The sequence below is a fragment of the Lipophrys pholis genome (assembly GCF_963383615.2).
Source record: "Lipophrys pholis genome assembly, chromosome: 17".
Lineage (NCBI taxonomy): Eukaryota > Metazoa > Chordata > Actinopteri > Blenniiformes > Blenniidae > Lipophrys > Lipophrys pholis.
Window position 1 is genome coordinate 10,557,904 of NC_137643.1, and position 268,722 is coordinate 10,826,625.

General features: G+C 43.1%; 11 protein-coding genes across 22 annotated transcripts; 5 read left to right on the forward strand and 6 right to left on the reverse strand.

The window, feature by feature from the left end:
- Positions 1 to 18,773: 18,773 nt before the first annotated feature.
- On the reverse strand, positions 18,774 to 34,835 carry pdcd6ip (programmed cell death 6 interacting protein). Of its 2 annotated transcripts, none has more exons than XM_080484993.1 (18): positions 34,512 to 34,835; positions 31,352 to 31,406; positions 31,194 to 31,263; positions 30,116 to 30,243; positions 28,411 to 28,564; positions 27,521 to 27,621; positions 25,969 to 26,085; positions 25,585 to 25,807; positions 24,378 to 24,501; positions 23,822 to 23,999; positions 22,699 to 22,810; positions 22,421 to 22,590; positions 21,736 to 21,984; positions 21,312 to 21,446; positions 21,029 to 21,123; positions 20,751 to 20,871; positions 20,472 to 20,665; positions 18,774 to 19,845 (listed from the first exon to the last, which is right to left on the reverse strand). In XM_080484993.1, exons 1-18 carry the CDS (start codon positions 34,715 to 34,717, stop codon positions 19,677 to 19,679), a joined length of 2,601 nt encoding a protein of 866 aa, XP_080341119.1. In that variant the 5' UTR covers positions 34,718 to 34,835; the 3' UTR covers positions 18,774 to 19,676. The 2 variants fall into 2 exon arrangements, with proteins under 2 accessions (XP_080341119.1, XP_080341118.1); XM_080484992.1 differs by having other exon boundaries at positions 25,969 to 26,100; positions 34,512 to 34,821.
- Positions 34,836 to 36,151: 1,316 nt separating this feature from the next.
- ubp1 (upstream binding protein 1) lies at positions 36,152 to 48,822 on the reverse strand. Of its 3 annotated transcripts, none has more exons than XM_080484996.1 (16): positions 47,957 to 48,822; positions 45,130 to 45,281; positions 43,721 to 43,797; positions 43,535 to 43,640; positions 43,340 to 43,446; positions 43,058 to 43,210; positions 42,856 to 42,966; positions 42,087 to 42,194; positions 41,814 to 41,920; positions 41,653 to 41,707; positions 40,386 to 40,479; positions 40,215 to 40,305; positions 39,961 to 40,079; positions 39,743 to 39,885; positions 39,023 to 39,074; positions 36,152 to 38,926 (listed from the first exon to the last, which is right to left on the reverse strand). In XM_080484996.1, the coding sequence occupies exons 1-16, from the start codon at positions 48,070 to 48,072 to the stop codon at positions 38,889 to 38,891; spliced, it is 1,629 nt and encodes a 542-aa protein (XP_080341122.1). In that variant the 5' UTR covers positions 48,073 to 48,822; the 3' UTR covers positions 36,152 to 38,888. The 3 variants fall into 3 exon arrangements, with proteins under 3 accessions (XP_080341122.1, XP_080341121.1, XP_080341123.1); XM_080484995.1 differs by having other exon boundaries at positions 42,087 to 42,197; XM_080484997.1 differs by lacking the exon at positions 42,087 to 42,194.
- A 3,830-nt stretch (positions 48,823 to 52,652) lies between these two features.
- clasp2 (cytoplasmic linker associated protein 2) lies at positions 52,653 to 104,373 on the reverse strand. Of its 6 annotated transcripts, XM_080484991.1 has the most exons (41): positions 103,437 to 104,373; positions 99,357 to 99,435; positions 96,373 to 96,476; positions 95,336 to 95,427; positions 93,811 to 93,886; positions 92,249 to 92,346; positions 88,447 to 88,517; positions 78,990 to 79,127; positions 76,324 to 76,397; positions 76,092 to 76,184; positions 75,864 to 76,009; positions 75,038 to 75,173; positions 74,883 to 74,953; positions 74,651 to 74,710; positions 74,447 to 74,524; positions 74,080 to 74,247; positions 73,651 to 73,691; positions 73,107 to 73,259; positions 70,440 to 70,541; positions 70,196 to 70,222; positions 67,034 to 67,207; positions 66,751 to 66,795; positions 64,456 to 64,563; positions 64,066 to 64,128; positions 63,371 to 63,477; positions 62,917 to 63,072; positions 62,410 to 62,501; positions 62,253 to 62,316; positions 61,473 to 61,532; positions 60,607 to 60,770; positions 60,357 to 60,435; positions 58,725 to 58,868; positions 58,394 to 58,537; positions 58,155 to 58,261; positions 57,826 to 57,967; positions 55,961 to 56,156; positions 55,670 to 55,863; positions 55,447 to 55,575; positions 55,081 to 55,287; positions 54,815 to 54,931; positions 52,654 to 54,216 (listed from the first exon to the last, which is right to left on the reverse strand). In XM_080484991.1, exons 1-41 carry the CDS (start codon positions 103,632 to 103,634, stop codon positions 54,139 to 54,141), a joined length of 4,575 nt encoding a protein of 1,524 aa, XP_080341117.1. In that variant the 5' UTR covers positions 103,635 to 104,373; the 3' UTR covers positions 52,654 to 54,138. The 6 variants fall into 6 exon arrangements, with proteins under 6 accessions (XP_080341112.1, XP_080341113.1, XP_080341114.1 ...); XM_080484986.1 differs by lacking the exon at positions 61,473 to 61,532 and having other exon boundaries at positions 52,653 to 54,216; XM_080484987.1 differs by lacking the exons at positions 61,473 to 61,532; positions 70,196 to 70,222 and having other exon boundaries at positions 52,653 to 54,216.
- A 2,338-nt stretch (positions 104,374 to 106,711) lies between these two features.
- Positions 106,712 to 120,712, reverse strand: fbxl2 (F-box and leucine-rich repeat protein 2). Its single transcript, XM_080484999.1, has 14 exons — positions 120,108 to 120,712; positions 116,283 to 116,344; positions 113,351 to 113,405; positions 112,610 to 112,684; positions 112,253 to 112,347; positions 111,578 to 111,742; positions 111,354 to 111,480; positions 110,187 to 110,261; positions 109,939 to 110,069; positions 109,554 to 109,614; positions 109,373 to 109,417; positions 108,982 to 109,038; positions 108,645 to 108,857; positions 106,712 to 107,856 (listed from the first exon to the last, which is right to left on the reverse strand). Exons 1-14 carry the CDS (start codon positions 120,135 to 120,137, stop codon positions 107,749 to 107,751), a joined length of 1,299 nt encoding a protein of 432 aa, XP_080341125.1. The 5' UTR covers positions 120,138 to 120,712; the 3' UTR covers positions 106,712 to 107,748.
- A 7,690-nt stretch (positions 120,713 to 128,402) lies between these two features.
- Positions 128,403 to 137,826, forward strand: susd5 (sushi domain containing 5; the record flags this gene model as incomplete). Its single annotated transcript, XM_080485001.1, has 5 exons — positions 128,403 to 128,666; positions 129,808 to 129,985; positions 134,261 to 134,370; positions 135,165 to 135,353; positions 135,845 to 137,826. The coding sequence occupies exons 1-5, from the start codon at positions 128,579 to 128,581 to the stop codon at positions 137,824 to 137,826; spliced, it is 2,547 nt and encodes an 848-aa protein (XP_080341127.1). The 5' UTR covers positions 128,403 to 128,578.
- A 4,234-nt stretch (positions 137,827 to 142,060) lies between these two features.
- crtap (cartilage associated protein) lies at positions 142,061 to 147,287 on the reverse strand. Its single transcript, XM_080485000.1, has 7 exons — positions 145,944 to 147,287; positions 144,897 to 145,046; positions 144,274 to 144,445; positions 144,035 to 144,163; positions 143,782 to 143,927; positions 142,978 to 143,061; positions 142,061 to 142,447 (listed from the first exon to the last, which is right to left on the reverse strand). Exons 1-7 carry the CDS (start codon positions 146,403 to 146,405, stop codon positions 142,400 to 142,402), a joined length of 1,191 nt encoding a protein of 396 aa, XP_080341126.1. The 5' UTR covers positions 146,406 to 147,287; the 3' UTR covers positions 142,061 to 142,399.
- On the forward strand, positions 146,791 to 160,699 carry fkbp9 (FKBP prolyl isomerase 9). The gene is made up of 10 exons (XM_080484994.1): positions 146,791 to 147,702; positions 148,514 to 148,659; positions 149,773 to 149,962; positions 150,079 to 150,224; positions 151,798 to 151,987; positions 153,982 to 154,127; positions 154,237 to 154,426; positions 155,534 to 155,679; positions 159,658 to 159,821; positions 159,914 to 160,699. The coding sequence occupies exons 1-10, from the start codon at positions 147,500 to 147,502 to the stop codon at positions 160,088 to 160,090; spliced, it is 1,698 nt and encodes a 565-aa protein (XP_080341120.1). The 5' UTR covers positions 146,791 to 147,499; the 3' UTR covers positions 160,091 to 160,699.
- Positions 160,700 to 162,525: 1,826 nt separating this feature from the next.
- Positions 162,526 to 193,901, forward strand: LOC308122949 (uncharacterized protein). The gene is made up of 48 exons (XM_080485132.1): positions 162,526 to 162,658; positions 171,049 to 171,111; positions 171,321 to 171,345; positions 171,430 to 171,447; positions 171,632 to 171,688; positions 171,988 to 172,124; positions 172,216 to 172,320; positions 172,946 to 173,003; positions 173,325 to 173,393; positions 173,552 to 173,691; positions 174,050 to 174,172; positions 174,261 to 174,318; positions 174,435 to 174,503; positions 174,968 to 175,053; positions 176,169 to 176,237; positions 176,325 to 176,349; positions 176,433 to 176,462; positions 176,617 to 176,682; positions 176,776 to 176,915; positions 177,004 to 177,126; positions 177,406 to 177,463; positions 177,722 to 177,766; positions 177,858 to 177,914; positions 178,000 to 178,145; positions 179,106 to 179,210; positions 179,318 to 179,366; positions 179,444 to 179,515; positions 180,202 to 180,705; positions 180,786 to 180,922; positions 181,457 to 181,514; positions 181,639 to 181,793; positions 182,625 to 183,414; positions 183,503 to 183,630; positions 183,716 to 183,817; positions 183,964 to 184,021; positions 184,329 to 184,463; positions 184,671 to 185,018; positions 185,545 to 185,886; positions 186,505 to 186,846; positions 187,326 to 187,670; positions 189,007 to 189,348; positions 189,422 to 189,496; positions 189,586 to 189,716; positions 189,803 to 189,931; positions 190,133 to 190,190; positions 190,286 to 190,354; positions 190,464 to 190,550; positions 191,570 to 193,901. The coding sequence occupies exons 1-48, from the start codon at positions 162,632 to 162,634 to the stop codon at positions 193,477 to 193,479; spliced, it is 8,265 nt and encodes a 2,754-aa protein (XP_080341258.1). The 5' UTR covers positions 162,526 to 162,631; the 3' UTR covers positions 193,480 to 193,901.
- A 7,812-nt stretch (positions 193,902 to 201,713) lies between these two features.
- Positions 201,714 to 207,406, forward strand: LOC308122465 (uncharacterized protein). 4 transcript variants are annotated; one of them, XM_080484278.1, is made up of 13 exons: positions 201,714 to 201,825; positions 202,442 to 202,480; positions 202,582 to 202,650; positions 202,758 to 202,900; positions 202,986 to 203,108; positions 203,197 to 203,254; positions 203,386 to 203,540; positions 203,628 to 203,694; positions 203,793 to 203,929; positions 204,019 to 204,123; positions 204,268 to 204,325; positions 205,299 to 205,364; positions 205,490 to 207,406. In XM_080484278.1, exons 2-13 carry the CDS (start codon positions 202,471 to 202,473, stop codon positions 206,386 to 206,388), a joined length of 1,890 nt encoding a protein of 629 aa, XP_080340404.1. In that variant the 5' UTR covers positions 201,714 to 201,825; positions 202,442 to 202,470; the 3' UTR covers positions 206,389 to 207,406. The 4 variants fall into 4 exon arrangements, with proteins under 4 accessions (XP_080340404.1, XP_080340403.1, XP_080340401.1 ...); XM_080484277.1 differs by having other exon boundaries at positions 201,720 to 201,825; positions 205,484 to 207,406; XM_080484275.1 differs by having other exon boundaries at positions 201,729 to 201,825; positions 205,260 to 205,364; positions 205,484 to 207,406.
- Positions 207,407 to 210,066: 2,660 nt separating this feature from the next.
- stmn2b (stathmin 2b) lies at positions 210,067 to 219,623 on the forward strand. The gene is made up of 5 exons (XM_080484216.1): positions 210,067 to 210,229; positions 215,788 to 215,883; positions 215,986 to 216,158; positions 216,549 to 216,740; positions 217,736 to 219,623. The coding sequence occupies exons 1-5, from the start codon at positions 210,211 to 210,213 to the stop codon at positions 217,793 to 217,795; spliced, it is 540 nt and encodes a 179-aa protein (XP_080340342.1). The 5' UTR covers positions 210,067 to 210,210; the 3' UTR covers positions 217,796 to 219,623.
- A 1,731-nt stretch (positions 219,624 to 221,354) lies between these two features.
- On the reverse strand, positions 221,355 to 223,965 carry hey1 (hes-related family bHLH transcription factor with YRPW motif 1). Its single transcript, XM_080484792.1, has 5 exons — positions 223,782 to 223,965; positions 223,596 to 223,671; positions 223,405 to 223,488; positions 223,235 to 223,316; positions 221,355 to 223,105 (listed from the first exon to the last, which is right to left on the reverse strand). The coding sequence occupies exons 1-5, from the start codon at positions 223,865 to 223,867 to the stop codon at positions 222,432 to 222,434; spliced, it is 1,002 nt and encodes a 333-aa protein (XP_080340918.1). The 5' UTR covers positions 223,868 to 223,965; the 3' UTR covers positions 221,355 to 222,431.
- Positions 223,966 to 268,722: the final 44,757 nt, after the last annotated feature.

Consider the following 268,722-nt stretch of genomic DNA (forward strand, 5'->3'; position numbering starts at 1 on the left):
ATTCCACATGCGCAAGGATAAGTGACTGTGGAAAGGAAAAACAGAACCAGGCTCAGAGGTGGCGGCTTTCTGCTATTCCCGTTGGGGTTAGAGGATAGAAGGAGGGAAAAGGATCAGACAGACGTCCATCCATTTTTTCTTTATCCAGACGAATAGATGCTTGATGGAGCCACAAGTCCAGTGGCGTAGTGATTAGTGCTCTCACCTCACAGTCATCTGATTTTATTACAGGATTGAGGGACGTCCTTGTTTTGCATGTTCTACCCGAGCGTTGGGGTTTTCTAGGTCCTCACGTTTCCTCCCAGAGTGATGGTGCTTCAGTCTACATCAATCGTGCGTGCAGGTGTGTGTGCGCACTGTGATGGACTGGTGACCTGTCAAGGTTGCACCAACCTTTAGCCTGCTGTAAGTTGGGATCGGCTCCAGCTCCCCGCGACCCTGAATTGGATGAAGCAGCATCGAAGTTGGGAGGGAATGGAGCCACACAATAAACTGCAAAAATCACGAAGCATCCCAGAAAAATAGCTGCAGAGAAGCAGGTGCAAAAGACAAGGAAAGCAAAGAGACACAGATGCAACAAATAGATGCAAAGTAAACAGAAATGAAATTGTGTTTTCAGTTGAACTTGATGTTTTGGCTCTATTCAAGAGAAAGAAAAACAACTTAGTCATTTATTCAAACTTTTCAGTGAAACTTAACTTTCAGCCAACACCAATTCAAAGCACTAAGTTAGATGGAATTATAATTATACAATTAATAACAAAAATATACTGTATGAAACTATTATTATGCAATTGTAATTGAGAGTATCTCTTTGTTTTTGTAATGATGAAGCATATACTGTACGTCCAACACTTTATATTCTAGATGTAAATACAATATATGTATGGCCTGTGGATTGTGCAATTAATTAAAAATCTGCAACAGCATTATCTCAGACAATTTAAAACAGCATTTAATTACAGGGACAAGAGCTGTATATGCACAGGCTATTGTTTGAGAATAATTAGATACTCTATTATATCAGAGTTGGGTCATTTTACCCTTTTGAATAGCAAAATAATGCTGCTTACTAGTTATTGTCTGTTCAGGGGCTGGAAGCCGGAGTGTCCTTTGTCCCCAGTGTTTGTTTGCACTGGTCATTAGAAGTGTTCACAACTCAAATCAAAGTCATATATCGCAAGGAATTTAAAATGTAATAAAATGTTATTATCACGAGCATGTGCTTGACAGGTCATTACATCAGTGCACTATCAGTGTGAGTCAAGTAGTTTTAGTCAATTAAAAAAAAAAAAGGCCTTTGAATGCATTCGACGATCTTATCTAAGTCTGGTTTGTAAACCTGTCACGTGTGTTATTTGTGCATTTGTAGAAAAACATGGTCCACCTTCCATGAAATATTAAGAGGATGAAATCTTCAACAGCAGGAGGCAAAGTGTCCTTTATCACCCCGCCTGTGTGCGCTCGTCTCAGAGTCTGATTCATCCCGGATTCTCTTTCTGTGGTTTCACCACAACACACGTGAGAATCATGGTGTCTCGTTACCGGAATGACGTCCTGCAGAGCTTCAGCGAGCCACGCATCCGTGTGACGGCCAGGTCTGTTTTAGAAATGCTGAGGTCATGCGTCCCAGTCCAGCGGTGGCTACAGTCCCATTTACCGCCATCATTTTACAAACGGAACCGCCTGGAAGCGTCCCTGCACCTGCTCAGGTCACTTTGCGCTGCGCTTTTCATCTTCGGTACAACTGATTTCACTGAACTCCTCCACTTACACAACATCAAATCTACACAACTCTGACAAACATTGCAACTGTAAGTCTTTTATTGTGGCGTGGACCACAGTGTTTGCATGTTCTACCTGTCACTTTAGTGTAAAATTGCCTTGTGTCTGAATGGTGCTCGAAATTAATTTGCCTGATCTTAGCAGCTTTTCAAGTTGTTGTTTTTTTTTTCCCAGGTACGGTATTTAACCCTCTTTAGAACTGTGAACGAGTGTTTTGGTGCTGCAGTCATGTCAATGTGATCAATTTCTGCTGCTGGTAGCAGCAACCGCACTGTGTGGTGTAGTGAGCTGTCTATCATTTGTGACGTCGGCATCATCTCAGGCTGTCTGTGGTTGTCCATCTGTGACAACATCTCAATCTCACTGTACGAGATGAAACCACAGATTTTCACCCAAACTCAAGATTATGGCACAATTGCACAGGATGTAGCCTTTAGTTTCACAATTTAAAGACATGAATATGTGTGCATTAGCAATTGTCTGTACTTGTTTGCCCTATGACGGACTGCCAAACTGCCCGAATCGTATCCCGCTGTTTGCCTAATGTTAGCTGGGATGAGCTCCAAATCCGTAGTCGGATATACGATGCATGGATGGTCTCGTCATTGTAACCCTCTTCAAGAATTAAAGCTTAAACGTGGATTTCCATGTACTAACGACCAGCGTCTTCAGCTCACTGCGAATGTGAAACTATGTGCACATCTGTGCAGCTAATTCTAAAAGGGATTTATCTTGTGTTTTTGACACATCTTGCCTCGCGGGTCCTGTTGAGAAAGCAATCAAGACCAAATGGGATGAGTCAACTGGAAGCACAGATCTGAGACGAGATAGCGGAATCAAGTCCTGAGCAGATTTCTGGTCTCATACAGCTCAAAGTCATTCACAGACGGCATTATTCAGAGAGAATTATGCAACAAGATCTTTCTGATATCTGCTAAATGCACCGCAGAGGAGAGAAAAACTACGTTCCAGCTTAACCTTTCGCTCATACATGAAAGACAAAGTACCCACCCAAGCTTTTCAAACCTTTTAAAAACAGTTTAGAGCGAACCTGAACCATTTTGGAAGATCCTCTCATGTGGGAATCAACAATTTAAACACCCAAACCACAAAACTATTTCACAAACTCTTATAACCACCACTGACAATTTGAAAAGTTTTCATGCTTAAACGATGTCACTATGGAGTTCACTTTTTATAGTTCTTATCCTACATCTCAATAACATTGGCCAAAAACATCCTAAAATTCAGACAACTAAAGTTACACGCATTCTAATTTGGGTAACTGTAAGATGAGGCAAGATAAATCTTGCATGTACAGTATGTAGAAAAGACAGCATATTACACTCACTGTCGATATGACTTGTTCTGGCAAAACACCAGAAAGGAGTCGGTGTTATAACCTCAGACTTCAGAGATGACTGAGCCTAGGGCCTCAGGATGTGCGTCATCCAAAAGCCAGTCGACATATCTGTGTGCGAACATTACTCGCAAAACACCTCAGTGACTTTGAAAGGACAATTTCACGTCACGTTTACAGAAAATGAAGCCAAATTGAATCAAAGACTTTTTTTTTTTGTCCTTTTAGCTCATCCGCAGACAGCTGGTGTGCATGCAATATAAAATTTGTTCTGCAAAGTGGCGTGGCAAAAATACATACACACACACACACACACACACACACACCTGCTGTTTGCTGGTACTGGCAGCATGGTTGGCATGTGCGCGTACAGGACAGAGACTCGGTGGCGCTCATTTCCCGTTGCGCGTGCACAGAAATACCACTATTGAGGCTTATTACATAAACGCACTCATTAGAGAGGGTACAGCTGAGTGTGTGTGTGTGTGTGCGCGTGTCATAGTGTTACATCAGTTCCAGCGCCTCACTTAGATGCATAAATGTCTGTTTAAAGACCTTACTGGAACTGAGATTAGACTCAACCTGGTCTCAGGAAGTGGTGGAGAAGAAACTTCTGGTAAAGACAGTCCCTGTAATCACAACAAACACACACACAACACCTTATAGAGCATATGTAAATTCATTATTACCCAAAAAGCTAAAACCTTTTTTTTTTTTTTTTTTTTTTTCAATTTCTAATTGTGTTCTGTTTAGATTAAATGCTATCTTGCTGAGGGTTGGATGAGGCTCATGTCTGTACACTGAATATAAAACAGGCGCTTGATTCATCACACCGGGATCATAAGGGAATGACAGGCACGTTTCTGTCGAAAAGTGACAAAATCCAGTATAACCTGTGCTTTTTTTATAGCTTTGTAATTAACATGGGACATGCTACTTGTTTAATCTAACAAACAAAAATCCAAGGTGTAAAAACAATCATCCATTTTACAGAGTCTGACTTTTATTCAGCTTTCCTGTGTTTACACAGCCTGCCTGGCGTGTTGCGTAAGTGTGGAAAAAGTGAGTTTACACTTCAGTTTTCACGCTGATTAAACAATTAATAACAGTAGAGGTGGTGAAAGCACACGCACACACGCACACGCACGCACGCACGCACGCACACACACACACACACACACACACACACACACACACACACACACACACACACACACACACACACACACACACACACACACACACACACACACACACACACACACACACACACACACACACACACACGCTCCAGTCGAGGTAATGATAGCTGTGTGAGTGAAAGTACTGATTCAACTTATTATTTAAGTAAAAGTAACAAAATACAGGCTCCGAGTTGTTCTGGGATTGTGGAGGTAAAAAGTTAGACTTTAGAACCGACTGCTCATCGAGCTGACAAAGTCAAACCTATTTTTCTTCCCACAACAAAAGGCCACGGATTGGGAACGTGTTGCTGCTTTGATGTCAAGGTTCATCTTCAGCGTGGTGGCTGCTCCTTCTCCCTGTCACACACATCACTTTTAATAGACGTCTCCTCTCTGTGGCCAAGTCTCTCTCTCCAGTCTGCTTTGCCATCGTTTTTTGTCTTTCTCCATCTATCAAGTATTAAAAGCACTAATGAATACATGAAGGAATTGTCAGTTTAGGTGTGAGTGTCACATCTGTTTGGTTTGAAACACCGAACACCTCAAAGGTGGAGATTTTGCGTCATGATATTGGGATGAAAGAGGAAAAAATGCGCAAACCAGATACATCTAAAGACGGGATTAAAATACAGTAACAAGATATTTGTGCTTTGTCTCATCCCACCAGTGATAAACAATGATAAATGAGATTGATATGCTACCAGATCAATCTCAATGACATGGTAGCATATCAGTTCCAACTGATCTTGTTTCCTGTAGTTTCCCGCTGCATGCAGCTCTTCAGCCTCTCTGTAGTGGCTCCCTGCAGCTCTCACAAAATTAAAATGAAATATTATTCATTCTGTTTGTTTCTGTTTCACAGAAGACTATCATTTAAAGAGGGAGTTTTACTTTGCAAATGCAAAGTCTCTCTTAAAATTTAATTAAGTGAAAGATGAGTCACATCCGATAACATCAGCTGCGCAGCACCTCTAACTGCAGGTGATGATTGTTGATTTTACAACCACCTTTCTCAGTATTGGAAGTGTAAATAAATCTGAAAAAGTAAATGAAGAAAACGGGGGAGAATGCAGATGGAGTCATTGGATGTGTTATTTCATTTGTTTCAGGTTAAATAACTTTAGGGAAATCTCATTTGTTAAGAAAGTGGCAATAAAGGTTCTTTTTCACTTCAACGGTTGCAGACCTCCGATCGAGCCAATTCCCCACATCTCAAACCGATCCATCTACTTATTTGTATTTTCAAGGAGGGTGTTTGGTTACAAACAGGAGCCCACAGCTTGTATTCACCATCCCCGCAGTAAACGCTACACCACTGCTTATGAATCCAGCTATGTAGACATAACTATCTGCTCTGATCATCAGTGGGTATAAATGTCTGTGTGTGCATGTGTGTACAAGAGATCGAGTGACACCTCAACAAGTGAATCTCATAAATATTAATGGCGGGGGGGCTCATGAATATTCAGAAGCCAGCCATGAATATTTAAACTATGATGGAGCATGTGGCCGGGTGACTAGACAGCCACAGACAAGAAACAGACAAATAGAGCTCCTCCTTTTGCTGCTTAACCTCGGCTGAGACGCCGCAGCGTCGTCCTTCTTCAAAGCTGCATTTATTCTAATTAGAGGCACGTGATTTTAATGATTTTGTTTTCGTGTGAACTGAGGCTCAGGATGAGAATAATGGTCCTCGTGCAGCTTACGAGGAGCTTACAAGGAGCTCCTCTATTTAAATAAGCTCAAGCTGCTGAGTGGAGGGTTCTTCAGTCAAACCCCGAGACCGGCCCACATTATGAAGATGCTGTAAATAGAAAAAGGCCCTGAAATCTATATTGCACATCGGGTGGAAGAACAGGTTGTCTTCCCGTACAATTATGAGCGGTTCAAATCCTGGCTCTGACTCTCACTGAGTAAAGTGTAATCAGGGGAGGACACAGAGAAACTACTAAGAGAAAAGATGGAAATTATGTTTGTTCAGTTTAATTCTTCACCTTGTCTATTTGTGGCGAAGATAATTTCTCTTTGTAAAGAAAGTGCCGATGAGTCCATAAATCCATCCATCACTTCATCAAAGTTGGGGTCATTGGGCAATCCTAGCCGACAAGCACACCAATAAAGTAAAAAAATAAAAAATAAAGTGCACCAAGAAATGCCAGACTAGTGTTTACAAGAAAGTACTAGGAATGTTCCCAGTAAATATATGAAGATTTTTCAGAACAATGAACCACAGCACTGCACCTTGCACCACAGAGGAAAGAGAGCGAGCTTTTAAAATAATAGGTCATAACCTGAATCCAGCTGATGTCTGGAGTCAGATAAAATCTCTAACTGCAAAAAGGAAATACTAGCCAGCAGCTGAAGCTGCTTTAAGAGACGACTGGAGGCTGCTGCCAAAACATCTGCTACCAAATATTAATGAAGGCTGGATATAAAAGTGTCTTACTGCTGTTTTTCAGTAACTTCAGAAATTTTAATAAAAATTTTTCTTGAGATTTAGTTTTTTTTTAAAGAAGTCGGCACCTAAAATCAGGGGTGCCGATACATGTGATGAATACCGTGTTATTCTAAGTGTTATCATCTCTGCAGAGACTCACTGTAAATAGTAAAAAGTTGATGCACAATCCTCTGAAAAGGTTAGATCTCAAAATAGCATATAATCTTCCCAGAGTCACAATTCTGCTTCACAACAGGGTTCACATTAGTAACACGGAGATCATTACTCTCATTGGCAGGACGCAGGCGGATGTCACTGACGTTTTACATCATAAATGCGGAGTTCAAATGCAGGAACGTCGAAAGACGGTCCAGCCGTCTTACGGCGGCCAGAGAGAACATGGGCTGCGGCTGCAGGATTTCGGAGGAACCTCCTGAGAAGAGGTGCTGTTCGCAGACATTTCACAACTGATTCATCTGAGCAGATACACGGTTTCCCTCCACAACTTCACTAAAAAACAAGGAGCCCTGACCTCATTTGAAGCCTTAGTCCTTTATGCAATGTACCTAAATCTGTAGGTGCCCAAAGTAGAAGGAAAAAAAAAAAAAGCAACAAAAAGAATATAACAGATAGCATACAAAACACCGCTGAAACACCCCAGGGTGAGTGGATGATGAATATAGATGCAGTGCGTCAGCAGTCAGAATTACAAAACTATGAGCACAGTGAGGAATAATGGGAGTTCAACCGTGGGTTGGGCTCAGCGCGCAGATTGTGCCGGTGCAGAGCTAAAACGGTTAGGGGGCTCAGGAGCGGCGTGCGAGAAGCATCGGCATGAGGAGCCCACCTGACTGCCGTTATTTCCTGAACTATGAGGGCGACGCACGGTGGATCACCTTCTGCTACCAGGAAACCGTCCCAGACGGGTTCGTCCACTGTGGACGCCGCTACAAGTTGGTGTGCGTAAATACAGCCACCCACACGTGTACACACACACACACACACACACACACACACACACACACACACACACACACACACACACACACACACACACACACACACACACACACACACACACACACACACACACACTCTGTCAGAGTGCATAAGAAAATGTGTGTGAGGGTAAAGGAAGTGCACCTGCTCAGTCACAGACCTCAGCAGTACGATGGCTGTGTGGGTTTGTGGTCGATAACGGATGTTTGACAGGCTGATGAGCTCTGGCACTCAACACACACTTCTTCCTCCACACACTCTCCCCTCCTCTGCCTGTCTTCTCATCTCTTCAGGCGGTGGGCGTAAACTCCCTCCTCTTCTTCCTAAACGCCGTCTTTCCGTCTTCCACTCTTTTTCCCTCCCCGTTCCCTCCGATCCATCTCTGCGCGTTGTTTTTCCGCTGATTGCAAGTTTGACAGGTCTTCAGAGGGAGAAACACAGGGGGAGATGAATCAAACAATCTCCTCAATTAGACAGCCCACACGAACGCACGTCTGAACTCTATACCATCTTCATCAGTTGTCGCAGTTTTTCATCTCTCACTCGCAGACACCTTTGTTCCCCAGTTGCAAACACACTGTTCACAACAAAGGCAGAGAAAACCATTTAGCTTTTGAAGAGCAGGAAGCTGCGACAAGCTTTTAAGCTTTATTTGCATTGAGAGGAGGGAGTCTCTCTCTCTGCTTTTTCTGCCTTAATTGACCCATCAGTTTGCCTGAAATTTGCAAAGTCTACAGAGCAGTCAGTGATGTGAGGGCACTCACCATGCAAATGGTTCTCTGACTGATTCCCTAGTGCGGTTTAACATAATCTCACATTTAAATGGGTAAATTTCAGCAGTTTAAATGCAATTAGCGATGAAACCTTGAGATGGCGAGAGAGGGGGTGGGGGGGGGGGGGGGTGCTGTTATGGTCCAGCGCCTGGCAATAATTAAGACGGTAAACCAGGAGCTGAGAAAGATCCAGTCAGATTCCTGTTGTGTGTGTGGGGATAATAAGTGCAGGTTTTGAGGGAGGAGCAGGGACAAACGGAGCGTGCACACTCACTCCGGTCTTATGTCACCGTTCAGACATTCAGCTGTTACAGAGCCTTGATGACTAAATGCCATCAAAACCCGGCGTGACGTGAGACCACAAGGCTGCAAAGGAGAAACAGTGAAGAGCAGAGAAGGAGGTGGACAGATGAAGTCCACGCAGAACCTCCGGCTGGCCGACAATGGGCTGAGTCGATGCCGTAGCCATACTGCGGTGCGCTGCAGCACACCTGGAGGGGCTCAGACCTGTTGATGCAATCAGTGGTGGATGTCTCCAGTCTTCACTTTGCTTCCATCGGTCTCCTCTTCACTGTCAACCTCCCTCGCAGCGCCCACTCCCATCATTCCTCCCACAACTCGCTCATTACATATGTAGCCGAGGGGAGAAAACGCCCGATGTGCAAAAGTCAGTTCTCTGGGATAAAAATACACGTGAAGATTCTGCATTGTTTTCAGGAGTCATTCACACCAACTCATTATGCGGTTTTAATAAATGTTTAATTTTTTTTATTTTAACTCTTCTCTCTGTGCTCGTGTTATTCTCCGGTTTATCTCACAATTTCATTCAACACTGTGCTAAATGCGCCTCTTATACAATTCCATTTTGAGTGAGCAGGTTGGAATACAGACTGCTCGCACTGCAAACTAACACTTCGCCTGTATCTGCAATGCATTTTGCTTGAGCTAAAATCTCAAAAGGATCTAAAAACAGAGATGTTTATGCCAAATCGTTAATTCCTAAGCCTGTGATTGAACATTCTAAAAACAAAAATGAATATTTAAATCTTTTTGAACTGTTTTGGAAGGAACATTTTCCCACGCACCTCAGATATTAGCTTTTAACTATCCAAACATTGACCTTTGATACCTGATGTATGTCTCTCTATAATAACTGCCTGTTGTGGTTTATGTATAAAGACAAACAGGTTGACATTTGAGAGATTTTCTCAGCTCGTAGTGATAAACTTCCTTTCTGTCTCCATCTTCTTCCTCATCCATCTTCTGTCCTTCTCTCGTTCCCACACACACTTTACATCCTCTCGTTCCTCCTCCTCCTCCTCCTCCTCCTCCCGCCTGTGTCTCCCATCATCAGGGACACAATCTTTTTCCCTCCCCGCTCGCAACAGTCCAGCTTCATTTCTCCCCTCCTCACTTCCTTCTAATTCTCTTAATCATTTCCTCCATTTGTGGCTCTTTCTTTCACTCTCTCCCCGCACTGTTGACCTGGAAGCCTCGGAGCCGCTTCTCTCAGCCATGGGCATCATGACCATAAGCTGAGTCGCGAGGCTATTTATATTTGTTCCTAATGAGGTGAGATTTCTCTCCGCCATAGCAACGGTCTCTATGGATACCCTGCACTTGGATACCAGATCCCATCCTGTTTTAAATGTCTTATTATGGGCTGCGCCTTCCCCTGTGTGTCGTAGCCTAATTAATTCAGAATTATCACCCCTCATCATGTGAACAGAGCAGAAAACACCTCAAATTACCACCCAGCTGACGGCACCAGCACCAGTTTACATCAAAGATACAGATTAGAGTTTAATTACTCAATTGGCTGCATCAAGTGGATCAATATTACTTAAACATGCAACCTGAAGCGTGGCTCAGTTTGGAAAAAAAAAAACAAACTCATGAGCTCCTGCAACAACAAGGGAGTAGAGACCTCTACAGGTGCTCTCATTATTTGATCTGAAACCAAACACACAGGCGGGAGGAGGATCTGTCTTCCCTGCAGCTCCAGACGCTGATGGGTGTATCTATTGATCAGGTCTGCAGCATAAGACCCAGGCAGCCGAGCTCAGATCATTAGAGGAGCGCTCTGTGGCCGAGGTCACACAGGTGTTGAGTGGAGTCGTCTCATTTCCTGCCACAAAGCGAGACAGCCAATCTATAAAGCGACAGAGCAACTTCTGGAGAGAATCTCTCACACACACACACACACACACACACACACACACACACACACACACACACACACACACACACACACACACACACACACACACACACACACACACACACACACACACACACACACACACACACACACACACACACACAAATAGTGGATGGTTGGTTGGTTGGTTGGTGTCTTTGTATTTACAGTAACACTTGGAAATGTTCCCTGCTTTCTCCTCGTGACAGACGCTCCGAGACAGCTGCATGCACATGTACTCACACAGGTACACACACGGGCACACACACTCTGACAGGTGCTGCATTGTTATGGCATGTCCAACTCTGGCAGCTTGTTTTCCTCAGACCTCTCACCCTGTGTGATGACTCAGAGACGGGGAGATGAAAGGAGAGGCAGGGACAAGAGGAGGGGGTGGACTCTGCCAGGAGGGGCCACACATAGCTTGAGCGTAAGAAGGTTAAGTAAATCATATCATTAATGCTATGTTAGGAGATTGCTTTGACCTCTGCTTGGCTGTCTGCATATGCAAATGTGTGTGTGTGTGTGTGTGTGTGTGTGTGTGTGTGTGTGTGTGTGTGTGTGTGTGTGTGTGTGTGTGTGTGTGTGTGTGTGTGTGTGTCTGGCCTTTGTCCCACTAAAGCAGGTGGCAGCAATGACGTCCATCTTCTTCCCAGCAGTGCACACACACACACACACACTCTGTGCCAGTCTTGTGTTCTCCAGTGTCAGTCCCGCTAGATTCTATCGTGCTTGAAATTCACTCATCATATCGTGTGGCCTCACTGTGCCGCTCGCTGACACAAACGCGTGCACGCACGCAAAGACACCCACACGCGCATGCATGCGGGAACACAGGCGCAGTGGACTGACTTGATTACACAAGCGGAGCGGCTCAACCTGACAGAAGAACAGGCACCAAAAAGGAAACACGAAAAGAATATAAAGGGCTTATTTGCCCGTGTTGTATAAGCGTGTTTCATCTTCCCACTCTCGCCTACCCTCACCCACACAGGTTATATCCAATAGCTTGGTGCCAGGCCTCTCTATCGTGCAACACAAACATCTCCATGTGAAGGAATATTGCAGTCAAGTTCTTTTTCGTAATCTCTTCCCTGTACACCCACACATGCACAGAGTGAGGGGGTGAGAGGGAGACAGGGGTAAAAAAGGAGAGCTGGTAAAAGAAAATGAAAAGAGAAGAGGTGAGGGGGGAGGGTGGAGAGGAAGAGAAGTGCTCATGAGAGCCAGGAGGTAGTTGTTATAGTAACTGTGTCTCTATACCTGTCAATCAGAGCTATTTCAGGCATCATGCTTCTTTGGGAGGAAAAAAAAAAAAAAAAAACGCACATACCAGGCCCGGAGAGCTGCTTCGCCGAGGAGAAATTATCAGGCGACGCACACGCACACCGATTCTGGCAACCTGTAAGGCGATAGATGATCAAATTAACACCACAAAAGAGATCTGAACAAGTACGTTGTTCTTTGTGAAGATTCTCATATTTCTGCTCCACAGTGCACTTTATGAAGGACGAGCGGAGCGGTGAATGACAGCTGGTGGATCTGCACACTGTGGTGCACAAAGAAATGTTTCCACTTACTTCAAAAGTGGATTGGAGGTGTGTGTGTGTGTGTGTGTGTGTGCGTGTGTGTGTGTGTGTGTGTCCACTCAGCACTGTACACATGAGTGCTTTTCAAATGATCTATATTATCTAACAATTTAATCAGTTTTACATTTTAAATATTCATTTATTTAACTAAATATGTGCCATTAGATCACTTTGATATTTTATATAGTATTGTTTCTTTCAGGGATGAAATGTTGCCCCTCATTTTCCTCATTCTGACTTTTAACACCACCTCCTGCATTTCCTCATAACATAAAGACAGCGCTGTCTCCATCTCATATCATAGGTGATAATGTGAACAAATTCAGTGAACATTATGTCTTTCTTGCTATAAACTATTTAGAACGACTATTTCTGGTGTATAATGGTGCTATATAAATGAAAACTAATTGACTGAAATCTGGTGCTGCTGTGTTTGAGTCTCTTCTCAAACAACTTACACCAACGTCAAATTACGGAAACGCGAGGCTTTTGTCGGCAGGTTCAGTGATGTTGAAAGAAAGGCTTTTTTGAAATACTTCAATCAGAAGGTGGGCTTTAATAGAGGGTGGCTCGGCTATAGACGCCTCTTCGCCTTCATGTGCTCTTCTAGTCTGCTCATTTTACCGAGTACATCGTTCTAAATGCAGGTCAATTGTATTTCTATAGCGCCAAATACAACGAGTCTGTCACAAGACAATTTAACAGAGAAAGACACAACAAGTCCACATGAGCAAGCGTAAACGCAGGTAGAAAGGAAACACTCCCTTAACAGAAAAAAAACCCGCAGAACCAGGCTGAGAGGTGGAAACTTTCTGCTGTTCTTCACGTTGGGGTTATACAGAATAGAAGGAGAGAAAATGATAGAACAAACAGACAGAATGTGGAGATTCAAACCCTGGTTTGTGTAACACAAGCAAAAAGCAACAGACGATCATAACCAAGTGATAAATCCACTTGCTGCAGGTGTGATGGGGCATAATATGTTAAAGGATTTGATCAAATCCTGTATGTTTAGTGGGCATTTAACAGTGACACATTCAAACAATAAATTCTGAGCTACTGACTTATGATGGGGAACATTTACACTACATTACTAAAGAGTCGGTGTGTTGCCAAATTAACTGACTTCTGTGCTTGTGTGGCTGAAGTCGTGTAGAGAGCAGCCAAGAATAGGCGCAGACTAAAGCGTAATGCAATGAGATGTAAAGTGGCAGGAAATAAAACTGAACCCCAAATTGCTCCTAATAGAGCTCAGGCAGGTGGCATGGTGCGGCCTCCATTGGTGTGTGAATGTGTGTGTGAATGTGACGAACAATGTAAAGCGATTTGGGACTGCAGGAGCAGCTGAAAAGCGCTATATAAGTGAAATCCATTTACTATTTACTTACTTTACTTGCTAAATAAATTCCTGTGTTGAGATTCCAAGCGGATTAATGGGAAAGCTAAATGTGTTAGCCTCGAAGCTAACAAGCTTAAAGGACACAAGAACATAAATTCAGGAGGTTCAATTCACTCACAAACACATTTCCCCTACCTATGGATCCAAAGGTCCACAAGCTACTAAAGAGGTAAAGAAATAAAGTCAATTTAATCTTTTCCAGGTCCAAACTTGAGGCTAGCTTCAGGGCTAACAGCCGTAAGAATACACTTCCGGTTAAAGCGGCTGGCTAAATCGAGATATATTTTAATAAATACTTTTTTTTTTTTTAAAAACATATGTTATGTTGTTTTAATAATGTGTTTGAAAACGTGGGGATAATTATAGCACATATAGAAAAACAAGTTAATAAAAACAAGCTGCTTTTGAGAAAACAGAAGCTGTATCACCATGTTTACGAAAGTAAATTACAGAAGATAAGAAAAACAGATATCAATTATTTTAAGAATAAATCACATCTGTTATTGGTTTTGTTTTACTTGTGGTGGAATGCACCTGGTTGAAGATGCTTACCTCTGTGCAGAAGGTTGTAGAATGTCTGTCAGTAACAGACACCATCACAGCCTTGTTAGTGGAGTTACGTTCACATTTATATCGGAATAAATACAGGAATCTAAATCAAAATCCATCCTGTACTTATACTCAGTTATCAACCTGCTCATGTTATTTACGTTCAGTATTTTTATTTTTTTTAATTATATTTGAACAAAAAAAAACATTTTCCAAGGGTTGCAAAATACAGAAATAAACAATCAGGATGTAGAAAATTCCAATAAGCATAACTGTGAGTTAAATTTTGTTGTAATTATTCATTAGAATATCTTTAGTGGTAAACGAATGAACACAGAAAGAAATCTGAGGTTACATTTCTTTACAGTCAGACCCTTAATGTCAACATTTGAGTTTTTTCTACATCAGCGTCTCACAAGTACCTTTATGTATCTTTTATAACCAAAGGTTTTCTGCTTTCATTTGAATTATTTAAAAGGAATTAATCCAATTAGCCTCTCTCCCATTTTTGAATGATTTATTCAGATTTTTTTTTCATCCAATGGTTTCCTTATTTCATTAGCAGACACAACCTGTCAGAACCCACCAGATCACATATCTCAATCTTAAATCATTATTTGAGGTAATCAACAAATCATTGAATTAAAGGGTCAGCTATTCACCCTTTAATTTAATTCATCTATTTCTCAACTGATGGAAGAATACTGAAAATCTGTCTCTGAAACAGCTTAAATTTATTTTTTTACTTTAGTTTATTTATTTTCAGAACAAAATGAAACATGAACAGAACAAACAGCAGGTGCCAGTGAAAATCGTGTACACTGTAATGGGTCATACAGTCATTGTTTACAGTAGTAGAATTGTGTCATTTATAAAGGTGAATTGCGGGATAGGTGCCTAAATAGTGATTGAGTTTAAATCATTGAAAAAAACAAAACATAATATACTTAAATACTCATAAAAACACAGGTACTCAAAAGATATAACTTAAAGACGCTGATGTGAGTATCACTTACTTTCATTCTACTTTTACTTGCATAAGACTACTACTACTGGTACTTAGATTACACAGAAACATTTTGGCCACTTTTCATTTTTTGATCAATAGATAGATAGATAGATAGATAGATAGATAGATAGATAGATAGATAGATAGATAGATAGATAGATAGATAGATAGATAGATAGATAGATAGATAGATAGATAGATAGATAGATAGATAGATAGATAGATAGTTTCCCAACGAGAATGTCCCTGTTTTGAGTCTGGGATTGGAGGCCTCTCTGGATACTTTCCTCCCACAGTCCAGAAAGTAAAGAGTTTTGAGGAGGCGGCGTCGTGAACGTGAGTGTTTGCCCTGCGGTGAGAATATTTCGATGTTGGAGATCGGCTTGAGTCTCCTGTAACTCAATGATGGAAAGATTGAAATCTAGTTTGTCACACATCAAAAGGGGCGAAAAAAATCTCTGGGAAAAGGCATCCCCTGAACCCTCACATTCGAAATGCTTTCTGCGACCCCTTGAGGCTCTCTGGCGTCCTCTAAAGGAAAAACAACGCGTTTTGAAAACCACTTCATCTGAAGCGATCACTCAGGAGCATTTTACAATATTACAACCCTATCTTTAAATATGTTTTCATCCCTATTTATTTAAAAAAAAACGTGAACAACACATACTATCTTTAATCAGTGTGACGATCGGAGGACTCTCGTGGTGAGGAGGAGGAGAGGAAAGAATGAGTGTAAGAATAGTGCAGAGCACCCAATATGGCTGAGTGCTGAGTTTGGGAGCCATTAGGCAGAAGGTAATTAATACCTGTCACCGCAGCGCTCTGTTCGCTGCTTTTATTCTCTTTCAGACCAATTAAAAGATGACACTCCTCCGGTGGAGAGCGTCTTGTTAAAATTAAGCGGCTGAGACGCGCAGACACCTTTGATAAACACATCCAGAGCTCCAATTGGCTCTGGCAGCAGCGCAGGAACATGGCTGTGTGTGTGTGTGTGTGTGTGTGTGTGTGTGTGTGTGTGTGTGTGTGTGTGTGTGTGTGTGTGTGTGTGTGTGTGTGTGTGTGGGTGTGGGTGTCTTGTGTCACTTCCAGTAGGAGATGGGAGCTGTTAGATCTGATTAAAAAGTGTGTATTCCTGTGAGTTTTTAAACAACACGTTCAGCAACACGCGCTCGCGCGCTGACGTAATGTTGAGAGAGACGTTCACGCGCCGAGAGAGAGAGAGAGAGACTGACCGGATAACCGAGTGCCAATGATGCTGCTTGGACAGACGAGTGGTAAGCAAAAAAATAAATAAAATAAATAAATAAAAACGCACACACAGACACACACAAACACAGATGAGCCAGGGGAGAGAGGGGGGAAACAGAGGAGAGCAGCTGAAGATATAAAAAGACAGGTGGTACAGATATATATAAATTAAAAAGAAAAAAGGAAAAGAAAGCTGAGGCGCAATGGGGAATATGATGAAGAACGTGTGAAAGGAAAGAAAACAAAGCATGGTAGGAGCGCTGAGGAAAAATGGAGTGAAATATGGAGGGTTTTGTGAAGAAGAGTGGAGATAGGAACTCGAGAAGACAGATTAGAGAGAGAGAGAGAGAGAGAGAGAGAGAGAGAGAGAGAGAGAGAGAGAGAGAGAGAGAGAGAGGTGGAGTGATGGATGCAGGCAGGGGACCAGCAGCTCTCTGCCAACGTCTCCATGCATCCTTCCAGACATCACACTGCGCTGCCATCTGCCTCTCCTGACACACACACACACACACACACACACACACACACACACACACACACACACACACACACACACACACACACACACACACACACACACACACACACACACACAAAGAGAGCGAGGAGATATGTGAAATCATTAGCGTCTCCTGACACTGAATAAATATCTGGGGATGAAATCTGTCTGAGGAGAAATCACCTGCGGGGAAATATGATTGGATGAGATCACGACCTCGCTGGAGCGTAATTTGCATGTCATCTAAATGGGATCTGCCCCCAAGTGCTCGAGGGGTCAAGAGGCGTCCGATTCGTTGGATGGGACAAGTCACTTCCCTGATTGGCTGCAAAGAGGCAACAATGGCAGGTGAAGAGCTGACGCCCCTGCGAGCTGCAGGACTGCCCCCTCCTGGCGGCTTCACGCATCTCAACAAAACTACACTTCTCTTCCCCTCATCAGACACAAACCACACGTCTCGCATTGTGTTGCATTGTGCTGGAGCTGGGCTTCAAGTAGTTTCACCTGGAGATACTGTGAGTTCAAAGATGCCAATTTACCTCACATGCTCGTGTGGTACATGCAAACCCCACCTTAATGGGCAATTTAGACATAGTGCACCTACTACCCATATCTTTGTGAGGTCGGTGTCACACACTAAACCAGAGCTGGTGGCCCACCGGTGTCTCTATGTCGTGCAGTGAGGGAAACTTTGATCATTTGCGGGATCAGTCAAAATTATGGGCACAAATTTAAAATTATGAAATTACATTTCTAATGAGTTTCAGTGAAATGAGGTGAAAACAACCTCAATCTTTTCAAGAAACTACTAACGTAATAATATGTGTGCACTGGCCATTAGGTCGCCTGGGGCTTATGTCTCTCTATAAGTTTTAATTAAGTGTTAAAATAATGCTTCAATAATTGTTGAAATATTTGTATCAGACTAATGTTGAGTCTCTTACCCCAACGTTCTTACAGTAAACCAGGCATGGATATATTCCAGAAAAGGAAGAGCTGGAAGGAAAATGAGAGTGAAAGTTACAATTATGGTTTGTATGTTTAATATGTGGAGAGAAATTACTGGGAAAAAAACCCCAAAACTAAACACCAAACATTTCTGGAGTTTGTAACCTTAGATCTGTAATAAATGTAACATACTAATATTTATTTATTGCAAACTATATGTAAAAGCTCATAATTTAATGTTTTCAGCTGCTGGAGGCAATATTTAATATTTTGGAAGGAGTTTCAACTTCCTGCAGCTGGAAATGAACCCATTGGCACCAAACACTTGAATATTAAATGCTTTTTGTGATCATTAATTCCTATATCTAATTTGATGGCTAATTTATTGAGCTGTGGACGCTGGCGGGATATTGGCAGTTCGTTTATATACTCCGCCTCCATTCTCGAACGCAGGTGACTGCAGCACCTGTGCTGTTTAAAGTGGTGATGGAGTTTAGTGTGCGGCTCCAGTCACACAGTTGTAGACCGCTCTGAAACTGCATGGACAGAATCATCTGGTCGTTCCATCTGTCTGCCAATTCGGTAGGAAACTTGATTTGTGTTGGAGAATATTTGGAAAGAATAAAGGAAACGAAATCGCCAAATTGTCTGCATTTCTTTGGACTGCGGGAAATCTTAGGAGCGCGACAAAACTCCCCATGGAGGACTGGGGACCACATGAGCAAGTCTAGCCTTTCAAACAAGATGACGATTGCGCTTTTAGAACCTTTAAACATTTAAAGATGGACAAAACACTGTCTGGCAGTTATTTTTAATCCCATTAGAGCTGATGAATAAAAATAAACACAAAGAGCATGACAGTGCAGCACACAGAGTGTCTGGGTTAACCACGTAAGAGTCTTATTTATACATATATTCATATGATAGAGCCATTTCTCCCTCTTGTACAGCCGTTGATTGTAACACAGAAATAAACCCACTTTCCCTGTGCGAGAGAGAAAAAGAGAGGAAACGAGAGCAGGTCTCTCAACAGTCGTCTACATTAGAAAACCTACAGGCCATTTGTCTTTATAGGTTTATACATCAGCGAGGCATCAGTATTCATTACAAAAATAGGAATATAGTAGATACAGAAGCACTGGGGGCTGACGGGGTGGGTGGGTGGGGATGTGGCTGCGTTCGTACATCCGCCTGCCCGGCCACATACATGCCCCCGGACCAGCAAATCAAGAGCCGAGGAGGGCTTCTGTGTGCCTCTGTGTTGTACAGCAGTCCAGCTCAGTGAGAGAGTCAGTTATCAACAGGGAAAAAAATAAAAAGGTTAAGGGTTTAAATTAAACAATCAACAAAAAGTAATAGAAAATGAGAAGCCTCACAGGCGAGAGGAGGGAGTTAGTGCACTGCTGAGAGTTCAGGGGAAAGTGCAGTCAGAATCCAAAAATCAGGAAACGAAAAAGAGCGAGATGAAAACGAAACAAAACTAAAAGACTTGTTGAGAAAATAAGGAGCAACCGAGTATCAAAGGGTTTTCAAGGAGGAAGTGCAACTCAGCTCTGAGGTCGTCCTTCAAACGGCCGCTGTTAGTGAGAGGAGAGGAAGCTGGAGGAGGAGCTGATGGAGGTTAAGTGTTATTGCTGGGGATGTATTTCATTTGGTGTTAACATGTGAGGAGAGCCATTAGGGGGCGAGGGGGAGAGCTATTGCTGAGGGTAGTAGGGCTGCTGAGGCTGTGGGGGGTAGCCGGGGTAGGGCTGTCCTGCTGGGGGCGCTGCGGGGTATCCTCCCTGTCCCGGAGTGCCCTGGAACTGCATGAAGGGCATGCTGTAACCGCCGTACGGGCTGTAGCCCATGGGCATCTGGAAGAACCTGCAGGGGTACAAACGTGGGAAAAGGTGAGAGAAGTGACCAGAGATCTGTGTGACTGAGAACAGCAATACAACATGACTCCTGAAATCAGGGAAAAGTCTTATGGAAACACAGTTCAATAAAACGGTGATACATTCGTACGGTGATCAGTCCAGTGAGGTCTATTTCTATTGACTCCCGGTTAATTTGTAGCTTTTCAACCAAACTTCCCATCTTCCTCTTCAGAACGAGCCCGGATCGGATGCAGCCGCTTCATTTTGTTGGTCGACAGAAAAGGTTTTTGGTGGACAAAAATGAGAAGCTGGTTTCTAGATTTTTCCTGTGTTGCACTTTACCGGTTAAAGAAGAAAGACGACAGATTTGATCTACGGCCTCAACGTTCAATAAATGAGCCTGAATCTGCCGTGACCATGTGCATCTTGAAAAACAGAATATCACCAAACAGTTATTTATGTCCCGAGGCTGCATTTTTGACTTTCACGACTTATGAACTAAAATTAAGGGAGAATAAAAAGAAAAGGAAAAATCGCTTGTCACTTTTGAGTTTATGTGAAATCAATCTTTTTGAATTAAATTTCTCATCGTATGCATGCTCAAACTGTTGCATGCTGGGATTGAAAACTGACCCTGGGTATCCCTGGTAGGAGGGGTAGGGCGGTCCCTGGGCCTGTGAGGGCGGGACCACTGGCGGTGGGTTGTTGGTGGGGATCCCGGCAGGCGGAGCGTTGGTGGGAATGCCGGAGGCTGCCTGAGGCGTGAAGGCGGGTGGGGGGGGTCTCGCCGGGGGCATGGGCTTTGGGTCGGGCTGCTGCGGTTGATTCTAGAAGACGGAAAGAGGAAAAATCAACCTTCAGTCCTCTTATAAAGTCCTGAGGGAGTCACAGTTTGGCGTTGCGGCTGCTTACAAAGACGGTCCTGGGAGCAGGGGTGGGGCCGCCGGGAGCGGGGGCCGCCGGGGTGCTCTGATAGGCGGGAACGTTAAAGTTCGGAGCGCTGGGCTCTCGGGCGATGCTCTGCTGCAGCTCCCTGAAAGCAGAACCCATCACTACAGGGTGCAGCGTTTTGTTCACTCACAACAGAGACATGCACACAAACTGCTCAGCGACTGACTCTCTCCTTCTACAAAGCTTTAATAACATCCCACACACCAATAAAGGACAGAAAAATAGTTTCTTTTTCATACTTGAGGAGTTCATCCCGCTCTGTTTTGCGAGCAAAAACGATGTCGCTGCATTTGTTTTGGAACTTCAGCAGGATTTCTGTCAAGTCGTTGTAGAACTGAGGAAGGAGGGGGGGGGGGGGAAAGAAGAAAAGAAGCAAAGACAAAAATAAATCAGTTGCTTTGCCAACAATCCCGACGCACAGAGAGAGAAAAACACAAACAAAAGTAGAAAGTTTGTGAGGAATAATGCATCACTGCAGCACAGTTGCTCCTGGTGTGTGCCGGCATTGTGCTGAGCGAGTACCTTGGTGCCTTCGCGCAGGTTGCTGCTGATCTCGACGTAGCTGTCATGAGCGGCGGCCAGCTTCTTCAACACCTCCTCCCTCTGGTTGGCCTCAGAGTTGGACTGTTTCAGACTGCTGAACTCCTGGTGGGACGTCTGCACCAAGAGTAAATGTTCAGGCTGAAGCCATTCACCTCCGAGTACCTCAATACAGTCAATCACCTGGAGATCGCGCTTTCGTCTCTCGTGTCAGCAATTATCAGTCAAATGGAAGTTATTGTGTCTGAGCTGGTCGTTTAAAAATGGATCATGGTGCCGAGTTGGCCTGAGCTTGAACACCCGACGTGAATCGATGGTAGAATGAACACACCAACAACACGGTCCACTAGTGCGGCCGTCAGCAACATTTTACAAGGAGACGATGTAACGAGTGGCGGCCACGTACCTGAAGTTGTCCCAGCACCTCCTCCTGCATGCGGAGCGAGGCCTGTACCCGCTGGTTGTAGGTGCTGTACAGCTGGTCGAGCTGAGAGAGGGAGAGCTGCTCCTCACTGATGGCTCCGTCCTGTGCCAGCGCCGTCAGGAAGACGGTGGACATGTCAAAGGTCACGCCCTTGATTTCTCCCTCCATGGTCTCCCTCTCCTTCTTCATCTCGTCCAGCTGAGCGAGCTGAGCACGCAGCACGTTCACTACCTGAACGGGGGAGGGGGGGGCGCACAGACACGACGGGTTAACTTTCTTAATGTCATTTTCTACATCACAGGACGCCGTCCTTAATTAAAAACCATCATCATGTCGGCTGCAGCCTCCAGCACATCAACATATTTTCTTCCGTCACTGAACAATGTAACTGGAGAGACAAGCACTTCTTTCCCACCGACCCGCGCCCAGTTCTGCTTGCTTGGTTGTTTAAGTTCCCCGGTGAAACACAATGCACAGTCAGCAAACCGAATGAAAAATGGAGCTAAAAGTGAGGAGGAGGGAAACGGCCATAAAGCACACATTGTCCACCAGAGGGTTCACGTACAGCGGGTACTCGTGTTTACACGAGACACTTAAAACGCTTTGCGAGAAGGTGGCACGCTCTGGAGTCGGTCAGAGTGATGATGAAAGCAGAAAGGAGACGGACCTCGCTGCCCTGCAGACTCTTGGTGGGGTTGGCGGAGGGGATGGCGGCGTTGAGCTCGTTCTCGGGTTTGCACAGCAGGGCGATCATGTCACAGTGGGTGTTGTAGCGGTCCCTCACCACCTGGTCGGCCTGCACCGCCTTATCCAGGACGCTGCGGAAGTTGGCACCCTCTGGGGAGGGATGGAGAGATGGGGGGGAGCCAGAAAGTAAACACACTTGGCAGAAAAAAAGAACAAAAAATAGAATAAAAAGGAGGGTGGAAAGTTTTGGCGGCGTACCTGTGCGCAGCGGCTTGTACAGATCTCCGGAGGGAGTCCGGTTCCAGCGCTGGTTGAACTTGCTTCTCAGCTCGTTGTCTGTTGTCTCCTCGTCATTCAACATCTTCAGAGACTGAAGGAAAAAAAAAAAAAAAAGAAAAAACATGCTGAGTGGACGAAGCAATTACAAACACCTCGACAACAACACACACATTAGACGCTCACATTATCAGCAGTTTGCAGGCTGAGCTCTGGGAGGCTGAGCATTATGAGACTTCTGCCTAATTCACTGTGAAATGATTCAAACACCTTGATGCAACCACACACACTGTATCCTAACGGGGCCGCAGCCCCACTTATCATCACTATTGCTGCTCTAATGGCAGAAGAACAACCACTGGACATCATGAAGTTGAAGATTTGAGCAGCAGTAAACCTGCCGCAAGCAATTACCCCTTTTTTCTGTTATTTTTTCACTGAAGTTTTTCATCCACAGACAATTGATCATTTTAGCGGCACACGGATGTTCTAGAAAACTAGAAGGCCAAAAATAGAGTTTGAAAAAGAAAATATTCCAAAAAACTCAACAATTTTTGGAGCGCCCATTTGTACTTTCATTTCGGTTTTGGCTCTTTTTCTTTGTACAACACAAGTGACAACTTTATTGGGAGGAAATTGGGGCAGTTTGGTTTTTGGGGAATAAGTTGGAAGCAGATTGTGTTTTATGTTTTCTGTTTTCCCTCCCGTCTGTTTATCCATTTGTCAGTGAGAGGTTTAAAGAAGCTGGTTGGCTGGAGCTGGCGGACACACAGTCCTTGGCCCAGAGATCAGTGGATTACATGTCTGTGATGATAGTGATCTGGGATTTACGCCATTAGGAGCGAATAGGAGTTTTTAGTTATAGTGCGCTGGTCATAGGAAACTTCATCATCGGTCGTGTCCAAATCTGAGACTAAATGGCACGAGACTCGTACGCTTCTTTGTCACAGAGGCAGAGCCATATGACAAACAAGCTGCTTGGAGCCCGTGGTTGTTAAAGCGCCGTCTCCACGCACGGAAACAGGATGGTGATAAGCTGTGGGGCGAGAGGCTGCATCACTGCCGTGTGTAATTCAGTATGTTTTTGTCTGGCTCCACCACCAACCTCGTCCAGGATCTCTCTGTTGCGGGTCAATAACTCTGGCAGGTCTTTGATGAGCTGCTCGATGCTCTGCAGCCCGCCCTGCTGCACGATGGATCGGGCCTTTTCAGCAATGGATTGTGGGATAGAGTCTCCAGAGAGGTCCTCCAGAGCAGCTGGCAGGTTCAGCGATGCCAAAACCCTGATGGAGGTCGACATGATTGGTCAGTGGAATTTGAACATCGATCAACATGCAAGAAATGGCTTCAGACCGGTTGGAGCACTTGGATTCAAGACTTTTCTTATTTAGTGGCTTTATTCAAATCTTACTGTTACTGTAGTACTGTGAGTGTGTGTGTGTGTTGTACAGAACCATTCAAATTGCTTGTCAATAAGAGCTTCGCTGCTCCTCAGAGCGCCATACTTTTATCAACGTTTTAATGGTACCGGATCCACGTGGATGTTGCAAATCATTTACACCCTCTAAAAGCGCTCACAAGTTCTGAAAGAAGACACTAAAGTTCCACAGTGACATGCACGAGCAGAGAGCTGCTCTCAGACTCAGCGCAGCACATCGTACCCGTTGCAGAGATTGGTGGCCTCCTTCATCGTTCCCACCAGCCTGTTAACGGTCTCGGCCTTCCTCTGGCTGTAAATGCTCATGGACTGCTGCACCGCCATGGGAACCATCTTCTCGAACACGTCTGAGGAGGAAACATGAGCACAAACAACTGATTGCAGCGGAATAAAAAAAAAAAATTGTCAAGCATGTGGGAGATGAGATCCCAGCCGTCGTAAAAATAGCTAAATCACCTGAAGCCCGAAGTGTCTGGGAATGGGGCGTTTTTAAATTGAAAGGTGGCAGTGAAAATGAGTGTCCTTCCATATTTGTGGGAGTGTGATATTTCCAGTGCAACACGACAGAGAAATCTGCTTTAAAGTCGATTCCGGATGGTAAATACAGTGTCAACCATTGTAATCTGTGCCTTTTTATGTCATTTTTTTCCCAACAATATCAGGAAAAATGTTTTAATAAAACGCTGAAAGATGTGGTTTGGCGTCTGGTTGGGCTGATATAACAGTCCAAATGATTTTCAATATAGTATTAAATGTAGTACCAAAAATTGTCACACTGATAAAAGAAAAAAGATTTTGCAGATAAATCAGTTACAAGAACAAAACACTGTCTTGATCTAGTTTACTGTTGAGTACATAAAGCCCCGTTGACGCACCACCCGCAAAGACAGTGTGTTTAGTTTTTAGTTTGCATTTGAGCAAAACAAGCAGTTCTCAGTTTCCTCTCATGCTCCACTTTGAAGGAAGGGAAATATTTGACACTTCCCCTCCAACACAACTGGGTCAAGTTTCAAGGCCATTTCCGTATTTTATGTTGAGCAAATTAAAAAAAATAAATTAAAAAATACACAGCGACAGTGTTAAATTCATCTTTGCTAAATACATAAAGTCCACATCTGAGGAGAAGAAAAAAAATGATGTTGGTGAGGAAAAGAAGTAAGCCATTGATGGTAGATAGATGTATGTATATGTAGTTTGTTTCTTTTTGTCCCAGGTTATACTGGTTTTCAGTTACATAATAAGGCTAGTCCTGGCAAGTCTCAGTACAGTAAACTATTCACGATCACAAAAGAAGAAGGACTAAAGCTCAAGTCAAAGTCTCATGGATCTGTATTGACGGGCTTGATGGTAACAGTGTGCAGCACAGATTTCTTTCAGGGTCGCCAACGTGTGAACTGGGCCCGTTATCGGCCTTTCACTCCATGTCACACCTGAGAATTTCTGGCTGAGTGGGGGCGTGATGGCGGTGGCTTTGACCAGCACCGCCTTGCCGATGTGCTCCAGGTCCTTGACTTCAGGCACACGGTCATGGTAGATGAAGTCATTGTCTTTCTTGGCTGCCGTGAGGGATCGGTTGATCTTGTCCGTCAGATCCTTCACACTCACGTACTCGTCGTAACGAGACGCCACCGTCTTCACCAGCTCTGCCGCGTGCTGAGGTGGCGAACCGAAGAGAAGGCAGAGAGAAAGAAGAGCTTCAGGAATACGTTTTCACGGTCTGATGTCGACACTTAAAGGCAAATCTGGACGTTTCAGAAGACTATATTGAAGAGATTATCTTAAAAACAAGCATCAGGTAACAAAGGTCCATTTACCTGCAGACGAGCAATCTCCTCTCCGAAGCGCTTCTTCTGCTTGGCCAGGATACTCTGGTGCAGCTCGGCGTTGGCCTGCATGATACAGTGCTTGGCTGCCAGCACCGGCAGTACTTCCTGAAAATAAAAATACTGACCAGGGAGAGGCAACCACAGAGCGACACGCAGGCACGCAAACATATATATACATTCGCACACGCACGCATGACAGCCAGGCAAAAATCACAAAAACGGCAAAAGCACAACAGCGCGGTCAAATCACAGACGACGTCACAAAAGCCAATCACAAACAGGCACGAGCAGTCGGGAGTTTGCAAACAGAGGACAAGCGCACGCGTGCGCGCACACACAGGCGGCCAGTGCCAACACCAACACCACCACGAGGGATGCAGGAAGAGAGGAAGACAGCGAGAGAGAAAAACAGAACAAGCCATGAGTGTTTAACCTTCCAGCAAAAGCTGCTTCACCCCCCATCAAACATCCCACAACCATGTGTGTGTGTGTGTGTGTGTGTGTGTGTGTGTGTGTGTGTGTGTGTGTGTGAGATGATGGAGCTGCATGTGCATTTCTGATTTCAGCTTCACCACCCAGACGCTGCTATCAGATAAGGAGTGTCACTGATCTGGATATAAACAAAAAGTGGTGTCTTCTCACCAAATAATTTAAAAAACTTTGAGCTAAAACATGATTAGCATCATCGCTTATTGATAACTGAATTTGTTGTAAGTGCAATAGAAATTAGTCCAAATTCATGCAACCATTTTTGCTTTACTGCAAAGCCATAAGTAGAACGGTCACAATGAGTGCCATATATAGATATTTCGATTCATGAAATATGCATCGAATACAATTCATCCATGCGCAATGGTGGATCTTCCTGAGACAATGAGCACATGAAAATGATATATAATCAGTACAGGTCATCTTAAAGTCATAATGTACTCTGACAGGTTTTGGCATATATTGAATGACCAAAACCTTGCATAGATTAAAAACAGAACGTTTTACCGTAACTCAATGAGAAACATCAAATCCTCTCAAAATACTTCAGATTTGTAATGAACCCAAAATATGTAAGTTAGCAGTATTTTATTCACCTTGAACGACTTCAAACTGTGTGAACAGCTACTTTTCACTTACCTGAACGTGTGTGTGTGTGTGTGTGTGTGTGTGTGTGTGTGTGTGTGTGTGTGTGTGTGTGTGTCAGACTGAGCTTTACAAATGCCCCTGATCAGCTGGTAAGAAACCAGGACAAAAAAGGTTTAACCCGTGGATTTAGTGGTAACCGACCAATCAGAGTAAGAACAGGAGGGAAGTGGACCAATGAGAACACAGAGGTTGAGAATCGGACAGTCCCAAAACCCGAGTCTATTTTCCCACATAAACACACATAGAAAACAACGCACACATACCGGACACACACATCCCAGATCATACAGAGCTCACACTCTGTATGTCTTTGCTCCAGTGAACAACACAGCGAACAGCTACAGTGAGTGTGTTTGTGTCAAACTCGTGGTGTGTGCGCCACTGCGTGTGTGTTGTCCCATACCTTGGGGAGGTTGTCTTTGTACTGGCATTGCTTGAAGGCGTCGCTGTAGAAATCTGCAGCCTGGTTGGCCAGTTTGGCGATGACACCATCCTTCATCTTATCTGTTGAGAGAAAATACTTTAAGCTCGGTGATAACCACACGGAGACGTTCAATCACCTTAGAGGCCGCAGAGATTCTGGAAGCGGTTTGTCTTTAAAAACGTCCCGCGAACCAAAAACCCTATAAACTATGAAACCTAATTTACGAATAGAAAGCTAAAAAAGAAGAAAAAAAACCTCCACTCTTAAGCAAATTATTGCTCCAATTTTTCTAAAATCATGTAATCCTCAAAACTGCTCGGCTGAAAAATGCTAACAAGCAAACTCTGCAGACAGAACTGGGCCAGAAGCTGCGTGCTGCAACCCGGATCAAAACTGCTCCTGTCACAGCTACAAATTAATCATCAGACCTAAAAAAAAAAAATATATATATATATATATATATATATATATATATCTCCATGGGCGTGTAATTAAAGAAGCTATTTATTCTAAGCACAATCCCTGTTTGGATCTGTAACAACTCCACAACAATTTAAACTTCCAAGTTGCACCACTCAGCAAAAGATTAAGCATTAATCCATGTGCAATGTATTTTTAAAACTATGCTGCTGGGCCGACAATGAGTCTGATTGTGAGATACAATCGATCTTAAACAAAGCTCACAAGGCGCTTCAGTCATCTGCAGTATGAAGGTATCAAGACTGGAATCACAAATACATTACTGCAAGTAGTATTTTAATGTAAATGTACTTCTTTTAGTATTTTGGATTCTTCTACTTCTATCTGAGCACACTTTCAGGAGTTTTTCCACCTTTGGAGGATCAGGTTGGGTGTTTGGCCTCTGGTACCTGAGGTGGCCTTGAGGAAGAAGACCTCCTGGGCCTGGGCCAGCATAATGAGGCTCAGAGTGCCCACTGTCTCGGGGGAGATGTCCATGGTGGGCTCCCTGTTCAGCGCAGACAGCACCGTGTCCTTGATGTGGCTGAACGCTCCACTGGCCAGCTGGGGAGAGGACGCACACAAAGAGAGAAAGAGAGAGAGAGACACAGATCAGATTTAACAGCCAAGATGGAAACTCACATCGCCACATTGGTTTCTACTAAAGAAGCAGTGCGAGCTGCCTCAGGTGAGCACCTTCAAATGCACCGAGATCCCTGAGCAAACACACCCGAGCCTTCAGGCCAATGCTCACCACACACATCACAGCTCCCGTCTCCGCTCTGCCGTCCCCGTGCATCACGGACACGGCTCACATTTATGTAGCTGGAGGTCAAAATGTGTAATCAAATTTGATATGAAACAAGCATGATGCCACTTCAGATATGTCTGCATATCGCACAGTCGGCGTGGCAGCCCTTGGTGATTAATATCTACAAATCAACTCAAAAGATTCAAAGGAGCTGGACTGAAGATAAACTGTGACTGACTACTGCCACCTACTGTACAACAGTGGTGTAACTTAAAATTGATACAGACCACCTTTAAAGTCCGATTCCAGTTTCTACTTTATTTTTCTCCTCTTACAGGTTAAGAATTCTTGTAATAAGTTTTAGTTACCTGGTATAGACAAAGGCATACATGAAGGCTCTGAACCCTTCTGCATGTCACAGACACCTCCTGTTCACTCTGTCTGGAAGAGTAATCTGTAACTTATAAAAACATGCCAGACCTGCATGTTGATAGTTTGGTTAAAGGAGCTCTCGACCTGCTTTTATAATTGGAGCTTACATCACTGAAGCCTGAAATTAACTTGTGAATGAACGTAAGTTGAAGATGATTTTCTTCTTTCCTTCTCCCCCGTCGAACTCATTCGTCATCTCAACAACAGACATTTCTTTAGGAATTAGACAGTGATTAAATTTTAAATCCAACAGTGACGAGATGGCTGCAGGCGGGAGGAGTGTCAATTAGGAACAGAATGAATCATAGATAAATGGAAGCAATTTGAGAGATAATGAAACTGCAGAGTGAAACATATTGATATGAAACATGTAAGTGAAGATTTGACGACACATTTGTTGGCGCTTAAGAGCAGTTACTGACCCCACTGCTTTGAAAATGAAGAAAAGTCTATTTCTTCTCTGTAAATATGAGCACAGTTAATAATATTGGGTACAATCTAATTTATTTTACATCTTGCCAAGTACAGATGGTTTTAATAGGATTAACAATCCATTGAGATGCATTTTAAATGAATCAAAATAAATAAAACAAGGCTGGTCCACATTCATGACTTTAAATCCATTGAAGTTGGGACATGGTGCAAGATATGAGCAAAGAACAAAGGCAAAAAATGTATATAGAGAGAGAAATAGGGTGGAAACTAGGGAAATGTCAAAGTCTAGAGACCGTAAAATAAAGTTAATATTGTATATGTGATTATGTGTAAAGTTTTACAAACAAAAAGCTGCCAACTTTTTCCTGTCTGAAAGAGACACTGTGGATATTGTTCAGTTCTGTTTCAGCGTGGGTGGCTGTTTGGTTCTTGTAAGAGTCTGTAAGTACGGAAAGAAAAATAAAGAGCCGGCAATAACCGCGTGAACCATGACCGACCTGGTAGTATTTGGCGGCAGCCTTCAGGCCCTCATCGTTGTCCAGGTTCTGCTCGGAGGCGATCTGACTGGCCAGAGCGGCAGCGTTGAACAACACACACGTCTTCTCATAGCCCAAACTGGCCAAAGCTGAAACAAGAAAAACAAACGCTTTCATGCACAGCACCCGGAATTACCCACCAACCCTTTCTTCTATCAAGAACAATGTTACATTCTGCCACACAGAAAGAAAACCGTGAGTGTACAAAGGACAGGCTGACATGTTTCCTTTAATGACATGTTTCTTTTCACTCGAGTTGTTTGTGTGGGTTTTGTCACCAAAATTTCAAATCGGGGCTTAAAACACGACGGTTTCCTGCAGCTCACCAGACATGTGACTTCCTGTCAGGATCATCTGAAGCAATTTGTATTTGTGGCGTAACGATTAGCACTGTCACCCACAGTCAGGTGGGATTGATGAAGTCTGTGTTTTCAATCCATTATGCTTCCTATCTTGCTTGTCCACCTTATAGCTTTGTTTATAAGTATCTCGAATCTTAAAGTTCCTTCAACGTTTTATTTGAACACATTTCACATTTAGTAGAAAACACTTTTGAATTGCATTGTGCCTAAACCGTGCTATATACTTAAACTTTCCTTGGCCTTCTTTAGTCTCCCAGATTTCACTCAACAGAATCCCAAACTTACAAACTCCCACAAGGGAACACAGCGGACAAAAGATTAGACCGTAAACAAGCGAAATATCAAGAGTGTAGGCTTCAGTGGAGAGCAATATGAAGTGTTCATACTTCTGTGTCAAATCTATCTTCGAGCCTTCCTCCAGACCTCGTCAGACCTGTTTCTGAATGCAATTAATGTGATTTCCAGAAAGCCGTGGTTCTCTGAGGGTGTGTGTTCATGCCTGAGACGAAGAAGAATTTAAAGATAGAATGACGAGCATGCACAAGAGGGTCAAAGTACTAAAGATTTCCCATAAAGCCCGCCTTTTCATCCTGCGACTAACTCCACATGAATGTTCTTTCAGACGCACAAATGCGGCCGATGGGAAAAAAAGAAAGAAAGAAAAAAGCTTCACTCACCTAGCTTGACTGATCCGCCGAACAGCGATCCTTTATCAAAGGCGTCCTTCCATGTGAAGGTTAAGCAGAGCTGCAGAAAGAGAGAGATGCTTTGTGTTCAAGCTCTTCAGTTAAGTAGGAGTCTCGCTGACAGTCATATGTGCTCTCCAATCAATTACCTGGTTTTCAGAGAAGGGAAACTTGGGCTCGACGGCGCATAGCTGGTCGTAGTATCTGTGGGAACAAAGTAAAGAAATGCCAGGAATGAAACTGTTCTTTTTGCCTGAATCACAAAAATCTAAAATGTTTTTATTCAACTGAAAGCTACAATACAAACTTCATCACGTCAACACAATGACTCTCAATTACATAACTGCTGATGTAGGGTGTGAGAAAGCCCCGACACCGCAGACACTTGACAATGAGTCAGGAAAAATGCACACACACATAACTCCTGGGGCTTTCACCGTGTCAGTATCGTCAGTATCGTCAGTATCGTCAGTATCGTCAGTATGTGTCCCTGCTGCGAACCATCTATTATTAGAATTGACATCTGGCAACAGGGCCAATTAGAAAAAAAAACCCATGACTGTCTACTATCCTGTTTTTCTGGACTGGAATATAAACCAAAATACAAACAAAACCAGTTTCTGAACAACAAGCATGTACACTGTCTTCTCGGCAGACAGACACACACGTGCACAAAGGGAAGCTGATATAAGGCGTGTCTCCTGGTTGGGCGAGAGAAAGAAGGCGTCCTGCACAAACAATGGTCTCTATGGTGACACGGTGGCTGGGTGAAAGATATGAGCCCGTCGCTCCGGCTGCCGGTCTAATAAACAACCTGCAAAGAGCCAAGCTATCCCCACAAAACTGCTCATTCATGGCTAATCAACCCAGACCAGGTATCTGTAAAAACCTCAGGCTCGATGGCTTAGACAGGAAACAAATTCAATACATTAATAGGTTTAGAAATAAAAATGCACAACGGGATCAGATAGTGAGCTTCCCAATAATATTCATGTAGATTTTCTGTAATTATTTGTCTCAAATGTGGTTAAATCAACAAAGATTATGACATGTACATTTGCGTACATGTTAGCAAGCAGTCAAGGCACAACCTAAAAAATGTTCAATGTAAATTAGTTATCACAGCCTGAAAACATAAAATCAAGAGTTAAGATTACAAAAATTGTGTCTTCTGATTCAAACTCTCAGACCGCACGTTAGTAGTGCAGGATTCTTCAACCCTTTGAATCCAGTGTACTAAAGCTGATAGATGTTTCAAATTAAAAGAGTCCTTATTGAGCGTTTTCCAGAGATAATGTGCAGCGGCCCCCCTGGACCAGGATTTAAATATACGGCACTCATGCCTCTTGAATATAAATTAAGAAAAGTAGCCAACTTTTCAGAGAGGCTTCGCGTCAACAGCCTGTTTAGAGGTAGGTAAATGTCTTGCTATAAATGTTCAACATCAAGACATAAAACTCAACTTGTGAGACAAATTCACACTTGAGTGCAGATGGAAAAATTATCACGGTGGAGGTTAAACTGAAGGCCAGCAGGCAGCAGCAGGGTCATTCCTGGCCAGTGACATAATCTGGGCAAACTTTGTGCATTAAATAACTCATGAGTCAATGAGAACGCAGACTTAAGTTACAGTGGGCAAAGTGTATATTTCACTCAGGAAAGGAGCAAGTTGGTTAATGTGAAGTGAGGTTTTCAGATATGATATCGGCCAGTGAGAAAAGGAAGGACTTCTTCAGCGTTTTCAGACAAGAGATAATATGTCTTTATGATTACATAAGAGCAGGTAACAACAGCCAGGTGGCATTCATCTTGTGAAGGAAATAGAGGAACCTTTTCGAACATACATACATATTGCGCGTCACAGTTCAGCTATGCAAAGTGGGTCACAGTGCAACATTGGTTTTCCAAAACTGTAAGTACGACCCGACCGTGACAGAAACTGATCCTATTGGATTTTATCTATAGATTAATCTCTCACATCCCAACGGAAATGAATATTTCTACAAACAAATGTCTTTCTCATAAATGAAGGTCTCAGTGTGAAGTGGGTCAGGCTAAAATAAAGGATCTTATCAGTCAGGTGATAGTGAGTGTCACATGTTAAAAACTGGAAGGGGACCAGTGAGGTTGATCAGTGGTGACTCAGCTGGATGACGGCGAACACACTAATGTCACATCGTATTTGAGCTTGTGCGGTGTCTTTTGGCAGAGTTTATTAAGCACGGTCAAATAAAGAATACAAATAATCAACAAAGTAATGTCCTGTGACTAGCGACCTGTCCAGGGTGCACCCTGCCTCCATCTATTGTTAGCCAGGATCAGCAACAGTGTCCTGTAATCCTTAGTACATAAAGCTGAATGGATGTGGGTGGACAACATAGCAGACATATTTATTTTAGACGGATCTTTGCTTTGATATCATGTTGTGATTTGGTTATTTTCTTTAGCAAGATAAACTTTCATCTATTATCAAGATGAAATCTAGAACATATTTGTGCCAATCTCAGAGTTTGGCTAGAACAATTCAGCGTAAATGATTTGTACAATGTATTTCCCAAATAAAATGTATTTGAGATAAAAGAAAAAATAGAGTTGGGTTCCTTTAATCGTTTGTCAGAAAAAAACTGATTATCTGGTGGCATCTGCTGTTGATAAAGACGAAACAAGATATTATTGTGCGCAACTCGAGTTCTGGGAACAATAACCAACCATTTTTAAGGTTTAATGACATTTTGAAGTGGACAACTAATACAAATTCAGACCTAGGAATTAGTTTTCGTTAAACTATGTGTGGTGAACCTCAAATGGACACTGAGGATCTATGAGGATTAACTTTTAATTTTTTTAAGAAAACTGATTGTGTCAGTCTGCGAAGTGTAAAGATAGTTGATATATACATATATAAACTTGTTTTCTGGTTAATATAACCAAATTATTGATGCTATAGTAAAGCATGCGGACTCACCTTACAGACATTTACAACGCAAAGGCCATGGCGACACATGACAACTCGCTCAGATTACATGACAAATCTTAGTTACTAACTATGTGTCAGTTCATTTACCGGGATTAGAACATTTGCCCTCGCTTCTTGGTTAAACCTGCCAACATCGACATGTCATTCAGATATCTTCTTCTTCTTCTTCTCAAGCATTGCAGCTAAACTTTAGCTGCCTCGTTAGCAGCTAGAGGCTAAGTGCCTGGGTGCGGCAGTGACAGCACCAACTCGCCGCCTCAGGTGAAGCGTCACCGCCCGGGCAATCCCGGCTGTGTGACCGGGACCGGGTTTATGGAGGAGTTTTGTCCCACCTGAGTACTATCTCCAGGGAGCTCTCGTGTTTGTCCAGCGGCCTTCCCAGCGCGTTCTTGCGGAGCTTGTTGAGCTCCTCCACGGCGCGGATATACTCCGTCTGGTCCTCGCCCGCCGGATACGTAGCCGTCACAAACTTCGCCAGCGGCTTCACCAGGTCCACCTCGGAGGATTTCTTCAACGGGACTGAAATAAACGTCGCCATTTCGGCCCCGGACTGCGCTGTATTGAGTCAGAAAAACAAGAGACGGAGAGCGACTAGCGAACACAAACAACAGCGGGGGATCCACTTCCTGGTTTCTAACGAGGGACGTTTATGACGTCATGGCGGACGGAGAGCCGCAATACGCATGCTCAGAAATGGCTCATACCTTTGACATTTACCTTCACTCAATTCAAATGTCAATGATTTCCTGGGTGAAAATTACCTGACGCTAATGGCCTTGAGTTAGAAAATAAACCGCTTATGTGTCAGCAGGTGCTCGGTCCTTGTAGTTTTCACAATATCCGCAGAATTAAGACATTTGTGTATAAAATTGTCCCAAACAGAAAACAATACCTGATCCAATGTGTACAGTTCACGTGACGCTGCTGTTGATGTGAAAAGAGGCATATGGGATTGTATCTGGATGATGTGTGCGTCTTCTCCTCACTCCCTCTCCCTCCTGACATTATTGTAAAGAAAGTATCAGTTTTGACCCACGAGAATTAGTCACACTTTCATGACTAAATATTTGGTGAATTTATCTTCCTGTAGCTCGACCACTGTGGACTGTGAGAGAGGTTGGTAGGACCTTTGGATGTTGTTGATATCTGGCTTTCACTGCCTGCTCATGTACAATTGTTGGGCTTTTCTCTGTAGAACTGCCTCAGGCTGACTGCTATATAAATGAAGTTGAATTTTCTTTTAAAAACTACTTTCCAAAGGGTTCACAAGCCTTTCTAGCATCCTTATACAATGAGGCAGTTCTTGATGCACTGCTGCCTGAAGGGTCAGAGGTCACAGCCGATCAGTGTTGGCCTTCAGCCTTGCCCCGTACATTCTGAGATTTCTCTGTATCCTCTGAATCCTTTACCGATACCTGGGTTGTAGATGCTCAAATAGATGTAAATCTAGCTGAGGATGTCCAAGTGTTTGAAGTCTTTTTCTTTCATTAGTTGTTTACAGGCTCTTCAAGCTCGACATTGAATTTACATTGTTTAATAACGTGTTGATTGTAAAAACATTTAAAATGCTTAAAATGAATTGGTGACTATCAAAAGACAATGATTTAACTTTGTAAATATTTTTTTGTCTTCCAATGTTAACTGCTAAGTTTTACATAGTGTAAAGTTGTTAAATATATCAATTTACAGACTATAACTATTCAAAATTGTTTTCAAATCTTCCTGCTTCATGCTGAATAAACAGAAACGTACGAAGAACACAACTTCCTGTATAAAGATCCCAATTTTTATTTTTTTTTAAAGGAAACAAGTGTCTTTTGACAGAGAAAAAAATATAACAGTATTCTTACACAATTCCTGTACTCTGACTAATTGGGAGTAAATCTTCAGGAATATTAAGTATTAATTGGACTTTTGGTCTGTTTGATGATTATTTATTAATCATCCCATAATAATTGACCATAACAGCAGAGAAAGTTATGAAATCATTTATTCCCAGCACATGTGGTTGTGTACATCTCCAGCATATGATACTGTGCACATGAGAAGCATCAACATCAGGCTGTACATCGACAGTGGTCACCTTTCCTGCACTTGCACTCACTCACTCTCACACACAATCACACACTCACACACAGATGGACAGTCAGGCCTTCAGGACCAAAGCCTCTCACCACAGTCAGCCTGACTCGGGATCATATCTGCTCTACTCTCACTAATTTCTGGGTCGACAAACATGTTACTGTGTGGTGGTACTGGTTTCCTTTGGAAACCACCAGAGCTCTAGTGCTGCTCTGAGGGTCAGTGGAACAAAAACACCTTTCCCCCGCCGTCTTGACATGTTTTCATCTTCTTTTTTTTCCTCATTAAGCGGATAGGAGGGTGAGGCTGCAGGACTACTGACTACACATCAAGCTTGGATTTTTGTGAGTTTCTGTGCAGGCTTGGTCTCTAATGTCTGGAAAAGGGTGGGGGTGGGGTGGGGGTTACACTCGCTAACAAAAACCATCCGTTCCACCTTTTGTTGTCGTCCACATGCTCTTTACTAAATATCAAGCTAAACAACAATTTCACCATACCAACAGGAAAATGTTTGACAAATGACGATGACGTTTTCTTTCCAGGGATTAAAAATAAGGATTCACATGCATACGCACACACATTCTGACACTGACACGCTGAAGCGTAAACCGCGGACGCTCCAAAGATGTCGGACACTGTACCAAAAATTAATAAGTCAGCTGACTCGGAGGTGTTGTGAGGTTTGCCGTCACTTTTCCGAGATGCACTTCAAACACCCGACCTGCACCTCCTGTGTAAAGCTACGTTAGAAAAAAAAAAAAAAAACAACACAGGAGGATGGACATGGATGAACTCAGGGGAAGTTTCTGATGCGTTGCTACCAGCCTGCAGCACAGTGCGCTGTGAAGCAGATCCTGGAATGGAGCACTGAAGTAAAGCTACTGGATTTGATCGTTTCAGACGAACCAATGTTTTAAAGGTTCCTAATGAACAATACATGCAGAGAAGAGATGCCTCTCAGTTTGGTCCACTTCACAGTGTGCAGTGCTGTGCAAAGGTTTTAGGCTGACGAGAGGGAGACGGTGCAAGAGTGCTTTTGGGGCAAAAATATAACATTTTTTTTTATCATTGATTGCAAAATAAATCAAAGGAAATCAGGTTGGTGTTCCCACAGATTGAAGTCAAAGCAGGATTATTTGTAGGCACACCGTCAAGAAAATGGTGTTTTTAAGAACATCTTTTGAGAACCAAGCACCTATTGACTGTGGTTGTCGGCCGGTTCAAATCCTTCCGACTCTTTATGTAAACACACAGACTTGATTATTTTGAGATCAGAGCTCTGTGGACTCTGAAGACGGTTCTCTATAAACACAGCAGTGCAGTGGTTAGCACTCGCAGGGCCGCACCATTTCTGTGGAGTTTGCGTGTTCTCTCGACGCATGCATGGGTTTCTCAACACGTGAGGTTCAGAGGCTTCCTCAGCTGAAGAATGAATTTGGAGCCAAACAAACAGCATTGCTTTAAATCAGTCTAAAACCTTTGCATAGCTCTGAACATGTATGTATATTCTGGGGATGGGGGAAAGGTTTTCCCGCACTTTGAGAGATTTAATTCTTTCTTGCTCATTGACGGCCATTGAAGCCTTTCTTTAAACCAGTGTTTCATAATCAACACGCAAAGTGGAGGCGACGACGTTCGTGCTCTACGTGAATTATGTGAGGTTGAATTAATAATAATAATAACAATAATAAAAAAAGGAGCCAATATGGCACGAGGAACATGTGAATTCAGTGAGTAGCAAGTGACAGAAAGGGCTGATCCATAAATAAAGCAAATAATATAAAGTATGAAAGCGCGGGCCGGACGAGACATATGTGAGGAGAGCTGAGCGTAATAATGCGTCCATCCACGCGGAGATACGGCCACACGTCTAAATCACGCAGGATGCCTCTAAATGACCATGATATTTAAAAAAAAGAAAGAAAAAGAAATCAGTCCATCTAAAAAATAACATGCTGTCAACATCCACATATGACTGCACCGCCACAAGTTTCATCCTGGGCATTTCAGGGGCTTACCAAGCTCAGCTGACTGATACATCGTTTAAGACAACCCCCATTGAGAATGTTAAAACAAGCAAGAGTAAGGTGGGATTCTCCTTTAAGCGGGTTAGTATGAGATCGCATGCTGTTCAGCAGTACAGGTTATCAAATACTGGCCTAGTGCTGGTTGTGCACTTTGTGTAGGAAGGGCAACGAGCAATCAAGAAACGGTTTCTTTCCTTCTCCTGCTGGCCAGAACATCACCCACCCCTCTCCCCGGGAGCCTGCGCCCTCCCTCCTCCACACAGAAACAATATAAAAGAAAAATAATAAAAATCAAAATACATAGAACATTGTTAACTTTCAAACAAGTCGCATATCCCCCCTCCCTCCCCCCCGAGCCTCTCTTCTTTTAAATCGTCTCTGGTAAAAATGTTTTCAATATGAAACAGTGGACACACCCATGTCAGATTCTAACATTTACATGGCTTTAGCGAAGTCTCTTGGCTTTCCATACGACGATCGTTTGAAGAGAGACGAAGAGGAAAGTAGAAGAAGACAACAGAGGCAGGCGGAGAGGGACGGAGGGAGGCTTCTGCTCCAAAACAGAGGGTGGAGTATCAGTGATGCCGTCTGTCCTCCTCACTACTTCAGGATTAGATGGAGTCCTTCGCCCAACTCATCTGGAAGGGAGACAAGCATGTAAGACCATCGTCAAATAAGTTCCAACTCCAGAAGGTGAGAGACCCATCGTGTCTTTGTGTACACACTGGACTGACCTTTGACGGTGCTGATCAAAAAACAGCTCTCGTCAGGCAAGTTGTAAACCATCTGAAAAGCGAGAAGCAGAACAGAGAGCGTATGAAGAGTTGGTACTCCTCAAATATCACCTACGACCTGCTGGCACAGTTTTGTTTGTCCTGCTCCACATTTCAAATGTCTCCATGCTCCGACACACTGGACTCCACTGAGTGGCTCCTCGCCGAGCCCTGCGCAGGTCTGATAAAGAAGTGTTCATTCACATCGGGTGTACAGGGGTGGCAGGGGTCACCCATGATGACCGCAGTCAACTCAGCCAGGCAGAGATGGTGAAGAGCCTCACTCACTCGCTGGGTGTGCAGAACATGGTAATTGCATGCAAATACTAGACAGCAGTGTTGTTCATGGTCAGATCAAACACAAACTAGTTCTCCTTCTCCGTCTGCAGTGAGTCAGTCTCCAAACACACGCGGTTAATTTAATGACTCACACACTCCAGCACCAATTAGGGGTGAATGAGTGTCTTCATAAAGCAGAGCTTGTTCAATTAAAATGACAACCATGATATTTAACCTCTTCGTAAAATGTGTTTTAATTGATCCTATTCATAGTTAACATTAACAACACACTAGGAGTCTAACCCCAACTAAAATCATTTGCACGTCACCTGTGTGGCGCCCGTTATCCTAACAATACGAAGTCTTACAGCGTGCGCGTTTAAGTGTGTGAGAGCGCCGTACCTGGTCGCTTAGCAGGATGTGTATCCCTGTGGGACCCTGTCTGTACACCTGGTTGATTTTTCCCAGTGGAAGGCTGCACACGCACGCCATCTTGCGGATGAGCTCTGCAGCTGTGAGCTCCTCTAGATACAGAGCGTGGTACACTGCACAGAGACACACCGGCGTCAGACTCCACCCACTGTGTTAATACAGCGACAGACAAAAAGCAGCTTCGTCACCATGTAAACTAGAAGAGAGACTGTGTTCTCCGTTTTCATTGGTGCCTTGTCCCTCCAGCAGGGGGCTCTCCTGAGGAGACTCCTGACAGACGTACACAGTCAGCCTGGGACGCACAGACCTGCACACACAGCCTCAGTTTAGCCAGAAATCCCCCACTGCTGCTGGTCACACAGTGATGAGGAGGTTTGGTCAGTCGTTGTGACAATAAGGGAAACGTGTGGATTGTTTAGTTGAAAAATGACTTCTGACATACCTGGATTTGAGTGCATTAAAGAGTCTGATCCCATCTGCTGGACCACAAATCTGGACCAGGTCGTCCCGGGTTAGCTTCAACAAATCAGAACCTTGGCAAAGAAAAAAACCCTCGTCAGTCACGAGGCTGGTGCGTGGTTTACAGAGTGCGGGGCAGCGTGCACGAGTGTACCTGAGAAGTGAGAGAAGAGCCTCGCGTAGGAGCTGAATCGATTCTTCAGCAGCCACTTCTGTGCGTCCTGGATGGACGCGGTGGGGCTCAACTGCTGCGGGACGCCACGGCAACACAAAGAGACGTCAACTCATCACATATTTAATTATGCAACGCTGCAAAAGCGACTTCAAGCATCTTAATATACCATCGATCCACTGATATCTTATATTTGGGGCTGTCAGCAAAAATGTGTTAAAGTGCTAGCATCATGCATAAATATTGAAAGTTTGTCCGCAGAGATATCAATAAGTCGTTTTGGGAAGAGAACATTTTTTTTTCTTTTCTCTGAGGCACCTGTACCGACAGACACACACTCCTCACTGCTACAGGTGTGGACACAGATGATCAACAACCTGGCAACCCTCTTGTAACTGTGCAGGGTTGAATATAAATATTATTCAGCATGGAAAACGGGGTCAGCCCGCTCGTGTATCTGCCAGGGATTTTATTAGATCAGAGTGATCGACGATCAAGTGAACAACGGTCCCTATAAATGCTGACTCGTCTCAATCAAACTGTGAAGCTCATTTTCAGCAGTGTGAGCCGAGGTAGGTCGTTTAAGTAGAATATGTCGAACAGTGAGATGTCAGAAACCTTTAAGAACTGCCGAACATGTCAGTTTCAGTGTGAAAATGGTATTAATGACAGTCTATTTCTGAACATTTCATGACGGTTCTGCCGACTCGTCTAAAAATGTTTGGGACGTGTTATTGGAATTTGAATATAAGCAAAGTAGTTTGATTTCTATAGATTCTCTCATAATCAAGTTGGTACTTGAGGAGCAGGACTGAGAAATGCCGATTTAAACTTTTTAAAAATGTTGTCACTTTGCATTACATTTATTTTAAACATGGAAGAAAAAGTGATTAATCTCAATTCATTTCACTCTATAACATTTTAATTGATAAAACTGTCTAGATGTCTGTGCCTTTTTGTTGAGCATTCCCAAAAGACAATTGTACGTACTTGTATTGTATGTACTAACTTTGAGTTAACCCAATGAATACATATTACATGAACATGTTTTCCAAAGGCAGAAATGATACAGACCTGTTGCAATGAATCATTTCAGACTGAACCTAACGGAGCGGCTGTGAGCTGATTTCATGTCCAATACTCAGAATTTTGTTCTCGAACAGCCGGTTCAGAATAGTCTGACATGCCTTCCCGTGTCTGTACATATGGTACGTGACACTTAACAGAAGTGCAGAAACTCCAGACTAACCTCAGAGTTGCCATGGCTGCCAGGGTCTGCCTGGTGATTGGGAGAGGACGAGTCACTGGGGAAACAAAAAAAAAAAAAAGTGGGGAAGGATTAGGAACGCCACGGCCGACACACGTCTTATTTAAAGTGCAAATTGAACAAGTGCACACACACACGGGTACCTGTCCAGCACTGAGGAAGTTGTGTAGGTGGACAGCGGTGTGGAGGTGAAGGAGGGAGTAGCTGCCTGGTTGGTGCTGGCATAGGCGTTGTCTGGCCATGGGGAGCACTGGGGAAAGTCACAAGAATACCCAACAATAAGAGCCAAAAGATTACGGACAAACTCTTGGTGTGTGCTGAGCTCATCTGTCAACAGGTCCGCACCAGCTAATATAACTTCTCTAATTATGAATGCCATTAAAACTACAAGGTCAGGAGGAGAACTGAGTGCTTACACTGCCTCTCTTGGCCAAGGAGTCGCCACAGTCAGCGGGGAGTGTCCGCTTGCTGGACTTTTTCAGCTCGATGTCACCGGCATCTTCGATGATGGGTTCGAGCCTCGTCTGCTTATGTACAAACAACAACAGGTCAGCTCGAGGCGCACCAGCTGAACAACTGACAAGTCATGAAAAGGAAGCTTTTCAAGCTTGTATCTTTTTATTTTCTGACTAAATACAGCCCGCACACTGTGATGTAGTGATTGGTCGTCAAGTACACGGCTGAGGTTCGACTTCAACGTGGTTTTGTCCTAAATGCCTGTAGGTATGAAGATCTGTCTGTGTTCGTCCTGTGGTGGATTGTTGTCTAAAGCTGAAGAAGGTAGGAAAGAATTTGGGTGGATGAATATTATATTCTACAAAAATGGATCACAAAAAAAATCTGTTATTGAAACCTTCAACCTTTCTCTTTAACTTCTGGCCGTTTCTACTATTTTAATAAATTTTGCAAAACTTTGGCAATGGGTGCAAATTAACAGATTCAGTATCGTCTATCCATGATCGAGATCTGGATTTATCATGGACATAGACGCACGAGCTTCGCCCAGCGGACACTCTCAAAAAAAACACCAACAACAACGTCATAGGCATTTAAATGCAAAGTCCAGAGCACAACCCTCACAAAACTGGTCATTTGCAGTTAGTTGAGATGAGTGTTTGCATTCATCTTAACATGAAAAAAACAACAACAACTGGATGCTTGTTGCTGCAGCTGCAGCAGACTGACCTCTGACAAAATAGTGGTATCATACGAAGGTTGGTACTTTTCCTTCTCTTGGGCTGTGCGTTTCTCCATCTTCTCCCTGTCAGTCTTCTGCTTGCGGTCGGCCCCTTTTGGCTAAAACAAAAACAAACATTTTCAATAAAAAAGAGAAAACAGATTTGACTAGAAGAGTTGCAGTCAGTGGGAATATCTTCTGAGTGTGCACCTTAAAGACTTTGATTTGGCAGGAGGCGGAGTGCAGGTGCTCTGTGTACTCTCCGCCGTCTCCCAGGGCGAAGGTGTCGATCTGGATCCTAAAGGGGACGCCCTTCTCTCCGCCGTGCTTTCTGGGAGTGAACTCTGTGCTGATGCAATGCACCTGCAGGCAGAGCGAAAGAGAAAAAAACAAAAAACAAAACAGGAGCTCAAAGAATGTGTCTGATGTGGTAATTCACTGACACACCCAACAGATGGTACAAAGAGGGGTGCGCGTGCGTGCGTGCGTTACCTGCACAAATACAGATGTTCTTTTATTCAAGTCCCACAGAAACTCTGCTGCGTTGAGCTGGGAGGGATGAGTCTTGGGCTCCACGATGCCCACAGACATTGGGATATCTGCCACACATAAACAACTTGGCTCAAGTGACACACACACACACACATACACGTACACTTTCACTGAACATCGTCGCCTCGCCTTTACCGATGTCAAGGAGACGGTCACCCGGACGATTCCACTTCCAGCCCTCCAGCTGCTGGTGCTCCGTGTACTGCAGCCGGCGGTCATGAAACACGACTCGCACGATGCTCTACACACACAATGCACATGTTAAGACACGGGGAGTGGGCAGAGTGAGAGGAGGGGATCTGTTTGTGACGATCCTCTCACCTTCACCATTTTGTTGGTGATCTCCGGTAACTCCTCTGGCTTCCTGTTGTCCAACATACGCACCTCATAAGACTGGCCTGAACGACACAAGAGAGAAAGGACAGCAAACTTTAAAAGGTGGCTCGGAAATTCTTCTTTCTTTTCACATAGTTGAAGGCATCAGGAAGTTATTTGTGCCGTGCACAACAGGGTGAGCTCTTTCCAACACATCGTGTAAAAACAAGTCAGTTATCCGTTCTTGAATTGAGTCATGATCTTTGTATTTAGTCAGTTCACAAATGTTTTTCAGTCGACATATGACTGAGGGTAAATGCAGATTCACTTTGTTCACCTCCATGAAATATCACTTAATCCTCACCGCGACAGTGTCTGCAAACATGCCTTGTATTTAGTCTGATGCTTGACGATCAAGTCCACCCCGACTTCGCCTCAGAACGTGTCAGAAGGTGTAAATCCCTCATTTAAAGGCCGCAAGTCTCCACGAGTCAGGGCAGACACAAACTCCACCAAGCGTGAGGGCAAAAGGACACACCTGCCAAGGAGCTTTTCTCTTTCTGCTGTGTAACCCGCCAGATCAGCGCTGATGAAAGTCCCAACAAATCTTCACCCTTCGTGTTCTAATCTATGAAGCGTTGCAACTTCAAATTGAGGCTGCTGCTGGAGTGAAAATGAAACTTTCCGCTGCTTTCTAGGACACTTTTTGGGGACAGGAACTAAATATCGACCAAGTCTCAGCTTCATGATGTGTAGAAACAAAAGTTGAAGTGATCTTTTAAAGGGAACGCATGGTGGTTTAGTGCCGTGTTCTCTACCCAGTTTGAGTGTGTTTTGTAGGGAGTTTGCATGTTCTTCCCACCACTTATACACATTTGAAGAAAAATCTGTCTACAGGAAACATGATTTAGATCTTAAGTGACAATGAGTTGGAAAAAGACTGTCTGGGGGGAAAAAAAAGAAAGAAAAGTAAACTGCACATTTTGAGTCGTGTCAAAACAGCTTTAAATTGTTTGCAAAATGTCAAAAAATTTCTAAATGATCAAGCTACTGTAGCCAATGTATTTATCTGGGTTCAATATTCTATGATCTTGTATGAAAAGTCTCCAGAGCATCTATTTCAGAGTAATCCTTTCACGAGCCATCAAGCGGTAACTGTGCACCATAAAGAGTGGATTGCAAACTGCTCCTGTTTTTCTCGATGTGGAGACCAGGAAGATCAGCAGTGGTTTCATTTTACAGTAATCATACTAATGTACATTGAATTAATGTGGTAATTATTTATTGATGTTAGAAAGTAGAACACAAAGTCTTTTAGAGCAATTTCCTTCATACGAGTGGAAAATTAAACTCCAGACCAAAACAAGAGTAAACAATGTCGGTGGGCCGAGCCTCTCTCTGAATGTGCTCCTCACCTTGATTTAGGTATGTGAGTGTCTCGTCGTGCAGCTTGACAGCAGGCGAGGTGGCGGCGCACAGCACATACTGGAATGGGGGATTTTTGGTCTCGTTTTCCGGGGGAAGGCTGGAGTCCTCCTGCTTGAAGATGGGCAGAGCCAGCACATCGCTGAAAGGGGGAGAGAGAGTAAAGAGACGACAGACGCAGTCAGTCAAAGTGAGGTCCAAGAAACCAGACAGATCTGACACCTGTTCAAAGTACTGAAAGAAAAGGACTTCCTTTGTCTTTGGCGGTGTATTTCACAAGGATTCTTTCTGTAGCATGTCGGATATACAGTCAACTTCTTGGGGTGAAAGAAACCTGCTTTTATGCTTCTCTTAAATCTCTATCAACACATCAAAGTGGGTTGCAGTTTCAACCGTTGATCTGCCCCTTTCCCCCAGGACAATACTTCACTGCTCCATGGTGTGGAATTATTAAATGGATCAGCCTATTTTAGAATAAGTGACGAAGGCCTTTCCATCGATCAAATGGCCCTCTTATGTATGCATGAGCCCGCAGCAGGATAAATGAACAGAAACACCCAGAGATAGTCTGAGCTGCTGACATATACCATCTGTCATACTTGACAGCCACTCCAGACAACGGACCTGTCCTCAGCTCACACTGCAGTGTGAGCGGGTGTTATCTCAGATCAAGTGATAAAAAACAATTCTCATCTCATTGAAGGAAAAATCTTTGTCGGGAACCCAGGAATCCAAAGTTGCCACAAAAGCAAATGAATGGATAAAGATTCTGACATCACTGCCAGACTTGGTCACCCTCACATCACCATCTGGGCTTTCTCTGCAGAGTGGGGTCACTTGCAGCACCAACCTGGGTGCCCCATGCTGCCCGCAAAAACGGCGGACTGCTTCCTGAAATCCGAGGAGCGCGTTCCACCGAAACGCCCTGAGACATTCTGTTCCTACCAGCTGCTGGCTCCAAACATGCCTCACAATCCACCCTGACACCGCGGATAGAACGACGTCTGAGGCCACTGACACCGCACGCGCCCGGTTGTCACTAATTCACCCGCACGCATACCACCACTCCAGTTTTTGGTAAACTTGCTTACACTGACGCGCGATGAGAAGGCGCTGCCGTCACATTCAGATAAATGCTCTGTCAGAGCAGATGGACCAGGAGGCTGCTGATAACAGACAAGCAGGTCAGGAGAGCTTCTTGGCGACAAACACCCAGTGACCTATTACAAAACCCCATGCACACATACTGAGTTACGACTCCAACAGGTGGATTATGTGCTGATGAGCCTTTTTTTTTCCACTCATTGAAGAAACACAAACATCGATAACCTTTGCCCATCCTCCACAAACGGCGTAGTGCTGACTAACCAGTGTTCCGTAAGACGTCACAGATTAGAATAAATGCTAAAAACCACCTGAGCGCCAAGAAACGTTTGCAGAGCCCACACGTGCAACATTTAAAACCTGCAGTGAGAATGAACAACATGTGTTTACAGAAGAGTTTAAGCGTTTTTATGATTCGTGCAGTTATAGAGACTGTTTGTGTAGCAGGTGGAGCCAGGAATCACTCAAAGTGTCTGACATTAGAAATGTCATGATGGTGCTGGTGTGTAAATATTGTGTTTGTCTAATGATGATGTTCAGAACATAAAAGGAAAAAAACAAAGCTGCTACAAACAGGCAACAAACATCTTATTAGATTGCCGCAAAAATTTTAAACTTTTACAAAAAAACAAAAACTGAGAACTGCAAAGTGACAATCATTTCTAGTTTAATCTAAATTTATTTGAAGGCTTAATAAATGTGATTCTCTGATTATCAACTAAATATATTTTGGTTATGGGCTATTGGTTAGAACAAAAACAAGAGCTTGTTTGGGGTTCGATTAAGGCTGTGTGAAGAACATGCTGTTGTTGAAAAAACAATTTTGACCGTCAGATGCCAGAAAATAGATAAAAGGCTAACAATAAATAACATATTAGTAAATCATTTTTAGATCCAACCTCAGACACTAAACTCTGCCACCTGCCACTAATGTGCAATAACATCCTCTTCATCCAAACAGCCATTAGTAATATTCTGCTCAATACTTTATGATGTACTGCTGTTGTCTTCTTATATTTTCATGATCATTTGATACATTTTCCTTCTTTTGTACATCAATGTGAACAAAAAACTAACATTGAACTTTGCTTTACATGTGTTGCATGCTGAGAGGGGATGCAGTATTAGTAGTATTACTGCATGCCACAACCTCTTGTTTATCTTCTGTGCGCATGACAATAACTTTTTGAATCAGACATGAGCTCTGCCCAACCGATAAACAACAATTCGAGGTTATTTTAAAGAGAAATGAAGGGGAGCAGTACACTGATGGGGGAATTAAGGCTCAAGCGATTGATACGGGTTCTTTATGTCAGATCATTTCTATGTTAAAGCTTTTGTTTTCTCCTGCTTCTCAAAAACAAGGCCACGGACCTGCTCTCACAACCAAAACACAGCCTTTCCCGCTGACTTCCTCGATGCTTTGGGTGAAGTTTGACGAGTCCACTGACACCAGGATGGAGTCGATGTAACGCGTGTCTGTCTCTAAGCTTTTGTGTGGATGTGGAGACATTAATCTTTGTCTCTGTTCGTGGCACCCTGCAGTGCTTGCCCTTCTCCAAATCCCAAAACAAAGAGAAACCATCACTCCAAGCACAAAGGGGATAACTCTCCAAACAAGAGGGAGGGAGGGAAGACGATGATATCAACACCTGGAGACACTGTATGTGCTATTTTCTACAAGGATCCCCGTCCTATTGTGTTTCCTCTAACCTCATGCTGTAGGCTCCTGCCCCCAGCTCCTGTCCGATACCGGACAGGCTGGCATCGAAGTCGTGCACCAGCCCCGACTCGATGGTGGCGTCGTCCATCTTTAGCACCCAGACCATGGACCCCAGCTCCTTGTCCTCGGGCTCTACTCGGAGGGCCGCCAGCTTGCTGCAGGTAACGAGCGGCCGGGCCGGTGAGGAAGTGCAGCTTCTGAGTGACACCGTGAGAGCAAAGTTACGCTGCTAGCCCGCTAGCCGCTCCTCGGCGAGCAGGGCAGGCGAACTGGTAGCTTCCTACAGACACGGGGCGCACCGCCATATCCCCACGCGAGTGTTTTGTCTTTTTCCACGGAAAGTGGTGAGAAGTTCGGAGCCACTCCGCTAGCGCCCAGTTAGTCGTGACCGAGGATGCGAGGTGATCGTCAGCATGCTAATGGCTAACGGCTAGCGTTACAAAGCCAGCTCGCGAGGATACAGCGGCCCCCGTTGATCCTCCGGGCGCGGGGGTCCTCCCGACAGTCGGGCGGAGGTTTGCTCGGCAAAATGCAACAAGCGGAGGGGAGGTGAGATTGATTTAGTCCACACGTCGCATCCCACGCAGCGTCCACACAGCTGTTGCCTCCTGGCGGAGAAGCTAACTAGCATCAACTTCAGCTCGAGTGCTAACTGCAGCTCTGCCGCGGCGCTCCCTGAACCAGCCCGACCGGAGCTCCTCTTCTCATCGCGGGGCTGGAATCACCGCCGAGGCTCCCGCTCTGCCGCACGCAGTCCTCTGACCATCCAAAGCGAAGCGTTTGACACAGAACCAGGCATCAACATGGCTCCCTCAGCCTTCAAGACTGTCGCCCTGTGAAGCCTGCAGAGAGCTGCCACCGCCAGCCTCGGGAACCGTGCCAGGGCGGCGATCGGCCAATCAGAGGCCGCCTCCTGTGCCCAGCGCGGAGGAATCAGCCTATCAGAACCCTCCGAGCTTCCGTCATTGTGTCCAACTGTAGTTGCTCTCAAAGGGTGCCACGCGCGTCCCTAGTGGTATTTTGGGAGTACTGCAACTTAAATAAACAAATAAATAAACACGAGTACTTTCTTGTTTTCAAACGGTATAATTCTATAATCTCAAAAATCTACATATAACGTGACTGTTGTAGGTACAATTCAGCATCACAGAGAGACAGATTACACATTTACACACCTACAGTCAGTTTATAGTCACAGTCCAATTATCCATCCATCTTCTGAACTCTTTTATTCTGGTCAGGGTTGCAAGGCACTGGGTCCAATCCCAGTCAAATATAGAGAGAGTCAGAGTACATCCTGGACAGGTCCCAGTCCATTCCATCACAACCACACACACTTATATTCACGCTTATGAGCAATTTTACATGCATGGATCTGATCCATAAAAAGAAACCAGAGTACCTACACAGGGAGTATATAGTATAGTACAAACTACACACAGAGCCCAGACTTGAACCAGGGATAATTCATAAAATGTTGGAGAAAACAAACAAAATGCACTACTTTTTGATTATAAGAAATCTAAATTTATTCACAATGGAACATAGACAACACATCAGATGTTGAAAGTATGACATTAATTAATTTTATGAATAAAATAGCTCTGTGTGAACTGTAGTAGTGACACATCTAGAAATAGTCTGAACTTTATTGCATCCCTTTGAGTTGTAAAAACAGTCTGTAAATATCAGAGCCAGGAGATCAATTCTGTTTAGTATTGATGCACCAAACATCTACTGGTCAACAGCGTGGACTCATGGCCTTGCATGTTTGATGCATACAAAATGTAAATTATTGTTGTCTTGCTTAAATGTGTGACACATTCACTGCTGCCTGAATTTGAGTAGCTGTTCTTACATAACTCCAAATACATTTGAGCAATGACGGCGCCTTCACAGGTATATAAGCTGCCCACACCAAAGACAACAACACAACCCCAGCAGGCTCCAAAAAAACAAGTTGAATGATCCTTCTCCTCTTTATTGACACTCCGGCCAAAGCATCTAAGAAGAATTTAAAATTAGCAGTGTTCCGTTTTGCCCTCAGATCATTTTAAATGAGCCTCGGTCCAGAACTGACAGCGTTTGTGGATCACGGTCATCTGGTGTTCGCAGACGATGGTTTCTGGATGTGTTGCAGTGGTTTCCAGCAGGGGGGAATCATGCTTGTTTTTTTTAATGCAGTGCTGCCTGAGCACCAGAGGATCACAAGCATCTAATACCGACGTTGAGCTTCCACACAGAAGATTTCCGAGACTCTATGGGTCGTTTGATAATACGTATTGGAGATGATGCCACTTTTCTAAAAGGCTCATTTTATGTCTATTTTGCTTTCTAACACTTTGCCATTCAATGTAATTGGTTAAAAAAAGCGTATCCAGCTGTTTTTCCAGTTGCTTTTCTTTTGAGTTGTTTTAACCTTTAAAGTTTTTCTTTGATGTACCACAGAGTATATGTGATGCAAAAGTCTATACTTTCAAATACCTTCTGATGCAAAATACAGTGAAATGTCCCAAAAATACAGCTGTTGCATTATGGATGTTTTTACCAACCCACCTGACAGCATTGGCTGTAAAGGGACAAGGCAGCTCTCTTTCATGGTGGCATCAACAATATCTCAGCAGAAATGTATTTAAAAATCTTTATTTTCTTATTTAATTTTTACAATTTGCTTGGTGGTTTGGCGGGTCCAGATTGGAGCTTTTTGCGGCCAGTTTTGACCCATAGGCCTTATGTTTGAAACCCCTAGCTGGACTACAACTGAATTAGGGGTAAAAGTAGTGGAGTTAAAAATACCCAAAGGGAAGTACAAAAGAATACTTGAAATATTGGTTTGTTTGACCTTATTTAGGTGCATCATCAATTGCAGACTTTTAATTTCACTTACATATATGAACTATCTACATCTAACTATATAAATGTTACACTGTGGTGACAGAGATAAAGAAAACATGATTTTGTTTTCCTATAAAGAGTAAACCTGCAGATCAAAAAGTTTTTTCTCGCAGGACAAGATGTAAAATGTAAACAGTGCTCATGGTACAAGCACTGCATTGATTAAAGTAATGGGAGTGTTTGTTATTCATTAATTAGTGCTACACACTCTGAGGAGCGCGGCACCTCGCAGATTATTGATTCACCCGTCCTGTGCATGAGTACAAACAGTGTGCGGTGCGGTGCGGTGCAATGGACGGACACTGGACTGAACAAACACCGGCGCTCCGGGGGTCGTACCGTGAGTAGCCACTGTCGTGTCTCTGCGCAGGAGGTCGGAAGTTTTCGGTGTATTGCTGCCAGAACAACATCTCGTCTGAGAGCAGCTGCCGCCCCTCGGTCCCCGGTTCTCTCCTCGGTTCTGGCCCTCACTCACTGCTGCCTCCGCGGCTCCGCTCGGTACCGAACCGGTCCACTCTCAGGCTCATGCTGCGTTCACGTCCGCTCGGAGAAAAGAGTCCAGCGTTATCTGAGGCGCAGCTGCTGCTCCTGATATCTTCTCCTCCTTTCCCTGCAGCCCGCGGTCAATAATTACCCCAGAGTCGGACCCTGGACGTGGCAGGCAGTCAAGTCTCTTGGTGGCAAAGGTTTTTGTTTTTTGTTTTTGCCTTCTCCCTATAGCAGCAGGGTGAGCACGCTATTTTGGCCTGAGGGGAAGACCCGCCTCATGACTTCACCAAAGCCCCCCCTGTGTGAGCACATATTCAAAAAGCACCAAATGATTAAACATCAATACACATCCTTGAAAAAAATATAACCCCTCCATTAGCTTTCACGAAAAAAAAAAAAAAAAACATTTAAACTATGAGTACAAAAGTGAAAACACCTGTGTCAATATGGACAAAATAATCTATTTGTAATCTGTGGAAAAAGTTATCTTCCTGCTCTCGCCTTGAATGATAGCTTCTTGAATTTCTTGTATCCCTACCATGCCTATCCATCTTCTACATCCCACCCGACTAAATGAGGGCACGGTACACCTGGACAGGTCACCATCCCACCCCAGAGTTACAGAAAACCACACACTCACACCTACAGACACTTTAGATCCACCAATCAACCTTTAGAAGAACAAAGAAATCTGAATCAGCTCGAACTGGACATGCAAAATGAAAAAAAAAAAAAAAACACAACTTATATAGGACTTTTGAAGGATCCCACCACTGTGTGTGATTGACGGCGATGTAGAAGAAGTGTTGTTTTGAGGTGTTTCACTGCAGGCTCTTGGCAGTGAGGTGGGGTAGGGGTGGGGTGGGGTGGGGTGTTATGGGTCAAACTGGTGCAGTGTCTGCAGCCCTCTTTAGCTGCTCCTAAATTTACAGCCCAGAGAACAGATGCATACATGAAATTCAGCACCCGTTTCTCAAATAGCTGCGTTGCATAAGACATAAATGTTGTCTTTTCCGCCCCGTCTGGATAAGTCCACTTTATTAAGAAGTGCACTTTACACCGACTGCCCCTCTCACGGCTCTTTACAGGTGACTGAAACACTTGTGAGGATTTGTCTTTGTTTCAACCGAGCCGGAAAAAGTCTGGATTTTGTGTCGATTGTCAAACAAAACAATTTTAACACATACAAATAAAACCAACATGTTTTTTTTTTTTTTTGTTAAACAAAAAACCAACCTGCGTTGTTCATTCAACACTTCTTTCACTCTTTTTTTAATCCTGTAAAAATGGAAAGAGGCCTATGATCTGTACAAGTTCTTTACTTTATTGTAAGCACAGCTTTGTAAATGCACGGAGAAAAACACAACAGTGTAAACTAGAATGTTACGAGGAGAGGAAGGAAAGAAAGACACGATGGACAGGAGAGAGGTGATGAGATGTGACTTTTTCTGAGCTGTAAAATAAAAACTCTACAAGCTTCTCGGCGGAGAGATGAAAAAAATCATAAGTGTGAGAGAGAGAGAGAGAGAAAGAGAGAGAGAGAGAGACACTACGGCAGGCGCAACAGAGAGAGGGAAAAAAAACCCAATGATGGGCACAGGTGCAGGTGTGCACCCCCCCGGGGGACTCTCCTAAATGACATTGTTATTGGATATTCCATTTTAATATCATATATAGATACATATCCACTATGTGATAATAAGCCATGTCCCGTCACACTTCTTATATTCAGCTTTACGCTCCCCGTCTCCCTCCATGTGGCCCAGAAGTGACCCAATGAGAGGCCAGAACATCCCGGATTTACCTGCAAAGCGCGGACGTCGTTCACACCAATTTAAAACCCAATAAAATGTTTTGTTATAAATTGAATTCCATGCATAGCTGAAGCACATTACGCCTCTCCGATAATCTTGAATCTGTGTGTTTGCTGAGAGCAGGTGTGACCCACCGTGACTTCCTGGTAGTTACAGTGCGTAAATCGTACCTTTCGTGTTAGTCAGCACCTTTTTTTAATTTTATTTTTTTTAATTGACAGGATCGTGTGCTGATGTGTGAGTGAGAGAGAAACCTCCAGGTATTAAAAAAAAAACAAAAAAAACAAATCTACCGCAGTAAAACCTGATTTTGTAAAAGAGCTATGACACAATGTAAATTTACATTCCTGTCTACCTGGCCCCGACAGGGAAACAAACCGCGTGATGATTTTTGACCCTCGCAGAAAGATGGGAACCATGCAGACGCACCATTTGTTCTTGACATCAAGACGTTTTGGAAGGAGGACGGGCTCTGTTGTGTTGTGGATGTAAAGCTGAGTGGACAGGAAGTGACAAACCGGGCTGGGTGGAGTATGTGGCTGCATGTCTGTTAATGTCTGTTCCAAGCACTGGGGTCAGTTCAGTCTGAGATCGGGGGAGGGAAGGGGGGGGGGGGGGGGTCCTTGGTAACAGTGAGGAGAGCAACGACATGCCTTTCCACTGCATCCTCTGCACCACGACTCCCGTCTGTGACAAATTCATGTACCTGTGTGTGTGTGTGTGTGTGTGTGTGTGTGTGTGTGTGTGTGTGTGTGTGTGTGTGTGTGTGTGTGTGTGTGTGTGTGTGTGTGTGTGTGTGTGTGTGTGTGTGTGCGTGAGTGCGTGTGCGTGTGTGTATTTTCTGTAAGTCGTTTGCTCTGGTCAGACAGTGTTTGGGTCTGTGCGGAGGTGAACACAGGGCCACATGTTTGATGTTTTGGTGGGCAGAGGTGCAGTTCGGAGGCTGCCCCCTCCGCGGGATGGTTTTCTGTCTCCTATAGGACGTCAGACGGAGGTTCACTGCCGCTGGAGCCGGACTGAGCGCGCTTGATGTACAGATTCAAGAGCTTCAGCTGCAGACAGGAAAAACGCAGACGGAGATGTAAATACATGAACATTTCTATACCTTTACAACAATTATTATATTGATGAACAAAGCTTTTTACATTTATTAATTCTAATCAAAGCAGAATTTTAAATCTACTGCCAATAATGCAGCTGAAAAAACCCCAGCAAACTATCCCATCTCAGGGATAATCTCATTTACATTTGACAGATTTCAGTAACGTGGCCCTAAGAAATCTTTGCTATGTGTCTTGGAGACTACAATAATTTACAGGTGTTACAGCGTCGAGACCGGCAGGAACACAGAATCTGTTGCTGGAACTCTATGAGTGTAATAAGTGACTAGGAATCTAACTTCACTTATGTAATCCTGTTTCCTCAATCTTCAGAGATTAAAATACTCCAACAAAACGTGTTCTCTCTATAATATTGCTCAGTTAAAATGAGGAAAAAAGTTGAGTTTTTGAAACAAATATCAGTTTTTAAGTCTCGATAAACCAAGACCCGAGGTTTAAAACGTTGATAAACTCTGATGTACAGTATGAAGGTGCAAACATTCAGCCTTGTGAACATGATTGGACACAGAACACAGTTTTGAACGGTCACCTTGCTGCTGGAGAGCTGGCTGAGGTGTGGCTTGAGGTCCTCTCCTATCACTGCGTAGATGGCCACCAGGCAGAACACACAGGCTTTCCTCACACTGCTCTCAGAGTTGTCGTAACCCTGATCAACCAGATAACAGAGTTACAAAGCTGGAAAACCCTTTTGTTCTTAAAGAGTCATGGACAAATCCCTCGCTACAGACGTGTGGATGGAGAGTGAGACCGTATATACTAGACTGATCCAGATGATGATTTCCCGCCGCGTCTTACCTGTATGAGTCCTGGCACTATTTCTGGTAGCATGCTGATCAGGCCGTCGCCTGGAATCCTCTCCACCACTTTGGTCTGCATCTTGATAGCAGCCAGGTTGATGGGGTAGTCAGCCGACTGGATGATGGGACACAACACCTTGATACACTGTTCTGGACTGATGGACAACGCCAACATGGCCGCCGTCTCCTCTGCTGCTCGGACCACCTACAGAAACACACACAAGCCTGGACTGAGCTCAAATCACACTTCATTCCTCCATTGTGTTGATCTGCCAGAAATGCTGGAGTGGACAAACAAGTTTTATTCACCCGAGCTATAAATAGACCAATCTGTAACACCACGTCTGCGGATGTGTTTACAAACCTCCTTGTGAGGGTCTTTGTGAGCCTCCAGGGCCTTCATGATGGTGAGCTCTGCGTAATTCTTGAACCTCCAGGGCTGCTTGCAGAGAATCTCCCTGAGCACTCTCAGAGCCAGCGTTCGGATCACATGCTGAGTTGGAGAGATTTAAGATTTAGGATCAAAAGAAGAGAACTGGCCATTTCTTTTTCTGTTGTTTCAGACTGGAGGCGAGCTCGCGGCGTACCTCTCTGTCGCCCATCGTCTCCAGCAGGAGCAGCAGGATGGTCTTGAAGTGCTCGTCCCACACCTGCAGGGTGTTTTCACGAATCAGCTTCAGCAGCTCGCACAGCGCCGCCTTCCTCTCCTCGATGCGCTCGTTGTGATTGGACAACTCTTTGAGCAGCTCGGCAACCAGCTCCGATTGGTCCAGGCTGCTGTCTGCTGGTAGACAGTTGACCATAATCAGACCATAATATAAAGATTTCTCGTGTGTGAGTGTGTCGTGTGGGGTGTTTGTATACGACACCGTCCGTACCGTCAGTGACCTGCTCCGAGTCGTCCAGGCTGGTGTCTTTGCGGCCGTGTTTGAAGGGAGAGTCGGAGAAATGCTCGCGGGCCCCTCGGGGGCTGGAAGTAAGCAGGGTTGTGTTGAGGAGCGACGTCTTGTTGTCCAGAGCCATGCGGCCGCCGTCCACCGAGTCTGAGACTCGCCCGTCTGTCCCGCTGCCTCCCTGCAAACAGACATGGACGTGAAACTGTTAATGGGAGCAGTTTGGTCTTTATGGATCCGAACAAGCTGCTTTTCCTGAATTTAAATCAAATATGACATAAAACACGAAATTCCTTGCCTGTTTCATGTGAGGAGGTCTAAAACCTTACTTACTCAACCTCAAACAATTAGATTAAGAGTCGTTTTCACCATTTAAAAAAAAAAAAAAATCAAACCTTTAAGTTTATACGAGAAAATCAATCTGACGAAGCAACTGTTGTGTCATTGGTGAACATGTGCCAAAGAATTAAAAGCAATTAAATATCAATTACTTTTTATGTGATTGTTTATCTAACAGCAAACGTTGGATGAAGTTTTATTTGCCGACAGCATACTGTGCAGTAGATGTTGTTATAAAATCAACCCCGGTGACTTATGAAGGATTAAACATCAGGAGCAGGGTGATACGGTGTGTGTGTGTGTGTGTGCGTTTATATTTACTCCCAAACCAAACTCTAACTATTAAATGCTACTATCCGAGCGCCACTTGATGAGTCAGGCGTGCTGTGATTGGCAGACTGATGACATGTGGCCAGGTTGGATTTCAGAAGCGTCTCCTGGGGGAAATGTCAGGGGGGGTCACACCTCTGTACTAGAGTACACCACGTCCTTTAAACGGTCCGGAGCTATTAGCGAGGACTGCAACAAGACCTGGCATGACGTCCGCGGTCGTAAATTTGTTCTGAACCAGCGGACTATTGATGCATGCACTTGAAAATAATGTTATTTCCTGATTTCCGCTGCAGTGTGTGTGTGTGTGTGTGTGTGTGTGTGTGTGGTAAACTATGGACACGATTTTATCAGTTGATGTGGGAGATGAATTTCATTGCCATCGGCCCCCATTAACACCTGATGAGTGCTGCCCAGTTCCCACGCTGCAGGGGGAGTGGCAGGGTGGATCGGATGTCACGGTCCCATATAGCACATGTGTATGTTCAGCCTTGGTAAACAAGGCTCAACGGGAGGAGAACCAACTCTGGGTTACTGAGAAGTGTTGCACTGAACACTCAAGTCTCATATTGTTCAAATAGGTTACAATTAAATACCGTCTGTTATTTTGTCCTAAAAACTCATTTAGATAGAAAGTCAGATGTGATAAAATATCAACAGCTACATGTCTGCTTGTGCCAAAGCAGGTTTAAACACGAGGCTTTGAGAGGTTTGTTTCAGCTGCTTAAAATAAAATAACTAAGCACGTGGCCTGATGTCTACTATGAATGATATAGTCGATGTTAGACAACAACGCTGCCACCTAGCAGCCGCCGCCTCAAGCATATTAAGGCAGCTGGTAGTCTTCGGATTTCATGAAACTTTAAAATAAATATTTTGCCTTGTTGTGGGTATTTTCAATTGTGCCTCCTGAAATGTGACACATGTGGCATCATCAGATTCTTCCTAATACTCTATAATATTGATGATATCGCATGTATTTATATTGAATGCAGATTTTGTTTGACAACAGAAAAGCAATCTCAAATCTCAATAAAATTGGAGGTAAAACCATAGATCTTGTAGTATGTTGCAAAAATAAATCATTAAATGTTTTCACAGCAGAAGCTGTAGAGCTCCATCAGCTCCTAACCCCGCCACGGCACACATGCGAGCTCCCTCCCTCGGCCGCCTCCACTCACTTCCTCTCCTTCTCGCCGCTGGACAGGATCGTTCATGTCTTCTTGGCTGCGAACGCTGAAGTTCTGGATGGCCTCGGTGACGCCCTTCAGAGAGCTGTAGATGTCCTCAGAGTTCATGTTTTCAGTGTCATAGTCAAAAGCACTGCACAGAAAAAGGATGATATTTGTTAGACCTCTTTCATGCAACAAATTGCACATTAGAAATGCTGTAATTTCTTACTCCTGTTTATAAGCGCACAATTTCAAAATGCAGAACCTCACAGTTTTTCCTTTTCTATTGAGCAAATATCTCACTGACACCGTGTGCGGAGGGGGAGGAGTGGCATTACCTTGGTGAAGTGGTGTTCTGGGAGGTGTTAGTAGGGGAAGTGACTGGACTGGACCAGCTGGCTGGAGATCGGGGGGTGTGGCGAGTCAAAGGGCTGCCCATTGGTGCCTGATAAGGTGACAAAAAAAACCAAAAGGACATCAAAACAAGTGCAACATTATTTCCACTGGATAATGTTTGACAAGCTGCAGCGGACCGAGAGCAACCAGGACAGACACTCTGGGCTGGAGTGAGCGTTACCTGCGCAGCGTTGCCGGTGTTCTTGAGATGGTTTTGGAGGAGCTTGGTGGCTCCGTCCTGAAAGGTTTTGGGCAGAGCTGCCAGCAGCATGGTGAACTCAGGAGTGTTGAGCTGGAAGAGGGAGATCAACACCGACTGGGCCGCCTGTCACATACAAAATAATAAACATGATGAAATATAATATGATGGCAAAATACAGAGGAAGCTTTGCTTTGCGAGTCTATTCTTTCTTTTTAAAGCTCTTTTGTGCTGCTTGGTGCAATACGTTACATTTTTTTTGGAAACTCTGCCAGTAAATCTAAAACCAGACATGCACAGTGGGTCTCGGTACCTTTCTGACATCCGAGCTCTTGGGTTCAGTCGTCCAGGTGATGATGCGAGAGACGGCCAGCCGAGTTTCACTGGAGTTCACAAAGTCCGGTGCGTCCATCTGTAGCGTCAGCGTCTCGATGTACTTTAGAATGGCCACCTTCACCTGTGACGCAAACATGCACATTCACACACACAACATTAAGTGTGCAGATCGACAGCAATGAAAGTGCATGGCCAATATTTACCTGCAGAAACAACAAATACATTAACAACAAAGCCACAAACACACAAGTATGAAAAAATGAACAGCAATGTTTACAGTCAGCTGTACAACCACAACAGATTGTGCATCTCCTGCTGGTCTGGGAAAAAAAAAAAATCAAATGAACTGATTCGTCAGTGACAGAAGATTAAAATCCATCCATGGACATGCTTTACAAAGGAAAAAAAACAGATCATTCAACATAAAGGTGATGAGAAAAGATGATCCAATAGAACCAATATCGGTAAACATTCACCGCACGCTTTGAAATGCCACAACTGACTCCTCCCTGACTTTCCTCCGAATCTCAACATAAACACCTCGAGGACCAGAACTTCCTCCAAATCACTTAGCAGCATCGAGTGCGCCACATAATTGCTCCCCCCGGAGCGCACTGACCTGGGAGGACTGGCTCCAGGCTGCGGCCTGCTCGTCTAGAGAGCAGGCGTGGCGCCGCGCTCTGGGGGGGAACAATTTTACCCCGGACCCTGCCCTGCCTCGCCCTCGCCCGCAACACGAGCTCCGCACAGGCTTCAGAGAGAGAGAGGAGAAGCACCGCATCAATCAACGGCGAGAGACAGGGACGGGAGGGAGGGGAGCGGCCAAGGGGGGAGGGGGGGGGGGGGGGGTGAAGGAGGGGAAGATGGGTGTAAGTGGTGGGAGAGTGAAAAGTGGAGGAGATTAAGCTGCGGCTGGACTAAAACTGGAAGGCATTAGTGGGAAAATTCCACAGACAACGCAGCACGACTGCTTGTGCCACATTATTTCAGCCCGGAGCTGCAATGCACAGCGTGCCAACAGAAAGTGTAGGCTTATGAAGCTTCGTGTAACAGTTTACAGGTTGGATAATAGTGTGCTAACAGTCTTGCGTCTCAAAATAGACATTTCAAGCCACAGAGTCACCAGAGATTTGAATGTGAATTTCAAGCAGCGACCACTTGTAGCTCGACTCTTGACAAAATGTAGTGGAAGATGTGAAGCTAGAGAGTTAGGCTGGTGAGCATCACTGTAGGAATGAAAGGAAATAGGGTCTAATACCAGGCAGGAAAGGGGTGAGGGAGGAGATAATGTCAAGGGAGGAAGAGTGAGAGGAATGCAGGAGCTGAAATTGTGAGGAAGACAAAGAAGGGACAGGGCTTTTTTTGTTTTTTTTGAATGGATAAGGAGTTTGCGAAGAAAGCTTGAAGGAAGCCAGCTGACTGGTGCGATTAATCTGTAACCAATCACAGCCCAGGATTCAAGGTTTCGGGACGCAGAGCCGGCATGGAGTCATATCAGTGGAGCGGTTACCATGGTGATAGCATCTCGGAAGTTCCAGCTTTATGTGCATGCTTCTCACCCACTTGACTCTATCACATACAAACACACACGAGAGTTTACATGTTTTACCTTGAGGTTGGGTGTCTGAGTCTGATCCACAGTGAACCTCATGAGAATAGTAAACTGGAGGTCATTTGGAAAAGATTCTCTGCAATCAGGAAAAAAAAACACAACAGTGCTTTACTTCATCAGTGCATATAACAAAAAAATATATATATTACCGTAGGTGATGCTCATTCTACATGTTCCTTATAAATGTGGCCATTCCCAAGTGTTTGTTCCCCTCAATGCTTGGTGTGTAGACGAGTGTGGTGCCCACCTCGTGATGTCCAGGGCTCTCTGAACTTTGGCCTGTACGGAGCCCAGCAGGTCGGCTCCCATCTTCTTCAGCAGCTGTGTGAGCAGCACAAACAACCAGTCCTGCAGGTCGTCCTTGTGGACCAGGATGAAGTCTACCAACGTCTCCAGGAACATGCTGAACACCTGAACACACACGGGACCCGGTTTAGGTTACACCCAACATGTTTGTCTTTATGTTTAGAGGCTTCAAGCAACCACTCGCACATGCAGACCAGTTCCCCTGAATCAGCAGCATTAGTTCACATTGCATCGGGATTCTCTCATTATTGCAGCAGCTTTGCAATCATTCCCAATCAAGTAATAAATCACCCGTAATTACAGGATTACTATTAAGAGGCAACCACACTGCTGTTTGATGAGAACTGCTCTGTGTAGTGACCATATCTACGTGCCAGGTATCGATTAAAGCAGGCCAGTGGAGTCACATTGTTAGTATTAAGTTGTCAGCTTGGTAACTCATCACTCAATCGGATTAATAAAGCAACTTTTAATCCAAAGATAGTAATTGTAATAGGCCAAACTTACTCTCTACAGAGAGTTCCAGAGTTGGGGTGGCACACAGAGGAGAGAGAAACACATCTGTTAGCATCCTGACACAGTGTGTACTCGCACTCAAGCAACCTTTAATCAGATATTTCCACATTTATTTCAGCATTCTCAGCCAGGTCGGAATCACAACACAGAAGATATTTCAGATGTCTTGAGAAAAAAAAAAAAACCAAAAAAAAAAGGACTAAATAAAAGATGGTAAAAACAAAGTAAGGAAGAGGTCGGTTCGGGAAGACAGATGAAGGCAGGAGAGAAATCCACGGTGAGATGCGGTACCTTGAATGAGGCTGAGCTTATACCGGATTCTGCCGTGCCGTACACCCTGCCGGAGTCTCGCTGAAATTCATCAAATCGTCACACGTCAAACGAGGGGGAAGGGGGAGGGGCTCACACACCTTACGACATGTGTGAGGCAACGGAGCACTTAAAAAAAAAACGCCGGAGGAGGAAGTGGAGGTGTTAGGCAGGGCGGACCGCAGCGTGTTAGTCAGAGAGAAGAGCTGGCAGCCCAGACGTCTTTATCTGTGTGCGTGTTTAAAGTGCATTTGAGCTGCGTGCGGTCAGTGTCGCTTCAGACTGCAGGTGGGGGAGGAAGAGGGGAGTGGCAGTGAGTGCAAACGGCACAGAACAACGAAACGGGATGCGGAACAAGTGAGCGGACAATCCAACAGGACGGCGGAGGGCATCAAGTCACGCGCAAAAACTAGGTGCGGCATGCCGTTAGAGAACAGTCCACTGCACGCTCTGCATGCCTGTGATCATGTTTTCGTGTTTATGTCAATCTGAAAATAGTTTATCCCGTCTTTTTCTCCAAAGTCAATATAAAGAGAAGTACATTTACCACCTGGAATAGTTGAAGTGGGTTTGTACTAAACAGACTTAACGTCTTTGCTGTTTTGGCAGAATCCGGTACAGTGAGGTAGGGTGGGATAAACAGAATTTTTAAAATAAAAGTAAAATAAAAGTGGGTGAACAACGAAACTTGGTGAAATGATTGTGTCTGGAAGGGCTATGGGTGCGTGTTTGTGTGAATACCTGCTCTGCATGCATTCATACCTTACTGTGAGGGTCCGCGAACATCCGAGTGAAGATTTCACACAGCCTCTTTAACTCGACACGACTGCAGACAAAATAACCCCAAATTAGATCAAAAACAGCTGCTTATCAGTCTTTTTTTATTCATCTGACACTCCCGTCCTGTAATGTGACTGACCTGAGGGTGCGCTGGTTTTTGAGCAGCGCCTGCAGGCCCAACAGCCCCTCCTTTCTCTCAGACCAGTTGGCACTGGCACAGCGGTTGAGCACCTGGAGAATTACACAAACGCATACAAGGCTTTGTTTTAAATGGCAATACATGTTGGCTGAAGGACATTTACGCATTGTGAGAGGAAGCTGGAGGACTCAGAGGAAATCCAACGTAGGGACCGGGAAAATAAAAAATATTTCACCAGAAATGGCTTCGTATTGGAGTTTTTAAATAAACAATCAGCTCTGCTGCTCCTCCCAGAAACTCATGATGTTACAAATGTGGTTGCATTCAAAAGGGAATGAGACAGGAAAAATAGTGGGGCTCACACATATTATTTTCCTTTTTTGCTGTGTAGATTTGGAGTTCTTCAGCATTTAAGTGCAACAAATAACTTTCCACAAATAAAAATTTCAGACCAAGTTCATGTATTAATAAAACAACAAAACGAAAATCTGTAACGATTGCAGCTACCTCAGCGACATCTTCCGTCTGTCTCATGTAGGTGGGAATGGCGCCCCCATTCCTGGAGCTGTAGGACCTCTCTGAACACGCGCTGGACGCGTCGCTGTTGGCGTCGTCGTCAGAATACATGCCGTAGTTCTCATACCGCCGGCGAGCTGGCTTTTTCTGCAGGGAGAAGATTGAGGACAACAAATTCGGCTGAAACAAAAGTGTGACGAATGAAAAAAGGCGCAGGCAGGCACTGACACATCCTAAAGGGAAGCCAAACAAGCTAAACACACACTCAACACACAGGTTAGATTCAGGAGAAGAAGCTGACCTTAGATCTCATGTCTCCCAACAGCTGACAGCGTTAAACAAAGGTAGAATCAGGGTTTAGTTAACACACAAGACACACACTCAAGGAAATGTGAGCTGAACACTGGATTGCAGTCTTTGAGTCGATGTGTGTAATTCTTCATACCAGCGCGTCTGCGAGAGCCTCTTCTACATCTGAGCCGGTGTTGAGGACCCTCATGGCACTGACGGAAGAGGAGAGTCGACTAGACTGGCTGATGCCAAAACCTGATCCTGCGAGAGGAAGAGATGGTCGCAAAGAGAAGAGGACAGAGAGGGAGGATGTTAACAAGAAGTGAGGATGAGAGATTCAAGCTCTCTAACCCATTCAGCAAGTCCAACCATCTCACGCTCCTCATCATCATCCACTCTGACAACTCACACATCCTTCATTTCTCCCAAGAGATAATCCTGTAAGTCAATGGGATGACATGTTAGGCGCCACGAGGAGAGAAAAAAAACAAAACACGATTGACATAAAACACAGGAGGGCGTGTGGGGTTTCCTGCAAAAGAAAAGAGGTGGGAATAAATAAAGAAGGAGAACCAGCAGAATGGTTATCGGCTTGCAACTGGACGGGCGGAAACATGCAATTCCACTCGACATCCTGGAGCACAACACGAAAGAAAAATTATGACAAGAACTGAGGCTGATGGACGAGAAGAGAAAAATAGTTGGCATAACATAAGTAGATTGCTGCCACTAAGGAGACAACGGAAAAAAAAAAAAAAATCAAAGAGTGAGCAAAAAAAAAAAGAAGAAAAAAGCAAAGTGGGTGGGCGGGTGGTTGAGGTACAGGAAATAGATGTACTCAGCCTTCACCTGCAGCCCCAAAAGCATCAGGTGTGGGGAGAGCTCCGGTGGAGCGAGAGTAGCTCCGCGTTGCTGCAACCAAGATTAAAACACACGCACAGAGTTTACCACTCGCACATACAAGCAAGACAACACACGCAAAGAAAGGAAGGCCGAAACATTTGTAAACCCATGCAAGTCACTGGTGTCTATCTACTGTCCTGCAGAATGAAGGCGGCTCAAAAATACCAGAAATAAATTCAATCCTAAAATGAAGGAGCGCAGAGGAACGTCATGCATGAAAAACAATAGGCATAAACAGAGAGAGGCTCTTCATTTCTACGGCCTTGCTGGTTCTACAACACGTCCCTGCAGGGCGTCTCTCTGCTCACTGCTGCTGCTGCTGCTGCTGCTACTCACCGAGAGGTGTGAAGGAGCGTATGGGGCTGGTGTCCCGGCTGCTCTCCCTGCTGGCCTCTCTGCTGCAGCCCTGACTCATACTGGGCCGAGGGATACGACTGCCCCGAGCTAACGCCACCCAGGTTACAACCGGGGGGGGGGGGGGGGGACGACAAGAGAAAGAAAGACAAGTGGAGGGAGGAGAAGTGGCGATGAGAAGACAAGGAGACAAAAGGACACAGTAGAGAAAGACAAAGATGAGCAGTGACGAAGGAGTGAAAGAGACGTGAATAAAGACATGAATAAGACAAGAGCAGGCAAAACGTGACAGGAACCAAAATAAATATGAGCCCAGGTGGACTGGCTCTGATGGGGCGTATCAGCAGACGCAAATAAACCACTTTTATTTAAGAGGCGCCGAGTTATTGTTCTTTGACGATCATCATGTTGATTAATTCAACGTATGAAAGATTAGAATAATTTTTAAATATCTCAAATTAACCAACAGAAGCCCACACATGCTTGCAGGCTGACATAATTCTCTTAAGACCTTGAGGTAGGTGTGCTCCGTTATAGTTCAGCTCTCTGGTCAGGATGAAATGTTTCTGGCTCTCAGTGATCAAAATTGCTGTAAAAATCGGAATCATTCCTCGGAAAATGTTTTTCATAAATGTTCTGCATTGATGGCGAACTGATCTTTTACTTTCTTATCCAAATGAAAGATATCTTGATAAAGCAATGACATAAAGCACACTTTCCAAAAAAGGACTGTTTATTTGGTTGCTTCTTTTTGCAGGGCTCTCCAAAGCAAATTATTGCAATCACTGCAACGTTCTCAAACGTCATCGGCCGAGCGAAACTACTTCGTTCTGACACCTAAACATGTCTATTATCCAAATTTGACAGGTAACGTTGCATAAACTAGAATGTACAATGACATTTTCAACAATACCATCAACTGTGGCGAAAGAATCAAGGCGATTCTCATAAATGAGTTATGCTGTTGATAAATTTCAACATAAAATGCATGTGAATAAAGGAAAACTGTAATCAGCATAATGTTATTTTGAACATTCTTTTATCCCTCAAATCATCTCTCTATAGAGCGAATCTTGCTTCATCCCTTATCACAGCATAAATGTCACCAATACTTATCGGTATGTACATGCACAGCGGTGTATCCGTTTGAGTTATGTAACCTACATTTGTCTTGTGGAATTTGCAAACATTATATGCATATTCTACATGTATCGCAGCGATGACTAAAATTCCTCATCAATAAAGCTGTAATCACAATACATGTGGTTCCTGTTAGTTATGAGTATTGAGATTCCATATTGGTCAAGTTCTATTTGAAATATAATATGGAGTTTTCAGAATATTTGAGCACCTCAGCGACGGTGCAACATGAAGACCGTCATTGGGAAAGAGTGCGTTCATACAACTGCCAAGATGCTATTGTAAGTCTATCACTACTTTACAGTCAGCTTTTCATTAAGTATTTTTTAAGAAACTATGAAAAAGGAAAAAATTTGACATTACAACTGAAAGACTGTTAACAAAGTATATTTTAGTGTTGACTAGTACATAATTTAAGAACATTGAATAAGCCAATAAACTAACCGAAACTAATCAATTAAACAAATTCACTAATGGCTTTAAGTTTAACTGAGATGCACCCAACAGGAGCAGAAGCCTAAAGGCTCAACAGTCCGAGATTCACATGAGTGCAAGATGATCCGTCTGCACCTCTTTAGCTTTTCACACAAACACACAGAATAGAAAGGAAATGAAGTGATCAGAGGACAGATGGAGCGATCGAAGGGGTGGGTGAAGGGAGGAGCTGCGTTTCATCCAGTAGCATTATAACCAGCTTCACTCTACATTGCTGTATTCGTCAACTCCAGCGTTTATTCAGCCAATCACAGTTAATCACAGCCGTCCAGAGGGCTATAGAGTGGTGCCAAAGCTCTGCTGATCTTGCAATAAAGCCCTGCTTTCCGGCCACTGCCAACAGGTTAGAAAGAGGAGGGAGGCGGAATGTTCATAATGATCATGGGCGTCCATCACAGCATCAACATGGTCATGAGATCAGAGGGGTTAGAGTGAGAGAGAGAGAGATGAACTCTGCGAAGCGAGAGCGACGAGCAGCAGCTTGGGAAAGGGACCGGGATGGCGGGATGATTAAGAAATTTGCAGTGATGGAGAGATTTCTTTCTTTTTTTTTTTTTTTTAAAGATGAGGACAGATAGTGTGGATGAGACTGATTAACGTGGGATTAACAGCATGGGGGTCGGGTGGAGGTTTAAGTCTTACCTCCTCTGCTCGCTCCGTTGTAGATGGAACTAATGCTAGAAGGAGCTGTTAGACAGAAGCAGCAGTGGAAGAGAGAAAGAACAGGAAGAGGAGTGGAGAAGCGAAACAAGAGCAAGAGGGGAAAGAAGAAAAAAACTGAGTTGAGATGCAAGCTGCGTCCATGGCAAGAAACTTTGGTCACCTGAATCTCTAAACGCAAAGTATCGTATAACCTTTGAGCTGCTACTACACAGCTGACATAGGTGGATCGATCAAATCAGCATTCTGGCATCAGTGCACTCACCAACAGACAAGCGGGTGGGGGAAGAGTCTCTAGAGCAGCCCTGGCTGCGGGGGATGCGGCTGCGTCTATGTCCGTCCCCTCCGGCTGTGGCCAGCACCCTGTGGGCCCCGGAGCTCATGGTGCTCAGGGCCGTACTCGTCAGCACACGACCCGGAGAGCCGCTCCGACTGCCGGCTTCAAAGGGATGCAGGAAGACAAGAGGACAAAAAAATTAATAAAAATGACTACAAGAAGCCAAATCAGTGCCTCATTGATGGTGTGGATTGACATTTAACTGTGAGAGCTGCAGAAAGAGCAACATTCTTTGAAGTGATGGTCTTAACACAACGTCAGGTGCCGCTGCCCTTCACCACTCGGTACAGTCGGCTCACTTTAACACACCCAACTTACTGGCAAACATAGTGGGTGTTTGAGTTCAATGGAAAGAGGATTCCCGGGGGAGAGGAGTACCAATATGGACTATGAGTTTAACATCAAAGTCACATATTTATTAACCCAAAATTTAGACACATGTGCAGGCAGTTGGAGTAAATACACAACGGCGCAGAAGGAGTCAGATATTGATGGACAGAATTCCGACACAGAACCGAGAGATGGTCCGTTTCTCCCCCGTGGTATCCCGTCTCCAAGTGCAAAGCCCACAGTGCGTTTTACTGGACAGTAGGTCACACCACTGTGGACGTGAAGGACAGTGGAGGAGAAACTGCTGATGTGGGGGTATAAAGAGGTGTTCGGGGCAATAACTCCAGACCTCACATGAGCACATGAAGCTGGATTTAACATGAATGAACATGAGCGTCGGATTCTTTTTCCAGACAAAATATCTATACACACACACACACACACATACAAACATACACAGACACACACACACGGCTATCAACTAGAACCATAGAGCTATAAACTACATCTCAACGACTAACAATCTTAAACTGTTATAGTTGTAGAACCTATGAGAAAGCTTGGATCACTATTTCACGCTGACAGCTGCTGCTGATCACCATTTTTTAATAGAGACAGCGTCACCCTGTATAACCTCACTTTCTTTCTTCTCGTATCTTCTTATATAAACAGGTTCACAAAGCAAATGTGAATTCTACAAATACCTTTATTCAGGCACACTTGTGAGTTGCAGAAACTCAAGCCTCCCAAAGCGGTGAGTTGAGCATGATTGTGGAACAGCCACATTAAATCAGTGACTACAAATCCCAGCATGCTTCAGCCACAGTGGGAGAAGCTTTGGAGGGATAGTTCACATTACTTGGAGTGAGGTTGCATGAGGACACCGTCACTGTGAATATATGAGGTGCAGCAATTGAGAGTTAACATGTCCTCAGCTTGGAGAAGCAGGGAGGTAGCAGCTGTATGAACTGTGCTGTTATTTTTAGTTGGTTTTTTTTATATTTTCAAGGTACGTGTTCCTCTTTACTCATCTCAAAACACAGTGAGCCTGTCAAACTCCCATTTATTTTAATACACAGCACAAAATAAGTTGACCTATTGCAGATTGTTTACTTCTTTTGTGTTTTTAGTTCACACAGCAATGCAAACATAAAATAAAAGAGGCATGTATCTCATATGTTCTGAAGGTTTTTGTCAATGGAGTCTTATGATTTTAAAGAGACAAAAGGCTGTAATTTCCTCTCAGATAGGATTAAACACTTCAAGCAGAGCCCCCCTTTGAGCAGTGGCGTTTAACATATGGACCAGAGGGTCCAATCTGAGGACACATTGATAGTAATTTTTTGTGAAAGTAAATGCTCTTACAAATTTATCCAATGGACGGTGTAGTGGTATATTAAGATTACAGGTTATTACAAGTTAATATGCCATAATTTTATTGGTCCTGCTTGGTTCAGATCACACTGGGCTGCATGTGGCCCATGAAATAAAATGACTATGATACCCTGCCTCATAGTGATAACTTTATTTCACTGGTGATATCCAAATCATGTCTTGTTGCGAATTACAGCTGCAGTAACACTGCTTAGCCTTTCAATTTGCACAAAAGTCTGCTTCTCCTGAAAGAGGATAAGTGTTATCAAGAATCTCAAACAACCTCACTTAAAACAAACTGAGCAATCCCTCAAAGTGACTTTTCTGCGTGCACGTGAAGAGACATTCTGGCAACAGAGGAGAAGCAGTAAAGCTAAAGAAAGGGGGTAAAAAGAAGTAGGGTTGTAATCTTACCACCAACAGGGGTAGCAGACTGAGATCCTGAGCCATTAAGCCCATTGGTTGGGAGGAGGGGGTAAGCAGAGGTGAGGGGGGGGAAGGAACAGCAGATTAAACCAGATGAATTATGGGTAGTAACGCCGCGAATAAAAAATAATGAAGCGTCATGGGAGTGCGAGAACAGAGCATGATGGAAGCGCATCCTGGCGACTGACACCAAGAACGAATGCGTAGCTTAAACTTTGTTTTAAATCAAACCATTCCTTTAAAAGAGAGCAAGGACTGAAATGCAGCTGAAACACACACACACACACTGAGCCCGCCGTGGATGAAAGGCTGGGAGAAGCAGTGCATGTTGGGACAACTGGGACGGCACTAGCGTCGGTACAAAAACCATAGTCTGTCCACAATGAGTAGGAAAAATGATTCAAAATATGTATCGTCACACACACTCGCTCACTTTCACACTCACACCTGTGGAAATCTCTGGAGCCCCATTTCCTTGTTTTTGTCAATCTGCTGATGGAATTTTAGCGTTGACGGTTTGAAAACTTCTCTTATATTCTCCAAGTTTTACTGTGTAGATTTCAGCTTCCCAATCACTGTCCACCTTCAAAATGATGCCAAAGGCGTGCACAAGCAGCTGCTTGAAAGTTAGTATCCTTGGAAGTCCGGTGCACAAAAATCTACTTGATGTAATGTATTTACACAGTGGCTCCATATTGCCTTTTATATGTTGAAGAATCTTTAATAACTAAATGATGTTCAGGCAGGAAATGAACTTTCCACCACAATATCCTCAGTGATAACACACAGCATGCAGCAGGAAAAACAAAACAAAAACAAAAACACAAACCCACACACACTCACTACTCTTTACAGAAAACACCTTGATCAGAATGAAAGCGGTAGCAGGTGGGTCACCATTCCCACTGTGGGACACAGAGAGACAAGCACACTCTGACTCTCGACACACAGACATGATACCTGGTGTGCAATCGGATTCGTCGGAACCTGAAGGCACAAAAACATTCACATGGAGCTTATCGTCACCGTGAAGGCAACACGTTAAGAAACTCCACAATGAGAGCCTGAGAAGCCGCGCTATCCGGCTCACACACGCCATTGCTGTTGCTGGTGTACGTTTCGTTGCGAGTCCACCCGAAATGTCTCACTCACAGATGCCATTAGTTCACGGGGTTTTTATTCTTGGATGGGTGGAGGTACGTACGTTGCGACTGAGAGACCATCTTGGTTCGGCTGCGTCCTCGCGAGTCCACCTGGCTTGACATGCTGCTGGCAGTAGACAAGGGCTGCTTGGTGCGCACACGGCCTGCATGCGAGTGGAAAACAGACATGAAAAAACAGGAAGAAAATGACACAGCTGTGCCTCTTGTGCATCTAGTCTTGTGTTCCCCAGCCTTGAACTTGCTGAGTCACTGCCCTGCTCCTTTCAATTGCCACCCTGCTTCACCAAACCTCATTTAAATGAACTGATTGTCATCAAATTTAGTAGAAGCAGGAAATCTTTAACATGCGCGGCAGTGACCCCCAAAGATCCGGACTGCAAACATCACTAACACTGACTACCTGCTTGCAGCTAAATGGAAGCCCAGAGACTAAGCAGCACTAAAAGCCTAAAACTCTTTCAAAGCTGCTACACCGCCAAGCCTGAAACTAAACAGTCACATTCAGCCAGGTGTAAAGGCAGATAAATACACCGGGGAGACTTTAGCGGATTAGAAACCAGTCATGAAGTGTTTCTCAGTCACAAGGATGCGTCCCAGATGAAGTGTATGTTGGGGAAGACAACATCCAACCAAAAGACTCCTCCAATATCAGAAATCCTTTCAGGTATGTGATGATATTTCATTTGATCACATTCCATCAAAACTAAGCATGTTAACGCATGACAGTCCTCGATTACACTTCGCATATTATTACAAATCTTGACTTTTGTTCTGTGCATTTGACCCAGTCAACTCAAGAATATGAAAAAATACATACTGTACATAGAATTGAACTGGAACAGTATATTTTATAAAACATACATCTAATGTAGTTCATAAGTTGAGTTTTTTTAATGAATTTGTAGAACACATTACAATACAGGACAGTAGTGTTAAAGACGACTGAGGATTTGCCAAGGTGTAACCTTGACACAAAAAGAGAGATTTGTTCTGTTCAGAGACATTACCAAGGCTCTTTTGGGATCAGTTTTATATTTTAAACAGATTCCAATCCATAATAAGAAGATGTAACAGTAGTTAACTTGTAATCTAAAAGCCTGTTTTTCTGTTCTGTATTACTATTTTTTCAATGTTTCTCAACTGTATATAGACAACTAATTCTTTCCTCAAAGTTTCAGGTGAAATAGAGAAAAATTAAAACTTGATGGCTACTCAATGGCGGTCCCGACGGGGACTCATGCTTGCAATTGAGAAACACACTAATAACAAGAAAATACCATAAAAATCTGACCGTAAGGATTAAACACCCAATCATCTCTAAGCAGGACGTGACTAAAGGCATTTGCAGCATTTGTTGCAGTGAGTGAGAGAAAAGTTATTTTACAATTCAATGAATTGCAGGTTATTCATTTTAACTGTAAATATCAATTACTTTCATCTTAGAAAGGCAAAATACTGGACATAAATCACTGCAGCATATGCAATGCAATGTGAAATCATTAATCATACACTCGACCATAGGCGGTAATATGAGATATTTTCCAACTACAAGATCCCTCAAATATGCACAAAAACATCCACCTAACTACAATCTTACCATTATCTGACCTGGTGCCTACACAGACAGACAAAGAAGGAGCAATTTGTAAATACAATTCATATTGTTATTTGGTTATTGCTCAAGGCTAAACACCCTGCGTATAAAAATAAATCCTTCATAATGCAGTTTTATGGAGTACATGGTGAGACTACTTGCATCTTAAATGTAATAAAGCAAAATATGAATTAAAATGTGTGAATATTTGATTTAGAATGCAATGAGAGGCAATGCGATACTAATGAAGGTTAAACATGATGGTGACAGCAGGGGGCGCTGTGGCCACACGCTGCAATAACGGAGTTCACGTGAGCTGGAATGAAGTGAGGAAGGGAAAAGAAAAGAGAAGAAGCAGAGTGAGATGATCTTACCATCCGTTTTATCAGAGGCATCATCTTTAGTAGCAGAGAGAGAGAGAGAGGGAGAGAGAGAGAGAGAGAGATAGAGAGAGGAAAAGAGAGAGGGAGACGGTGGAGGAAAGAAAGGAGGGAAATGACAAGACATAAAAACAAAAGTGTGCAGAAATGATGTATAGAAGAAACAGGGGAAAAAGGGAAAGAAAAACGATTCAGAATATTGAAAGAGGAAAAGAAAAGAAATGGGAAACACAAATTTATAAAAAGGGAAAAACAAATGTAAATAAAGGTGGGCAGAGGGCAGAAAGAAGGGAAACAAGAGAAGAAAGGAGCACAGTGTGCATTAGTAACATTACATCTGTTGAACAGAGAACCGTGCAGGTGTAGGGATGGACATGGGGACACAGGAAACGAGCTGACGGAGAGGACGATATTCATCTCAACGTGCACAGAGAATATCAGACCAAAGCACAACAAGAGGCGAATGAGCAGAGGAGAGGAGAGGAGAGGAGAGGAGAGGAGAGGAGAGGAGAGGAGCCAGTACAAGCGTCAAAGTGTGTGAGTGTGTCGGTCCATCCTTGCAGGCTGAGTTACAGAAGGAGGCTCAGTTCTTCAGACTGTAAAAGCTCGACCTCTGTGCCGATCTGATCAGACTCCTCGGGAGGACGTCTCATCTCGTCTTCCTGTTTATTGCATGCTGACTGCAGTCTGCACTGTTGGGATTAGTCATCTGACTGGACTGGCAGGGCCCTTACCCAATGACGAGTAGGAGCCAGGGGGCAGACGCCCCGCTCCCCTGGTTTGTCCGACGTGCCGGTGCTTAGCAACTGCTGCTGCGTTTACGTCCACGTCACTACGGGAACGCTGTAGGGCTGCCGATGACAACCCACCCTTTGAACCCGCGGGGACTGGCGGGGCAGGACGAGTGTGTCGGAGAAGGGATGGGGCGTGATGGGATATATAAATACAACACAATCACATGCAGGCACCATACGACACAAACACAATATTGATACCGTACAGGAAACAGACAGCTAGACACGTGTGCACACGTGTATGTGCACAGATGTGCTGTGACACAAAAACCAAACAAACAAAACAAAACAAATGGGATGTGGCTGTTCAGGGCTGGACAACAGGCAGATGAAATGATGGGAAATGGCTTTTGTAGGACCTCAGTGTGCGTGTGTGTGCGTGTGTGTGCGTGTGTGTGTCTTCAGAGAGTGAACACGAGGTTATGTGTTGGAAACACTTGCATGTGTTGGCTGCTAGCAGTGTGAATGTGTGGGTTTGACTCACCTCGCCCTGGAGTTGCTGACCATTTCGAAGACAGCGGTCGACTGGAAACAAAGCAAAACAAAGAAAAGTAGGTCAGCACCAACAACACAAACAAACACGTAATAAAAAAACACACGTGGTCCCATCTGTTTTAGCAAATTTCTATAAATAATATATAAAAAAAAACAAACACAGGGACTGATTAACCTGAATTGCACAACGTCTAACATATATTTTAAAGGAGTGCATAAATGACGAATACAAAATAGTTCAAATACTACTTTGTGTTGCTTTTTTAACACTGAGGTTCACCTTAATTCTACTGAGCTATGGAGTTGACAAGATGACACCTAATAATGTCCAACTGAACCGGTAAAAGTCCAATGCATTTCATAGCCAACTGAAGAGGAGAGGCCTATATGGAACGCAGTACTAGAGAGGGGTCATTACTTGAGGCTTTCTTGAGAAGAAGATGAAGAGCGGTCACTCTGGGGAAGAGAGGCCACACTGCCAGAGCTCTTCAGGCAGGACTGAAGTGTCCTCTGGTATGACGACTCTAAGGAGTTGTAAAGAGCGTCGGTTTCTGCTGGGAAGTGGTTCCTCAGACCCCAGTAGGCCCTGAATGAGACGGTGGAGGAGAAAAGTAGAGAGGAAAAGGGAGCAATAAGAGGAATGTCAAAAATGATGGATGGAGAAAACAACCAGGATAAAGGGATTGACAAAGAATACAAAAGGATGGTGAGGAATTCAACTCCACTTGCGATCCACATAATATAATCTCCAGAAAAGTGAGCGACTGAGGGTGTGTTTGTCTTACTTGCGGGCCTCGACTCTGGCCTCTGAGTCAGCATCTCGAATTCCCTTTTTGATACTCTCAACCAGAACCGCTGTGTGCCTGAGACAACATGAAAATAGTTGCACAGTGACAACAGTTACAAGCGGATTTGAAACACATTATAAATGACAATCCAGCAGTTATGCCTTTATGAGACAGCTCTTCTACGCAGAAGTCGGCGCTCACCTTTCTAGAGAGTGGGTTTGCCATTCTTGCAGCAGAAGTTCTAAGAAATCATAACAGCGCCTGGGGATAACACATCACTTTTATCCACTTCATCATCACAGAAAACATACTTAATAGCGTCAACACCAGCATTTTATGATCTTAGAGCCGTTATCAGCTTGAGAGCTGCGTTTTATTGCACTCTGCTTTAGTCGCACTGTAGTAACAATCGTATCGACTTGATGAGTCTCACCTCCTCACAGCCACAGACTTGGATGTGCAGTTGCTGGTTATCAGGGGGATGAGCCTGGGGACGTGCGTGTGCTGCGGAGAGAACGAGCGGGATTGAGTCAGAGAAACAAAAAGGGCGGGGCCTCAAGGAGTCAAAACAAGAGGATCCACTCTCACCCGTATTATAATGCGGATAGCCGAGACGCCGGACATGGCCATGACTTTGGCACAATTGGGGATGAGGTTGAAGAGGACGGGAACGATGGCCTCCGCTCCGTGGTCAAACTTGTTCCCCAACACCGATGAGAGGTAGCTGCAAGAAGAGGCCAGTGAGTAGAAAACCACAGATGAAACTGGACTTCTTTAGACTCACATAAACTTCAAAAACAACCACACTTCTCAGTCTTGAGCTGCAAACAGGGCTTCATCTATGAGTATGGATATTTCTTTTATTCCCCTTTCATTTTCAACAATGGCTGTAACACAGCAACTGCAGTCAAAAGGCGGCCAATGGTAACCATGGAAACCAGTAGATCAGAAATGCCGGCTTCTGCAGGACTCTGACACATTTCTTTATTGTTTACATGTAAAACTCTGGAATGGATGGAAGAGTATTTTTCTCACTTCTACTTACAAAACTCAAAGTTTTTCAAAACCAACAGTTGAATGACACATTTTGACTTGTCCTTTAATAAAATTCAAAATAGCAAATGTCAACACTGAAGTGTCCTCAATTGTCTCTCAGACCTAAACCAGCAAAATGATGATAAAACTCGGCAAAAGATGTTTGTGTTCATTCTGTGCTCTTGGACTTGCTCCATGTTGTTTTGCATCAGAAACATCACACTATTAAGCCATGTAATCGTATTACATCATAACATAAATGCATCTGGCAAAACGCCATGACAGCACAGCCCTGCTTGGAATTTATCATCTGGTGTTTACTGGCTAACACAGAACATATTCCTCCCAAAAAAGGAGTGTATCAGTACTCGACACTTACGCCACAGTGATGCAGGCCTCTCGGACCACTTGCGAGCGCAGGTCTTTCGCCGACAGTTTAAAAGCTCCATCTAGTAGCCGTAGGTGCTGGTAAAAACAGTCGTAGGTGGTTGCGCCTGCCACCAGCAGTGAACGGACTTTCTTCATCTGTTCAAAAATAGGAAAAGTGTCACTTGAGCGCCTGTTTTGGTCGCTTATGTAACACTGAAACTAGGGGAAATGTACTGACAGCGTTGGCTCTCTGGTCCCAGTCATGTTTGTCATCGGAGCAAATCTCACGGATTTTATTCAGGTTGTCTTCGAGATCTCTTGATGAGTAGATCTGTAGAAACAGTGAAAGACGAGAGCGACATGGATAATGATGATAAGACCGTCTGATGGCTTTCACAGTTCAATTAAATGATTAATGATGGGATGAGGGTGTATGATTATCTGCCATTAAGCTCCTCTGTGTATTGTACCTGGACAGTCGGGACATCCGTGAAGGCTTTAATGAAATCCTCTTCATCAACTGCCCCGGCGCTGTCCTTGGACACTGAGGGGGAGAGAAAAAAAAACAGCTGATGCTATATTTCAGTGATATATAAAATCAATTGGTGGCAACCAGGCACATGAGAGCAGGTGGACCTGGTCAAGATGACCATTTGATGTTTGTGGCTGTTGAGCTCAGAGACAGTCGATCTACACAAATAACAAACAAGCAACAAATAATAGAGCAATTTTAAAACCATCAATGTTCTAGTGGACGGCCACAAACAACTGCAATCTATAAGCACTTGACTATGTATTGATAAGTGGTTACAGCTCGTCAATACTACACTTTTGCACATGAAACAGAAACAATCTTCCACTCTAAGGGTGAGAGACATGGGGCAATTTTAAAATACAAGAAATGTCCCTATTCTGAAATTCTCCAAATGAAAATCCTTTTTACTTCAGTAAATGCTATTAATGTGACTGCTGGGTGGAAGAGCTGGATTCGTTTTCTGACTGGTCTTGTGATTTTGATTGAACTAAATACACACATAAAGACATAGATACACAGAGAAGTGTGCAACAGGAGCAGACCATGCTTCTAATGGACTTCCTGGCAGTAATGGGCATGTCAATCCCAACTCTCCAGGGGCTGGATGCTCTGTAGACCACACCTCCCATAACTCCTCACAGGGGGAGCGAACAATATTGAGAAGGATCAAAGAAAGAAAGAAGAAAGACAGAGGCAGGAAGAGGAAAAAAAAAAAAGAGTCAAGCAAATCAGCAAGCTGAGAGGAGACTGGAGGATAAGAACATTAAAACAGCTAAATGAGGGAGTTGGTGGATATTCACAGGAGAAAAAGGAAGCTGGACTGCAGCAATAAAACATGGAGGATGAGGAGGAGGAGGAGGAAGAGGAAAACAGGGCATAAAGAGGGAGAGATGCAGTAGAAATGTATCCCTTTCGCTATTATTCCCTCAGGTTGGTTTCCATATCAGGCTGCACCACAAAGACATGACATGTCCAAACTCTACAGGGCCCTCGGACAGCAGAGGAACATCGACGCAAGCCCGCTGGCTAGCCGGAGGCGCTATTCCCTTAGCAAGGAGAAACCCCGGCAATGAATGCAACCTAACTGCACCCCATCACCATTTTTAATTATACTTATTGCTGGTTCAGGGGATTGATGCAGGCTGCCTGACTGACATTTAGGTACTTCAGTAACTAGATAAGAGGCATTTTGATAGATAACTAGGAGAGTGAGGAAAACTGACCTGCACAAGCATGTCAGCTTCTGAGAGAAATTTCACTTCAGCACCAGAATTCTTTCAGATACACCTTTGAATGTGTCGTGCCTGGCAGCTTTCTGATGCTGTGAATTGGCGAACTGAGATATCGGTCATCTGACTGAGTAAAGCCTTATTGGTGTGCCGGAGTGTGTGGGCGTGCAGTCATCTAAATGCAAATGCAGACAATAAAGCAATCACAAAAACTGCGCTCAGATAACATGAAGAAAACTGAGAAACATGCAAACCAAAATGCAATTCAATACTGCTCATCCCGCATCAGAGCATCAGCTGCTGTGTTAGCATGGTGCTAAAGCTACAGCAGGGACAGAGCTGCAAGCAAGCACTTGACATGACAAGTCATCAATAGCAGACTGATGTTAATAAACGCCCAATATAGCTGTGGTTCCATGTCTAAATAATACCCAGCATGCCCTTCCTGTGGCCTCACACCAGCCACTCTATAATCAATAGGAATGTAATGATCTAAATGACAAGACATCACGGTTTTGTGTTTCCCACCAACGCGGTGAAGCATGAGGACTGAGTGCTCATTTGTAAAACAAACCTATAACTGTATGTGAAACACTGCTGGCAGAAGACGGATCAGCATGCAGGGACACTCCACTGCATGTTCGTGTCTTTCACCAAGAGGAAGATGAGGCAGATACAAGAGGAGGCTCAGTGGATGAAAGGCAAAATGATAGAAGGTATTTCAGAAGGAAGTATTGCTGAAGCCCTGAGTTGACTGATAAGAAACTGATGAACATATCGGACACAAATACATCAGGCTGCTGAAGCTATGCAGAGCGACTGCAAATTAAAATTGTAGGACGCTTATTCACGTCTTTCATTTCTTGCAATAACGTCATCAGTCAATACGCTAGGAACATCGCATCCTGTTTCAAAGCCTTTTTGGGGGCCACCCTGAGATTCTACAAAAGCCTGATCTGTTTCTCAGGGAAGCAAAGTTTAGTAAGTGTAATGTTTTTCCTTTCAAAGCCATGTTGAAACAATGTGGGTAAAATGTGTTACTTTCATTGTTTATTTATTCAGACCAAATTGAAAAACCAAAATACACATAAGCATAAGGGTGGGGCCTATTTCAACTATAGATCCCAATAAAACCATGTTTTAGTAAAATGCAATTGTGTAATTTGTGTAAAATATATGTGGTTTGAAATTGGAAAATATTATTAGTATTTCCTGAAAGGTTATTGCCTGAACTGTAAAGACACAAGCTGAGTTCATAAATTGAACCATAAAAACCTGCAATTCCACAGAAATGTGTATTTGGATGCAACACATGAGCAAAGTGCACCTTCACTCAGTGTGTGTGTGTTCATTCTAAAATCGAGTTGCATACCGAGCTTGCCTCCGGTGGCGCTGGGCCTGCGCGCAGCAGAGGAGTCTGCGGGCTTCTTGGGAACTTTGGGAACCTTGAAGGCAGCCTGGGACGACGAGCGGCTGCCATCCACGCTGTCATCGTCCTCGAAACTGCGATCTGTAAGAAGTCAACAGAGAACAAAGTGTTAACAGAAAGAAACACTGAAGACAGACTACAAAAAAAGAAAAATTTAAAAGATTTGCATTGCTCTTTAATGTTAACCAGCACATCTTTTATAAAACAACACACTTCAGAAATGAAAGCATTAAAGCGAAGCACAAAGTGTCTTGTAGTCTGCAGATGAGCCAAGCCAGAAATCTGTAAATCAATACTAATTACACAACCGTCAATGAAAAAGAGGTAAAAACGCAAACCCACACACATAAAGGATTACTTTCAAATGCCAGAAACACAGCTCAACAAGATGTCCAACTGGAGACTGACCGAGCTCTCCAGAGACTGACCACGAGCAGAAAGCCAGCAATGAAACTTCAGATACAAATGCAACAATAGTGAAACAATTAGAACGTGTATTGACCTGCAACACACTTGTGGTGGATGATATGTGAGAATGGAGACACACATACACACACAAATACACACACACACGCAGACTTTTGCACAAGTCGATTGTGGAAATCAAACTGTTGGCATTGCAATGCAGTTGCGCTCTGGTCGCTCCGACAACCAGCCGTGAAGAAATGCGCCAAAGCCACCACCCTACACCTCGACTCGTACATCAACTCACCTACGTGCAATCAGACCCAACGTGCAAAATCAATAACATGCATGTTGTGTACACATGAGCTTTTCTAATGGCATTGGGTGGCCTGTCACGGTCCTGGGGAGGTCAAGTGGACACGTAAAGGCACCAACGTCGCCGGTTGGGAACTGACATTTACAAAACACACAAGACACAGCAACACGCCCAGGTCCATCCTGCACTCACAGTCACAGATCCGCTCGCAGATAAGCCGCCTCATGCTTCTGGGAGGGCGTGGTACTGGAGGTGACCCCTCTTCTCCGAGATGCACCCCTAAAACAGGTGCGCGTACCTCACATACGCTTCATTGTGTGGCCCGGGCTGCGCTCACGGACGCACCCCACACCGCTGTCCGAATACCCCTCCACCCATACGAGTGCCGGCATTTTCTTGCACTCCTCTCTATCTTCTATCCCTCCCTCTCTCCTCTTTCTCTCAGCAGCCTCGCAGCCAATCAGATGGAAGGTGACATCATGGTGTTGCAGCCAGTGCGGAGGCAGGACTATGAATGTGTGTGCGTGATGGGAGAGAAAAGGGAGACACACACAGGCAGGCAGGCAGGCAGACACCCCAGGAATATTAACAGCGCTCCCCCCGTGTCCCTGCCAGACCAGCTTACCGAAACCAATTCCAAGTGACAACACAAACCCCAGCCCCTCACTCTCAAACACTATTTTCAACAAGCCCTCGACATGGAGTTACATTTCACCTGTGAGGCAAAAATACATCTGTGTACTCAGCCTCTCCACAAACACAAAGGAACAAAGGATAATGAAGCGATGATCAGAGGTGTGGGGGAGGGTGGGGGGTGGGGTGGGTGATTAGGACGGTAGGGGGGGTAAACCACACCCCACCATCTGAGGCCTTGACCCTCCTATTCTGTCACACACAGTGCAGGCAGCGAGTGTGTGGACAGTGACATGGTTGTAGCTGTTTGAAGTTAACGCATGATATAATTTAGCTCTACAGAAGCAGTAAATTGTCAGTGAGTGCAAGTGCATACAAATAATATTTAATCCCTTTCTGGGTTTCACAAATTTAGTAATTCAAGTCAAAGCTTTATTCCTATTGTTGGTCAGGGTGAAAAGCCCCTGAGATACGGTCGGCTGAGGCCACAAATGGAGAGCTGTTGTGTGACTGGTGTTGTGTTTATATAAAGTCCCTGTATGAACAACCAGCCGCAGAAAAGACAGACTTTTATGTGATGCTTTGACAAGGGTCGCCATGCCAGCAAATATCTGGCCTCATTCTTGTTAATGTTGGTTCGTCAAACTTTTTATGTTTCGGTGTGTATAACATACGGCAGTGCATGCTGATTGATTATTGTACACGACTACAGTCTACAACCTTAGATCAGTAGAGCTGTGTCAGTCCTGTCCTGAAGCCAGGTATTTTTCTGTCCAGCGGGTAGAATACCAACTAAAAGATCAAATAGACTGAAGGGAAGTGATTCAGAAAACTGAAACCAAACACTTGACAGATTTTATCTCTTTTTTTTAATTCCTTCATTTTTCAGTATATATTATTCACTTCTCTGAGCCCACCACTTAAACTGAGTCAGCATTAAAAAAAAACACACGATATAATCTAATAATTTGCCTTTATAGTCTCCATTTGAAAAATAAAGAAGCATCACACTGCAAATGTCGATCCTATACAATGTCATTGCCATTATCTAACAAGGTCTTGTGCAAAAAAAAGCAGCAATGTTTACAGATTAATGTGATTAGAAGGACAATTGAATGAATTCACACCATCAGATACTGGTTTGGTGAATGTAATTGCTTTGTGACCAAACCCAGGGCTCCATTAGCAACACTCAGTCAGGCATCAAGGGTTTTAGCATTGATTAGCATTGCTGTTAGCATGATTCGCATCTCTTGCTTCTGTCTAGTCAGACCTCAAGGGAGTAAATGTCTCTGGGTGAAGGGCAGAGCACAGAGAGAGGGAGAGGGAGAGGGAGAGAGAGAGAGAGAGAGAGAGAGAGAGAGAGAGAGAGAGAGAGAGATGAAAAGGAAGACTGCGAGAGCAAATCCTTGTGGAGAACTGGTTGCACACATCCTGTTACTATAGCAACCTGTGCAGACCAGCTTCTCTACTGAATGGAGCAGCAATACCGATGTTTAGTGGGATCAACAGCTGGATTCACCGTGTATCATCATACTTCATGTAAAGTTCATTCTATCAGGACTGATGTAAAGATAAGCCGATTGTTTAGGTGCAATAAATCACTGTGGACACAACCACACTGTCCAAAATATGACCACACAGACTAAACCAGCGTGAGATATCAGCGCCACCATGTACCAGGCAGCGTTACCATGGAAACTGCAGGCCGAGATTCCCTCCTTTCTCGATTTCGCAGGTTTGGCACAAGAGAGAAGAGCAGATGAATGGTCAAAATAAAACTGATGAATCCTCATTAGGTCAAGTTGAAGACAAATCAATGCACTTCTACTCAAGCAGGGAGCAAAACAACAGTTTGCCGAGCCCTGAGCAGTTCAAACACCAATACTCAGGCACAAACAGGTAGACATGGAGAGTGTGGAAGAAAACACATGAACTGGCATTGCCTTCTGAAAAGAAAAGAAAAGAATACAAAAGTAGGACTGAAGATGCCTTACTCAAACATACTTGCTCACAAGTTTAATTAATTAAAGCAGCCTGTGTAGATATGGGAATATTTCTCTGTAATGTCTGTGAATCTTGCACAAAATTGACAAATACAATAATAAAACATTTTATTCCAATTAAACTGCTACTTTTTTTATTTACTCGGTTTCAACCACATGGTGGCAGCACCGATTCTAGACTAACCAAGCAGTTGCTCTCCATCACTCAGAAACCCTGAAAACACAGGAGTGCCCTGCTGGTTTTCTAATCAAAAAGAGTTCCAGGGTGTAATTTATCTACCCAAAAAAATAGCACGTTAAAGTTTCACGCTGAATTACCTCCCCAAATGTAACTGTTTAAATCAAACACTGTCTCAGGTTTCTATGCAGAGTGAGGCGTTCAGAGTAGAGGATCATTTGGCTGATTTTCCCAACATTGCCCATTCTTTAATAGACGGCTTTGACCCATACCAAGTCTTCACGTACTGGTTATTAGGCTGCCGCACGTTTGAGTCAAACATGTATACAGGTTATGTTACAGATTCCTGCTCTGGACCATCTGACAGTGAAGCGCCGCAAAAGTTGAGACAAAGAAACTATGTGGACACTGTGTGGCGCTCAGATGAGAAGGACTACAAGTGGAAAGAAGAACATGAGCAGCGGTGCAGAGACCCAAACTGCTCCATCTTCCAAAATAAACTGGTGACAGCATAACACGAGCAAATCATGCACAAGTCAGCTTTTTCCAACTCAGATTGAAAAGCTTATAAAGCAAAGTGAAAGGAGAAGAAAACTGGCAACAAATTGAAACCAGGAAAGGAGTAAAATGACTTCTTGCTATGGTTATTAAAAAAAATTAAATCAATTTCGTCTGCAGCTATGGACGAGTAGATGTTTCAATGAAGGACAAAAGACCAAGAAAAAGACGAGGGTAAAAGGACCGAGACACACATTCGAGGTTTAGGCCTGAGTCTTCTGACAGGAGAGACGACTGCTCCATTTCCAGCTCAGCTCTGGGAAAATGATCTCATTAAACCAAGACAGACACACATGCACACACACACAGGTATAATTTGAGTCCCAACTCCAAGTCGCGGAAAGGGATAACCCATAATATTCAGAGGGAAGCTTTGCTATAGCAACGAGTCTAGCCTGGAAACAGGGTCACGCTTCCCTTCGCAGAGCCGGCGATGCACTGAAGCAGAATGAGCATGTCTGCAAGACTGGGTGAATGAGTGTGTGTGTGTGTTTGTGTGTGTCCTGTCAACACTGAGGTACTGTGCAAGCAATGGAAGCTGCTGCTGACAGTCGGTTAGCAAGGCACCAAATATCCCTGTGCTCTCATGGTATGTGTGTGTGTTTTTGTCTTCAGACAAGCACATCTTCAGCCCGGGCCAGACAACATGAAGTGTAAATGCAGCACGGACGTGCTTTACTTTCTCACGTACAAACACCGCTCTACACACAATAAACGGGGGTTATATGAAGGACCTCAGCCTGTGTCACAGGTCATTTATTATTATTTTAACAGGCGCTGATGTGATTCTAAATAATGTGAAAAAGAAAGTTTCATATCATTATTCTAACGTATATCTTAAGGTTTGAAAATTACCTAAATGAGAAGGAATTCAGGCATTTCCCTCTATTGTAAGTGATTTTTCATGGCACCAAATAAACTGAAAATACTCTTTTGGAAGTCTAAAAAAATAAAAATAAATAACGCCATGTGTTGGAGTCATTTGGCGAGAGCAACTCGTTCGGAAGCATTTTTTGAGAGGCGTTCACGGTCAGTTCAGAGTGTCAGTCATCTGTGATTCCAAAAATGTGTTTGAGGATTTCTGAGATTCTCCGAGCTCACAGACAAGGTTACAATGGAGAAAAAAAAACAATCTATCCTAAGATAAACCTCAGACTGTGGCGTGAGCCAAACCTTTTAGTGTAACTATTCAGATGTCATTATTAGATATTATTTTGGCCTCCCACCCTGAACACACACCCACATAGGGCTCTCAATGCAGTGTTGGCTTGGCTGCTAAAGGCCGGCGAGAAAAAGAGAAGAAGCTATTTTAAAGGAAAAAAGAAAAAGTGCTGTTCTTTACCAGACTGGTTCAACTGAAGGAATCTGATCGTTTAAAAAAAAAAAAAACAGAGTGAAGTTTTATTAAATGTTTACTTTGAGCCCCTTGTTGGCTTGTGTGCACACCCCACCATGTAACCGTGACTGATACCCTGGGTTCAAGAGAGGCCTCGGGCAACAAGTCATAACTGCACAAACATCCCTCCCACATACCCCTCGTCTTCCTTATATGAAGTCCGCTGAAGATAAGAGAATGACTACATTCATGTTTATACGTGTGTGTTTTTATTTCAGTTCAGCGACATACTTGGTAATGGAGACATTTCAGGACACCCAGTTTGTTCTCTCACTCAGGCAGATGCAGCCTCTGCCTGAGCCAAAGCAGTCGGGGTGAAAGTGCTTGAAGTTTAAGCTGATTTCAATCTAAAACCATATGCTGAGGCGTTTGTCTGAGTGCCAGCATCCGTAGCCAGATGAGATTAAACACACATCCAGACACACAAACCAATGCCATCGTCCCCAACTGCCATAGTTAAAGCCATGGGTAAAGTCCCTGTTGTCTTTGTATCTCTGCCTCTGTCCCTCTGTTCTCCAGTACGTGCCTTTGTTTTGCACTCTATTGCCCCCCCCCCCCCTCATTTGTTCAATCTCTCTCTGTCTGTGTCGGGATGAATCAGGGATAGGCAGTGATAGGCACAGCGCTCTGACTCGGCTACTGCCAGAGATCTCTGTCAGCTTCCTCCCTTGATCCGTTGCCCTCCCTCCTCCTGCGATTCTCCTCTCGCAGCAACAGCTGCCTCAAACACTTTAAAGTAAACGCCAAGAGCGCCCTGAAAGCAATGTGGTGTGGGAGCGACTTGAGAACTCGTGTGTACTTAGCAGATGAATTTGGGTGGACAGAAAAAGACCAGACAATGATCATTAAATTTAATTGCGGCCATTTTCTGGTAAATTTGCTTGAACACATTCACAGGACAGTTAGACAAATGCTCTGTATAAATCATACAATGCATCTAAGGTGTGTTAACCCTGCTTTCGCTCATATTCTGCTGAAATCGGCTGAACCTCCCACAACCTTACGTTGCACAAAGCAGTGCAGAAGATGAATGGATGGATGAAAGGAGCAAAGCTTCAGTAAACTACCTTGAAGTGCTCTACTCTTTCCATTATGGATGGTTGTTTTGACAAACCATGCTTTAATAATTTGAGTATTTTAGTAAGATTATAGTAAATGTACCCACATTTGACAGGAGTTAGACGGGAGAATCTGAATGACCCTCCGCGGCATGATAAATCGTCGGTGCCCGTGCACAAGAAAGCAGCTTAAGTACACTCGAAACTGCAGCAAGGCCAAACAGCAGCGCGTGCAGCCAGGGTTCACAATGGTGAGCAGCTGCAGTCACTTCCTCTTCATGTTTACTCTGGTGATTGGTACCTGCGCATCTTCCAGGTCGTCAAAAATATTCATAAAAGCCACATGTTCGGTTTTTTATGATGACGAGAAACTGAAGAAGAGACACTAATATTGCAAGTTGCAGCAGTTTTGAAGGAACCAAGCGAGCTACAAATCACTTGTTGTGGAGAACAGGTGTTGCCGATGATCGTGGCGTGCCTTATTAGGAGCAGTGGAACGGATTGCAGACAATCTGTACGGATCAACCCCCATGGTTCAGCACGCATACCAACAGAGGATTAATTGCAAAGTCTAACCGTATTCCTTCTACAATCATGCTGCCTTTCTTGAGATAATTACAAAAAAACATTGAATTTGTGGTCAATTTTGACCAATCACACCAGATATCCAGTGACTCATAAATATGGGTTTATTATGGAAGAAGTGTGGGAATTCTTAAAAATATGACACGTTAATCTGAAAATCTGTCATGGATGGTGGAATAGTGATTATCACTCTTCAAATCCAGGTTGGAGCTTCAGTAAAGAGTTTGAATGTTCTCCCTGTGCATAGGTTCCCTCTGGGTACTGGGATTTCCTCTTATAGTACAAGAACACACGTTTGAGGGTAACAGTGACTCTAACGTTGTCTGCAGGTATGACTGTGTGTGGTTGTCTGTATTTGTCCTGTGGTGAACTGGTGACCTGTCCATGATGTAGTCTGCCGTCATTCATAATAAGATAGGATTGGATTTAGTGCCTCGCTGTCCTAAGTTAGATAAAGCAGCAAAGAAGATGGATGGATTGATGGATAAATTATTGAATTTGCAGTCATCGTCTAAAGGGCATGAGTGGCATAAAGATTCAGCTCGTCGTCTTTCCTAAATCCCAGCGTTGCGGTGAGAGGAAACAAAGAGCTGGCTGTGTTTAGGCGAGGGTGTTTAAAAGCAGCTGACGACGACAGTCACGGCTGCTGAGGTGGGACTGAAAAGCATGACGCAATCTGTTTTGTGTCCCATTTCACCTCTACTATTAAACAACAACCATGTTTTATTCAGCATCACTGGGATAGTTCTGTTTCTACACATGTTTTTCCAGCTTTTGGAAACAAAACGCTTCAAACAAATGACCCAGAGGGAGAGGGAGATGGTTTGAATATAACCCTTCCTTCCTTCACAGCCATCAGACAGCTGTACGTACTGTACGCCATGAGCGCTTTCTCATGTCAAGTAAACATGGCGCAACTGCCTATCAAGTACCAACCACTGCAGCTGCTATTGGAAGATTAGATTGAGTGACATACCTGCCTAAATGTACGATCATCCAATGACAAACCTCAGCAAGACACCAAGAGAGAGACCCTACTGACCTGAAGGAGAGCACAATCTCATACTTACATTTCATTCAAACCTAAAGTTTGGCTTTAATTAGATTTATTCGTGATTTTTTTTGTTTTAAATTCACACTAGTAAAACCCATCATTTAAAATGCACTACTTCAAGAAATAATGAACCCCAAGTTGTCAGTGTCCTCAGAGAGTTGTTCCTTTCCGCCATGGCTTATGCTTGCTCATGTGGAATTGTTGGGTTTTTCTCTATAAAAGTGCCTCGAGTTGACTGTGTTGTATTTGGCACTAAAGAAATAAAACTAAATTAATTAGATTACTTCACGACTGAGTCAAGATTTGCTATGAATTAGATGGAAATCAAGTATGGAGTGCAGGTCTGGCATCAAATAGGTGGCATCCGCTATTAAAAACCTATTTTCTCAAAACATATCTTTATACTTTACTGTAATTGTTTTTAAATTCAAAGTCACTAAAGTAGACAGAAATCTTACTGACCAATGACTCAATTTGTCACTGATTGCCTGTCAACTGGCAAAGGAGATTCCTTTGTGCTCATTATGAATGAATCTCCAATAAATGTTACTCGGACCGAAGCTTTCAATGCATCGACTCCCCAAAAAGCCCTTCTTAATTTATACATCTGCATGAGTGTCAATATTAGGACAATTTTAAAATCCTGAAAATGAAAAAAATACTAGGTCATCTGATATCATGAGTGAAATATCTCTCTATTGCTTGAAATGATGTGTGTATGAGCATTTCATAGGTGTATAAACCTTGAATTTCTGCTGACAAATACAATTCTACAGGTACAGCACTTCTATAGGAAGAGACAGAGTAAATTTTTGATATAGTAGTACAATCTAAAGCATTCCTGTAAGATTTGAAGTTCTAATTCTGGTTCTCTATAGTCTGAGGCAGTCGGAGATCTATAGCCCATGCGACTTCTGGACAGCTAAGAAAACTGAGCAGCAGTAGTAGTAGTAGTAGCCTTTACCTCAGGTCTGATTGTCAGAAACCTGCACACACACAAAGACACACTAAACCATTAATCTTGTTAGGTGCTCTTACATGAGCTCATGGCAACAAACTAAAACAACCAAAAGAGCAGATGCAGATTTAAACACGCACGCGCGCGCACACAGTTGGTGTGCTATAAAAACACACCAACAACCCATCAAGACACAACTTGGGAGTCAAACACAAATGCGGATGAAGGAAAATTAATGAGAAATAGCACTGACCGTGACCCGGACTGAGAGCCATGTTGCCTGAATTCAAAGCTTCATCAAAACGGGAAAATACAGTCTGTAACCTGCGGAAAGAGAAAAGCAAGGTTAGGGCAAAACAGACGTCATCAATTTTAATAATTGTGACTGCAGGCCTGAATGAAACCAAATTACTGATCCAATCGATCTAGGCATACACAGATGGACACACGCCCAAATATCCTTCAGCTTTGACCCGGAGAGAAAAAAAGGTGCCGCGAATGTTGAATCTCAAGTGGCATTATCATCAACAGGAACATGTGGACAGCCTGCCCGCCCGTCTGTCTGTCGATGTGTGGGTGTGTCTATTAGAGCGGTCACACTGCTGAAGCTGCAGTAGCAACATGGCAACATGCTGCTCGGCATCGTATACACAAACACACAGGTCCAATCTGCACAGTCATGTGACTCCATGTGGCTGCTCACGGACAACGCAAAGACTGAACGCAATATACCGACAGAGCATACCAATATAAAAAGTGTTACACAAATCCTATCCGCTGAGCAGTGTGTAATAAATCTGATCTTGTGTGACAAGAAAACACAACAATGGCACAATGTCACATGTTCAATAACATGCCCGCATGTCTCCTTGTAAAAAAAGGTGATCTATGAATATCAGCACGCAAGAAGCAGAAGCATACACACCGACCTCTGTGTGTCAGACTCTGTCTTGTGGTGTCTGGTTGCTGGTCCACAACCAGCAGACAGCTTAGCAGATCTTGGTAAGTGACGATTAGCGTTGCAACTGGCCCCTCAGCCGTGCAGCTTTGTCACTTGGTTCCCTCGCTTTCATTAGCATTTTGCGTCTCGAGATGGTTTAAAAAAAATGATCTAGCAGTTTGTCTTCAATGCTTATTCTCCTCAGCACTTCCCAGCGGACTGATTAATAGGCTGCTGCGTTGCTGCGCAACGTTGCATTAGCTCCCATGCTAGTGACACACACTGGTCCTCAGCTCCCCTCAGCTCTTTGTATCCAACATGGTGCAATGGCTCTGAGAGGAGGGGAGGAAGAGAGGGAAGAAGAAGGGAAGAGAGGGAGGGAGGGTGTGCAAGAGAGAAAGAGAGAGAGCGAGCGAGAGACCAAAGCCTGCTACGTGCAACGAAGCACCACCTATTGTCGTGTGTACGTACTGTATGCTGAGCGCACACACACACACACCCACCCACTGAGAAATCTCCACAGAAATACACAGCGTTAAATCTCAGCATATTAAGTGTGTTTGTATGGAAAAGGAGCGGGTGAAGTGGGCCAGATTGTGTGACAGGCAACGAAGAGATTCAGTTACCCTTTACATAACCTCCCTCCCATATTCAGACACACACACACACACACACACACACACACACACACACACACACACACACATCCTCATCGGAGGGGGAGGGGCCATGAAGCTCACAGCAGACAGAGAGCAAGGATACTTCTCCCCCTCCACGTCTCTCTTTCTCACCCCGATCGCCTACAATTCATATTTTGAGAACAACATTTTCCATTTTCACGCTGTGGCTAATTGGCTGCCATTGAGGAACAGCCACCCAGCAGTCATCACCCAAGAGGGATGATTCTCACCACTGCATTGATTCAATTCTCATGCAAACCAGAAATATGCATGTGAAAGTGTACCACAGGATGCTAATTCAACCCACATTTGACCTACATACAGGAGACTGTTGTCAAATGGTAATTGTCTGTTGACATGTCTGACAAGACTCACGATCAAACTGTACTCTGCTTTGTTACTATTAAAAATGTACAAATAGAAATAAGCATCGTGTCTCTGTGGACATGAAGGAATGGATTTTATCATTAGTTCTGTCAATAAAAGTCCTGCTTTGAATAAAAACACTTTGTAACGTCCAACACTGGTAACCATCATTTTGAACTGCGCTGTGAAGTACAATGAGAAAACACATGAACCCATTTGACTGACAGTCAGAGGTCACCATGTTCAGTTGTATAATTAGTCTTACTAGAATAAACAATATGTGTACAGGTACGTTTTGAGCAGGATAACTTGACACGGGCCCTAAATTGTTTTTAAATTATCTCAATTATTTGGTAATAAAATTCATTAGCATTACAAAAAAGAGGCATATCTGGGTGCATTTGCTATCTGTTGATATCTTAAACTCCTCCACATTTGAATCACTATATTCACAGCATGTTTCTTTTATATTTTGAAGAGATTATTCTGTCCATTGGTGGTATTGCTCTGTGCAACATAATACATTGAAGGAAAAAATCTGACTTTTGTCTTGACCTGCATTAAAGTGTAATTACCTACAAATACCAGACGCAAGAATAATCACATTTTCATTGAAAGCACAAACAATATACGGTTTGTGGTTCATGAAATGAAGTAGCAAGCAGAAAGCTCTTTACATGTATGTCATTTGTAAATATAATAGCACTGGTATCTGTCAAGCAAATCAAGATGTCTTATCTGTGTTGAGTTGAAATGGTAGTTCTGTCTCTCTGGTTAGTGTCTGCATTTTAATGTCTTTCACGCTATTCTATTTCTGTGTACAAAAAGCAGTACTGCTAGGGTGAGTCACCTTTCAAAGTTTCTGTCTTTCACTCTTTTATTTCTCGGTTCTATACTTTTCTTATTACCGGGTAAAGCCTATCTTTCTATCCATTGAACGCTGCTTTACAGAGTTGATATATGATCCAGTTAGCGAGGCCTGGCTGTGGCGGTGCATTCCAAGCTGCAACCATATACTAACACAAACATACTCAGATGCTCACACAACCGAGCAAAATGATCCCAGTGATGCTTTTAGTCTATTTTTGAGGCTTAGTAGTTATGATTCCAGTTAGGAGCGGTCCAACTCTTGGAACTGCAAATGTATAGAATTTATCATTTTTCACTGAGGCTGCACGCTACTGCAACTCATCTGTAGTAATTGTATTACATTATGAAATATTGGCACAGGTTAATAATAATAAATCCCACACCTTCAGACAGCGTGTTTACACTGGAGACAGACCGGCTTAATATGCGCAACACATGACACATGGATGCAGCCAGCATTCACAGACGTAAGACTCATGCTGAGCAGTCAGCACACAACAATCTCCTCGACTGGAGAAAAAAAGGAAACTGGGGGGTGGTAGTGGAGGTGGGGGGGTTACTGTGTGCTTAGAATAACCCTCGACCCCAAAAATGTAACCACGACGACCAAAGAAGGATGAAACCACTCAATGGACTTCTTCAGTTGGCTCGAACACACACGCATAGACACACACACACTTTCTCTAGTTTTCTTCCAATTCTGTTACTCCCCCACCCTCCACCCCGCTTTTGTACCCCGATCACCCCCTCCCGACCTCCTCCCAGTCAGTCAGCATTGTGCTCTGGATGAAAGTGCCTCTGTGTGTGTGAAGGGCAGAGTGGTGCATGGTGTGGCCTGGAACAGACCGAGTGCCAAGGCCATGAGACCCACAGACCCTCCACACAAATGCACACACACACACACACACACACACACACACACACACACACACACACACACACACACACACACACACACACACACACACACACACACACACACACACACACACACACACACACACACACACACACACACACACACACACACACACACACACACACACACACACACACACACACACACACACACACACACACGCGCGCACACACACACACACACACACACACACACACACACACACACACACAAAATTACTACCAGCTATAAAAATAAAAGCGAGCGCTCCTCAATAACAAACAAAGGCCCACAAACTCACCGTGCAGCTGGAAGTCCTCTCTTTCCCAGGTCTGCTCTGACCTTCTCTCCAACGTGGCGATAAACATCTACAAGTGTTGTTAGGGAGGCTTCACGTACCTACACAGAGAACACAACAATGAAGTGAAAAGAAAATCGAAACACACAAAACAAGCTTCTACACTACTGGCCCTGTGATTTACCAGGTATGCAAAAATGCTATGTGTATTTTTAATAGTAATTTCAATAAGATTAAGTTTATTTATCCAGCCAATCGTTATAAACACAAAGGGACTTTAAGAAATGTAAAACTTTCAAGACCTACATTGTCCCCTTCCCATGAGAGACATCTGATTTGCTACCTATGTTGTGAACACTGCTGGGATTGGATGGTGGGATGCACATAAAGTGACTCTTAGCATCCGAGGGTGGGCGGGCATGTTGAGACCGTTTGATTGGTCAGGACAGCATGTGGGTAGATAATCATTGGGTAGAACACAGAAGCAGATTTCAGCTTTGGGGTGCAACTCAGCGGGAGGTTAAAGCAGCCTTCTTTCCTTTCCCCCGTCTTTCTCACAACACACATCGTGACATGCACACATTTAGAGCTGCGCGCTGCCATGTGGATTAACAACTGGGTGTTGGTGGCCATGATTCAGCGGTAAAGCTTGGAGGGGGCTGGGGGCTACAGACCATCTTTTCACTAATAACAGTAATAATCTAAGGGTTGGCCTGCCAACATACCGAGGACGCCGGGAGATTAAACCCCATATGAAGCTTTAGGGTAACAGGGGGAAAAAAAACAACTATGCCCAGTCAGAGGCTGCATTTCATGAATATTTCTGTCACCAATTTATAGCAATGAAAACATGGATTGATATCTACTACTCTGTTCAAAATATGATGGCAAACCTTAGTTTGTGCACGGTTTAAAAAACAACAACAACTAATCAATCATAAAAAGGAAGCTCTTTCGGGGAGCTCGGGTGCTGACTAGGTGTTGAGAAGCTCAAGGTATTTGAGGGCAACTGTGACTGTTACATGTCACCAAAGGATGCAACTGTACCACTGGTGCAGGAGGCACAGCATGCTGTGGGATTTCCACCCGACAAAGTGACTGTAAGAGCAGGCCTGCTGGACTGCAAAGCCTCGACTTAAGAGGATGTGGTGATTCTTGTCATGTCAGCAGCGGCCGCACACCAACAAGCAATCAAGTAACATCCCAGGGAACCATTTTCTCCCCAGGTTTGCGTGGCCTTTCTATTACACCCAATGTGAATAATACACTATATCATAGCCCAAACCCAGCGCAGGTGATCTATGCACGATAAAGCAAGTCCAGAAGACGCTTCATTTGAGGACAACCTGACACATAACTGCACAGCTGGTGGCCCTGCCAAGTCCCATTATCCATTATAGAAATATGCATGTTCTCCATGTTCATTTGGGAAATAATAAAATAATGTTGGAAAATTCAATTTGCACAATAATTTCTGAACTGGATACAAGAGGAAATTTCAGTAAAAACAGAAATACCGTCATGTTGATTTTGTATTAAAACTGCTGGAGAAATCTATCTTTTACCTGTGGGTTTTGGTCTCCAGTCAAAGAGCAAAGATGAGGAACAATTTTACTAAGGCTCAGTGGATGAGCTCCAAACCTGAAAGAGACACAGAAAAAAGTCAAAGAGGTTAAAAAAAGTCAAAGTGGTATTTACTGCATCAATCTGGACGGCACTGAGCCATGTGGACTACAAACAATAAACACTGTGCAAATATGTGAAAACCCAGGAGCAGCTCATTACGGAGCTGTGTTGTTTTTCCCCCCACTCAGTTTACTCTTAATGGTTGACCGAGTTTGTACAGCAGCCATCTTTGGCTTTACTATCAGGTAGCAGCTCAGCATTTACCACAACAGCGTCACTTTCCATTAGCAAAAAGACGCTAAAATTAGCACGGAGAACCTAACAGCCTAGATTTGCTGTGTGTGTGTGTGTGTGTGTGTGTGTGTGTGTGTGTGTGTGTGTGTGTGTGTGTGTGTGTGTGTGTGTGTAAACTCGAGATGGAAAATATAGTCCAGGCCGAGCCACAGAGCTTCTAACTGCTGTCAAACAAGCTGCATCAAACAAGCATCTGTTTAGTCACATGTGCATCCGCACAATGTTTCTTTAATGCCCCTGTGAGCATTAAATGGAATAGAACAAGGATAGACGTGTGAGTGCAATCATACGTCTGCCTTATAAATATCTAAAGAAATGTGTCTGTCTGGAGAGTGTGGTATCAGGTGACAAAAGTGCTGGTTTCACGTGCCCCAACTCTACAGAGTCACTCAAACTGTTAAAGGGGATTAATCCTGGACACAGAGGACATGTGTTCCTTCAACAAACAACCAGGTCATGGGGAAAGTGGTGGTTACATTATTGTGTGTGAACTTCCACCAACATGGAGTGAATATGTTTAACAACAGTGTGGGCCGATTTCTAACACTGTACACTCACTACCCACAACATTACCAATAACAGGTTGGACGCACATGATTTTACCTGAAGACGGCTTGGAACCATTACTTGGGAATTATGGTCATACAGACATGATAGCATCATTCAATATGTGAAACTTGAGTTCCATCACATGCCGGAAGGGCCCAGTTGCATTGATGTCTGTTGGAAGCCGATTTAGATGATTGGTGCTTTGTGCCTAGGCTGTGTTATCCAACAGGAAGTAGTCTTGAGGAAATCCACACAACGTGGCCTTTAACCAATGCTTAGTTGATACTGATGGGTCAAAAATGTCCCAAGATGTTATTACCCAGCACCACTCTTGCACTGTAATACAAGGCCAGATAGACACAGCCTTTTCTGTTTTTATACCAAACCCCAACTTCTGTGTTTCTATATGATCTAAGCGTGCATGTCTTTGTTGTAACAGGTTTTTGCGTTATGTTGCCTTTCTGTCATCTCCAATCAATGTGAGCCGCCTTGTGACTGGAAACTTTTCCTTTTTTCTCCAACCACCCTCCAGTTGTGAATGAAAAGCAAAGAGCATGTGTGGGCTAAACCTTTGCGTTTCTCTCTGGAAGTGATGCAAGTTGAGAAGGAGAAGTAACTCACCTGCTGAGCGTGGCACTGAGACAAAGGCAGATTCCTTCTCGACTGCGGAAGTTCTTGTGTTTGAAACCAGGAATCAGCCTTTCCCAAACATACTGGATGAAGGACAGTGAATCACCGAAAAAAGAGAGAGAGAGAGAGAGAGAGAGAGAGAGAGAGAGAGAGAGAGAGAGAGAGAGAGAGAGAGAGAGAGAGAGAGAGAGAGAGAGAGAGAGAGAGAGAGAGAGAGAGAGAGAGAGAGAGAGAGAGAGAGAGAGAGAGAGAGAGAGAGAGAGAGAGAGAGAGAGAGAGAGAGAGAGAGAGAGAGAGAGAGAGAGAGAGAGAGAGAGAGAGAGAGAGAGAGAGAGAGAGAGAGAGAGAGAGAGAGAGAGAGAGAGAGAGAGAGAGAGAGAGAGAGAGAGACCGTCAGTAGGAACAAGCAGATGTAGACTCTGATTCCAGGCTATTACATGGGTGATAGAAAGTTACACAGGTGATGACAACGATATGCATGAGGGATGCGTACAAAGAAAACAAAACGGAACTGTGGCTCGGTGGTTCCTTTAATACCCAGTAGAGGGAGCTAAAACAAACAATAACATTCACAGTGGGGAGTTTAAATTGCTGTCATTGCTCTCAGTTCCTGAACTTGAAACAGAATTATAAACTATTTAAAGGTTAAGCTGATGGTCAATTTGACACATATAAATTTCTAAGATTTATACTGAAATTGTCCATGCATATCAAAACATGTTACATCTTCAAAATGGCACAAACTTAGAATAGGCACTCTATTATAATGCTGCTGCTTCGTACAATGTAAACTGTGGCTGGCAAAAATGATCGATAAATAATCCAGAATCATGTTTGCTTTGTGATCTGTCCAAAGCTAATCGGGTAACCGTCCCCTACTACATGTTCAGGCTGCTGGTACTTTTAGAGCTCAAAATTTCCTCAGGTGGTGCAATACTGCTGAAGGTTTGAGGAGGTGTAGTATCTGTCATGTTAAAAGAACCATGTGAGGAGGATCAGTCTGGTCATGGCGTTTGTGTGTATCTCACCATGGGCGAGGCCGTCTGCTCCATGCAGCGTAGGATGACAGCCTGGCTGTTCTCCCTGACCTGGTCCTTCCCATCACCCAGCCTGTCCACCAGAGCTGGGAGCACTACAGTCCAGGAACGAGGGAGAGAGAAACAAGAGGGTACAGGTTTACATGTGAAGATAGAAAGCGTAATGTGTGAGAAATAAAGAAGAAATTAGTCCACGTGTGACACAGTCTGCTATAAAAGCCAAAGGTAATCAAGGCTGCCCCCTTGTGGAGTTCTTTTAAAACACAGCAATAAACAAAGGTATGAAGTCAAATTCAGTAGAGCTTGAAATTGTACAACAGAGAAAGAAACTCAATGTGATGATATAAAAGCTAGAGAAACAACGGTCAATAACAGGGCTCTGGCAAAGGGAAATAAGAGGACAGGAAATGAGAAATGGACCGTGACTAAGATAATGTCAAGATCATCAAATGCTCTCACATCAGGATGGCATATCTAACGCTGTGACACAGGAAAGAATGAAGAACACGAGCCTTGCATCTCTCTGACATCAGCAACAGAGTTAAAAAAGAGGCCGCTAATGTTATTTATCATCAGCTAAACTCTCGGGTCAGGAGATAATAAACCTTCCACCGGGGCCAGCAATTCAATAATCCTTCAGAAAAGCATCATGAATACGAGACCTGAAGTGCAAAACAATTGTACCGAGTGTAATGAAGAATAAATGCATCAAGGCATCAATAGCTTTCTGTGTGACAAGCCTCTACAGTGCTTTTACATGTTTCATTACTCTCTTTAATGACAGACATGTTTATATCCCGACAACCCCCACGAACATTTATACTTCAGAAGTGCCGCTCAAAACAGAAAGTATTCATGTTAAATGAATGACTAGTTATGACAGTAATTTAAAGCCGGTAGTCCCTCAGTAGTTAACTGGGATGAAACTACTGCATTTTAACTGCACTGTTTACAGTAGATTACAAAAGGAAGGCTTTCGGATTTTTATTTCTATTTTTTTAAGTGCGACTCTTTTCAGTGTTTTTCAATATTCCTTAAATAAAAAAAAAAGTGAAGTGATACACTTGAGTACCACTTTAAAATACTTGTCTCGAGAGGTGACCCATAATGACAGCTACTTCTATATTTAAGCGGGTCGCAAAACTAATCAAAAATTGCTACCGTTTCTTTTTTCTTTTTTTTTAGACAGGATTTGTTCCAATACTCAGTGGAGCAGCTTTGGCAGCCTCATCCTCCAATGCAGATTCCAAAATGTAGCGCTGACAGAGGTTAAAATGGTTATTTTCTGAGTTACATGAATCTTTCAAACTCCCTTTGACAGTCACACAGTGAGATGGAACACAAATACACACAATGGCACAAGCAAGCATACCATACACGTACACACACACACACACACACACCCCCCTACCGACATTCCTCATCTGAAACATCAGCGCGAGAGTGAGAGAGTGATGTCATCTGTCCTTTCTGCGTGTGTGTGCCTAAATTATGAGACCACAACAGCTGGTTGTCTTGGCAACAAGGACAATACTACCAAACAGAAAAAAAGTGACAAGGGGGTCATTGTTGCACCAAACCACGTCATCTGGTGTAGTAAAAATGAACCCATAGATGCAGACACACTACAACAGAGACGCCAGCAAATCACTGACACTGTTACACTGCAGATATAATATGTATAAATAAATCTAACTGTGGCAGTATTTAATCTGTAAGCTTCACTTCTATTTCTGCAATACACAGACTGTACTGGGCAGGATGGCCATCAGAGGAGTCTCACCGTCGCACAAGCACACATTCAGAGCAATCACAGGCAGCAGCCCTGTGCAATAAGTCAGGCCTGGCGATCAATATAATCACTCATTCTCAATGATCTCATCTTCCTCCCCTCAGTGTGTGTGTGTGTGTGTGTGTGTGTGTGTGTGTGTGTGTGTGTGTGTGTGTGTGTGTGTGGTGGGTGGGAGCAGGGAGAAGAACGGTGTGAGTACAGGAAAGAAGGAATGGAAGTCAGATGGATGGAGGGAGATTCCCGGGTTGGTGGTGGCTAACGGAGATGTTTCCATCATCACACGCAGCTTCGCTACCCGTTGTGTGCACCCGTGTGTGTGTGTGTGTGTGTGTGCAGTGGCAGACTCTGCACGGCCGCGACAGGTCCAGTCATCCCTGAGCCGCAGTGGAGTGTTGAGCTTGTTTGTGACAGGAGCCAGTCTGGCTGACAAAGACAGCTGGTGACACCTTGAGTGGGCACACACACACTCACACAAGGGCTGGCTCTGACATAACACACACGGACACAGCCCTGAAACCTGACGCAGGGCTCAGTCTATGAGATCATGCATGTACGCTGTGATTTTGGGGTGTACTGGGGTGAGCTACAGTCGGGTCTAAATATAGGAACTGGAGGATGTACAGTATATTGGAAGGGGGGCGGCGCCAGCTTCCACAGTAAAGCTGCCAGTCTGTCTCAGAGGAACCACAAAGTGGAAGTGAGAGACAATATGGAAGAACATGTGACAAAGAGTCAGTACAACAAAACAAGGACTATGACACTTCATGAAACATAGGCTATTCAAACCGGGGACAATATGGTGGATTGTACTTTTCTTGGTGAATAACCTTGCCTACCGAGAGCCACTCACAGCCAAAGACGAGGTCTGAAACAAGTTTGGAACCTGAACAACTGAACAAGAACGTTATCATAATACCCCTTACATTGGATGAGAAACTACAAGATAAGTGTGGTTGGCTGTCATGGTGGTGAAAACTAGCTTGTGCATGTTTATTACATGAAGACGAAAACTGCCGCAAAATGTGTTTGTGTGCGTCACCAAAGTAGTTTTTGTGAGCAACAGATAATTCCAGTTCAGTGGCTTTGCTTGCGGACTCGGTTTGTGAACAAATACAAAGCTTTCATAAACGACTCTGCTGTAAACAGAGAAAAACACAAAGTGTCGGGAGATAAAATGTTTCACCTGTGCCCAGGAATCCTTTGAACCGCTCTCCCATGCGATCCACAAAAGCACCGCAGATGTCTATTCCCAACAGCGCCACCTGCAAAACACAGAGAGGTGAGAGGAAGTTTATATCAGGCCATGAAACTTTCTGAATGTGTGCAATAGAGTTCATACATTTCACATCGACAGCACAGTGTTCATATAGTAACCACACATACAGCAGAAGGCCAATGGACTGAGGATTAAAATCAGCTCTTCCTGCACAAGTGTGAGCATAATTTTAGATCTGATCTTGACAAACTGTGTGGTGAGCAAAAAAAAAACAAACAAACAAAAAAAAAGGCTAATTCAAGTTGTGTCCTGACGGCTGAGACAGTGAATGATGATTCTGGCATGTAGAAACAAGCTTTTCACGATTATAAGGATACAAGCCAGTAAGTCTGTGAGCAACGCTTTAATATGGATGAGTCTGGTAAAGAAATAAGATGCCATCACCCAATGATGAATGCTTCGCTTGTAAACCGTGTGGAATAACGTGAAAGAAAATAATGATGAAATGGGCTTAAGAGGCCATCTAGTTTCTGTGACTTTGTTTGTTTTTTTTGCACTACAAAAGAGAATTATTCAGGACTATGGACTGCTCTGTATATTATAAAGGACTGTTGTGGTTGTGGCACTCCAGTGGGCTCTGAAGAGACTTCTTCCCCCGACAATGAGCTCCCTCTGCCTTCTCCTTTCTGACCACGAAGCAAGTCAAACCCACCCAGGCACACAGACTCGTCTTTACACTGTACATGTGTCTGCTGGAAGAACTGCAGTGTTGGTTTCTGAAGGCAGCACTGATTTCTTCACTTTTCTTCTGCATGATTGTTTGCTCTCTTTTAAACTCCATATATATATATTTTTTAAATACTAAAGAATATTCCCCTTCCCAGGGAGCGACAAGTGAATCATGCAGATCCATAAGCGATAATGTGTTCCAAAGGTCTGCACGGACACACCTGACCTTGACATTTAAACGGGTCTTTGCAGAGCGCTTTCATCCTCCATCACATGAACTTCATGTCATATTTAATGGCGAATAACATGCTGTTTCAAAGGTTAGTGTATGTCAACAGCTGTGGCTCTCCTGATTATGTAACACCGTTGTGTCTGTGTTATGCTACCTACAAAACCGTTGTTAATGAAAGCAAACAGAGTGTCACGGGAGAGATTTGGTTTAAAAATCAAAGGACGTTGAGAGAGAGAACTACGTCTAGACAACACTTGCATATCCATATGCTTATTTCTAATGCGTCTGATGCCATGTAGCAACCCCATCTATGGACAGTTAAACTTGATATGCGTCACATAGTACCAGTTTCCAGCCGAGGTTCTGGTTTAGAAGTATTTACATCGAGTCAATTTCTGGTCAAAGTTTTCTTTCAAGCAGCAAGGAATATTTTGAGTGAGTGTGCTGCTGCCCCTAATTTTCCAAGATACATTACAGCCTATAAGTCATATCTTGAAAGAAAACTTTTGAAGTGACACAACTTCTAGAGGGGGAGGTAGACAGATTCTTGTGTCTAGCAGAGGAGTTTTTCCACTGTGTTTCTGATTAGGATCACATCCCACACTGCGCTGTGCTCCTGGAATGCTTGTTTTGGCAATGCTGTGGTAAAAGACAGACGAAAGACTCAAAAGAAAATCCATTTAAACTGTTCTCTCTCGACTCTGTCCAGGACTGACGAAAGAGTCAGACGACTGGGATTTTTTCCCCTATTTTGGTCAAAGGAAGCCCAGGTAAGAATAGTAACAAAAAGTGAGACATGGGGGGGGGGGGGGGGGGGGTGATGAAGAAAACTGGAAACAGTAATGAAGGCCAAGTAATACCAGAGAAAACTATAATCACCTGTGCATGAAACATGAGCTTACGGTCACTATGATACTGACCTAATTTAGGATGAAGAGAGGGAGAAGGGGGAAAAACAGCAAGACAAAGAAGAAACTATACAGGATGGAAACAGCCCCCAGGCCTGCCTAACCCCCCCCAACAAGCCTGGTACCCACAACCATATGGCATTTTCACTTGGGGAGACAGCAATAAGGGGGTGAGCGATAGAAGTCACACGTGTGCTGCTGGAAAAACCTCCTGCAGAGAAAATACCCGAATATGGCTGTGGAGTAAATGGAAAACAAGGGTGGCAAGCAGAGAGAAAAACAAGGGACTAAATGGTCACTCTGGGATCGCTCAAATACAGTAAGAAGGTTCTGATTGAGTAATCACACACATTTTACTCCCCATATCCAGACTGTGAGTTTCAAATTGCCATGGTGGATTAGCCGTGTTAAAAAAAAAAAGAAAAAAAAAACTGTAAATATTTAGCCCAGTATGAATGGTTCTTTGTGGAGGCTCAGGCTGGAGTGTAGGGTGGCTTAGCCCTTTAATTCGCACACCGTGTACAGGGTTTGCTGTGGAATCTAAAGAGGCTTAAAAAGAGTTTTGGATGGAAAACAGCAGCTCACTAAGAAAGATTGAACAGTAGATGAAGTGTGCAAAGATTAGATTACAACAATTAACCGATGAATAAATGTCAAAGATTGAGGTGAACGCTTCAAAATTTTATTGAAGTATTAGCTGCTCTTACCAGTGGCACTTCCTGAACTACGCTTCACTTACATAATGCTGAGGGGATGTTACCATTACTAATAATAAGATTACAAAACAACAGCACTTCTATCATTAAACCCCTAGGATGGGGGGAAACTGCATAAAGGACTGAGCTCCTCTTTGAATAACACCAAAAAATGTCCAAAGACACACACATAACCACAACTAAACAAATTAGCATGCATGAACACAACAGTCTGAAACCAGAATCAACCCTGAATCTCTCTGATAAGTGTCTGTCATCTCAATCTATACCGACAGCATGTAGTATTAATGCTCTCTACAGCCTCTGAAATGCTTTCAAAGATTAAAGATTTGATCAAAATGACTGGCAAATAATACCATCAAGGGGCTCATGTACTTTCTTCCCCGTTCGATTGATTCATATGAAGTGCCGAAGTGCGACACCTGATTCTCCCCCCCCCATGAAGGTCTTAAATCTCTGAATTGGATTAGAGGCACGACTTGTGTTTTTCACTCACTCCTAACCCATTCAACCTGTGCTCCTCTCCTCCTGTCGGCTCTGCATCGGCTCTGCATCATCTCTCCATCCTTCAGGCTCGCCATGCTGACTCAGCATCTTGCTCGCAGCCAGCTCTTAATGCGCGACCGGGGGCCGATCATCACTGCTGAAAGCCTGCTGTATAAAGGCCTCTGAAGGTTCACAACTCACTTGTGCATCAGTGCCAAACATTGATCTCAGCTCAAATTACAGTCTGTGTCATCTACATAGAGGAACCGACCTGAACAAAGGGAGATATGAGAAGCTTATAGCAGCATCATATAGCATAAGAATTTAAATTCACGGGCCATGTAATGTCATGGGACTTTTCTTTTCTTTTTTTTTACATTCTTCTGCTTTCTGTATGGATCAGTGAAGCTGGGACAACAAAAAAAGCACAAGGTAGAGAATCTGACATATGACATAAAGAGCAGAGATCTTTGCTGCAAAAGCCTAAAACAAGAAGGAAAAATAGGAAAAACAACCATAAGTTTCAGCAGGAGAGGCGGAGTGATGCAGAAACAGCATGGGTCATAACAATGAGTCTCCCAACCCCTCCCCCCATCACATCCCCAATTCTCCAGCAGTCTACAGTGCTGACAATGAGTCTCCTTGACACAGACACAGTCTCGGGCAACACAACAGTATAAACCCCAACAAACCACAGAAACGCCTCGCAGAACTCATTCCCCTTCTCTGGGGTGGAATTTAAAAATGTTTGCCTGTTGTGAGCTATGATTAAACTCCCTGGTAGTCACAAAGAACCATCCATCCTCCATCCTTTTTTTGGGTTTGTGAGAGAAATCCAAAGAATTATGACACGTTTTAAAGCTTTATGGGAACTAACATTCAGTAAAGACGACGCGTATTGTGTGTTGACCAATGGACATTGATTCCCTAAGAGGCTGAGGAGATGACACGAGGATGGCCAGCCAGTGTCCCTCACCTTGAAATTGCTGGAGTTGACCCATCCTGCCAGCTCGTCGATGGTCTTGTCCAGCCGGGATTTGTCCTGCTCCACGTCCGCAGATCTCTGCGGGTCGTTCAGGTAGTCCACCAGCTCCTGGCCCACCTGCAGCCTGCGGGTAACGTCTTTCTGCACGAGCTGCTGGTAGAAGTACTCCATGTTGTCATGTTCCTCCATCGGGCACTCGGTGCCGGGTGGCCGGGCGCTGGAGCCGGCCGGAGTCAGGGGGACTGTGGTGGGTGGGATGCGGTGCGGAGAGGCCGAGACGCGGAGGGAAATCCCGCCGAGGGGCTGAGAGACTGAGCGGTCTGGACTGCGGCTAACTGATGTTGGATCATCAACATGCAATCCCACGATGAATGAAGATCAATTTAGCACAGAAAACATACTTCTTGCCCCCAGCCAAAAGCTCGACTTTGCGGATGAAGCTCGCCGGTTTGATCAGTGCTTTGTTCGCTCAGACAAAACTTAAAACTTGGGGAAACTTCTGGAAATGTGTGACTGTTACGGTCCACGAGAGGTTCCTTGAATATATCCGCATGCAGGCAAGCTGGCAGTCTGATCCGGCTCTTCTGTTATGCTAACGAAAATAGCACGTAGCCGGTTAGCACAGCGACCCAAACAATGCTAGACAGCCTCACGTAGAGCTAGCCGAGCCCGCTAACGTTACTCGTCCGCAGGCCTGGCGTCTGGTTCTGCCCCGCTCCTCCGCTCCATAACCCCCCCGGGGTGAAAAGTCTGGCAGCTGTACGCTCCGTCTGGGGGGAACTCGCCCCAAACTTTCACAACAAGAGCTGGACCACCGGTCCCGCGCTAATTACACCCTCTTTAATCCGAGAACCTTCGCTGTTACCGCCGAAGCCGCTCACCGGGGAGAGAGAGTGCGCGCTGCCGGGACCACAGTTCACCAGGAGGCGCTACACAGTGACCAGGCCGCCGGGGCTTCAGGCACCGCACAGCTAGCCACACACATGCCTGATCAAAAATAGGAAAGTATTCACCGCACCATGAAATACAATCATCGCTGTATATCCAGATAGCGTTGTCCCTAAATTAATGCAGAGTGTTATCTTTCCTGATGATGTGATATTTTCTGTAAAATGTAAGAGTGAATTAAATTGTTATTGTGGGCGTGTCAGCCAGCCACGTGGTTCTTTGGTGACATCTAGCGGTGTAACAGTGTAACAGCCTGTGCTCAGTTTGCCGCAGTTTACTATAAAGTGAAATCAGCTCAGATCAATGACTCAAATTAATGTTGAGGTCTGCAGGATGTATTTGAAAGTTTTGGTATTTAATTTTTTGAACTCTAAATCACAGTAGGGTGGTGTAGGTCTCGTGGTGAGAATGCATTGTATTTGTGCTGTGTGCTGTGCTGAGCTTTTCTGTGTGGAGTCTGCGTGTCACCCCCGACTTCCCTGCACCCCGTGACCGTGAACAGGATAACGCAGAACAGGAAATGGATGAAATCATGCAAAGGACTGGCATGTATGATTGAATTCACACAATAATCTGTTAGATTTAGGGAAAGCACGGTGTATATTCTAGTTATCATTTGACTAATTGATCTGAAAGTGGGCGATCTTTGTTGTTTAAAGCATTATATTTATCCCACACAAAGAAAACATGAAATATCCTTGTATCTGGATTTTACCCACAACATTCTATTCTATTCTATTCTATTCTGAGTCATGCATGGTTTCCACCATAACTGCTATTTGATATTCAGTAAAAACATAAATATGAGGAAGACGAATCACACTTCATCTGGAACTCAGCAGAGGTTATGTTTACTGATTCACAGCCAGAATCGATTTACAGCCAGAATACTCCCGGTTCCAGTCCAGGTTTTTCTCTGGGTGCACCCTACATTCCAAAAACTGCTTTGAGGTAATTAATGACTCTAAATTGCCCCATGGATGTGAATTTAGGTTTGTGTGTCTCCATGTGACAGACTGGATAGCACAGGCGTAAACAAGACAGATGTATGAACCAAATAGAAAAAAGCTGAAAAAACTAAATGATGAGTACTTTAAACATGTTACTGCATTGTGAAAAATAATTCATACGCAGTCTATCATATGTCTTGGCAAAAAATTCAAAGTACACTTTACTGGGAAAAAAAAGAAGGGATTTTCTCATGAAAACAAATCTCACACTGCAGAGACAAACCACATTTACTATTAGTCACCTTTATTTATTGATTTGTTTATTTTTTTCATTTATCATTTTATTTTTTTTAAACATAAAACTATTAAAACAGCTGTCAAAGAGAGGGCATTAGTATCACAGCCAGTCAAGTCAGCTATGTATCAGAGTCTCTCTTCATATTACTATGCTTTTGTTTTGTTTCAGTCCTATCCATTGTCCTGCCAGTCTCCCCTGTTTTCAAGCACTTGCCAGTCTCTTCTATAGCACAACATCAAAAGCTGCTTCTTCTTTGTTGTATTTTCAGTGCATTAGGTGGTGTGTTTTTTTAACGTCTCCTGCATGCAGAGACCTACATGGCGGATACTGTTGAGTTCGTGCTGATCAGGAGTGTCTGTATAGTGCGTGATAAATAGTTAGTTCTGGACCTTCTCAGTCACTGCTTACCACTTCCCTGATGTCAGGTGTGTTTTTGTCAGATTCAATGAGCATTTGAGGGCTATTTAACAACATTAGATGTCACCGTACATGTTTCCAAAGCTAATTTGAAATCCCCGTGTGCTGCTTGAGACCTAAATGTTATTAGGAGTACACTGAGGATCATCAGTAAGTTGACAATTACACAAAACTATAGAAAAATTTACTTTCAAATACACACATTTATGTGATTGTCAAAGAGTTGAAGTGCCTTCGCTCAGTCATTTATGCTTTTTTTTTTTTAGCTTTTCACAAATTTCAATTTCACTTTTAAAGCAAAGTAACACCAACATTAGCCCTGATTGATATCCAAATACACACAGCAAATAATCCCAACAGTGGCCACTTGAAATGCCTTGTATCAGTCATACTAATCTCACAGAGTATGTGTAACAACTAACCCTGAACAGTGCGGGACTGGAAATCTACTGATGTAAACAAGTTAGTCTGTGGTGCTAACCTAATCCATGCTGTAAACAAATGCTTTGAGTGGCCATATTGGAGCAAGTGCGCAGGGCTACTGACAGGATTGGATCAGGGCCTACGAGCCAACGTCACCACGCAGTACACAGGAGAGGCCTCTCATCCCAGCAGCATACAGTGTCAACATAGTGCATTTAGACACCAAGGGTCTGAATCATAGGTCCTTTTTTTTTTTTGTCAAACAGCAACAGTATTTCTTTTACAGTTCGAAATGAAAGACAAGCATATCTCCCTCTGTGAACAGACAGGCATAGACAATTACAGTAAGCACTGAAAAAAAAAAAAAAATCTTTTGTTGGCCGTCCCAATTTTTTTTATAGTGAGTTATTGTAAGTGTAATTCTTTTTTTCTTTTTCTTTTGCAAAACATTCTTTGTACAAACAGAATCAAAATCTCAACAGAAGTTTTTTCTTCGATGCACAAATATGTCACATGTCCGAGTCTGTAAGCCCTGTTTCATTCTCAACTCGTCCACGCCACAGAGCTGAGCTGACCTCGCCAAAGCTTCAATGTTTATATCTTGAGGATCCCCCACAGCCCACGGCTCTCCTCTGCCTCGGTGCTTGGTGGTCAACGCAGAATGAATCACAGGATGGTCACATAGAGCTGTCACGTGATCGGTTGAGATGACGCTCCAGTCAGAGTGAGCGGCTGTCCTAGATGACAACGTCATCTTTTTTTCTTTTTTTTTTCTTTAGTTTGAACTTAATGTAATTCAGTTCCAATGTTCAGACTCCCCCGGCTGCAGGTGTCCAGGCGCAGTCCTTTACACCCACACACGGGGAAGTCGGGGGTTGTGGGGAGACGCATGGAGTGGAGAACCTGTTTTTGGTCTTTACAGCGTGAGAGAGAGAGAGAGAGAGAGAATGAGACAAGAGAAAGAGAAAAAAAGAGAGAAAGTCCATCCATCCATTCATTTTCTTCCCTCCACGTTGTCGCCCCGGGGCTGCTGAAGTGCTGATTGGTGAGCGTGAGCAAGAGGAGAGAGAAGGGGCGGGTTCGACTGATCAGGGATCAGTAGTGGCGATCAGTCTTTGTATTGATCAGTGATCAGGAGCAGTGAGTGGGTCCAGCCCCTCCTCTCCCCGACGCCTACCCCAGCCCCCCCGCCCCCCAACCCCTATGTCAGCCCATTTCAGAGCAGCAGGACCTGTAGACAGAGGTGGCCCCCCCTGGCCCTCCACTGTCAGAGGATGATGCAGCAGCGGCACAGACGCTGGCCACCTCCATGTACAGACGGAGGGGGTGTCACTGGGGCAAAGTAGGCATGGACCTTGATCTCTGGAAGGTGGGCCTGTGTGGGGAAAAACATGCATTAATAAAGTACTAGAAAGAAGGTTAAAACAAAACCCAACAAAAACAAAAACCATTCGAAGTCAGATGGATCCTTCAATGTAAAATTAGCAGAAGCTTTTAGACTGACCAGAAATTATTAAAAGTATATACATATAGACATACACAAAAAAGAAAACTTTTTCATGCTCATGTCTTTCCTTATTTCATGAGATGTGGAGGCTTTAAAAAGTAGCTATAATCTGCAAAAATGACCTATGTACGACATAGTCCAGAGTAAAGCTATTACAGACCACTACCATCAACACTTCATAATGTCAAACATGTTAAATTATGATAAATGTCACAACAAGACATTTTGTGAAGAAGCAGCCTAGCAAATATACAACTGTTAGTCAACCGTCTCAAAGTTGAAGATACAGTATGTAATATTCTCTCATTTCACATCAAAAGCGATCACTTATTGATGTTTGGCACTTTAAAAAGCTCCATAATTCAGAAACTAATGAAGACATATGTTCATAATTTGCACACTAGTTGGTGGATGCATTCACATATGTATAAAGAAATATCAAGCGATATGAATTGCGATCGTTAATACCGCTTTTTCCAACTTAAGGGGAAAAAAAGCCGGCGCTGATGAAGGTAGGACTGGACACATGGTTCATCAGAGGGCAAACACAGAGACAAACAGACGGGAGACTTAAGAGTAAGTAGTTCACCTTCAACACAAACCTCTCATTCAACATGAGAAAAACCAACACGTGTGCTTTCATCACGCCCACTGACCCTGATGCGTTTGATGCCGGCCCTGGTGACTTGCTGACAGTCGTAGAGCTCGATGCGCTCCAGCCGATGGCAGCTTTTCAGGTGCTCAAGGGTAACGTCAGTGATGAGGGGGCAGTTGTCCAGCTCCACCACGGTGAGGCGCTCTTGGCCACAGGTGCTGCTGCTCAGGGCTCTGATGCCGTCGTCCGTGATCAGCTCACAGTGGGACAGGGACTGTCCAAGGCACGGGAGACGGAGATGGAGACGCAGAGGCGGATGGATTAAAGCTCAAACGGGCATAAAGACAGGCTGAGACAAAAGCTGGCACACACTCAGACCTGCGGGTGTAAATGTTTACCAGTGCTTGCAGGCGAGGGCAGTGGATTGACAGCTGAACCAGGGTGTTATCTGTCACCTGAGGAGAGGACAGACTTGATTAACGGACTGTTCTCACATGTCCAAGGACGGCTGCGAGGCTCAAAGCACAAGTCTTCATCGGCATGTGTGTGCGTTCATGTTTTTGTTTTGTTCTGTTTTGAGACTCTCTGACACGTTTCCCTGTGTCACTTCTTTGAGTGTTTTCTGGCAAAAAAAAATTTAATAGTGTGAGAATTAGACAAGTCACACTATTTCACAAAATTGAAGTGTATAATTAGATCTCTACTCAGAGAAACAAATGAAAGCCAATAATTCCTCAAGATCACACACCACACCTACCATCTTGGGCTTGGATACGGAAATTCTCTTACCAAAATACATTCTTCTAAGTCCATTTTTTCAAGCTCATGACAATTCTGTGAAGACAAACACATTGTTTTATGAAGAAAGCTTTGTATCTGACCGAGAGCGAGCAAAATGAAATGGATGGTTTCTGTAATAAACAGCCTGCAGACGAGAAAACAGTCGTCAGCAAACAAAATGAAGACTCACTCTGGCCAGCACAGTGAACCCAGCGTCCGTAACATGGGAGCATCGTGCAGCTTCAAGAATCCTTCAAACATAAAACCAAAAAGTGTGAAGACCACTTTGGCTGTGTGCTACTGGAAGTACCGTTTTGACACTTTTAATGTGTTTACTTAAGTTTACAACAATAGTTTATCATCCGGCCTGCAAGACAGAGTTGGCTGCACTCAGATCTGCAGCCTGAGACTCACGATAGCTGAGGACACGAGGTACTGTATAGAATACTGTATCCTATAACCAATACAGTCAATGATCGGACCATTTTTAGATATTATAGTCACAATGCCTCAGTGTCTGTTTGTCTTTGAGGAGGATGGTGGGACAGATGTATGTGTGTGTGTGTGTATCTTACTTGAGTCGGGGACAGTTAAGTCCCAGTGCAGTGAGAGAGGCATCAGTGATGTTGCTGCAGCCAGACACACACAGGATCTGCAGCTTGTGGCATCCTCGGCACAGACTGACCAGACCTTCATCTGTTATTTGCTGGAGGCAAGGGACAGACAAAACAAATTACAAAAACACCGAAGCATACAGACGCGTCCCTCTCTGCATTATTATCTCTGCCTCCCCCATTGTGTCTCGATCAAATGTTTGTCTTACTGTGCAGGACTGCATATTGATGGTGGTGAGTTCTGGGCAGTTTTTCTGAAGGTGTTTCAAAGCTCCGTCATCCAACTGGTTAAAAATGGAAACAAAAAAACAAAAAAAAAACAGTTAGGATTCAAGACACACATCGAATTTTTCTTTTTTTATAATCTACAATTTCGGCTCCAAAATGGGCGAGACGATGTTTAAAGTGTAAATACAATTATTTTCAAAGCTGTTTGAGGAGCAGCACCAACATTTACAGCCTTCAGGTGTTTTGTCTAAACTATTAAGAAACATGTTGCAAAACATTTCAAGGAGCAATTTCACTTCCTATTTTGTCAAAAGGTGAAATTCTTACTGCGCAAAAAGCTGCTCTGGATAAAGATGATATATGAATAAGATGTTTAATCATGAATTGGATGCTGGTTAATGCTGGTTATTGTCTGATGAAACATAAAAAGCTCCCTGATCTGTTTTGTTTTTCAATGTGTATAATTAATTTATGATGTTGATGTACAGCTACTGCCATTTGTAAAAACCCCAACAGCTGATTCATATGCATCTCATCATATTTTTTCCTTGCATGCTTGAATAAGGGAACAACTATGCAAATTCTACAGAAAGTGTATTTTCTGTCGAGAAAAAGTAAACAGAAAACAACCAAGACAAAAAAAAAATATCAAGTGATTTGAAAATTACCAAAGGAGGGAAACGTCAAGTGGGTAAAAAAAAAAAGGAAAAAAAAAAGCACATTTCTCTTCTCTAAGGTCTGCTGTGATTGTTCAGCAGTAAAAGAAGAGCAGTCCGGGATTTGCTTCATATCTGTTGTTTAGTGGGCTGTTTTATCATTAGCATTTAATTTCTTTCTCAGCAGAACCAAAATAAAAACTAATTCCACATCATAAGACCCTTGTTTGCATAAAAAGAGAAGAACACATTCTTAAGAGTGCAAATTGCACATTTTAATGCATTAAGAGTTTGATGCAGTACTTAAAACAATTCTAACATTTGAGGGTGTATATGTGTAAAAACAAGAATCCTAACAATGCATCTTTGAGTTGAACATAACCATTGAGGAACAGGTCAAAAGGCTTCCTTATATAACTCACAAAAAAACAAAAAAACAAAGAATTCCCACTATGGGGACCAAAGAAGCAGGACTTTGTGATATCACTGTACCTGTGTGCAACCTCGGAGGAACAGCGCTCGTAAACCAGTGCAACCTCTGGCCAGGGCCTCGATACCGTCACGTGTGATCTGGTCACACCACGACAGGTTCAACATCTCCAGCATCCTGCAGCCGTCACTGAACATGGATAAACACAAAACACGGGAGGGCACGCCGGGTAAACGAGAAGGGTGTGTGCAGGTTAAGTCATAAAAGGGGTGTGCGCCTGAACTACCTGAGGGCCTTGAGGGAGTGGTTGCTGACGGACACGCAGGAAGTGAGATCCAGATGTTTGAGTTTGGAGCAAAACTTGCTGAGACTGAGGCAGGTGCTGTCTGTGATTTTAGTGCAGCCGTTCAAGTTCAACACCTCGATGTTTCTGCAGTTCTGAGCAAACGTCCTGGAAAAGACAACAGTAAAGAGGAGAATGAAAATCTCTCAAGAGCCTCTTTGTTCAAAAAATAAGTTGTCAGATGCCGGGAGTTGCTCAGGATCCAATTAACAAAGCCATCTACCGACCCAAGGGAGTCTTCTGTACAGCAGAAGCACATTTCTTTCTTATGTGTATTTCTCCTAGACTAAAGATGAACAATTTTTGCTTCTTTAAATTCTTTGCTTTTAGTAGATAGTGATCTGCAAGTAAAAGCATGTAGACAATGCAAAAAAAAAAAATAATAAATAAAAATCTTCTTTTGTTTGTTTTCTTTTTGTGTCCACAGTCAAGTGAGATTAAATGGAATAAAAACAAAGTTCTTTGCACAGAGTCTCTTGGGACGGAGGACAGAAGAAGCTGCTGGGAGTTTAAACACAGAGACTAAACAATTCAACGAGAGAATGACACTTGGTGAAAGTCAAAGCAGAGGCTCGCTCATCACATCGCAGCATGTCGGGGAGAAAATGTGACTCTCACTTCATGGAGGCATCTCCTACACTCAGGCAGCCCCTGAGGCTGAGCTGCCTCAGGAAGCCTCCGCAACGCTTCGAAATGTTCTCCACCACCCGGCCCTGAGAGACACGGGGGACAGAGAGAAAGAGAGAGAGAGAGAGTGACATGACTTGGGCCACAGGACACAGGATCAGCTACGACGTCACAGTCGGCACCAAAGCCTACTGACCCAGCACTAAGCCCTGGGCTGGATAATGCTACTCAACAAGCGCTCACAATCACACACGCGCCCATGCAGCAAACACGGGCACGCACACAAGTACTGTCCATTGGAGGCCGAGCGCCTCTCCTCCTCTCCTGTCACACCAACACGCAGCTCACCTCGATGTCTGTCTGGAAGTTGAACAGGTCGATCTTCTGCCAATTACTGCCATCGAGGGCCAGGACATTCCACGCCTGAGAGGTTGACCGGTTGTGGAAAGCGTGAAAAGGCGTGAATATTTTCATCAAGATAATACAAAACAAATCGCACAGCACTCCAGGTTTCTATACAGAGAAATACAAGGTGACCAGCTTTCCCGAGCTTTTCTCAAATTATTTGATCGACGTGTCAGAAAGTTAATTAAAACACCCCGAGTCGGGCAAATGATCTTTTGTCAACATTTTCTGATGTTCAAAACATAGTGTAATAAATCAAAGCAAATAAGGATCCAACAATCACTGTTTGAAATTAGGAACCGATTATCCAGAAATGACAAAACAAAGAAAGTCTTATGCCACATTGTCAAAGATTATCATAAGACTCTGATATCCTTTTAAGAACACACTAGAGCTGTTGTAATAAAACGTGCCGCTGCAGCTCTGCATTCACAGTCTGCATGCCAAAGATTTGTCATTTCTCAGATACCTCATTCATAAAAGGCTTTTCAGCTGCAATGCACAATGCTGAGGCAATGCTTCACTTACACTAAACCAGCAGAGGGCACCATATTGGAGATATTTCTAGAATTCCAGAAATAACACACTGGCTTGACCTTTGTTTATAGTATAATTTAGAGTTTCTTCAATATATACACAAAAGTGTCTGTTTGTTCACAGCGTGTGGTTTCGGAAGGTGCTTACCTTGGAGACCTGGGCACATCTACAGAGTGTAACCACATCGAGATAGGAAAATATTCTAGAAACAGAGAGAAAAAGGAGGGTGAGTTTAGTGATTATTCACAGTTCTGTTTCTGACTCTTCTTTCTCATGTTGTTTTGGCAAATGTTTTTTTTTTTTTTCTTTAATGTAAGAGCAGAACAATCCCTTGTGTTTGGGAGCAGGAGAGCCCCACAGCCAGTGTTTGAGCTGTGGGCCGTCCGGCCACAAAGGGCCGCATGCAGCCGGCTACTGGGTCAGCTCAATCCATTAATCTGCCAATGAGTAATCTCTGGCATTCAGACAGGCAAGGCCACAGACATGCCGGGACAGACGGACAGACATATATGCAAATATTGGCGGATACGCACGCTCGCATACAGAGATGAAGCCAAATATGCACAACCCCTCTCTAAACTCAGCCATTAAACAGCCTGTGGCTGTTCACAGAAGGGACTTTAGGGGAATCTATAGAAATGTGTGGTATTCAGAGAGCTGTCCTGATGCCAAAGCTTTGAGTGCAGCTGGGGTCTGAATGTCCTTTTAACCCTCTGAAACAGGGGCAGGCCATTGTTTCTTTCATATAGACAGACAAAGCCTGTGTGTTTTGATGTGTAGGGCCAGGGCATGTTGGGACATGCCTGTATAATCTATACCAGAGTCTTGTGTTGGGGTGGACGCAGCAACAATTGACAGAGCAACTCGCTGAGACAGCTACACAAATATAGTTTTGCTCACTGAAGTCATTGCAGGCCACCGGAGAAGCTGACCAATGGAGCTCATCGACCTCCCTTCTAATAACTGGTTAATGGCTTCGACGCTAATCATTGATCGACTGTCTGTTTCAATCAAATACAATCTGACTTCCCATTATGTTAGCGAGAGAGGTCTTTTACGAACCACGTAAGAATTCCGTTGATCATAATAACAGGGACACAATCAGTCAATCTGGCCCGGCAAGTACAGTTAAGGACTGTTAACCCGAAGAGAGATTGCTGAGCACAGATAATTCACACGATGGACATTTTCAGAGACAGAGAAACAACAGAAAGGAAGAGCTGACCAACAAAGCCAGACAGAGATGTACAACATCAGGAGCGACCTGTGTTTCTTGTTTTCCTACACTCTGGGAAGCAGTCATGCCGCCACTGAACACAGACAGGAAGAAAAATAAGCTAATAGCTCGGATTGCTGTGGTTGACCAGGCCCGGCGAGGACCACTTCGTTGGACAAGGTACACAGCAAGAACCTAATGAAGCACAGTTCCTTTTGTTGGCAAAATGTACAACCCTCCCTTCATGCATGGCTAGATAAGAGGTTGTCGAGCCTCCGCCACAAGTCTGGGACTGGTAGCCATAGTAACAACATAGACATGAATTTTGGGTGGTGGGTAAGATGCTGAGTCAGCGGTTCTCGGGTGAGAGGACTCGGCTTCACTCTGAGGCCTGTCTGTCAAATGAAGTTCTTCTAATGTGGCAGCACAGTTTTCACAGTTTATATCCATGCAGCGCTGGCCCAGATAACAGCTGTTTACAAGCAGCACGAAAACAAGTCAGGCACTGTCAGTGATGAATTACACATAAACAGGAACGCTAATGACGACGATTACTTATCAGAGTGCCAATTAATAACTGAACAAAGAGTAAGGAAGCTTGTGTTTGGTAGATTATTGATTCGTTGTGAGAAGGCTTCTTGTAGGCAATAGATCCTACAGCATCGTTCAACCTGATTGTTTCCACATTAAAGTGCCACATTTGCGGGATGGTTCATAAATTAATCATTCAATTAAATTCACTTATCAAGGCAGAAAGATCGAGACTAGAATCTGCAACCAGTTGGAGTGGCATATCTCCACAGATTGGGGAACCCTATCCTGCAGGATGCTCCCACAGAGCGGGGCTCAGCGACGACTACCTCTAGAAATTGGGAGCTAAAACCTGCCAGCAGTCAAAACCTTGGATCGGCGTACTGTTTGCACCAAAGTGACCAACACGACCAGCGCAGCTTTCTGGGGGGTAGTTTAGTATTTCAGAGTGAAACGACATTACATGTTTATATATAAAAAAGCTTAAGTCATTCTCCTTTAAATGGTTTAAAAATCTGAATTACTGCCATCACAATAAGTTTTCCTCACAGCCGATGTGTAGTTATCTCCACATGACACATGTGACTCACTAGTGTGCTGTTGCCAGTGAGTGTGTGTGCAAGCGAGCTCAGGTTTTCCCAGCCGACCAGTGAGAGTTTTTCTTTTTTCTAATGGGTATACTGGTAGTCTCTATGGAGTGCAGATGGAGCAGCAGAAGAGCACAGCACTGCGGAATTCCCCACCAGCTAAGACAAGCTATTTATAGCACGGGCGCACACACACACACACACACACACACACACACACACACACACACACACACACACACACACACACACACACACACACACACACACACACACACACACACACACACACACACACACACACACACACACACACACACACACTGTTTGCCCAGAAGTGTTTCACACATGCACACACAAAACATGAACCTCTCAAGTGCAGAAATAAACACATCAGCTGATCTGCATGCAGGTGCATCCTTTTCGACTTGTGATCAAACACACCCAAAGACAAAAATCCACACAGACGCGGGGTGAAGGGTTTGTTAGATTTATGGATCGAGTGCAGATGCTGTGGGACAAAATATTGGTCTGTAGGTCACACAGTTAACAGGAGCTAACACACGTCACAGATACACAACGAGTGACAAATCAAACACACACAGTTTGAGGCTGCTTCAGATAATGAGTAAGTCTGACTAAAGCCCTTGTCCCGGGGTGTGTTGTGTTGTGTTGTGTTGTGTTGTGTTGTGTTGTCTTCAATGAGTGTGAATGGGTGAAGGAAATTGTGTATTCTCAGTCTTACCTAAGAAGAAGCTCTTTGGGGAGCTTCTTGTTAATGGGGGCTTCATCGCTGTTTGAGAACACCTGCCGAGACACAAGACAAACAACAACAATCAAGGTGTTTGCCGTTTTGAATGTACGAGTGGCCATGACAAGGCAAGGCATCTCATGCATCATCTCATGGATACAACTCATAAACGCAGACGACCGCATCGTGTTTACAGTGGCTTCCCAGATATAAGTGGTCGCTTCCTTAAGCCATTGTAATAAAAACACCAGGGCTACATTTGGCTTTCCACTTCCCCTCCTTACAAGATTATAATTCTGTTAGCCTGGTCAGCTTGTTGGCATGCTTATCTCAATTAGTCTACTCGCTGGATGTCTGGCCATCTGCTGAGTGGGACACACACACACACACACACACACACACACACACCCAGGTGATTCAAGTCAGACCTCTCGGCGCGCGGAGCAGAACAGAAGCAGAACATTCTAGAATCAGGTGGGCCTGTAGTCAGCCATGAATTTAAATTATGGCAAACACCCACATTCACTGTGCGTCTGCAGACACGCATCCTGCCAGCGATACACTTGTATCCTCAAAGACTCAGAAAACCCTGCCTAATGAGGGGAGACTCCCTGCTGCTTCACGCGCAAACACTGAAATGTAAAAGCACAAAAGGCACAGGAATAAGCAAAAGTCTGTTTCTAGCTGTGGCGAGCTGCACGACAGACGCCTCCTCCTTGAAACAGAAAGCAGCAAAGTGCAGGGAAGACGGGGAGGAAGAATTGAGTGAGAAAGAGAGGACAAACAAATAAACTGAAATATGGCCAACAGAACTGGGAGAACCTGTATAAAAGTCATAGCGTCAATGTGATACTGCAGAAAGGAAGGGCAGGAGGAGTGAGGAAATGAAATCCATTTCAGAGGAAGTGAGCTCAAAAAGAAAAAGCCAGTCCAGCTGAAGTTCGGTAAAATATTAACATTGTCGGTTTGAATTTTAACATCTCTGCTTGACGAATTCTGGAAATATTGAATAACCATCACCAAGACAGAATTAAACTCTTTACTGCTCCCTATACACACCTGCTGTGGATAATGCTTTCACACATGCACAGACAGTCGAGTTAAGTGTTATTGTGTCGTAAACGATAGACGAGGACTCAGCGTATTGACTCTCTTGTAAAGCCAGAGGTGGCTTAGGAATTAAAACTAAATTAAGACTTAACTCCAAACCACCTCTGTAACACATCGGCCACCTCTGACCTCTCTTTCCACAGAAACATGGCTTCACGTCACACAGAAGCCAAGAAGCTCACAGAGCTTCATACAAGTGGATAAATTAAAAATGAGAAATAAAAAACGAACAACAATATTCCATTTAATCAAATGCAGCTTGTCCCAACTTAATGAGATGACTGAAATGCCAATTCAGGAGATTGAGATTATGTCTTGAAATACACCAAAAAAAAGGAGTGCATTTATTTTAGTTTGAATCATTCTGGCATCACGAAGTTTTCATCTCAAGCATATTGGCGCCCTCATTCCTAGAGCAAGAAAAGCAGCATTCCCAAGCAGGGAGCTCTGCTCTGCAGTCATATTCCTGTTCCTCGACAGTGTACAACAGGGTCAATGCACAAACTTGTTGATGGAACCTGCATAGCTCAGATCTAGAGTTTCACTGCGACATTAAAGCAAACGTGAAGCCATTAGACCCGGGTCATGTACTGCATCCAATTTCAGGCGTGCAATACATCAGCGAGAAGGGCCTGGTGCCAGCCAGGGGTTGTGTGTCATCGGGGGGCTACAAGTCAGTCCTTCAGATACGCCACAACCCACACAGGCTGGTTTCCCACCGTACACATCTAAGAAGCTTACAGCTCTGTTGAGAAATCTACTGATATGGCAACACACACGCACACACACACGCACACACACACACACACACACCGCTAACACCTTCCACTCTCATTCACTCACACATAGACACATACTACCAACAACGCATGCCAACACCGGACTGAGGAAGTCAAGTACTATCAAGTCAAATCAAAAAGAATCTCAACAATGTGCTCCGTTCCAGATGAACCACAGCTGGCGGACCAGTTGAACCAGGTGATTTAACTCCAAAACGTGAAGGGAAAGCTGACAAAACGTAATGGTTATTACTTGGTAGACATTAGGACGCACATTAAAGGCTTGTTAACATTTAAAGGAAAGATTTCATCGATCTTCTGCAGCGCTTAGTCCCAACTTTTGGTTTCACAAAGCTGGAGCCTTAAACACCTTACAGTGGGAAAAAAGCAGGGTAACCCGGGGACAGTTCACCAGAGCTCACCCGAAGAGACAGAAAACCACACACACACACACACACACACACACACACACACACACACACACACACACACACACACACACACACACACACACACACACACACACACACTCACACACACACTTTCACACCTATGGTCAATTTCGAGAAATCCTCCATCCATACATCCACTTTACCACTCCATCCAACCTGCTGTTGTGGGGGACTGAGCAGTCCATCACAGAAGAAACACAGACAAACAGACAGTCCCACAGACTCACATTCACACCTCACAGCAACATTCGAATCACCCCATTCACCTAAAACGCAACGTCTTTGGACTGTGGGAGGAAAACTGAATGTCTGGGGGAGAGGAAAGCTCATTTAAAGATAACAAGGTACATTTTCCTTGTGATGTTGTAATTTAGGAAAAAATTTTAATAACTTCCTCGGAGATAATATTGTCTAAAATTAAAAAGTGTCTGTAACATTACGGGCGCCATTGACTTAGAGGGAAACAATATTAGGAACACCTCGACATATGACAAAGTGTTACACCACCACTCGCTAAAACCTCAATAATTTGCATAATGAAATATTATTGCGATCGTGTAGTTCTGTGGTAGTATATTTTTTTCGAAATTCCTTACATTATTGTTAAGCGCCGATAACAATAAATACAGACAAGTAGGACTATGATCAGGGCAGATGTTATCCATCCGTCCATCTTCTATGGCTGTTTATTTAATTCGGTGTCACAGGGCACTGGATCTGATCGGGGTTGACTATCTCCTGAATACTGTGTGTACATCCTGGACAGATTGCGAGTGCATCTCAGGGCAAACGGAGACAGACAGTCACACACACTCATTGCCTTCACATGCATGTTTTTGGGGGGTTTGGTTAGGAAAACCCACACACGGGGATGACAAGCAAAACCTGGACCAAAAAAGAAACAGACTAACAAACAGAAGAGAATGTTTAACACTTTTGTCTGGAGATGTTGTGGGAGGACACAAAGCTTTGAGACTACCAAGGGAGTAACCATACATACAGTAGAAATGCCAGCCGGTGGCACCTGTCATTCACAGGTATTAAAAACGTGTCACAGTGTTCAACTGTAATCTGATGACTAATTATTATGCCATGTATCTACATTTTGCTGGTATTCTCTATTTGTCACTCCGTCTCCTGAAAGCCCGTAACCTCAGCTGACAGCCTGGGCCCTGATATATTGACTGTCCACGGCCACAGCCCTCCTGGTCCCGCAGTCCTCAGCTCCATGTTGTCGCTGGCTGTCTTCTGGTGCGGCAGGACAACAACAGGATTTCGGATTACCCTTGACCAACAACACGCCTCGGCTCCTGTGACTGCGTGTAATACCCGGAGCAGCAGACCACACACACACACACACACACTCACATACATATATATATAAAAACACACACACTTTGCTTATACAAGACCCACGACTCCCACGTCTAGTAGAAACAAGCAGTTTAACCGTTGGTGGTCCACTCCCTCTGTCATACCTCGAACCGGCCCTTGGTGATACCGTTCATGTCTGCGGCGGCTCGTCCGCTGCTACTCGCCGTCGAAGCGCCGTTAATGTTTTTGTCGCCGTTTTATTTTGGGTCGAGTGTTTATTTTTCTTTTCAATTTTTTTTTTTTTTTTTTTTTTTTTTTTTAAGGGGAGCCACGGGGCTGGAGCTGGGTCTTCAGACCCTCCTCCCCTCTCCTCTCCTCTCCTCTCCTCCACCCCCGGCCGCCAGCGAGGCTCCTGTCCCCGGGTCAGCGGCGGTGCGGGCGTCGGTCCGGGCCGGCCTGCGGTAACGTCAACGCTGTGTCGGAGAGCGGCGGCTCCCCAGCCCGTCTCATCACACTGGGCTACCAAAATAACAATAATAACATGGACGGTCTGTCAAGTGACTTCACTTCCGCCTCTCCCTTCATCGCTCCAGCTCCAGTCAGCTGGCTCGACCCCCCGAAATCCACGCAGAAGTTTAGGAAAAACACGCGGGGGACGCGGGACGAGCGTCTCCGGTCATTTCTTCACGGCGTGGACCCCCACGCAGATCTCACGCGATCCGCGCGCCGCCGACACCGCTCCGTGTTCTGTTTACTTGCGGGGAAAGGGGCGGGCCGACGTGACGTCATTGCTGCGGGAAAAGCACGCGTGGTCGATTTGTTTTGATTGTGGGCTCTTGCAGGGATTTGGGGGGGAAATGACCACAACGAGGTCACGTTTTGGACGTTATCGAGCCGAGCGGCCGTGACCGGGTGCGGCATCGGGACGTGACCTGGCGCGAACCGGCGGTGGGGTGGGGGCGGGGGGGGGGACACCCGCAACTGTGGACCCCAAATCCAGAGTACAAGATTCTCCTCTGCGGAAGAAATCTGTAACACCGCCTCGGCTCCCACCTACACACACACACACACACACACACACACACACACACACACACACACACACACACACACACACACACACACACACACACACACACGCGGATTACAGCAATGTGTTGTCCTGGGATAACCTCACATCAAGCGACCCGGTATTACTCTTACTTTTAAATGTGCCGTGCATAGAGAGACTGCAGACTTCCATCAGTTCACAGCCAGAGCTCAGCAGGATAACATAACCTGATGATGAGCAGGGCTGTGCTCAGATCATTTGAAATGCAGGCGCCCAGGCAGATAAAAAGGAAAGCCTTTACATACTAATGTCAGCACATGTGAGTTGGGCTTGTGCCGGGCTGCACACTGCATCCATAGAATAGTTGATGTAAAATGTGTAATATGTGTGGTCTTTACAAAATGGAGCCTTTGACAGTGAAAAGAGTGATCAGTGTGAGATACGTTGGTAAAACATTTAAGACACATTCATACTGAAAGAATAGAAACCACTGACAGTGATTATTCAGTTATGAAGCCAAACCATCCACTCGAGAGGAGAAACATTCACACATGGATCATGTGAACAACATTTAAACTTCACACAGAAAGACCAGGCATGGGCCTTTGACCCCTGCAACCGCAGGTTTACACAATGAATGCTCAGTAAATAGAAACCAATAAAAGCCACATTCACACAGTAGATTATTGATATCGATAAATAAACAAAAGCGGTTAAGCTACAACTAGTTGGCAGGCTTGTTAACTCCAGATTTCTCTGCAACATTCAGATGTCACGTATAGACATCTTTCTATGTTTTACAGTAACAGTATTACAGATTATACCTTTTCCAATTATATATTTGAAAAATATTACACACATCCGGCATCTTGTATTGATTTTTTCATTCTACCTAATATTCACTAATGGTTTTTTTTGCAGCTTTTGAAATGAATCTCGTTTAATATGTTTTTCTTATTGACTGTTATTACAGTGATGCAGTTCATATATTCACAAGTTTAAAATAACAGAAATAAGTATCAGCGGTGATAATTACAGACCAATTGTTGAAAACAATTTTTGTAATTCTCCTCCATGATGCTGATCAACACACAAATCCACCTGCCGGCTCCTCTTCCTTTTTCCTGTGGAATCTTTCAGTTTATCTTCTGCTTTACGGTGTAAAATGCACTGTGTACAATGAGGTGCAGTTTTGAAAGAGGGAAGTCTTTCTCTAGCACAGGAGTGCATAAGTATGATCTGCGGTGTACTTAAAGTACTCATGATGCCCAGGGAGCTCTTTGATAGTGTTATTTATTCTGCACAGCAATTCATTGTCACAAGATATTTGCTGTACAACAATTTCTGGGGGCTACATGCTGTTAAAATCAGTGTTAACACACGAAAGGAAACTCCCTTTCAACTTTAGTCATTCATGAAGTATCAGTAATATAGCTATCATAGTGTTAAATACAACAACAACAACAACAATAATAATAATATTATAATATACTTATAATAATAATAATGTATTTCTAATAATTATAAAAATAATAAAAACAATGATACAATTTTCTTCTGATAGTCCAGTGTAACTGTCAAATCCCACAAGGTCTCAGTTATATGTAACACTACTTGGATGATTCTGCATAATGAGATACACAGTACAACCCTCTGGCTGCACGCTGCGCCTCATGGTCATAATATCATGGGTTTGGGTCTCGTTCCTTTTGCCCACAGGCCAATAATATGCTTGTGAGATGCATTAGTGTATGTGAATTTGAGTGTCTGTGTCTCTGTGTGAGCCCCGTTGATGGACTGACGATTTGTTCCGGGTGTACCTGGCTTCACATATTGAAATCGGGGTTTGCTCCAGAGCTCTGTGGCCCTAAATTGGATAAAGCGCCATAGAAGATGGATGGAAATTAACTCTATTATTCACTCATATAATTTTCAGAGTGTTAATGACGTTTACATATTTTATTTAAATTTCTGCTTTGGAAAAATTTCCCGACTCTTCTCCTGTCATGGTTTATATGACAAGTGCTTCAGATAGAGCTGCAGCCAGATGAGAGTTTCAGATCAAGAACAGAAATGTCGTTGCAGCAGTTCTCCACTACTACCGCCAGAGGGCGGTCTTGTGCAACCGGATCTCCGCTCATAGTCATAAAATCTGAATATTTACTCTATTAATACAGCTTGACGTTGACAAAATAAATAACACAAGATCTTACAACATAAATATTTAAATAATAAATAATAATAATTTGTACTTATATAATAACTGGCGTGCTAATTTTTTTCTTTTAGAGAACAATACACATTTTATTAGGAATGGCATAGCTGCAATCTGAGGTTTCATCTGAAATTGTTAAGACGCATGTACATAAATACTGGGTAAGACAAACATGTGAAAGCTCTATTATTACTGAAAACGTTTGATTTTATGCGTCCAACACAATAAAAGACAACAACTTCAAATCTGATTAAAGTAAATGAAACTTGCCACGAGAAAAAGTTATGAGTTCATGCTAAACTACAAATAGTCCAATTTAATTCATCAAATCTGATTTTTACTGAAAATCTATAGCTGAACACTTACTTTCAATTGCATTGACGTACATTGAAGTTAGTTTTAGAAACTCAGATAAAGGATTTGACAACCTTTATGTCACACCTGAGGGCACGATGGGATATTTACCTTACATTGATTACCGGTATTACGTCTCCCCATACATCCACAGAATCACCGTGGCTGCAGCTTCAGATTTCCTTTGTTTCAATACATCCTGCACATTTCACCGGCAAAATGTCACAGCAGTGAAAGCCCAGGCATGGAAAACTGAATTAATCATGTTTTTAATGACTTCATGCCTCCGTCGGGAAAACTTTCATCTTTACCATGCACCCAAACTGTTTTGTCTGGCATGTTTCACAGGTATATAATTTATCTTTTTATTATAATTTCATTTAGTTATTTTTTTCTTGGGTGTTTTTGTTTGAGGAAGTCAGAGGGTCCAGCTGAAACTTCATCAGGGGATCAGGAATATTTCTATCCATTTCTTCATACATCTTACATGGAGATGACAAAATCAACCAACAAACCCGATAAACAAACAACAAACCATAAATTAAACGATCCTTTAACAATCAAGTATGGAAAACATGGACAATAGGGTCCTTCTTCGTGGCTTAACAATTGTGACGCAAGGAATAGAATAGAATAGAATAGAATAGAATAGAATAGAATAGAATAGAATAGAATAGAATAGAATAGAATAGAATAGAAGTAATATACAGACTAGTTTCTAATAGACATTCAGATGTTGGAAGACTACTGCTCTCTTCTAAAATGGAGCTAGCTCTGGCCTCCTGTAGAGGGCACCAGTATTCATTGCCCAATCTAGTTTATTGTCAATATGTAATCCCACATTGTTGTTCTTTCTTCATAATTTCCCGGCTGAACTCCTGGATGGAAACAGGTCTCGGACAGTCGCTTTGTACTCTGATCATTCTTCCTCTCACAGTAAAATATCTTAAATAATGCATTTTAAGGTGTAAGTTCTTATTTGCATGCTTTTTTAATGAATAAGCCTTTTTGTTTTCCATTCAGCATTTCAGGTTAAATTAGTTCCTCCAATTCTGATACGTCATTAAATAATCTCTTACAATTCAGCTCTCTGGTAGAGAGAAGGACTTTTTTGCGGCCATAACTATGATCAAAATTGATCCTTTAACTCAAATGAGGCAGTTTGTTATGAGCAATCACAAACTGCCTTTGAAACCCATGTTAAACTATATAATACAGTTTTCCGAAAAACTCCCATATCGAACAGTTTGAGCTTTATTCACGACTGTGAGATTGAGTTTTCAAAGTGGAATATAATGCCGTGCACGTGCACCTGCGTGAAAACATAGAATTTATATAGTTTGTGCTTGATGCAGTTTTTCATCTACATGCAAAACCTTTTTTTTTTATTCATCTCTGTGCGACCCCGTCCCGCTGCATTGCATAGTAATTAACAAGCTCTCATCGACAGTCAAATTGATTAACTCTGTTCTTTGAATAGCTCCACGCCCTTCTCGTCCTGACGCCGCTGTGGCTGGCAGCCCGGTGTTGAATGTATCCTGGTGATACGTCAGGATGTATCATCAGTGATGTTAAACTGGACCACGTCTGGAACACGCGCCGTGTTTTGAATACGACGTGCAAGTTTACCTTTGAAGGTGAAAACTGAAATATTGCTTTTATCGCTGCATCAGCGAACGAGATTCTGTTCTCATTACCTTTGTATTAATTTTCCTTGATCATGTTGTGATCTACACGCTAGATGCTCGAGACTTATGACCTGACAAAGAGTAGAACAAAGAGTCAAATTAAAAAAAACAAAAAAAAACAGCTTTTTAATTTTTTGCATTTTTTAGAGCTCCTCCAGTTTGTACGGCTCCTCACTGAGGTTTCCAAAGATTTCCTCTGAGCCCGTCGCACACTCACGCCCACACACAGGAAGTCACTGGTCTCACACATACTCAGAGCAATCGTGTGAACGTGTGTGTGTGTGTATGTGTGTGTGTGCTTCCACGACTCACATTGCCTAATGGGTGTGTACTGGAAGTCCTGTGAGATTACACTCTTGTGCGATGTCTCGTCCCCTAACTGAGGGCCCCCTGGACACCTGAAGCAAACATAATTCTCACCAGCCTCTCTGAGATGGTAAAGGTGTGAATCACTGTCTCTCTCTCTCTCTCTCTCTCTCTCTCTCTCCCTCCTCCTGTACGACCCTCACCTCTCCAGAAATAGCCTGAGCGCATGAGTCAGGATCCCAACCCACCTCATCCCTTCCGCCAGCCCTTCTGAAGGGGCCGAATGTGAAAATATAGGAAGCACAGGAGCACCGTCTGTGGGGGGGAAAAAAGATCAGTGGGGATTGAAACGCTGCATAGGCGACTCCAGTGGGATCAGAGAAACACAGTCAAGTAAGAAAATGTGACAAATGTGTTATATGAAAGAGATTAAGTGTGAATCCACTATAAAGACGTTCCTCCTCGAGGAAATGTCATATCAGTTGTTGTCTTGAAAACGAAAATTCACCTGCACATGTATGTGAATGTATGTGAACTGCACAGTGTTGCTGGTGCTAATCCCAGCTAACCATATGAAAAGGCCATCACAGGGCAGTTATACACACTTCAGAGTCACCAATGAACATCAATGGCATATTTGTGGACTGTGGAAGGAAAACAAAGAAAGCCCTCAAATTCATGAAGAGAACATTATTGTAATTTTCTTGTTTTATTTTTTATTTTTGTCTGTGTTTCTTCTTGTTACATGTCTGTGCTCACTATCAGACTTGTGGATCTCATCGGGTAAAAGGTTAAGAACATCTCAGAGACGTCGTTCCACGCCCGGACGAGCGTCAGCAGACGGAACCTGTGCACAAGTTCCAGGGCGGCTGCCTACGTATGAACATTGTAATCCGCTCATTCACCGCTATTCATAGGGTCACGAATGAGTCGTCAACCTCGATATAACTATATATTATCTCATGTAGATGTGAAAATGTCTCAAACACAGACTCATAGGAAAACTACTGTCACACTCGAGATGTAACACGAGCCTGCGTGCCATCGTTATGCAATCTCTGTGCACATGAGAAACGGGTGCATTCAGTGGTTGAACTTTTATTAGAAACAAAACAAAACAAGAAATAAACATGTGCACACTTGTGATAACTTTTATTCTTCCTGTGCACCATCTTTACAGGCCGAAATGTCGATTTGAGCCGAGCGTGGATCTCGGATGTATGTGGGTTCTTATCTTCACCTGCAGATTCACTGTAACAACACCTGAAAAGCCTCTATATAGGATGTGGCCATCAGTCGTTATCGCTCTCACCAAACAGGATGCACACATGCACGCACATGCGTGCATACGCACACAACACACACACATCAAGCAAATGACATGAAAACATTAAATATTCACCGGCAAGTTCTTTTGGGGGTGGGGGAGCAAGAACCCCACAAATGTGGTGCGCTCTTAGATTTGGGACATCACCTGCATCAAGACTATAGTATTACACAGACCAGTACCTCTTTTTGTCTACTCTACATTGACAAAATAAATCTCTGTACACATAATACTGTCTTCCTATGTTTACTATGCAAATGTTGAGTCAGATTAGAGAGAAGATGAGCAAGCAATTAATGACATCGACATTCGAACCCGACTGTTGTTTTGTCATCACTGTGGTCATCTGAGGATGACTGTCTCATGCCAAATGTGTCAGCGCTGACAGCCTACTCTATGAATATCTTCTTGTGGTTAAATTCTAATTCTTGGAACTTCTTGATGACATGACATAAAATAATTCATCACATTGACTCTACTATAGTAGCCAAAGGCTTCGGTTATGTTATGATAACTGTTCAATTAGCTGCATCTTTGAGTAACTCAATGCACCATCTTGTGGTCGAAAGTTGTATTGCCTGGCAAAAAGCAGCAAGTTGGATAGCTTGCTGAAGTTATACATACAATAGAATATATACATTAAAAAAAACTGTATTTGAGATTATATCTAGGCTCTAGCTTCATCTCAATGAGTTATTGAACGTTGTAGTGATTTTCACAACAAACAAAGATAACAAATTGTATAAGAATGTACCCACTGTTCACAGATTCATCTTACATGTAAAAAATGCCATATCATATAGATCCAGATGAAGCATGTCACACCACAGATATCACGATATTAAATGAAATACACTCAAAATAACGAACAAAAAATATCTGCCCCTCTGCTATAAATATACAAAATAAGTCTCCTCTCATCAAGACCCATCATAATATTTTGACTGTAACCATAGCTATCGTATAAAATACATGATTTCAAAAGTAGCATTGGCCACTGATGCAGTCATCATATACACTTCCTTATCTTGATTGCTTTGTGGAAGTTGCTGGCAGTGATTACTTTTTTTTTCCGATTGATTACCTTAAACATGTGAGGAAGGACAAGATGAGCCTAACGTTTTTTCTGCTTCATTTTGAACCCAAGCTGTCATCGATGAGATACAGTTTTTAATTTCCAACACATTTATGTGTATTTGATCATTTTTACTTTCTGTAGATTGTGTTTTTCTTATTTTTTTAAACTTCATATAATAAACATTATGCAAATCTCTCTCTCTCTCTCTCTCTCTCTCTCTCTCTCTCTCTCTCTCTCTCTCTCTGTCCATCCATCCAGTCCACTCAAGGTTTTTGGGCCGTGACGTATTTACTGACGGGGACGCGCGAGTTTTCACACAGGTGCTCCATCTGCTTGCCGGTGCGACTATTTGTGGAGATAAACTTCGCCTCTCTCTCTTTCTCTCTCTCTGTTTCTCTCGCTCTCTCGCTCTCTCTCTTCCCGTTAACGTCCTCACTCGTTAACGTCGCTCACTCGCCTTGCTGCCACTCACTCAACCTCTGCCTGCGCGCCAGAGAGGGAAGGAGCCCAGAGTTGCCCTTTTGACACTGTGAATAAAATAGATACTGGAGGGGGGTTGAGGCACGTTCTCCAAGAAAAGACGCGACATTTAGTGAACAACAGAGGACGACAAAAGATGCTGGATCGCTGTTACCGAAAAGTCCAGTCGTTGCTCTTTGGATGCCTGGCTTGTCTTGTGGTGACCTCTGTTGTAAACGCAGACGGTAAGTAAACATTTAAGACTTCGTAACAACAGATACGCAAACAGGCCTGATAGGAATATTTTTCACAAGACATCGCGCTGTATTCGAATTCACAACTGTCATCTTTTATAGTTGCACCGTGAGTTGCTGCTTCTTGTCTCCAGAGCGCACCAAAAACCGGCTTCTGTCTCGTTACCTGCTGCGTTTAGTGACCATCACCCCCCCCAAAAAAACATTTTCTGTCTTAATCCTTGCGCTTGCACCAATAACATTAACATCTAATCGCAGAAGCACATGTTTTTCATAATTATAATTGTGCATGTGCAAAAACTCTGAACTTTAATGGTTGAGTGACCCGTGCGTAAAACTTGCTTTGCGCACAGTCATTTTGGCCCGAAACTCTGCAATTATGCATTTTAAAGGGTTTTGTTTCCTGTTTTTGTTTCTGAAAAGCTAAAAATGAGAGGGCAGCGTGCAATAAACCCCCATATCTGTGGCTCTGTGATTCTATGTGGGGCGTTTTGTTACGTTGTCTGTGTAAAACTGTGTTTCTGAAAAGATAGTCCAATCTCTTCAACATTTTCTTTGAATCTGAAGATATGCCAGCAGAACAGTTCCTTAACCACTGTTAAATAAGATAAAGTTTTGGATTTACAATAAATTTTATCATAGATTTGAAACTTTTTCAGTCACCAAGTTGTTGAATATATTACTACTGATGTCCCATCTCTATTTTGAGTATTTTTATAATTTACATTTTTCTTTAATTGAATGCTTTGCAGTGATCAAAGGACGTTTTTATCACAGAATCCTAGCAAGATGGGAAATATTTTCTCTGTGAGCTCTTCAATCATATATTTATAAATTTAATTTATGATACTAGCAATCTTTATACATCCATGTGCCGGACTGGAGGGTCACTGCTCGGTTTGAGTAACTATCTTATCGCCTTTTATAGGAGAAAAGACAAGAAAACACTTGGATTGATTTGCACTCTAGTACAACATTAACATGATTTTATTCATGAGGATTTTTCTTAAATATCCTACTCTTTATGCAGTAAGTATATCTAAAAATCCTCTGTTGGAATGTTTGCCATGTAAACGGTTTTTCACAGGTAATGAGAGGCTCCTCTGACTCCTCGCTCCCTGTCTCTCATCAGGTCGAGTGTTTGTCTTGGACCTGAGGAACTCCTCCGGCCTGCAAGGCTTCAGAGATGCTGAGCAAGCTTGCGCCTCACAACACGCCCGTTTGGCATCAGCAGAGGAGCTCCGTCACGCTGTGGTCGAGTGTTTCTTCTCCCCCTGCACCCGTGGTTGGCTTCATGGAGGAAAAGTAGGGTAAGAGGAGAACAGATATATAGAGATATTTTTGTTTTTTATTGTTTTAAGAGACCGAGGGCTTCCAGAGAGAGAGGCAGGTCAAAGGTCGTTAAGCTGCGTGCCCCTCTCTTTGCGTGTGGCGGAGGCGGCAGCGGCAATGGATGAAAGAGAAAGGAAGTCAACAGAGTGGCGGCAGTTATAGAGCGAGCGGGAAGATAGAGGAGTGACACATTTCAGGGGGGAAAGAGAAAAAGAAGAGAGGAAGAGACGGAGAAAGACTCCTCTGTTCCTTCCTGCAGGAGGAGGGAATTCTGAGCTGGGGTGTCATGTCGACAACTGCCTCCATTTACACCTCTGGTCTCCGTAGCAACGTGACACACAGCCCTCAGCTCCCAGAGACAGGAACAGGCAGACAGGCACGGAGAGGAAGACCGGTAGAGATGACCCCTGCTGTTAAAGAAACAGAGCTGAAAATCAGTGTATGATGATGGCCTGCACCAACGATGGTTTGTCATTACTTGACAAGTAATAAGCAAAAAAATATATATATTTTTTTAATTTGTCCTAAACAAAACTTCAAAAACAGTCTTCATTTGAACTTATAAATTCTTTTCAAAATAAAATTCTAACTTTATTTGTATTGCACCTTTCATTTGGGTGGAAACAACAAAGTACTTCACAAAAAAAATTGCAAAAGGTGTACAAAGAAAAGAAAATTACATTTAGAATAATTTAACAAATAAAAATGGATTAAAAATAAAGAAAGAAACTATATATGAGATGTGATTGCGTTTGTCCCACCTAATTAAAAAGCAGGCTTGATCAGGCTTAGCAAAATTTCCAGGATCCCCGTGAGGCATTATTTGCCCTGAATGTGGACTAGAATGATTGCGTGAGTCGGATAGCTCTAAAAAGATCCTGTAAATTGACAGGTTACAGATTAAAAGTGTCTTTCGTCGTGACTTGAAGAGTTGGAGCATGACGCACGGAAAGACTTGCCTCAAAATGGCGACGGCCCTAAAAATGACCAACCTCTGGTCGGAGGAAAAGCTGACACATTTTTTTTTTTCTTGCTCCGTACGTGATGGTCAGTGGACATCAGCTTTCACACTTGCTTACCATGTTTCACACTTCATCATCCCTCTGTCTGCCGAGGTCAGGAGCTCCATCTTCCTGCTCGGGATGCGGCAGGAGAATCAGAAATAGACCAGATGTGAATTTTCATGTGGATTCAGTTCAGGCTTTTACCCAGTTCTCGCATTTTCCATGATGAGTGTCAAAATGGATTAAAGTTTTCCATTAAATCTACATAATGGTGAGCTCATGCAATAAATGTTTGAAGACACTGACTAGAAAAGTGTCCCAATAGACATTTTGAAAAGCACCTCGGCTGCAATAGCAGTGACTCGACAAAGCAACTATCAGAATTCATAGTTTAATTAGCAATTTAATGACATTAAGAGCATTATCAGGACCGACATAATGACGGGGTTGATAGAGCTGCTGGATTTCAAGATGGATAGATCAGATAATTTCACGAGGGGGCAAAACAGGGTATTCACATATCAAAGTTTCCAACAGTTCGTGCTCATTTTGTTTGTTGGCTTCATGCAGAACTGTGTCTGTCAATACCGTGAAGTGCAACGTTTTCCAGGAGTGTACACGTCTGTGTTGGGATTATTGAACTTAAAGGCCTCGCAGCTGCTCGGACATTCTGCAGCCAGGTTTCTGGGTGTGTTGCAACAACACGTCTTTCTGGCATTGACTGTTGCCTTTAACATCTTCGTCTCACCTGTCAATCATAGGCGTGCTGCCCCGGTAACCGAACTCAATAATACCACCAAACCCCAACTAGCACTCGGGATTCTTACGCACACACGCATACGGTGATGTTATCCAGTTGTCAAATGTCAAAGTCTTCCTGGGATTTGAACCTCAACTTTTCTCCTGACGGTATGTGAGCAGCACCACGCAGGGCAGCTGCAGTTTGTGTGAGTTAATGTGTTGAATGTCAAGAGACTTCTTAAGTGGTATAATCCGCAGGATTCCAATGAAATCTTTAAAATGTAGTCATGTTGTAGAATTTTTTTGGGCCATTTGAAGGATTTTGGTCGTCACAATGAAATTCAGCAGAGACACACATTATGGACGTGTCTACCATTATGCCCACTCACCTGAGCTCACTGTTAACACCGAACTTCCACCTTAATCTGACCTCAAACATGTTTTCCTCTGAAATTTTCTAAATATTGACTTGGGTTTTTACGTTATTCTCATGGAACATACGAGATCTGAGAAATAATCAGTCTTACAGATGATATGCCTCACACGTTACGCCTCTTCCCGTCTCTCCCTCACACATATATTCACAGAGAGCTGGATGGCTGTTAAAACAGACCTTGTTCTTTTCTAATGTTGTCTGGATTATTTCGGTCTTGCACCCAATCTCTCTCTCTCTTTCCCTCTCTCTCTCTTTTACTTTCACCCTCAGACTTTTGTCCTTATAAGCTGAAGTTAGCATGGCACAAGCATGCCGTATGACTCAGACCACTCTCTTCTCACAGCCTTCCTCCACTGCCAGTCAAATTCTTTCCAATCACTGGTGCTTTGATTAGGCACCCACACACATGCACACACTCACATCTGGGCCAAAGTCTTTCTCCATTAAGTGTTTGCAACGTTAGCAATAAAACCTTGTTATTAACCAAAAGTGTGTGCCAGGCTCAAGTGGGTGCTTGTGGAGTCAATCAGACTTTGGATTGTCCGAGCCAGGGTTGATTTGTATCGCTCTTTGCTCAGGGAGCATGATACGAATGCCCTGGGAAGTTGGAGTAGGGCTTATCTCATGTTTTTGGATGACAAATAGCCCAATAATATTATAATGTGGCAACCAAAATAGATTATTCACTCAGCAGTTTTAGCCTCCGCAGCTTGCAGGCGATTTGCACTTTGTGCATTATTCGGCCACTGTGGACTTCATAATATATTAAGTCCACACTGTTATGTTTCTTCTAAATGAAGGCGGCTGTAATTTATGGCATCTACTCTGGGAAAATCTGTCCCTGATGTGTGGTGGTGTGATAATATTACGCCACACGCCAGAGCTGCTGATACCGCTGCATGTTTGAGACATGATGTGTGTCCATGGAACCTGATGTCATGTTGTAAAAATATTTACAGAGGCAACAAATGTAACGGGGGCCACTCGGAGAGCACCGTACTGTGGTGCAGTATAAGTCTCAGTGTGTATACATGAATAACGCAGAGCTGCAGCTTCACACATAATATTACTCCAAAGACCCATCAAATCAATGGTACCACCTCTGTGCTTTCAATAATATTAGAGGTGTCAGGAAAAGTCAACAGAACCATTGTTGTTTTGATATTTCATTACATGACCAGTATTTATCGTTGCCATTTTCAAAAGTACAAAATGTTACTGGAATAATCCACTAAATGATTGTTAATGGTCGTACTTCTGCAATTGTTCACAGTTACTTAAAGCAGCTGGTTTCGATCAAATGTTTTAGACAAGCGGTTCCTAATAGGTGGGTCTAAAGGAAAACTACTGAGACCTCTCATACATCTCATTACTAGTTTTTAGAGGAAATAACCTTTTTGTTGATCATTTAGTGTATTTATTTCTTCATCTAGACTCAATTCTTTGCATTTGTAAAGAGAGTGAGTGCGACTTCCTCATTATTTTCCACTGTCAACATTAATGTTAGGTTGCAAATGTCCCCTCGGTTACATTGTTTGCCTCATCGTCTGGTACTTTAGTGCAGTGGAATATTGAGCAGCTTTATTGGTGCAAAACAAGAACCCCATTTTCGCACTGTGACTCATCAGACAGTTTAACATTTATTTCAGCTTTTCTCTGCCGTGACAAACACAGAAAAAATTTGCTCAATGTGAACTCAAGGACACAAAAAGTCCAGCAATCGACTTTCTACTGAAAATACTTTCAGAGTTAATTATTATTTGCTATTTCTGATAGAGCGCAATACGTTTACATAAAATGTAGGTACGATAAAACTGTATGTAAGCACACTACAAGAGAATATTTCTGTTGCTGTGTCAATGTACAAAACGTGCACGTTACTCTTTGAATGAGTGTGTCACAAGTGAAAACGATTAATTTAATTCAGATTTTTCTCAATGCTTGAGTATTAAGGTCTAAGAGCTTCATTGCTGGAGGCTCTCTGTCATATTATGTGAGAGTGTAATTCAACTTTATAAGGTGAGTGTTTGTATGTGACTGTTTTGTGTGTGTGTGTGTGTTTTTTCTTGTAGGACCACTGTGTGTAATATTGTTGGGAGTGCCCTGAAAGCAGTGGACGTAAGGATGGAAAACACTACAGATGTCGCTGCTCCTCTGGACGCCTTCTGTATCAAAGATAAAGGTCAGTGAAAACACAGATTTGAGTGCTTGAACTCTTGAGAGATGGTGATCGGAGAATGAACGATTCCCTTTAGTATAAGTATTTTTCTATTTCGTTAGATATTTACAAAATTGGATAATTTATTTTATATCAAATTTAAATCTTTGGTCTTTGTGAGTGAAATAACTTGATTTGTGCAGGTGGAGCTGAAAATTAAAACTTTTCAGGTATTGGTTAGGAGAAGTAAAGCACATGAGTTGATGTTCGGATCAGGTTAGTATTGAATTCCACCTGTAAGAGGCCTCTAGTTTTCATTAATAAACAGGGGAGCTACTGTACCGTGACTGTTTACACACCACACATGCCGAGGCTGGAACAAACACCCTGCTGTCGAATAAAATGTACACGTCGTGCACATCCACTAAATGCATGTGAAAGCCCCTACACAGCTTTATATTGTAGGTCTTGGTAACAGTTGACTTTTTGATGTATCATTTGGGATGTTTTAATTAATGAGAAAAAATGATGTAAAAAAAAAAGAATTGCTTTTGTATTGTTAGTAGTAAATGTTTAGACCACTTCTCGGATCCCGATGGCGTAATTACCATAAATCTAAATCTAACTTTTTACATAATCTCATTGCTTCCAATGCCATTAAGTAATCCATAGTAATGAATTCTAATGCCATAATACAAAATGAGCAATATATGTAATGTATGCAATATTAAACAAGGGCAAATTCATTCCTCACTAGTAAGTACGTATGGATTTGAAACATTTAGGTAACCACTTCACATGTGTTTTTCTGTTGCCAGATGTTCCCTGTGGGGACCCTCCTTCCTTCCCTAACGCTCGTCTGCAGGGACATTCTGGCTTTGAGATGGGAGATGAGCTACTGTACACTTGTGTCCCAGGATATGTGATGCCCAGTGGACAATCTGCCTTCAGCCTGCTGTGTGACAGCTGCGGGGAGTGGTACGGGCTGGTGCAGATTTGTGTCAAAGGTACGAAGAAGTTTAAACCGTTTCTCTTGAAAAGCAGAGTACAAATACAAAGAGGCCAAGACTGACAGTTCCCTCTTGTGCTTGCACGTCAAAGCTTTGAACTTTGACCTGCACTGGACAGCAGAAGGAGGCCAATCTCTTTACTTTCTTGCCTGTTGGCTGGGGGTTTGTTAGGTAACTTGTGCTCGATTCCTGGATTGTGGAACACAGAGCCTTAGTTTTGAGACGGGATGAAAATGGCTGCTCCAACACCTTAGTGAGACATGCCAGTATGTGGCCCAGTTCATGGCCGAGGGAGAGATGGTATCTATGAAGGCAAAAGGCCAGGCCTGTTTGGATCGCTAGTGAACACAGTCATAGTCAACGTGTCTGTTCCTGATCTGCCAGGAGTTTTTGACATATTTTCTGAATTGGCCAAATCAGTTCATAAGTCTGGTTTTTGAAAGATTTCGTGACTTTTTCAAATATGACTTGTTCTTGTGTTTCTGCAGATCAAACTGAAGGTCATGTTGACTACGAGGACAAGTTCATAGATTCTCCCGGAGCAGCAGAGCCAAATAATGAGAGTCCAGAGGAGGCACATGGCGAAGTGTTAGAGGAGGCATATGGAGCTGCATACTCTGATGAGAAAATGAAGCAGGAGCAACAAGAGACAAGTTTACATGTCAAAGAAGGGGAAGTGCATCCAGATGAACATGGCGACCGTGAAGTGGTCGGAGAGGTGATTGACCACAATAGAGCACTTGAAGGAGCTGCAGAAGACAGAGACAGAAGCGAGGAACGGGCTGTTGAGGACTTCATTGGCCATCCCAGGTGGGAGCAGGAGATGACGGAGGTGGTGAGGACCGATACAGCTACAGCGACAGAAGCACCTGTCTCTCTTCTCTCCCAGAAACACATGTTCTGGTTCCCGTCCGAGGCCTTCCAGGAGGAGGGATCTCCTGTCTCCACCAATCCAGTCACACAGACAACACAGAGAGCCTCAGGCGCCCAATCAGAAGAAAGCCAAGAGCACAAGAGCCACGAAAGACTTGACCACCAGCATCCTGCTGATATTGATGATCATGATGATGAAAGAGACAGATATGATGACCATGACAATGTTGACCGGGATGATCATGACGACAGCCACCACAATGAACAGGATGTCCAGGACAGTCACTATGATGACAGTGATAAAGACAGTCACTATGATGACCGAGAAGAAGGTGACAGTCGCCAACAGGAAGACGTGAAGCACCCAGCTCGGTATGATGAACTGGACACACGGGAACGCCATGACGAGGCAGACGATCACGATGACCATTATGACATGGGCGAACATGAAGAGGACAGTGATCATGTTCGCTATGGCAGTCGGGAGGTTGATGATGGAGATGATACTCACGATGAACAGGAAATCTACGAGGATCATGACGATGTGACTGATGATCACGACGGGGAAGATGGAGAACATCTCGAAGTCTCTGAGGAACAGTCACTATATGATGACCATGATGACCATGATGATGGTAAGGGATTGTCTGACGTTGATGAAGATGATCATCATGACCATGATGACCATGACGACCATGATGACCATGATGACCATGATGACCATGATGACCACATATACAAAGAAGATGAAAGATATGACGACCCTGATAGCCATGAAGACGATTATTCTCGACACCATGAAATCTTTTCTGTAGCAGCAAACGAGCGTCAAAACATCACTCAGAAGGAAACAGCCACCACAGATGAGACGTGGCTGGACGGCTACCCTGTCGTTCAAGAGGAAAAGGACAGTGACTCCACAACAGAGGAGTCTGAGCCAGAGGACAGAGAGAGGGGGAGCGTTGCCAAGACAACAGATAGACCCAACGAGGTAGAGATCCGTAAACCGGGTCCTCACACCATCTCACCAGATGAGCAGGCATCTCCGACGGTTCCTGAAATAGAACAAGGGGAAGTGGAAGAGGTGTGGCCAGGTTTCACTGGGACGACTGCACCTGCGGGTGATGACCTCTTAGAGCCTTCGGACTCCCCCTCGTTCTCTGACACTCTGGACTACGACACCCAGCAGGCAGCTCCTACCCACTCGTGGCTGGGTGATCTCACTGAGCACCCTTTCCTCGATCATGGCCCGGCTCCACCAGTGCTGGATGATGACGACATTTATCCTGGAGTGATAGAGGAGCACACAGTTCGCAACCTCCCTGGTGAGACTGGCGACAGGGGGGAGGTAGAGGGGGAGATGGAGGAGACAATCTGTGTGGGTGATGACTGTCCCCCCAATTCACCCACCCCCTCTACCCGGGGTCCCACAGTGGCAGCCATTATTGTGGCAGTGTGCGCTGTCGCCACCGCTGTCATCGTTGGGGTCTGGTGTTACCAAAGGCAACAGCGGAAAAGTTCGATGTATGAGATGAACGGGAAGGGCCAAAGTCAGAGCAGACAAGCCCAACAGATAGAAATGCAGCAAAAAGTGTAGGCGGGACCGATGAGGAGAAGGACTACGATGAAAGGCAGAAACTTTTGAGACGCTAGAGAGAAGGAAAGCACAGCTCCTGATCTTGTTAGAAACGAATGCATATTTGAAGATCTTGCAGAGGTATGAACAGATTACGTCTGTAAAAGAGGAAAACCTGGCACTCTGATCAAGACAAGGCAAAATAATACAACCTGAGGCTTAATGCAGTAGCCCTGTATGACGCAGAATGGCAAGGTTTCTCTCATTTTTCTACTCCAAGGAAATACACTTGTCCTTGTTATACCTTTCCATTATTTTCAACGTGTCGGCATCTAGCTGGACACACAAAGGGGCTGTGACTGGGCTGGACTTAACCCCAGGAACTGCGAGATGAGATCATGAAGAAATGATCATGTAGGTGAACCTTCCCGCCCACCTTCCTGACACATGAACTGAGACTTTAACCTCCAAAGCCATTGGACATTGTGGTAAAGATTATTGTGTTACTTTGCTGTTGTTCTTATTGACTCTGACCTAATGTTTATTGTTTGGATTCTTTTTTTTTGTTCTACATCTTCTTTTCTGTGTATTCTATGTATAAAATACCGCAGTCATCACCTGAGTGAACATTTCAAAGCAGATTTGTTCAGCTTGGCCGCCCCACATGATAAACTCCAGGTCTGGCAGTCTGGCAGGAACAGTGAACAGAGAGATGATGGTTAATGACGGCTATAGCGTGAGGGCTGTGAAGAAAGGCAAGATGGGAAGGAGGAGATAAAAGAGGCCGAGGAAAGGTGGAACTGAGTGGTGCAGTGTGATGGGGAGGAAACTTATGAGACTTTTCTGTCTCTGTTGGTTTTGACAGTCGGCTGGTGAAACATACAGAGGCATGAGGACTGCAGACTCAGCTCTTTGGACGTGTGTGACAAAAAAGTGTGAATGTGTATGCGTGTGGTTCTGTTTTACTGTCTTCGTGGGGTCCGAAAACCTTGGAGCACACACACTCTTGTGGGTCCGACCTACTTGATGGGTCTAAAATGTAGGAAACCACACATATGTGGGAGTTTAGGATGACAACAGGGTTACAGTCATGGTTCGGCACTTAATTGTGAAGGGACAAGGGAATACATTGCGTCTATAAGTGGACCTCATAAAGCTAGAGGTGCAAGAATATTTGATTGTCAGTTTGTGTGCAGTCGAGAAGCACACTACGCTGGTTGGGTCTGAGGTACCTGGTGAACACTGGTTTACATGGATTTGAGGGTTAAAATGTAGTTTGAGGGTTTGGGTTAGGGTTGGGTTGGTACATTGTGTTTGACGTTTTTAGGGGGAGGTGGTACTTGCGTGAATGCTGGAGACATTTTAAACCAACCAGAGATGAAACTCTGTGGTGCTCCCGTGGCAGCAGAAAGCTCAGATATTGCGCTTAAGCTTAAGAAATATCACCGATCACTTGACTGCTTTGTTTGAGTCGTTAAATGAAAGTTCAATAAAAACAAGAAGTAGTTTTGGACTCCGACATATCTTTATCAATCTAAGACCTTGTTAACTTGGGTTTCGACACCTGTCCTGGAATGTAGAACATGATAAGTAGACATGCAAGAATAATAAATGTAATTAGTGATTTAATTCACTACATCCGTTGATTATAATTTATTCTATGAGTACACCCTGATTGATTACACCATCAGCAGTTAAAGAAGGTGCTCTAGACTGGACAAGGGGATAATTTGACGATTAAATGTCTGACTAGTTTCTGCTGATTGTTGTAATAATATATCAGAGAAGATAAATCATAAAGTTCATTATTTACTTCAGGGAGCAATTAATCTTCCAGAGGAGCCACATGAAATACACAACTGCTGTGAAGGACTGAATCTCATACTAAAAAGTATTTTGTTGATGAGGTACTGTTCCTGTTCCTGCATCGCCCCAAGTCTCCCAACATAGATCTGATAATGTTAAATGTTAAAGTGTTCAATCCCAACTAAGTCCTAACACCTGACTAAAATAAATGGTTGTCCACATCTTGATAAAAACTCATCCTGTCTGAAGCAAGGGTATTATTAACTGTTTACTGTAGCTCCACATTGTGCTGATGTTCAACTCCTATTCTTTCCATGCTGTACCAAACACTCAATTTAGAAACAATACAGATGTAACTGTATATCAATTGTCACAAGAAAACTTAGATTTAGTATCAGAAAATGTTTGTCCAGTGATGAGGAGAGCTCAACTCTTGAGCAATACCTTAAATATCAAGTGTTTTGGTTCCAATTATATACCATAATAAGTGATGATTAGTAGACAAAGTTCAATTTTATGTGTCAGCAATAATAAATTATATCTTTTCTAATGTTTCCAAGTTTAATTTAGAAAAAAAACCCAACATCATTCGTTTCTACACACTTGTGTGTAAAACTGACATGAAAGTAGCAGAGATTTAAACACAATGTATTTATGTTTCTGTAAATATGAATCTAAAAACTCGATTAAGTTGCTGTAAATACTGCAGTTTGTGGGAAGTGAAACTAGACATTGTTTGATTACTGAAAGTAGACTTTATCCCTCATTTCTCACTGAAATCGTCCACAGGGCATTCCTTGTCCCCGGGGGTCCACGATCTTGCAAGGTTTTGACAGGTCCTCGGTTTAACACACACGTCAATGTTACCGGGCTTTCTGCAGAGCCTTGAGGTGACACGTTCATTAAATAGAGGTGTGTGTTAGAGTAGGAAGACATTGAAAACATGCAGTTACGGCCCTGCAGGACCAAAAGGGCCCACCTATGGTGTGATATTTAAACTGTAGTATCAATTAGTTATGTTTCTGATTAAGTATCAGTGGTTTTAATGGCTGAAAACTGAAGATTGATAAAACACTGAGATTAATTTTGGGATTGGGATGACTCAGATAAGTGCAGAATTAAAACTAATTTACAAAATTATTTCGGTTTCATCTCAAACTGCAGGATGTTTGATGTCAAGATGAAAAATGTTCTGTACACATGTTTTCTAAGTCCAAATAAACTTATAAACATGTCATGTCTCTCTTCCTCCTTTTGTCCTTTTGCAACCTCGACTCTGAACAATCAGACATTCATTATTTATCCAACCTGGGCTTTTTATCCGTCGCCTCCTTCTGCTTCTTTGACCCAAATGTTCATAAAGGAGACAAAAAAATTATTTAAAAAAAAAAGCCTCACAAGATGAAGTGGAGATGAGACAGAAGGAGGTGTGATGAAAAAGACAGGTAAATAGAGGAAGGAGAGCAGGCGGACGCAGAGGCGTAGACACACAGTAATACAGAGGGAATGTTCCCCTGTGGGCTCTTAACGTCGACGTGTGACAAACTGCACAGAGACTCAATGTTCAAACATGATTAAACAACTCTGTGTTTTCTCTGGATGTCTCTCCGCTCGGTTCTCTGATCCATTCTCCTGTCCCACCTTTGGGAATTTTTCTTCTTGCAGGCACTTCAGTTACAAATCAGTGGACTGAAAAAGGGAACTAGTCATTCTGAAATCAGCAGATCTCGTTTCAAAATTTCCAAAACGCACAATTAGTCTTTCGTGACAGATTAATTCAGTTTGCATGTTCTTCCTGTGCATGCTTGGATTTTCTCCCGTAGTCCAAAAACATGTGTATGAGGTGAATTAGTGTCTCTAAATAGTCTGTAGATGTGAACGTTAAGTGTGTGGGATTGTTGTTTCTGGCTTCAGCTCTCGAAGCAGGAAAGAGGAGAGACAGATGAAGTTATATATCACTTTTGGATCCAGTTTGTATCTTTCTTCCCCCTTATCGTTAGCACCGTAAATGGATCCATCCACCCATTTCCTATGATGCTTTATGCAATTTAGGATTGCTGGGTGCTGTAGATGATCTACAGAGACACAACTCAAAACAGGGAACTTCTCATTGTGGGGCGGGAGTGCGAACCATCCATCTTCTATATCGCTCTGTCCATCCAGGAGTCAACTCCAGCTAATTACGGGTCCAGCATAGTCCATCACAGGGCAAACACTCACTCACATTTACACTGAGGGGAAATTTTTATAGTCACCAATTAACCTAACACGCATGTTTATGGACTGTGGGAAGAAGCCAAAGTACCCGGAGGAAGCTGAAGCACACATGGGGAGAACATGCAAACCCCACACGGAAAGGTCCGGCCGGTATTTGAACCCATTACCGTTTTGCTATGAGGCACCAGGCATGGGCAACCCTGAACAGATCACACACAAATGGCACCTCAGATCAGATTTTTAGAAATGGATTTTATTGTCAAAAAATTCTGAGAAGACAACGTAGATGATTCACAGTGAGAAAAAGAATTCATAAAACAGTACGTACAAATATTTCTGTCCTAGGTATCATTGTCTTTATATCATTCTCCCCACTGTGCTGTAAAGTCCATCCCTAGATACTTAGTGCACCGTATCAAAAGTATCATTAATGTTCAGGCTGTAGTGCTGCAATTAAAAACACAGTGATCAATCAGAGACTCTCAGAAAACCCCAATAAATATTAAGTTTTGGAGTGTTTTGTTGTGTGTGTGTTTGTTTTTCAGTGTTTCGGTAGAGTTGTCAACGTGGGCTATTCATCCGCGTTCAGGAACTCATCTATAAACTCCACCACCTCCCCCTGAAAACAAAAAAAGAGAGAATAATGAACCAGGGACCACTCAGGAGGGTCTGTCTCATTTCAAATTGGATTACCCTCAATCCTCCCACTCATGGCTCTATCTGTGATTTCTCATATTGTGAATTACTAAAGAGATTACAGTCACCCAGTGAATGTTGTTTACTGTGTACAGCATGTAATCCTGCTTTATGGTGGCCTGCCCTGATGGCCACACTCCTTGTGCTGCATCAGAATAACTTCTACAAAATTGGTGTCACACCGCCACCTGATGGCTGTCTGTGATACTGCAGCCTGATAAACACAAGGCACATTGTACTGCAGAACATCATGTGACCATACTGAAGACTCCAGGGATTTTTCCATAAGTTACACAAGGACACCGTCTATGAGAGACGCAAACAACCTCACGTGAACTTGTTTGATGGAAATCACACAGGTGTATTCCCATCTTATCTCATTCAGATGCAGCCACCTGGCTGGAGGCATCCTGCAAAGCGTTAATAGAAAAAGATTCCAGCCGAGATACGCACCTCATCGTCGCTCACCAGACGCTGTTTGGAGAAGTCCAACATCTCTAACTGCATGGTCGTCTGGTTGTAGTACCGCACTGCCTCCTGCAGCAAACAAAGACACACAAAGCTGAAACGATCAGTACATTAGATCCTATACAAGACTGTATGCATGGGATGCAACCTTATCTCAAACATGGATAGATTACAAAAAACTGAAATTATGTGCATGTGTTGTTATTTTGTCCTCACTGACTGTGACTGTGTGAGCGTGTGTGTCGCCATGGGTGTGACTGATCATGTTAAGTATACTGAGACTAGAGTGCTACATCAGCTGAGTGCATTGATCAGACAAAAAGGCTTGAAATGACAATAAACATGACTGTTTTTAACAAAACACAAAATGAGTTGTCAGGAGAAACCAAGTACACCCCATAATGATACACAATGGAAAATGATTAAAACATGACAGAGAATAGTTTAAGTGGAAGGCAAACGTGCTCAAAGAAAAAGACAAAAAGTGGAGAAATTGGCAACTACAAATCATTTTTGCTTGACTTGTGATGGTTTTATCCTTTTTCTCTTTTTCAGTCTGTGTGAAGTTTGATGGAATGAATCAAAGTCTTTTATAACCCCGTGCCCATAATCTCTTAATAAACGTTGATCAGTGTTTAGATGAAGAAACTGATTCCAACCAGCTGCTGATTGTAGTATCATGTGTGTCACACAGAAATCAAAGTGCCGTCCTCACAGAATGATGAGACACCCCAATACCCTCAGCTGGGTTCAGCAGTGGGTGAAAAGGCAGACTGTGCAAACAGTTACCGATCTGGGGAGGAAGTCCTCCTCCGTCAGCCCCCACTGGTCTTTGTGGTACTTGTAATATGCCACGTTGTTCTTCATGACTTCATCGCTGGGGTCAAATAGCATGTAGCTCACTGCACAGGGCACCGCGTTCTTCAGGTCATTCACTGGAGACACAAAGGTAGGAATACTTTCACTGGATTAACTTACACACAACACAACAAGCTGCAGAACCTCTAAAGCATGAGAGCGCCGCAGACAATGGCATACTCACGTTTGTAATATGCAAACTGCAGGTAGTGGTACATGGTGGCCACGAACTTCTCCACAACAAACCCTCCGACGACAGGCGTCAGATCGCTTTCACAGGTCACCTTCCTCTCAAGCACTTCTATGTAGTGATCTGAAGCGGAAAGAAAATCACTTAGACTTATTTAGAACTCAAGACGTTTGCAGGAAGATCGTAAAATCAGGAAGAAATTCCAGAAAAACAATATGCAGACAGGAGCTGACCAGCTATGGATGGGTAGAAGTCTTTAAAGTCCTTGACGTCCCGCGGACCCTCTGACGCAGCCAGACACTCATCGTAGACCTTGAGGAAGTCCCTCAGTGCCAGCTCCATGTCGGATACCGAGGTGCGGAAATTATCTCCATTATAGGCTCTCACTGCTCTGACAAATAACATCTGGAATGGTACAAACACACATTAATAATAAATAACAGTCACTGCATACGAGGTGTTGGAAACATCTTTTCATGTCCGATCTAACTAAATAGTGACGATTCTGACTAAAAGTTCCGGTGCGAGCACGACATGCAAAATCCACACAGAAAGGCCGCCACACTGTTAGAATCTCAGCTTTTCCATTTGTTTTATGCCATTTCATTATTCTATGTACTTAAAAAAATAACTAATAACAAGAGATGCAAAGTAGAAAGAAAACTTCTCTTAGTTTCATCTTGTAGCACCGATCAGTTTGTGGTTCCCTGGTCAGAGATCAACATCTTGGCCCTTGGATTCTTTAAATTATTTCTGGTTCATACTCTAATCCACCCTGGTTCCTCAGTGAAGTGAGTGTGGTGGCTTTAGTTGAGTAATCAAGACAAAAAAAATGTGTGTGTGCATGTGCGTATACCTCGTAGGATTTGGTCTCCAGGTCTTTTAAGTGTTCCTCAGCTCCGGGCAGACTTTTGTAGTAGGCCATGTTTTTCTGCATCATGTCATCATCCGGATGCTTCAGCAGGAAGGTGTGAGCAGCAGACACAGCCTTCGCCAGGTTGTTCGACTGAACACAGAACAAAAACACACACTCTATAGTTATGTTGTGTCACTGTCAATAAGAAATATAGATAAATACGACCACAATTAGAGATGGATGATTGATTTTTTTTTTGTCACTATCAGCAGCTTCAGTTTGACAGTTGTTTACTTCATAATATTTATGTTTCTGTGGATTACTTGTTCATAATCGGACATTTTTTGGAAAACAGACGGATGGAAGGACGAATGATAGAAACAATTAAATGAATGAATAAATAAATAAATGAAGGGTAAAAAATCAATACTAATGAATGAATTAATGAAGTAAATACATTATTTGAAAGTAGAAACATACATACATACATACATACATACATACATACATACATACATACATACATACATACATACATACATACATACATACATACATACATACGTTTACCAGATCTGTATCAGGACAATAAATAATAAATACACCTAAATTAAATCTGCATTTTTCTTTACATCATCTTCCAAATTGCATTTGATAGTTTAACTCAATTTATAAATTGAGCTCAGTGTTATAAGTTAGTTCCAAACTATAGAAAAGATGTGCGATGTGTATTCCACAAGATGAACCTTAAATTTCAAGAAGCGATAAAGGGAGAAGTCCTTGCTTCCGGGATTTCTATTTCTATGCGTCTAATTCCATGTTGGCACATGACAAGTACAGGCTGGTTGAAGTGGGATCTGTTTTTAACCTCTCTTGTGCTTCCGTGGCACGCAGACGACGTCAGGACGAATCACTGAAAGTAGTTAAAACATCACTTCATGTTGAACGCTGCTGTCCTGCACTCAACAGTGTTTCTATCCGCCCCCCCCCCCCCCCCCCCCCCCCCGCCCCCCCCCCCCTGCAGGAGTTCCTCTCAGTTTTTCTTACTTTGAAGTAGGCAAACTGGAGGTATTTGTAGGGCTCCCTCTTCTCAAACTCTTCGATGGTGTCCCTGCTGGGCATGGTCTGTCTGAAGGCGGGCAGCCCCTGTTTGCAGCGCTTCAGGCACTGCGCCCTCTTCATCACGTTGCCAAACGCGCGCAGCTCTGGAAACTCCGCAAACTTGTCCTCGTCCTCCAGCCGCACCGAGCTGCAGTTGAGGTTGCAGAAGGCCTCGCTGTCCCGCAGCAGCCGGTAGAGCCGCAGGGACACCTCCATGTATTCCACCGTCTCCTTCCACTTCTCTCCGGTGTACTGGTCCAGTGCGTATTTGTATGCGGACTCCAGAGGCATCAGCTCCTGCCTGGGGAAACTCCTGAAGCTGTACTTCTCATACTGGGAGTCCACTATGGAGGAGAAAACCACGACTAATATCGCAGAGAAGAGTTTGGAAGACGTGGACGGGGCCATTTTTTTTTTTTTGGGAGGCTGTGCAAATGGTGGAGGGGTTGGGATGATCCGGGACTGCGCGGGTCCTGGGACCGCCTCAACTTCCACAACGTATCCAGGCAGAGGCTCCCCTCCCCCGGGCTCAGGGCAGGATCAGTCGCTCCGGGGCGACGAGCTGCAACTCTGGGACTCCTCCTCCTACTGAATCACAGAACAGAATCTCTGCTGTTCTGTTTTGAATTAATCCCCCCAAAAATCTGAATTTAACTAAGTAAAGCGTTTTAGTGAATTGACACATGAAGGAAACGATAAACATGTTATATCGATGCATTAACCCAAAGTGTGCTGTATTTTATCTTCCTGAGCATACTTTGTTCATTCTATCTAGAGTTTTTTTTTTTTTTTTAAACCTTTTTCTAGTCACCAATTAAAGCCCTGGTGAGTTTCCCTCCCCCTCTTGCTGCCACGTAGAAACATTCCTGTTTGGTGCGCCTCAACTCCAAAAGGCCACTAAACACATTTTTTTTTAGGCATCTACGCGTAAAACAGCCAACACTACGACTCTGCACAGTATTACAGCTTCAATGTAATTCGGATTTATTCTCACTTCAATGGCCCCTGAGGGGATGTTTCTGGGGAGGAGACCCTTTCACTACCACGTTGACACATCTTGGAGGGCTGCACTGCGCAAGAGCAATACGTGGTGCCCCAACTACCCCATTCAGTTTGAAAACAGCCAAAATGTCATAGCAACACACCGGAAACACGAGTTGTGATTTCAGAACAAGAGAACTTTTTAAACTCTCATGTTTCATTTCTATCTACCACAGCCTCGTGCAGATGTTAATCCATATATTCCTGTTGTATTGCTCGTGATTCTGTAATAAAACCTGACATTTTAGTGATCATACACGTTTTAGTTGTGATAGAAAAACCGGATATGGTGCGTTTTCTGTGTGACTTGACACATGATCCTTTCTACACTGGGACCAGGGGCAGGACTACGATCCAAGTCAAGTCGAGGAAACCCAAGTACCGGGGACCTGGAAGAGAGCACGCACACCTACAGGCCGTTCTCTCTTTTATTTCTACCTCCCGACTTTTGACTGCCAAAAATGATCAAATGCATGCAGGGGTTTTTGTCTCTGTCGGTGCTGGTGACGTTCGCCGCCTGCAACGCTCCTCCGGTACCGTTAGACGACATCCTCATTGAGAAAACTTTCGTACCGGAGCAGTGTTCCCGGGCAGTGAAAGTGGGAGACTACGTCAGGTATCACTACATCGGCACGTTTCCGGACGGCAAGAAGTTCGACTCCAGGTGAGAATCGATCACACAGGTCAGCAGGGAAGGTTTCAGTGCAGGAGGGAGCGGGTGCACCGTGAGAACGGCGTGCGCGGTGCGTAAAAGTGCGCGTCTGGTGGTTCGCCTCTGAGCCACGCAGGCAAGCAGAGAGGCTGAGCAGTGGACGTTAACTCAAGCTCTGCAAACCATCTCCAAACCTCCAACCTTAACGGGAATACTACAGAATACCCTGCTCAAGTGGGAGGTGGACTTTAGTCTTTAAACTAGATTTTACAAATTATTAGTAATTACATTCTTTATTTTTATTTTTATTTTTTAGCTCATGGGTAAATGCCCACATGATCTTTAAATGTACCTGAGCTCCATTTCGGGATAAAAAAAAAAAAAAAATGGATCCACAGGGACCCAGTAGACCCAGGCCTAAAATTGAGCTCATCTGCAAATTAATTGAATCTAAACTTGTCAATCACAGAACGCCGTATGTACTGTATAGAATACTAGTATCAATCTGCCATATCAGAGGCATGACTTTTTTCAGGCTTACTGATAATGACTAATACATACTAGTTAATATACTATTATTAATCATCAAGTCATTTGATCACCTTTTTGGTCAGTATTTAAAACGGTCTCTTTACCTTTCTAAATATGTAGTTTGACATCTTTTCCTGCAGTCCCCGAAATCAATAAAAATCCTAAAACTGAATAGATAAATATGTGCATAATTTGAGTGTCATTAAAACAGGATGCTTTAAAGTTAATGAATGGACATTCAGACATGAACATGCTTGCTACAAATGACAATGTGTTTTTGTTAACGTTCCAGCTATGACCGCGGCACCACTTACAATGTATTTGTCGGCAAGAAGCAGCTGATTGCAGGCATGGATAAAGCTCTGGTGGGGATGTGTGTCAACGAGAGAAGTCTGGTGAAGATCCCCCCGCAGCTCGCCTACGGGAAACAAGGATATGGTGTGTATATTTGGATGTGTGTCAAACTTTCCTCTGTCCCATCATCCTCGGGTAAAGTGTTTGTAGTGAGGAAAAAAAGTGGTTGTTTAAGTGGCTATTATAACCACACTAGGATGATATACTCGGCCCACAGCTGGCACAGCTCATCATCACAACGAGAAAGCTCGCTGGGACAGTGGCAAACGCACAAGGAACAAAAGTTACTGTCTCTATAGAGAGCCGTGTTTTGTGTTGAGGCACCGGGGGAAGTGGGCTGCCTTTAAGCATCCATGTTGGATGATGTCAGAAGGACATCACAGACCAGGAAGTAGATCGGGAGGCAGCCAGAGTTTGTGCAGAACAACCATTCACAATGTTGACGTGTAATGAAATCTGAGGCCCTCGGCTAATCTGAGCCTATTTGTGACATGAAAAGCAGATTTGTCTGCACGTGACAAGATAGAAACATATTTGAGAACTTTTTAGAGACCGATGTCTCATGCATGAGCAGGAAATACTTAGATAATAGGAACGAGAGGAAGAAAGTGGGCATGTATGGGCAGGTCAAAGCAGAGGCAGTGTCCTTTACTACTTTGTATGAAAGGGATCAGAAAACCTCAACAAGGTAGCGGAAGGGTGTGATTGAGGATTTTTGAAGAGGTACAAAGAGATTCAGAGTAAAAATAGACTGCCAGCTCATCGGTCGTAGAGGTTTAATGGCTACCAGGCACATAATCTGTGTGCCTGTTCACATTCATTCAGCTTCTTTTATTTTACATCTGTTTTAAAGTCATGGAGTTTGTTTGAATTACCAAACCAGAGATACAAATATTGATGATTATAAACAGACTAACATGAAGACCTAATCAGATTGTGATCTATTTTTTCTGATAATGTGCATTGACACTGTTTCACATCTGTCCTAAATGGGTTTCAACCGGTTTGAAACTAAGGGCAACTTCAGCATTACAAACTATTATGAATTATTAGCGGCTGTTTGGTCTCAACATCGTGAATAAAGAGACTTTAGAGTACACCTGTAGTTGGGGATATTATGGTGGAATTAGGTCAGTTACAGAACAAGAGCATGGCTAAATGTGAATGTGAATCAAAATTCTCACCTTCCGTCTGCAGGTACCATCATCCCTCCTGACTCCATCCTCCACTTCGACGTCCTGCTGCTGGACGTGTGGAACCCGGAGGACGGTGTCCAGATCAACACGTACCACACACCAGCCGTCTGCTCCAGAAAGGTGGAGGTGTCCGACTACGTCCGTTACCACTATAACGGCACCCTGCTGGATGGAACCCTCTTTGACTCCAGGTTTTTTTTTAGTTTTTTGTTTTATATATATATATATATATATATATATATATATATATATACTTCAGCCATAAAACACGCACTAGCACACTTCTAACATTTGTTCTCCGCTGCAGTCACACCCGCATGCGTACCTACGACACTTACGTCGGCATCGGCTGGCTCATTGCCGGTATGGATCAGGGCCTCCTGGGAATGTGTGTCGGAGAGAGACGCATCATCACGATGCCCCCATCGCTTGGATACGGAGAGAATGGAGATGGTACGTGTGCAGAATTGAATGGCTAGCCATTTTGTTGATAATTTGTGTTATTGCGAATGAAATTAAGATTTTAAAGAGTTCACTGTTCTGAGAAAAGCTTGAAACCGATGATTGCCGTGGAGACATAAACATAATTTATGCAGACAATATTCTGCTAAGTTTAGGGTTACAAAGATATTTAACCTGCACATTGAAGAGGTGTAAATACGTCTAATATGTCAATTTTGTCAGTTTTTTTCTCAATACACTACATAATCACTTCATTTGGAAATGCTGGATGCAACACTTACAAGTCTGATAAGCTTCAATATATCTGGTTTTAATACGATATATGTTGTCACCTTCCAGATTTGGCTTTCCACGTTTTTAGCTTTTGGATTATAATTGTTGTTCTTCTTGTTCTTATTCTTATTTGTAGCCATTTCAAAATGAATAATTATGTTTCAAAAACTGAGTGAGCTTTAAGCTACTCCATACAGTCCTCATACCTCTTAGTCAGATCAAATCATTTAATTCAAGTCTGACAATTTAAAAGTCACAAAGAGTAGCACACATCACAGACATACACTTAAATATCGTGTCAAAATGTCTCCCATACTACAATCTTTTCAAAGAAATTACAAGACACTGCGTCAGGACAGAAATCACACTGGAGGATCAGAAAGGAATAAAACTCTTTTGAAGTGAAGCCTGTTCAGAATCAACCTGCTTGTTACACCCCGAGGAGGGACGGAACATATCTGGAAGGACACTGGGAAACAGTTGGATTTTTACAATTTTTATTTAATTTTCTTTTAATTCACTCGTGGGTTTTTAATTTAAAAAAACCGTTGAACCTGAAAAACAAGCGGGTTATGTACAAACTAGACCCCGCCAAAACCCAAAACCACCCCGTGTCCTAAACTACCAAAATATCCAAAAGAACAAGTACCTGGTGGGCTGGCACAAACAAACAAACAGGTGCGGTACCGGGCCAACCCTGTACAGGGCCGTCGGAGCCGGTACCAACACCCAATCTAACAAACAAAACCCCCAACCTACTGTTGCAGGACAAACAAAAAACGAAAACAGGACCACCGATCCCACCAGGGAAAAAGGATCTGGGCTAACCCCAAACATACAACGAAGGCGGAAACGCCGGAGAAGGAAGCCGCCTGACTGCGGGTACGAATGGGAGAGGCCGAAGTAGAGAAGCCGCCGGGCTGCGTGTCAGTACGGGATTCATCGATAGAGGGCAGCCCCGAACGCTTTAGACACCGCCTATTTATAGGCGGAGAGGCGGGCTTTAACGAATCCTACAAAAATAATAAATAAATACTGAGATAATCCCTCAAGAAAACAAACAAGGGGATATAGAGATTAATTTACTATTATTATTAAAATATTACTTTATATATATATATATATAACAAACTAAATAAATTGACCTCTCCACGGAAGTAGGATAATATATATGGTTATAAGAAAACCTTCACTAATACCTAACACTGCTTTAAGACTACAAGCAAGCAGTGCTCCCTTTACGTCGAGATCAGAGCTGCATGATAGTTTTCTCTTCGTCTTCTCTACTTAGGGAGTGACATCCCCGGACAGGCGTCTCTGGTTTTCGATGTCATCCTGTTGGACCTCCACAACCCCAGAGACGGGATCACCGTTACGAACCAGCAGGTGCCCGACTCCTGCACCAGGAAGACCGTTTCTGGAGACTTTGTCCGCTATCACTACAACGGCAGCCTCCTTGACGGAACCTTTTTTGACTCCAGGCATGTAAACATGTTCAATCATCTGGGAGGGTATTTCTCACTACATCTGACTTTGTACTGCCTGCAGTTTCTCAAGTTAGCCTCAGGGTGGCAGCATCGCTCTCTGCGCTGAGCACCTTCAGAACCTGAATAGAAACTTTAACCAGGAACCTTGAGTTTCATGTTTTGTTTATGCAATGTGTCATAGTCTTGTTGTTGGAACGCTGTCCTGGGCCAGATGCGTCGTTGGAAGACTATACGAACATTTACCACTACTTGTTGTAGCTATACTGGTACTCAGCTAGTCTACTAGTACAAAACAGACAGGGAGAGTGGAACAGGATGCAAAGTAGAGTTTTATTGCTAAAACCCGGTGCTCAGATCAGTCCCCAGACCGACACAAACGATCAGACACATTGCTAGGCACGATCGAACACAAGAATAAGTCTTTTAGACTCACTTCTTGTATACACTGAAGAGGGTCCTCCTTCCTCCATAGGTGCTGCCCATTTTTCTCTCTGCCATTACAACATTTGTACGGAAAGAACCGTGTCTTATTAGGGCATGTTTGGGAGGCCCCTTCTATTGTTATTTCATTCTCTTGACGATACTAATGGTGTCTTCTGTTTGGTCCTGTTTGGTCTATTTTGGGCTTTTTCCAGCATCTACAGCGGACACAGTTATAATCGCCCATAGCTGCATTCCAATTTAAAAAAAAACATTTAAGAGTTTAATACATTGCTTTGGTATAACTTGCATGCATAATATGTTTTGTTCACACAGGCTTTCCTAATACAGTTCTAGAAATATATGGATAATTATTCAACAAATGCTGCCTTTGCAATCGTTTTTGAAAGTGTAACCACTTCCTTTTGCACTGCTATAATCAACAGAGTGTTTTAGTCATGGCAGAAAAACAGGTCTTACTAACTCCGATTTATGAGGCTGCTGTGCCACATGAAGAACGTAAAAACTGCATATAGAGATAGAAGGAATAAAAGGTTAAACTGTTTGATTTAAAATATAGAAAACATCAGATTTAGAGTTCATATTCATATAGATGAGTTTATCTGATTTATGCAAAAGCAGAAGTTTGTTTTGTTTCAGGTTAGCAAGATTACCTCAAAACAACTGCACGGATTTTGTCGAAAAGTTCACCACAGATAAATATTAGCCCATGGAAGAGTCTATTAAATTTTGGAGGTCATCTGGGAACTTTTATTTAGTTTCGTTTCCAGCCTACTTCTACACAAAACACATTGTAGACACTCCTTTTTCCCCTGCAAGCTCCCGCCTGTTGTCTCATGGCTATTTCTATACTTCCGTGACGCCTCATGCCTTTTTCCCCTCTACATTTTCAACAACACTTTACCGAGTCATAATTGTGTTCACATATTTGATGCGGAAAAGGATCCAAGAAGATGCTTATCGGTCACTGCTGATGGTTTATTGTCTTATCAAGATGCAGGCATATTTAAGTTTGGCCCAGAGCTGAATAGACATTGTTCTCATCTGATCTTACGGTGTGTGTGTCTGTGTGTGTTTGTATAAACCTCCCTGCTCCCTGTGTGTGTTTCCTGACTCTAATGAGTTTCTATCTATTATCTCTGCTTTTGTATTTTGTCATGGCAAAAGGTGCCTGACAGCCAAAACGTTATTGGTGCCCTGTCTTCCCAGGGTTTCTTAAAAATTGAAGAGATTCAAAGAAAAACTGTGTGTGTGTGTGTGTGTGTGTGTGTGTGTGTGTGTGTGTGTGTGTGTGTGTGTGTGTGTGTGTGTGTGTGTGTGTGTGTGTTGTTTCACCTGGAGAAGCTAGTGGGAAACAATGTGTGTGTAATGTTGCAGTCGTTCTTATCTCAAGGACACAGTGGCTCCCCAGGTGTTCTCTGTTATTCAAAGTAGGAGTAGCGTTGCGGCTCAGTGAGCAGATTGCTTGCCATTCCTTCAGCGCTCTCTGAACCCTTGAGTTTTATGTTCTCAGACTTTAATGTGATTCCATGCTCTTATAATTCCAGTTATTCTCGTAATCGTACTTACGACACCTACGTGGGCCGAGGTTATGTGATCGCCGGCATGGACGAGGGTCTGATTGGGGTCTGCGTGGGAGAGAAACGCACCATCACCATTCCCCCACACCTCGCCTATGGAGAGGAGGGGACAGGTGGGTTTGTGTGTGTGTGTGTGATACTTGGATGTCCTTGTCACTTGAATGAAAATGCTCCCATCGACTATATTTGCTGCTTAAATGCCTTCTCTTCGTCCTTACTCAGGCTCCAAGATCCCTGGCTCAGCCGTGCTGGTGTTTGACGTCCACATCATCGACTTCCACAACCCTGCAGACAACGCTGAGGTCACAGTCACTTTAAAGCCACAGGAGTGTGATACGCACACTAAGAAAGGAGACTTCATCAAATACCACTACAATGCCTCCCTGATGGACGGCACGGCAATCGACTCCACGTGAGTAAGCAGGCTGAACTTAAGCTGCAAATGACTGGTACTAGAAATTCTGCAATGATAAATAAAAATGTGAATTCAGTGCTGTTTTATAAGGGAAAACAATGTTTTTAAGTGGATGTCAGTTCTGTAGGCGGTTCAGTTCCTTCATCACCATGTGGCTTTTGTGATGCAATTTGTGTTTGTCAAAACCTTTTTTGTCCCTTGTCACCTGTATATGAGAGAATTTGACCTTTTGCATACATAGAAAAAGTCTTTGAGTTCAGCTCTTGACAAATGGGAACAAAAACTAGAAGGTTGCGTTTATATTTCTTGTTCAGTGTAACAATGAATAGGTGTCTTTTTAAACATATTATCATACACTTGACCTATGCCGTAGAAATAGATGTCCTTTCAATTAAATGTTTTCCCACCACAGCCTGCGACGCTGAACAGGATAAAGTGGTATATAGAAGAGGGATGGATGAGTGAATGATTTTTTTTTCCATGACAGCCAGATTTACCTCCCAAAAACAGGGAAGTTAATGGGGAGAACATGCCGCCTCTACAGACACAAATAACCCTTATCCCAGTTTGACCTCAATTGAACTGGAGCAACTCCCACTTTTTTTCTCTTGGTTTTTTCTTGCTGTCAAGATCATGTTTTTATGGACTCACGGTCAAAGTGTAACTGGTTTTTACTGCTGCAGAACTACCACCTGACGCCACCTGACGCTAAGAATTAGGAATAGGAGTTACTGTGTCTTCTATAAGATTGTTTTTATACTATGCGTGGTTATCCTCCATTGGCCCTTTGGCAGGCCACATTTGGCTTGTGGGCCGATTTGCATACTTGGTCGGTACCAAAATATACAATAGAATCAGTTTCAGTTCCTCAACAGATGTTGAGAGTCAGCTGATTTAGCAAAGCTGCTACAACAACATGTTGCAGGACGCTGAACATAGTGAGTATGGCGCACAAGCCAAACTTAGAAATTGGGAATTAACTTGGATTTCATTTTCAGCATTCGACATGCCATACATTTAGCCTGCATGAAAGACTGAAATACCAGTACAAATCATTTATCCAATTAAATTAATTTTGCATTATTATTATTATTATTTTTTTAGGTATAACTATGGAAAGACATACAACATAGTCCTGGGAGCGAACCAGGTCGTCCCCGGGATGGAGGACGGTCTCATGGACATGTGTGTGGGAGAGAAACGACACCTCATCATTCCTCCTCATCTGGGCTACGGCGAGAGAGGAGTCAGTAAGTCTCATGTGTGGTTCCCGTTATCTTCTCCAGGGGAAACAACACACACACACACACACACACACACACACACACACACACACACACACACACACACACACACACACACACACACACACACACACACACACACACACACACACACACACACACACACACACACACACACAGTACCCTTCTGCTTGATCTTGTGTTATTTGACCTTTAGCCAGCGAGTAACGTCTGCATACAGATTCCTCAGAGGTGTCACCTGAGCAAGGAAAGACGCCCCATCAGTTCACATGTGTGAGATGTTTAAGGAGTATAAAACAATTCGAGGAGGATCGTTGCTGTAACGGAGTTATCGGTGTCCCACACAGTATAATCCCGGTTTCAGCAGGTTTAATAATGAGTGGCCTTGTTCTTTTGTCCAATAAGTCACAGATAGCCTGACGTTACTTCAGCATCTGAACAAAGGCACTCTGTTCTCCCAATAGGCATTAAGGCATAAGGCATAATTATTAGTATAAGAGCAAGGTCATTAGCATTAAAAGGTTAATATTCTTCAAGATGTGTCATGTTTGCTCTGGTTAAAAGCATTCCTGGTGCAGTTGTTTATCATCTGCCACTGTAGTTGAGGGGCAGCGAGGGATGGTTTGATAGAAATGACAGTTTCTTCAGTCTGACTGTTTCTTGAGTTGACTCCGTTGCTATGTATGATGCAGTCTGTTGAAAGCTGTGATTGGTTGTTAGAGAAAAAAGTGCTCTGTGTTCCTGGTAATTAACCCATCAAATATCTTGGGCTTTATTAAAAATGTGAAATCATGAAAATAATTTTATGTTGGGATGATTAAACTCAGAAAAATCTATTTAATTTGTACACAGCTTAAAAATGATTGAACTGACCTTGTTCACGTGCCGATTATTATATTGATTTGATTATTATTATTATCTTTTCTGTCCACGCTGGTTTATTTTGCCACTGAGGTATATTGTTTTTTACAATATTTTGACAGCAAGTGTTTAGATATGGGATTCTTCTCCTAAAATAAAACCACATGTCTTGACATCATAGGGGCCTCTCTCCTAAATGGAACCATAAGTCTTGAGAGTTCGTTCTCGGGGGTTCCCGGGGGTTCTCGGGGGTATTTGATATTAATGGTGGACGCAGGTCTTTGTCCTTCCACCATTAAAGTAGGCAGTCTACTTCCAGTCTGTTACATGGCTTCATCTCTGTTGGAGATCAGGCCAATGACTGTGGCATTGTCTGTATATTCAATTATGGATTTGGAGGTCTTGATGTGTTTGCAGGCATGTGTGAATAGTGGGAAGATCAGAGGGCTCAACACACAGCCCTGTGGACTTCCTGTGTTTAGGATGAAGGTAGAGGAGGTGTGCTTTCCTACTCTAACTTGCTGTGGTCTACACCTGTGAGGAAGTCCATGATCCAAGTGCCCAGGGTGGTATTATAATGTTGCTCGCAGCTGCCTAGTATTTGTTTGATTGAATTTGAATTTGAATTTGAATTTGAATTTGAATTTGAATTTGAATTTGAATTTGAGTTTGAGTTTGAGTTTGAATTTGAATTTTGTCAGTCTTTAGAAAAACAGAAACACTCAAGTGTCAAACTAATCAGCCAGCAATCATTTGAACAGTTTTGAGTTGGATGAGATCTGGGAGTATTAAATGTGGTGTTTTTAGGAATAAGCCATGTGTGTGTGCCCTGGACAGCAACACACCTCGCCAGCTTCCTTTTGATGTATTTAATGTGTGACTTCCAGCAGATCCTGTGGTCCAAGGTCACACCCACAAATTTGACTTCATTCACTCTTTCGTTAACATTGACGATATTCAGTTTTACGTTTATATTTTTCCTCTGATTTCCAAATAACATAATTTAGTTTTATAATATTTAAAATCAGGGAGTGAAACGGGAATGTCCAGAAATTTAGGCCTTTTCAGTGTATGGGAATACACATTTATTTTAACTTTAGCAATGGCAAACAGCTTGCAAGAAGGTTATTTTGCAAATCGATAATACAGCATAAAAATTATAAGGCCAAATACTGAGAATCAGTAACCAGAGGTGGGGTTGAAGCGGAGTTCAGTGCATCGAGGGTTGGCTGTTAATCCCATAACGAAGGTTCACTGTCTCGATTCCGCCGGGTTGATGATGCAAACTCCTCATTTGGATTCTCTATTTTAACTAAATTTAAACAGTCAGAAAAAACTTCTGTTCTACTCGAAACTGAAACTGTTATCTGAGCAGCTAAGTTGGACAAGATGTGAACCTCCTGGGCTGTTGACATTATATATCATATTATACCTTACATACCTGTTACATATTCATACTTGATCCCCTTTGATTGCTTACTTTTTTTCTGCAGTGTTTGGCCTCTTACAATATCATTGGTACAGTCATTTAATGCATTCATTACATCATTAGTCATATATTCTTATATCACCATTGGTTAATTTTCTCTGCAGTTAACGTCAGAACTTCCTCTTCGTCCGCCATCTTTGAACTCTTCTGTGAAAGTCTTCTGTTCTTTTCCTGCTGCGCCTTGTTCCTCTTCTTGTTTCCCCCTTTTACACCTTGTTCCTCTTAGTGGTCTTGTCGTGGTATTTTGTCGGACTACTATCCTGGGCCAGGTGCGAAACCAGAAGACTGCACGAGCATAATCTACTAATGTTCTAACTATACTGGTACTCAGCTAGCTCTCTAATAAAAAAAAAAAAAACAGACTGGGAGATGGAATCAGGATGCAGAGTAGAGTTTTATTGCTAAAACCCGGAGTCCCGAACGATCAGCAGACACAGAGCCTTATTTCACAGTTCAGCTCTTGAAATACAATTCTGTGACTCCACCTTTGCTTTCCAGGTGCATCCCATTTTCTGTTTTGACCCTCAGCTGTTGTCCGGAAATAACCGTGTCTTTTATGGCATGTCTGAGCGACTTTTCCTATCACTTTACACCAGCCACGCTGTTTTCAATGGTGTTTTTTCTTGGGTCTATTCCGGGCCTATTCCGTGCTCCTGAGCTCCGGCGGACACAGTTAAATCCACCTGAGGCTGTTTCATGATTTTTAAAAAACATCATCAGTCTAATACATTGCTTTAATCTAGCATTAATCTAACCAGCATGCATAGTATATTCGTTTACATAGACATTCTTGATCTACTGTTACAGAGAACAAACTAATTTAATTATTCCACAGTCTTTTCTTAATGTTTACCCAACCGTGAAACTTGTATGTGTAATTTTTCCCCTCCTATATGTGTGTGTTGTATGTGTGTATTCGTGTTTGTGAATGTTTGCGTGCTATGTGCAGCCGTGGCGATTTTACAACAAACTGTTGATTTTTGTGTAATTGATTTTGTGTGTGTGTGTGTGTGTGTGTGTGTGTGTGTGTGTGTGTGTGTGTGTGTGTGTGTGTGTGTTGTCGAGGTATCAATCAGGTGTGCTGTTTGTCTCTAATCCTCCAACACTGCTGGTAAAAAACTGAACCTCGAAGCAAAAATCAGATGAGAAGCTGGACTTGGATGCTGAGTTTTACTCCCAAAAGCAGTCAAAACTCAGAGTCTTCAACCGGTTCAAGACTGACCATACAGCGTCATACAGAGTCTGACTTATATTCGTTTCTCTGGCCGGTCATATGGCCAAATACATGATGGTATTTTTTGGGGTTTTTCCATTATTTGGGGTGATTTAATGGTGTCGTATTTACCCGAGGGCCACTCAGCGGTCATCCTAACCTATCCTCATTTGGGAGTTTTAATGGTGTTCACTGTGATTTAAGGTCAGATATACTGTATAATGTGTGTTTTTCACACATACGTCGTACTCAGCGGGTCAGGGACCTGAGATGTGGCTTCCTCACGCCTCGTTTCAGCACAAACCCTGCTCGCTCTGTCTGAGGTTGCAATTCTTCATGGACATTCACAACATTATGTAGTGGCTTGCCTATCGCGTACACATTCTGTCTGTATATGCAGCTGGTGAAGTCCCCGGCAGCGCTGTGCTGGTGTTTGACATCGAGCTGGTGGACATGGAGGAAGGACTTCCTGAAGGCTACATGTTCATCTGGAACGAGGACGTGTCCCCCGACCTCTTCGCTGAGATGGACAAAGACGACAACAAAGTGGTGGAGCCCTCCGAGGTGCGTGGTGACCCCTGACGCGTTTTCTCTTGTTGCTGCAGTCCGTGAGACGTTAGACAAAAACCCCCTCTCCCATTCGTCTGTTCACACAGTTCACCGACTACATCCTGCAGCAGGTGAACGATGGCAAAGGCCGCCTGGCCCCCGGCTTCGACCCTTATCGAATCATCGACAACATGTTCTCCAACCAGGACCGCGATGGCGACGGAAAGATCACAGAGGCAGAGTTCAAACTGAAAGCAGATGAGGCTGCCCATGACGAGCTATGACGGGACTGAGTGTTGGAGGGTCACATAGATAAACAAGGGGCCACTAGATTGTAGTGGTGGTGGTGGTGGGGCGTGGGAGGTGGGGGGGTGGGGGGTACAACAGAAGAGGCTTTGTATGTACACATGTGCTGGGGAGAGAAAACTGTTGATGTAGATCTGTGCTTTTTAATTTTTAAAATGAGGCGAGAGTTAATCCTGTTTATTGAGTGCCAAATATGACTGAGGAGAAAAAAAAGAGAGGATTTTACAGAAAATGAATATATTGAAAATAGATATAACAAAAAAATAATAAGAATGATAATTTGGAGACTATGATGACAGTGAATGACTGTTTTTGTTTTACCTCGTTCATCAAGTTCTTCATTCCCACTTTTATGTGAGTTTTATTTTTATCTTATTTTTAGTTCTGAAGGGTATAAAAGCACTCCTTTGTAACAGAAAAAAAAAAACACGCTCTCACTCCAAATTCACATTGACTTCACAGACTATTTCTATCACTGTTACTGTTGTGTCACTCTTTATTTTCTTCAAATGTCAGTGTCTTCCAGTAACATCTATTGCTCGCTTGCATTATGGTTTCATGGAAAGAAGTTTCTTTTGTTTCGGAGGCGCTGCCTTTTTGAAAAAAGTTGGGGAAAAAAAGCAGTCCTCTCAGTGACATGGAAGTCATAAATTAGAACAACTTTTTATTTTTCTCCCTGCACCTCCCCCTATTAATAGACGTGTCTGGATGCGCTCTGTGATTTCAGATGCTAAAAATGAGTCACGGAGCGTCACACTGAAAGGTGGCGAGTCCTTACATGTTTTTCAATCATTTTTAGTCATTTGTTTGTCTGTCAGTGTGTGGTCTATGTGTGTTTGTGGCTGAGAGTGAGAGAGAGGAATGTGTTGTTTTTGTACTATGTTTTTATTCAGGAGAGTACTAAGAGTTGATGGAGACTGCGTCATTTTAGTTTTTTTTTTAAATAAATGACCTGACCTAAAGATACCGGAGGCGTCTCCATTTATTTGTGTGTGTTTACTTACAAATAGAATAGAATAGAGCCAATGGAGCTTCGCACGGTCTTTTCTATTAATGTGATTTGGAAAAAGGGTGAGCAGTCGTCTGTCACAGAATTACAATATTACAGAATCACATGAAGTGTTTCCTTTACAGAGGACTCTGGCTCTGTGCCTGAAAGCTGCTTTCAGGAGAAGAGTTCCCACCTCACAGTAGTCTGCATGTTTATTTTTTGCTGCCTCTCTCGCATTTCAAAACTATTTCAGTAGTCTAACTGCTTATAGTGATCCATACATCTGGATTCTATCACAACACCTTTTGCGTCCTGCTCCGTTCTCCCTGTCTGTTTTATACGAGTAGACTAGCTGAGTACCAGTATAGTTACAACCATTAGTGTTACTATGTACGATTGGTCTTCCACCAACGCATCTGGCCCAGGACAGCGTTCCACCAAGAAGACCACGACACCATCCTGACACTTCTTAAATGCAACACAAGCTACTGTTTATCTTCATGTAAATAAAAATATATACTATGTCAAACTCTAGTTAACAGGTTCAAAAATAGGATCAATGCTTCCTTTATAAACTCTCTTAGCCGAGGAAGCACTGATGCATCCTCTACCAAAGGAGAAGGGATAAGGCCACCCCACAATTCCTTGCTGGGACAACATTTAAAGGGACCCGCTCATCTGATCATTCTGGGAAACTCCCGATGACATGTAAATTACCAATGCAATAATATGCCTTGAACAACTTTAAATAATCTAAAACCCATATCACAACTATGAATGTTGTGCGGATGTTGTAAAACAAACACAGTAAAGAAAAACTTTTTGTGCAGCCCATTCTCAGTTTGCACTGGTTAATTATTCACCTGGCAGCCGTCACACTTTTGTTCTTGGTGGCCTCTTTTCCTTTGATTTCAATTCAAAACTTCAATTCAATTCAATTCAATTCAATTTTATTTGTAAAGTGCTAAATCACATCAACAAACATCTCAAAGCGCTCTTACAATGATAGAGTACAACAGAACCCAACTAAACTTGTGATATTTGAGATTATATCAGCCGTTAGAGGTGATATAAAGTGTTAGATATGAGCTTTTAGTTGTCCATTTTTGGAAATTTGTATTTTTTTTTCACCACATAACCTGTCAACTAGTGGAAGTCCGGTCTGACTGTCAAAACAACGTGATGGTCAGTTAGGGAAACTAACTTCTTTAGGAAGTCTACTAACGGCTTTCCTTAACCCGTGACGTCATCCAAAGAGGTTAAGGAAATGTGGATAGGAAAGGAGATAGGAGGGACGATTCGGACGCACTTCAGCGCCTCTCTCTCCGTGCAGCGGCCGAGTGAGGAGGGGAGGAGTCACTTGGTCACCGTCTTAAAATCTGCACCGAGGAAGTTGCGAGTTTCTTCCTCACGCTGGATTAAGACTGACCGGACATACACGCGGAGACATTAACGCTTTCTTTCTGCGGCCACACCAGATGAGAGGGCGACGACTTTCTCAAGCGGCGCGTCTGAAGTTTGCAGGGACATGGAGCAATTCAAGCTGCGGTGTCAGGTGGGTGTGTGCACAGACCGACTACTCACTGCAGAGGATGAAAGTTTGGGCGCGTTTTTTGCCCTTTTGGCACTGAAGGTAGTGCGCGCGTCTCGAGCGTTGTCATGAGACTTCCTCCAGACAGAACATGTGGGAGTTTTTTTCCGAGAAAGACCAAACGCCAGAAGTGGCAACGGCAGCAAGTTTTGGCACGTGCGGCAGCTTTACCCAAGAACCTTCCACCTGCGTGCCGCGGCAGCTTTACCGGGGTGCCGCGGCTATCTTTTCTGTTCCATTTTGAACCCACGCTCATAAAGTCATTGAGGAGATACAATTTTCACAACAGAGCTATGTCTATTTGATCATTTTTAATTTTTGTAGATAGTTTTTTTCCTATTTTTAAACTTCATATATTTTCATTTGTTGAAATAAACATTATGCAAGTCTCTCCATTTTCTTCACGTTTATAGCCTTGTTCGCTGCACACGTCTGTGTGCTTTCATTAGAAAATCAAGCCACAGCGCCCTCCCGTGGCCGGGCATACGAACTACATCGTTGTCAGTGTGTCTGCTGCTGCAGTGTAAACGCACTTTTTTTTTTTTTTTTAAACAGATTAGGTGTTGTCACGTGAAACGTTGTTGTGTAAATGGGGCCTTAGACCTGAGTTTCAGAGGGAGCTGCCACACGCCTACAACGGCTTTCATCGACCTGCCACGGCAACTACGGCTGTCAAGGCAGCTATGACACAAGTGTCATGGCATTCTCCTGCTGTGTGTCATCACTATATATATATATATATATCGTCTTCAATTGATTCAAAATGCTGCAGTGAGAATCCTGACAAGAACTAGCATAAGAGGTCACGTCACTCCAGTATTGGCTTCATTTCATTGGCTTCCTGTTAAATCTAGAATGGAATTTAAAATCCTCCTAATTTATGAGGCTCTTAACAACCAGGCTCCATCATATCTTAAAGAATTGTTAAGCTCCGTTTCCACCGCACAAAAAGTAGGGATGGGTCCGATCCAGTATCGGGTTCCAATACCACCATAAATCACAGATCGGAAATTTCTGATCCATAAAGCTTTGTCTGCTGAAATGATTCCAAGGGTACGTCCGAATTGTCCCTCCTAACTCCTTAACTATCGACTTTTCCTTAACCCCGGAAGTGTTTTGTGTGGCGGCCATGATAAGGACGGTCTGAATTCTCAATAAGCAAAGGAAAGGAGGCTCGTTGCTTCCTTTAGAGCCTCCTTTAGCTTAGGAACCACTGATGCATCCTTTCGCAAAGGAGGCGAGCTCATGCTGCCCCACAATTCCTTGCGGCGACAATATTTAAAGAGACCCGCTCATCCGAGCGTTCAGGGAAACTCACAATGTTGGAAAAAGGGGATCAGATCATGTAAGTTACCAAAGCAATAATCTGCATTGAACAACTTAAATATCATCTAAAACCCAAATGCTCTTTTCGTAGTCCATTTTCGGAAACTTATTGTTCTTTCCCCCACCATGGCAGACGTCACTAACTTGCGCCGCCGTCACATTATTATGACGTCACTAAGTGAAAGTGCTGTCCGACTGCCACGCTAACGTGATCGCCTTTCACTAACTACTTTAGGAAGCCTCCTAACACCTTGACATTACCCCGTGACATCATCCACGGGGTTAAGGTAAAGTCGATAGTTAAGGAGTTAGGAGGGATTTTTTGGACGTACCTCAAGTGTTTCCCTGCCACTGCTCTGCTCGCTGGCTGCAAACTGTGGAATGGATTTCCTGAAGGGAGGCGGGTCTCAATGAGAGGCGGAGTAATGAGTCAGGAAATCCATTCCACAGTTGGGTTAGGGTTGGGTCAGCCAGCTAGTAGGCTAGCGTAGTAGCACTGTGCTATCCAACTTTTCATGACATGATGTCGCTGTTTGGACGTATGTCGCGCTCAAGCACCGCAGAGCAAGACATCGACGTGGCTGTTTGCAAAGCCCCCACCTCTCTCTACCCGAACCAGGGTCTGCATCCCTCCCCCAATCTGTCTGTCCTATCCTTTCCTCTCTTCTATCCTCTCTGCCTCCCCCTACTCTAACCAGGGTCTGTTTCTTGGCCCCGACCCGAATCACGGTTTATATCCTGCCCCCAATCTTTATTTTAAAAAAACCCAACAAAAACTATTTCCCTGTGGTTGTAATTTTGACTGCATTTTAAAGTTAAGATACTACTGTCACTGTTAATTTGTCTTTGTTTCTGTTTTCGTGTAATGCCAACCAATACACATTAGCTGACATTTGCTCATACATGCATATACTGAGCTTCTAATGAGCTCCTGTCTCATTTTGGGTTAGTAATTTGGTTTGTTAATTTGGTTCTCTATGCATAAATATCTTAGCACTATTATATTATGGCTAATATCTATAATTTATTCATAACTTTAATAGATATTAGCTGCTGACTTTTCTGCGTACTGCTGCATGATTATGGAATTATACTATTGGAAAAAAATAGTGACAGATACATGTATTTTATTAATACAAAATGCTTCTCGACATGTATGTACACTAAAAGAATAACTGTTTGAACATAAAGGCTTAAATATAATCACATGCAGCAGTATGCAGAAAAAACCAGCAAAGCAGGTGCATGAGTCACGGAGAATGAAAAATGCTGCAAGCATGAATTGTGCAAAGTAGCACGCAAAGATGCAACTGTAATGTGCAGAGTAGACAATAACAGACTCTTATAAGGAGGTAAACAAAGACAACAGGTGCAGCAGTCAGGATATGGTCGAAACCAAATGGAGTCAGAATAAGAAACTAAAAAAGAACCGGATCGAACAAGACAAACTGCTGCACAGACAAAAAAGACAGGAAACCTCCTCAGCAACAATGACACAGTGGAAAGAACCAATCGGATGAGAAAGGGATCTGTGCAAGGGTATAAGAACAGGCAAAAGTCCAAGATGGTCGCCATTTTCAAGATGGCCGCCAAAATGAGCCCACAGAATGGACTTTTCTCAAAGAAAGACTTTTATTTGCTCAATTATACTCACAATTCCATTTACAATTACACAAATACTGGTCATAACATGGCTGCCACTCGCACAGACCTGGCTTTAAGTTACCCCACGATAGCTTTCAGCTATTCGGTTTTAACGAACCTCCAGCTGTACATGTAGTTTCTGCGCCGGCTTCACCAAGGCACTCTGTCTGTTGGTTACCCAAACCACGGCACTCTGTCCGTGGATTACTCAAACATATAAGCAAACTCTGGTCCTTTTTATCTGACTAAATGCCTACGTGGGCCCTTCTACTTTGAAAACCCTGCTCTCTAGACTGTATCTACGCCTTCCTTCGGCCCCTGTTCTGTTTCTACAACACCGTCCAAATCACTCCTCCCAGAAATGCGAAGCAGCACAGCAGCCAACAGACAAACACATTCAGGCAGGTTTCACTCATTCTTTCCGCTCCATGGTTTGCTAGACATACACGTTTACACACATTTGTTTGCATCCTATTCCAATCTCTCACTCTGTATGACTTTTTACTTCTTTAACTTTAGCTAGGTTCTTTTGGATTAATTTTGATCCGGTTAGACCTCACCTGGGCGGAGACCAGACATCGGGCACAAAAGAATTTTAACCGCAGAATGAATTTGGTCTGCTTACCTTTAGTGTGCTGAGTCCGGTCCTCGTCCACAGATGACGTCACCCCCGGTTGCTCCTCCTGGCTGAAGCTCGCCAATTTATGTCGTGGTCTTGTTGTAGGAAGTTGTCCTGGGCCAGATGCGTCGTCGGAAGACCATACGAACATTTAACACTACTTGTTATAGCTATACTGATACTCAGCTATCCTAATGATACAAAAGAGACAGAGTGGAGCCGGATGCAAAGTAGAGTTTTATTGCTAAAACCCGGTGCTCAGATCAGACCCAGGCAGACACAATGGTCAGACACGATTGCTAGGCAGGATCGAACACAAATTGAGTCTTTTAGACTCCCTCCTTATATACAGTGAAGAAGGTCCACCTTCCCTTATTAGGTGCGGCCCTCTTTTCTGTTTGTCAAATTATCATTTGTGCGGACATAACAGTGTCTTATTAGGGCATGTTTGGGATGCCCCTCCCATCGTCATTTCGTCCTTTTGACGAAGCTACTGGTGTCTCCTTTCTTTGGGTCTGCCTGGTTTTTAGTGTTTACAGTGGACACAGAATTGTCCAAAGCTGCATTCCAATTTTTAAAAAACATTTAAGAGTTTAATACATTGTTTTCACTCAGTGGGCATGCATAATATGTTTGTGTTCACACAGAGATATCTGAATAATTATTCAACACCCTATATAGTGGGCACTTTCCTGTATGGGCTACAACCAGGTTCATGCCTTCTGCCCTACGCCTGGCTCGATCTTTCATCCAGTGTCATGAGCCCTGTGCGATATGTACCTCATCCGGACAGTCAAATCCTAACTGTCCTTGGGTCGGCTGTCCCGCACGGGCACATTCTGTCCATTCAGGTGTGGCCACCTAATAATAATTTTGGTTTGGTTTAGGTAGCATTTGGGGCACAAAGAAATGTTACTAATAGAAAAGAGCTTCCTTAGCTGACACTGAACCCCATTCTGAGTTACACAGCAGCAATTGTCACCGGTGTGCCCTGGTGGTGCCCAACAATTACCGTCTGAAAAATGGTGGCAGTCATTATCACTATGTTGGTACCTTATGAGATGCATAGATGACTTCATGCACTTTGAAAGTTGGAGCAAAACAAACTCCTTCACACATAGAACCTCTGTATGCTACTAAAGGAATAAAAGTGTCATAACTTTGAACACTGTGTAAACGGGGAAGGATCAGGGGAGACAGATTATTCAGCAGCTAAGCCGCACTCAAGTGTGCACGCACATGAGGCATTACAGGAAGTCGCGCCAAACCACAAAACAGATGATGCGCTTTAAAAAACATTGTCAAGCATTCCATTATAATCCACAGAGCGCTCAACTTAAAAGTTGCTACATTGCAGAATCAGTATGTGATAAACCCCCTGGTGTGGTCACGCGCCACATATCAATCAGATATCTTGTTGACCAGAGAAACTGTACGTTGTGACATTTAATTCTCAGAACAGCAGCACCAGGGCGTCGATAATTCCATTGGATGCAAACTATGTTATGAAGGCTTCAAGCACGGGAGGGGCTGGAGTAGAATGCTTTATAAACTGCTGTGTTTTAATGTTCGGGGCTCTTTCTCCACTGATGCCTGATCCTCCCGGACAGACTGGTGTTTGAGCCCGAGATCTCGCTTTTATTCCATGTATTCTGCCTGAAGGTAAATAAACATATATCTGTGTGATTAATTACACTGAGGGTTTCCTCATCAATTCAACAAACACTATAACTGACTGTTTTTTCTTCACTACCCTCACCGAGTTTAGTCCGCAAGCCAATACGGTTTACCGGGATATAGCCGTTGCCGTGAACAAGCAACTTCTTGGCGCCATAGGTGAGAGTTGACCTGATGGCAAGTGCCAGAAGTCCATCCGTAGGATGTGGCTGACTGCTTAAACAAAGGTGCTACATCTACCACCAAGCCCATACACCCCAGGCACTTGTGTATGTGCAACTACCTACATGTAGCAAATTTGAAAAGAGACATGATGCGGTGCTCAAAACTACAACTTAGGTCTTTTCCAGTGTATTTCAGGTGCCAAAACTGAAATCAGCATCCCCTAAACATATAAAATGACACCAATATCTTGACAATTGATAATCTACAGCCAAATTAATGGCCAGAATTACATTTCTGCTGGTCTCAATGGCGGCCATCTTGAAAAATGGCAGCCATCTTGGGTTTTCAAGTGGCAAATCGGATAGAATTTAAATTCATGCCCCAAAGAACAACTGTGCTCAGAGAGGTAGGGCGGGGCAAGACCATTCAGAGATTTAAAAACAAATAAAATAATCTTAAAACTGTTAGAGGTTATGGAGCTGGTAAAGAAAACTCGGCGAATACAGTGGCTCCGCATACTGGTGTCGTGTAGACAAACTCCCCCAAAAGTGAAGAAAGTTTTGCAGATACACTCGTATTTGTTGTCGTGTAAATGGGGCCTTGGTCTACGAGGTGTGATAAGCTAAATTTGACCAATTCTCAAGAGAAGCGAAGCCATATGATACTAAGGATGCTCCGATCCACATTTTTTCGCTTCCGATCCCGATCCCTGAAATTGGATGTCTGCTGATATCGATATTATTCTGATACCAGAGCTGTTTTGTTAAATATTATTATTGTTGATTTTATGAGGCTGTAATAAACTTCTCTCTACGGGCAAGTATGAAATGTTTGCATGTATTCTCTCAAAAGGCCACTAAAGGTTAGTATAAGTTCAGAAAAGGAAACGGTACAAACCATTTTTGTTCAATTTGGACAAAGTTGGGGCCTTCGGACGAGTTGTCCTACAATCGCTCAGTCCACAAGACGACAGGAAGTTGTTCAGTGTGGCTAATGTCAGGAGTACAGTCCTTTTTATAATGGAGAAGTGTTGTAGAATTTCCGTTGCTTCCCCGGTGATGCTCAGATTCAGAAGAATGAATGTAGAAGAGACATTGGATTCGATGCAAAGGACTTTATTCAAGGGAACTGTCAGAGATCTCACAGCACAATCAGACAGACTCATCATGGACACCGACACAAAACCGACTTGGACAGACTGAAAGCAGACCAACTCCCTGAAGGACCCCTCCGCTCCATAAGACAACTGCCCCGGCTCCTCAAAGTCTGACAGTAATGTTTTTGTTTTACTTTGCACAAGGACACACAGCTGCACTAGTTGGACATGGAGCCGTTGTTAGACAACACAACCCATCCTCTAAAGTCCTCTTCATACTCCATAAGAACAAGACGAAAGTTTGGCAGTGCGGGGTCCTGCCTAACAAAATGACGTCATTTCCAGAGTGAGCTGTGCCAACCGCCCTGGCCGAACTATGTGGGAGCCGCACTGCCGAAACTTCTGCACTGCCGTGTGCTGCATATGCGTTCCAGTTCGCTCATGACTATTGGTGATATTTTAATCATATTTAGCTTGTAACATCGCTACTGTACAAGCACCGCAGCTCGTTAAAATGTCGGAGTGCAGGCTTTTACATGATGCACCTGAACGCATCACAAACAGCTGTCAGCTCCTGTAGTTAATACCGGATCAATATGGCGCTCGGACAAAAACTCTCTTTATTACTGAAAAAGTTCAGAGAAATGTATTTCTGAAAGCACTGAAGGCGAGAAATAAACTGCAGTTGAAAAGCTTAAACGCCGCATCACTGGCTGTAGTGGCCTCCCGACTTTGGCAGCTTCTTATCGGAGTATGAAGAGTCCTGCCGAAAAAGCTTTTTTTTCAGCAGCTGGCTGACGTCACAATTTTCTTCTTGTTGTTATGGGTTCAAAAAGGGAGTATGCAGGGGCCTTGAGTCAGAGGTGTCGGATAACAGGGAAGGAATAACAAACTGGGAGAGATAGGACAGCTGCGAATACCTCAGTTAATATATTATTAAGATGTCTCCGTACAAAGGGCTTAAGATGTTCCACTACATTGCCACCCTTTTTGATTGAAAGATCAACATGACGGGTACCATTAGACTTACATTTATCACAGTTATCAAATGAAAACCTTAAGCAATTCATCAATCACGACAAAACATATTTCTTTTTTTATAAAATATGGTCACACTAAAACTCTTCTTTGACTTGCCCCCACTCCAATGGACATAAACCATCCCTCACAGCACAAATTAACTGTGGAATGGATTACCTGACTCATTACTATGCGTCTCATTGAGACCCGCCTCCCTTCAGGAAATCCAGTCCACAGTTTGCAGCCAGCGAGCAGCGCAGCAGGCAGGGAAACACTCATTTCAGCAACGGTGAAGCAGACGAGGCTTCATGGATCAGAAATCTCTGCAGGTTGGATCAGAAATTTCCGATCCATGAATCACGTTGGTTATTGATACCGATACTGGATCGGATCGGTCCCTAATTTTCATTGACCTACGTACTGCTGCCTCAGGCATCAGTGTAACTTCTACAAGTGCAACTTTGTCTCTGCGTTTTGAATTCTCCTCAAATGTTCATTCATCATCGGATAAAATCCTGCCATCCATGCATCAAAATACTGAAAATGTTGATCTGGGCCAAGAAGATGTTGCTCATGACCGGCAGAAGGAAAATATCCTCGACCACAAAAGGAAGCACACAAATTTACGTATGGTAGATGACGTCTCATTTCTAAATCAAACACGGACACAAGTTATTTTCTTTGTCAGAATTTTGGAGAAACAAGTGTGACTTTCACTAAAAACTGTTGAATTTCATGTTCAATGCAGTCTCGTATTTTCTTCAGCGTAACCTTTTCTAAGAAAGCATAATCCTCTTGTTCTTGTAGATCTGCCACATCTCCTTCAACAAGGTGTTTGCTTTCAAGTCGCATGTGAAGTCACATGGAAAGGTGGGTTTTCAATTCATTGGGTACACATCACGTACTGTGTGTTGTATTGAACTCTTTTGTTATGTACTGCTATTTGTGGTAATGCTTGTATGCTTATGTAAGATGTTTGTTTTATTTGGAGACTTGTAATTCGGTATTTCAACTTGTGCAGCCAATAGAGATGCTGTTTTGATAAATGTTTCCTCTTTTTTTATTTTTTTTACCCACAGAAAATTGAAGAAATCTTCCCAAATGGTAACAAATGCTCTTTATCTTTATTGTAATTTGTGTTAACTCAGTATTCCGTAAATAAATCTTTTTTTTTTAACTTCTTTTCAGATACTCTTAAGGCCTCTGGTAAGCTTGCCATTATTCGTACAACCTTTATGCTCTTTATGTGTTTGAATTTGTTATTCTCAAGTTATCAAGACCTTTTTATTAGTTTGTCATGATGTAGTTCAAAGTATAAAAACAGTAAGAAATTATATGAAAATGACAGATTTGATTGTTTCATTCTCACCGCCATGTCTTTTTGCCACAGGTTCCCTTCCCTTCATTGTTTTTATGAAAAGCAGAAATGACAAGCCAGATGTCATTGGTGAGTAATTTACACTTTATTGTAAATGTTTCCCGCCATTTTTATTTTTTTTTTAATTTATTTAATCTATAGTTGAATCCTTGAACATGAAGAACTGAAAACAAATTGCTTTGAAATCGCCGGAACAATGGAAATAAGGATTTTATTTGCACCCACAAGTAGATGTTACACTGGATGAGAAAACTGAGCGATTTAAGTACTTGTGGACCAAACATTTACGCTCAATGTTTAAGAAGATTTATATTTGTGTTTATTCATAATGTACACTGCAAACTGTTTACATTCGTCCTTCCTTCCAGGTTTGTCTCACCTGACGTTGGTTTTTGGTGCCGACGCGTCCAGCTGTTTTTACCTGTGCCACGTCTGTCACTTAAAATGCCCAGTTGAAAATGTTTTAAACCACGTCCGTTCTTCGGACCATTTCACCAACTTTCTTGTGAGTGTTGGGTGCCGAATGTGGAGGGAAAAAAAACAAATCAGTTTTTCACATTTCAGAATTCTAATTTCAGTCATGATTTCTTTTGTAGAGCATCACAGACCCAAATTCAGTGGCATTCTCTTGGATACCACAGAATGAAAAAAAAAACTCGCATTTCTGTGTGGAACACATAAGACGAAATGGAGAGCTTCAGGTTTGTACAAGAGTACATTTGTGTTTTAACTATGGAGGCATTATTGTAGCAAAACTACACTCGGCATATACAACATAGTGGGGCAGGGCGTAGACGACATTAGACTCAAACACTCGGCATATATCTTAAAACAACTTTTGTTTAATACACTGTACTAATGATAGTATATGTAAATGTGTGTCATAAGTAATGTGGGACCGTCTCAGCAATGGAGGACTGCCAGAATGAGCAAGCCTGTGAGCCTGAGCTCAGGGCGGGGAAACCCTGGCTTTACAGCTTTGACTCCTTTCACCTCAGAAGTCGAGCAAAAATCAAAAACAGCCAATTGCATTTTAAGCTGACTTTTCAACCACAAATATCTTTTTTTTACACATTTAAAAACCTAATTGCAGGCAGACAAATTCTGAAACGACTTTTGCAGATTCTGGAATGTGTGCTCAAAAAGTTCAATGCATTTACATTTGTGGTTGTAATGTGGAAGTTTGAATACTTTATATAAGCCTGAGCAGCCCTCCTCCGTTATCCCAAAGTTCAACCTAAAAATGAAAGTGACGCACACTTATTAGTGGGTGTACATCGATGATGCAGTATTCTGTGTGTGCATAATGCTGTCTACCGTTTGCAGATGTTGCATTTACCCATAAAGCTGCTCTTGGAGTTGAAGTCCAGACAGTACGCTGACGGTATGCAATTCTAAGATTTGTATGTAAATGGTTTAAGATATGTGTACTGAACTGTGCGTTAAGAAATTGATCTGATTCTTCTCTCTAGTGATGCAGACGTTAAGCCAAAATGAAAAACTTTTCAAATGTATTCAAGGTTTGTACACATTTTCTTTACCACTAATCAAGTTTTGTGTAAAAACCATTTCAGTTATCAATTTGGTCCTTCCGTAAGCTGTACATGATGTAAAGCTTCAGAATGGTGATTAATGACGATGTGGTGAGACAGAAACCTAAAAGATATTGCGTCTCTGAGTTCATGTCTGATGTCTTTCCCTGTAGATGCCCTGCCAGAGACGGACCTCATCCAAACTTACCAAAAGGACTCCAAAAGGGAGAGTCCATTGCTCGGTCAGTAAATGTACCAAACAGAACATTTGTGATTCTCTAATTATTCCCGAAGTTGTCAAGTAATTATACTGGTACATTTTTTTTAAATATTTCTGAAGCAGAGTTTGCATTCCTTTTAGCCTTTCTCACCTTTCTGTCTTGTTTTTCCCCCCACATAGGTCTGCATCACATTGTTGAATGTGTTTGTGTGGGCCTGAGTAATGAGAGATACTACCTCTGCACACTCTGCCGCCTCCCAGTGGCGGCACACATGATCATCAAGCACGTTCTGAGCTTTGACCACGTCTTTCGCTATTTCGTAAGTAGCACATCGAACACAATGTTGGCGATGAATTTAAGGTTTATTTGCGTAATCAGAGTTGTTTAAAACACTTTGTTGTGAAGTGGAATATGGCGGCATGAAGGTCGTTAACCCGTAAAAATCGATAAATTAGCCGCGTCGTTGTAATAAGCCGCAGGGTTCAAAGCGTGTAATAATAAAAAGTAGCAGCTTGTTCTTTGGAAATTATGGTATTTTGGTTGGTTTTATCAACTGATTTGATCCTTTTTAATGGAACTGAATCATCATCCAATATGATATGATGAATGCTGCTTTCTGGATCCAGCAGATGATTGAATGTCGATCATATAACTTTCTTTCTTTTTTTTTTGTGCAGGAAGAGTGGCATCCATCGACACTGTTGTCAAAGGCGAGCTATATTAAAGACGCCTCCTTTATCTCCATGATTTTGGACCTGGCAAAACAGGCAGAGGAAATACAAGGATGTACCCACATGAAGGTAATTATAGTTCACGGGAACTATTTTTCCCAAAATGGACATTTTTATTTTCTAATACTGTGAAAATGTATGATTGTTTCTTTCATAGCACCTGAGACTGGAGCCTGATGAATTCAACTCGGTGAATTTCAAGGGTTACTCTCAAGGTTTGTGTTCCCTTTTTGTTATTGCCTTCATTTGTGTTCTATTGTTCTTGATTACCTCAATCATCAATTGAATCCATAGTTGTGGTTTTACCAACTCATGTTTTGTTTGCTTTTAGCTTTAATGAAGCTGGAATCGATCAAGAAGTGCAGCTTGCAAATAAGCATCAAACCTGGGAGACAGCTTGGTAAACTATTACATTTATATAATCTTTTTTGGGCGAATGTTAAATATTTAACAGTTTGATTTAACCTATTCGTTGAATTTTCGTACTTTTTTTTTTTTTTTTTAAATTAATAATGAATTTTATGCAGTTGTATGTTCTCCCATAGTTAATGTGCCTACATAGTGTTAAAATGTAACAAAACTCCTTCCTCTGGTCCTTATTTATATATTTATACCACATAAAGCTATAAGTCAGATACATTTCTTTGGGATGACAAAGCAAAGACTAGTAGTTTTGTGCCTTTGATTTGCCTTTCTTACCCAAATCACCGGGTTGCCAGTCCGGCTGAAAAAGAGGTGTGTCCTTGTGTTGTTGTTTTTTTTTTGTTTTTTTTTTTATAGGTGGTAGCGAGAACCACTCTGTCAATGAAGTGAGTGATCGATTGTCATTTAACATTTAAGAGACACGACTGCTTCTCTTCGTAGCGCGTCGTCCGTCGCCATCAGTGAAGCAGTCGACGCCGTCGACACGGCCGGTGTACTTTCCCTCTATCTTCAAATTAAGCTGCCAGGTAACGACTTCTCGTTTCTCCAAAACAATCTCGGTTATCATACGAGGAGATGTCTGTATTGTAGAAAACATTTAGAAGATCTGTTCTAATGCACAGAGGTTTTTAATTATGTATGCCTCCACCCTGCTGTAAATCAGACCTTGTCTTTTCGTCTTCACTGAGCAGTGAGCTCGTTTACATGCACGCTAAAAATCCAGTCGTTTCCTGGGGTTATTGAACTAAGTGAAGAAGAGTTGTTCACAATGTGAGTCAAGGACAACTGATACAAAGACTGTCGTTGTCGCCAGGTTCAGGTGTTTTGACAATAACAGGAGGTTTTACCGGCGGTCTCGGCCATTAAATACTAAGAAAACCAATAATGGACAAAATAAAATGGAAACCAGGATTTTAGTATACTGGTGTGGGTTGTGTCGTGGTCTTCTTGGTGGAACGCTGTCCTGGGCCAGATGCGTGGGTGGAAGACCAATCGAACATAGTAACACTAATGGCTGTAACTATACTGGTACTCAGCTAGTCTACTCGTACAAAACAGACAGGGAGAGCGGAGCAGGATGCAAAAATAGAGTTTTATTGCTAAAACCCGGTGCTCAGATCAGTCCCCAGACAGATGCCAACGATCAGACACTTCGCTAGGCACGATCGAACACAAAAATAACTTGCTTGGGCTTGGTCTTTATATACACTGCAGATGTTCCTCCCTCCAAACATGTACTTCCCATTTTCATCGAAGGGGGGTCCCCCCTTGCACAACATGTGCCGCCCATATCTCTTTTTGCCATTTCAGCATTGGTGCGGAAATAACCGTATTTCACTCGGTCATGTTTTGGGACCCCTCCCGTCATAAATTCATTCTCTTGTTGACACTAAGGGTGTTTTCCGTCTGGCCCTGTCTGGTCTATTTTGGGCTTCGTCCAGCACCTTTTAGCTGACACGGTTATAATCGCCCATGTTTGCATTCCAATTTTTTAAAAAACCTTTATGAGTTCAGTACATTGCTCTGGTATAGTTTTCATACATAATATGTGTTAATGCTTTTCGAGATACATGAATAATTATTCAACAGTTGATACATGCATTAGTGTTGTGTGGTGACGCTACCATGTCTCTTTGTGCAGGTCTGCAATATGGGTGGTCCCAATATGGTTTGGTTTCACAGACATGTGGCACAAACCAATCACCAGAGGGTACGTTTCCCTTTAGAGAGATGATCTTTATAACAAGTTAATTAAATTACCTTGCTAAAAACAGTTGTTTACTTTGTTCTTCTACAGTGTCTGGTTAAAGCCTTTAATGATGGTATGTATTTTTTCTTTTTAATTTCTCTCGTTTTTTTCCTGCTGTGTTAAAGTTTTTTGAAAATATAATTTTCTTTCTTACAGGTGCAAAGGTTGATGGTTCTCAACACCCAGGTGCCGTTTCCTTGCTTTATGTGGTTAGATTTTGATTTGCGCCCTGCTCATACATTTGTATTGTGCATTAATTTCTTTTGAAACTCGTCTTGTCAGATGTTTTGTTTAAACGCAAATCCTAACTACTACACTCCTGCTTTTTGTTTTCCTTCAGCCTCATTCAACTTGGGCATATACTCCTATATTCAGAAGTGCTTAAGAGAGAGCCAACCACTTGTTGGTGAGGTGCTTTTCTTGATACGTTTGTCCCATATTAAACAAGCAGGCAAACAAAGTTAATTTCTTTTTTTTCCCCCTGTGCTCGTTTGCTCAGGTATACCCATGATTGTGTCCTGCATCAGCACCGAGGCCAAGACTGAACCTTTTTACCTGTGCTTCGCCTGTTTGGACCTTTTCAGTGACGCCTTCATCGAGCAACACCTCGCCTCTGAGAAACATCTCATGCTCACACTGGTAAAGGCAGACACCGTGCCTTGTATCGTATTTAGCGACGGAAATTCTACTAATGTCTTTGTCGTGACAAGCTTTTTTTCTCTTTCAGAACCAGTACCAGGATCCTGAGGTGCTGCCTTTTGCATGGAAGTCTCATGTCGACTTGGATACGGCGGTACTGAAGGCCAAGGTGTGGAACAAGGAGAAAGAAGGATCATTCATTTCCATGAAGGTAAAATATCAACATTTATTTTTTTTAAGAATCAAGCAGACTTTCTTGAGAAGCACTTTTCATAAAACAGCATGTAACACAAAGTGCTTTACACAGTGAAAACAGAAACACATACACGAAAGAGTAAATACAGATGGAAAAACAAATTGATAAAGTAAAATTTAATCAATTCAATGACTTCATAACTGCAGAGGGAAAAATTTCTTTAAGTTCAATTTCTAACATTTTGTGAAGCTGCTAAAAGTTTGTTGATGCAATAAAAGTAGGTTTCTCTCCCAGGTTCTTGATCTGCCATACTGGATATTTTGCAGAATCAAGACAAAGAGTTATACTGAAGGTAAGAGCTGATTTTACGTGGGACGTATTCCATTGTTGAGGGCCGAGGACACAAAGTATATTTGATTTGCTAATTGTTTCTTTGACTAAAACCTTGTTTCAGATTATATTATTCACTGTTCTTTCACTTTTGTGTTTTTTTTGAACCTCTGCAGTTTTCTCACATTTATTTTGTGATAAACTCCAGAACAAAACACACATTTCAGAAGTAACAATATGAATTAATGTCTTTTTTTAAAAAAACATTTATGGGCTTCAGCGGTGGAAGAGCTTGAAGATTACAACCCTTCCCTGACGGGCGGAGGTTAGTCACAGTGTTATCAACTGAAAAACAAACTTCAGTTTATAATTATTGATTTCATTCTAATTATATGTCTTTTGTGTTTTTGATGCAGTCCCACTTTTGAAAAGAAATTATGATCTCCAGGCCAAAAATAACTTCCCTCTGCTCGGTGAGAACAACTGAAATCATAAAGCGTTGCTGCCGAAATCCTCTTCACGTTCAGGTTTTTGACTTTGTTTACCTCTTTATTGTAGGAAAGCAGTTCCTGGTCATGTACGAGGCACAGACCTCAGATTTACAGCGGTACAGCACCTTTCTGTGTTTGCTGTGTAAAAGAAAGCTACACAATGGCGAGTCTAATGTCCACATCTTCAGCCAAGAGCACGTCGTCATATTTCTGGTGAGTGTTATATTTATATAGCAGGAAAAATATGTAAGAATGTTGTTTTTTTTTCTTCACTGGTGGCTGGTTTGGATCTTACTTTGCTTGGTATTTGGTGGCTCAAATGTGGGCCGAGAAAAAGACTTTTAGAAATTTCATGATAAGACTACTGCCGACTTGCTGTCCCTTTATCTGATTGAAGCAGCTTAGCTTCAGGCTTGTGTGCTGTTTGATGAATGGTACACAAAAGATAACAGTGATGGTCAGTCGGAATACTCCTATTCTTTAATGCGAGTATGTTTATCAGTTGACTGCATTTGACAACTTATTGTTCTATGAGCAGAAGAAATGCACAACATTAAAATGCGCAGTTACATCGTCTGATCTCTGTACTGCATTCAGCCTGAAGTCCTCAGAGCAGCAGCCTAAAGCAAAGCATTGGGTACACATGCTTTTGCATTTCATTTCTAGGACATTCCCATAAGCAATTCATTCAGACATCCCACTTTCTCTCAGAGGCTGGGAACCTTGGGCTGTAAAACCCAAACAGTTTTTTTTTTTTTTCTCTAGATAATGCTTTAAGCCGAAACTCAGTAAGTTTACATCTGACCTGTGTATAGAGATAAATTTGAGAGGGTGTGTGTTCAATGCAAATTGGTCCAAATGTTCCATGGTTACATGAGTTAAGCATTTCAGCGCAAAAGTGTGAATTTCTTCTTGGGCAATTGAAAAAACAAATATTGGTTTTGTTGTCGGAGCTTTTATACAAGTCAGACACTGTATAATCTCTCAAATGTAAGCGTGTGGGTGTGTCGCTTTTTAATGTAGGAATTTGTTTCTTCTCTTGCTATAGTTCTTACTCTCCTCGGATCCAGAAAAAGTTGTCTGTTTACATTACTGCCGTAATATGTTAAATGTCAGATATTGAATTCATATCCGTGATCTTGTGGTTTTTTTTGTGTGCGTATCTGTGTGCAGGAGAAATTCCACCCAGGCTCACTGGATTCCAGCAATGTCAACGCAAAGGGCTTACTGGACTTGGCACAACAGGCTCAGACTCTTCACCACGTCGAGGCGTTACAGGTGCCACACGCTGGAGTTTGCACCATCTTCATCTCGCACCCCCTTTTTGCCACACATTTATTGTTATTGTTATGTTATGATCTATCCATGTTTTCTGCCTTCTTCAGGTGGTAAATTTGACCATGCCCGTGTGGGATACGTACTCCTATAAGAAAAGTAAGTGTATGTGCTGCAACAGCTGCTTCTCTGTGGCTGAGGCGTTGTCTTTACTCATCTTCATTGCTGTTTTACAGCAACATGCATTTTGCAGAAGCAGGAATGGAGGAAAATGTTGGAACCAAATATACAGCCAAAAGGAAGACTGGGTAAGTGGAATCAAATGATTTAAAGGAGTCATTGTCCGGAAATCACATTTTTCCATGTTAAAACAGGCATTTTGTTGATGGACCTCTGTTGAAACTTGCCTGAAAATTTGGAGTTTGAAAGTTAGTTGAGGCTTTTCTTTGTTTTTTTTTTTCCTCGTCAACATAAACCACCTGTTTTAAATTAGTTGCTAGCCGTTAGCTGCTAACGGCTATCTGGGCTAGTATAGACCCTGAAGCCCATGTGATTCAGAAATGACCCGTGTGTTTTATTTAAGCTCTCCGGGGTGCATTGGATTTTGATTTTAATTTTTCATATGAGCAAAGGACTGCTATGCTATCGCCATGCTTGACAGTCCCTGCGGCAAGTTAGCATGTTATTTTTTTTTTTGTTTTGTTTTTTTTTAAACCAACACATTTTAAGAATTGATTTAAAGACGATATAAAAGGAGACTGGATATGCGAGAATATCAGACGATGACTCATTTTGTAGGAACTCACCTGAGATACCAAAGTCGTCCCATCTTTGTCTGGGATATCAAGATGTATTTAGCTTAAAATCAAATCCTATGATTTTCTTCACTTTCATATCCTTCATTTGATTTGCTGCTCTAGTTTTGAATGCGGTGTGACATCTAATCAGAGAATGATGAATGCACCTTATTTATTTATTTTACATTGTTTTTCAGTTCCCGGTGGGTCTCTTTCAACAGGCGATGAGGACCATGTGAGAGACCACAGTGTTGAAAAGACACCAAATGTGGAAAACACATGCACAAAAAATGTCTCGAGTGAACAAAAACGCTCTCTGGAAAGAGAGGTTTTAGAAACTATCTCAGATGTGGAGAAAAAATCTGGTGAGGAGTCACAGGAAACCACAAAAGAGGAATCGAATAAGTCTGAAGTTAAACAAACAAGCCAGGAGTTTCCAGAAAGAAGCCAGAGCACAGTAAAAGAAGTAGTTGGAGCGCACTGTAAACAAAAAGAAGCGGAAAACAATGAAATTGTCCCAGCACAGCTTGAGAAGTGCAGTGACAAAGGCCCGATGTACAAAAGGAGTATTAGCATGTGTGGAGGAACCCAGGAGGACATGAGCCATAAAAGACGGAGGGCCACGTCTGAGGGCGAGAGTGGCCTGAAGAACGAGAGCGCAGCTGCAATGGAAGAGAGCCACACGTCACGCCAGGAGGACCGTACGTAAAAACTCTAGTAGACTCAAATATTTTGATTGTCACCGAGACACTAATAATCATGACAAACTGTTCTTGTTTAGGCTTAAGCAATGTGTATGATTGCCGATGTGATAAACATGACTCGGTTTACCTCTGCGAGTGGTGCTCACTGAAGATCCCACAAGAGGAGTTCATCAGCCACATTATTGAATCCGGCCATCCAAAGGTTCATATGATGGTGAGTGAATGTTGTCACAGAGATTTGATTCCTTATATACATTTCGTTTAATTATTTTTATGGCAATACTCTAAAGTAGAGGGGACATTCATTGATAGTTACTTGTGTGTTAAGCGCGCCTTCAGACTGCTGCTGTTGGCGCAAAAAAGCTGTGTTCATACATCACAATGTTTGGATGGACTGACGCGTCGGCTTGTCCTAGTTCTGTTTCTTCATTCAAATCAGAATAATACACTACAAAAGACATAAAACTTAACGTATCTATTGAAAATACAAATAAGCCAGTTTCACACTGACCCAGGGTTCAATTTGAGGTTGTTTATTAGGCATGTGGGGGAGGGTCAGCCTCCCCGTCTCTCTTCTGGTGAATGGACAACTCGTCCACAAAACTGCAACCCCTGACAACTTGTGCACAACAATTATTTTCAGCATTATTGATTTGAAGGATTGGATTTCAAAGTATATTTGACACAAAAACAAGCAGTGGTTGATTTTGCCATTTAATTTTGCTATCTATTTTGTCTATACTCCCAGGTTGTTTATCTGGAGAAAGACATTTACAGTGTCATCTTAAACCAAAGCTTTGAATCGGGTAAGGTTGTGTCCGTCTTAACTTGTTGGAAAAATCCTTTCTGCCACTTATTTTGTGTCGTTAACAGCTCAGTCCAATATCTTCCTGTGCAGGATTTCATTAGTATCTTTCTTCACCTTAACAGTGAAACAGATGGTGTCCGTGCGTCTCGCCTCGTGTAACAGTGGGCCCGAGTGCCCCTCACCCCCGACCTCTGCTCCACCTACTGTAAAACAAGAGGAGATCCCTATCACCCTTCATGATCAACATATCGTTGACTCTGTGAGGAATCACATCAAGGTCTGTAAATTTCTATTTGATTGAGCTTAAATTACTTTGTACTTCTCTTGTTCTTGTTGTTTTTCCATCTAGATAATTTAAGTCTTTCCTATTCATACAAACTAGAATTAAGTTTTTTCCCTTTCCCCGTAACCCACCAATCTTAAATCGGCTGACCGGTCTATCTTCTGCTGGATCGATGCCCGTCCTTTGTGATTTGAACCAGTCGGTCATTAGTGTGATATTTATCAGATGCCAGTGCATCTCAAACTTCAAATATTCTTTGGAACGAGGATGAATCTTCACTTGGAGCCTTGAAAGTGTTTGAGGTGTGGAAGTGATGAAATGTCCCACTGTTTGCCAGAAGGAAATTAGATTATCTTACCTTATCTTGGTGCTGCAGTCTAAAGTGAGGTTCAAACACCAACGTGTTTTGACTGTATCTTGACTTCAAAAGTATTTCATTTTCGAAGGACTGAATGAAACTACAGGGGTGCAAATTTTAAGGCTTTGTTTGAAATTGAAACCTGCCACAAGTACGAGGAAACATCACAATATCTTTGTATGTTTCAAACGCAGGACCAAGGATCCAAATTTAGAATTCAGGTTATTGTATCTTTTTAAGTTTAAAATGTCCTGCTCACGCCTAATTCTGTTGTCAGCGTGGAAAACAAAACAAAAAAAATTATAATCCTTTGTTTATGCCGAGTATGTATCAATATTGAGATTAACTCCCATTTACAAAAACCAAAGATGAGTACCAACAGAGGAAAAACAAAAGTTGACTTTGCAGTCGGTGTTTTTAGGTCTTCACCACATCCCAGCTTACTGAAGGTCTGTTTCTTCTTAAAGGTGGAGAACTTGAAGACTGAAGATGATTCAGAAACCTCTGAGGCGGCAGCAAGCATGTTTGCAGTGACATCGAACACAGCTCAAGCCCCTGAAAGCACAGAGTCTCATTTCAGCATTTTTGAATGGGCAAGCACAACTGAAAAAACCCCCCTGCCTCCTGATCTCTTGGGAAAACTCTCTGAAGCTGATTCTACTTTAAACTCAGACCTGGAGTCACCAAGAACTGAAACGACTCTCCAAGTAGATGAAAGGATGACGTTTAGCGCCATCTGCACTGCAGATTCCTCTCCGTGTACAGCTACCACAGATGAAGTGATGGAAGTCACCTCTGCCTCGAGTGCAGTGGCCTTTCAGACAGACTCCTTCACAACATCTTTGATGGTATCCGCATCATTGTCGCCTAAAACTGAAAGGGCATCTGATGAAGAATCTGCGCTACAAAATGCTGAACCTACGTCTCCAAAGGGATCCACAGAGGTGCATGGAGGTCCGAGCATAATGGCTTACAATACTCCTAAATACCTGAAAACTGCACCTGCAGCTTCAGGCATATATCAGAAGTTACCAAAATCTGTGGCCACTGCCAAAAAGTCAACACAAGCAGTTAAAAAAGAGAATCGAGTCGAAGAAAAAGTCAACACATCACCTCATACTCATGAAATCGCACAGTCTGCTGCTCCTCAAGTGACCGCAGCCCTGCCTGGCTGGCCGGAATCCAAGAAGCAACCAAAGAAGCTGCCACTCGCCACTGCAAATAAGACGGACTCCAGTCATGGATCAGTTAAAATTGGTGCGTTTAAATTTTAATGTTGCAAGAAAAATCTGAATGTGTCTCAATGGGATCTTAAATGGATGTCTCTGTTCTTGCCGCTTCTCAGGTGCCGATCAACTCATTGTTTTGAGTAGCTCAAAGGAAAAAAAGCAGCAAGTCTACTGTCAGCTGTGCTCCGTCAGGTTGCAGTCCTCAGATCACCTGCGCGAGATGAACCACCAGTATAACTACGTGGTGCGTGCTTGATAAGATTGCGAGAGAATCAAGTCACTTGTCAACAAGAGCATTTCACAGTGTAAACTTTATTTTACTTCACTAGCAAATGAAAATCCCTGGATGGACTGCAAAGCCTTTGGAGGATGCACAGAAGTTTCAAGAGACTGTGGCCATGTTGGCGAAGGAGCAGGGAAGTTCGGATCAGGTACACAGTGTTTTATCTCGTCTTGTTGATGTGGGAGTTCAGTCGTGCATTTGAACTACTACAAATATTTGGAAACTGTGTTTTGAGATGAGCTGTACTGGATAGAATGACGCTGTTAACTCTCATTGTGATTAATCTTTTGCTAGAGACTAGAAGTCATGATCGATGTGTATGAGGAGGTGAATCGCCTTCCAGTGAAAATCGGTAAGGAAATAATTTTCTATTAGTGAAGTATAAATGACTTATGTGGAAGGTGTTTTCATTTCCTTTTATCCTATATCTCCACATGAAATTCCACATTTCCACTTGTTTTTCTCACTGTTTCTCTCGAACAATGGTATCAAGACACGTGTCACTTTGGGATCCCTTTTTGTTCTGTCGAGCGTCTTGTCTAATTCACACAGTAAAAAACAATTCCCTTTGAGAATAGCTCACGTTTGTCTTGATTTATTGTTACTGAAAATTGTCATTATTTTTGTGGTTCCATTTCTGCCTGCGTCTCTTGTTTCAGCTTTACAAAGATTGAAAGAAATGCTGAGGCAGAAAAGCTTGAAGGGCTCATCTTTGTCCACAGCCAGCAATGTGGCAGCTTTGCAAAAGAAAGGTGTCATTGGCAGTCCATGTGAAGTCACAAGCTCAGATGACGGTAAATTCAAGTGTCATTTCTAAGGGTTTCCCACGCTTACCCGATTTCCAACCTCATTTCAGTTTAATTTATATAGCTCCGATTAAAACAATCATTTCACAACCCCAATATTTGAATACCTTGTAAAGAAAACAAAGCATGTTTGATTACCTCAACACCAATGAACAAGACAATTAAAACAAACCCTTTGTTTTTCCAAACCCGTAGGAGTCAACATGGAAAATAACCATGGTTGTGTCAAGCCTCAAGTCAGCTACCCTGAATCAACGTCAACAATTTTCAAAACTCCCACCACATCTAAGGAGACTCCTGTCAGCAGCCAACAACAGCCAAGGAAGGTTCCACAATGGCAGCACACACGCAAAACACCTGGAGATTCTCAGAAGACATCAGAAGGAAAGTTCTTGGGTCGAGACCCACATGTTAAACCTGCTGCTGATGATAAAGAAGTGCAGAGTCAGTCAAGATCGTCCTACAAGGAAGCTCAAGCAGTAAAGCATCATACAAGACCTGGAAGAAAGAGTTCATCCGAGAAACTGTCAAGAATTTCAATAGGTGAGTGTTCTGTGGGTTTATGTGCAATTAGATGAAGAAATGGGTCAAAGAATAGCAATCTGTGAATAATGAACACATCAGAGAGTGCAGACTACAGAAGTGGAAGAGGGGTTATTGGCTGCAGGTCATTGAGGACCGATCACGTCTCTCCCCACAAAAGCAGAAGCTGCCCAGAGGGGCGGAGAAAGACACACACATGCCTGGAAGAGGCAGCATTGTGCGTGTCTCTGGAGTGTGGTGATTTGTGTGTTAATTGATAAAGAAATGGCCACTCGAAGACCAGTGTCATCTCCTCTGTGTGTGGACTCGCCGGTGGCAGGCAGGGTCCAGGTTTGGCTCTAGCTGTGTTTTCTGAAATGGGAAGAGAGAGTTAGAGAGGGTGGCTGTGTCCTGAACTCAAATTTAAGGCTTTTTGAAACGAGAGATGAGCCTGTTGGCTGAACGCGCTTTCTCGTCTCCATATGTCTACATCAAGATTAATGAACAAGATAATTTACATGAAATCTTTTTATTCCTAAATCTCTAGGTGTCAATGGGGAAAAAAATCGTGGTTGTGCCAAATCTCAAGTCTGTTACCCCGAATCAACATCAACATTTTCCAAAACTCCTGCCACATCCAAGGAGACTCCTGTCGGCAACCAACAACTGCCAAGGAAGGTTCCAGAATTACAGGACACGAGGAAAACACCTGGAGATTCTCAGAAGACATCAGATGTAAAGTTTAGTCGAGACCAACATGTTGAGCCTGCTGCTGATAAAGCAGTGCAGAGTCAGTCAAGATCGTCCTACAAGGAAGATCAAGCAGCAAAGCAGAATGCAAGACCTGGCGGAAGGAGTTCATCTGAGGAACTGTCAACAATTTCAATGGGTGAGTGTTCTAGAGGTGCAGTGGTACACGCAGTTGTGTGTATTCATGTGTTTTTAGATTTATATTATTTAACCTATAGCAGCTTAACTAGGAATGTCCAGGTTCCCCTGAGTCAGCCATAGCTGTAAGTTTTATCAAAGAACAGGTTATAGAGGGGGCGGCCTTCTGAATTCAAGTGCGTGGGTTATTTTCTGGCACTCCAGTTTCCTCTCAGCCAAAAACATGCACCGTGGGTCCCTGAGCAAGACTCTCGGCCCCCATCAACTCCCCCGCAGCACTACATTGTGTGGTTGCCCACTGATGGGTCTGTTGAGTGAAGAAATTTTCCCTCTGGGGATTAATAAATTAAAAAAAACCAGAGGCATGCCTGTTGTCTGAAAGCACTTTCTCCTCTTCTACTTTAAAACACTTCAAATACTCTCAAACATTCCGGAGTCAATACTTCTTGATCCGACAAGTTTTCATTTTCCTCATCTCATTCTTGTCTTTCTCCCCACCAATCTTAATTGTCTTGTTTTGGATCTTTTCGTTCTTCTTTTGTCTTCTTCATATTATGACTACATAAGGATTCCTAAACAAGACAATTTACACAAAACCTTTTCCTTCCCAAATCTCTAGGTGTCAGTGGGGGAAATAATCGTGGCTGTGTCAAGCCTCAAGTCAGTTACCCTGAATCAGCATCATTTTCCAAAACTCCTGCGACATCAAAAGAGACTACTGTCAGCCGCCAGCAACGGCTAATAAAGGTTCCAAAATTACAGGACACACGAAAAACACCTGAAGATGCTCAGAAGACATCAAGTGTAAAGTTGAGTCGAGACCCACCCGTTGAACCTGCTGCTCATGATAAAGCAGTGCGGAATCAGTCAAGATTGTCCTCCCGAAAAGATGAAGCAGCAAAGCACCATGCAAGACCTGGAAGAAAGAGTTCATCTGAGCAACTGTCAACAATTTCAATGGGTGAGTGTTTTTTGTGCAATCATGTGTTTGTAGTTATGTTTCGCACGAGAAAAGTTTAAAGTTTACCGTACTTAAGTTAAAAAAAGAAGAAAAAAAAAAAAGATGCTGAACTATCATGTGAGTGTTCATACGACAGCCAACGATGTGGCGGCTTTGCAAAAAGTCATTGGCAGTCCATGTGAAGTCACAAGCTCAGATGATGGTAAATTCACGGGTAATTTCTGATTTTCGCCAACATACACCTGAACCTCAGCTTAACTAAGAAGAAGGTCCAGCTTCACCTGAGTCGACCCTAGCTGTAAGTTTTATCCAATAGGAAAGGGTTAAAGAGAGTAGCGGCCTCCTGAACTCAAATGTGGGGCTTGTTGCAGCCTGAGGGGAGCCTGTTGGCTGAAAGCACTTTCTTCTCTTCATAGCATGTCTACATCAAGAGTAATGAAGATAATTTACACAAAACCTTTTCCTTCCCAAACCTGTAGGAGTCGATGTGGAAAATGATGGTGGTTGTGCCAAGGCACAAGTCTGTTACCCTGAATCCACATCAACACTTTCCAAAACTCCCGCCACATCTAAGGAGACTCCTGTCGGCAGCCAACAACGGCTAATAAAGGTTCCAGAGTTACAGGACACACGGAAAACACCTGAAGATGCTCAGAAGACATCAGATGTAAAGTTGAGTCGAGACCCACCTGTTGAACCTGCTTCTGATGATAAAGCAGTGCAGAGTCAGTCAAGATCGTCCTCCCGAAAAGATGAAGCAGCAAAGCACCATGCAAGACCTGGAAGAAAGAGTTCATCTGAGCAACTGTCAACAATTTCAATAGGTGCGTGTTTTGTGTGTTCATGGGTTTGTCGATTCATGTTTCTCACGAGAAAGAATTGAAGGTTTAAGTTATTTGTCAACGTACTTGACTTTAAAAAAATATATATATATAAGGATACTGAACCATCATGTGAGTGTTCATAATACAGCCAACAATGCGGCGGCTTCGTGAAAGAAAGTTGTCAATGGCAGTCCATGTGAAGTCCCAACCACATGATAGATTCAACTACACATATAAGAAAAACATCTGCTTTGAGCCTTTGAGGTTATGGGACTCTTAACTAGACCAAGAAACAGGTTGAAGAACAGCAATCCATGAATAATCAACGCACCAGAGAGCACAGACTACCGGAGCGTGGGAGAGGGATGATTGGCCTCAGCTGCCAGTCGTTGAGGACCGATCATGTCTCTCCTCATAAAGGCAGGAACCATCCAGACACACGTGTGACAGGCAGAGGAATAGATACAAGCCTGGAAGAGGCAGCATTGTGTGTGTATCTGAGGCTACATTTACATGTACCCGGGTATTTGTAAAGAAAAAAAAAAAAAAAAAATTCTCTGTGTTTGGGCCACACATTTACACATAAACGCAGCTGCGACTCACCACAAACAATGATTCCTGAAAACTCCGGCCACAGTGGAGATCTGGATAAACTCCATGTCTCTGGTTGCATCTAAAGGGGGGTAGGTGGATATTTTTTTTCCCCCCCAAGATTCTGATTGGCTATCAGGGCATCATGCTACTCGTTACACTGCCCCCTCCTGGTTTGGCATGTTCATAGAAGCTTTGAACCAGGTGTATATGCAGGTCCGTGTCAGTCAAGGACTTTTTTTGGGGGAGGGTGGGTGGGTGTATCAGTTTTTGTAAAAACTTGGGTATGCGTAAATGTGGCCTGTGGTGATTTGTGTGTTAATAAAGAAATGGTGACTGGTAGAACAATGTGTTCTCCTCTGTGCGTGGACCCGTGGCTCGCAGGCGTGTCTGTCACAAGTAGAAAGACGTGCAAAATTTGTTACAAGCCATGTTGACTTAGGAACCCATGAAGGCTCAAATGGGGAGAGAAGCTTGCTGCATTGAATACAATCACCAAACTGTATAAACCTATGGCAGCTTCACTAAGAAAAAGGTCCAGGATCACGAGTCGGCCCGAGCTGCAACTTTGATCAATATGAAAGTGTTCGAGATGGTGTCGGTCTCCTGAACTCAAATTTGGACTTGGTTAAAACCAGAGGGGAGCCTGTTGGCTGAAAGCATTTTCTCCTCTTCATAATGTAACTATATCAAGATTAATGAACGAGATAAATGACATGAAATCTTTTTTATCCCAAATCTCTAGGTGTCAATGTGGAAAACGATTGTGGTTGCATCAAGCCTCAAGTCAGTTACACTGAATCAACATCGTTTTCCAAATCTCCTGCCACGTCTAAGGAGACTCCTGTCAGGAGCCAACAACTGCCAAGGAAGGTTCCAGAATTACAGGACACACAGAAAGCCCCTGGAGATGCGCAGAAGACATCAGATGTGAAGTTGAGTCGAGACCAACATGTTGAACCTGCTGCTCATGATAAAGCAGTGCGGAGTCAGTCAAGATTGTCCTCCCGAAAAGATGAAGCAGCAAAGCACCATGCAAGACCTGGAAGAAAGAGTTCATCTGAGGAACTGTCAACAATTTCAATAGGTGAGTGTTTTTGTGTGTGTTCATGGGTGTGTCAATTTTGTCCTTGAATGTGCTAAGTTCTTATGTTTTACAGGGGAAAGAATTGAAGGACCAAGTCATTTGTCGGCATACCTGAGTTTAAAGATACTGGATACTGAACCTATCATAGGTGAGTGTTCTTAATGCTCAAATCCTAGTCTAATCCTCAGTAGTATGACAGAAGCTGTCGGTGTGTTAAAGCTGGTGTGTCTCCATCAGGTAAGGGCACTGTGTGGGAGTGCCAGGGGACCTCCCAGATGCCGTTCTTCCTGTGCGAGAGCTGCGAACTGATGCTGCCGCGCAACATCTGCCAGCACATGATCAGCCAAAATCACAAGTTTAATTATTTGGTGTGTATTGTCTCTGAGCCATGCCAATGACTTTTAGTCAATGCTGTTTAAGGGAGATTATAATCTGGCATATGTTCTTCCAGCAGAAACAGCACACTGTATTATTGCACTTCTGGACCCTTCAGGATTTACTCGAGGAAGAGAAACTGAACATTTTTTATTTAGTGACCTCGGAGGTGGCAAAGCGGGAGCGTGTCCAGAACATAGACGCAAAGGTAGTTCAAATCTATATTAATGAAGGATCTCCAAATGTTGTGTTTTCAGTGCGTTTATTGTTTTTGTTTGATATTTTTAAACTTGCATCAATAATATTCTGTATTGGGCTATTTTGTTCTGGTATATATATCATGAAAAATATAGATGTATCAAGAACAAAACAGCTGATTGTGGACCTGTTGCTGTTTTCTTTTTCTAAGATTGTATTGCTGAGAACAGAGTTGTACGAATATCTTCAGAACGCCCCATTTAGTGAAGGTACAGTTATACACAATCGGCAACTGGCCAGAGTTCACTTTCATATTAAATATACAATATCTTGTCTAAACTGATCTGTTTGGGTTTTTTTCTAGCCTTGAAACTATTGCAAAGTATTAGTGAAAGGAAACTTCGAGTCCCCGTCTCTCTTCCATCACAGAAAAGTGAGTTCAACCAGCTCAGTTGTTTTCACACTCAAGCACAGTCTGGCTACACCGACTTCAGCCGCCACAATACAAATACAAACTAAAGTATTTGGTTTCTGTTGAGCAGGTCAGCAGCTTGAGTCCCAGCAAAGTTTGAAGCTGTCTCTTCCCACAAAGATGCAGTCGGGTCCAACACCTGAAAAGGACCAGAGACGTAAGAATGGTAACATTAATTTGAGATATTTTGTTCTGCATGTTAAGAACCTGTCCAATAAATGCATTTAAATAACTTATTTTGGGCCGTTTGGTTTGAACCAGTGCGAGATTGATTAAAGATATTTGACTATATAATCCAGAAGAGGTGTGAACAGCTGGTCTTCCTCTCACTTTGGGGGCAGATGTTCTGTCATGGTCTCCAATCCCCTGACATCAGCTGGCCAAATAGTTTACTTTGTCTTGTACACAAACTCAGTGGTTACCATAACAGACCATGGTAAAACAAACTGTCACAGACTGGACTTTCGTCTATAAGTGCTTTAACAGCATCCCACAGAAGATGTAAGCAATACAATCACTCTTAATTTCAGCACAACAGCATAAAATTTTGACAACTGAAATGATGTGCTATTAAACACTTCTTTGCATACATGTTCTCAACTTTAATCACTAATGTAGTGCAGCCCATAAATGATGGCACCCCTGATTATCATGCAGCTTAGACAAAATATTTACAATAAATGCAATTAGTCTGTTTTAAAGAAATATTGGTCTTTTAGTGATATGAAAAGAAAATACAATGTTTAGCACCGCACGGCCTAATGGTTAGGGTATGATAAAAGAGGACATTTGCCTCTAAATAGTTAATTGAAAATCTCTTCACTCAAAGGAGCCTTTCAATTTAAATTTTTTTTAAATTTAATTTATTTTTTCCAATCTAAAACCAAAACACAATAAAATCTTTGTTCCAATTTTCAAATCTTAATGGACAAATCAAACTTATGAAACTAGTTTCTGACAAATTCAATTGAAAATCCAGCTTTAACAAAACTTCTTACCTTTTTTTTTATTTTTTTATTTTTTTCCAATTCCTATATTTGAATGCTTAATACTTCAGGAATACCAATGAACACCAGACAGCTTTAGGAATGTGAAACGTAGACATGTCCTGGCTAAAGACTGTTTTGTCACCCTGATAAATCGTTTTCATTGTGCTCCCTCTGCCATTTCTCTTAGCAGTCAAACAAAAACATGTAAAAGAGTCTACGATGGATGGAGAGTTACATGACGTCCAAAAAAGAAAAGCCTCCAGTCCTCTGGATGCAAAAAGTTTTCCCTCAAAGGCTGACTCTGTCATGGCTCCACTCCCTCAAGCTGGCACTTGTATCCACCCCAAAAAGATGTGCGCTAGTCTCTCTGTGCAAAAGAAGGTTGTGCCGCCCGTTTCCCAGCACCAAACACAGACCGTCCCAGTGTTGGCAGCAAATCAGAAGGATGAAGATACAAAATCCCTGTTGCCTGCTCCGGGTGATCTTGAAGTCGGTCAAACGCTGCCTCTCTCGAACCCTCCAAGCAGGAAAAGGCCAGCTGATACATCTGTTGAAACACTGGTCAGATCGTGCACAAGTAACTCGCCTAAGAACTCCTTGCCAACCAAATCCAAAGCCCCCCAACTGCAGCCGATTCAGGAGTCCAGCTCTGTATCGGTTTCTTCCATTGCTGTCGACCCTGCTGCAACGCCCATCTCCCTGCCTCTTGAGCCTGAAGACGCAAAGTTCATATCTGATCAACAGAATATACCCCAAAATTACTTCACAGTTCTATCACAAATAATAAGTGCGATGAGAGTTGGTACCATTACGTCAATACCAAGCGATGAAGGAAAGGCTTCTCTGGCGAGTGAATGTATAGAAAGGAATACTACTGACAAGGATTTGAAGAATTCAGGAGACATTCCTGAGAATGAGCTTCTCACCCACAGTGCCAGCTCTACCAGTGCGGCCATCAAATCACATTTTGAGAACATTTGCATGAGGTACGACCCGGTGCGCATGACAACTGAAAGCAAGGCTGCTCGTGGTGTCGTAACGTCTCCTACTACTTCTAGTGCTTCCCTTGCTGAATCCAGTGATCCACAACATTCACAAGGCAACACTGGCCAACTGACATGTAGTGCTGTTGCTACCAGTGTCACAGAACCTGAAACGTATGACACTTGTCCCATTAACACCATCATAACTGGCAGAGGAAATTATGCTAAAGATAAAGATCCAGGCCCCACTGAGGTGAGCAGTAACCCCCAGGCGGGCTTGTCCACAGGCTTAACAGCACCCACTCCTGCAGCATATGCTAAATATAGCGAAGCCGCGTATGGTAAAATTGGACATTCAGTTCACAAAACCCCGGTCAACCCTGCCATCAACCCGACTTTCACCTCGCCTCCCAACATGGTTGTCAACCCTCTTGCCAACACCGTCAACTCTTCCTTCAACCCTCACATCAACTCTACAGGCAACCCTCAGGCCAGCACCACTATCAAGACTCTCAAGAACTCTGTCAACGCTTCAAGCCAACCGCATGCCAACAGTGCCGTCGACCCTCCTGCCAACAGTGCCGTCAACCCTCTCAACTATTCAATCAACCCTCCTGCCAACAGTGCCGTCAACCCTCTCAACAACTATTCAGTCAACCCTCATGCTAACAGTGTTGTGAACCCAACAGTCAACCTTCACGTCAACTCTGCCCTCAACCCCCATGCTGTTGTTCACCCTCATGTTGACTCTGCTGCCAACACTGTTGCCAACCCTATGATCAACCCTCCCGTTTCCTCCCAGAGTTCTTGCCAGTCTGCCGTGGGACTCTACCCAAGCCAGATCCACTCGGGAGTAAACTACTTACATCTGCAAACAGTTGAACACAATTCAGCAGCTGGGATGGAACCAATGTGGACCAACGTGCAAATGCAGCAATGCCAGTATTATCAGCAACAGCAGTATTATCAGCAACAGCAGTATTATCAGCAACAGCAGTATTATCAGCAACAACAGTATTATCAGCTCCAGCAGTATCAGCAGCAGCAGCAGCAGTATTCAAACCAGCAACAGAACCAGAACCAACAGCATGGCTGGTACCAACAGTCGAATTAGCAGCAGGAGGAGTAACTGTTTCTGGAGAAAGGTAGAAAAAATGACCTATGGTTTTGTGTTGTTCCATTGACCTTACCAGCTGATTGTTTGTAAAGCATCAGCTACCCAGTTGTGTTCCTGATGTTAAAGTTTCCATTGAAGCAGCATCGAGTTCTCAGGTTAATAAGTAAGGAATATTAGTTCTGCTTTAAATATGAGCTACGAGTCAAAAATAAGCATATGAAATCAGTTTTTTTTCCAATTTTAATCGGCTGTAATTTACTGAGCCTTTTGTAGCAGTTTTATCTGTTTTATTTGTTTTAATCCCGATGCTCTAAATGTTAGCCACTTTGTAGATTGAATAGTATTTGGGTTTGTATATAGTTCTTGAATGATTGTTTGATACGTTTTTGTTGTTTGAGAATATAAGAATTCTTTAAAGTACTTGTGTGTTGTCAATTACTTTCTTTTTGGTTTAGGTGTTCTTGACGTGCTTGGTCACTGCTTCTCGGTACACTCTCACTTAGTTTTGCAGTGGAAACCACCAGCAGTAACACACTGCTGAGGATTTTCTTAATTGAGGCGATAAGTTATAACCAGTCTTCTTTGGTAGGTTCAAAATGAATCTACTCTTCATTTTGAGGAGTGGGTAAATTATTTTTTTTTTTAATTCCATCTTTCTATTTGCTCTATTTGACCAGTGGCACATTTTCTGAAGTTAGACATAGTTTCTATACATCTCACCCATGTCAATCTGCTGGCGCCTCAGCTTACTCCCTTACCATTTTTGTTGGGTACTTGTTTCCAAGTAGTCGATAACCCAAAAACTCCTCAGCCAATCACATGGCAGAAACTTACTGTCTTTCCCTGCACTCTGTGTTGACTCGCTCTGAGATCAGAAACTGAGTTTCCATTTTCAGAAGAGCTAATCTGAATTTGTTCAATCAATCAGTATGTGAATTTGAATGCATTATTCCATTGACGTAACATTTAACCATTGTCTACTTAAGAGTGCAGGTTTTGATGAAGAGGATGAAAAAAGGAACTTCGCTGATAACTTCTTGCTTGCAAAAAAATATTTAATATCAAATTGGTACCATCAGAATCAAAGGTGAAGCTTCAACCCGGGAAGTCAGCCTGCCAATATGCTTCTCCCCGGGTAACGGCTCACGTGTGCTTGTATACACTCCGTGGTCATTGCAGACATGGCATGAAATGTAATTTGCGTATTAGGCTCGAACAGGCTTGATGATGTCAGAACATCTGGTTCCGTTTAGGGGGTCACCCAAAGGCCAGCTGTCACATCATGATGGACAAAGTAGATCAATGACCTTATTTATCCGTCTCTTCAGTCTGGCCGGTGCCAGGGTGAGAGCACAATGCATGTCTTCCGATTTCACACAAAAGTTGTGAAAATATACCTTCTCAGCATACAGGTAGAAATAATAAATAGGTGTGAAATCTGAATTTCATTGAGGTGCAATTCCAGCAGGAGAAAGGAGCCTTGGAAGCAGGTAAAAAGTAAATATAAAAACATTCAGAATGGAAAGGCATATATGCTATGATTGCACCTCACTTTGATTTTAATTTTAGTATTTAAATTGATGTAGGCAAATTAAATAAATAAAAATTCAGTAGCTACTTCAAGTACTAATTTAAACCCTAACAAATAGAACATGTCCTCTCTGGCAAGATCCTACTTTACCATGTTTATACATTTTTATTTGAGTGCAGTCGTTTAAAATGTGACGGTGTGTCCATCAACACTCAATAAAATACAAAAATTACTACACACACACACACACACACACACATCCATTTGCTTTACCAATATTTGAAAGAAAACTACCATTTGCAAAAAAAACCCAATGTATTGCTGTGCATAAAATGTGCTCTGAGCGCACATCCGCGGTGCGTAAGGTTCTGATATGTGGCCAAAGATTGTTTAGAGAAGTGATGCTGTTAGGGTTTAAAAAAAAACCCAAAGTGTTCGCGTTTGTTGCGGAAAACGTTTGTCGCTGCCCAACCGGTCTTCTGCAGAGATGGTGTTTTGTGTGTTTTATGTGAAGCTTCAAAGGCACAGGTCACATAGGGCTCACACTGTCTTCATGAATGCCCACTGCCAAGGCTGCCTTACACGTTCTATAGTTGTTCAATGTATCAAAAAGGACGGGTGAGGTTTACCTGAGGAACAGCTGTTTTTTTTTTTGCAACGATAGTTTCTACTGCGCTTCTGTTGCATATGACACATTCTGCAGAGTAGCAGATGCTTTGTGGTTGGAGATACAGAGTTGAATCAGACACGTCTGTTTCTCAGTATTGGAAGTCAAAAGACGTATTTACACGTTTGGCTTAGCGACAATAGCAAAACAGGAAATATCACTTATGCAACGGGAACTTACTGAGTGCATGAAGTTTCAACTCGTAACATTTCATTTTACCATCACACCTTCCTTTGGGGATGACAAGCTCAAAAACATACAAGACCCTCGGCCCCCACCAGCTCCCCTCTGGGCGCTGCTCTGTGTGGCTGCTACCACACAATTTGGTCAATTTGGGAAGGAATTATTTCCCCCACAGGGGATTAATACAGTGCAAAAGACAAAAAAAAATCCAATCTGGGCCAACATAAATCATCTCAAACCACACCGATCCAAACAGTTTCCAACCGTTGTGAGATCAAACAAACCTGAGCAGAACCAGGAAGAACTGAGGTCTGGCTGGAGACAGCCATCTCCCCGCCACTCATACCCCTCTACCCCTACCACCCCTCTGACTCTTCACTGACACCACGGAGACGTGCAGAGCTGCGTCTGACGTCACCATTAAACTCTGGTGTGTCCGCCACCGACAGCGGTAACTGTGTGGAACTAAACACTGAAAAATGGGTGGTAAAGCTGAATGCTCAAGCGCTTGCTGCTAAATGTGAACAATTGCAAACAGACAGACAAGCTGAGCTGAACCGAGCAGCCAAAATAAGGGAAAAATACAAGGATTCATGGAGAAGAATGATAAAACTTGGGTACAAAATGCTCTTACAAATCTGGTACAGGTGTGTCATGAAGCAAAATGCATGCATAAAAACTTGTTGGGTTTTCATGTTGCCTGATGAAAGTGGAAAAACATGAAACTTGTTGTAGATTCAAGGTTTTAGGGCCTTAGGAAGGTCCTTTAGAGAAATTCCTTTGCATTGAGTACAAAGTATTCTTTCTTCAACCACTAACCTATATAGGTAGGTGAATTAAGTATATCTATATGACCTTTTATGGCATCTTTTGTGACCTGTGTTTTTCTTAGAACTAGCACCATTCCAAGTGTCAGGTTTAGGCTACGGACATTTATTAAATCTGCAAGAAAGAAGAAGACAACAAGAATGAGCTTTTGATTACTCGAGGAGAAATGGCTAGGAGTGTGCCCAAATACACCTCCTATCCACTCTGCTCCCAGGCCATTTCTCCTGCGTTTTTATTCCATTCAACAAAGGGGAGGGTTTACAGGATACATATCATAGAAACAAACATTCTGTGAGCTTTAACAGTTTTATCAACTGAGTACAATCAAAGGACTTCCCCTGCGCATGGGACCTCGAGAAGGCAGCTGTGTGGATAGCGCGGCTCATCCTGCTTATCAGCCTTGGTCAGGTTGACCTGCTCAGAACATATGATTAGTGGGCCGCGCCTCAGAGGCGCTGTTTAAGAAAGAACCCAAGGAATATTACTGAACTTGAACATGAATATAATTAAGCACGGATATGGCAACTATATATAAAATTACTCTAACACCAAGCATTGTATCAGAATGTCATATCTGAATGCTCAGCCTGGGGATCCTGGGGGAGATAAGATAAGATGTCCTGAGAGGTTTGGATGAGAAGTGTGGGGTCGTCTGTTTCTGTCCTGTGTCCATGTTGGTTGTGTTTGTAGAGCGCCCTCTCTGTTCCCTTGAATAAAGCCTGTATAGGAAATGTTCCTATTTCCTTCTACGACTGTGAACTCTGTCCTCATCCATGGGCGTCAATCAATGAAGGTCCTGCACACGATGAAAATGATGATGGCCTTGATCCAAATGACAGCACTTCCAACGTGGTGATCAACCATTCAACGGTTAAAAATATAAAACGAAGCACCACTTCTGCCCTTTATAAGAGCGGGGGGAGTGCAGAGAGAGTGAGTTCAAATGGAGGTCAAGCACCGGCAGGGAATATCCCAACATCAGCTAAGGACCTCTGACAAACACAAAGAAGTAAGACGGACAGTCAGGTAGGACTGTATGGCCGTCACACAGACACAAGCTACACCTAGACAGAGTAGTGGACCTGTACAAGCAGCCAATTGTGGATGATAAATGGTACAAGGTCAGAGCACTAGTGTGATAAGATGTATCATATCTCAACAAGCAGGTATGACCTCTCTTACCGACCTAAGATAGAGATGTGTTCTCTGAACTGGGGGAGAGCAGGGGAAGGCAGACATTACAGAAACATACATATATAAGACCCACATTAAGTGTGTGTGTGTGTGTGTGTGTGTATAGGTGTGTGTGTGAGCGCGACTCCTCACTCGCTGCGCCTGCAACTGCAAAGTAAACAGACTGACTGGAAGTTCCTGACTTATGTGCAAGACTTTGAAGCTCTGACTTTTTTTCTTCCATTTTAAGATGTATGAGCATGTGTGAATGTGATGGTGGGTGTCAGGCTCCAAAGGTTGTAAGTAGCCTCCTCCGCATCTGAGGAATTTTCTCATACTCAGCCATCATGCAGGGCCTCATCAAGGCCACAGGCTTTATCCAGAGCGGATATCGGTAGGAACGTTGCTTTTAAAAAACTAATTCTGAACAGATTGTCGAAGGGTTTTTGCTTATATTCTGTTTGCCACTATCTCTCTGTTTTGTGTCATTGGGTGCATGTCAATGGGGTAGAGTGAAAGTTTGTCTTTCTGTGCACACAGGAAGCTCCTTGAGAAGGTCACATAAATAAAGTATCTAATGGAATCAAATCTTACTCATTCCATTCCATTACACTTTCTCTTATACATTCCACAGACAGCAAATGTGTGTCTTTTTTCAGAGATTACAACTAGACTGTTCAAACGATGATGGACGTTTGTCCAAATGTGCTTCATAAATAAAGAAATGTCAACAATTCATAGGAAGAATAATGGCAATCTGGTTCAATCACTCCAAAGAAAACCGACAGACTTTCAGGTTTTGCACAAAAAAGTCACTTTGTCATTTAGTGATCACTAAACTGGCTGTTTCACTAAACGGAAGACACAAGATATACTTCATATGCTTTTAGAGTCTCAAAAGGATCATGTGTGAAGCACGTTGGATGAAAAGAAAGAGTCACCTGAAGGGACTTCTGCCGGGGATGAAGAGCGTGAAAAAGAACTTGCTTCGACGATGCTTCTTTGTTTGCTTGAAAATGTTTAATATCGAATCAGGTGGCATCAAAAATCACAGACTGATGGCTTAAGTCGGGGTGAGAGAAGCTGGCTTCAAATCTGCTTGCTCTACCAGACCAACGGATCCCAGCTCCCTATATACGTCCTGAAGGAACACACATACATTGTGTGTACTTTAATAAACAATGCTGATAACATACCATCTGACTTGGCTGAAGCCTCTGGGCATCCTGGCAGGATGCGATGTGACTTAACATGTGATCCGCCTCGGGTTCTTGCAACCAGCCAGCATAACAGGGAGAGGAGATGACATGATGACAAATAATAGATGAAATATAAGAAAATATACTATAGTCACCACTGGCCTAAATCTCTACAGTGGGGCGGTTCCTATGCCCCATATTAGAAATATGATCACTCACACCTTCTGGAAATAACCGTATCAGCTTCCAAAATCCTTTAGCCTATGATGATCATCAACCTTGTTAAGATTCCATTTACCCTTTGTTCTCCTCTGTGTTAGCTGACACCATTATTTCCTCATGGCCAAGTTTACCTTTAAAAAAACTCAAAACATGGTTGAACACACAAACACTTTCATTCAAGAATGTAAACATCATTAAGCACAAAGACTCTATTGCATTGAGCTTCGTCTATCTCCGGGGTCATCATAGAACTCAGACAGGGACTCTTGAATTTCTGGCATTACAGTTTTTGCGTGCCTGAGTCGCACCACAAGTCCTTTTGTTGCCAGTCTAACTAAAGGAAGACACATGAGTCAGGTTTCTTAGAAATTAATCTTCAGACTATATTGAAGTGCAGTGAGCAAGTAATAATCACAATTTACAGAATTCTGGGTCCTGGTTCCTACTCTAAACCGAGCGACGTCACAGGAAGAAAGACGTGTCGACCTATGCAAAATGTATATTTATGCTTTCATCTGCTCGCAGGCGGGGCGGACCAACTGGTGAGTCTCCTGGTCACGGGGGCACCGCGGGGTTGGCTGTGGTCACAGGGTGTCACTGGGTCAGCCGTGGTCCCGGGGGTGCTTGAGCGAGGTCCGCCAGTGGAACCAGTTGTAACGAGTTTCCCCAGATTGCAGTCAAGGTTTTGATCTCCCCACTCAAGTTCCTGTTTCATACGCTATGTTTCCTACAAATACTGAGATAAGCAGATTTTACAGACAGCATGGCGCAGCCATGATCACTGTATCTAAAGTTGTTTATCATTAGAGCAGACATCAGCAGATTTTTAGAGTCATGCGCTAGCAAATTTCCTCATAACAAGTTAGTATCTTTCACATAGTTTTTAAGCGGAACAGTTATATTAAGAATTAATATCTTAACACAGTTCATGCATCCATGTTGATGTGCACATCCCTACATATACAGTAGTTCCCATCGGCATTGAGACCCTAAGACAAGAAGGAGATTCATTTTTGATTTCCAGGTGTTGGAGTTTGACCATAACAAGTACCTGAGAAGTAACATAATACCCCAGAACCATCAAATAAAATAAAAAAATACAACTTCTCTCTGTTGACTATTTATTGGAATTTTGTAAACGCTTGCACAAGAACCATTTCTGTTCAGAAAGTCCTAGTCAACAAGCTGTTAGTCTGCAACCAGCCGCCCAGAAATGGATGCTGTGTTATTGTCTTTAACAAGTTTTATAAGTGACAAAGAACAAACAACTCCCTGTCTCTGTCTGCGATTTATGACACTTCTTCTCCTAAAGGAGCAACAGCCTGTTTCTCCCTCCTTGGTGCTCCTGTCCCTCCCTGGCACCGAAGTGTATGTGTTTGTCTCAGGTTACCTCTGTGAGAGCGCATACTGTATGTTGACTTTTCTGACCTTGGGCCATGTCCGGAGCTTTTAAAAAATTCTTTCTCCTGTCTCGCCGTGTTCATTTTCTGACATCCTCCACCTGTTGCCACATGCACTCAGTGGGCCTCCGTCTGTCTGTTATCTCTGCTGGTGGGATCAACCTTGAGTGGAGCTGAGCCTGTGGAAAATTTTTGTCCTGTACTCTTGTGAATAATGATATGAATGCCTCTTTGTGTTGTATGTCATTCAGACTAAATACTATTTTGTGTGTGGGAATAGTTTATGTAATTCCAGCAAGTGTTTTTTGATTGTGAGGCAGATGCACAGTGTATGTCTATTAATGCACAGTTCAAAAAGATATTGAAAATATACCATGACAGAAACTCCCATAGCCTCAGAATCCAACCTCGGGAAGAGAATGTTTAAATAGAGAGTGTTTAGAGATGGAATTATTTCTCCTAACATGGAATCATATGTCCTGACATTCGGTTCTCCAGGCTTGTGTCAGGAATGTATAGAATGTGGAGACAGTGCATCGTTCGGGGTGCTCCACATATCTGCTGCGAGTTCTCCCCAGACTTAAACCGTCATCTGTGATCCTGGTGCTACTAACCCTATAAATAAATATTTTTATGTGCAAGCAAGAAGGCATCAGATAAGTCCCTTTTCATCTTCAACACGTGCTGAATAATTTGTAGATGTTTAAAATCTAATTTATAAAAATTGTACGTGTGAAGCTGTGCATGTTTGATAATTTTACCATTTTAACATGTGTTTGGAGAGAAGTTGTGATTTAGGTTTTCTTTTGTGCTGGTCAGGCAACGTTCAGCCAGATCTGGCAACCCTGCTACCTGGTAACTTAAAAAAAAGAAAGAAAAAAAAAGAAGTACGTGACATGTTCAAATCAAGACGAAACGTGGCTGTATGTGGCCACTGAAACAAAATAAATGTGATATTCCTGATATGGATGGTTTTGAGTGGGAATATTTTTGAATTGGGATGTTGTTTGAGTCGGACCTGGCAACCCGTCCCCGGAGGCACATCGCCTCTGTGGGGGTAGCAGCCAACAAGCCTCGGAGCGGCAAGATAACAGACGAACCACGTCTCATCTCAGGGCAAGAACCTTGTAAGCGACAATAGTGAGTATTTCTCAACTTCTCACTACAATCCAGCCTTTTTTTAAAAACTTTTAAGGAGTGCTCTGACACGCTGTCTGTCGGTGAGTACAACAAGACTTCACCGACTGACCTGAGTTCAGGTTTTCTACTAACAGTTAAGTTCCAGGGACACTTCGATCTTTTTCAAGTGTGAGGCCTTTATAAACCACATGAGTTGTTTATTTGTGTTAAATGTCCTGCCGGATCTCGTTGTGTGTCCCTAATCTGCAACATGAATTAATCAAGCTTTTTTGGGGGGAAATTAGTCCACGATGCTTGTTTCTAATAATCCTTCCTGAATTGGTATTATTATGTGGTGTCAAATCAACAAAGAACTTCCAATAACTGCGACTGGTATTTTTCCTCATAACTTGTCGCCTCTTAAAATCATTTTTCTTATTTGCAAATTAAGTTTAAAATTTGTTCAACCACCACGTTATCCTCATTTTCTCCTTCCATCTAATTTCAATGATGACACTGCAGCGCCACCTGGTGGTGACAGTCCATCATCCCACCTGTCCATCCATCCATCCATCCGTCCATTTTTCTTTTCTTCTGATATTTATTATGTTTCTTTTTTCTTTTGCCTCACCGTCAGCTTGCAGGTTGTTTTTCTTCATATGCAAGATGCAGCTCGGTAGGACACCAAACTCACCTCTCAGACTCTTTGCCTCCACGATCCACCTTTTCCTGGAATCCAGCCTGTTTTGATGTGTTCTCTCTTCGCGTGTGTCTCAGGCCAGAGCCAGTTGTTCGAGTCCCTCAGCGTGTATCTAAACAACAGCAGACGACAGCAGCCTGTTATTGGTCTGTAGGGACATATGTTTCACTTGAATATGTCTGGTTTATGGTGTGTTTTCCATGATTTTATCTGTATTTACTTTTGTGTTTTTCCTCCCCCCCCATACGTTTAGGCCTGGACAGCATTACAGAATGTGTAATAGCAGGTGCAATGAACAGAGAACTGCTTTACTTCTGTAATGTTTGTGTGTGTCGATGTAGTAAATCTGACATTCGAAACCACATATTTGGAAGCCGTCATAGGTTCAATTATATTGTAAGTACTACTTTGGAGGAGACTTCATGGTAAGGTTATGTGATGTCTTTGACTGTAGTTTAATGTGGAACATTGTGCTCTACAGAAAGAATGGCACCCAGAGTTATTGATCGCATGGCAGGAGGACAATGACCTCTCTGCCTTGGCCTGGCCCCTCATGGAGCTGGCCAAGATGGTTGAGAAAAAGGAGGGTCCGGGACAGGCTCAGGTATGTCAATTCAACTGTGTCTCTTTATGCCATTGGTTGCAAAATAAGAGTCTGAAATAAGAGTCTACAAATTCACCTTCATGTGAAGCTGGTAGAGGTTCGAGAAGCTTTGTACCAGAAGATGGCGACACTCAGTGAACTCGACGGTCAGTAAATTACCTCAGATGTACCATCGCCTTTTTGTTTTCCTAGTTCTCCTCTCCTTTTCCTGTCATTCCATTTTTTTCATGTACACGTTTGCCCAGTCATTGTGAATTTTCTCTCCGCGACACCGCAGCTGTAACTCTGATAACCCTCTTAAGAGGCGGTCAGACTGAAGACGTGAGCTGCGCCGACACAACTGCAGCTCCGCGCCGTCCCTCCCAACCGGCGAGGACGGTTCTGCTGAGAGGCTCTGAGAAATCTGTCCAGGATGACACACCGTCACATGAGGTCTCTGTGCACACTAACGTAGCAGCATTTGTTCAGTCGGACGACTGATGAGCAGACATCCTGACGCTGAAAATTGATCATCCTCAGACATCCTGCGAAAGCTCAGAGAACCAAAGCTTCCTTGACGACTACACAGGAACCGAGCCTCTTATTGGTGAGCAGTTTGAAGAGTCACACTGGGTGCTGCACTTAGAAAACACTCATTTAAACCTTAATGCGCTCAAATGAGACTGAAAATGACTTCTCCGACAGGTCTTCTCTATGTGGTTGAGTATAGAAGTGAAGATGGCCCCTTCAACTCTTTCTTATGCCACTGCTGCCGCATCAGTTCCAACCAAAAGGAAATAATTGATCACCTCACCAGCTCTCCTCACCTCATCAATTACTTGGTCAGTTTGCTGTGGATCATCTATCGAAAGAGACTCATTTGAAATTTGTTTAACGCCCGGCGAGGACATGCCAAAATGTGTTTGCACAGATGGAGACTTGTCCTGAGCGAGTGGAGGCAGTGAGCGCAGATCGTGAAATGCTGCAATCACTCGCCCAGAAAGTGGAACAAGATGATTGCAGAGGAACTCTGAAGGTATTCCATTCTTTCTTTTGTCAATCGGCCATTCTGCCTCATGTAAAGAAATGACATGCTGAACTCTTCAAAGAGTTATTTCACATTACCTGCCTGTGCTTTAGGGTTTTTTTTTTTTGTTTTTTGTAACATCTCACATCATAGGTAGTAAATGTACCAGAATCCCTCTGTAGAATACTCGCTGCCCAAAGTTACCACTGCTGTAAGTACAGATGCTTTTCAATCGTCCTTTTCCTCTTTTTGCTTTGTCTCCTGTGGTGGGAGACTTTGTAAGTATGAAAGAATTTATTACCACTTTACATATTCCATAGATGACATAACTCTGCTCTTCATAATGCTTTGACTGCATGGAGTGTTTTATCATTTATTCGATTCATTACTAATTCATTTCAGACATGTGATATCTTTAACACATGTGCAATACTATATACTCCATCTACCCATATATATTATGAAAATGTATTTACAAAAAATATATAATCTATATTTAAGGACACATACATACATCCTATATCCAACCACCAAGCCTGAAAAGAGGTAGGAGGAAGTAAAACTGATATAATTCTACCCCTTCTCCAATATTCAATAGACATACATTATAATTATCTTTATGTAGTAAAAGTATATAGTTTTATATATGTAAATTTATACATCAACAATGTCATCTTATATATACATAAATACATACGCAAACACACAATATATACATACACAAACGTATATAAGGAATACATTTCTAATGATACAAATTCAAACAGCGCACCCCTCCCCATTATAACTGTTCACACCCACATAGAAATATACAAACATACACCTGTGTAAGAGGCTGTTGGAGATTAATCACGTTTTCACTCCTGTACTTATTTGAAATCATCAGTCTGAGCCTCTAACTATTTATTGGAGATTACCAGCCGCCGACCTGGCTTGTTTTCCGCCGTGGGCGAACACCCGCATCTCCGTCGCGCCACTTGAATCTTTTAAATTTAAATGAGAAGCTCCAACCTGTGTGCGGTGAAACACACTCTGTAATTTGTTTGCGTTCAACCAGTTCTCTTGTCAATAAGCACTGAATCTGGCTTTTCGTTTCTAACGGTGCTGCAGGAATGCTGATCTGAACTCTTCTTTTGCGGTTCCAGTGTATTGTGTTGTCTGTGTGCCCTTGATGCTGTTTGCAGGTTTAAAGATCCTGCGTGGTGAATGGAGAAATACTGATGTGCCAGAAAACAAAGATAACCTGAACGGTAGATTTAAGAAACATTTTCTTTCAATTAAAACTTTGTTGTTTTCTTTCTTCTTCTTTTGTAACTTGTTGGTGTGCTGGGTTTTTTTTGTTGTTTATTTTGTTTTTACATTCTGGAAGGGCCAGGAGTTACAGAGATGTCTGCTCCATTCACGCCACAGAGCAACAAGAAGTTGTCAACGAGAAAGGCAAAGAAAATGAAGAACAAGACTGAGACCGTGTTCACCGTGAGCCTTCCTCTGTCTGCGGGTCCTTTGCTGATAGAGAGGACGTCCTTCGTTGAGGACGAGACTTCTTGGTCACCTTCAGCAGATCTGGATCAAATTCACTTTCCAGAGTCTGAGCCTGGATTATTCACAGGAGATGACGATGGTGGCGGACCCTCTCATTTCTGGGATGAGCTGCATGGTGAAGATGTGCAGGGACATAATCCAAGAAAGAATCACAATGCCGCTTTGTCTCGAGATGTGTATGGTTCTCCCAGTGAAGGTTTGCGTCTCAACCAGTACGAACATGTAACTGAGACGTATGACGGAAGGAACAACAGCAACCTGCTGTTTTCTCTGGAAACGCCGAGTGAGGAGTCTTACACCAAGGGGCAAAACCAATACGACCTCCAGGCGCCAAACAACGAACTGATGCCTGCTGTGCCTTACTTTCCCGCCTCCACTCACTGGGACGGTGGTAAGGGGCATTGTTACATGTCGTCTTTCAACGGCAGAACCGAAACAAACGTGCCAGGCGTGGAGGAATACGCCCACGTGAGCTCCAGTGTTCAACATTACAACCAGCAGCTGCTCTGTTATCAGTACAAGGCAGGATGGGCTGCAGGTCTGCCAGCAGGGCTCCCGAATGGGCAGAGTAACGGCTTTTATGACCCTGTTCCCAGTTCAAATGCTGCCAGGACACACATGCAGGCTCAGTACGGAGATAACTGTGTTGTACCGGAGATGAGAGAACAGTGTCACCAGACCCCACAGGCTCCACTGCAGATGTACTGGGAGTTTGGCGCTTACTGGGCATAGGCAGCAGCGTTCTAAGCCCAACCGGTGGTTTTACCAGTGGTGTTGGTTTGTCTGGCCGAATTATTCCACCATCTAAAGATGAAAAAATGCCATTTATCTTCTAAAATGTTTTTGACTGTGAATGTATTGCCACACCTTGCTTTTCTTGTCCCCATCGTTTGGACTTTAACTGGTTTCTCTCATCGTTGGGATGTTTAATGACAAAATCTCTCATACGAGACAGAGTTTGGTGTCACATTGGTTTTGGACTAAACCAAACATTTTGACCATGCCCCGAAATCACATTAGAACAAAGGTTCTCAAAGCAGGAGAGGATGAGCCGCCTCCCACCGAGGTTGAACTTGAATCGGCAAATAAATGACAAATTTAAAGATATTTCTTGATCAAAACAGACCCCAGATTTGCTAATTTGACAATTTTGTTTCCATTACACTCAATAAATTTAGCAGTGGATGAGTGATAGGTTTGTTTCATCACAATAATTAAAGAAGAAATACGTGAAGAGAAGCTATCCTCCTGTTCGTTCATTTAGAAAAAGACTTGAGATATCTCTGAAATTACAAAGTTTTGTTGGAATTTGATTCACGAACGTTGTTAAAGTCGTGCCGGGTGAATCAGTAAAAAGTAGAATTCATGTGTTTCCCTAAATGTGTCTTTTAACCTAATTGTTGTTTTTTTTTTTTTAACATTTATTGTATGACTTCATTTTTGGATTCCATTAATAGTGTTTGTTCAAATCCAGTAGATTTAGTAGCTCTGTTCAATTTTTTTATTTTACATTATTTTGCAAATACAGCTGTTTTTTTTAATTTTGGACAAGCTGTTCCTTAAGACATTTCAAGAAGACAAACATTTAGCTGATTCCAATAGTTCCTTGGTTAAATGAGGAATCACTGTTCGGTGGGACATAAACACTCAAACGTTACTGTAACACCATCTAGTTTTCCTGTGATCACTACATATCTCCCTTCTTTGGCTCTGACTTCTGCAAACAGATTAAATGATCATTTGTGAAATTAAGACTGCTACCCCCTTTCTTTTGTCTGTATCAATGAATAGAACCCTCGAAAACCCCATTCTTTTGAATTTTTCACGTTCTAATGGATTGAAATGTGTCTCTTGTAAAAGAACCACTCAAGTTTTTTATTTTTTTTATTTATTTTTCGACCAAATCTGACTCCTCTTTGCTGGTTTTAAGATCCCAGTTACATTATAGATAAGAGCTTTAAGATATCTATTATTCATTGTTCTTTTCTGCTCGGTTCGATTCCCATCTCTGTCATTTCTGCCTGCCTACATGCCGAAGTGTCCTTGGGCAAGACACTGAACCCCAAACTGCCCCCATTGGAGTGACGGCGCCTTGCACCGGCTGCAGCCTCCAATGGTGTGTGAATGTGTGTGTGTCAAAGTGATGAACCATGTGAAACGCTTTGGGGCTGCTGTCAGCGAAAAGGCGTTATATAAGTGAGTCCATTTACCATTTACCATTTACCATTACCCAGGACGCACAAAATAGTCACTTACACACGTACCGAAAACTCAACAGGAAGTCCGCTATTTTTTTTTTTGCAGATTCTTCAACAAATTGAAATTTCTTGAGCGAACTCGTCCTAGGCAAAATTCCAATTTACCTGAAAACTTGTGTGGTGATAGAAAAGGGATTGGTGAGCAAAGCTTACTTAAATGGTTGCAAAATATCTTGAGGGCGTGGACAAACATTTACTTTTCGCCACGAAACAGGAAGTGTCGTGTAAAAACACGAAGAGTAGCGTAAAGGCCTTAACATGGCTTGATCGGTGTCAAACTTGACAAATTGCATCAGTCGGGCCCTCATCACAGCTACATCACAATGACGGCCATCAGCCATAGCGCCACCTGCTGGAAACAGGAAGTGAGCTGTACTTGCTGGGATCTGGCTCAAACTTCACACGTTGCATGAGAGACCATTTTGGCTTATCGATCTGTTCTCTGTTTGGAGTCTCTTCAAATGAAAAAATGTTATATAGTTCAATAGGTTTTTTTTCTAATTTTCATTCAATTTATTGCATCAGTTATGTGTGGTGAGGTCGGTTGAGGGCAGGCGCCCTTTCAAAGGTAGATTTCAAAGGCATTGCAATTAGGCAGTTACCACTTCCTGTCATTTCCTGTATTTTCATAATGGTTTAACCCTCAGATTTATACTTGAAATAGAAAATGTAAACTAAAGTTGTTGAAGGTTATCTCTTTACTTCAAGACTTTAAAGGCAGCATTGCAGTACATCGTCACATGTTAAAGGTGCGTCAAAATCGATACACACAATAACATGCAAACTCCACACAGAAAGGTCAGGCCTGTATTGGAACCCATGACATTCTGCATCTAATGGCCCGAATTGAAGAACCGAACATTCACTTGTAGCCTGAAATCTTCCTCATATTAACTGGTGAACTCCTAAGATAACCAGGATTTAAAAACCCTAATGAAGTTTGATGTATTGTTGATGGATTTCTCATCAAAACAAAGGAGACGGTCCCACTGTCAGCTGTCACAGCAGCTCCATATCATCAAAATAAGGAAGCTTTAGGTTAGTTAGACATGAGAGGGGTGTGTGGCAGGATGATGTCGTCTCCTAAAAGCCTATAAATTAACTCAGACCAATGTATGAGGGGACTTCCTACCTCTATTTTCAACATAAAAGCTTTTAAAATATATTCCCTATTGTGGGGCGTGACATAATTCCAGAACACACAAAGGAGGCCATAAACAACACCAACTTGTGTGCTGTCAGTTTGAAACTGTAGCATAATGTATGTAAGAGTTAAATGATTTAATAACTTTTGCTGCATTTATATTTCACCAATACAATTTCACATATTTATTATTTGAGTGTTGCGTAAAATGACTAAGGTGAAAAAAGCAACTTCAATCCCATCACAAGTTATAAGAGTCTATTACAGAATCAGCATTTGCTCATGGACAATCAATATATTGTGTTTTCATTGAAAGTGCTTCATGAATGAAAAAGTACTATAATTATGAATGCTTGTTTACACCCTAGTCAAAATGTACAACAAGATAAATAAAGACACGTGATAGAGGTAAATATCTATATGAAATCTAAATATAGGGGTCTATTTTCAAGCTACATGCCAATGTGATAATTCCTATGAGCCCCAGCTCTTCATGATCCTGAATCCACTTAAGTGTATAGAAGACGGAGGAATGGATAACACCTAAAATACAATATGTCTTACTTTTTTATCGTTTGAATTGTTCAAAACCTAATGAACGCTACTTTAATTACAAAAACGGCATCAACTCCTTGAATTTATGTCAGAAAGCGGAACTTTTTCAACATTATGACATATCATTTTTAATAGGTGGAATTCATTCATCCTTCTTTCATACCTTTATTAACGACATATTACAGGAGAGACAGCATGTTAGTTACATAAGACAGTGAAATATGAATGTATAGTGCATGAGAAAGGTCCCCCAGCAGACTGAACACAGCAGCTTAACTAGCAAATGGACCAGGGGGGCCTGAACCAGGCCGAACTGTAATCTTCAGTAGCTCTTTGGGGGTGTATTTGTCACCTTATACATCACATTCTGCGCACCAATGAGTGGATTAGGGATGCGCTTTTATTGTGAAGGGCGCATAGCTCCAGTCTCTCTCCTTTTTTCTTACTTGACGCAGCTCTTAACAGCCCAGCAGGCAACCGGCAGCTCCTCTCTGCTGACTCAGTGCCTTACCAGCAGTCCGTTCACCGCGAAACAGAACCACGAACCGACGCACGCTCCTCCGGTCCACGCGCCCCGGCACCACCGCAACTACAGACATGGCCAAAACCGCGATCGGTGAGTGACGCACTTTATATGTTTCTATTTTATTCATGCGAGATTCAAAGAAAATAGAAAGAAAGAAGCGGCTTTGCAGGTTTGACGATGATGAGAGTCAGTGGCGACACCCATGGCACAAAAGGATGCTGAGGGATGATGATGAGAGGGAGCGGCCAAACTCCTCCGCAAGTCACTCATAAAAGGAAAAAAAATTATAAATTAAGAAAAAATAAGTTGATTCAAAGAGGATTTAATCATTTAATGACTAATATTTTTATTTGATCCCAATCAGAGCTGATGAATGTGGGTTTGATTGAGATCCAGCTCCCACCAATGACGCATTTTTTATTGTATTATGCGTAAAGCTAAAAAAAAAAAAAAAAAAAGAAATCCTTGGATATGATTTGAGCACGGGCACAGAAAGGTTGTTTCCCACCCTCGTGCAGCGGCGTGGGGTCGATCCTGGCCGCATGCAGCACCTGACTCACAGCCGTGCAGCATAATGCAGCGCAGGCGACCCCACCCAACATCTCCGGCCCCCTCAGAGCCAGCCAGCAGCTCTCCACAGGGAGAGACACCTCACCGTGACAAATCTCCTTCTTAAAACTGGGCCATCCTATGGAGCTGGAAAGCCTGCCTGAGCAATTTAGTGGGTTAGAGATGTAGACGTGAATGAAACAGAAGAGAGGAAGAGGAGGAGGGGGGGAGGAGGAGGAGGAGAAGAAGAAGAAAAGAGCATCCTCATGGAGAATAGCTTTGCAGTCGAGGGAGGAATTTACGACTGGCTATGAAAATGAATGTCCTCTCCTGTCAGACTGCAACCCTGGGCCATGATGTTCAATAATTGTTGATGCTTCAGTATGCATGGTGGCAGTATTTAGTGGAATTGTGTAGAAATGGAGTGAGATGGCACTGCATGACCGGTTGGAGGCCTTGTGTTTGTGCCTGTGTGAATTTTCATTTAACAGTGTAGCATGTTATCAAACAATATGCCCGCCAAAAAAAAAAAAAAAAAAAAAAAAAAATACATTCGCAAACACTTGATGACTTGTGAAAATATTCCAAAAGGCGTTTGCGGTCATGCACTAAGTGTCAGTACACAAAAAGTGTGATGTATGTGGGGCCAGTCGAAGGAGCAGTGTGTTTGTTTTCTGGTTGACAAAGCACTTGATGGATGGAGAGGCACGCAGAGCGACAGTGGTAAAGGGTCCTGGTGTCCGTGGGACAAGGGGAACTAAACCCTGTCTGTTATATTTATTCCCCTCGCCTCCTCCTCCTCCTCCCCTTCCTTCTCCCCCTCCTTCTCTCTTTTCCTCCATGATTTGAGCTGAGGACAGGCAGAATGGGATGGGCACGGAGCAGACACTCTAGAAGAAAACCCGCCATCATGCCAGTCAGCACTCCCCAGGTCGCTGAGTTCATTTCGGCTTGATGTTATTTACAGAGATGCTGCTGCCGTTCCAAGGAAACTCAACTCCACTTCTTTGTGCTTTCGAGATGAGCTAGAAAATGATATTCTAATATCATGTTTCTAATATTGGGAAATCTTTCAAGTTTATAGATTTTCTCAGACGACGCAGAGAGCAGCACAGAATAAATGTTCAGATCCCTCCTTTGTGCATTAAGGCCCCAGAGCACTTCTCCTGATCCTTATCGTGCATACATGTCACTTCCTAGGTGTGGTCATTCAGTGCCCCGCAATCAATTCCTTTGTGCCGAGAGCACAAAACAACATGGGCAGTATGGTCATCCATAGCAAGCAAGTGGTCACCTCCGGATCCTGCTGTGGTCCCCTCACATCAGCCACTTCACTATTGTTGCTGATGGCCGTGGTCCATCTGCATGAAGTGGCCTGGACACATAATTCATCCTGATTTATCACTGAGTCACATCGATCTGTGCAGCACACTCCCATTACTGGTTCAGATGACTGTTTCTCTTAAGCACAGGCTGAAAGGAAGTGTGACATCAATCCAGTGGCGAAGGCATGATATCATACATCACCCGCTGAATATGTGCATTCGTTTTCAACTTTCTTTCTACACTACAATATAGCTTTCTCTTGTCGGAGTGTCACATTAATCAATTCTTATTGCTGTGCAGTTCCAGCGCCGTCTTCTCAAGATGTTGGATTAAATCAGGGATTTCAAATAGGCAACACTTTTTGCCATTTTTGAGTGATTGATCTCAGTTTTTCAAGGAAAAAAATTCCCAAGATTCCACTGTCTGCCTTTCTTTCTCAGCTCTGATGAAAGAATGGACAACAATGGCATTCTTTCGACAGAACTTGCAGCTGTTCCAATTTTTTTTTTCCAACTGCAAGATAATTTAGATAACTGTGTTTTTTGTTTTTCTTCTTCTTCTTTTGCCAAAACTTTCCATTGATCTTGTGCGGACACAGGGTGCGGCTCCATCTTGCTCGCAGCCCACCACCTCCCCATTAAATCACTTGCAGTGCTCCTGACCATCCGGGGATCATAATATTTAGTGTAATAGGCAATTTTGCTCTTGTGATACAGTCATCATTTTCTGATTATATCGTTGCTCTGTGTCCAGACTGTAAAGGGCCTGTATGTACCAACCATGCCGGCCTGGCCCACGCTGCCGACGGCGCCCAGGAGGGCCGTAGGGTACACACCATGCACACGGTCACATTTTGTGGGTTGACTTTAATAGGTGGTTTGTTGGAACATCACTAAAATACCTCTCATTTGTTTTGCATCCTGTGTGCTGTAAATGTGATGATTGCTGAGGGTTGGATTTTTTAATCTAAAAGTACATCACAGAGGTGTGGTGGTTTGCGCTCAGACAAAAATTGTGAGGAGGATAGAAAGAAAGACAGGATGCGAGTGAGAGGGAGAAGGCATCAGCAACAGATGAGACGGAGGTTCGGGAATGCAGAAGGCGCTGAGGAGGAAGAGGGGTGCTTGCGGGGGAGGACGCACGGTGGATATTGACGATCTGCAACTCTCTGGCTGATGGATTGGAAGAGGAAGTGCAGTGTGATGTTCGGGTGTGTGATTGGGGCTGCAGGAGAATGACTGGCTGAAACGAGCCTGCCGGGGTGCAGTGGTGTCATTCCTCTCCGACATTATTTTGTCTAATTTCAGACTGACTTATGGGTGCAGCGTGCCTGAAACTCATTGGAAAGCTTTGATCAGAGGCTGGTTGTTGGAGGCTCTCTGCTGTGGGATGTCACTTTGGCTCATTTGTCATTTTTATGTGTCTGGTCCACAGGGCATGGGTGTGTTATTACTGTGGTTACAGGAGGAAAAGATCTTTTCTCTCATGAGAAATACAGCAGCACTTTAATATTTTTTGCACTAGAGAGCGCTTCATATATTTTAGATTATGGATATTGGAGAAATATGTGGCTTTGAGATGGAGAGCTATTTCAAGACACAATAAATGTTTATTTTCCACAATGGGAGAGAAATTAGATTTACTCTGATACAGTCATGGTGAAACTCAAGATCCTTGAATTAATGCAAAGAAGTGAGAAAATAACCACAGTGGATTTCTGCTCTATTTATTGATCAAAATTAGAAAATCTGCCACATTTCTTTGTAAAACTCACTGGAAAATTCTACATTTTTGGAGTGTTGACACTCCCCTTGACTCGAGCCTCAGTGGCTTTATGAGGCATTTTGAAAATACTCTTTATATCAGTATATTTAAAAAATGAAGATTTATTTATTTAGATCCAATCGTTCCGTTGCAACATGTCGCTGTAAAAAGACACAGAACCTTTTGTTGATCTCCTCCATTAGCACTTAACCCAGATTACCTGCTCCACTGGATTGTGAACCGTCTGACTCCTCAACTGTCAAGTGGGATTGTGTGTTTGACAAAATGGCTGCTGGGGTCTTGACACATACACAGCAAATAATGAGCCCACGACAACCATACGAATGTGTCCCCCCCCGTCCCCCCCCCCCCCCCCCCCCGTCCCCCACGCCGCCTATCGTCAGCAGCGTTGGCGCAGTCTGCTAATTGCAAATTAAAGTGCAATGCACCTGAGCTGGCTGCTTGCATTAGGCGGTCCTGGGGGCAGTGAACGGTGGCGCCAATCCCACCGGGAGCTGCCCCCGATGCGGCTCGCTAATCTTCCAGCCTGTTTATATCAGAAAGTTCTGAGCCCTTATCCATCACTCAGGCATTTCCTCTCTCTGTCTTTAACCAGTCCTCTTTTTCATCTCAAAGAAATTATATCGGCCCCGCCTCCTTTTCTCCCCCCCCCGACTTTTCTTCTCTTCTTTCTTATTGGGTGCCTCACTTTCGTATTATCACCCCCTGCTGTGCTCTCCTTACTCTCTTCCACTTCCTCCTCAGGGAAGGGGTTAACAAGGCCATCAGAGAGTAGTGAGAGTTCCATCTGAGAGTTTATCATATTACTGTGGCGTCTGCCAGTCTGCAGGGCAGAGAGAGAGAGGGGGTGGGGGGGGGGCAGGATTTGGATTAATCATACTATACACCAAACTCCACTATCCTCCACATTAAATCTTAATTTCTGGCTTTGCTACTGTCGCCTGCCACAAATCATGAGTCAACGTGCCACATCGCAGCGCCGCTGCTCCCGGTGATGGATTGTGCCATGCAATGGCAGTTGGCCTGCTAATATGCACCAGCAGGTAGTGTACCTCTGACAGGCCAGAGCAAATGCAGAATATTTCACATCCTGCAGTGTTTTGCAGATATTTTTGTCTCTTCCCCTGCAGGGACTATCGCTCAACTTGAGTCTCACATTACAAAGTAGTAAAGGTGCCAAAAGCACAGGGGGGAAAAAAACAAGGTTAGACAAAGTTAGTTGTATTTTTTTTTTTCCTGCCTGACCTTTGGATCACTTTATCATATTGAGCACGGGGCAGGTTGCCAGTTTAAATGATTTGATGCCAGCTTTGACCAAATGTTATTAACTTTGGAGCCATAAATGAACCAAGGATTGGACAGTGGTGTTGCTGCATTATGCCGATAAGCTCAACCAATCGCTCAAGCCACGAGAAAAAGCCTGATAAGATGAGAGCTACACAGATTATTGTGAGATTTCACCACATATCCAGCAAAGTCTTTGCCTCCTTGAGTACCTGAAAAGCATCATATTATTCTCTGTTGCTGAACGGGCGTCGGTCTGCCAATGTTAATAAATAATAGACTGAAATAAAATGCATAGCTAATGATGTGTGGAGAATCCTGTGGGGATGGTAACGTCTCGGCTGCAGGGGAAATTAGGCCAAGTAAAGACACATCCATCATGTTTTCCCTGCAGCTCGGTGAAAACAAAGGCCACCAAATAGCTACAAAACCCCCGGCAGTTTAGCCGCAGCAGACGCCCTTTGATGAGGGTTTTTTTTTTTTTTTTTTTAATTATTCTAAAGGACTTGATGAATAGTTTTTCTCCAAAAATCTAGATTTTTTTTACATCAAGGGCCTTCTGTCGAGGTGAAAGTAGGTTAATGATGCTTCATCTTTTTGTATGTTACTGGGTTAATATTTTGCTTTTATGCATGTTTCTTGGCATCTGTAATTCTGCGTCAGAACAAAGTGACACACAGTCGTGTTCCCTTTTCCCTCCACAGCGTACAAAGAGAAGATGAAGGAGATCTCAGTTCTCTCGCTCATCTGCTCATGTCTGTACCCGGAAACACGCAAAAACATCATGGGCGACTTTGAAGGTGGGTATCAATGAGAAAGGATTTCCTTCTTTGTCACACACAGAGAGCAGTAAATTATTAAACTGAGAATCGTCTTTGTCTTGTTATTACGCGTGCATGCAGACCTGGACATCAAGCCCATTAACAAGCGTGCCTCAGGCCAGGCTTTTGAGGTGATCCTGAAGGCGGCCTCGCCTGTGTCTGACGTGGCCCACTGTGTTACCAACCCCCCAAAGAGGGACATCTCCCTGGAGGACATCCAGAAGAAACTGGAGGCAGCTGAGGACCGAAGGAGGGTAAAGACACTTGAAAAATTAAAAAAATTAAAAATGCTTCTGATGCTAGATTTAAAAGCTGTTTTAACAACTTGACTGTCTCAAATTCAACTTTGCATCATCATCAAGCACTGCAGCTGCAAAACTGAAAAAAAAAAAAAATGTGTCCTGCATCCCATTGATTCAAACGTCACTCCTGTCAGCTGGCGTACCGGACAAATCCTGCCACCGTCCAACAAATCAATTAATCCAATCAATACACTACTACATAGACGCTTTGACACCACGTGTCCAGCCCCGTTTGTAAAAACACAACGTTTGGTGTATGAATTCTGATTAATGCGGGAGAGACAACAAAGCTGGCTCTTCACTTCCCTCCTCTTCCTCCCTCTCCTCTTCATCCTGCTCCAGTCCCAGGAGGCACAGGTCCTCCGATCCCTGGCCGAGAAGCGGGAGCACGAGCGGGATGTGCTGCTGAAGGCGATGGAGGAGAACAGCAACTTCAGCCGCATGGCCGAGGAGAAGCTCCAGCTGAAGATGGAGCAAAACGAAGAGAACCGGATGGCTTACCTGTCTGCTCTGATGGAGCGCCTGCAGGAGAAGGTGAAAACAGAGCTTGTCCACACGGAGCAGTCGGGAAATTTTATCAACGATAAGATTTTCAGAATTTCTGAACTGATTTTTAGATTCAGACTTGTAGGTATTTTAACCGAGTGCTACGCTACAAAGCCAAAGTCAACTATTTGCAAAATGACTGAAACCAGCGAGCTTCTCTAACTTCCAGGCCAAAAGTTTCCTTAATCAAAAAGTTATTGCACAAATTCCGTCGGCAAAACTGAAAAACCCTTTTTAGCATTTTCTTGAAATTAGTGATAAATCATCAAGTTCTTAGAAAAGCAACTTTCCCGTGAGAAAAGAGCCAAACAAACAAATCAGAAAAAAAGTAAGAGATGTATATGTGGGTTAAAATACGACCTTTTTTGATTATCTAACAGAATCTAAATTAGAAACTGTGAAATATGAATAACATATTTTAATTAAGTGCTGACTCTAAAAGAAGCTGGTGTCAGTTTATTAAGGAGGTGTGAGTTGACTGTAGGATGACAATCACTGGCATTTTTCCTCAAACATCAGTGTTTGTATTTATTCAGTAACAACTTTAGAAAAAGGAGCTAATTTATGTCTTTAATCCAGCAGGGTGTAAACCTGCATTTAATAATGGCCTGATGAATCTGCTCAACATCAAACTGTGGGACTCACGAGGAGAGTAAGGAAGAAGATGTGAGCATTGAAAGTGGAAGATTAGATTAATTCTAAAGATTACAAAGGGTGTATATGGAGTTGTTGTGAGCAGACAGAGACCCCCCACCATATATTTTAATCATGCGCACTTCCTCGCTCATCGCCTTTACCTCCCTGACTGCCGTCAGATAATCTGGTGTGGAAACAGGAACCTCCTAACACGTTGAGGGTTCTTTAAATCTGGAGATGTGAGGTACTTTACCTCGGTTTAAGTCTGAGTGTTTCCAGCCTCCCACGGCCATGAAAGCGAGGATGACAAACGTCCTTCAATGTGTGTGTTTGTGTTTCCCTCTCAGGAGAAGCACGCTCAGGAGGTGCGCAGGAACAAGGAGTTGAAAGAAGAAGTGACAGCGTGAGAAGCCTCTGACGAGCTCTACTCCCCCCCACCCCCCACCCCCCCTCCTCACCTGCTACCACTCCCTACCTTAATCCCCCCTCCCTCCCTCTACCCCCCCCCCCCCCCCCCCCTACTACAATCCCTCATATCACAGTGAAACTACCACAGCTTGAGACACCACCCTGAGACGGCGGGAGTTTCAAACGGGGTACGGGGTGGGAAAAATGTGCAAAAATGAGTGAAACAAACAAACAAACAAACAAACAAACAAACAAACAAACAAACAAGAGAAACATCAATGTCTTTCTGCCCACTTTTCCCAAAAGAGAATGTTTTTGCTCTGTTTGAAAAGAAAAAAAAAAATCGAATTGACACGTGACAGTGGTTTTTTTGTAAATACTTCTTTTTTTGTTATATACAGTACGATACAAGCAGCAGAAGTATTGATTGCAGTGTGCCATTTTTATATATAAGTTTCCTCTCCTTGCATATATATGGATGTAATATTCTGTTCATTTTCATGTTGTTTTTTTTTTGTTGTTCATATCGGCCTGATGATGTTTCATATCTTAGGTTTCTCTTGTGTGGTAACAGGCTTAGGTGTTTGTTGTGAGTTTGCCAGCTAGCTGATGTGTTGCAGCGGCGGCGTGCGTCCTCACAGGGCCGGCATCCTGGCCATTGGCCCTCGTCCCCTCGTCCCCTCGTGCCCTCCCCACTGGGCGCCGACTCATTTGACCCGGCAGATCTGGTGCCACAATTGGATCAGAGTGATTTTCCATCAGTTTTATGCCAACGCTCCAATTAGTGAAGGACTTGTGCGAGGCAGTTTGGCGGAGGGAAAGAGAGGGGACGGGGTGCTTCTTCTGTGGGGACTGCAGGTCGCCGCGGCACATCCACTCCTGTGAGGTAGGTAGTGACTGTACCACAGGGGAACACTATAGCATTTATTGAGCTCATCTGCATCCTCCTCCCATCTTCTTCATCTCTCCACGTACATATTTACTGTAGAAAGCACTCACTCACACGCTCTCCACACGGGCAGCCATAGCGCAGCGGTCAGGCGCAGCTCCCTAGATTCTGTCCCATCAGGCGTCCAGAAAAACGCCTCCTGCACGCCTCGGAAACCAACTCCCAGTCACATTTAGATCACGTGTTACTGTAGTCTACCACACAGCTAAGGTTAAAGTGCATCCCGCAAACGCTGAAGTGCAACATGAAAAAGAAAAGATAAAAAACCTTTACTCGCTACTGTGAATCTTGGGAGAAAATAGGAATACGTCTCAGCTTTCTCCACTCCATAAAGGCTAGAGTAGTGCTCAACATCTCAACATTGTCTCCTGGAATCATTGCACTTCACTCCAAGACACTGTAAAAGCCACTGTAAGGTCGGCACGGGAAACATTTTTAAGCCATAACAGGCATCACTGCAACGATGGTTCATGGACACAGTATTGCCATCTGTAAAGGTGTATATGAGTGTGTCAAAGTCTCCGAATAGTTTGTGACCCGGGGTGTTGAAGCCTGTTGGTCACGCACGCACAGTTGGCCCATAGATGTGTGTGAGTGTGTATGTGTGAGTGTGTGTATGTCAGAAAGGGCGGGTAGATAACCCAATGTTTGTGCCATGCGGTATTGATCCAGTTAAATATAAACCAACACTAACACAGTGTGTAACAAACTGTCAGAAGTTCAACACGGATGGTTAATAGCCTACCTGCCTCTCTCTCTCTCTCTCTCTCTCTCTCTCTCTCTCTCGCTCTCTCTCTGTCCATTTGTGTGTTTCCCCCTCTCCACATATATCTTTGTGAGCAAGCAGTGGTTAATAAAGATTTGGGGTTCAGTGAATGAAACAGACTTGGAGAGTGACTTCTTTTGCAGATCGACACCAGTCATGTTGGAAAAGTAAAAAACTTTAGTCATTCCAGGGTTTAGCTTCACATATTATCTACGTACGTACCATACCCAATCCCTATTGCCTTGAATTCTACATTCCCAGATATGAAATTCCAATATCAGGAGTTTAATTTCTTTGTAAATTTCTGTGTGCGTTTTTTTTTTAATTTTTTTTTATTTTCAGAACTACAAATCTACAAAATGCGAACTGCAAAAGTGCTCAGCCTTAGCTTCCAGGTGGCAAAGTTGTTGAATTATTTGGTCTACAAGAAGCCAATTTTACATTAAAAAACAGTACGAAAGTCAGTCACAAATATAGATTTGTTTATCCTTGATAACAAAAAAAGAAAAACAGTTTCTTCACTTTTTTTTTTACACAATGTGTTGTTTAAAATATCAGTAAACATTCTTCAACGCAGTGAGTATATTTAACATTTGAGGAGAATAATGTGCAAAACGTCTTATGCTACCCTTTACATCCATAACATTAAAATAATTGCACAATTCATCAGCTAAGTTGTTTATAAAATCACTTGGGAACTGATTTGATTAATTACTGATAATTTACTAATAAGTTGTTTTTGTAATAAAACCACACACACACACACACACACACACACACACACACACACACACACACACACACACACACACACACACGCACATACACAACCTTTATTTTCAATTCAGCTGTGAGCATTTTTATTTTTGGACACATTTTTCTTGCTTCGTCATCAAATACATTTGGAATTTATTTTTACACAAAATACGTAACGTTCTAAAATGTTTTACACAATGAGTGAAGGACAGATAAGTAATCAAATCAATTAATAGTTAACACAATATTTATTAAATAACCATGGCAGACACATTAGTGATGATTATTATAGCCACAATCTTTTTTACTGACGATCACTGAACGAAACTACTTACGGCCACTAGGGGGAGACAAATAACAACACATTGGGAGTCTTCCTGATTTTGAGATTGAAGTTAAAGTGAAGCTCACGTCACTACCTGGACCCACACGCTGAACAGCAAGAGAAAATTAATATTAGGGAAATTAGAATTGGGATCAAAGCAGAAAAAGAGAGAAAGAGAGAGAGAAGCTTTGGTGGAGCAGAAGAAGAAGAAGAAGAAGAAGAAGAAGAAGAAGAAGAAGAAGAAGAAGAAGAAGAAGAAGAAGAAGAAGAAGAAGAAGAAGAAGAAGAAGGGGCGGCTGGTGCGTCACAGCTGAGAACAGAAGGTGCAGCTGGTGCAGGCTGATGGCAAAAAGACAAAACTCGTTACTGCACACTTCCTCTCTCACAGTTTCTCTGTCCCTCTCTCCTCTTTTCATCCCCTGCCCCAGTTCTTCTCTTACTCCCTGCTCCATCCCTCCTTCTTCCTCTCCTCCTTCACCCTCTTCCAACCTTCCCTCCCTTCTCTAGTTCCCACGGAGTGCATGGGGCCAGGCAGGCTGCTATTGTCCAGGATATCCCCTCCTTGTTAATGGCTTCCTGTGCAACACACAGAGGGCTGCTGAGAGAAACAAGCAGCCTCATCTGATACCGCCGCGCACACGCACGCACGCACGCACCCATACACCAAACAACCGCAGGCAACAACAACAACAACATACAACAACACACGTACAGTGACACGTTCACACAGTGCACACGCTCAAACACACTGGAACAAACAGGGCCGATGAACCACAAGTGATTTATTAGAACCTTTTTCTTTTTTTTATTGCAGGGAAGTTGTCATTACCACCAGCAGCAACTTTGAAAAGCTGAGATTTGCTTGTTTGTGCTTTGTACAACCTGAAAATATACAGACTCATGGTGGGTTTTGCAGGAGGACACAGTTGGAAATGATGCAATTGTATCTCCAGATGCAAAACTGAGTTCCAGTGCCTGGTGTTCCTGTGACTGGGTGTGATGAGGGAACATATGTTAGAAGAACGTCTTCAGAGAAAATGTGATTAAAAACAAACAAAACCCCAACCGAACATAATTTACATGAAACAAAAAGCTGGTAAAACACATGAAAGCATTGATGGATGACGGCTAAATTTACTGTAGAGAGAAGAAAAACATGTTTTGGAAACAGACTTATACAATGGCGCGCCATATGGGCATTAGAAGTTGTTGATAAATTGTGGTGAGGTTTATTTAAACCAAGCTGGTAGCTCACTTCTGTTCCTTTCGTATTTCATCAGCAAAACACCTGGTTTCAGTTATTCCACCTCATAAAATGCTGTAAAAAAAAACAAGAAAAACAGGGTGTCTCTCAACCCCTCCCCATCACCCGCCATGTAACCGGGGCACCAGCATTTCGTGCTACAGCTCAGGAAAACAAAGGGAGGGGGCACTTTCACCCAGGAACTTGACAGGCGGCGACTGCTTGACCATCTGGAAAAGCTATTCCTGATTGGCCGACTTCAGTGAGTGTAACTTCTAAAAGGGGGGGTGGGCAGGAACAAAGATCAATCAACACAATAATTCACTGTGGTTTGCTTTTCAGTCGTGGTCTCCCCCTTGGCACTTTTTTTTTTTTTTTATATATATATACAAAAAATATAAACATCATAAAGACAACAAAATAAAAACTGTAGCTAGATAAATCCTTGGCGGGATGTCGACATCATTGGAAGAAAAAAAAAAAATAGCACTTTCTTAGTGGGGGGAAAAAAAAAATAAAGACTTGTCCTTGAGTCCAGCTCAGCTGGGAAATGAGTTGAGTCTATAAGCAGACCGTGGTGAGTTTGTTGGGCTCAGTCAGAAAGCTCCTATCTCCATCCCCCAGGGTCTGTAGGGTTTGCCCACGCTGGACGTCTGGGCCGGGGGGCTGAGGCCGGTGGTGGGGGAGATGATGGGGAAGGTGCTGAAGGCGAAGGGGAATGCAGAGAGGGAGGACAGGAGGGGAGGGGAGATCTTGGACGTCGACGAGGGGATGAGGGCGGGGTGCAGGACGGCGGCGGGAGCAGCACTGGTGGAGGGGACCCGGGCCGGGTCTGAGTGGGGGGTGGCGCTGCTGCTGCGCCTGCCGGGGCCGTGAGTCTCTGCGGCCAACGAGGACGATGAAGATGAGGAAGAGGAGGAGGAGGTGGAGGAGGAGGGGGATGAAGTAGACGAGAGGGGAGTCTGGGGGCTGCTGGTGGTGCTGCGAGGCAGGGGAGCCAGCGGCGCGCCCTGCTGGTGCTGGAGGAGGAGGGGGTGCGTCAGGTGGGCTGGGGGGGATCCGAAGGCAGAGCCCCAGGCCAGGTGGCTGAGGCCGGAGTGAGCCTCTCGCTGGGTGGCGTAGTTGTTCAGATGGGAGACCAGGCGGATCCGCAGGGGGTCGGTGCTGTCCAGACCCTCGATGATGCTCAGATAGCGGGCCGTCTCAGCCAGGCACTCCCTGAAACCCAAACCTCGGTAGTCCATTGCCAGGGCATGAGCATCAAAATACCCTGAGGGGAAGGAACAACAAAAAGTTTAGATTTTCAAAGCACCTCGGGTTGGAATGTTTCTTGTCTTGTTTTTTTTTCTTAGATCTCTTTTAAACGTTCATGTAAAAGTGAACTAATGAAGAGACAAACCTTTGCCTCCAGCAGCATGAAGCATCTTCAGATGGTCCACGGTCATTTGTAAAATCTCTGCTTTCTCCAGTTTGGCGGAACCCTTCAGTGTGAGAGGAAAACTGGTCAACAACCAATCAAAATGGTTGTTGATAGAAGTTATGGGGTTTTTTGTTTGTTTGTTTTTTTACCTGCTTCTCATAGGCGCTGGGGACGAGCCTGCGGAGTTCACTGAGGCTGTTGTTAATTCTGTCCCGGCGCCGTTTCTCAATGATCTGAAGAAAAAATAGCAAGCTGTTAGGAAAACTGTTTTTACAAGATGAAGCAAATGCGCAAATGTCAGGAAAGGCACAAACAGGAGCCCACATGAATAGTAACTTACTCCCCGACGTCTTTTCCTCGCCTGCACCTGAGTTGATGTCGTCGGGGACATGGAGCCGAGAGGAGAGCTCATGTTCCTTCAAAGAGATCCAACAGGGAGGGTCAGTCGGTAGCCCGGAGATAAATCAGGAAGACTTTGGAAATCTGCCTGAATCGTGTGGAAATCCACCTTGGTGAAGTGACTTACCCATTCTCATCCGCGCTCTCTTTCTCCACCTCGATAGTCTCGTCCAGCTCGCTGTCCGAGGAGCTAAAGTCGTGATTTCTCTTCATGGTGCTGCGTGACACAGTAGCTGCTCCCTCAGTGTGTCGGTTCAAGCTGCCAGAACTGCGTCTGTCCAGGTTCGCCCGGAGCGCCTCCGTTTGAAGCGCGCTGCTTTCCCACGGTGTCATTTCAACTGTGCAACCGGCCAGAGGGGGCGGGGCCTGGGCCGCAGCGAGCCAATCACGGAGCGCCGTTCGGCTTGAGTGACAGCGCAGTTGGCCCAAGCGCAGTTTGGTGCGCTTTGACAAATCTGAGATGAAGAAAAAAAGAAAGACGTCCCACTCTGTGACTGTTTAGGTCGGGGGAACATCAGTAAATGATAAATGAAATGAAAAAAAAGAACGATTTTTTTTGAAAAAAAAAAAAGAAAGATTTTTTTTTAAAAAAAAAAGAAAGATTTTTTTTGGAAAAAAAATAAAGAATTTTTTTTGGAAAAAAAAATATGATTTTTTTTTGAAAAAAAGAAAGATTTAAAAAAAAAATATATATTATTTTTTCATTTCATTTCATTTGGATCAATATATATTTGTCATAAGCCTCTCAGACACAGTTGTTAAACCAGGAAGAGGCAACTTTGATCATTTTGAGTTCTGCAAAAACTTCATCATCACCAAATAATGACCGTCTACCACCAAGCAGCATCTACTGCAAGGACTTATGGGAAAGATGACATCTAAATATATGAAAGGACTGATTATATGTCTCTACTTTAAATCAGCATGCATACATTTGATATTTGTTTCTCCTGTGAAATAGAGTGAGTAATAAAGTAGTTTTGAGTCAATTGATGTCTGGTTGAAATGTGATGGAAATGACATGTTTCCTGAGAAACGAAAAAACTACTCGTTTTTGAAATGCAGTGAGAGAAGATACATTTGTCAATTTCACTCACACATAAGTGCAAATCACACCGTGTAACTTACTTAACTCCTTTTTTATGTTGTATTTTTCTACAGTTGCAACATTCTAGTTTAGTTTCAGTACAAATCTTCTGTATATTTTCCACCTCTGGTTACTTGCCTGCCCGATTTCTTGTAGCTTGATTTCATTTCTGTCCATTTGAATCTGGTGTGTCAGTGCAGGGACATTTTTCTCAGAGCGTTCATACTTGTAATGTTTGGACCAGTTCAAATAAACTCGGCGTATTTTTATTGTGTTTTGCACCAAACAAAAAAACACATTAAGACATTCGAACGTTGACTTCCAAACAAACTCTGTTGTGCTTCAACTCTGAAAGAACTCAGATCACAGATCAAACACATGAGATGACCAGTGCTGGAACTGGAGTTTACTTACAGATCTCTGGTAAAGTGTGTGTGACACACAGATCACTGTGGCTGTTTGGACTTGTTCTCGGATGTTCTCAGCTTGTAGCAGAACGACTTCAACAACACTGCGAGTGCATTGACTGCAGCAGACAGCAATGCTGTAGAAGTAAGGTCTGTTTGCATGATAAATGTCTGAAATATGTTTAGTATGGTGTCTGTTTGGATTCCTTGGGCTGACGTTTACAACCAAAACATGAATGCAAAGAGAAAAAACAAATACATGTTTTCTCCTCCCTCAGGTCAGGGTTGGAAAACATTGTTGTGCAACTTCTGATTGGATCATATTGTCTTCCTGAGGGAAACAAAGTTGCCCAGTTTACACTGAACTACAGCACATGAATTTTAAGATGGAGATCATCCATCAATCCTGAATTAATGCCTTATTCTATATCATTTTTAAGTAATGATAAAAAGAGAATAGATGGTGTTCAGCTGAAATCGTAATTTTTATCGAAACACATGCTTTAGAATCAAAATTTTATGTAAATATAATTAAAACTAAATAAAATAATGAAATAAGTTCTATTAGAAAACCATACAAATAACAGGTTCATATAAAGATTTTACTTTTTTTTTTCCCATTTCCTCACTGTTATTGATCAAAAAGCTCGAGACAGGAAGTCCAGCAATCAGCCTCTGAGTGGTGGTGAAATAGCTTCAATAAGCAGAGAACATAGATTTGATCCAAACCTTTAATTGAGAAAAAAACCAAAACATTCTAGAACAAGACTGGATCCAAACGCCTACAAAATGGTTTTTTTTTAGGACATTAAGATTTTGCATCTGGTCTGTTGATGATTTCATTGAGTTGTCAATGAGGAGATTATGTAGCACACATGCACAGGAAGAACATGCAAACTGCACAGAAATGAATCAAACCTATGAGATGAAAGTTCTAATCACTACACCACCATGCATCAACATCACTCACTCACTTTACCTCATATGTTTTATAATGATGGAATATGTATGAACTTTGTTATAAGAATGGTTAATAATACAATAGTGTAGGACAAGATAGAATAGAATAGAATACAATAGAATACAATAGTATAGAATTAACTAATAAACATTACATATATTAATTATTTCAAATTAAATATCTAACTTAAATATTATACACAATCACACATGACAGCTAAATTCAGTTATTATTATCTCTGGGGTTGGGGGGAGATTTAATAAGTTGAATTTCCTCCAACTCCTTTTCAGACATTCAATCCTTGTTGTGTTGTATGTTGTTTTGTTTGATAACCCCTTGCTTATCTCGCACAGGTTTCATGTACAAAACTTAGTAATATCAACTTGTGTTTGTTGGGGAAGGGGATGAGGGAACACTTCAAACAATATAAGATAATCTGAGAATCCTGACTTTTATCTCAGAGATTGACCTTCAGTGGTGATGAAACTTTTAAGAAAAAAGTCAAAGTTCTTTGATTGAAGGCGGAAAGAGGGGAAATCGAAACTTTTTTAAAAGATGTTATTTTCTTCTTTCATAGTTTTTTATGTTAATTCCCTTTGACATTTTTTCTAAACTCCTCTTTCTCCCTCCATCATTGTCCATATTGTTCTTTCACTGCAAAGTTTGAGCTCTTGATTTTAATCTTTCTTTTTTTAAATGACACTTGACATTGGGAGTGATTGATCTTCCCTGCATAGAGGATCTTTGGACAAACTTTGACAGCGGTCCAATGGTCTTTCGGTCCGTGACTGCCACCCCCCACCCCCCCCCCCCCCCCCCCCCCCCCCCCCCCCACCCCCCTCGTGTGTGTCCCGGTGGTGATGAGGAGTGGCTGGCCGGCTGTCAGCACGCGCTGGCCGTGGGAAAGTTCCCTAACCGGCGCTGATAACCAATCAGAGGCCGGCGGCCGTCTCCGGCGCTGGAATGAATGGAGCAATTGGTCGGGGCGACGGGCGGTCTGCGAGCGAGCGTGTGAACCTGTAATCCAATACTAACTCAGCCCGGGGAGCAGAGACGGAGGCAGGGAGCGCTGCCGCTACCAGAGGAAGCCACCGAGTCTAATCTCACCCCGCAGAGAGACCTCGTGCACCGCAGAGACTCTTCCAACAGGACAAGACAGTCCACAACGCAACCTAAGCAGTCCCCCATCATCACCATCATCATCATCATCATCATCATCATCATCACCATCATCATCATCATGGCCACACTGCCCAGTCCCTTCCTCAGACTGTGTTTGTATACATGGAGGACTCATGTTACCACATGTGGAGCAGCAGCTCTTCACTGAAGAGTCTCCTGCTTGGATGGCTCCCTGGTTTCACATTCAAATACCTTTTTTATAGGATCAATTAATAACAAGTCTCTTTTATTTTTAGTCAGCATCATAAAACATTGTGTTATTACAGTATGAGACGCATGCGCATTTACAGCCTGGGCAAGACCAATAATTTTAACTAGCTAAAGAAAAGTGGACTTTATTTTGTCGTTCAACTGGACATCAGGCTCAAAATCACGAGACTAGTCCACAGAATATATAACAATGTTGAATAATAAATAAAACATAGACCAAGTGAAAAATGTACAATCATATGCAGCTTCAAGTTCTATCAGCAGGGTTAGTACAACTTACATATTGGTGCATAATAATGACCATGTTAATGCATTTTTTTTAAATATTGCACTGCTCATACTGAATGTTACCCCATAAAATGTGCATCTACATAAAACAATGACACAAGTATTAGCACAAACTACAACATTAAAAAAAACTCAATGATATGATACAAATCATTTAAACAGTAACAATAATGAAAGTAAATTATAACCTTTGATTGAATTCTTAGAATATTCTTAGGAATTCTCAGTTTGAACTAGTAGGATATTTTGTGTGACTTGATTTAAAAAAAAAAACTAAACTCGGCAACATCAGTATTTCTCTGACTGAAATGATGAAGTTTTTTTTTTCTTCCTATCAGCACTGAAAACACACCAACTTGTGGAACAACATCAGTCTAACTTTGATTATATCAGAGTCATTCATTTAAGGTCATTTCAAAACATTGTGGAACTTCCACAAGTTTACAATTCTGAAAAATGTTGACTTGTTAACATCGTTTTCCGTGTTTGCCGTCCATACTGAAACAAGCTCACTGATAATTTACCACAGTGTCTGCAAAGTGCCTGAAAAGATGAACTCAAAATGTCACTACAGATCTTTTTTTTTTTTTTTTTTATAGATTATGCCTCATGTGAAATATCTGCAGCAGGCAGCAACAACACAAGGGTCAAGGAATAAGCTTGTATAGAGGAAACATAAAACCTGCATCCATTAGACACCAGTGCAGTGTAGTAATGCATCAGTCCAGGTCACTTCTGTTTCAGGGAGACAGCTTTTTCCTCTGAGCTGCTTTTAATCTTACGCTAATGAAGATAAAGGGAAAACACAAAATTTACTGACCTTCATGCGCACACACACACGTGCATGCACGCACACACACACACGCACACACAGAGTTATATGGCGATCCTTATCAGTGGGAGCTGAAAGCAACCGAAGGCGTAATAGTCATCACAGAGCGAGGAGCCTGCCTTGTTTGGTTTATATGAATGAGAGGAAGCACTTAGGGCTGTTTTCATCTTATTGTTGTTGCACAAGGCTACGCTCAGAGCGGGACAGGCACAGATGCACTGCAACGTTCATGGAGGTGATCACTTATGGCCGAGCCTCATGTTTGTGTGTTTGTGTGTGTGTGTGTGTGTGTGTGTGTGTGTGCGTGTGTGTGTGTGTGTGTGTGTTTGTGTGTGAGGAGTTGCTTTCACACACGTCGGAGTTCATGCAACCTGAGGCCTTTGTCACAATAAACACAGGTGTGCGTCCACATTAGTTTCTGACTGTGTGTGTGTGTGTGTGTGTGTGTGTGTGTGTGTGTGTGTGTGTGTGTGTGTGTGTGTGTGTGTGTGTGTGTGTGTGTGTGTGTGTGTGTGTGTGTGTGTGTGTGTAAAACCCGGGTGGGGGGAGTGGGAGGAGGATGAGGTGGGTGGGGGTGAGCCCTCTTGTTGTATTTCAAGTTCACCCAGAGTTCCCACGCTGTTATTTTCTGCCCGGCTGTCTTTGTTCTACCGGTCTCATCACATGTTGTGATTAGTAGGGCCTTTCAGGGGCCGCCCTTTGAAGGTGAGGGCCCGCAACACCACATCATCAAATCCCCACCCTCCACCCCCTCCACCACCCCTTCCTCCTCGTCGTCTCCCCCTGCGAATCAGGCCACCAAATCGAATCAAACTCGGGGCCAAAGCTCAGTTACAGTTCACCTCCACTGGTCCCGCTGTCTCGTATTAATATCTCCTTTCTCTTTCATGTCTAATTTCCTGTTTTCACATATTTTCCTCTGACTCCTGCCCTTCAATCATTGCCTCACTTTGTTTTTCCTGTCCGCAGAGCTCTACTGTTGCAGTCAGATTAAATTTTTGGTCCCTGCAGCCGCGAAGTCTCAGACACCAAATATTGATTCACATGGTTTTGGGGTTCAGCCGGAATGGAAGAACATTAATTTAGAGTTGGTCTGGAAGTTTTCCTCCTGAATCATAAATACTCAGAAAGCAGGTTGAATCCCAGTTTATCAATATGCTGTATAAGAGCTTTACTAATAAATTCGTCTCGGTGCTGTACATGGCCCACAGTTGTTTTGTTTTTTTTGCATTAAGTGTAATCACTAGTGCTCAATATAATCACTCATCGGTCCACATGTCATCGGGTGTTTAGCATCGATTTGTTTAGGTGGGACTTCCTGCAGAGGGTATACAGGGCTCTACGTGGCTTCGGGGAGTGTAAATCAAGCTGGACTGCAATGTTGACAGACTGACGTTGACAAACGATGTTGATATCGCGTTCAGGAACTCCCAGTTACTCCTTAGCAAAACAAAGTCGCGCTAAACATTAACTGCTAATGCTAAATAGTTCCCGATGTTCCCGGCGACTTGCAGATGGCGCAGTGTCGTCCAACAATCGTCCTCTGTGCAACTTCAATGCAAGAAGCTCACACACATTTAGGCGAAGCCCAGGATTTAATGTTCGGCCCAAGGACATTTCAACTTGTGGTCAAGGGTGAGACGGGGCTCAAACTGCCAACCCCGGGAGAAGGAGATGAGTCAAGCCGTCCACACTAGTGCAAGATGAAGCTACACTGCAATTTTCAGCATGGTAAATCAAGTTCTGAGAAAAAAAACAACCCAGTTTTGCTCTATCGTTATACTGACAGAACTGAAACGATCATTTCAACCTGCCGTCTTTGTCTTTTGTTCGGATGATTCAGATCCCGTGTGACTCAAGCGATGACGGACTTCACAGCACAGCGTTGATCTTTTTATGTTGCCTCTTTCATTTACATCATCCCGCATTTATAAAAACCAGAACTTCTCCTAAATGAAAAACCGCTTCAGAAGAAGCAGAGAGGGTGTTCTTCATTTCCAGGATTATTGCTTTATTACATGGCGTGTTATTTCTCTTCATTTGAATCCCTCCAAGAGCCGAAAATCTCTTAAACTCGCCTAAAAATGTCCCGACCGAAAGCCGTAATTATGTTTTGTCAGAGGTTCTGTTCAATATTGTTTTTGTTGTGTGTGTGTGTGTCGAGATAAATATGACAGAACCCAGCAAACACTGTGGCTCGTCGCTTGTGCCTAATGAATCACGATGTTAAAGATGTATTTGTTTCTACAGATCATAGAAAAGTATAACTTCATCATGTTGAAACTATTTCTATACAGCGTTGGTGTAAAAAATATAAATTAGAGAAGTTAAAGGACATTTTGATTTGAAAGTTTTGAATAACATTTCATGATGTAACATCATTAAAAAGTCGTATGTGATGTAAAAGCAGGTAAACACGGGTGAGGATGTGTTGGCAGCTTTAAGATCTCCATGTGCAACTTGTGAAATTTTCCAAAAAAAAAAAGGCACATGATTGGCCTCTGTTTGATGTCCAGCCCTGTGGAGGGGAGACCTGGAGACGACTCTGGATTCAAACCTCATTGTGAGGTGCGAGTGCCAACCACTGCACCAGTGTACATTACTGACGATATCGCAACCTAAAGTCACATGTGCTCAGGGAAAACTGTCTCAGCTTTGACTCTGCAGCCACGAACAAGCTGACAATTTTCCTGGGAACTTTTTTCTCGGAGTTGCTTTGTCTATAGCTGGAGACAAGACAAGAGCTGCGACTCAACTGTTGTTGACAGTCAGACTGCTTCAGATGAAAGTATATATATATATATATATATATATATATATAAATACATATACTTCTTATACTTCTGTGAAGGCGTGGGTTTCGTGGTCGAAGGGAAAAAATGTGTTGCCACAACTTCTTTTAAGTGACTTTGGTTAATGATTACTCTGCAACTGATGAACTTCCAGGAGAAGATTAAAACATTATTATAATAATTCAGCCTGCTCCTTTTCAAAGGGAAAGTTTTGTGACAATCACTGGCCTGCGTGTGTTTTCCTTTATTCATTCTGACTCAGCAGAGATGGAATGCACAGTTAGCACACAATGAAAACCAATGTTTAGTTTTTTTTACACAAAAAAGTAAAAATTGACTTTAGTCTAACTCGAATCAAACATTGAAGAAGGGATTCAACTAAAATAGTCAGAAAAAGTAGAGCGTGGCTGTCTTCAGGTGTGACCCCGACTGAGTCATATCAGACGCCGAGAGCCGCGGCGTCTGCAGGTTAGCCGCAAACAGATGTTCATCCGCTCCAAACAATGCGTCCGGCGGCTCTCTGGTGAAACCCTGCGGAGGGTGAGCCTTGTTATTGTTTATAAATAGAGTTGTGTGGAGCTCTGAGGAAGACTAACTTTGTTTCCACTGACAGGGAGAGGAAGTGGCGGCTAATTCTGCTCCAGACATGTTTGACACCCGACCATTGTCCCTTGGAGCAAGACGGGGTGAGAGCCGGAGAGAGACATTGTTTATGAATGCGAGTGTCTTAGAGAGGGTGGGTTGTTTGTGAGGCAGGGGTGAGGGTTGTGTATGTGTGACACCCAAGCATTGTCCTTCAGGAGGGTGGGGTGGGGTAGGGTGGGAGGGGGGTCGGACGTGGTCTCATTGTTTACCCTTGTCAGTCACCGTTTGATCCCCCGTGAGTTTTGTTGACTGGGTGCTCTCCGTCACCCCTCTTGACTCGTATTCTTCTCCCAGTCCCACATCGTCTTTGCACAGGGCGCGTCATTCACTGTGTGTATTGAGGAAGTGGAGGATGTGTCAGAGCTGACCCACTGACACTCATCTCTGTCTTGTCTTCCCATGGGAAGGGTCTCAGGGCCTCCCCCTGTCTGTCTGTCATTCACAAACACCGCCTCAATGACAACTTCAGACTTTGGTACTTCAAATTTAAGTGGATTTTCTCTTGTTGTGATTATTCTGAGGCTCCTCAAAGACAGTGCAATTATAATGTTTACAAATATCTGTCTGAAAGTATTTCTGCAGTGAAAGATCAAGAGTACTGCATCTTGTACTAACAGAACTTTGAGACTTCTGAAAGCAGTAAAAAGACAAAGCACACTGGACTTCTGGACAAACGTTAGGAAAGAAAGTAAACAAATCAATAGATAGGTTTGTAGCTATTAAATATTTTTTTACCAAATATCTCTCACATATAGATATATATATGTGTGTGTTTTTCAATAAAGTGCTGCTATTAGCATTCACACCTCGCAGTAAGAATAGCCCTGGTTCGATTTGGACTTTGGAGTGTGCATGTTCTTCCTGTGCATGCATGGGTTTATTCCAGAGACTCCAGTGTCAAACTCTAGAAGTGATTTAGTATCTGTAAGTTGACCACAGATGTGAGCCGTTTTGAAAAACTTTACTTTTAACACCCTAATATTCAACATGTGACTATTATGTGTGGGGTTTTCTTTGTTTGATGGATGTATTTTCTGAATTTGTTCTGAATTTGCACATTGTACTACTTTTTGTGTGATGGATGTAGTCCCGACTGAACTGGGTTGTACTTGAGTCAGGATGTGGAGGATTTGACGCACCTGCAGCCAGACGGCACAGTCCATGAACATATGTTTCAAGCATCATGTCTACTTCTTTTGCCTGCAGAAAACTCAGACAACCTTAACACACCCCTTCATCTGCAGCTCTCTGATCTTCTAAATGGTCGTTTAATCCTCAGTCTGGTACATTTGATATCTAAATTCAACAGGTGGATGAGGCGCAGGACTTGGTATTCGCCTCCCATTTGTTGCATCCTGTCAAGCCGAATCTGAAAGTACCTGCTGGTCATAGTCGGGGCGGTCTGATTCCGGATGGAGGTAAGATGGGAAGCGGAGCGGCCTGGGTGTGACTCATGTCTGGAGTTAGTGAAACTCCTGGTGGGTGGTCAGTGTGAGAGGACGGAGTGAGAAAAAGAGAGAAAGTCATAGAGAACAAAGGAAGTTCTTTAACTTTCATCTCAGCTTGAGGTAATTATTCGCTTTGAGTTTGACCCGGTCACACTTTCAGACTGGCCCCGTGCCCTTTGGCAAACAGTGATTTTTCCCTGTTTTGACATTTTATATGATTTTAGAACATATCGGACAAGAGTGGCAGCGGAGATTACAGAAATGAGAACCTGCTGGCATGCGACAGGAGTCACGAGTAGCATAAGAACTTCATGGTTTATGCCCGAACACCAACTCCACGTCTGATCCTTTGATACGGCTGCAGCATGATCTCTCGGCCTGACGGGAAGGTATGTTAAAATGTGAGGCGAAAAACAACATTGGTTTCACGCATTTGCCGAAGGTGCACGCGCGCCAACACACTCCTGGTGCTCACAAGCGTCTAATCACTCATCTTTAAACACTAATTCGATAACGATCCTGAACAGTTGAAACATGTTTTAACGTTTGACATTTGGCCTTCACGGCAAAAAGGGGGGAGAACAAAAGCAGCCTCCTTTCAGTGTCTTTGCAGTCTTGGGAGAAACTGTAACGAGCTGCCCCCCCTTTCTCCTCTACTGCAGCGAGGGGTTGCCGGTCCTTTGACCCTCGTAATGATGGAGGGTCAGGAGTCAGCTTGTGTGAAGGAACCGTCTGCGCCTGCAGAGCGCGTGAGGAGCGCCTGGGAACCAGAGCTCGCCGTGTGATCCTGTGAAATTGATCTCTCCAGAGGGGACCAGCGGTGTGTATTTATATTTATGTGCAGTCGTTGTGTGAGTCTGTGTGTGTGTGTGTGTGTGTGTGTGTGCGTGGGAGGAGAGTGACTGCGACACACCAGCTGAAACAGTAAATCGGAGTGCTTGTCCTGCCATGCCGTGGCCAGGGTTCCCTGTCTGTCCGCCTGGAAGCAGCAGAAATGAGGACCAAGACTCTGGTGAACAGGAACACATACATGTTCAAAATCAGCTTTTTCTTTGTGCTCAAAAAGCTTAAAGCAGCAAGACAATGTTCAATTCCCACAGCCAAAGAAGATTTTAATCAATGAAGAAAAATGATAATTGCAGAAGTCTCTTGTCGAGATTGGTCACCTAAAGAGTCAATCCTACACGGGAACTTTATTGTACTTAAGAGACAGAACATTAAAGTGAAGCCAACAACATACAAATTCAGGGACTTTGGACAACATCAGTGCAGGCAAAGCCTTGATCTCTGCCACACACACACACACACACACACACACACACACACACACACACACACACACACACACACACACACACACACACACACACACACACACACCCATAAAAAGAGTTGGGAAACATATTTTTAACCAATTAAAAACCTAGTGTGGAGCTTTATGTCAAGCTAGTTTGAAAGGGATTTTGCCCTTTGCCATAGAGATTTCAGCGACTCACACAGAAGTTCACAGTTACTTTTCAGAAAAAAGGTTTAATCAGAAATTTCCAACCCTTTTTTCACGGGAGTCCACTTAAGCCATTAAAAACCAAAACAGCATTTCCAGGTGATAATTCTGCTGTGAATCAGCTTTTCACAGCTCACTCTGAATTTAATTGCTTTTGACATTAATGACATGGTCTAAAAAATGCTCACGTCACACGCAGCTGGAACACAAAATGTAAACAAATGTCCCTCCTGGTTAGAGAGATAATCTGTGTCCAAACTCGTGGGTCTGAACAAAAGATTGATTTCAGTTTGATTTGTGCTCACAATGATACTCTTTTAACAGGGAACTAAAACGGCAGATGCAGACTGAAATAGTTGGAAAAATAAAGTCTTAAACTCAAGATTTTGTAAACAGATTTTTATCGAAATTATTCTACGATGTGATGAAGAATAAATTGATCAAAGAAATGTTTGAAGTTTGCACAGCACGAGATAAAACCTCTCTGGAGAACACAGTTTCCTTTGTGAGGCTCGCAGATCAAAGCTCGGTCATTTCATGCACCTCTGGAAAGGAAATATGTCCTATAAAATACCGTTCAAGTACACTGTAAAATAGTGTCGATATGTGAGGCCTAAGAATATGACCAGAGGACTTTGAAATGATTCTCTGCACTGAAAACCTCCTATTTTATTGTAAATATGCTTCATGTGTTCTGCGCAAGCATCAGGTATAGTTTTAATATTCTATTTCCAAAAAAGGTTTAAAATAGTAAAACCGTGATGTTGTGAGGTGTTTAGTCAGTTTCCAGGTTTTCAGTCACTACTGCGGCTTTTTGTAATTCGATGGAAACTGACAAGTATGAAGACACCCAGCTGGATTTTCTTAAATCTGTCTACAGCAAGAAATCTACAGAAGCACTTAATACAAAAGGAGGAGCAATGAATGCGTCCGTTGACACAATCTCCTGCTGCTCAGACTGACACACAACATGTTGGAACTGTGGGAGGAAGCCGGGGTACTTAAAGCAAAGCAACACACGCACGGGCATAGCGTGACACAATGCTGACTTTACACGGAAAGGCCGCGAGGTGTTAATGACGAGAGCAGCCGGCAGCCCAGTGGACAGTCACAAACACGACAGAGCAGCTACTGATGCATTTGTTTACAGAGCGGCCAAATAGCTCATGCTGCTTTAATAAAGACAATAAGAGACGATGACGCAAGACTCTGCCGAGATGCCGCACAACAAACGGAGGAGGTTTCTTTGCCAGTGGAGACGACCGCCATTATGGCTTGGTAATGATAGAATATGAAACATTTGATGACTATGGTGAATATGATAAAACTGGGGCTTGCAGCATATTTCAAATTAGAACTATTTTCCATTTCCAACTTCAAAGCCATAAGTGATGCAAAGTCCTGCAAGTGTTTAATCTACATTTGAACATCTGCGTCACAGCTGGCATGAAAAACATAAAGTGATATGATTGAAGAGTTGAAAAAAAAAAGAAAAAAGAAGGAACCATTGTGCAATGGGTTGGATGGTTTAATCAGCATTTCTCCAAAGAATCTCGACTCCGACTCTGAATGTGTGGAAATTTCATCCTGCAGTTCTGATGCACATGTTGTCTAATCCAATCAAAACTCTGTTCAGATACATCTGAAAAGGAAACCGTGCATGCTAAAGGCCGTGAGCCACATGCAGAGAGGTTGTTTTTGCCAGTGCGTCTGTGAGCCAGACCCCTCCAGTGAAAGCACGGGCGCTCTTTCATCTCCGGCATCTGCTATTCTTCTTAGAGCGCTCTCTCAGGCCAAACCTCCGCTGTCTGTCTGCTCGGCCTATTTAGATGCGACCACTTCAGTCATATCTGCAGGCTTGTTATGGCAGCTACAAAACCAATCCCTCCTTGTGCTTATTCAATCACAGAGGGATCTCGGGAGTTCTTTTGTCTGTCTGCTCGCTCTCAGAGGCTTTGCGCAGACATTTTGAAACAATCACATCTATTAGTTGGGACTTGTGATGTCTGATCCCCTCGCTGTACATGGGGCCAGCGTGAAAATGTGGCACCACCCCGTGCAGAAATTCCTTGAGGTCTGCTTAAATGAAAGAAACAATATTTGTCAAGAATCCAGGAAAAAAAAAAAAGAAATTTCCATATTTTTGAAGCGATGCCAGAAATGTCTCACGGAATTGATATCAAGCGTGTTGTGAAGGGAAGGATGGGGATAGAAGCTGGTTATCTCAGCAGAAAAGTCCCGCAGGGATTGAAAATCTATTTCTCAATAGAGACGTGGCCAAGACAAGTAGCAGCAATTACACTAATTAAATCTGGATATGGTTGAGCCACATGCAAATTCTACAGAACAAATACACCAAGAGTGCTCAGTGAGATTAGAAGCCTGTTCTATGTAAAAGATGCACAGTAAACAAAAAACATGTCACCCAATTCAGAAGTATAGAAGGGAAAGAAACAAATTTATTATGAAAAGAATGAAGGCCAGCTCTGATCTGTGCAGTCAGGTCACAAATGTGGGTAAGTCTGAGACTGTATGACGGTGTTGTGATGACTGGGCCTCCAGCTGAGTCTTCAGGTGACTAATGCAAAGAAAATTGATGATGTCTGTTGGTTTCCATCATAATAAAATCATGCCTTTTAATGGACAAGTGAGTCGTTCTATACAGACACACATCTGTCTTATCCGTTACACTTGTAGTTGTTCCCTACGGCTCATTTTAATAAGATATTACTTTTAAACATTAAATATTACTAACCTGTAACGATGAACAAAGACAAATTATCTTTTGTTGAATTTCATTTAGCTTTAGTTTTGCCACTTAAACTCACCAGCCACTTCATTTTGCAGACGATAATTACTATGATGATACTTGAAGCTGAATAAAACCTTTTCCTGTATGTGAATTTATTTCTAAACACATACAATAAAACACATCTATAAACATATTTCCACCTCCAGCAGAGTTGAATGAAAGGAAGGTACATTATATTTGCTCCAAATAACACAAACAATTGTACTTAAGTTATAAACGTTTAATAACAGGCTAAATAATTGAATTTGAGATATGTTAAATATTATAATCGTCCTTTAAGGTCCACCTTTTTATTATTTTATTTCATCACTTTTTGCACAAAAAGTTTACTGGGACACAGGTTAGTTTTGCCCTACTGATGATACAATAATTAATTATAAATCAAGAATTTGCACTGACCTCCGTTATTGAGACGCATTGCTCTACGAGGAGTGACAAAGTAACGCATTGTAGTTTTGAGAATGAAGGGAAATTCACAGAAGAGAAGCTGCTGTCAAATCCAGGTTGGTGGGAAGTCGCACACTTATCAGGCCGAGTGTCTATGACTGCAGCGACTCAGTCATTACATCACTCAGACGCCATTTTCAAAACATTAATTAGACAGACTTCCCCGGCTTGTTTGCTTTTGGACTTGTGAGTGACGTGTGTGTGTGTGTGTGTGTGTGTGTGTGTGTGTGTGTGTGTGTGTGTGTGTGTGTGTGTGTGTGTGTGTGTGTGTGTGTGTGTGTGTGTGTGTGTGTCACAGAGTGGTTAGCTCAGTGCTGATTGCTGTTTATTTGGTCTGTGGGTTGACACAGAGCCTAACAGTCAGGAGCACAACTGACAGCTCTGTTTTCATTGAGTCCCTGTGGCAGCAACAACACTAACAGTGGGGTTGCGGTCTTCCCTCTCAAACCCCCCCACCCCCCACCCCACCACCCCCACCCCTACCACCCACACCCACCCTAAATCCAAGGACCCCCGCACCAAGCTTCCTGTCTCTGCCTCAAAATAACATACAGTTGATCATGATGACTGCAGCTGAATGTTTTCTAAACTTTAAAGGAAAAATAGACACAGAACCGGAAGTTTAGAAGGAGAAGGAAAGCTGTGATCATTGACATTAAGAAGAAGAGTTTACAGGTTATTTGGAATTTTCTCTCTCAAATAGGAACGTTTCAATCATCTTCCACAAAGCTGTATAATGATTATTACAGCGTTGGTCAGTTTATTGTCTCATTCACAATCATTTGGAATGATGCGTCCTCTGAGAGGGACATTTTGGCGGTCATGCAGAACTCAGCGTAACACCTGTTCTTGAACTCAACAGATTAATTAATGACAACAGCAGCAGACAGCTCTTAAAAAGGTAAGCCAATATTCATTTCCTCTGCAAATACATCACAAGTACTGTAGAGGGGAAATCAAAATGAACTTCTGTTAATACTAATGAAGTATTACAGTGAGAGAGACAGCAGCTCCACGACTCTTTTCATCTATGACAATCGGACACCCTTTATTTTTATTTTTTGTTTACATTTCTTATTATCTAATACAAAAACATCAATCTGGTGAACTTACTTAAATACTTCTCCAAAGCAAAGGTCCAGAACAGTGTTCCTCATTGTAATGAGAAGTAAATCATGCCTTGTCAGAGTTGTACAAATTCCAGAAATCATGCACATACAACACACACCTCATTGTTTACACCAACTTTTTATTGAGTAATTGTCCTCAAGTTATTATTTTGCAAGCAACAGCAAGAAATGTGAAAGTTCCCGTGTTTCGCTAGCTGCTCAATAAAGGGTTAACTGAAAAAAACCCTAAGAAATCTTGTGTTTCCATTGTTTTCAAACGAGACTTGTGGTATTTTGATACTGGACTCTCTGTCTCTCTCAGTGAACACGCCTGGCGCAGACGAGTCTATTGGGAGTTTGATCAGGTGAAAGATTTATATTAGATGTGTCATTTGATGGCCTGATAACCATCACACAAGCAGTTGCTCGGATGGTCAGAGTTTTATGGTGCGTATTGTTGCTTTGCTTTGTCTTAGTATCTCTTACATGCTTTAGAATAAGGAGAACTGTTGAATGTTGTTGCAGTGTGATTCACAATGATGCTAAATAATGTGAAGTTCAGCAATAAACTATTGATTTTTAAATGTGGTTTTGGTAAGATCTCCACTTTAAAACGGATACCTTGTTAAAATAACGGCTTTAAATGGCAATTTAAAAAAAACCTCACATAATTATACAGATTTTTTTTAAAGCCTTCTATAAAATCCGAGAGTTGACATTATCATCAGTATTTCAGTAAGTGCCATGGTGTTTAATTAGGTTTGAATTTAACTTTAGTTTCCAATGTGATTAATCTGCTGCTTCTGTTGGAAACCTGGACAGAAAATAGAAACTAGGCCATCAAGTACATTTGTGTTTTACAGTATAAATGAACAAATCATCACAGCTTATTTCCTGCTCACACAGATGAAGGATGAATGCACACACACACACACACACGCACACACACACACACACACACACACACACACACACACACACACACACACACACACACACACACACACACACACACACACACACACACACACACACACACACACACACACACACACACACACACACACACACACACAGACATGTACAAGATGGTATATGGTACATGGGCACTAATCAACCATGTAATGTGACCCTGTCTCAGAGAAAACATACACACACTTATAAAGAGGTCACCGCTTTTCCGTCTGGTGGTCAAACCCCCCCCCCCACACACACACACACACACACAGATCTCTCTTTGTCCAGCTGACATCTTCCTCTACTGAGTAGCGAGGAGAGTACTGGGGGAGGAGATGGTGGGCCGGGATGACAAGATGAGACGACTGTATGTTGTGTGTGTGCGTGTATGTGTGTGTGTGTGTTGAAACGGCTGCTCTCAGCCATCCACACAGCTGTCTGCTGAACACACTCGCACACACGCGCACACACACACCGAGCGGCTGTGAGAGATCCCCCCCACGACTGCTTCCCAGGGCCTGTGAGCGGGAGGGAGGGGAAGGAGGGGAAACGGCTGGAAAGGATTACGCACACAATCGCACACTTGCACACCAACAACCGCACACGAAACATGACGCATACAGAGGATTCAGAGAGGATTCAGACCCCTTCAGCTTCGGGACATTTTATTCTGGCGTGTGTTTAATCTTAAGCACGTAAAACAGTGATCACAAGTACATCCAACAACCCATGAAGACAAAGTGAAAATACAGAGTTAGAAATGTCTGCAGATATATTGACTGTTACAATACGACTATCCGTAGATCTTTAAAAGCCCTGAATGGAGCAGTGTGTGGAACATGATCTCGTCAGATGGAATTTTTCTTGAATAAGTCCAAATTGTTCTGGTACTGGAGGATGTGCAGTTTCTTCTAATCTTCCCGGCAGATTTTCTTAAGATCTCTTAGTTTGCACAACAATGTGACTAAACTTCTATCTTTGGCTCTCTCAGCACATGTTCTTTCAGTTTTTAAGCTGAACCAGTCAAGAATCATCCCAGTCTGGGCTTTCTGCTCCAGATCATTGTTGGATTTCAGCTTAAGACGACGTGCATCACTTCAGCAGGAGTCTGAGAGTCTAATAATTCTGATTGGTACGTCAACAGCACGATTACGTCACCGCCATGCTGAAAAGGAAAAAAACATCCAGCGGATCCGGCACTGATTTAGTGCCTATTTTAGAGAAACAATCATCCAATCGCTCATCACTCACCAGGAGAGATGGAAAACATACATTCATCTCTAAGTAGATGTACAGATAGAATACTTAAGTAAAAAAAACTGCTTTCAGTGAAATAGTTTAAGTTTGTGAAACACATATTTGTGGTGGCAATGGTTTTTGCGTGGATCGTTACATACACAAAGTAATAGTTGTAGTAAATGTAGTAAATCTGTCAGTGTGGATTCAGTAATGTAATTATTATGACAGACATCATGATTCAACAAATATTACCCTTTTCTACTATATTAAAGTAGCTGGACCTTCTGTTTAGACATTTTGAAGTAAGTGTGTCACTACTAGAATTGTTACTTTCTGCAGCTTCAGTATGAACAACTGTTCACGTCAGCCATTTTGAACCTTTCACTGCAACTCTGATTCGACCTCACAGAAGTTCAAACCGCCAACAGACCAGATTGGAGAATATAAATGGTTGAAAGTAAAGATTTGTCTTCAAATGTGAGGATGTGAGAAAAATGAACATACCAACTTAAGTATAAATACTTATTTTATTGCCACCCCTGCTTAAAACCAGTGACACACTATAGTATTGATGAACTGTTGCTGCAGTCATGTTTCCCCTCTTGAAGATCTATTTCATAGCGCCGCTTTGTGTGAAGAATTAGTGAATGATTAGGTGAACAAACTAAAAATGTAGGGATTTTATTGTGCTATTGGTTTTTCTACCTCAGAAGAACTCGCTGTGGTCATTCTTAAACGCTTGTTTGGGTGATGAGTCTCACAGTATTGGCGAGTCGTCTCTACATAAATCGACATACTGTAAAATGCCACAGTCTAACATACGCAATCGACATATTTGCAATTAATTTGTGAGGAGTGTGAGCCCAGTGTGAGCGAACTCTTCACTCTGTCACTAGGAAATTGTTCATAGTTAACAGGAAACAGAAACACAGTCTCAACAGGAAGCAATGCGCAGCCACTTTTTGGAGAGACTAAACCTCTCGAGTGCTTCTGGGTCAAAAGGTTTTGCACTTCTTTTATCAACAGATATGAGGACATGTTAAACGAACACATTATGTTAAATTAATTGTATTTTCATTCACAAAGTATGTGTCGTTTGAAGATCAACAAACCGTTTTCTTACATAAACGGTCACAGGCCTTTCAGAGCGTGCAGGTCCCCTCTGCTGGGGAAACTGGGCTATTTTAGTTATTTGTTGAGGCCTTCATGGTATTTTGGACATGCCATGTGAAAACATGTGGCGGACTCAGGAATATTCCCCCATGTTTGTGTTTTTATCAGGCGCTTTACGCCGTGTTTGTTATCCCTGCAGATGGAAATAGACAGAAGTCGGACTTTCACAGGCCGAGGGAAGGACTTTGCTGGAAACCAGCGAGCTGCAGGCGTTACTATCTGGAAATCTGGGCCGACAAACTTCTCCCCCAGTGTGATCAAGTTCAGTAACTATGTATTGTATGTATTCAGTGGGTTTTAATGAAAGACTACTGTTAGAAACAAAGGAAGGAGAAACAAAGAGAGAGCGAATTAAAGTAACTTAACAGGATGAGGAAAATCAAAGTTGTGACATCCCTACAATGATTCCAGACCCCAGATTTAAAGCTTGGTGTTCACCACACATACTTGCTTTGTAGCTTTTTAGCAATTCTCATGAATATTTGCAAGCATGTTGTTTAGGCGACAGCGGGCTGCGCTCTGTGTATGTCTGCGTGTGTGTGTGTGTGTGTGTGTGTGATGTGTGTGAGCACTGTTGTGGTTATCGACGCATACTTCTCATGAGGCACGGCATCATGAGTCGGGCAGAAGTTAAGAGAGTGGTGGTGTGTTTGTTGTGTGTGTCGGGAGTGTGGGAGCGAGACAGACGGGCAGAGACAGACACCGACGCAGAAGGAAAACGAGGAAGTAAGAAATACACAGAGCAAAATTAAACGGGGGAACAGAGAAGGTTAAAGAGAGAGAAACACTCACGTCAAAACACAAGAGAAGCATGTGTGTGACTGAGGGTGGGTGGGTGGGGTGGGCGGTGGGGGGGTGGGGGGGGCTCAGAATTTCTATGGAAGTGTGGATGAAAGCACAGAAAAACACATCTGTGTGTGTGATACAGTGGCAACATGATCCAGTGGGAATGTGGGGCGGTCGTCGGCCACACGGAGCCATAAACATAACAACAGGAAACCCCGAGCGCAATCATAGTCCTAACCCAAACTGTGCTGATCAGGCAAACACATACACATTCACAAGTGTAACTAATATGCATATATACACACACACACGCTATGTGTACGTGGATTGTTATACATGATCAGCACTCGGTGAAAATCACGTCGATGCGCATCCTCGGAGGGAAAGTAAAGCCTCCAGATGACGCTTTTGTTGATACTGAAGGTATCAGTACAACGTTCGCTGGCGGCAGAATTCACTCGTTTACCACCACAATGTAAGATGCATGTAAGACAATCACCACGAGCGAAAAAGAAATTGAAGAGCGGAGCAGCAGGAGCTCACTGTCAAGGACAGAGAACGACGCTCGGTTTGTTTATCTACGAAAGACGTCCACATGTAAACGCCTGAACCAGAAACCGAACCAAAAGCCCAGGAGAAAATATCGTGCTCTTGTTACACCCGCCGTCCACCACAATAGCCTAATATCTGTGTAATTTAGAAGTGTAGCTCTTCACTGTTTAAATAAAGATTGCCTTGGATCATAATTTGTGCAGCCGGCGCAGTTCTACTCAGAACGTAATTGGAAAGACAAATACACAGATTTAATATCTACAGTGGGCAGCGGAGCTGACAAGGGTGGGAAGAAGTTATTGTGCAGTGTGCACGGAGGCCTCGCACAATTCTGACAAGTTTATTTTGATCCATGTCTGTGAAACTAAAGAGAAAGTTGCTGTAGAATCCCCCCATATTTTCAACATTTGACATTGAAAATCTAATAATCTTGACATTGCTTTCTTCTGTCCACAATTCCTGCTCGTCCAAATTGTAACGTTTGGACTAAAAGACATAACTAAAAGTTTTATGAAATAGTCATATTGGGTCTAACTTAAGCAAAATTGGAAATCAATTAACGTCTGAAGGTTTTGTGTCATATCCTCAGATGTGTGTTAATATTGATGGCAGCGTAAACCAACAGTTGACCATCACGTGTCCAATGGAGGAGATGCTTTTGTCAAAAGAGTTCTGACAAGAGTGCAAACGTTTTTATTTTTCAAAACTTTTATTCACTCGGTTTCGGTTCAGTCGGTTCCCAAATTCCGTTGATCATTTGTCCGGTTTCATTGTGTTGACATAGTTGATCAATGTTGATTCTGGCCAATGAGATTTGAGCCCAGCGTATGGTGACTGCAGATCATGGCCTTAAATAACCTTTGGAAAACTAGTTGATGAACTCAGGATAAAATAAAGACTGAAGTATTTTAATATGAGCTCTAATGGACTGTCATACTCTGTCTGTAATTACACAAATATAGCAATGTGCAGCGAAGCAGCAAGGTCTTTCCCACACTGCCGATGATATAAAGCTGCTGTCAGGCCCACGTTTGGCCTTGAATGACCGTCTGAGCTATTGAAAGAAATTAGGCTTAATTTCTATAATGTGTTGTTTCACCAAAGTGGACCGTGGTGAAGCTCAGCTGAGTTCCCACACAGCCTCACAGCAATTCTTCAAAGTGTGTGTGTGTGTGTGTGTGTGTGTGTGTGTGTGTGTGTGTGTGTGTGTGTGTGTGTGTGTGTGTGTGTGTGTGTGTGTGTGTGTGATCAGAGGCAGCAGCTGGAGGATTTTGCCGGCTTGTTGTGTCTCTCATGTCCTTCAGGAGCTGTCGTCATGCTTCCTGTATGCCGGCCAGTCGTACATGATGTCACTTCCTGTGCTGGACAGTGTTGTGTGTTTGTGAGTCGGAGGGTGTGGACCGTGCGAGGGTTAGGGTTAGGTAACCCCAACCCAGCTGCAGTGGGCTGTCTGTCTCAGCGGACTCGGTCTGACGATCAGAGCAAAGGAGAGGCATCATTACAAGAATTAATCTAAAAAGCAGATTTACTGTTTGTTCATCCAACTTCTGTTTTTATTCAACCCCAGAAAGACGTCTTCATACATTTACGTCCTCCAGTTGTAAATAACATCTTTTTTGTTTTCATGCTTCTCTGGCTTTGGAAGTGCAACTTCCTGGTCTGTAGTTTTTTGCCCCAACCAGGATGTTCTATGTTGATTGTTTATTATGTTTTTGTTATCTATCCTGTTCTTTTCTTTCTTAACTTTCCTCGTATCTCCAAGAGGAAGGTCAGCGCAGGTTTCCTGTTGAAATGACTGCGGTACGAATAAAATCCACCGTGCGTTTATAGTTTGTTTTCTCTATCTGAAAAAAATAGGGCATTATTTGAAGGTTTCGAATTCAGCTCAGTGTATTCATAGTTCATGCTTAAATACAATAGAAGATGGTATAAATGCTGATTGCAAAGCAATTGATGAGTCCATTTAAAAATAGAATCATTTAATTATAGTGCAAGGCTGATATAATGTAATCATTGTTTATACAAGCACTGCCGACACAATAATGATATTTGGTGTGGTTTGTTGAGGTGTCGTGGTTGATACAGTGCAAGTAAAGCTTCAGGAATTCTGACCAAAATTTTACCAGATTTTACAGTGGAAGTTTGAACTCATCCAAAAACCTGATGATGAGTCACACCAGTGGACCCTGGAGAAGCCACATCCTTCTAATCAAAATATCATCATCTCAACATGTGAGCGGTCCCAAATTCACCCATTCACCGAACCCATCCATTGGTCTCTCTGATCGCTCCTCACGTATCTTCCCTGCACTTCTCCCCTCATCCACTCCTTCTTGTTCGTGTGACCCCGTTTCTCAGTCTATGGCTGGCAGTCCGGCAGCTGGGACACGTGGTTCATTGACTGGAAAGCTCTGGCAACACACTCTGTCTTTCCTCTCACACCATTTATTATCTGTACTGGGACACACACACACACACACACACACACACACACACACACACACACACACACACACACACACACACACACACACACACACACACACACACACACACACACACACACACACACACACACACACACACAGAGGACAAGCAACAATTTTCCTCTTAGTGTGAGAACTTCGACGAAGCCTCTTCACCCGAGTCACACAGATGTTCCTCTTGGCACCTCGGCAGGTTGTGGTGGGGCGGCTCAGGGGGCCTTTCTGGGGTCTGGGGGGCCGCCGAGGGCCAAACAGGGCCCCAGAGTCTGGATGAGAGCTTCCTTTGTGGGACACAAAGCATTGTTTGTGCTGGGAAAGGCCATGGGGATGGGAACACCGCCCAGAGCTGGACACTGAGCAGAGATTCTGGCTTTTCGTGTGCGTGTGTGTGTGTGTGTGTGTGTGTGTGTGTGTGTGTGTGTGTGTGTGTGTGTGTGTGTGTGTGTGTGTGTGTGTGTGTGTGTGTGTGTGTGTGTGTGTGTGTGTGTGTGTGTGTGTGTGTGTGTGTGTGTGTGTGTGTGTGTGTGTTTAATGGGGATTGAGAGACAGGCAGTGAGTGTGAGTGTGAGTGTGGGAGAGAGAAAGAGAAAGTGTGTCCTCACATGCAGTGTGTGAGTGAAAGCCTGAGAAGGTGAGAGAGCAGCTGGAAGGACGACATCAGAGCGGCCCGCTATGTTTCTCTTTGGGGTCCGATCAGCATGAGCTCAGAGTCCTCGTCTAACCACAGCAACGCAACTTAGCAGTGAAATACAGTGTGTATCTCCAGAAGCTCGGGGAGGTGTTTACAGGACTTATTGCCACTCTGGTCTAGATTGTAATCGAGCTGCTATGCTGGCCTTTCTGTGTGGAGTTTGAATGTTCTTTCTGTGCGTGTGTTCGTTTTCTCCCACAACTTTCTGACTCTGAGTTCCCTTTAAGAGACTGTTCATGTCACTATCAAATAACTGTCAACCTCTGTGTTTGCCCTGTAACAGACAATCAACCTGTCAGTAAAAGTGTTTACTTTATTGTTGGCAAAAATAGTAGGAGTGTGTTTCTGATTTGACATGATCAGGAAGAGTCAGTTACTCTGTATGTCTGCTACACACCCTCAGCTGTTATTGATGTGCTGCAGTTAGTTCAGAGACACACATTAAGCTGCATAACAATTTCTATTGGATACAAGGTGAGATAATGCGCAGGATAATTCAACGGAAATTCACCCGAAATGCTTTAAAGGGGGAGAAAAGGAGGAAAGGAATAAAAGTGTTTTTTTTGTAAAACAAAAAACACATTTATTATAGAATTATTTGACATAAATATGTGTTTTTCATTTGGGGGACTACAAATACCAAAAATTGAACTGAAGTACAGTCGCAATTTGCTTTTGCTGCCAAACATTCGGTGATCTATATTGAGATCTTATAGCATATAGAAGACATGTTTCATTTTATTAGTTTTTTATTTGAAGCTCAAACTAAGAATACCATTCTACACTTTTGCTGTCCTATCACTTTTGTAAGGAGAGATGACCTAATATATTTGTGACTACATCCCATCAACATCAAATCAGCCCTGTTGCCATAACAACAGTGAGCCATGACTGGCAGCCCCACCCTGCTTTTCTTTCAAATATGATAAGATACGGTGCTGATGAAGGACCAGGAAGCACGGCGGACTATTTTAAGACTTTGGGAACTGTCGCTTGTAAAGAAAAAAAAATAAGTGCGTGGTGAGAGCCAACAGAGTGAGCCTGCATGAGTGCGTGAGCGTGAGTAACGGGGTGGATTGAGGGGGGGGGGGGGGGGCGTTTCGGGAACGGTGGGAATGGACGAGGAATGTCAGAAAGTCTACAGAAAGGGAAAAAATGAAAACAATACAAAAGAAAACCCCAAAGAAGTGGTTTATGCCCACAGAACAAAGATGGAGGGAGTTTTTTTTTCCATATACATACATATATATTTATGCGTGTAATTGCCATTTTCCTTCGGATCACAGACTCACTGGCTGAGGAGAGAGGAGTGTGTGTAGAGCTAAGACGCACACACACACACACACACACACACACACACACACACACACACACACACACACACACACACACACACACACACACACGCGATCCAAGTGTTTGAGGCTGAGGTGATGTGTAAACTGTGATAAACCATCACTCTCTAATTACTGTCACCATCGCTTTTTGACAGGGCAGCCGACACTACACCAAAACACACACACACACACACACACACACACACACACACACACACACACACACACACACACACACACACACACACACACACACACACACACACACACACACACACACACACACACACACACACACACACACTGCTCACTGTCACCAAACACCTCGAAAAACACTCCACTGCAGCAGCATGTGTGAACATCAGCGCAGGTCGGCCTGAGGCCTCCAAACTCTCTGTGGGTAGCCGCGTTTATGAAAGACAAGCGTGACCCTAACGCACCACGGAGGTGTGTGTGTGTGTGTGTGTGTGTGTGTGTGTGTGTGTGTGTGTGTGTGTGTGTGTGTGTGTGTGTGTGTGTGTCCACTTTGTAAACCACTTTGGAAAACCCCGCTTCTTAAAAGCCATGTGGCTCTGCTGTCTCATAGTTTATTCAGTTATTTTTGGGAGGGTCGGATATTTCAGGGTTCCAGGAAAAAAAGAAAAAAAAAAAAGTGAACCTGAGTGAGTTCATGTGAAGGTTTATCGTCTCAAACAGAAATTCAAATAAATTACATGGTGGCATTTTCAGATCTGTGCTTGTGAGACGTCGACCACGAACAGAGAAAATTAATCGACTATGTCGTCAAAGACTCAAATTCAGGATGTCAATGATGTTTTGAATTGGACATCATTTGTCCAACACGCAGACATCCCAAGAGAGAGAAGACAGGAGAAAACTAGAGTGTCTCTTCATGTGATCTGGGACCACTGTCTTCTCTGGAGATCAAATATTTGACTAGTTATTTTGGTCGCAGCCAGCCATAAATCACAGAGTAAAGAGGTCTCTGGTGATAGATCTGCAGGACACTGCTGCAGGAATCGTTTGGTTTTCTTTCCAGGCAAACTCAAACAGGACAAATCTATTTTTTTCAAGGCTATTTGTGCTGCAAATGAATACTCTTAGGACTCTATAGAGTATTTTTGGGAACAGCGACTGTGCGGCGACTGCCCTAAAATAAACTGCAGAGCCCACGTTCATGTTCACGGAGCAGCCGTCAATGATTCCTGAGGAGAGATGCAACTCAGATTATCCATTTACATTCAGACAAAGGGTTCAGCTATTCTCGTTGCAGTATAAATATTTGGCTTGAGCCTGTCAGGTTGCACACTTCTTGCACACTTCTTCGGGGGGGGGGGGGGGGGGGGGGGTTATTTAATGAAACGTTTTTGCCATCAATGGATCAAATTAACTAGTGAAAAATACATTTTAGGTGTTTCTTTACAGAACATGAACTTCTAATGAAATGTGTTATTGTTGCCTGACAATGCACAAAATGATGGGAAATGTCCAACCATCAGTCAGTTTATCTGTGCCTCAGACACACACACACACACACACACACACACACACACACACACACACACACACACACACACACACACACACACACACACACACACACACACACACACACACACACACACACACACACACACACACACACACACACACACACACACACACACAGGTTCAGTCAGACAGTAGCTCAGCGCATGCCGTCGGAGCGCAGGCTTCAGTAGCTCCGGTTGCAGTGTCTAGTTTCCACATGATGAGAGTGTAATCCTTGCAGGTTCCTGCCTGCCGCTTTGTTTTCTTCTCCGTCTGACTCATCCCTCCTACCTGTGGGAAGGAGGGAGGATGGACTATGTCACTGTCATAACATGGGATTACTGTCTACAATACACGTTCACAAAGAGATGGGAACGATGCCCTGGAGTTTCTGTCTTTGTCCTCTAAGTTTTCTCAGATTGCACTTTTGGTTTATCAGTCATTATTCATTTGTTTGATTGACTTTCACATTCTTGGTTAAAGACAATAAAAACCGAATCTAATCCTCGAACAAAAGCATTCGCCAGTAATTTCTCCCAAATTATTTGATGCCTGGACAAGTTTCCCTTTTTTCTGAGTTTGAAATATTTGAAAAAGCTTTTTTAAAAGTATAAATCACAGCAAAGTCCCGCCCTCTGTGCTTTTGATTACTCGCCTTTGAACCGGCGCAGCCTCGCACTGAAGGCATCACACAAGTGAAAATGATCACATCCTCTAATAATAGAGCACATAAAGATCAGATCATCCCTTAAATTTCCTGCAGGAACTTTGCGGTGTGTTCGCAGAGTGCCACGGGCTCAAAGCGTCTCCTAATGTTTGGAGTTGTCTTTTTGATGTACAGCGTTGAACTTTGCTCGCACTCCTGACTAAATGTCGCGGGGCGAGACTCTGCTTCAGGTTTCTGCCTCACGGGGTTTAGACTCTGTCGGGGTGGAGATTTTTAACGAAAATCCGTTCACAGAAGTAACTTTTCAACAAACGTCCTGTAGCTGAAATTTATAAAAAGTAAGACGTCTTTTAATCTATGACGGGGGTTCAAAGTGTGAGAGAATGAATCCCACCTTCACATGCATCATCATCAAGCCAAGCAGTCATTTTTGGTTGAAAATATAACTGCCCAATGTTTTTCACATCATAAGATATTATTGTTAATTACAGTGAGATTATTTCTAATAACTTATATAACTCTTCTCGTGGTTAATGCTTTTAATCTAAAGTGTCTACTCAGTCTTTATCTTTAATCTGCTGCTGTTATAACTGCTACACTTGTACCAAAGCCCACTTCAGTTTCTATTTACAGTAAATTTAGTTCCCAAAACATCTGTTTTATAAAATAATTAACAGTCAGTCGTCCCCTGACTGCAGCTTTGTGAAGATCTTTGAAGGGAAACCCCCCCTCCTCGTTACATATTTTTCCTTTATTTTTTACGGATTTGTACTCGAGCCGCTTGTGTAGTTAGTTACTCACTGGAAAACATTTACAGATGTGCTTTTTGTTTTCCACAATTTTTGTATTTAATGAGTTATAAAATGATATGAAGTAATACATGAGTGTACTATTGTTGTTTGCCTCGAACATCAAACTGATTTCTTGCATCTTAATGCTGGTAATCCAAAAGGAAAAAGAAAAACTGGTGTGGCAAGTAACTCTTTTTCTCAGGGCTCTATCCTTCACACCCTCCACCTCAACGCCCCCCCACCATACACTGCCATTATCTGTGCGAAGCTAAGGTCTTATCAGCGGGCACCTGCACCGCTGCTTTGCTTCAGCAGGCTAAATCCAGCTGGATCAGAGTTAAACACTGTGGGATTACAACACGGTTTAACACTGCAGCATTGAGACTGAGGCCTCAATGCCGCTCTGAAGCTGCCTTCCAACACGTTAACAATCGCGCCGTTTTGTACCCGTCCGATGTGACGTGCGGTGAGGCTTAGCTACCAAAAGCCACCTGTCTTAGCTTAGCTTTTGATAACATGACAAAGCATCCATTTACCCATTCACGCCCACAATTTTTGTTCTTAATAGTCTATCAAAGGGTGTTGGGAGCAGGAAAGCATATTTCATTTAATGATCCCAACTGTAGCTTGAAGCAATACATACAGGGTTTTTTTTGTTTTTTTTATTAGAGGCCTGATTTGGGCTTCAGCATACTGGCAGATCCAAAGAAAAGCAATTACAACCTCTTTCAAGATCCTGCATGCAGCTACAATGGAGTGGAGGTGAGCTGCTGAGGCTCGATGATTTGCCCTTTGGGAAGAGTGGCAACATCAAACGGCACACACACACACACACACACACACACACACACACACACACACACACACACACACACACACACACACACACACACACACACACACACACACACACACACACACACACACACACACACACACACACACACACACACACACACACACAACAACAGCTTAACAAAATACACAGCGGAGTTTAAAAATCATCTCACACAGGAGCAACATGCTGCGGTCCACCTGGCGGGAAACACAGTGCCAATAACGAAGTATCACCTGCACCTGCCAGATTCTTCACCCTCAAAGTCTTTCCTGACGGAGCGGAAGGAGAAGTGAAAAGAGATCAAGTACTCCGCGTCAAGACAAAGTTTGACGTGTGGTTTTGAACTTCGGGGGTTTGAAATTATTTTTTGGCCCCGGGAGTTGAGATGTGGCCACGTAAACTCGGCGGTTAAGGAAAACAAATGAAGGTCGGCGTATTTTCATGTGGAAGAAAAGGAGGAAGCTTTGAATTCCGAATGCCAACGGTTCAAAGAGCTGCAGCGAAGGTTGGGAGGGGACGGGTACGCACACATGTGGAGGCACACAGTCATTTAATTTAAACAAACAAGAGGCCTCCTGGACCCTCACGAGGCCACGGTCATAGTTACCGAGGCTACCAATTGCCTTGCACAAACATATACATGTTCAAACGATCGCACGTTGAGCAAGCCATTGTTGTATCACATGCGCACACTGACTGGGTCCCGTATGCACGAGGCCCCCTCGCTGCCTCTCGCCTCTGAGCCACATGCAACCGGTAATGCGTACAGCCACACAGGAGAGGCCTTGTCTGTCAGGGGTCGTAGCAACAACTGCGGCAGTAGCTGCACGGCGACCTCTGACCCCTGACAGCATGGGAAAGTGGGTACATTCAGCTGTCAGGACGCCGGTAGGCCAGTCATCCCTCCAGTAATAGTTAAATAACGATTAGACTTCAGTGGGGGAAGACACCCACATCGCCGAGCGAGGAATGTTGTAAATGGAAGAACAAAGAGCGCATAAACATTTATGAAACACACACACACACACACACACACACACACACACACACACACACACACACACGCACACACACGCTAAACTCTTCCTCTTCATACTGATTTAAGAAACTTACTCGCACAAGAAAACTTTGTTGAGCTGTGGATTTCTTTGGGGTTTTTTTGTTCCTCACTAGGTTGGTACGTACGGCCGTAACTTGGTTGCTTAATACATCAACACTGTTGGAGTTCAATCTCATCCACTGGGTTGTTCGCTCAGTGTGAGGAAGTTGGTCCAGGATCCAGCTTTATGAGTCCAACTATTACAAGCTCATGACTCTCCTCACTGTCAGTGCAATGTTTTGGCAGTGCAGTCGATGGCATTACATCTGATATATATAAGCGCACACACACACACACGCTGCATACTTTTTGCAGCCATTAGGACCTAAGAATATTTCTGCCCGTGTCTTTTGGTTCTCACAGTCCTCAGTCACACTAGGAATGCTAAGTATCCAGGAACCCCCCCGACCCCCCCGACCCGGGTGAGCAGGCCGGTGGTTAGGCCCATGATTTAAAACAACTCTGGTCGTTCCCATGTCACACACTGTGACAGGGGGGCATTCGGACGTACAATCTATGCCACCGCTCTCAAAAGTCGGCTCTCCGTGTGGCTGCACATACTTAAAGTGTTGTTGTTGTTTTTTTTAATCCTATGGCATTGCATCAAAGACTTCAAGAAGCCGCATCGCTGACGTCTGAGTTTCTCTTTTAGCTCAATAAATTCTGATCTTTAACTCAAACTACTTTTAGCACATTGAGGATTCAAGGCTTCTCCATTTCAGGAAGACGCAGATTTTATTTCACGTCACTCTGTCTTGGAGGCGCTGTGTAGCGAGGTAGTAGTTCAAGTCTGGTTGGGCTTGGGGGCCCTTCTGAGTGGAGTTTGCATGTTCTCCCTGAGTATGTGTGGGTTGTCTCGGGTTCTCTCCCACAAACAGGCATTTAACTGATGGACTATGGCAAACAGTTTGGAAAAAGGGAGACTGAAAGATGCAAACTTTTAAACGTGAGCTAAGTTGTAATAATTAGTTTTACTGTAATCTTGATGATGCCTTCCTGTTTATCTCAAAATTTGAATTTTACATTACAATTGTGCATGTTCTTATAAGTCTAACACCGAATTCCCTCGATGAAACAAAGCCTCATTGTTCTGTGGTACGACTTAATTTTTTAAAATATTATCTCAGCCATATACAAACAACAGCAATAAATCTGGTGGAGAATGTACTGCGATAGATTTTTCAGGAATATATGCTTGACTTTTTACCTTTATTGTCTCAGTTTGACACATATATGTACTTACTCCGCCTTACATTCTTCAAACAGACTCGTTCTTTATTTATATTTTCTAAATCACATTAATACAATTCAGAGTTCCAGTCAAAGGAGCAAAGCAACAGTTATTGATATTAAAGCTGAAGAAGTTTCTCAATTTGAGAAAGATGTGTAAACATACCAGAAATATGACACATGTTTTTTATTTTCCATTCTGCAAAACATTTACTGAATAAAATCAAACCATATATGAAGCAGCCAATTAAATGACAGTCAAGAGCAAACCCAAACATGTGGCTCTAAGAGAAATAAGAAAATACATACATCTCTTCATAAGTCTGATTATATAATAGATCCTGTAGTGAGGTAAACATTATACAATTTATGCTTTAAAGTAATAATATGTGAAACCACAGTTTCAATTTTAAAAAGAAGAAGCAGTGTTCAACAAATCATGTGTGAGAAAGCATTGCTCCTCGCTTCTTCTTTGAAGGCAGACTTACATTTAGCTTTGTAGAGTTTGGTACAGCAGTGAAATTAATGCGTCCTTGTGCTCATTAGGTTCGTTATGAAGGGTCACTGGACACACCGACCTCAAGGATCATCCTTCGATTGTTATAATCCCTCAGACAGCTGGGACCCTGAGACTCACAGATGCCCAGGCGAGAGGGGCAGAGGACCGAGTTGTGACTGTAACAGAGAGGAGGGGGTGGAGGCAGGAGCGTACGAGTGTGTGGAGGAGAACCTGTTACTGCATGCGAATGTGTTCGTGTCTGTGGGGTGCAAGTCTACGTGTGAGAGTGACAGGGTGCGTGCGTGTGGCGTGCAAAGCTTCATGCCCTGCATCCTTTTCCTTGTCAGGTTGGCAGCTGACTGTGATTAATATTTCACAGCGAACAAATGGAGAACGAAGGCAGGTCAGTCTGAGTGCGTGTGTGCGTGTGTGCGTGTGTGCGTGTGTGTGTGTGTGCATAGCAGCAGTATAATTGACATAATTACCCCAACATCCCTAACCATCTCGCATGCACACACACATGCACACACACATGCACACACACATGCCCTAACCTTTCTGCTTGCTCAAATGTTTAAACTAACATGCGTCAGCCTCCTGCAGGGGAGTGAACCACATCATGCCACCATATCTGCACACATGCCGTCGGCAGGGTTGTGAAAGTTCCTGTAAGTTTATAATTAGTAAGTGTTTTTTATCACAAGTGTAAGTATTTCCTCATGTAGATGGCTTTAAGTTTAGTTTCATAGGGCTTCTACAGTTGTACTGGTTTACACACAAATTACTTTGGTGATGTGTGTTCATTGTGACGTCTGTGTCGACCTATATAACACAACGTGTTTTCATACCAGACAAAAGGTGTTACAAGTTTCTTTGTGGAGGTTCATTACAGTTTGATAAGCTGATAATTAGTTTAATCCTGCCGATAAAGGAAATACTGGGGACCTTTTGAATTCATACAGCCTCTTTGTTCTGAATTATTTCAGTTTTGATTTGAATCCAGCTTATCCCGTGGAGCAGTGGTTTCCTATTGTTTTCTCACAGAAGCATATGTGTCCCGGAAAGGCGACGTTTGATGTGATTCTGTAGATTAAAAAAAGAAAAGAAAAAAAAAATGGTCAAAAGTCTGCAGCTAATCCGACTTAACTGGAAACAACAACAAAAAAAAGTAAAATTTTTTAATAATGAAAAAAATTATGTGTGTATTTTATGTATTTTACTTAATGTGGCAACTTTTCATAGATTATCTTAAAAAGATAAACACGTGAAAGATTTAGGAATAAATCTGATGTGGTCTTTCGGAGTGACTTTTCTATATGTGTGTTTTGTTTTCTTGTCCATTTCATACACAAGACTTCTATGCCTTTTCTACTTAAATCATGTAGATCAGTGTTTAAATGTGTTTTAAAAATGAAATTCCCCCAATAAAAAGAACTGTAGTTAAAAAATAGAACTTGGAAGCTGCAGCTTTTGAGAACAGCTGACGGAGGTGACCAATAACAAGCAAGTAAACGTCATGTGACCAGCAGGCCTGGACACAGAGGTTTTAACATAAACCTGTTTCACATATAAGTCATTTTTGACGGAGACTCCATGGAACACATTGAGAAACACTCTACGTGGCTATGTATCCAGAACGGCTAAACTCTCCTGTCCTGTTCTCCCCTCCGCACTGAGTAACTGGGTAATTGCTTTGCGTCGTCGTCACAGGTTCCAAACAGCAGATAACTCCTTTTGGAATGAAAATGAATGAAAAGTTATCTGCGTTGTTTGCTGTTCTTGTACGTGAAAACTTCAAAATGAAATCTGTATCCCATGTGAAAGTTCTCCCCGATGAGGCGGCTTTGATGAGGACTTTGAAGTGGAGGAGTCGCGGTAATAATGCTGATTACGGTAATTGATAGCGGTGAGCTGGATGGCAAATGGCCGCTCATCGGGGATGGGAAGTGCTGAATGTGAGCCAGACTGGATGCTGCCCTGCCCCGGGCTGTGTGATAAAAAAAAGGGAGGGGTTGAAACAGTGGCGATAAGCAAAGAGTGGCGATTGTGCGTGTTTGTTTTTTGTCGGTGTCACTACGTCTGTGTGCTGAAGAGCATGGAGCCTACATTTCCAGAGCGTGTGTGTGGGAGTGCGTGTAAAGGTCAGAGTGTAAAAGTGTGTAGCAGGTGGTGGAGCGATAGGAAGCCGAAAACATGCTGTCACAAACGGAGGGTGGGGGGGGGGGGGGGGGGGGGTAGGTGGACCCGGAGAGGAGAGGAAAGAAAGGAGGGAGAGAGAACTGTGACGGATACAAGAAAGTGATTTCAGTGCAAAAACATGAGAGGGATGAATGAAAATCCCCCTCGACGGCGTCAGAAGCAGATGTTTGGTCTCTCGTGGTCGGCTCTCTCCCCGCTCTCCATACCTTTCATCTTTCTACTGTCTCAACAGCAAAACAAACAACTAAACACTGAGTGGTATCTGAGCGCTTTCTGATCTGGGGTTGATATCTGCAGACAACAAATCTGAGCCGTGAAGATTTCACAAAAAAACACAACTCAGAAAACGTACAGATCAACAGGTTTTGCGTAGTGGAAAGCACTGTCCTTTCCGTGTGGAAACTTCTCTCTGACGACATGCCCTTGAGGTTAATTGATGACTAACTGCCTGAAAGTGTTTGTTTTGTGGTTGTCTGTCTCTGTGTGTTTGTCCAGGTCGTACCCTGCCTTCACCCACAGGCCGCTGGGATCGCCTCACAAGGATTTCCACCCAAACATTTCTCGTATTCAGACTTTATACAGAAATGATTTCATCTGGTGGCGTGGCGCCGAGTGCTCTCGCCTCCCAGCAAAAAGATCCGACTTGCTTTAAGGCTGCGTTTGCATGTTCTCCCTGTCCCTGTGTGCGTTTTCAAGTACTGCATCTTCCTCCTACTGCAACTCCACTGTGTAGTGAATAAAGCCACTTTAACGATCACACAAACCCGTCAAATAAATGTTCATACGGTATTGAAGTAAAGCAATCCTGTTGCTTCTCTGACAAGAGCAAACTCACACTCATTTCACACACTGTTTGTCTCACACCCAGTAGTGGACATCCTGTATTTTGACATTTAAAGAAGTGTGGTCAATGTCAAGATGTCAAAGGCTGAATCTGAAGAAACTAATTTGCTCACATGGGTTAACAAGAGTCCATTACACAGTCACTCCTGTAAAATTTATTGTTATGCATTATAACTTATATTGTCATTTAACTGCATTGTATTTATTACAGTAATTTCTGCCAATGTGTTTAGTTTTGAACCTTTGCAATTCAATAAAATAGATCTTATTTATCATCATTTTGTCATTCTTTCCTTCCAAAAATGAGTCAGCTGCCTTCAGCTTCCTGAGTCTCAAGCTGAGTTTTCAATAGATGGTCAATTAAATACAAATTTTAAACTGGATTTAGGTTTTTACCTAATCCAGGAAGCCGAGTCTAAACACAAGTCCCAGTATTTCAGTGAAATCTCACTGGTCATGTCAGTATTTATCACCTCAGCAGACTTGGTCGGCCATCGATAAGAACACACAGAGTGGTTGGGAAACGGTGAATAACGGAGGGGAGCAGCAGGGTAAATTAGTGGAGAGACTGTCTGGGCAGCTTTATCTCACCCTGTGTGACCGTCTACGTGTGTGTTTGTGTGTGAGACTGCTGCTCACTAATGGAGCTGGCAGGGCGGAATCAATTACTGAGCAGCCAGGATTTTCCCACCAACTCCAACCAGTGAAAACAAGAGATCTGAATGTACATGTTTGAAGGTGCACCTGTGTATTCTTACGAAAGAAGGAATACTATTTTTCAATGAAGTTGTGTCAAGGCTCATGTACTGTATATATGTATGTAGGCATTCAAGCAGATAAATGCACTGCAAACAGAACTTCCACCGTTAAATTAACAAACTGGCCGAATACCAAAAACAAAAGTCGTGGATAACGAGCGAGGTGGTTGAAATCATGTCGATCTCCTGAAGTAGCCACATTCAGCGGTGATCTTTTGATCCGGTGTCACGTAACCACTCTTTGAATACTTCCACCATTCGATATTCACTTCTAATACAAGCTTGGTCCGTAGGTGTAACCTCATCATGGACGGATGGCTCTCTGCAACATCTGGATGCATATCGAACGTAAAATAAAAAATATATATAGACCAATAAGAGTCTTCAGCCTGATGACAGATTCACTCCTCGTGTAACTTCCATTAGTTGGAACTCAATCGGTTGTCATTGTTGAATAAACCCTGATATTTTTGGACTGCACACAGATTGTGTCCTCGAGGGAACTTTTCAATGTTCTAAAAAGTACCACATAATCAAATTCATAGTGATTTTACTAAAGACTTGACACATGAAAATACTGATGAAAACACGTGAGAAAGTGCAATAAATGCTCAACTACTGGTTTGAAATGATTCTCCTCACTTCACACCTGTTGTGAAAATATCGGCCTCAACATCTTACGTCTGCGCTCGATTCAGGATGTCAATGAAACAGTGTGAAGACTTTCTGAGGAGGAGATCTTTAAACTCATTCTAATGCTCCAACTGCAACATTCAACACTTGGCGCTTCACAGTTTGTCAAAGTTTCGATCTGATGAGCACGAGAAGGTATTCTGCTTCAGGCTGCCACCTCCTCTGCTCACATTACCTTTCCACCTGCAGTTGGTGTGCATCTCAATCATTTGGAAGGAAACAGCCCATCGGTCAAATTGTAACGCGAGTAGCATCTCCCTAAAAAAAGCACGACAAGTCATTCGTCTCACGTGCTCACATTCGTGCAGGACCTCCTTCTCATTCATACAGACTATTTCTGCTTTGCTGGAATCTGCAATGGTTTGTGTGTGATGAGAATTCTCAATCTATTGGCGATAAGTGCCTGAATTGAGTAGAGCTGGAAAAGACGCACAAAGTATGGTGAACAATACGTGTGTGTGTGTCTGAGTGTGCGTGTTTGCGCGAGCCCCCTGTGTGCATGTCGTCAGCCTTTCATTTCTGTGATTGTTCTATTCAGTGATTGAAAACGTGGCTCCTGCTGGATGGAGAGGCAGTGCGGCAGGAAGCGGTGCCATGCAGGATAACAGTGGAGTGAATGTAGGGCTTGGTGACCCAGGGGACACCGAACCCGGCCGCTCGCATGCACACACATTCACACACACACACACACACATTCACACACACACACACACACACACACACACACACACACACACACACACACACACACACACACACACACACACACACACACACACACACACACACACACACACACACACACACACACACACACACACACACCTATGCACACAATCAGGAAGCAATGGGGGCCGGACAACAGTGTCTTTGGTGGGTCCTTTAAAAACCAATCAAGCAGACATCTTGGCTCTTGTCATTGTTGGCTGCTGCGGTGCGGCAGCCTTTGTGACCAGACACAACGACAAGTAACACAAGAATGCGTGTAACGCAGGATGTTGGGTGTCGTGTCAAAGTAGTACAAGGAAAGCAGTGAGTCATCTTGTCTCACATTCATGGGCTTCTAACCTAGAAAAAGTTGTTAATATTTCATAATGTTTGTCATAATATTTATCATAATGATAAAAAATTGCCATAATGTGAAGCTCTGAAGCTATTGCATTGCATTATTCCCACTTGCATTGAGCTTTATGATATTTAAAGAGTAATTCCAATTCAGATGTGGCCAACTGAACAATTGGGGGTGTATTTGGGTCACGAGCTGACAGTTACTCATGGGTGTTCCTGAGTTACTGGGAAGTGGGAACGTTCAACCTCCAATCGGTGAAAATACACATGGACACCGTGAAACTTCCAAGAACTCAAAGAAGGAAATCTGATCTCGGTCATCATTTTACATCTACGTGAGGAAGTGTATATTATAGATGCTTCCTATTATGGTGAAGGGTTTGTGTGGAGTGTGCCAGTATTAGCAGGAACCGTGGTGTGTTAGTGGCTGAGGGTCATCATCGTAACTTATCTTCATCTTTTGTAAGTGCCTGTGTGTACTATTGTTGTGTTGTGGTCACACACACACACACACACACACACACACACACACACACACACACACACACACACACACACACACACACACACACACACACACACACACACACACACACACACACACACACACACACACACACACACACACACTCATGAATGCACCAATGAAGAAGTGCTCATTGTGGCTGTAGACAAACTTGAACATTAAAACTCTTGGCGCACCAGCATTTGCATGAACAATGGTGCACACACACGCATACACACGCACTTCAATACAAACAATCCCACATGTGCCTCTCACACACTGACACACGCCCTGTTTGATTTCTTGTGATGGGTTTTCTTCTTTTTTTTTCTGTATTTTGTCCCCACAGTGTGCACGAACACAGACACACTCTCAATCAAATGCGCGCGCACACACACGCACACACACACACACACACACACACACACACACACACACACACACACACACACACACACACACACACACACACACACACACACACACACACACACACACACACACACACACACACACACACACACATCTGTTTGGATTTGTTTTCAGTCTGGAGTGTCGCCCCCTCACACTTGGTCATCCTTCGTTCTCTCAGGCCACCTCTGCTCTACTTTCCTTCCTCGATCGGCACAGAGGCCAGAAGACACACAGCTCACGCTCCCAACTGCTGTTGACTAGCGATATACACTTCTTTTCTTAAATATGTATTTGTTATTAATGTTTTGTCTTCAGTGGAATTCAAATGAGTCATCATAAGATTCAAACAAATGCACAGTTTACAAAGTGTAAGATACAGAAAGCATAAGACATTAGGAGTGAAAGTAAAGACTTGTGCTGCAAAGACTTAACTGATGTGCAGATATCTAATAGATAAAGATAATCAATCCAACTTCTGTAGATCTAAATCTACATTTCAGCCAGCCAAGACGTCTTTTATTAGTTCCAGGACTGGTTCACTCATGACTAACACTATTCATAAAGCGCATGTACAGAGGAAACACAGTATTTACCTCAAAGATTTGGCTGTTAAGCTCATGAACGTATCCCGACACTGTAAAGGAACCAGAGCTGAAACCTCACAGAAGAGCAGATATCAGATACAGGAACTCTGCAAACAGGACAGTGCTAATGTCGCCCTTTAACAGCTCTTCTGCTCTCAAATGGTTTTTGGCCACACACACACACACACACACACACACACACACACACACACACACACACACACACACACACACACACACACACACACACACACACACACACACACACACACACACACACACACACACACACACACACACACACACACACACACACACACACACACAATATACTGAATGTCTGAATGGTGGGTGGAGGGTATGTGCCGTGTAAATATGTGTGTGTGTGTGTGTGTGTGTGTGTGTGTGTGTGTGTGTGTGTGTGTGTGTGTGTGTGTGTGTGTGTGTGTGTGTGTGTGTGTGTGTGTGTGTGTGTGTGTGTGTGTGTGTGTGTGTTTGCTGGATAGGACTGCCGCTGCTGCTGCTGCCGTCTAGCTCCTGGCGTTGACACAGTAAACTGATCCTATGGGGTCTAAGAGGGGAAATGTCTCCCTGACACACACACACAAACACACGCACACACACACAACACACACACACACACTCCAGAGGGAGAAGAGAGCACTGGAGGAGAAGCACTCACACGGAGATTGAGTTACAGCTGAATTAGATCTGAGCTGTGGGAACCAGCACCTTGCCTTAGACACACACACACACACACACACACACACACACACACACACACACACACACACACACACACACACACACACACACACACACACACACACACACACACACACACACACACACACACACGTGTTGCCACTTCTTGACACCGTGGACTTGCTGGGACACACGCTGAGATGATACGATATGTGTGTACACATTCTCACACACACATGCTCTCCCACACACGCACCGACAGATGCTTATAAACAAACACACAGTCATGAGCAGATGCAGGCGGACCCTTAGGAACACACGCACACGCACACGCACACGCACACACACACACACACACACACACGCAAATATGGCATCAAAGCACAACAATGTCATCCCACAAATAAAAAGCAAGCACGAACAAGACAAGAACCACAGTGTGTGTGTGTGTGTGTGTGTGTGTGTGTGTGTGTGTGTGTGTGTGTGTGTGTGTGTGTGTGTGTGTGTGTGTGTGTGTGTGTGTGTGTGTGTGTGTGTGTGTGTGTGTGTGTGTGTGTGTGTGTGTGTGTGTGTGTGTGTGTGTGTGTGTGTGTGTGGATTAAGAGATGTAATCACAGGCAGAGATACTGATCTGTAACCATAACGGATTAAAAACACAAACACACATTTCTGTCACCCGTGGAGAGAAGACTTATGCGACGAGTTTATATCTGGCATAAACACTGCCGTGCGTGTGTGTGTGCGCGCGTGTGTGTGTGTGTGTGGCTGCTGGCCTTAAATAAAGCTGAGGCTGAAAAGAAAAGGACAGGAGAGAGGCCACAACACCACAAGCCAGTAAACTCTCCACATCTTAATTGCCCTTTCGTTTTCACATGGTAATGCTTCTCCCTGTTTGTGTGTGTGTTTACTTGTGTGCCTCTGCCAGGTTCGCACCGCAGTGTGTGTGTGTGTGTGTGTGTGTGTGTGTAGGGTGTGTGTGTCCTATTGACATAAAAACACACACCCACTGCTGCTCTGAGATCGATGGCACACAGCCAGACGGAGTGATGGAGAGAAAATTTGCATTAAATCTCAGATATTTTTGCTCGTAATCTTGTAAATTAGTCGATGAAATCTACTGTAAAAAAAAAAAACATATTAAAAAAACTGTCCTAATCCAGAAGACACAGACTCTGAAAGTCACTAAAATGTCAGGGATTCAGTTTGATAAAACTTGATGAGATTTAAACATTTTGCAGCTCAGTCCAACATGGACCTTTTATATCATCAGAAGATCGTCTGCATCCTCAATATGAAAAGCTTCTTTCTGTTCTTTTGTTCTCCCTTCATAGAAAATCCGGCGTTACTTTTCTTGTCTTAAAACCTTATACATTTATTTTATTCCAACAAAGGTATATTTTCCAGCAAGCTGCTTTTTATTGTTATCAGCTCTCAGATAAACAACTTTAACCTAAAAAGTTTTATTACATGTTGGCAGAAACTATAAAATGAGAAGCAATAGTTGCAAAACATTCATAGGATAAAAAGAGGACATTTTCAGAAAAGCTGCACTGATCCAACACTTTGATCAGCAAAGTCTGAGACATCCTGATATCTACTTTCTAATATTGTTCAGGCTTCCAAATAGATGCTTTTGCATTTCTCATAAAGCAGCACTAATGCAAGGAATAACTTCTATTATACATTCCATGTCTGCACATTGCATTTGTCACAATCAGTACCTGCAGTTCAGCACTCAATTTTCTAAACTCTCACTTAAACGTTTTTCAGAGGTTTGGAAGTTTTTCGAAAAGTCCTGGAGGTTTGTGCATGATGACAGTTTAAATGCACAAACTGGTGTTATGTTGTTTAAAGTCCCTTTCAAAGCATCAGTCTAAATGCGGCACATGTGCGGCGCAGCACTAAGCCGCCCTGCTGGGAGCACTTTGCACATGGGAACCAGATTTGTCTCAACACCAGCGCGGGGTCACGGCAGGTCACAGGAGAGATAATGGTGATCGGGGAATAATCTGCTCCGCTAATGTTCGCTCTCCCGTTGACCTGTGAGCGCCTCACTGTGAAGCATCGAGCCCTCGCCGAGGGCCGAGCAAGACCGACACGTCCTGAAGGTCAAAGCCGCACCCACTTACACACACACACACGCACACACACACACACACACACACACACACACACACACACACACACACACACACACGTGCACGTGTAATCATCTCATACGCACGCTATGGCTGGCACTGGGCTTCCCCTGCAGCTGTGACCATATGATTACCCGTTTGTCCACTTTATTTTATCCTCAACCACACACACACTGACACGTTGTCAGTGTCCCTCTCCTACCACACACACACACACACACACACACACACACACACACACACACACACACACACACACACACACACACACACACACACACACACACACACACACACACACACACACACACACACACTGCTGCCATCAGTTTCGCTCCGGCCCTGTGGACGCAGACTTCAGGAGCACCAGGATTGCAAACAAACTCTCCCCAGGTCCGGGGCTCCGGTTTCAGCCTTCCGTCCGCCGTGGCTGGGGGGCCATGGGAACACGGAGCGCCGGGGGCCCTGTGTCAATAAGGAGCAGTGGTTCGGCACAATGGGGGCCTGCCTGCAGACAACACTGCTGACAGACACCCACACAAAAGGGCCTGTGAATGGGAAGGAGGCTTGTGCACACACTCTCGCACTTGTGAGACACACACACACACACACACACACACACACACACACACACACACACACACACACACACACACACACACACACACACACACACACACACACACACACACACACACACACACATGCACACAAAGAATAGGGCAGTGTGTGGTTGCCTGCAATGCCAATGTTTGATGACTACTTCGGTGTGTGTGTACACAGACACTCAAACACACAGCGGTGCTCTTGCCCATGAGGAAACCAGCGATAAACTCTCCGTGCGGCACGTAGCTCTGCAGCATGCACACATCAGTTGATTGCACTTTTTTAAAGCGTTCTTTGCATTTGTTTCAGTCCGATTTGGGTCTAAGTGCCAAACTGGAGGAATTCACTGCACTCAGGCTTTCAGATGAGATTAGATCAATTGTCACAGAAAGTTGAAACTTTAAATGGTTTAATCTATCTGTGTAAAAGGGCGTCCTGTCCTGGTTCCCCGTTTCCATAGATTTGGTTGCATAAATTCATGAAAAGAACAAAGGTTCCACTGTTTGTTTCTTAAATTTGGATGCAACAATGAAAGCAAAAACTCTCGAATGTCCTTTTAGTTGTTACCATTAAACCAAACTTCTTTTCTTTTTATTGCTTCTTATTTATCCAATGAGGATGCACGATAAGTCACATTCCATCATTCAACGTCTCAGCACTGAAAGAGAAACTAGCAAAATGTATTTAAAACAACTACACCACTAATAAAGTACCAAAATACAGGTCTATCCTGCACAGGGCTGCAGGGTGTTGGAACTGATCCAGCAGACTATGGGCGAAGGGAGGATACACCCTGAACAGGTCAACAGTGCATCACAGGGCAAACAGAAGGTGTCACACACACACACACACACACACACACACACACACACACACACACACACACACACACACACACACACACACACACACACACACACACACACACACACACACACACACACACACACACACACACACACACACACACACACACACACACACACACGGAGGATGTGCAAACTCCTGAAAAAAAGCCTCAGGGCTGCAAGGGTCAAACTGAAGATTACTTTCTGTGAGTTATTACAACGCTGTCTAACCCATACCCCCAAAAAACATCTGAAAAAGTAACACAATAGAATAAAATAAAATAAAATAAAATAACACACACACTGTAAAAATAAAATAAAAAAGCTTAGGTCTCTGTTGATGTTTTACCATAATAAAGAACATTTCTATTCAGTCTGTCGGTTTTAAAGCAACCAAGAGCTTTTTTCCCAGCAAGTATCAACAGTCTCTGTAGGTATTATAATATGTGTGTGCACAGTCAAATTGACACACATTTCCAAAACTACAGTTTGATAAAGTAGTTTGTGCTGCGATCAGTGACAAACTGTACTTCAGCTGCCACTTTACGAGACAATAAAATTCCGCAGACGTCTAAGCAAAAGTCAAGTTACTGCTGCTTCTTCTTCTTTTTTAAATCAGCAATTGAAAACATATTAAATTACAAAATCAGTGCACTCACCAGCAGTCAGGCGAAACCAGCACCCACGTATGGAGAACATGCAAATCCCACACAGCAATCCTCCCATGGCCAGGCTGAAATTTTACCAAAAGCATCGATTATTTCCTCCATCAGTACCAACTCTGAGAAACTAAACACTGCAAGAGGCCATGTTGCCTTGTGGACGCTGGAGGAGGGAATAAGAAGACAAGTGCTGCCACCTGGTGGCTGCAAAGACAACAAGCGTGCACGTAGAGTGTCAGACCGTGTCTTAACAGCAGGGGGCAGCACGCAGGCTTTTAATACAACCTGAAAACCATCAGCAGGTCCAGAACATTCCTCGGCAGGAACATCTGCAATAAAACTGCAGATGTTGGCTCATTCTACATGATCAGATATACTTTCTGCTCCGAACTGCTTATGGTGGGTTGAGACCAGAGTAAAACAAGTTTGTTTTTCTTTTTCCTTGCTGATCTGACCTGACGCTGACCAGTAAATCTTTGAAAACATCATCATGGGTTTCCCTTGGCTGTCTGCAGTTTATTGCCTGTGGTTATCCCTTAACTACAGGTGTGTCAGAACGAACCCTGACACACTAAAACCTTTGCGGTGACACAGATACTGTGTCACTGTGCTGGTTCGTAATCCACGCAGTTAATGAATACTGTGCCGGGGTGAAGCATTTAAAAACAGTTTACATTTTGCTCAAAATGTGTCAGGCAAGAGAAAACCCATTGATAGGTGCACACAGAAGTTCAGAACAGGCAACAGTAAAGACAAGCTGTTTGGCAATTTCTTTCACTGCTGTTCATCCCACGAATGCACGTTCTTTACAAATGTGGCACCACTTCAAGAGGGACAATAAAGAGGTTGTTCAAAGGTATACGTCTTGTTACCAACAACCATTTCTACAACAAAGAACTAATGTCACAGAAATGACTGACCTGGTAATGAAATTACATTTTTAGTTGATTTAATTCTTCAGTATTCGATTGTTCTTGCGGTTGATAGTGACTGATGTCTTCTAAAGTGTATTTAACAAACACAGATAAGCACATTTTCTCCCCTTTGCTGTATCTACCGACCATTCAGGTCAAACTGCTCAGAGATAGTCACACCATAGCAACCCACACGCAGGTCTTTATTAAAGTCCCTGTAATAAAAGTGATGAATGACTTACATTTGTTTGAGAGGCTGCAGCAACAAAGTGTTTGGTGTTTGTGCGGGTTGGAATACATGCATCTTTGTTCATCGATTTTCCGAAACAGAGGCGGGCTTGTTCCCGCGCCCCATCTCGCCATCAGTGGCCTCGCAGCAGGGAAACAAGTGGACGAAGAGCTTAAAGCAATATCAAAGTTTTATTCTTAAAATGTAGTATAGAGAGGAACAGTAGTACAATTCAGACAGAAAAAAGGAGAATGTAGTTCCATCTTTGAAAACCTTTGATAAAAACGTAAAAAGAGTAACCTG

Bases quoted from the DNA above. Each gene is read 5' to 3' on its own strand.
- crtap (XM_080485000.1), bottom strand. From the start codon at position 146,405: ATGGCCCCGTCCACGTCTTCCAAACTCTTCTCTGCGATATTAGTCGTG. The intron at 143,928-144,034 runs GTGAGTATGCCA...TTGTGTCTCCAG, and splicing joins GCAGTTTGCATATTACAAAC to TGAATGACCTGAAGAACGCG. The intron at 143,062-143,781 runs GTAACTGTTTGC...TGTTTGCTGCAG, and splicing joins AGGACTTCCTCCCCAGATCG to GAGGCAGTGCGGTACTACAA.
- fbxl2 (XM_080484999.1), bottom strand. From the start codon at position 120,137: ATGAACGGTATCACCAAGGGCCGGTTCGAG. The intron at 116,345-120,107 runs GTATGACAGAGG...GTGTCTCGGCAG, and splicing joins TCACCAAGGGCCGGTTCGAG to GTGTTCTCAAACAGCGATGA. The intron at 111,743-112,252 runs GTGAGAGTCACA...TGTCTTTTCCAG, and splicing joins GTAGGAGATGCCTCCATGAA to GACGTTTGCTCAGAACTGCA.
- LOC308122465 (XM_080484275.1), top strand. The intron at 202,901-202,985 runs GTAAGTACTACT...TGTGCTCTACAG, and splicing joins GTCATAGGTTCAATTATATT to AAAGAATGGCACCCAGAGTT. The intron at 203,255-203,385 runs GTCAGTAAATTA...GCGACACCGCAG, and splicing joins GACACTCAGTGAACTCGACG to CTGTAACTCTGATAACCCTC.
- pdcd6ip (XM_080484992.1), bottom strand. From the start codon at position 34,717: ATGGCGACGTTTATTTCAGTCCCGTTGAAGAAATCCTCCGAGGTGGAC. The intron at 24,000-24,377 runs GTACGATGTGCT...GACCTCCATCAG, and splicing joins GCCACCAATCTCTGCAACGG to GGTTTTGGCATCGCTGAACC. The intron at 22,811-23,821 runs GTTGGTGGTGGA...TTTTTCCTTCAG, and splicing joins ACAGAGAGATCCTGGACGAG to TCTCTGAAGATGTTGAATGA.
- hey1 (XM_080484792.1), bottom strand. From the start codon at position 223,867: ATGAAGAGAAATCACGACTTTAGCTCCTCGGACAGCGAGCTGGACGAG. The intron at 223,489-223,595 runs GTAAGTTACTAT...TTTTTTCTTCAG, and splicing joins CGAGGAAAAGACGTCGGGGA to ATCATTGAGAAACGGCGCCG. The intron at 223,106-223,234 runs GTTTGTCTCTTC...CCTTCCCCTCAG, and splicing joins TCATGCTGCTGGAGGCAAAG to GGTATTTTGATGCTCATGCC.
- clasp2 (XM_080484991.1), bottom strand. From the start codon at position 103,634: ATGGAGGAACATGACAACATGGAGTACTTCTACCAGCAGCTCGTGCAG. The intron at 92,347-93,810 runs GTAAAAGATAGA...TTCTCTGTGTAG, and splicing joins CTGGAGACCAAAACCCACAG to GTACGTGAAGCCTCCCTAAC. The intron at 62,317-62,409 runs GTCAGTCACATT...TTTTGTCTGCAG, and splicing joins AAAAACCAGCGCACCCTCAG to TCGTGTCGAGTTAAAGAGGC.
- LOC308122949 (XM_080485132.1), top strand. From the start codon at position 162,632: ATGGAGCAATTCAAGCTGCGGTGTCAG. The intron at 181,794-182,624 runs GTCTGTAAATTT...TTCTTCTTAAAG, and splicing joins CTGTGAGGAATCACATCAAG to GTGGAGAACTTGAAGACTGA. The intron at 190,551-191,569 runs GTAAGAATGGTA...CATTTCTCTTAG, and splicing joins ACCTGAAAAGGACCAGAGAC to CAGTCAAACAAAAACATGTA.
- stmn2b (XM_080484216.1), top strand. The intron at 215,884-215,985 runs GTGGGTATCAAT...GCGTGCATGCAG, and splicing joins CATCATGGGCGACTTTGAAG to ACCTGGACATCAAGCCCATT. The intron at 216,741-217,735 runs GTGAAAACAGAG...TTTCCCTCTCAG, and splicing joins TGGAGCGCCTGCAGGAGAAG to GAGAAGCACGCTCAGGAGGT.
- ubp1 (XM_080484995.1), bottom strand. From the start codon at position 48,072: ATGGTCTGGGTGCTAAAGATGGACGACGCCACCATCGAGTCGGGGCTG. The intron at 43,447-43,534 runs GTAAAGGCGAGG...TATGTGTGGCAG, and splicing joins TGACCGTCTCCTTGACATCG to ATATCCCAATGTCTGTGGGC. The intron at 42,198-42,855 runs GTCAGTCTGCTG...TTTGTACATAAG, and splicing joins ATACCACTATTTTGTCAGAG to CAGACGAGGCTCGAACCCAT.
- fkbp9 (XM_080484994.1), top strand. From the start codon at position 147,500: ATGATCAAATGCATGCAGGGGTTTTTGTCTCTGTCGGTGCTGGTGACG. The intron at 147,703-148,513 runs GTGAGAATCGAT...TTAACGTTCCAG, and splicing joins GGCAAGAAGTTCGACTCCAG to CTATGACCGCGGCACCACTT. The intron at 149,963-150,078 runs GTTTTTTTTTAG...TCTCCGCTGCAG, and splicing joins GGAACCCTCTTTGACTCCAG to TCACACCCGCATGCGTACCT.